The following is a 220,794-nucleotide window of genomic DNA, read 5'->3' as shown; positions in this document are numbered from 1 at the left end:
TAGGGCACAGATTACTAGTTACCCTGTTAAAATGGAATAAGTACTTCATCAAAGTAATGTAACTTATTACAATTATGTACTTTTGATTACTTTCTAAAAAATGTTTTAAACTGGGCAATAAAGCTGAAAAGTCCTGAAAACACAAGTGCATAAGTGAAACACTAAAAAATGGCCCAGTGGTTTTGCTGGCTCGCGTTGTCCGGAAATATGCCGAAAATTGATTTTACTGAAAAGAATATATTCAGATGTAACCCCAACATTTTGATTTAGTAACCCATTCAATAACATATTTTTTCATAGCTAAGCTCATTACAATTACATTTATTTTGTGATTTAATTACATCACTCCATAACATGTAAATAGTTACACTGTCTGATACTGTTTATGACTAAGGTTTGTAAGGCAGGGGATGACTTAACCTGCTTGAGTTTGGTGTGGTGATTCCAGTACTACTACACCGGAGCGGAAATGTAATGTAATGCCCATGTAATGACAGTGAGTTGTAGATGTTGTCATATATACACAGGCCCGAAATGCACAAATGGGACCTGTACATGCATTAAAGAGATGAAAGACGTCAGAGCAGCACCTCGGCAGTGCCCAGGAGGCAAACTGGAACCTCTCCAGCCACCAATTCATGCGCCATGCTTACATATGGGGACTAAAGCCAGCGACCATCCAGTTCCCAAGGCAAGTCCCTATGGACTGAGCTACTGCTGCCCCTAAAGTAGACTGACTAAATGTGGAAAACCAAACATGTTGTTGAAATTGCACTTATTAGACATCTCAGTCTGTCCATCATTGGTCTTGTACATGGATGAACGTCCTCAGAAAGTACTTCTTTACACTACAAGAAAGGTAAAAATTTGGAGGTGTTGTTACTTATAGTTTATTATGCAATGGTTTTACTGCTCCATGAAGTAACATAAGTTGGACACCATTGATAGATCAGTGGTTCCCAACTGGTGGGTCGCAGTCCAATAGTGGGTCGCGAGTCTATTCTGAATGGACCGCAAGTACTTCGCATTAAGTTTGTAGAAAAACATACTTTATTTTGAAGTACAGTGAATTTCCAAGACACAAGCTTTAATTTGAAGTACCATTTCCTGCTGTAGAGTGAGTAAATAACGGACAGCTACTTAACAGAGACAGCAAACTAGCTCGACAACATGGCCAAACACAAGTATGACGCTGAATATATTAAACTTTGTGGACCTTGAACTAATGACTAAGGAGAAATTTGGATGCCGTGGCTGGACCAGTTGGGAAGCACTGATAAAGATTATTGGAGACCCCACCAGGTCATTAGCAGTACTCTAAATGTCCAATCATCCCACAGCCCCAATCTGACGTAACCCTGCAAATTTTGTATATGACAATAATCAGTTCCCAAGTAATCAAATCAACAGTGTCACAGAAACACTTCAGCTTTATTAAAGGTGTAATGGTAAAGCTAAAAGTGGCAACTGATACTATTAGACTACATACATTTGAATGTGTCTGAGAATGCTAAAGATGCATAGGGGGAGTTAATTAGAAAGGATTTAGTTGGATTAAAGCGTCATACAAAGAATGGCACAGACACAGAATAAGGAGGTTAATAGGAATAACAAGCAGAGGGTGTATTCTTATAAATTTTAGTGTATGTGTGTGTGTGTGTGTGTGTGTGCAGCTGTGCAGTGACAGAGTGAAGGGAGGAGAGAGCAGAGGGGGTCCATTGTGGGTCTTTGTGTGGCTCAGATTGTCCTCTACTCTGGGAAAGTGGAAACTCAACACTCCTCTCCAGAGGTCTGGTTACCAGGTGAGAGAGGAGGAAAGAAAAGGGAAAAACAGAGAGCGAAGGGAGGGAGAGCTGCATAGGTGCGGAGAGAGAAACCAAAAAGGAGAGGCGAGGGAGAAAAGAACCAAGAGATTTTGGGCATGAGAGCTGGAAAGAGAGATGGAAACTGAGAGAGAGATCAAGAGATGAACACAGAGATAGGAAGAAACAGTCTGAGAAAGAATAAACAGAGAGCGGCTCAGATTTTGGTTTTAAATCCCGCAAGACTCCTAAAATGGATGATCAAAGTGTAACAATGCTGAACAAATTTCAGAATGTATTGCGTGCCATGCAAGCTCATCACATGTGGCCTGTAGATAAAGAAATGATGTGGAATTAAAGTGATATTATCAGCTCTCTGTCCTCTCTGCAGTGAAAGCACAGCCATAGAGGAACATAAAGGAACCAGATCATGACCTCATCTGGAGTTTTAAGCAAATACCAGATACAAACGTCAGCACGTCTTGGCGTAATAATGAAAGCCGCCACTGGGATCTTTTCCACAATCAAACATCAAACTGAAACCAGTGGCTCATTTATAACTTAGTTATAACATAACTCCTCCTAGTGGCCATTTCTGAGACTTCAACTTCCTGCAACTCTTCTCACCCCCAGAAATAAAACCATCACACATTTGGTATCTCAAAATGTACATTTATTTTTCTTTTTTCACTTTTTACAAACTATATATATATTTTTACAAACACCACCTTTAACCCTGAACACCAAAGTTTACAAAGTACAAAGAGGAAGTACACTATCTAGCTAGAAAGACCACTCAATTTCCAGACATGTTCCAACTTAATGTCTTAAAGGTGTGTGTGATGAGGAAATGATTAAAAAAAATACAGCTAATTCAACTTAGACAGGGGAAAAAATAAAAATCGAACTTAAAAATAAGGACGCCCAAACTTTTCATTGGACCAAGTACACTTCTTTTTCATTTTTTTCCACAGTATATCTGGTAGTCAGTACATATCTTTTCCCTTTTTTATTTATATCATCACATGCATCACGATATCAAAACTTATGAGTATTTTCTACTTGAAATTCCCTTTTTTTGACTCTTGTTCATCACACCAGGTTATTGTCTTTTGTTTAGACACAGTTGCATTGCAGTCAACTGTGTCCAGATCTATTTCCGTGTTGCTATCAACCCGAGAAGACTGTAAATAAAACAAAAAATAGTAACAATCTCAGAGACCTTTGATTAAAATCTTATACAGTACTATTGTTGATGTGTGTGCGTGTGCGTGTGCGTGTGAAAGCATGAGAGGAGAGGGAGATGGGGAGGGGGGTCGCAGGAGTGACCATGTGTGTTTGACAGGAGTGTTTTTGTGGATGCTTTCGCTCTTTCTCCCCCGATATTGTCTGGAGTGGATTGTGGAGGCGGTAGCTCTGAGAACAGCTGCTTCTGACAAACACTGCGTAAACACTATGTGTGTCACTTGGGGATTGAGAGTGTGCGTTATGTGTGTGTGAATGTGTGTGTGTATGGGTTGAGGGGGTGGTAGGACACTTTTAAATTTGCAAAGAGGAGACTAACCATCTATCTAATAACCGTTGGGTCTGTTTGAGACATCACACGGCCACTAGAGTGATGAGTGATGAGTCCTCTTTAGTTTTAAAACACAACTGTTCATAATTAAAAACTGATTAATTAACCTGATTTGAAACCTCTTCTAACTGAAGCTTGCTGCTTGCATGTCGGAGCGGAGACTGATATTGACCTCCTGAAAGTGATCCCAATGAATAGTGATTCATCTTCACAAACATAAGAGGCAATTCAGTCGTGTCTGTAGCTGCTTGTGAGTGAATGATGAATGAACTATATGTATGTTCCGCTATGTGCATGCATGAATGTATATAACAATGTATATGTGTGTCTATTAATGTGTGTATATGTGTGTGCATGCACAGGTTTGCGTGTGTTTTTGCATGTTAGCAGGCAGTTATCACTGTCCTCCGTTATAGGCATAGTCTGCCTTGTTGTGCATGACCAGTCTGTTCTCCACGAAATAGAAGCTGTCTGACCGGGTCTCGTAAGGACACTCCACCATCTGACGGACTGAAACAGAGACAACATATGCACGTCATTTCAACAAAGGCTTTTTTTTTTTTTTTTTAAATATCCAACCAATTAGAAACATGAAATGTCCAAATTCTTTGGAGCCATCATTACAAGTGGCACTAATGTCCTTCCATGGTAACAATAATATCACAACACAACCAGTGGTAAAATAATGTATTAGCAAATATTAATGACATCATAGTTTTCGTTGCACAAAACAACTGGTTTTAAATGAACTTTTAAGCGTTAGACAGTTTCAGATGCATTTATGTCTGCTTTTAATATAATACTAACATGCAGTATGTACACTTAATGCATCACTGGTCACTGCAATCTTTAATCATTCCTCCTCTGTACTACATTTGTTCCAATACCAGTACTGGAAATGCCTCCTCTCCCAATGACAGGTGCATGTTGTCCAGTAAACACAATCTAGCAGGGCCATTTCTAGCTTTTTGGTAACCCTGTGCAAGATCTTGTTTTGACCCCATATCTCAATCACTCATGAATACACACCAAATCTGCGTCATATTCCATATGCATGAGACCAAATTCTGCATTTTAGACATAAAAAATGTGTTTCAATTTCACTGAACTGCATTAATAATGTCAAAACAAAGTTTTCGCAGGCCCCTGCCAAAAGAGATGCCCACCCTGTGCCATTAGCCCCAACAAAAGATACGAGCCACATGGCCTCACAAGGTTTCAGGGGGAAACCCTGGGTAGACGTTAGAAAATGTCAGTATTTTCGTAATGTTTTACACTGGATTAAAAAACGTTCTATGTTCTATATCATTTATTCTATTTATATGTTAGTTCATGTTTTACAAAGGGTTTCGTCTGAGCAATGCCATACAACAACAGCAATCTTTTCACACCCACACAAGGTTAGTGGTACACAGCATACAGCAGTCGTTTGTTTTGTTCTGTTTTTAACACAATGCTATCGGCTCTGTACTCAGTATTGGCCAGTTTGCAAGGTCATGTATCTGAATCTGAATGGTATTGGAACATCTTTGCTCTGTACTGGCCATGAAACTGTCCCCTTCTATATCACCCACATTGTATGACACAGCGGACAGAAATAACACAGAAGACAAAATCCACAGTCCTTGTTCTGTGCAGCCTAAGCTAGTACACGGCTTCAGCAGTTCAGGAGTGTATCCTCTAGAGTTAGATATTTTAGGATGGACTTTCCTCTTTGTGTCTCCCCGGGCAGTGTTTCTTCATTGAAATGCGACAGAAGGTTACTTCTTGGTGGTTGCACGTAGATTTGACGCTGGGACACAACACTAGCAATAAGGTTAGATGGACTAGAGGGAAGAAGATACCACTTGATTTGCCGAGCTTAGTCTGATGAGTTCCCATATTTTACAGTATAGTCGTGCTTGGAAGGGATCTCCTATCAGCCAGTATGGAGTGGAGGAAAGATTGCAGTGACCAACAACTCTTTCCATGTACATATGGCATATACTGTGTTAAGACAAACCATCATTTCTAATGAATATGGACATTTGCACAGCAAGACACCCCAAAACCTAATCATCTATTCTACTCATATCTACTGTGTTCACAAGAATGATTCCATAGATGAGGGTCATAAAAATGCACGCATGCACTGTATGAGCCCATATTTTCACATAAATTATCCAACACACAGCATAAGTATTGTACGTTCAGTTGAGTGACACTTATGTGGGGTGTATATCCCTCCATCACTTACAGCTGGCTCAGCTGTAACCCAGTGTTTACTTTTGCTAAAGGCTCCATTGTGATACATGACAGGGAAAGAGTCATAAATCTTCTTTAATGAAGTGTCATTCGTAAAAAATTACTGAATTCTTCTTTTGGTATTTGCATGGTACACAGATTACATAACACAAAATTCAGTCTTCTCCTAAATATTCAACATTTGGAAAGGTCTCTTCTGAGCTGCAGTGTATCATGTAGCATACTTCCCTGTAATCATAACAAAAGAATATTCTCTTTAGCATAATCGCACTTGTTTAAGTTTAAGGTTTTACTGGTAATGTGTGTGTGTTAGGAAAAGATGACTCACCCAGGCTCTCTGACAGCTGAGGGAACTCGTAGATGTGCTCACAGGTATTACGGCTGTTTGGGATACAGAAGCCAAAGTCAAAGTCAAAGCTCTTCAGCAGGTGATCACGGAAGTAGTGCCTCTCGATCATGCGGAAGTTGTTTAAAGGCCGGTTTCCGACTGTGAATTCCACCCTGATGGAATGACACAGAGAGAGTGGAGACGTGATGACGTAGCAGTGGCAATTGTTATGTTATTACAGTCATACTGCACAAGTGAGTGTGACTGTCTCGCTGACAATGGCAGTGCTGCAGTTGTTTCCATTGTTTGTGTTTAACCAGGTGAATGTTCTCCTTTAGGTGTGTGCTGATGGTGTGTGAGTCACTCACGTAGCTCCCACGGTCCTCAGTCGCAGGAAGGCTGGGGTGAACTGGTAGCGTACAAATCGGCCAGCGCTGCCATCTGCCTCTCTGTTCTCCTCGTCATCCTCTGAGACCCACAACACAGGACAGAGACGTTTGAGATAATTCACACTTTGATCAAAATAACCAGTGATGGAACCTGACAACATGCTCAGAGACATTCATTTTAAGATAAAAGCGAGAATAAGCAGTCAGCAGGGTCAGTACAGTCATTCCTGAGTGCTCAGAAGCCAGACACTTCACAGTCAACAGCTTAATTAAGGAACAAACACTAAAATAAAACAGTACAAGGAGGCTGATGCACGGTACCTGTATGCGGGGGTTTGGCAATCTCAAAAAGGACAGTGCTGGTTTCCAGGTCCCTGATTTTGAAGCGTACAAAGTCAATGTTATAAATATTGTCCTCGGGTTTACAGAGGTACCCTGCAACAATGACACACAGATATCAGGGGTTAAGGGGCTACATCCTTAAAGCACAAACAGGTTGGCTGACACATGCACGTCCTTGGCTTTCTTAACACTCAGGTGATGTAGTTTTGCTTGTACACAAACACAACTTTGCATACATACATACATACATTCTACACATACATATGCACTCTGACCATAAAATAAGATAAGACGAAGCTTTTACGACCACTGTGGAGCTACTGTGTCAACAGAGATATGCAGGAAAATAAACATGTGCAGAGCAAACAAGAACATACCACATTATGTGTGCTGTTTTTGTTTTAAAGACATAGATTATTTAAAAATGATTATGCTTCACACTTTAATAATGTTGTACAAAGTGCCATTTTCTCATAAGAGAGAGATAGAGTGTTTAATTTAATCTCAACAGTTTCATGCCTTGCAAATTCCATATCTTGCCTCGAGGCTACAACGCTGATGAGAATCTACCATGTTGTCATTATTTGTTTATTTATTTGTATCTACACAAGGTGTTTCTCATCAATCCTGGCATTGAATTTGATGTCATACAATGATCTTAATATGATTAAAGCAACACCAGATACTCTTTATGTCATAGGCGCCTCTTATTATTAAACAGCAGGGGAAAAGAAGTTATTTCAACACTGGGGGGACATGTATAAAATGGAGGGTTGGGGGTCCTTTGCCAGAAAATTCAGAGCGTCAAACAATCTGGTGAATTCTTCTGCACCACTTTCTGGCCTTTCTGTATCGATGTGTGGTTTAAATGTCTTTAATTGTGTCAAAATAAAAGTCCTGTGCTACTTTCATGTTTCAAATAGAGACAAATGCATGTGTACTAAATATTGAGGGGACGTGTCCCCTGTGTCCCCCCTATAATCTACACCTCTGATTAAATCCCCAGTGTCCACTCAGCTGCTTACAAATAGAAACCCCAGTTTTTCCATGAGTGAATGATACTCTAATGAAATCTACCATTTGAGATTTGTATTATCTAAGATAATAAAACATATATGATGTAATACCATTTTAATTTCACATAATAAGCCTGCTCAACTGGATGTCTTTGGCTCTAGTTTTACATAATGTAACTATAGATGTAATGTATCCTGTAGGTTGTAGACTCATTCACATTGTGTTGAGATACTCGGGACGCACACCGAGCATCACAGCTCCAACAAGAGACATTAAATAGAGACCCAAACCTCGCGTAGCCACCCGCAGTCCTAGCACATCCTCCGGCGTGATGTGTCCACTCTGTGTCCGCAGGTCTTCCTCAGTGACGGGCCTGCTGTCCACCTGGCTCCTCCGGGACTTGAGCCTCTTCAGAACCCCTCCGCCGGGCTTGCGGTCCCGCGGAGCAGCCGCAGTGCTGTGCCCGCCGCCGGAGACATTTTCAGCAACAGGCGCGTCGCTGCGGGCTTTGGCTCCGCTCATCGTTGACCGTCCTCGGCTTCCCTCTGTCTGCACCGAGCGTCTTCCGTCTTCTCCCTCTGATAAATGCCAGAAGAATAAGATGGCGTCGCAGCGTTAGATGTCGAATGTCGAGAGAAGTGTCGGTGAACGGTCAAGCTCTTGTTTTTGTAAGCACATGCTGTACAGTTGCCATGACAACTCGTCCGGTGAGCCAGAGAAGGAAGTGATGTGGTTCGTTGGAACGAGCACCAGGGGGCGATGGAGAGGCCCTCAGCTCTAATGTCCTACCTGACTGAGAACACAGAAAACACTGTCCACATGTAGTAATGATAATGTAATACCACTACTACCACCAGGCTGTTACTACTACTGACTCATAAACAACTACAGTGTGGAACATTATGTAAAGTATAATCAAAACAAAAGACAAAGATCCCTATGTGCACTCAGGAACATTATCATTTAGAGACAGGAAGGTATAACACCACATCAGAGGAGGACAGACTTGTGTTATTTAGGTGAACTTCAGAATGAGGTTCATTTTTTGTTTTGTTTTACTGCACTGTATATGAAGATATAAGGGATGTACTATTCACTAAATTGACCTCTATTTATGGTAATTTCTTTTGGATGGATGACCATGAAATATCTGAGGGGGTACCTTTTTTTGTGGCAGAATATCTTTGCCAGGCCTGGGATAGGAGGCAAGGTATTTTGTTTGAGGACTGAGCAATAAAACAACATGTACTTTGGATTGATCACTGCAACATCATTGTAATGGTGTTTCGTAAACCCTGTGAGGCTTGGGCACGTTTGTGTGCATGACACAAAATAAAGAAAATCAATCATTCAAACTACTAAATAATAATAATAATAATAATAACTAGAAAATTTTGCAAAGAATTTTGAGGGGTGCCTGCTACTGCCAGTACAGAGGTAGTACATACAGCAGGTACTACGGGTACCATATACTTCAGGTGCTGCAAAGTACAGCCTCATGCTTACAGGTACTGCATACATGTACTATATACTACAGGTATTACATACTACTTGTCCTGCAGGTACTGCACACTACATGTGTATGGCTCCTCTCATGTTGGTATTTAACATCCATAGACCAAACAATGGCAGTAGCAGCAGTAGTAGTAGTAGTAGTGGTAGTATTACTATAAAGCTGTAGTAGTGGATAATAGATGCTGATATATAATATTTACATGCTCTTTAAAGTTACTCCAATGATGTCTGTATTTGACGTTCATAGCCCAAACTGTAGCAACAGCAGCAGTAGCAGTTGTAGTATTTGTAGTAGGGATATAGAAGTACTACTTCTAGTAGTAGCAGTATTGGTAGGATTGGTAGGACTGTGAGTAAATGCAGAGGTGACAGCAATGACATCTGTGAGTTTGTGTGTCTGTGACTGTTCCCATGGTACTTAATGAGGGATATCTGTAACAGTGCAGCAGAGAGGGACAGAGAGCAGGTCAGAGAGCAGGCAGTTATTTAATGTATTTAAAACCTCTCACACTCCTCTCTGTTATGCCCAAACTGTGAGTCCAATCGTCAATATGAAGATACCACCAAAAAGAGAAGATTCTCCCGATCATGGAAATGTCTTGTTTGTGTTTGTGGTGTCAAAAAAGTGATCATGGTTGCAGGTTAGAGATCTGGTGCCCCCAGCTGTTTTATGGAAATTTCCCTCTCTGTTTACATACTACATGTACTACAGTCACTGAGCAGTATGTGTCTATAATATTTTATGTATTTGCAATACATTACAATATGTATGTAACATTCCTAATCCTAAAACTACCAGCAGTAGTATTAGTAGTAAAGACTGCAGTTGTATAATAAAATAAGGAGGCTATTGTCATTGTATTGTGACAAATACATAATAAGCAATGGAAGTGTGCTCAGATCATTTATGTAATTAGCAATATCACAGTATAAAAACCTGTAACTGAGAATTACTTAATGTCTTCACAAGCTGTCCTTTGAGAGTTTCCCAGCACTGCAGCCCATGATTTAAATTAGATAAATTACATTTAGAGGTCGGTTTAAGAGGATAAAAATCCTGCTTGGGGCCCCCAAAAGTCTACTGCTGGCCCCTGATCTGGACATTCATCACCACTGAGGTACTAACATGTGAGCAGCATTTTAATACTAGCTGATTGAGGTGCAGTTTTACTCTTTTCTATGTTGTATGATCTGAAAGACAGCCCGCACGCATTCCACACACACACAGTTGAATAAATCTAAGAAGTCTTATTCCTCAGATTTTCTGACTGTCAGGGATCATTTCCCTTGTATGACGTTTCCTGCCCTAATGTACAGGAAACGCAAATTTCACGCAGTAAAGGCCCAGGTGTTATGCAAATGAAGGTCTGCTGTGTGAGAGCTGATGGCCACTTCCTGCTGTGAGGATGCCCCAGGTAGCCTCCTCCTCAGCTCTCTGCACAAAGCAGTGAGAGCTGCATGGATCCGAGTCCTTTTCACTCTGTGGAAAGTGCCTTTTCGTCTCAGTCAGAACCTGTTAATCCAGTCCATTGAGCAGCGTACTCCTGTCAAGCTGCAAGGGGTTTACAGGGCACTTCCGGTCTTTAGTTTCAAAATAAAAGAGGTTACTGTAACTTCAAATTTGCAGTTCTGCTTTCATTCAAATCATGGTGAGTCCCTTCAGCCTACACATTAAGTTTTTTTTCCCAGCCATACCTTAGCATTACAGGTAGATCTAGCTTTTCAAATTGATTTCTTGCCTGCAGATGAATCCAGACTAGTCTTTGTGTCCTTTGGGCCTTAATCATTTTCCTCCCTATTGTAACTGTTTAGTTACACCGATTAATAACACTATGATGGCTTGACAAAAGTTGTATACCAGAAAGTGGGCTCCAGTAAGTAAAGTAACCAGCATGCAAAGCAGTTCAGGTGCATATGTATTTTTCTCCTGTATTAATTGATACTTATGTGAAATTTGCAAAAATCACCACAGTACAGCAAGGTAAGTGTAACTATACCAACATATTTAATCTTTCATTATACTTTCTTTGCTATTATTAGCTGATGGATGCCTTAATCATCTCCTTCAGTAACAGACTGAGACACCCACAGTGCAAGAATGAGCACTTCAACGTCTCCTTCATTCCAGCAGCACTCAGACTTCTTAATAAGACGGCATAACATAATGTAACATTGTCTCCATCACCCACCACTTACAACACGACAGCTAATTTGCACTGTTTCTACCTCATAAGCATGCACATTCACATATAAATGTACATATCCACATAATTTATGTAATACTGTCATACATGCCTGTGTATTTTCCTACTGTGCAATATTTTCCACTTACTGTGCATTAATATTTATGGCTATACATTTATATGTTTACAGTAAATATACCAGATACCATGTGTGTATTTCAGTTGAACTGTGCAACTATTAATCACGGACATACAGTATCTGTACAAGTGAAATGTGTATATACTGTAGGTGTTATATTATTTTATTTTCACTTTATGTGGTTTGTATTTTTGTAACATTTTTATCCTTATTTAGCATCCTTTTCCTATCTTGCTTCTGACTCTTGAGCTGCTGTAACGTGTGAATTTCCGCAGTGTGGGATTAATAAGATCTAATCTTATCTCTAATATTTTTTAATGTTACCTGGTCAATCCAAGACATTTCCACTGTTAGTTAAACATCTTCACAGTTATCTTTAATATTGTTAAAATGTATGGGAATGTACAGATTGCATTTCAATACTTAACTCATGAGACCAGCTACAGCTGAGCACAAACTTAAATCACTGTATCTTATGTTAGCATCCTCTCAGTGAGTCCTATTTAATTGTCTTTTATTTTGAAGGAGCACACACGCTGCTTCCTGTCTGCCTGTGTCTCGCGGTGAGTATCTTGACTCCGGGATCAGCGTGGATCGACCTGAGGCGGGCAGAGGGAGTGTCCGCTGGGTGTAGGAGCGGTCTGACGTCTTGTTAGTGTGAGTGACTTGGGGAGAGAAAACACTGTGACAACAGCTCAGCAGGAGAGACGAGCACGGAAAACTGAGGAACATTTCTTCTTTTGTAACTTCTTCCCGCTTCCTTCCCCCCTCCACCTGTATGACTGCGTGAAGACGAAAGGTAAAGAAAACAACTTGATTCTGCTACAAAATGTCTTTTGAATACCTTAAAAGTTCATAAAGCTGGTGTAAACAGCAGGTGCACTGTGTTAGACTATGTTTTATAAGCTTTGTAACGTAAATATTCAGTGTAACGTTAACGTACGTCCTGACTGTGAGTAACGTTACTCGCGTACGTGTAACGTTATTCTGACAAAACACTCGGTTACAACACTGACAGCCTAGCTTACATTAAAAGTAAAGTTAGCTACTTTTATATATCCCAGTTTCCTTTGTCCAGTTTCAGAGGACACTGCTGGTTCAACGACTGGGAGTTCATTGTTGACGCGTTTATTAGTAACTTATTAACAACCCGTAATCTAACATATGCACCCATGTAACGGTTAATTTTACCGTTAAATATGCGTTAAAAGTCAAAACGTCGCGATGGTTCGCCGTTGACTTGTCCCAAACTTGGTGTTTAGCTTCCCACAGCATCACTGTAAGGAGTAAATAACACGTTGGGACATCAAAACGAAAGGGACGGAGTGTAACGTTAGCCTTGGCAGGGTAACAGCCACTGAAGGCAAACAAAGATAAAGAAACAAAAAAATCCCACAAGCTAAATGCTGCTGCTGCTGGATGATTTTCACTGACTCCATGAATGTGGCCCTAAATAAGCAACAGAAAGCATCAATCAGCTGCAGCTTTATCTGCCAGACATTGTTTGTTTCTTAGGAATTCAACTGTAAAAAAAAAAGAGGAGGAAAGCAGAAACAAACAGGACACAGCTTTAAGAGTCCAATGTGATCCCATTACACCCATTACACAATATCATGCACGCCCAGAGGTGCTGACTGTTTGAGCAATGCAGCAGAAAGATACTTAGAAAACATAGGACATGCAAAAATATCTTAGTGCACCAGCTGACTGTTGTCTGGAGTCAATACAGTCAAATCAATAGCAGCTGTAGATTGATAATGTGAGAGTGACACAGAGAGTAATTTGCTGACAGGCCCTGAGTTGCACAGTATCAAACCGTGGGGTGTGGAGTTACCGGTTTGTGCAAAAGTATTACAGGTCAAACCAGATGACATACAATGGCTGTGGAATTCAGTGTAGCAAAATTGGAAGCATTACTGTTATCTTTTTCACACGGTGTGTAAGTTTGGCCTCTCTCTCTTGCTGTGGTGTGACAGCGCTCAAATAGAAGTGTTTTTATCTGTCTGTGGTTTCAGCTGAATCGGAGATCTGGTGTGATTGTGTCATTTCTGCAGACCTTATTGTTGGTGTGTGTGTGTGTGTGTGTGTGTGATGACTCATCAGGCTGCTCTAGTCTCCCACCTACCTGTTTTGATTCTTATTGTAGTAGTTTTGCATTTTGGTTTAAAAATTACAAACATGTAAAGCAGCTGGCTTTATTTCGACTTTCTTAATCCCATACAGTATAATACCAGTGTAATATCACACGGCATGCCTAGAAATGTTATCATTCATCTATTTTTCAGCCTATAAATTAACTTTCAAAGACTTAAAGGTCCAGTGTGTAGGATTTAGAGGGATATACTGGTCGAAATGGAATATAATATTCATCACCTGACACTAAGAATGGTTTTCATTACCGTAGAATGAGCCATGTACGTCTACATACAGAGCGGGTGTGAGTTTGCACTTCCTAGGATAGTGAAGACATGACCCACCCTACTCTGCTTTACTCTGCCTCTGATTGCCTTACACCGACATTCTTATCCCAATCCAAACCAATCTCACTCCCATTGCCTAATCATAACCAACCCAACCAATGAAGGCAACAAGTACTAGCCAGTCAGGGGCAGAGTAGGGCAGGTCATGCCTTTGCTATCCTAAGAAATGCAAATTCTTGGAGCAGGTCTTCTTCAGAGACTGTAAAAATAATGGATCTAGCTACCGTGAGACCATCCATTGGTTTGTGGTTTTGAAGCCTCGAGTTTGGCATTTCTGCTGTTGCCATCTTGGTTTTTGGAAGTGACCACATTTGGGTGATAGGCTGGAGCTGTGGAGCAAGGGGGGTGGATCTGGACAATATCTGCAGATAGCCTGTCACTCAAAGCGACTCACCCTTTAAGCCTGAATTGAATGTTAATGGGCGCGTTATATAAAGATTCACCCTCAGTACAGTTGTCATAAATGTCGAAATTAACTACAGAGTCCAAAACCATTTTTTGAACCATGCTGTAAACATGTTTATCTCCCCTGTAAAGTTGGGCATCTTAACATGGGGGGGTTACGGGGATTGATTGGCATCTGTAGCCAGCCTCAAGTGGCCATTCAAAGAACTGCAGTTTTTGGCACTTTTGTGTCGGCTTCATTTTTCAGCTCGGGAGGCTGCTGCTTAGTCCTCTTCCACGGAGTCTGTCATGCTATTTCTAAAGCAACCCAGGACACACAAACTTAGCAACTTCACTGCTAGATACCACTAAATCCTACACACTAGACCTTTAACTTGTACAACTTGGACGTATGATATACTATCAACTTGTCTTGAAGAGATCTGAGTAGTGTCACCCAATCACATGACCACAGCTGTTTACTCACTGGGTGCACTTTGAGGTGATGATGAACTTATCAAAGATCCTCAACAGAAGGTCAATAACATGTAATTAGATAGGTGTGACATTTTAGTAGGTAAATTGTTGAAAGGGCCAAGTATTGATATATTATTTTCAAATAATAAAATGTAGTACATATTGCTAACAGCAAAAAGAAATAGTCCATCCTTCCTTGGTTGGACAGTTCAAGAACTTGCATTTTAGCTACCCATCCTATGCATAACTTCTCTCTGTTCATTGACTTTAAGTCAAATTTTGGACATCTTCAATCAAGATGAGCTGTCAGATGTCATTTACAACATAACAATTATCCCCCAGGCTGAAAAAGTGACAGTGACTGACAGGTCAGGATCTGGACTACAATGGCCATTTAAATTGGTTTAATTTTGTAGAGCACAGAAATTGTTAACAGGCTATTATTCAAAACTGAACTGAACCGAGGAAGAAAACTAAATAAAAAGGCTTCAAGCAGAAACACTTGTCATAGTTTCTGGCGTATGTTCTGAGGGATTGATTAGTCTTTCTTTGACCCAGGAGGTAATGTGCTTTCAAAAATCTAGACAGACCAGACTAATCCAGTTTTCTTTGTAAAGACATGATCAACCGGCTGCGTCTCAGCTGGGAGCGACAATGTTTATTCAATGTAAATATGTAGTTTTTGCTGTATGTAAACACCTCCTCTCCTTTTCTTTTTCAGTGACTCAGTTATGGAGAGCTCCGTTGAGGTTTCCCAGAGTGGTGGCACCTCAAACCCCAAGCCAGGTCTGGCCCCCAAACCTCGGCTCGCTCCCAAGCCCTTCTCTCTGCAGAAGAACACCACCATTCGCTCCATCCATGCCCCAAAGACGGTCGCCGCAAGCTCTAAGAAAACAACGCAGCCGACTGTTAAACCTGAGGCCACAGGAGTCCCCAAACCGACTGTGACCACCCCCGCTCAGAAACCCCCTCAACAAACCACCACCTCTGATTCCAAACCCAGCCCTGTAAGTGTGCCCACCAAAGATCAAGCAAACACAACCAAAGAAAGCAAAGCAAGTCCACGTGGAGAGGATACCCTTGATTCTACTGTAGGAAAATCTGATCCAGCCTCAAAAACCACTCCACCCAAAGCAACACCCAAATCCGAGCCAATCCAGAAAGACGATGTCATCCAAGCAAACCACAAAGCATCTACGGAAATCGTAACCAAACCAGAGCAGAAAGTGGAGAGAAAGAAAGAAGATGAAAAACACGCTTCTGTCATCCACAATGTTCAAGAACCAGAAAGTGACGTCTCCTCTAAAGACAATCCAGAGTATCGATGGGGCAGCGGCAGGAAGCGTCTGTCCATGGAGCTCACCTCGAAGTTTGAGTCAGGTGGCCTATCTCTGCCTCCCCAGCCAACTGTAACCACCTCTACAACCACCACCAGAGATGATACAAAGAAGCCAAGGCCTTCAGATCCAGAGGTGAGCCAGACGACAACAGAGCCATCAAACAGAGAGAGTGATGAAGGAGGACTGAAGGAGGATTACACCGGAGGCAGCAGTATAAAACGCAGGATCAGTCTCCTGTTTGACTCGTCATCGAGGCCAGAGGTCATGACAAAGAGAGAGGAGCCAGAAATTACAAACGGCACAGAGAGTGTGAAGGGTGTAAAGGAGAGAATCAAAAACTGGGTCACAGAAACGACCCCTGAGCATCCGAAGACTGAGAAGAGGCCTCAGGTTGCACCCCGACCTCGCTCTAAGAGGTAAGCAAGCCACCTTTCATCTGTGCTGTTTGTGTTTGGTGACGTGTTTAGACATGAGTCAAAGGAAAAGAACATTCACTTACAAGTGCAATCAAGCGTGAAGTTTGTTTTCAGGTTAATGGCGCATATTATTATGGTTGTCTGTTATTGACCAGGGCTGTACTTTTCATTTCACATTCATCTTTTGTGATTAGATGCGTGCAACTGATCCAGAGTCTTTTCATGTTCACACTTCAGACTTTTAATATCAACTGTTTTGTTATCTTTCTGCTCAGTATGATACCAATTTATGCCTCATTGGTGCTTGTAGAATTACACTGCAGAGTGGATTGTTATTTTGTTTTTATTGTTTTTTTTGGTTTCCTCAGGGAGAAAAGGGTTTTTCCAATGTCTTATGTAATGTTTCCCAGTTACTGTGAAAAAATCAGGGAGAGATGAGTGAAAGTCTGAAACTGTTTGGCGTTTAAGTTCTTTTCTTTTGCCCTTTCCTAATCTACTGTACTTTGTGTTGACATCAGTGGCAGTGTGGTAAATGAATAACGCAGCTTTCAATATCAAGATTTGTGGCCAGATTTATGACCTTAAATTACAAAGTCCAGATAAGAGTGCGCATATTAAGATTAGATGTCCAACTTACTATATGAGTGCAGAGTAAAGAGTATGTTCACCCATTTTCTCATTTCCCCCTCAGTATTAAGCCACTCATGTAGTTTTGTTTATACAACCAGGTTTTGAGCAATCCATCTCAAAGATTTCTGCTCCAACTACAACAGATGTGAAGAGACATGTCCCCACTGGTTTGAAGAGAGATCTTCCTGTCAACTCTTTATACCGAAGAAATAGTTCCTATGAAAACTGTTAACAGTGTGTTCTGTTGATGATCCAGAGTAACAGAGGCACTGTTTCTGAAAAGAGACATTACTGTTGAATTTTTTAAATATATACTTTCAGTGCTTTGAGAACCACAAATGAAATCCAACACTATTGTGATGACGTAAAGGTGGAAATCTTAAAGATGAATCTCTCAAAACCTGGTAAATAAGACAACACAATCTTGCTGAATGGTAGATGAGAACATCAATACCACTGTCTGTATGGTAAATATGACGCTAAGGACAGCAGGTGATTATCTTAGCTTAGCATAAAGACTGGAAACAGGGGAAACCATCTAGCCTGGCTCTGTCCAAAGTCTCTAAAACTCAGAATTAGGCCAACACATGGGGGCTAATTCACAAAAGGACTCACAAACAGGGAAATGCGCACTTAACTGCACTGCCAAGCTAATAGCATCTCAGGGCTCTTGTTCTATTTGCTATGCTGAGATGTAAATATTTGGCACAGAATTGTCCCCTTTCTATGCAAATGAGCCTCATTGCAAATTCACCAAGATCAGTGCTTATAGCCACACGCAGTTACAGTGAAATTATTAGCATCTTCAAAGAGTTGGGGGTAACTGAAAAAGGGGGAATATCACCGCACCTTGTTAGTCAGTACCTGTCACAGTGGGAAAATGCCCTCATTGTTCTGTCCACTGTATTCTTGGCATAAAGGCAACATTTATACTTTGCCATATAGGTAATTGCAATCAGACACATATAAAAGAGTCAACTACACTCAGTTGCAAAACTTTTAGGGCATGTTTGCCCTGTAATATTATGAGGGCAATATCTTTTTTGAACTGGACCTTAATACAGGGCAGATAACGGTTAAAGGTGATGAGCAGTTCATGGTGCTATCAATCCATTCTTTGTAAAATTGCCAGTCTGGAGTCTTTGCTGGTCGCCTGGCAACCTCACTGTGAAGACGAGACTCCAGGAAGTCAGAGCACTAGGCCAAGACCTAGTTAAACCACACCTCAAAACCATCAAACCCAAACTTTTCACATATTTATATAACATTCTTTGCATAGACTAAACATACAAAATGACATAATGTTAATAACAAAACTTAAGAGATGCTGGTAGGAAGATTTCTTAAACTTTGGTCAGAGCCAGGCTAGCTGTGTTCCCCAGTTTCTAAACTTCATGCTAAGCTAACAGGCTGCTTGCTCTAGCTTTGGATTTAGCATACAGTCATTAGAAAGGTATTCTAAGTTATGTAAAATGTGCTTGGTTGTATTAAAATTGCCAGTATTGTTCTTTTAACTGTCATTTTTCACCTTGAACTGCTGTTATCTTTTCCACAGCTTTGAGCCAGCAGCTGCTCCAACAGCAGAGGAAACACCCAAAATGCAGCCTGTTGAACCTCCCGCATCTGATATTTCTCCCAGTCAGGCCGTGGATCTTCCTTCAAAGGTGTCACCTGCCGAACAACCAACAGAGACCCCAATGGAAATATCTAGAGATGCTCCTACTGAAGTTAAGTCGGAAGGCCCAAGTGAGACACCAGGAGAGCGTGTGCAGAACAAGGCAACAGAGGGTGATGTCCGACTACGCAATCGCAGCTCATCTATGCCCCACACTTCCACCTCAAGTGAAAATGATCAACATGCTCTGAAGAGGGGTGGTGTGAAACGTCGATCTGTTCACTTTGGTGTCGTAGAGAGAGATGATGGTGGGCCTCCACTGATCCTGGGCTCACCGTCTGATTCCAGCGAAGAAGAAGAGGCCTCTGGGGATGAAGCAGAGAAGGACATCTCTGTTTCAGTGCCTGTCTACAAAAGAGTAGGAGGTCTTCTGAAGAAGAACAATGATGAGGCGCGAGAGGAAGAAGAAGAACGACTGAAACATTTGGAATTTGAAAAAAGACGGCGAGCAGAGGAGAACGAACAGGCAAGACTCGTATTGGAAGAGGAGCGGAAACGAAAAAAGGAAGAAGAAGAAAGAGAGAAAGAGATGGCAAGGCAGAGGGAAGAAGAGGAAAGGGAGAGAGAAAGACTGAGGGAGGAGGAAATAGAGAGACAGCGGAAGGAGGCAAGGGAAAGGCTGAGAGAAGAAGAGATGGAGAGGGAAAGACAGTTGGAGCTGATGTTGCAGAGACAGAGAGAGGAGGAAAGAGAGAGGGCGAAACAGAAGGAGGAGAGACTGAAACAAGAACAGGAGGAGAGGGAAAGAGAGAGATTATTGGAGGAGCACAGGAAAGAGGAGAGACTGAGAGAGGAAAGAGAAAGACAAAGGCTGAGAGAAGAGGATATGGAGAGGGAAAGACAGTTGGAGCTGATGTTGCAGAGACAGAGAGAGGAGGAAAGAGAGAGGGCGAAACAGAAGGAGGAGAGACTGAAACAAGAACGAGAGGAGAGGGAAAGAGAGAGATTGTTGGAGGAGCAGAGGAAAGATGAGAGACTGAGAGAGGAAAGAGAAAGACAAAGGCTGAGAGAAGAGGATATGGAGAGGGAAAGACAGTTGGAGATGATGTTGCAGAGGCAGAGAGAGGAGGAAAGAGAGAGGGCGAAACAGAAGGAGGAGAGACTGAAACAAGAACGAGAGGAGAGGGAAAGAGAGAAATTGTTGGAGGAGCAGAGGAAAGAGGAGAGACAGAAGGAGGAAAGAGAAAGACAAAGGCTGAGAGAGGAGGAGGAGAGATCGATTTGTGACAATGAGGAGCATAGAACTGAGGGGCAAAAGCTTGAGAGGAGATGGAGTAAAGCGAAATACAGAGAGGAGGAGTGGGAAAAAGAGTGGGTGAAAGAGGCAGCAAAGCCAAGAGGAGAAGAAGAAGAGAAGGAAAGAGAGAAAGAGTTGGAGTTGACATGGCAGAGACAGAGAGAAGAGGAAAGAGAGAGGGCCAGACAAATGGAGGAGAGACTCAGACAGGAGGAGAGGGAGAGAGCAAGATTAAGAGAGGAGGAGAGATCAAGTCATAACCATGAGGAGCATACAACTGAGGGGGGAGAGATAAAGAGGAGATGGAGTAAAGCAAAACACAGAGAGGAGGAGTGGGAAAAAGAGTGGGTGAAACAGGTAGAGACGCAGAGAGGAGAAGAAGAGGGGGAAACAGAGAAAGAGTTGGAGGCGATATGGCAGACACAGAAAGAGGAGGACAGGGAGAAGGCCAGACAGATAGAGGAGAGACTCAGACAGGAGGACAGGGGGAAAGAAAGATTAGGAGAGGAGGAGGAAAGAGAGAGGGAGAGGCAAAGGAGGCTGAAAGAGCAACAAGAAAAAGAAGAAGAGATGGAGAGAATGAGGCAAATGGAGATGGAGAAATGGAGAGAGGAGGAGGAAAGGAAGAAGCAGATGGAGAAAGACAGACTGGAGGAGCTGGAGAGAAAAATACGAGAGGAGTTGAACAGAAAGCGGGCACAAGAAGCAGAAGAAGTTGTTTATGATGACTTCTCCGTCAAACCGGCTGGGATAAAGGTGGACTTTGATGACTTTTCAGTCAAACCATTGAGATGGGGCACGCAAGCTAAAGAAGAAACCAGTCCGCCCATCCAGAGAAGGGAAGCTGCCTTTGTGGATAAAAAGGAAGTGGAAGAGCTGGTGCCCCTGGATGTCAGTCCAAGAGAATATAAAGTGCCAGAACAGGTGGAGAAACCACGCAGCCTAGAGCCTACACCAGCCCAAGAAAGTCCAAAGTTCGAGGAGAAAGAGGAGAAGCAGAGGCCAGAGGAGGGACTGCTCATCTCCATGGAGGTAGAGGAAGAGAAGGAGACAGAGGGGGAGGAAGAGGAGAACACAAAAGAAGATGTAGTGGAAGAAGAAGACAAGCAGGAGGTAAATACGAAAGTCAGATTTAAAGGTCCAGTGTGTAGGATTTTTGGGGATGTATTTGTGTTTGTTTCCTTAGAATGAGCCGTTTCTATCTACACAGGAAGTCAGTCCTCATATAGAGATATCGCCATGTTGCACTGCTATTGGACCTTCTTTGACGAGCCAAACAGCATCAGAAAAACCCTGATTTGTAACATGAAACTGCTTTATTCAGTGTTTTTAGTGCCTTAAATAACCTGCTCCATTTGTTTTGGAGAGGAAGAGACCTGTGCAGATAATTCAGTTCCTAGTAAAAACCTCCTGAACAATGAAAGCTGCAGGAATTCTAACCGGGAGAAGTTTCAGCTGGTCGCAATCTGCAATCCTCACAGCTAGGTGCAAATAAATCCCCCGAAATCTTACACTTGGCCGCTTAAATGCAACTTGACTAGATTTTGTTTTTGTGAACACGAGCATAGTTTTATGAAAGGATAAATTGTTCAATCACACAGATAGGGTGAGGTCGAGCACAGAGACAGGAGTGTACATGTAAATGTGGTTTTTTCACCTCTGAATCATATCGGCCTGGCAACCACACAACCCTCACCTGCACCAACACACTGGCATTCCTGTAGCACGAGGGGAAAACATCTTGTTATACTTGCTTCACCCAGATTCAGTCAGAGCTTAAGAACGTGGGTTTGTGCATGTATGTGTGTGTGTGCGTGTGTGTGTGTGTGTGTGTGTGTGTGTGTGTGTGTAGGTGTGACATTGAGTAATGAAATGAACATGGCCTGAAACCTACATCTACGTGTCATGTGACAGTCGTAGTATCTGCTTTTGCTGACAGCGAGAGCTTGTGTCTGACAATAAGAAATATCAGAGTACAGAGTGCTGGAGAAAGGAGAGTGTTGACTCAGAAGGTGTGACGATAAAAAGTATAGTTTTGAATGTGTTTGATTCTCAATTAATTCATGCTAACAAATAATTGCCACCCCTGAAGATGAAACATTGGGGTGAGAAATGGGCTGAACCTTTCAGTCGACTGTAAAAGTACTGTATGAACTCTATGTCCAGTAGTGTACGTATGAAGACGTGTGGTTACGACATCAAGCAATCTAACAGGAAGTGAGGTTATGACTTCCTCTGCATCTGACTGCTGCTTTCATTTTGCTTTTATTTGTGCGTAAAGACAACATTCATTTTCAAAGACATACTGTAGGGATTTTAAAAAAAACATTGAACACTGAAGAAGGATGGATTATTTCTCATGGGCATCATGGATGAGTTATTTCCAGCAGCTATGGGTGAGTCTTCACAGGTAGAAATGTTACCTAATCAGTGTTAGTGGTTTCACAGTAAATTGCAGAGCCAGCTCAGCAGTTTGCACCTCTGAGGGCTACTTGATTAGAGCAAAAATCATTTTGGTCAGTATTGAGATTGTGATTATTTAACACTCATTGGCCAAAGGCTTTCTTTCTGTCATCTTAGCTTGAGCTAAACTAAACATGCCACAGCCTGGTTGAGAATGAATTTTGGCTTCAGGGAGGGGTGAATATATACCGCTGTAAAGAAGAGGGGTGCGCTGGATTTGTAACACAAGACAAAACAGGAGCATCATTGAGAAATGGAATGCGGCACAATATTAATTTTATCTCAATTGTCTTGTTTTCATAATCATTGGAATCCAAAATCGGGATTAAAGATAACATTTGATTAGCTAATTTCCTAGCACTACCACCTTATGTGTTATTTTTTTAATGCAGCTAGCCTCTCTGATCACTACAGGTTACTGCTTGTATAGGATTTAGTTAGCTGCAGTGACTATTTACTAACATATTAAATCTACATTTAACACACTACATGTTGAGTATGAAGACTATTTGTTTAAAGGATTTATTTAAATGATTATGATTTCAAAGCAGTTTTGGTTAAATGCTTGACTGAAGGTTATCAAAGACATCAAAGAGCAAGTGGCTACAAAGGCCAACTGTTGAAAGTTGTCCCTCACCACACCACAAAGACTACAGCCAATAGCCAACTAGCAAGTAGGTTTTGCACCTGCTGGAAAGGAAATAACTCTCCATACCAGCAGGCGGCAGTGGGAAAGGGAACCTGTAAGACCGACAGGACAGATTCAAGACACTATTTAGCCAGTTAGCACATTAACAACACAATCTGATGCTGAAAGAACAAAGCATATTACCGTGTGTGAGCGAACAGTAACACAAAGTATTATGAACGGTTTCTGTTAAGGAGCTCAATGGCTAAAACAATAAACTTACCCACTATAACAAGTTTGTTTCGATCTCACACCCTCCTGACTTTAGCCGTTTGTTTTCCTCTCATGTATGAAGCTGAACTGCCAATCAGAGTGATTTCTCTAACTGGCAGGCCCCACCAGCTCCAACACCAATCGGCATGCTGAATAAGCAACTTGTAGTGTTAGGTCATTGTAAAGTGTTTTCCATAGTGTCTTCCCCTGACTTTCTGTGCAATTTAAAAATCATTCAGCCAATATGAGAATATGAAAATTAACTTCCTAACACATTTTCATTAGAGTAGTAAATAAGGACGTTTTTTACATCTAACTAGAGAAAATTACTTTCATTACCCTTCCAATTTATTATCCAGCCATCCATTTGTAGCTCATTTCAGGTCCAATTGTAGGTTGTTAATTTGAAGTATGTCTGTAGTTTAGCCTGAAGCTGGAGAACCTTTGAGTGTTGGTGTCTAAAGACTTGAACCACTTTTATCTTACAAATTAGACAAGTATTAACTTTTTACTAATGTTGCTGTGCTTATGAAAAGATACATAAATACACCAAGGCTGCTTGAACTACAGAGTTTATTTTCTGCTTCAGTCGATTTACGTTCAAAGACCCGCTGAAGTTGTAGTACAGCTGCAGTCAACAAACCATGTCTGAGCGTCTGGATGGACCTGCAAATAAACGTCATGGCTGCACTGCCTGAAGGAAGTGATCCTAAATCAGCTGGGAATTAAAAGGTCAGCATATGTTGCTGGGAAATTCTAGTCACCTTAGTACAATTACCCTCATTATAGGTAATAAAGTAACAGATCAAAGTGAAGATCACAGCCAAACAACACACCTGAAGCAGTTTAAAGTGCAGTTATATAACTTAATGAAGATTAACAATATGAGAAAGACGCGAAAACTTGTTGACTCTTTACCCGTAAAAGAGACAAGGAAGCAAACAAACAAGGTGAAATGAGGAAAGTGCAGTGGTGGCAACTTATCAGTTCATCATAGTGAGTGAACAGCTGACAGGGCCCTGCCAGTCAAGACAGATCGGTTCACCACCTGTTTGAACATGCAACATTTTTTAAGTAATGAAAACACTGAGCTCTGGAGCCCTGAACTCTGTCTGTGTTTGTGTGTGTGTGTGTGTGTGTGTGTGTGTGTGTGTGTGTGCGTGTGTGTATTGTGTTTCTGTTTGCTGTGTGCATGCTTTGCAAACAAACCAACCCACAAAACCAGTGAGCTACTTTAAGGAGGCATTGTATATAGCTATTAATGCAGGCCAAAGGGCTTTTCAAGTGATTTCACCGCTGCAGACAAATTGTTCAGTGTCAGAGTAAAATCATAAGAGTTGAGTGTTTGGTGTAAGGTTGTGATAATACACAGTCTTTTTCTCATCTTGACATTCTGACAAAATCAAACATGTTTAATACTGTTATACATTTTTAGTCTTGGCTAGTCTTGTAAGTACTGAAATTCATGACATGAACAGTAGCAACAACCAATGACTGCACTTTCTCCTCCAGCACACCAGGTAGACAGTAAACATGGAGGGACTCCATGTGCAAGAATGTCAACAACTCTCTGTTGTCTTGTGCTGTGGAAAAGAAGGAGAAAGTGGTGGATTTGTGGAGTGAACAAGTGTCTGTTTAATTTGTTGAGTATCTGATCCACCAGTCAACACCCATTGTAGTAAGAAGTCTTAAATTTTGAAACAGTTTGCCTCTGTTTCCTACGATATCCTCTTACTAATAGGGCTAACAAACAGAGGCTGGTAGTGTGTTGAGGCAACAAAATCCAAAATGTACACAAATGCTATCAACATATGATGTCTCTTATCTTGTGTTTCTAGAGTTATGTGTTTTTGCAGACATGTAAGGATTTGTTAATGTCAGATTGCTTAAAGAGAGTTTGGGAAATCATCTCAAAAGGAATCAAGATGTAGTCTTGCAAATAGTGACCCTGCAAGACCCCCAGAATCTGTGATTAAAAACTCACATTGACTTTAGATGTGAGAGGGTGTCAGACTTAAGTATTCTTAAAGTCTGTCAAAGTCTTGCTGCTGTAAGGCCATCGGTATTGAAGTTTTGTTGGTTGTGAGAGCAAAGCCCTGTTTTCACCACAGAGTGGCGCTGCTGCTTTTAAAAAATTGCACTTCCTTATTCTGCACCACAAAAACCAGCAAGCTCACCTCATGTAGAGCACCTTATATTGCTATAATATAGCACCATAACACTTAACAGCAAAGTTCAATAAAGAAAATACAAACTTTTTATGCTGAAGGGAAACAAAGACACTGTTGAGTGGCAGAGAAAATCTTTTACTTTGACAGGACAGAATGAGGGAAATGTTTACTTGGCAAACACAAGCTGCGCAGCCAACCATGCAGCCTCATTCAGGCTACTGACTAACAGACAGGCAGATGGACGGATGGATGGATGTTTTAGTGAGAAGAGCCGAGGTGCTATGTGGTCATCATGCCTTTATTTGGATCTGGTCAACAGGGCAGCGTGTCAGAATAACCATACATGGTGCCCCTCTTTCTCTGTGTCTGTCTCTCTACTCAATCTCTCCACCCCGTTTTGAGAGATTCCGTCAGCCCCCTTACACACACACACTGTCTGGCACACACACAAAAGGAGGATGGGCTTAACCGTGTACATGAAAGTTCACATGTCCACTGTCCATTCTAGTGCTCCCTCAAACTTTCTTCGACCTTTCCAAAAGTCTTCCTGTTTTCTGCTGTTCCCTCTGCCCTATCCTCTCACAAAGAGCCGCTTCATTCAGTTACCTGCATCATTTACCTACGGGGTGACAGAGGTGGAGGGGAGGTGCAGAAAGCACCTTGGCCCAGCCCGCCTCACCTTCCTTCCTTCCCTCGGGATTTTCCGCATCCGAGCACAGACCTCCGCTTTGTTTTGACATTCTGTGAAATCACTCAGGTATGGAGGAGATAAAGGGGTGATCTACCTCTCTGTACCTGGCTTTGGTTGTTTGGAGTGGCAGATATTTCCCACGCTGCTTTTCCTTTTCTTTTTTTTTGTTCTGAGTGGAAAATGGAGTTGGGATGTGAACTGGGACATCGGTGCACAAGCAAACAGGCTTGACTGTGGCAGAAGAAGCAAAAGAGAAAGGGGGTGCGCATGAAAAGAGGTAATCTTTAAACTGTTGTGTGCAAGACTAAAGGCTTCATTGCTATTTTTTTACTTCCAATTTTTTGATAGAAAGCTCTGTCAGCGTGTCTTTTGAAATGGATCATGATGTGATGACGGGAAACTCTTTCTTCAGGACGCTGCTGTTTAGGATGTCACATCCATCATAGTGACTGCTGCAGTAGAATAGTGTTGTCACAGCGCAAACACATGGCTGGTCAGACTATTTACTTCTTTACTGACAGTAAATAATAGACTGTTCCAGGAAGTTTGTGTGACCTGAACCATAAAAATACGGAGTTAGAGTATGGATCCCACTCAAAAGAAAGATGGATTATATATTTTTTTTTGTATGATTTCAGGAACCTCTTTTACAATACAGAATTTGTGCTGTCTTTACCTTCTGCTCGCTGAAAATGACAATTGAAAGGCAGATCACAGAGGCAGCTTTCTGACTCACCCAGACAATCCCTTCATCTCTAACAAAGCTAAACCTCAGTTTCTCTGGTGACCCAGTTCCCATGGTGAGCCCAGCGCCTGGACAACCAGCTGTGTAAGCTTTTCAACCATGCAGTACTTTGGAGGGAAGCTGTCTGCTGCCCAGCTTCAGGTGGCGGGCTGGGTGGGCAGCGTGCGACGCTCCTTGCAAGGGGCTTTGGAGCTGGTGTGGGGCCCCGCAGAAGAGAAGCAGCAGGAGGAGGAAGAGGAGGATAAAGAGGAGGAAGAAGAAGGTGGAGATGGAGGAGGACGGTTCCAGAGAGCTATGTCACCACTTCGTAGCTTCGCCAGACGTAGCAGAAGATCGCTGCGTCGCTTCTCCGTCAGAAGCCGGCAGACTCTGCAGAGGAGAGCCACTGAAACCTGCTCAGTAAGAGCTGATCAAGTAACACAGTAGAAGTCAGTCAGAATAACAAGAAGGTTTATTATCAAAACAAAGCATTTGTCATGGTGTTTGGTTCATACAAGAAACATCTTAAGAGGAAACAAAAATAAAGGTGAAGCACTGCAACAGTCAAGTGCATAAATGTAATAAAGGCGCAAGGGTTTAGGTGCACAGTTTGCACCAAAGCTCCATGTATCCCAGTCTAATATTTCCCCGCCTGTGTGTTAACAGATAACATGCAAATGTATAAAGGGAAAAAAAGGAAGTGCAGAAGGCAGTGGCAGTCCATTTCAGGAAGGACGCCGTTATCTGATAAAGTTGTCCAAATGTAGTGTTTTATCAGTGTACATGCATGCCCTTTCCTCTGTCTGTGGTGTGTGTCAGAGATAAAGTGGAGGACTATAACAAAGTGTGACACAGTTGGACAAGGTTTATCCAAATATGTCTGTTTGTATTCGTGCCCTCTGCATCTGTGTCTGCCTTTAGCCCAAGCTCATCACATTTAATCATGACTGTTATTATTTTATAGCTTTTTCACAGTTGAAATTGGCATTTGTCCCACTACAGCCCATTACAAAACTATTAGACTAGATTATAACCATGTTTTATTTGCATCTTACTGTAAATGGTCAGACATTTTTTGAGTCAAAGTTTATTATATTTTTAAGAATTCAACATTAAGCTTTAGAAGTATGATCACTACACCAATTACATATTATAATTTATTTTTGTCACAGTCAGTAAAAGGTGTTGAGATGAAGCACAGACATTACAATGGCCTTCAATGTAGCACTTTGTCTGATAGGTCCACAGTAAATTTGCTGTCAAAACAGCATAATGGCAGGAATCTGTCTCGGTAGTTTTGTTGTGTTTACTGTGGCTGCCGGCAGCATGTGTGAACATGTGTGTCTGTGTCTGTATGTGTGGGTGTACGTGCACAGGAGAGATCAAAGGCGAAAAAACCTGCAGGCTGTTTCCTGTTTTAATTTGACGATCCATCACATTCCTTTATTGGAGGCGATGTTTTGTTGACAGTCTTCATCTATTATTCTGAATGAGAGTCTCGGTTAGTTGTGCGTGTGGCATCTTTAGTTGTTATTCTCTCCGCGACACCATAAACAAGCTGTCTTACACATTCCATTGACCGTAACAAAAATGTTTTGGAGGTAAGCTGTAATAAAGCCCACTCTGTCTTGACTTGCACATCCTCCGCCCTCCTGAACACACTGTACTGGCACATTCACACATACACAGGTTTGTTGCAGCTTAGAGTTGTAGTTCTTTAATCCTGAAGCTTTTAACGTATCTCTTTCTTATGTCTGCACTTAGAGGTTGTTGTTGTTTGATTGTTTTATAGTACTTGGTGCCACTCAGAAATATTAGAGTTCCCCTCAGCTTTACAGAGCATTTCAGCATCTTTCAGCTTATTGTTTTGTTTTTTCCGACCCTCAGGTAAATGTTTTAGCATGTATGCTACCTGTTCAGCACCACATGGTAGATGACTAGTTAAGTTAGCGACTAGCTGGTCAACATAATGAGAATTTAGCTGCTAATTAGATCAGGAGTTAATAGAGGCCAAAACAGAGCTAAAAGGAGAGTAGATAATGGACTTAAATTTGTCAGGTGGCAAGAAATGCGACTCCAAATGAATTCCATGTTGCTTTGTCACCACTAGATGTGGACAACAGTTTGCTAACATGTTTACCATATCAACTAGAAGTCAACCTATGGATATTTTTATGGCCAATGTTGTTGTATACTCGTCTTATTTAGGGTTACAACTATTAATGAGGAAACAAGGGACCAGGAAAATTTTGTTAGCAGGTGTATATATTAGCTTAAATATTAGCTTAGCATAGCTTAACCATCAGATGAGGATAGCATACCAGTTCCTACACATAACACTGGAGGGCACAAAGGTATCTTAGAAGGGACAAACTTAGACTGTTAATACATAACAGATATAAAAGACAATAGTTTGGAGCAAGAAAAAGCGTGTACACAGCCTATATCACCCTTAAAAACTTTTTTTTTTAAATACTCAAAAACTTTGTCCCTGATTAATAAAACATAAAAAAACATGACTAAGTCAAAACCAAGTATACTGGTGGACTGTATACAAAATGCTAGAGGGTTTTTTAATTTGAAACGAATACAGGATGTAGCGGCATTCGGCCAACCAGTCTGTCAGTCATCACATAGTCATGGACTTTCACATTTATGGGCTGGTCTCATTGTTGTGGTCCAGACAAAAAAGATAAATGTAAATACATGTTAAAATGAAGATCAAAACACTGAGACACACTCACATAAGAGAGGGGACCTGCTTCTCTGGAGCTGTGCACACTGATCAAGCTCCTTTTTTGCTCGATACAACACAACCCTCTCCTCTTCAGCTCCAGGTGGTGATGTACATCCCTGCGTGACTGGTAGAGGCTGCACAGCCATCGGCCTTTATTGGAGTTAAGTTCTGCCAATAATGATACTGTGTAAAACATCCTATCGGCAATGATTATTTGGCCCAATCGATAAATGGATCGACTTCAAATATCAACTTTATAAGGAGACAATATGTTAATGTTGAGTTTAAAGCTTCTTCTGCTGCTTCACAGTGGTCGAAAATCTAATTTTACTGCTCTAAGGCTCCATATTTTGATTCCAGTGTACTTAAATGAAGTTGGCAATTTGTCTGTGGCAGAGTAATCTTTTACATTTCTGCAAAATACACTTGAGAAAAGTCTTTCAAATCCACAAATTCTGCTGACATACACTTACTCATTGTCTCATTGTTGCATACTCGTACCACTGCCAATAAGGAAATACTTAGAAAATGAATTTAATTTCTCTTTGAATTCAGGAGAAGCTTTTTAGAATAGTTTGAAAGGGCAGTATTAGAGTCACGTGATGTACTTAAAAATTATGTAACAACATTTAAAACTTTGTGAGCTGCAGTGGCTACTTCTGCAATAAAGGTTGGATGGATTCAGGATGAATGCACAGTGGTGGAATTGTACGACTGTAGACTGTGTCTCTGTGTTGGAACAGACTTTGTTTTTCCCTGCACCTAAACACAGTCTGTGGTTATAGGAAAATCACTAGAAGCCTATTCATTCATGCTGTGATGTTGCCAGATAACAGGCATTGTGCAAATGAAGCTGCTGTGTGAGTCCTGAGTAACTGAGTAATAAATGGACTTATGACGGAGATGAGATGCGTGCGTATGTGTGTGTGTGTGTGTGTGTGTGTGTGTGTGTGTGTGTGTGTGTGTGTGTGTGTGTGTGAATTCGTACAGAGGGCAAGGGTGTTTACTTGAGTGTTGTTTTGTATCCAGGTGACAGTATCAGACACTACACTGGGATGTGCCCCTTGACAAAATCTGAAGTGAGCTTAAAGGAATGTTTGCAAGGAAGTGCACAGTAGTTGCTTTTGTTTGTAACGTATTTGTGTGCGTGTGTGCGTGCACCCATGCATTCCAGCATGTGGGCGTGACAGCATGAGTGTGTTTGGTGTGTCTGTGTGTGTGTGTGTGTGTGTAGGCATATAGGTGTGTATGCCAGTGCTCATGGTGTTTATTGAGGACAGCCCAGCCTCTGTGACCGGCTCATTAAAAGATGCATGCTTGGCTGGTCTTTAGTCCTCTCTCCCTCTGTAGTTAGTGATCTTGGCTCTGCACGCAGTCCATTTTCCTCCCCGCTTCAGCTCCACCATGTGAAGTTGCTGTGAATATGCAGATTTACAGAACAAAAGAAAGTTTACATCATTTGATTTTGTGTGATAAGGAAGTTGATCCAGCAGAGAGATAAGGAGAGCCGTATTGCTAGGTGACTGCACATGCTTAACATGAGATTGGCGTTAAGCAAAATGTTTCAGATTCTGTTATATGATATGTTTTCTTGTTTATTTACCAGTGTAATTTAATGTCTGTCTTTCTGTCTCTCAGGCACCGGTTAACATTTACAGCACAAACAGCGAAGACACTGATGCTTTAATAGACAACGAACCCGACCAGCAGAATGAGGCCAGTGAACGGACATCTGAAATTGACAGGTAGGAGCAAGGTTGCACTATGACACCACACAAACACATGCATACATACTGTCATACTACATACATACTACAGACTGTATTTTTCCATGGCTTCATGTCCTCCGTCTACCCTGATGGGGCAGAGACAGGACCAGACGGGTTTATTTGTCATTCCTTATATCATGTGGTGAGGGTGTGGCTTCACATTGAGGTGATTTGATTCAAACTGAGCACACCAGAAAGCCCTATAGCTATCTGACATTGAAGAATTAAAGTAAGTAGCCTGAAGGCGCAGTTTGGAGGGCCAAGATTAGCTTTGGTTTCTTAATATGATCAGTGGAGCATGAAGTGTGACCAATAATAAACCGATGGGACTGTGAAACCAAATGACTTTTTGTTTTTCAGTTTGTTCGACATAAAGTCTCTGTGTGATTTGGACTTTGCTATGACAAAACGTAAATAAGTTAGCATAACGGAACATGCAAAAATCCTGTGACAGCATAACCAGGTTTAGCTGCACACTAGTGTGTCATATGAAGGCTTTCCAGGACTTGAGCTCCCTGTGCCCCCTTGTGGCTAACAGAGCACAACACAAGAACTTAGAAATTGGACTAAAATGACTCCTGAACCTGAACTGACAGCATCTTAACACCCGTATTTCCTTCTCATTTCATTCTGTGCTGACATATGACTTTAAATAGCTGTCTTTCTCTTCAGCCCAAAGCCTATTGCTGACCAGGCCCCAGAAGTCTCCACTGAAGACCTTGATGAGACTGATTATCACCGAGAGCCAGAGCTGCCTCCATTTCCTGAGGTTGGTGATTCTTTGTTTCTAATCCTTCCCCCTGTATGAGTGGTGACAGCTGATGTCTGCCTCATCTGCTACAAATATTAATATGTAGTTTTGTGGTTGATTTTCATACCTACCTGGGCAAGTACACGCTCTTGCATCTGCATTTCTGTAGCATAATATGCACCGGTCAATGCAGTGTGTTCTATTCATTGCTCGCTAGATTCTGTGTGTGTGTCTGTGCACAGAGCTCCACTCCTCTCCTCGACACCAGCGCGCAGAGATCGAAGGCAGATCTGGGTAGGAGGCGAAGTCGGTCGCGTCCATCGCGCTCAGTCCGTATGGGTTTGGTACCATTGGATAGCCCTGACTGGAGGACCCGTGACTCCACAGGTTATTACTGCATCCATAATGTTTTTGAATCTACAGAGGGTTTGAACTCTGACTTACTTTTTTAAATTTAAACTTAAATAAGTAGTGTCTCCTTTAGGTACATCCACTCCAGGCCGAAAGCAGTCTGCAAATGTTGATTTGTGTTCTGACTGTTATATCTATATTTTTAGATGAACAGGAGGCATCTAAGCAAAGGGATTCAGACTCTGAGGACGAGCAACCTAAACCGAAGATGGCCTATTCTCCTCCTTCCGCCTCTCATAGAGTCCCAGTGTTCCCTGGTTTGAGCCCCGCAGCTTTACTTGTAAGTTCTCCCAGAGTTTAAGTTCATTACATTTTTCAGTTTTTCTGATACATGACATGATTGAGTAAAGTGTCCTCAACATTCTCTCGAAGGCTCAGATAAAAAAGAAAACAAGTGGAGGAAGTGGAGAGGACGCAGAAGAAGAGAAGGCAAGAGATGAGAGGGAAAGTCAAAATGAGGAAGAAGCACCGTCTTCCTCACAAGTGTCCCGCTCTCCTCGCTCAGCAGCTCATCTTGCGGGGGCTGCACGGGTGTTGCCACCTATAGGCGGTGCAGACAGAGGGTAAGAAAAGAGCATGGAAGCACACAAAAATATAAAAATCTTCGAAATGATGAGAAAATTATTCAAAATTGGGTATGTGTTTCAATCCTGACGCTCCTCTGACCTGTGATTCTGTGTGTCATTCAGTGCTGCCTCCTCTCCTGCTTGGCTGAAAGAACTGAAGTCTAAGAAGCGCCTGAGTCAGCATGAGGGCGAAGCTTAGCCAGACAGAGGTGAGCACCATGGAAGAGCCAGATTCTTTGCTGCATAATAAATTATTAATTACTGGAACATTTATTTAAAAGGAAAGCTGTTTCCTTGTGGTAAACTTGTGGGTAAAGCAACTTCAAAAATATATTGTCAGAAACAAATTTCAGATCACAAAATCTGGTTTTGATATGATAGCAAGTAATACAGGGCCAGAATCGCTAATATTGATACCAATACGATACTCTTCATAATTAAAAGCAGCTCATGTATCTTCATGTAGGGTAAAAGCAGTGTGTCATGATTTATGAGGTGAATAATAAATATGCTAAAGCAACAGCTAATGATGACTAATTACAGTTTGAAGATGTTACATTAACCAACGCTGAAGATCTGATTTGACTGAAATATTAATTTCACCACTACGTACTTCGATATTTATTGCCTGAGGCTCTCTGAAAAGACTGTCAATGAACTCTGTGTCACGGGTCTGGATGCTGAGGCATTTCCCTCCTCTTCTCTTCTGTTTGGTTGCAGCCCAAAGTTCTCTTTCTTGTGTTTTTTCCTGCTTAATTGAACAGAACATTGTTTGCAAACACAGTTTGGTATCGATCCTATTAATGCTAGGACCAATGTTCAAAATAAAAATGTGGTATCTATAGTATCGATATATTGGTATCAATCCATCATACCCAATCTATCATCTAATACAAATATGAATTGTCACTGCACATGAATAAAAATCACCTTCCGAGTTACTTTCATATTTATCAACAGAATTTAGACACTGGTGTATATTAACAAGCACATTAGAGCTTTCATTAGCCATGACCTGCTTGTGATATGCAGAGCATTACATAGGACTTAACAGGATCAGCCATTGAGGAGCGTTGAGTGTGAACATTTTGACATTTCTGACTTTGAGCTTATACTCTGACTTATTGTAGGAGTGAAGGCATTATTAAAAAGGACTAATATTCTTGTGAGTCATAATGCAAGACAGCTGAATAGGTTTGCAATACTAGATAGAGAATGGTTTGAGCTTCACGTCAATGCTGTCAGCAACACTCGTGTTGTTTAATGCAACTGTATAATAAACTGACAGCATAGACAGAAACAGGAAGCGGGCTGTATCTCTGTAAAGCTTTCTCCTAATCTAAACTGTGCAGTGTTTAAAGACATCCTCACTGCAGCTTAATGCAGTTTTCTCCACTCAGTGCTCTTTTGTGGAATTGCTGCTTGCAGATATATTTTGCTCTTAACTTTACATACAGCTACAGTAAGTGAAAAGGATATATGGATGTAAAAGGGTTATGGATTTGAGTGCCACTTGGACCACCCATGCAAAAACTGAATGCACTCATGGAGGTGTAGAGCACTTAGAGATAAATCCAACAAATGACATTTGATAAAATATATTACATAAAGCTGATGCCTGCTGTAGTCTGTCATTTGGAAACCTCTTCCTGAACTTTTCTTCCTCTTGTTCCCTCCAGGAGACACCATACCATCACCGTTCAGCAAGAATCAATCCATTTCAGCTGCAGCTGCTGCTGACAGGCACCTTGCCATGATTGCTCCATTTTCCACTTTGAGTGCCTTATTTTGGACCTTTACCGAGATATACAGGAGGAGAATTCAGGCTTTTGCTGAACACAGAGGCCATCAAGAACTCTTCTGGCTTGTAAATGAAATATGGTGCCAAGGCTACGTGCCAAGACTGTGATGTGTTAATGCCAAGTAAATGTTTTATCTACTGCTGTACAGAGGCTCAATGGATGGGGAAAACCCCAATGTAATTTAGAGCAAAGCCATGGACTGTCTTGTTTGAATGTGTACTCCATTATATTTAATCAGGGACTGATGACACTAGGCCTTCAGCACGGTATCTACCTTCATAAACAAACATGTACAGAAAATACTGAATATAAATAATGGATTTGCAACTTGTGTGCGTTTAGTTTAAATTGTACAAAAAGCCTTTTTACAGATTATCTTTCCAATCACAGATTGTCTCAAGTAAACCTTTAAGCACTTTAAGAAAAATGATCACAAATTACCGTCCGTACAGAACATCTAAGCAATAGAGTAATCGAGTACCTTACTGTAGTGACATGGTCAAGGGAATTTTTCTGTTTGTTCGCCATGAGTGCCTGTCTTCTCTTTCCTGGTCCACAAAACTTAAACATGCACTTCCTGGTTTTGTTAAAACGCCCAGCGGCTGGTCAGAGCATCAACAGTGAGTTGAGAGGAAATTTTGAGCAAGTTATAACACAGTGGTACTCAATGTATGTCTCTTCCTGCCGACCATTTTATAATTCACACTTAAAATTGATTCACACTGCCCAGAGTACATAAAAAAGCACCAAAAAGTGCCAGAGGAGGATCCCCTGGACCCTCCGACAGAGGTCAGGGTTAAGTCCCACATGTCCTCAAACGTTTGTTCACTGACTGGCCCCTGGCTTCCTGTCATTTTGCATAAGTGGTCCCCGGGCAAAGCTTGTTGAATATCCCTGCTTTACCAGAATCAGGAAGTGTGTTCTGTAAAATCTTTAACCCAGAAAAATGCAGTCATCTGCTCTAGATGTTTTTATGTGCCTTTTTAATGTTAAAGAATGACTGCCATCAGTGCTGTAATCATTTATGATCAACATATGGTATGATAAGAGGAAATTGAGGGAATTTTATTAAAACTTTTTCTATGAAATGCAATCAAGTGTGTTCTTTTTATTGCGGACTTGCACTTCATGGTGCAAGAAGTGGGCGACAATGGAGCATGAAGACACAAATGCCTACTGGTCATTTTTAAAGGATGCCTCCATGGTAACCGCTCAACATACTGATTGATTTATTGATTGATTGGGGACCATGTTTAACAACAGCAAAACTACATCAAGACATTCTCTCACACAACCCGTAATTAGAGTCTCATTTATCCAGTCATATGCAAGGTATTTTCCAAACATGCATTTTTGCTTGGAAAAACCCTTAGTCTTGGAGTCTGGCTTTAAAGAGAGCATAGATAAGTTTCACTTTCAGTTCAGTTTGCAGCAGTTAAAATGCATGTATTTGGAAAGTGCTGAGCCTACGACTGGAAAAGTGAGACTTGGATTATGCTGCACAAGTTGTGTGGGAGTTTGTGAACGGATGTTTTGATATAGTTTTGCTGTTGTTAGACGGAGGTGCAGAGGCATGCCAGAAAAACTATGTTTTCTTCACAAATTCAAGGTTGCATGGTGTGACTAACTGATATACAAATGGTAGTTTTGTGGGTGAAGTATTCCTTTAAGACACAACTTGGAATTATTTACAACATAGTTTCCTTCTTGTATTATAAGCAGTTGTAATGGGTGCAGTTTTTTGGGCGCTGGGTGAAGAGAAAGGTAAAGAAACAGGTAGAAGACAGGAAGCTGGAGAGCTGGGTGGGGCCAATACTGCTGAGTGAGACTGATCTCTGTTCATTCTCTTGGCTGGCAGTCAGTACGTGTGCCCACTATAGGATCATGGTCAGGATGGCAGCATGGGCAGAGCTGGGCAGCGTTTGCCAGTGTGCCAGGGACAGAGGGGCAAGCCTATTGAGAAGCAGTGTGATGGACACAATGGGTGCGACAGACTTGCTGCATCAACAGGCTTTTTGCTGCTGTGGCCAGAAATAAACCATAAATACCCCCACTGGCCTCCACCGACCGCTCGCCAGGCCTCCACACCCACACACACCCTCACACTGAGACAGACAGAAAAGAGAGAAAAGAAAGGAAAGACGGAGAGCGTGGCTTGTACGTGGTGCAGTGAAGCACAGGCCATCCAGGTAAAAACAATATGGAGATCATCCCTCTCTCCGACAGGCCTTTCTCTTTTCCTCTCTCCCTGTCCCCTCTTCTGTCTCCAGCCAAATGCTTGCTTCTTAAGTAGCATTTCGTGTGTGCAATATTAATGTGTTAGTCTTACATAAACAACTGACACAACTAGGGTTTGAGTGAAATAAACAAGTAAAGGTGTGAAAATGTCTTACAGGTAGATTTGTGAATATTATAACCAAGCAGCTCTGATAAAAACAGTTTGAAGTCTTACCTGTGACCATGTTATAAGGTTTAATGTTTCTGTTTATGCAGCAAACACTATTTTCACCTAGAAAATCTATGCAATGTCTGGATTTACAGCATTAAACAATGTAATTGCTGTGCTTTGTAGAGGCAAAATGACAGACCAGCAGGGAACCCCAGACCAGCTGCCTGCAGAGAAGGGCCAAGGAGGGGCTGGAGCCACATATAAGGTACTTCACTGAGCAAAAACTGTAGATGTGTTGAAATTAAGTTTAATCAGAAATATCATGTTTTGGGATTTTGCTGTGGTGGAGAAATCAAATCATCCAACTCTCCAATTGTCTTGCAGTTGGCCGTTTTTGAGTTTGAGAACTTCCGTGGAAAGAAGGTGGAGTTGTCTGGTGAATGTAAAGATGTGTTTGAGAATATGGAAAGAATTGGCTCGGTCATTGTGGAGTCGGGACCGTGAGTGATCCCTCTCTATGAGTCTCATTGTTTTCTGCATCTACATCCTGTTTTTTAGTTGTTTCCCTTGCTTAGGGTTAATGTGTGCATTTAATCCTTAATGCATTTTCTCCATTTTGTCAGATGGGTGGGGTTTGAGCGTCCAGGTTTTGCAGGTGAGCAGTTTGTGCTGGAGAAAGGACAGTATCCTCGCTGGAGCACCTGGACCAACTGCCTGAGTAGCTACAACCTGAGCTCATTCAGGCCTCTGAAAGTGGTCAGTATCATCAATGCATTATTAGCAGATGTAACTTCCTGTCAAACATGCTCAGAAGTGTTGTGTTTCTCTACAGGACAGCGCAGATCACAAGCTGCACCTGTTTGAGAATGCAGGCTTTGAAGGTAGAAAGATGGAGATTGTTGATGATGATGTCCCCAGTCTATGGGCTCATGGTTTCCAGGACCGTGTGGCCAGTGCTAAGGCTATCAGTGGAACGTAAGCTGGAACCTTCCCAGTGCAAAATATTATTTATGGTAGATGTAATTGTCATGTTTTTTAAAGATAATGTCTTTTCTTCCCTCTGAAGGTGGGTGGCATACATGTTTCCAGGCTACAGAGGGCGCCAGTATGTGTTTGAGCAGGGAGATTTCAAGCACTGGAATGATTGGGGAGCCACTGCACCTCAGATCCAGTCCGTCCGACGTGTGCGGGACATGCAGTGGCACAAGAGAGGGTGCTATATTGCCCCTGCCCCTACACCTCCCAACCCCGACCCCATCCCCACCCCAAATCCCCCTCCCAACCCCAATCCGACCCCAACTCCCAATCCTAACCCTGCTCCAGCCCCCACATCCCAGACTCAACCCCAACCTTAACACCAGCACCTCCTACACCAGCTGGGGCAGGCTACAGGCAGCTGCCCAGTCCCCAGTCTCTCCACTACACCCCCTGTCAGTCTAGAATATCTCACCATGCAATTTTGGAAATCTGTAACTGACAATAATGAAACATGTAAATCTGTTGGAAATAAAGGTTTTGGCCCTGATTTTGTTTGCTGGTAAATGATTGCATTTTGTTTGTCATGCATTAAGGAATACTCGGGGCGTGTTTTATTCAGAGTTCTGTAGTAAGGCTAATAAGGAGCCATAGTGATGGTTTCAAAAGCTTGTGGTAGGCCTAATTATGGTGTAGTTAAAGAGGAAGTCCACCAATTTCACACAGTAAAGTCAGTTTAGGGACAGTGCAAAAATTAATGTTGACAAGTTGCATTTCCAGGCATGTTAAAGATGCAATGAAGGGGGTTCAGCATCAGCACCCAAGAAATTGATCATGACGCACATTGTGCACAATGTTATAAAAGATCCACCCATAAAGCAGGAGGACGCAAGGCCACAAACTGTAGGCCAATCTACAGATAGTCTTTAACCTTTTTCACAACTTCATTTGACATCAGTGAAGTTTTCAGTGCACTATAGCACAGCAAAGGGCCACAGGTTGGAGTCAAACCTGGGCCGCTGCGGCAGCAGCCTTGTACATTGGGCGCCTGCTCTACCACTAAGCCACCGACGCCCCACGACTTTTAATCATTTTTTGCGATCTCACTTTTTTTTTGCTCTCTACAAGTCTGTTAAATTTGGAGCGTTAGAAAAGGTGGAATAGTTTTACACTGATACGGTGAGAAAGTGACAGGCATGTAATGGATGCAGGGCCACTATATTCATTTAAAATGTCCCAACAAAAAAGGCCTGTTTCGTACAATATTAAACTAATGAGACATGGTATTTCACATAGATAGATACGTTAAATGTTAAAAGTAAATGAGTGCAGTTATAGTTTGGTCAATTCAAAGGGTGTTAAATGTGAGTCCAGGTGGAAATGTTTGTATTAATACTTCTGCAGTAACTGTATTTGTCAAATGATAAATATTCTTCAACTTTATCATTACTCTTAATATCTAATGTTATATTATGTCCATACATTTTTCTGTTCATGCACTTATGAGACAAATTATTCTATATATTCATGAGTCTGTGATCCTTCTTTGTTGCATTGAACATCAGGAACAGGGCTAAAGCAGTGATTGGTTAAAGACATCCGCTAGACCCGCCCAGAAAGTTCCAGTAATCCAATCACATGCCTTTCTCATTCAGTTGGCTCGCGAGGTAGGCGGTGAACGCGCAAAATTTGAAAGTCGACCGGAAACAACGTTGTCGAGAGGAAAACATTGTGCTACTTAGCATGTCAGGGCTTCTGTATTTACTATAAACTAAATTATAATTACCTGTATGACAGTCTGGTGAGTAGTCCGTGCTGTTTGGTCTCTGTAAATACTAACTGACTGAACGACACTTGTTGTGTCGCGTCAACGTTCTTGTGCGTTAGCGAAGTTAGCAAAGCTAGCTGACGTTAAGTTAGCATGCTAAAGGGACGCATTGTTGACATTTGTTGACACAGTGTCTTCCTTGGTATTTCTATAACGTCATTCTACCGTCGCAGATGTCATTAATAAGCCAGCGTGTCACATTTGAGTTCACACTTCCTTTAACTTCGTCCTGCTGTGTGTCATTCGCTCAGGTTATCCGTTAAGAAACCATGTTAAAGTTCAAATACGTCAGTCAGGGAAACCTGAAAATGCAGCCGTCCTCTGCGGACCCCATCACCAGCCGCAGCTCGAGACTCAACCAAGTGTTTCAGGTAATATTGTGTTTATCTGAGATGTCCTGGTGCCATTATCTATACATATGCATTGACTTAAACACTGGGTTAAAAATAGCCTCAGTAACTGTCAGTAGCTGACTTTCCTTTCCTGTGTTTATGTACTGTCCGCAGGGCCGAGTCAGCCTGTGTGGGCAGCAAGCAGCATGCACTTTGGGTCGGGAGGAGTTTCTGGAGGCTCTGCTGCTACTGTACCAAGAGTGCACCTCTCCAGACCTTATGAAGATACATCATGTAGCAAACTTTGTCAATAAGTGTAAGCATACATTTTACACATGTGTAAGATGTCTTTGTTGTTTATTTTTTAGGGCCAATCCTGTATTTTCCAATCACAGTAGTTGAATGTATTTAGTACAGGTTTTAAAGGGTTTTTGAGCTGTTGTTTTGCTGCTGCCGTTTACTTAATTCTGTTTCTGGTTCACAGTTAAAAGTGACATCCTTAAATGAGATCACTTAAATTTAAATTTCACAATGAAGAGATGTATACCATAAAAACAATTGGTGTATCATTCTCAATGCCAGCCAGAGAGCACTTATGTCGTACCACAAAAATAGTATGTGCATGTAACTGTATATTTTTAGGGGTGGGTAATATAGAGAAAATTAAATATCACAAATTTTGTTTGACGTTTTACCTTGATATTGATATTGCGACTGTACTGTTATTGACTATTGGTGCTTTCAGAAAATGTTTACACGATGACATTTTGGATAAATAATCATCAGTAATGTGGATGTAATTTCTGAGTGGGTAAAGGCAAATAATAGCTAGAATAGTCGAGTTAGTTCTCTACTGTAATGCAGCCTTTTAAACCAGAACAAGACAACAGTTACAGCAGTTATCTACTCTCATATCACAATATCAACATGATATCGAAAAATTGCCCAGCTCTACATATCTCAGTAGAATTTTGTATTTGTGGTATGTTTACCGTTTTACATCCTAAAAGTTGTTTTGCTTTATTTCTCAGTAACAATTTATGATAATCTCTGTGTGTTTTTTTTGTGTTTGTGAAATAGTTTCTGAAGTGGTCTCAGAGCTGCGGGGCATGCAGCCAAGTCTTTCTGACTTTGAACTGCGTGCAGTGGTGGGACGTGGTCGGTTTTCCGAGGTCCAAGTCGTCCGGGAGAAGGCGACTGGAGATGTCTGTGCACTGAAAGTAATGGACAAGACGGTTTTACGCACTCAAGAAAATGTAAGTAACATCTGTAACAAAGTAGTAAAATATATATGAAATACATTTTAGAAAGTTGTTTTTCCATTTTTTTATATTAGTCACTTTACCACATACTAAGCCTTTTATGTGGATGACATTTTTATATGTTACAGTAGAAAAAAAGAATCATCAGAATTTTATTGAGCTGCTTAATTTTCAGGGACTCGGTATTGTGCATGCTGACTCACTGTCCCGCTGTCATGGCTTACTGGGGCCATGTAGCCATTGTTAAAGTTGTTGTTACTAACACCTGCACTTTTCCCGCTGTGACTAGTCAAGATGTCTGTTGTGAAGTCCTGTTATGTCTGAGCATTTCTTTCAGCCAGTATAAACAGCTAAAGCCAAGATTAACTGCTGTGAGACTTGTGATTCAGGTTCATTAATGACACATCGCATTCAACCATGTCATATTGTGTCATATTTTTGCACAGCTTTAGCGTTATGCACAAAGTCATCATCAAGTCAAATTCCTAGTAAGGGCAAAGTTGCTTGGAAATAAAACATTTCTGATTCTGATCGGTATTCAGATCGACCAAAGATTTTTGAGAAAAACATCAAAGTTGCAGTCTGCAAAAGGCCCACTGGAGGGTGCTGTCAGGTTGAATACAACATAAAATCTGAGTACATTATTTCACAGCTGTGCTTTCTGGCATGTGACTAATAGAACAGTCAGAATAGTACATGAGCGGTGACGGAAAGGGATCTGAAGTGAGCAATACAATGAACAACTTGTATGAACAAGAACTGTTTTGTTCATGCCACCTGGGGCTACTTTGCATAATTTGGCAAAATGACGTTCCACTTATGAAACCAGCAGCACGAACTGAAGCCAGGAACAGAGGGCATGAATTCTTAGTATCTAAATGTTTGATATGTGCAGTAAGGTCTCCTATGGTTTAATTGAAAAAACAAACAAAAAAAAAAAAAATCCATTGAAAGCCCCTTTAAGCCGTATAGATGGTAGCTTCACAGGGTTTTTTGACAAATGAGTTCATGTGGTTCAGAAAATTAATTTTGCAGCACTGCTGTTGCATTAATTTAATGTATATGATATGCTGATGGAATACCTTTTTTAATTCTTTTCAGGTGGTTTTCCATGAGGAGGAGCGTAGGATCTTGGCTCTGAACAGCAGTCCCTGGATCCCGCAGCTTCTCTACGCCTTCCAGGATAAAGAACATGTCTACCTGGTGAGACTGCAGGTTTTTTTTTTCTGCTCTTGAAACTCCTATTTCACATACATTTCATACCCTTCTCCTTGTCAGAAGGATGTTTGAAGGATCTTTTGCAAACTGCCATAGGCCAAAGGGGAGTAATTGGGTAATAAACATGTCAAGCAAATGGCACACACTATGCAGTGCTTGGTGGATGTATTTTACATTTTAATTCCCAGGGTCATAGTACAGGCCTTTATGTTGAAGTGTAGGTCTGAAGGTTCTTCAGTTTGTAGCTGAAGTATACCACTGAAAGAAATGATGCCTCTGTGGTCCTTAGCACAACCAGTGTTGAAGGCAGAGAGGCTGTTTAAACTGCAGGTTTTTGTGTTTTCTGAATAATCTCTTTACATTAAACCGAACCAGATTGCAGTGTGATGATCCCTATTCCAGAAAAAGATCTGGTGTTATTAAATTCACACACAATAGCACTAACCATGTTATGACTTCATATTGGTTGATGGTTACTCGTGCTTAAATTAGTCCTTGATGTTGTCCGTACAATCGATATTTTGTCCCAGCATTTTTAGAAATTGCCTTGTTTGCCATCAAAACCACAACAGGCTGAGAAGAGAAAAATACTCTATTCTAATCCTGATCTGAATTTATTCTTTTTAGAAATACAAGCTTTTTTAACAAAGCTATTATTCAGTAATGAAGAAGATCCGATTAGAGTACTGATAAAGAACTGAACTGTTAAGAGTAGTTATACTGATAAAATCTTAATGATATCCCTCACTAGTCAGGATGTATTTGCCGTGCTGAATTATAAAAGTACAAGCAGAGGAAATGACTGATCTCCTTCAAAAGGGAAGGAAATCCACCTTACGTCAGCTCCAAAACTGCCCATGTTGGTTTATTGTAGTTCAAAAATAGCTCTAATGTATATATTAGTTACCTGCTTCTCCACCCACAATGTCTTGTTTCCTAATCCTATACTTGTTCTATGCACCGAGTACAACATAGCTTATTTTTATATAAATCTGTGTACATGAAAACTGTATCGGAAGATGTCACTTTTTTCCATTTTCTTTCCCAGCTGTGGTTTCCAAAACGTGACTAATAAAACAGTTCAGATCAGTCAGAATAGTGTATGAGCTGCTTCAGCAAGGGATCAGAAATGAGCACTGAGAGGAACAACTTGTATTTAGAAGAAATGCTTTGAAGCATGGGTGGAAATAGTTATCCTCTTTGAGACCAGGGGGGAAAAATCACCTTCCAGCCACTTCAAAGTTCTGTTGTGTTACCATGTTGGCTTGCAGGCTAGCCACTGGTACAGCCAAGAGTCACCAGGGTTTAACAACATTATTCAGTGCTGGCAACTCCACTGAACAGGATCTCTGAGGTGCTTCATGTTGTTGGCCTAGCTGCTGTTGGTTAAATTGTGGGGTTTTTTTGGTAGCTGATTGCACCTAAAATCACAGTGTCGCATTCCAGAAACTACGAAAACAAAGTGAGAAAAAAATATGACAATCAAGCTGAACCAACCGTTTCCCGAAGCTTCCTGTGTTTTACTGGAAAAGTGAAACATCCCCTGGATCTCTGTGCTTGTTGAGGATACACAGAATTAATAGATGATCATCTCCTTTGACACTGGTTAAGGAGGCAGCCAGGCACATCTCCCAAAATATTAGTGTCCTTTTAACAGTCTAATCTGCAGCCATGAAGCACAGTGTCAATTTTCTCCTCCAGGGAACGTCCTGTATCGTGAAGGCTGTTAACCTCACAAAGAATATATATTTTCTGTGATGACCTGTTAGACCGGCAATGTGTGCAGGGAAAGGAAAATGCCTTTCCTGCCTCGGCGAGCACTGTACTTTACACTGCCCTTTGTTTTTTTGTCACGCACCCTCTCCCCATACCTTACCTAATGCCCCCTGCATGTCTCCATTCTTTCTCCTTCTCTCCTTTCACTCCCCCTCTGTCTCACCCTGCTCCCTAACTGAGCATGGAGGAAAATACAAAGCATCCATCTTTATCCGTGTGTCAGAGAGGCACCCAGTCTCCCTGTTGCTAGGTAACACTGGAGAATGCTCCCGTTCATTCAGACTTGCCGACCATTCATGCACCAGGGGCTCTCTCGTCTGTTGTGGCTGTATGGCTGCCACCGTATAGCTCAAATCAGCCTGACCAATGCCTTTCATGTCAGGATGCTGATGGCAGAAAAGAGAACTTGAGTCAAACATGACCGTGTTTGCTTTGTTGATTTGTGTTTCCAAACTTTGAAGATGCTTAATAAGATTTTTGAGTTGTTGTTGTTGTTGTTGTTGTTGTTGTTGTGGCATGTTGCTTTGACTGTAAACACGTGTTGTTTTAGCCCATGATCACGCATACACAAGGATGTTGCAGTAATTTTCGGTGTATTTTTAGCTATTGAAGACCAATCCTTTGACTGCAGTATCACAGATAAATCTGCAATAGTAATCGGTGTTACATAACTGAATCTATAATGAGGAGAACCACCCTATAAGCTTAAGCTGAATAGAGCTTTGATGTGAGCTCAAACACATGTGGGTCTATGCTTGTTTTTCTTTCTAAATATAGGCCTATTTATAGGCATTCATAAATGTTTCAACAGCCATGTAATACCTGCTCATTTTAATCACAGTCAAACAAACATTCACTGGAATTGCAAGTGTCGGCCATAGTTTTATTCTGCCAGTTTCTGACTGCATTCAAATGTGTCTTCAGGCGATGGAGTACTTGCCCGGCGGCGACTTGATGTCACTGCTAAACCGATACGAGGATCAGTTTGATGAGTCCATGGCTCAGTTCTATTTGGCCGAGCTGGTAGAGGCCATTCATGCCGTCCACCAGCTGGGCTATGTCCACAGGTAAGACTGCAGTCACTGAATCTAACCTTTTAATGATGAATGCCCGACATTTCAGTGCTTTGAGGAATAATATAATCACAGAAATGGGGCCAGAGATGTGAAGTTGGTACTTGTACTCTTAGATCCTCACTAAATGTCACTCTTTGTTTGCCTTTTGTTTTCACTGGAAGGCCAAATGCACATAACTCAGGAAAACATTAACTGGACATGAGAAATGTAGCATTGTAATTTAACCCGGAGCACTCAGTGTGATGTTATGTAATACAAAAAACATTGCTGGAGTTTACAAATGTATTCCATTATCATCAGAGCGGTAGACATATTACAGTATTCAGGCAACAAACAGCTCTGTAAAAGCAGTATCAAATCCCTTCTAAACTATCCGCTTGCAGAGATGTCAAACCAGAGAACGTTCTCATCGATCGGACTGGTCACATTAAGCTGGCAGACTTTGGATCAGCTGCCAGGCTGACTGCTAACAAAACAGTAAGTAGATTACAGAGTTTGCTCTATGTATTGACTTCAGCGTGCTTGACAGTGACATCATCTTGTTTTATTGATGCGTTTCCAGGTTGCAGCTCCCACAGTGCCTGTTGGCACCCAGGACTTCCTCTCCCCCGAGGTCCTGGCAGCCATGAATGGGGGCTCTCACAGCACCTACGGCGTTGAGTGTGATTGGTGGTCCCTTGGGGTCATAGCCTATGAGATGATCTATGCCAGGTCGCCCTTTTCTGACGGCACTTCCACCAAGACAATCCACAACATCCTCAATTTTCAGGTACATAGACTGCCACCTCCACATGTGCCGAGTAGGGCTGGGTATGACTTAGAAAATTCTGATACCAGTACTCTTTAAGTGATACCGATACAAACAGAGTACTGCATTTTGTACCCTTTTTCTACTTCATTTGAATGGAAGGGTTTACATGATGCCACCAGATGTCACGTGTGTGATATTGCCATACTTTCAGATGATTTGGTGGCATCTCGGCAGCTGAACTGTTAGCTCTGTCAAATACACCACGCTTGACTTCACCACACCACAGACTGGTGTGGGTTGTAGCTGCTGTTAGCAGGCCAATCAAATAGCTGAAAATAGATTAGCTGTGAGCAAAACCATACAAATTGTGGTTTTTCTCTAGGTCTGGGTACAAAAGGATCAAATGCAGGTATCATCTGCCTGGAGAAGTTTCAACACTACCTGGCACTGGGATATTTTGGTTGATACCTTATGTGTATTGGGTACCGATACCCAGCCCTAGTACTGACAATGATCACTGGTTGTATCTGATCTGTAATGTTCTACTGTCCATTTATCATTCCCAATATACTCAGTGAAATTATGCAGTCTGATTTACCTTAAGTAAGAATCATGAGCTAAATCCTCGTCCATGTTTTTTGCCCCCAGCGTTACCTGAAGTTTCCGGAGCAGCCGCGGGCCAGTAAGCAGTTTGTAGATCTGCTGCAGAGTTTGCTGTGCGGAGCCAAGGAGCGACTGGGTTTCCAGGGACTCCGCTGTCACTCTTTCTTCTCCAGTGTAGACTGGAACCACTTAAGACAAGGTGAGGAGATCCCTCTCCCTCGGGACGCTGTTCTTCTGTCTTTCCAGTGAAAACACTCAATTTAGCTTGAAACGACACTGTGTTGCTGTAACCACGTTACTGGGCAGATGATGTACGACTAGTTGTCAAATATTAATGTTGTTTATAATATACATAAGCGTACTGTGTGCATGTGGTTGCACATAGACAACAAACAGCAATTGCGTTGCCAGTGGTGCTGTCGGTAGTATAATAATGAGATTCTGTGTGCCATTGGCAGTAGGCCAGCTCTTTCCCGAGGAGAACGGGAGGGAGGCAGAGACAAGAAGCGAGGCAGACAGGAGTAAAGATCTGCAACTCATCTGCTTCTCAGCAGACGCAGCACAAATCTTTTACGCTAGCGACAGCAAGACATGCTCTCTGTGGCGGAAATGCACGTGCATTTGTTGGACGTCATTGTTGCCATCAAATGTGAGGCTGCACCGAATGACAAAGAGTTTGACATTTTCACCTGCCCGACTGTGGGAAAACACACCCAGAACAATCACATTAATGGACGTTTTCAGTGAAGCGTGGTCACATTAAGGAACCGCAGCCTGACAGAGGTTCTGTAATTCACACGTGTAGCTGCATTGGTGATGGGTGTTTATTTTTCTCTGCAGAACACCCCGTGTCTTCAGATGAATGAACCCTCCTTTTTGTGATTCCAGAGCGATTACCAAACATTGCTATGCCGGTCATTTCCTCTGAGCTGTTATCCATTTATTATATTCCTATCAACACTGAATATTAATGAATCTAGTTGTTTGTTCATAATCCTCATGGTTATCAGCAGACTGTGATACAGCATTTTGAATGCAGAAGCTTTTCCTGCCTGTCTGTGTGTGTTGAAGACAAGGTTTATTGATTTTTTAAATTTTTATTTTAATTGTTTCAACTCACAGTCTTTAAGTAATGAATATCAAATACAATATGAAAAACAGATCGCACACATAAATGTTTGTAATAAAACTATAGACTTGGTTTATTGATAACTGGACACAGATAGAGCTTTATGCCTCAGCGTTGGCTCCAGCTGATTAGCTTGCTCTGCTGCAGTGAGGGAGAGCAAGTGAGCATGTGTGTATGAGAGAGAGAGAGACAGAGGGAGGGAGGGACAGAGAGGCAGCATGTGCATCAACGCGCGACTTACCGCACTCTAGGCTCCCACAGCTCTGCTCCGTTCCTCCTCCCTTCCTTTCTCTCCCCTTTCTCCTTGTTGTGTTTTTTTGTTTGTTTTTTTATTTCATTTTTTTCCTACTTTCTTGGTAGCTGCTTCCTTTTTTTCCCTTGCCCTCTCTTACTCCATCCTTTCTCCTGCAGTTCTCCCGCCTTTCGTTCCTGCGTTGCACGCTGAAGATGACACCTCTAATTTTGAGGAGCCGGAGCAGGCAGCCCCCCGGCCAGCCTCAGCAGCCCAGCGAGGAGCTCTGCCAGCGGGCTTCCAGGGCCAGGATCTGCCCTTTCTAGGTTGGTTCTTCAGCAGAGCGTTGACAACATTGGCCAAAACTGAGTAAGTGCTACCTGTTTACTAAGCATTGTTTGGCTTTTCTGTCAAAGACGACCCCTTTCTCTCCCCGTAGTCAACGCAGAGACCTCCTGCATACACCTCTCTAACACACCTTTGTTGGTTAAAGACCCCATGCTACCTTTGGCTGCTGTTCTGTCTTCAGACTCCTCATTACCATGGCAACATATTCCAGATAGCCTTGTTTCAGGTGACCTGGTGTGGTGCCCTGGGCAGTTGGTGTTGTGTCCCTGTCATTAGTGTTGCGCCTGTTGGGGCCAGAATGGGTTTTGGCCATATGCTGTGTCAGACAAGGAACGAGGGAGGGGAGGGAACCCCCTGTTCTCCGGTGCTCCCTTCTTCTGATTCCTGTTTTTCTGCTTTGAGATCACACTTAGTTGATCCGATGCATAGATAGATCAAATGAATGGACCAGAGGATGTGAGCTGGCGTTATCTTGCCATCGGCGCTGATTGGTATGCGGCTGAGTGTGTCAATGAGGTTTGCTGAGAGGTGGAACCCCAGACATGGGCACACTCCCACCCTCGCTGCTGTTATTGTGCTTTCTCTGTTACTGTGCAGCATAATGTGCTCCTGACTTTTACAGCACGGGTTTTGGGACTGTAATTATCCCTAATGGTGTTTGGCTTCTTAACCTCTGATAATAATGTGAGAGGATGGGTTTCATTTCTGTAGCCCCTTGGCAGTGCTCTCGCAGGTTAATGGTCCTGGAGACTGCGGATCATGACAGCAGCAGCAACAGAAAGGGAAGAAAAAGCGTTAGCAGATTAGACAGGGAAAAGGATGAGAGCTCAGATTGGGGGAGAGAATCTATTTCTATGGTTACTACCGTGATGTTTTTTTTTTCCCAGTCCCCACCCCCATCTTTACCCGTCTCATCTCCTCCTCTTATTTTCTCCCTCTTCTAATGTCTCTGTCCTTTGCTGTTACACCATCAGTCATCTGTTCATGTTTTTTAACTGGAGCCAGTCATTTTCTTTGCTGTATTTGATTAAGAGGAGCTCAGAGCTCACAGAATGTGTCAAAATTGTGTGTGGGTGCATGCATATGCGTTTACACATTCTTCATTACAATGCCAATAAGGAAAGAGAATGAACCCAGAGCCAGGCATAATGAAATGCTAATCATGTGTTTTAGGGGTTCCTGCTATTATCTTCTTCTTCTTCTTTTTCATTCAGTGTGAACTTGTCTGTCTGACTCCTCATTAGGAAAACTCAACAGCAAAATCCCCTTACCAGCTTCTGTCAAATTTATAAGAAACTGTGTGTGGTTCAGTGTCAGAAAATTATCTCTGAATGTAGGCTCATAAACTTCTGCTTTTTGTTCCTTCTTTAAAAAAAAAATCTGCCTTTTTGATGTAAAATGGGACAGTCACATCACAGACAGGACAATGTTGGTTTCAGGGTGCTTTAAAAAATGTTCACAATATAATTCACAAGCTGTGAGTGTATCTTTTTGTGTCAGATGGTCAGTTTGTCTGGTCAGTCTTCTGACACTCTGGTAGAGCAACTACTGACCAGATTAACATTCATGGTTTCTGCCAGATGGCCATGATGTGGATATTCATTGTCCCCAGAGGATCATTCCTAGAAATTCAAGTGACCAACTGACTGTTCATCAGTGCCATCATCTGGTCAGATTTCTACTTTGTCATGGTTTCTAAGCATCTGATGGCCCAATTTATAAGATTTGAAGAATGAAGTTGGTGCAGTTACCCATAAGTGAATGCAGGCAAGCGCCACAACCAGCACGCGATAAAGGGGGCACTGCCAGTTGTGATGCACAGGGAAAGTTAGCTTGCTAGATCATTCTAGTGAGCTTCCTAATGAAAACCACAAAATATGATGTTACTGGTACATTTTCCAATTTCCTATGTGTCTTGCCTGTCTCCCAACTTACTGCAAGTGAGGCAGCATCTCTCACATGGGGCAGTTTGTACATTTCATGGCCACTGTCATACAATATCAGCTGGTTTGACATGGCAACAAAGTCTCCTACACACAATACTCATTTGCTGTTGGTTGAGGTTGCAATTTTGCTGGTCAGAATTCACCAAAGTTGAAATCCACACAGTGCGATGATGCAAATTTGCTTTGCCACTGGAAGCAAATGTTTTAGGCTATTTGTCCCTATGCTCGCACTGAATGAAAGTGAACGGAAGGCGTATATTTACTGATGTTAGTCTTGCTCACGTGTCACCGAACCCTCATGTCTTTAATGATACCATTAGGCTAAATCTATGTTTGGACAGAAGGGATAAAAAATATCTAAATGGGAAATTGTTGTGAAAATTACTGAGCACATTTATACTCCACAGCAGATGAACCCTTTTTGTTACATGATGACACACAGCCTCTCCTCTAGCGCCACCCACAGGACAAACTTTAAATCTTAAGCCCTACTAATAGTAAGACATAAAAATAGCAAACATGCCCATATGTTGTTCTTTCCTTCAAATTATTATTATTTTTGAGTAATTAATTTGTATTTAGGCTTTCTATATTGTTTAGATTTTAATGGACCCATTTGGTCTTTACTAATTGCACACATTCATAGAGTGAAATGTTCGCAAACATGTTTTTGCACTCCAAAAAGCACAACTAACTAGAACGGCACTTGGCGAGTGCAGACCTCCACCAAGACCAAATATCCGGCAGTGTTAATGAAAGCAAAAAATAGTTTGTGTATCCGTCTGTTTGTGCTCCAAAATTTAATGGGTTCTTCCTTGGCTGATGCTACACCCTTCACCAAGTTTAAAGAAAATCTGGCCAGTAGTTTTTCCATAATCCTACTGACAAACAGACAAACAAACAAACAAAACTGAGCCACAAACATCAGCTCCTTGGTGGAGGTAATAAGGAAACATAAATGTGAGAATATGTTTCAGTCGCCTGTTACATCTAAGATGGCTTATTAGAATATCTCCAATGTCATCTCAGAGGTGGCTTTGGATCGAAACAAGCTTTAACGATCACCACATTATCTTTTTTTTGTTGTTGTTGTTAAACACATCCTGCTTGGAAACCATTTAAGTTTACTAATGAATTGTATTTTGTCTACTTTATTTTGTCACATTTTTGCATCTACAGTATGACTGGAGGTGTTTATGTGGTTATTAGTTTCTTCAACATTTATTATGGTGTTTTTATTAGTTTAATTAAAGCACAAGATTACATTTACAAATCACAGTCAGTGGTAATTATTTCCCCTTTCTACAAAAACGGACTGAAGGTTCTCTGAAAAATCCCCTCCCTTTGCAACCCTGCTTGTGTACGATTGTGTGTTTATCTGCATTTCCCTCAGTGTATGTATGGCTGTGTGAATGTCTGTGTAAAATATTTTTGTTTACCTGATCAGTGCCGCAAAGCCTTTAACTTGCACACTTTCCCTGAGTCCCTGTCTCTGTTTGATTCTCTTCAATAATGCAGTCAGTGCTGGCTACTCATTTATTTTCCTTCCACAGTACAGAGACATGACAACTATCATGTTCCTCAGCTCGGAGAGTGGCCTGGCATTATCGCTCTGTAAAAACATTTATTTTCTATTTTGCCTCCATGATGTTCAGAACAATAGAAGTATTACCAATGCTTCCTTAAAAAATGGTAATAATGTTTAATTAAAGCGTACACAGGAAGAAGTAGGAGAAAACTGTTGAAGGTTAAGAAGAAATTCATCCTCCGTACTCACTTAGAGTTAAAAATGTATGTTGCCTTTGACAGTTTTAAGAGAGAACAAAGAGAACAGATAAGTGGGAAAAACATACAACTCGACGCAAAACCCCTTCCCCAGCTGAGGACATTTAAATTGTCACATTTTCTGCACAGTAGCCCCCCCTAAAATGATTCAACTAAGCGCTGGAGAACTTTATGAATTTTGATGTCTAACATCAATTTTTAATTGGCAACAGATACAGCTCGCTGGAACGCCTCCTCGTTTAATCTAGATTCCTGTGAAAAAGAGCGGTTGGGGTATTGCTGTTTTTGTCAGAGATGTGAGCCAAATGTGTGTGCGTATCTCTCTCTCTCTCTCTCTATATATATATATATACTGTATATATGTACTGTATATGCGTGTGTTTCAGGGGGATGTTTCTTGGCGCAGAGAGGCGAAGGGAGCAGTGCTTGCTTTTGTGATTATTTTTAACACTGTGACTCAGCCTGAGTCAACTTTATTAAAGATCCCTCTGCTGTATTTGTGAACTCATTCATACAGACCCATTCATTTATTGAGAAGACTTCTCGTCAGTGTACAATTTTCTCTTTTCTCTGGTCAAGAGAAGGGTGAAAAAATCGACTCTGTGCTATAAATGATTCCCAAAACAAAATAGGACATCGCCTTACATAAACAAGAAGAATGAGCGTATTGGACTCACTACAGAGCTCTGTGTGGACCAACCCCGAGCTAAGGCATAGCCCAAATTCTCCTGTCACATTATTTTGTCAGGCAAACAACAAATATTCCCAGGTCTTCTCGGCTGTTTTGTTCATGTCGTTTGTTTTGTCTTAAATGAACTAAAATGAATAGAATACACTCGGCTTGTTCTCACTTCAGAATTGCTCTGATGAATATGATCCTAACTGTTGTCAGCAGCCTCATTGTTATCATGACGACATGTTTTTCAGAGTACTTTTCTTATAAAGGGATCTGTATTTTAAGCTCTTGGTGTCTGTTGCTCATTTATGAAGTGTGGGTGTTGTGTCTGCATTTCAGACACATCAATTAAAGCATGATACCGTTAAGGCTTGTTGTTTCGTGATGTGGCTCTGTGTCATGATGTGAGTGTTTCAGTTATCCTCATTTTGGTTTGCTGACATGATAAAGAATTTGTGATATTTTAAACATTTTCTACATTTTGACGCAAAAAAAAAAAAAACACATTTTGAAAAATTGCATTCATTCGTGTTTTATATAATCTTGATTTGTCTGAATCTGGTAAATTACCTCTCCAGACACAAGTGTTGTGGAAGTACAGCTGCACGATATGCAAAAAAAGTATCATATTGCAATTATTTTTGACAGATTTTACCATTCCAGTATGAATTGTGATTTTAGTTGGAAAGGTAATTTTTGCTTTTCATTTTCGGCGAATATTAAAATGACAATGGTGTGATTTTTGCTGGGGTCTGTACTAGTTTCAAGGGTGGGAATCACCAATACGATAAGGTACGATCTTATCAAGATACTTAAGTCACAATACAATATTATTGCAATATTTAATATGTTGCAGTATGCTGAGTATTGCAATAAAATATGCTATGATTTATTACCTTTTTCAACTGTAAATTATCTCCCCAAAGGAAAACTTTTTTGACATCTGTTTTATTGAATAATTCAGCCATTTTTGTGCAGCAGCAAAATCTACCTTGTGGACTGAAAAGGCAATTGATTATATCTAATAGGCTACCTAAAGTTTCATTTGTATTTGTCATATTAATGATTTATATAATAAAAAAATGATACTTGGTAGTGTGTGACAAAACAATATTACCACATAATAATATTGTGATACTATGCTGTGTTGTTAAAAATAACGATTTATCAATATGTATTGATTTTGAATATTTAAAACGGTTTCAATACATTTTCCAGAGCATTGATACACCTGCACCAGCAGCCTTGTTATATTAATCTTTTGATAACAACTTTGAATGTTATGCCCTTGATATACAGTTTTCCCCATGGTACCGAAGATGGTATTGCATACAAATATTTTTTAAGGTGTGGTATCAAAGTAAGAGATTGCTGTATTGTGACAACATCAGTCTGTACCACACAAGCATGTTCCCACACATCTGGGATATGAAATGTTCAACAGGGCTTCTCTGTAGCAACACAGTGCTTCATTTATAATGGCATGTTGTGACACATTTTACCCTTTAAAAAAAAATTGAAGCTTCTGTTGGCCATGTTGTGATTTCAAAAGTATTTAGATCAACTGTGTAGCCCTGACTAAATGTTCTGCAAAGAAGTCAATTAATTATCACACTGGTAATACACACAACATGTTCACCATGCTAATGCTGATGTTTGTCATGTTTTAAGTGTTGTATTTGTGTTTTGCTTCAATAATACTAAAGAACGCATATATGTGTCGTTCTCAGGTCAGTGTCAGCAGGTCTCAACTCTCCTGCTAAGACCAACTCCATGGAAAAGAAACTGCATCTTAAAAGCAGAGAATTACAAGAAACTCAAGACAAATGTCACAAGGTGAGGGTGCACTTAAAGCCATTTTACTCATGTTTAAGTGTTTCATCACAAGCGTTTATGACACACAAGTCATTCGTATTTTAAAATGCAAGAGCAGCTCCGTCAGGCGATACAGATATGAATAGTGTCAGACCACTGTTGGCTGACTGGAAACTGTGAAATTGTTTTTTTTTTTTTTTGTATTTCCATATTGTAGAACTTTGTTTTCGAGCAAAAATAATAATAATAATTCAATCATGGATTTTGTTAGCAGACGTCCTTTGTTTACTCTAGCTGACTGGCTTAACAGAGATCAACAGGCTTCTGGTGCTGCTGTAATAAGCCAAGTTAATCATGTTGTGTGTATAAAATAGCATCTACATTGTTTGAAGCATTCTCAGTTGGGTGATGGGTCGAATATTTCATCTATCATCAGAATCTGTGGCTGACGGAGTCTTCTTGCTGATATAAATCACCACTTTTAGTAGCTTTACATTTTCTGTCGCATTCAAGGCATCAAATGTAACACAACCAATTAACCTTTAAAAACTGTTGGAAGTCGTCGACCTTCAGTAAAGCTGCAGTGAAACTGGTAACTGTGTCGTTCTCTGGTGAATTAAGATGGAGCAGGAGATCTCCAGGTTCCAGCGTAAGATGACTGACCTGGAGTCAGTTCTCCACCAGAAGGATGTGGAGCTCAAGGCATCCGAGACTCAAAGGAGCATTCTGGAGCAAGACCTCGCCACCTACATCACTGAGTGCAGTGTGAGTCATAATAACAACTGTGTGCGTGCAGAATTGAAAAGAAATGTTAACATAATGACGCTTTTACGCAAGTTGTGCGTTGCTTTCCTTAACACCTCAAAACTATCTATTTTAACGTACAGCAGCCTTGAGTTTGTGCGCACATATGTGTTTGCAGAGCTTGAAGCGAAGCTTGGAGGAGGCACGTGTGGAGGTCTCCAGAGAGGATGACAAGGCCATGCAGCTGCTGCACGACATCCGCGAACAGAGCAACAAGCTGCAGGAAATTAAAGAGCAAGTATGTAAATCTTCTCATTTGAATGATCCTCTGTCCCCTCCCTCTCATCACGATAATGATGTGGTGCATTTGCAGATTTCCTTAAAAACACTTCAAGGTATTTATACTTAAAAATGCGTGGTGACATGCCTTTATACTTAATCCACAAAGCCAGCGTCTTATTTGAGGAGATTCTTCTACTTTCCACAGTGTTGTCTGTATACTATCATCGCTGATAAAGCAGCAGTGAGATTATACTCTTCTCAGTGTGTCCCTCTTGCACAGGCAGGGCTTCCCCTCTAAGGACTCCCTTGTCCTCAACACTCATAAAGGTCATCCCTGCAGATGGCATCCCTGCAAGATACAAAAGTGCAGGAGACTTTGATCATTACTCAAGAGATTCGCCCACCCTCCTCCCAGAGGAATGACACACAGTGTTTAATTTTTTTTATTAACATTTATGATTCCAATCACAGATTAAAGTTGCACTTTGAGATATGTGTACAGGCAAGAACACTCAGCAGTGGGTGTGGGACAATATGAAAATTTAATGTCACGATTATCCCAGCCGAAATAATTGCGATTCAAGATATTGTGTAGATAATCCTAAACATGCTTAAAATTCTTATAATGGCACTAAAACATACTGGAATCACTTTACCTTACATTTTGTTAAGAAACAAATAGCGTAGTGCATCACAGACACTCTTCTTTTTTAGTGAACATTCTTTTTAGATGAAATCAAATCTCAAAAAGCCAGGTTTTTCAACTACTTGAAAAGGCATCATTTCTTTTGATATGAAATACGCCAATGCTTGATTGTTCGGGTTGGTGCATATGCAGCCTGTTCCTGCAGAATCTTTTTTTATTGTTGGTCACCCATCAGTTTCTTTGGCTGCTCCTGGACATGACAAATCCTGATGATTTGAAATTCACCACAATCAACATATATCGTGTCATCCTAAGTCAGTGGCATGAACGAAATTTGGACTGTAACAGACTGAAGATATTGAGACGCACTCGACTAGCCAAACGTAACCAACTGCAGTTTTGTTTTCATTTGTTCATTGGTTGAAAATCTTGATCGACATGAGGTGATAAATCACAGAGTGAAGAGTAATCCAACATCAGTTTAACATGTTATCTGCAAAGATTTTTGTAGACTTTAGCAGTTATTTCTCCTTTCACTTGTAGTCTCTTACTTGCAAAGTTTCCAAGTACAGCTTTACAGTGGTAACTCTTGAGTTGTTATCTTTTGATTTTGACACTTTTGGTGATAAATGGTCATTGCTGTAGTGCACTGCAGTTTCTTTAGATCACTGCACAATGAAACAGTGTCAGCAGATCTGTGAAGTATATCTTTGTATAGCACTGGCAGCAATTGTTGCCCTTGCTAAGAGCTCAGTTTCTCTGTTCATGCTTTTCCAAACAAACTTCTGCTCCTGTTAGTTGGATCTTGTCAAGACTTACACTTAAAAACCTGCTGGTTGTTTTTGTATTTGAAAATTATGCAGCTTATTACTTGAAGATTTATACAATCCCATTTCCTCCTGTCATAAAATATTTTCAAACTTAGCAGTTTTCCTTTATTGAGAAAAAAAAATACGTTCCAAAAACAAAAAATCTTCTCACTTAGATGACAGCAGTGACTTGTGTCCAGCTTGCACAGAATGAGTGTGATCACAGCCTGAAGTCATTGGGCAAATTTCAAAATATGAATAATAGGGATGTCAATCAGCAGTTTACTTCAATAAAAAACACTGAGTTTTGTAAGATACAAAGTGCCATACAGGGATATACTGTAGCGTGATTGTAGTGGTGGTGAACTAGAATAAACTTGATGACTAAACTTGATGAGACATGATTATGAATATACAGCCAGTGTCTGGAGAACAGTTTGTTTCCCCCACATTGCTGAACACTGTGTGCTGTCTTTGGAATCAGGAGTACCATGCCCAGCTTGAGGAGATGCAAGTCACCATCAGGCAGCTGGAGGAAGACCTGTCAGCTGCCCGACGCCGCAGCGACCTCTACGAAGCTGAACTTAGAGACTCCAGGCAAACAAGTGAGGAACTCAAAAGGAAAGCTGTGGAATACCAGCAGAGAATCCAGAAGGTATGTTTACGCCATTATAGATCATGTTATACAGATGTGCATCACAGGCGGAGGATTTACTTCTTGTCCCTGAGACATAGCATTGCTTTTTGTCTTACTAGTGATCCTGGCAAAATATTCCCTGAGTAGATAATGAAAAGGCTCCGGGTGCTTTGGACCATGGTTCACAAACATAGCTTAAATTATTGTGAAACCAATCTTCAGCGCACAATATCTTGTTTGTTTCTTAGACTCTACATACCTACTTAAAACATCAAACAATAACAACATCACCAATTTATAAACAATACAACAGATTGCTGATAACATTTTGATTGTTTAACCGAGCTAGTTTTGTTAGTGAACGGTTTTCCTCCCGTCAGGAGGCCATGGGTCCATAATGGAGATGGTTTGCACCATACACTTTTGAATTTTAAAAACACTTGTAGCATATGAGTTAAAATTGGACCATATTATAAACCACATTTCTGGTAGACATAACCAGTATGTGGAGAAAGTCCTTAAACCTTATTGGTGCTATTAACTCTTCCATGATTAAAGTTAATCCTCCTCCACCCAATTGCTTAGACTTCTAAATACAAATGCCCAGTGATAGTTTAAAATTTGTACAAGCTCATCCTCCATCTGACATTTTGAATTGATGGACTTAAGACTTAATATTGGGTTGTTTACTGTTCCAAACGTAGCAGTAATAAAGAGTTCAGTTTTTGCCAGTATCTGAATGGAGGTGCAGGTGGGATCATTAAGCTGATAAAATTAATGTGCGCTAAGATGTTCATTTTGGTGACGGATATATGGGATGGGACTGATGCTGGCAGGTGTCTCCATCTTTTACTGTCCTCCTCAATTTTTTTCTTCAATATTAGAGAGTAATTTGTTTCAGCTGTAGATGAAAGGGAGGTATTAACTTTAATACTCAAGCGAAGGACCTCATTTGTGACATTAATCTGAGGAGGGAGTGACACCTTACTTTTGTCTATATCAACCAGCATTAGTTCTGACGTTGATGGATTAACGGTGCCTCCTTAAAGATATTCAAAGTGCTCCAGTGTTTTTAAAACACGGGAAAGTTTGTTGGGCATCTATTATGTAAATTAATGTGTCGTCTTCATAGAAAACAAGAGTATTCTAAAATGAAACTATAAAAAAAGGGCTACAACTGTGGGTTATATTGCACTAAAATGGGAAAATACTAATAACAGCTGAGCTTTCAAAAACTTGAAACTGTAATTTATCTTGAGCAACAAGAATGATAAGTGTGTTGGCTCACAGAGAAAAAGAGACTGATTTGTGTTTGATTTGCGCCTCTTATCCAGGCAAACTCCTAAAGTCCAAGCGTGCTTATATGCTAAGAGCCAAGCACACAATCTGCAAAGCCTATACACATATGATACTGTCTGATAAAACCTGATGCTGTCAATACAGCATTATTGAATATAAGATTGCAGTCTACGTAGTCTGGCAGACGAATGGACTAATATGGCAAATGTGTTTTTGTAAAAGACATTACATTTCATGACCTCAAAGTGACACTTAAATATACGATATTCCGATTTCAGCCTAAAGGTAAGTACAGTTCACAGGGTTCACAGACATCCTTGAAAGTTTGTGAAACTGAAAGAAAAATGTAAGGTCCTAAATGTATTTGAAAGTAGACATAGATTGGCATGGGTCATTAAAGTACTTGAATGTATGTATTTTGTCCATAAATGCAATTTGAAGTCTTTTGATAATGTCTGCCATTACTGAAGCACAGCAAAAAAGAGAGGCGTTCCCAAATTCAAGCCTCTCTTTCTTTTTAAATGTTGTCTGTGATCTTCTGTAAAGTGTGCTAATTCTCATTATACAAATACTCAATGTTTTAACAGTTATGTGATGGGTGTTTGAATTTGAGGGATTTGGCCTGGAAAGTCCTTGAATTATATGTTTAAGAGGGTGTATGAACCCTGAATTCATCAAAGCCCATGATTTACAGATTGAGAACGATGCAGCTTCAAGTCATTGTGTACACAATTAAGGTGTGACTCGAGTGTGAGTTGCATGCACAATAGAGCAGTCAGCATGTGATAGTCGTGTGGATAAAGGCCCAAACGACCTCATTTGAAATGGTGAGGTCACATGGTCAAAGCCTCTTGGATGCCCCATTTAGTGGCGTTCTGGATGCACCTGACTGGAATGATAACATCTCTCTCGTTGATCCTTCAGGAGGAACTAGAGGAAGTTTATAGGGAAACTGCGGCCCGGGCTGCTGTGCTTACCCTTTGCCACTGCAACCAGCAGAAGGCAGATGGATTGTACTTTATTGATCAGTCTCTACTATATGCCAATTATTTTTCAGGCTAAAGAACAGGGCAAAGCCGATGTGGAGGAGCTTCTCTCCAAACTAGAGAAGGTAACGAATAAGGCTTGTAACATTGATCTTTATGCTCAGAGCTGCAGTAACTCCAGAGTTTCTTGAATGAGTTCACTGTGCTCTGTTTTTTCAGACCAACTCTGAGCAGCAGGTGAAAATCCAGGAGCTTCAGGATAAGCTGTCCAAGGTAAAGTATTGTTGTAATGGTTACTGTCATTATGTATTAAGAAAACATTTAGTTGAATATTTGGGTATTTCATTTGATTTTCAGCAAGATTATTTCCTTCTTTAACCAGAACGAATGAATCCTTTTAATTTGTTATCTTTTCTAATCCTCTGAAAAGCTGATCAATACAGAGTGTGTACACAGAATTTAGCAGATTTTCATATTTCTGCAGCCTGCTGTCATCCTCAGTTTGTTCCCTAGACTAGCTTTTCTCTCAGTGTCCCAGTGGGTAGGAATTGTCCAAGCATATGACGAGGTTTGTCTTGGGATCCATTAACAGCCTTTGACCTCCTGACCTCCCCCAGGCAGTGAAAGCGAGCACAGAAGCCACTGAGCTGCTGCAGAATGTTCGGCAGGCCAAAGAGCGGCTGGAACGAGACCTCGAGCGTCTGCGAGGCAAAACCGACTCTAGTGACACTTTAAAGCGCCGCCTGAGAGAGACAGAGGTACCAGAGTGCGCCCACAATCCTGAATCATGCAAATGTGTTAAATAATACTGGTTTATTTGTTTAAACACTGCATTCTGTACTTCAGTGCAACACTTTGTGTGGTTATCCTTATGTTATTCTTTTTTGGTGTGTAAGCAGGAGGGCAGGAAGACCCTGGAGAACCAGGTAAAGAGGCTGGAGATGGTCGAGCGGCGGGAGAATAAGCTGAAAGATGACATTCAGACCAAATCCCAGCAGATCCAGCAGATGGCTGAAAAGATCCTGGTGAGAGAACTACAGATAAGGCTTGCTAATACTCTGACCCATTCAACCCCTAATTCCACCCCTCCCATTCATCCTGCCCTCTCCCAGTCGTTTCCTCACCAGTTATCTTTGCACACACATGCACACACTATACACACTTCTGTTTGAAGAGCTCTTTTGCCAGCTGAGCCTTTACAAGTGGCTACTAGTCAACTGGGTCCATTACATACAGAGATTTTAACATACACACGCTTTTGCTGGTGTCAGCATGAGCCGGCACCGCTCCAGCCGACTTGTGGATTTCCATTTTTTCAGTGCAAGTTTCTCTATTTCTTTTCTTTTTAATGTTTTTGATGTATAAGTAGAATTATTAGAATAGCTTTCACTCTGTTTTTTGGTAGATCGTTCTGTCATGTCTTTGGTAGATCCAGGTTTTTTAGGCTACATTAACATTATGTTTATTAGTATTTGTACTGTACATTGCACCTGAAATTCTCACTCTTTGTGCATTTATGTTTAACACACTCATAGATTCCATTTTTCAGCGTTTTAATTTTTATATTACAGTGTGATGCACATATTTATACACATTTCTTATATTTCTTATTTCTATTTACTCTCTATATTGTAGCATGATGCACATATTTTTAGCATACTTCATATTTTACTATTTTCTCATAATGTCTCTATGTTTATATAAGAGCAACTGCAACGTAACCCAATTCTCCCTCCAGGGATCACTAAAGTATGTCATATTCTGATTAATCATCACTGTGATAGTTTGTGTGTTGGTGTATACACACACAGATAGCTATGCTGCATCATTAACATTAATGTGAGAAATCTGTCGTGTATTTTTGGACTTTGTGGTCGTGGACGTTATGGTTGTCGTGTTAGATGTGTACAGTCGTATTTGAAATGCTGCTCCCCCCAGGAACTGGAGGAGAATCTGAGAGATGCTCAGTCAACAGCCCAGAGGATGGAAACCCAACTGGTTCAAAAGGAGAGGCTTTATGAAGACAAGATCAAGGTGGGCAATCCATATGTTGTCCAGGCTACTGAACACTGTATATCTGAGAATGTTCTAAAATAAGTGTAGTAATTCTTAGTCAGTGCTGCCATTTTAGATCACTGTTGTGGTATAATTTAAGTCAGAGCTGTCACATGCTTTACAGTGAGATTTGACACCACACTAATTACTGCTTCCATACCAGGTTACACATTTACAACTAAGTCAGTATGTGGTTTTTTAATGATTTGTTTAATCAGACAGCAAATTGCAGATTTCAACTTCGGGCTGGCACAATATCAAATTTTCACTACACAATTATTCTGGCCAAAATATCACAGTTATTGTCAATAACCAAGACCCCTACTTCAACCAAAACGTTAATTTATTGAATCAATATTAGCATGTGTATTATTTGCTGGTTCTGTCTGATGAAGGTTCTGGAGGCCCAGATGAAGGTGGACCTGGCTGACAAGGAGAGCCTCGAAGCCAGAAGGGCTCAGCAGGAGGAGGAGTCGAGGGAGAACTGCAAACTCATCAGTGAACAGAAAGCGGTAAGAAAACACAGCAGGCTTATTAAAAATGAAATCCGTTATTGCATTTGCTTGTACGTTTTCTTCTGAAGTGGGATTTTAAAAAAACTGAGGGATTCAAGTTTTGCATATTCCCACTGTCTCTTTATTTTAAAATTCATTTTGCAACAGTAGAAACAGCAGCAATAATTAGAACTGGGTGATATGGGGTAGATCAGATATCACAATATTTTTGACCAAATACCTCAGTATTGATACTGTAAGGTTGACTGTTGGTGCTTTCACTAAATATTTACACTAATGATTTTTTGGATAATCATCAGTAATGTGGACTTAGTGAGTAAAGCAAATAATATAACAGCAAGAACAGTCTGGTAAGATCATAAAATTATATCACTTTACTGTAATGCAGCCTTTCAATCCAAGAAAAGACAGCGCTTATCATGTTAAGATATCTAAAATTTGAGACAACATCTAGTCTCATATCATGATTTAGATATAATGACGCTAACTGCCTAGCCATGTGTATAATTTTCTATTTTTTTCCTTCTCAATTAGATTATAAACTGCAGTGCACCGTATGAGTCTTGATGGGTTAAAGTTGTTTGTACACAGGATGCCTTTTCATTCTCCACTGAATTTCCTATGAGAATTTGAAAACTAGACTCCATCAGTGTGTTTTGTGTCTTTACACAGTAATTTGTTATAGTGGTTGAAATGTATTGGAATGTACAGTTGGATTAAATTGCAGTATACTTCATGTTGCAATATAAAGCCCGAGCTCAAGTCTTAATCTGGTTAATGTGGTAGAATTGAGGCAGTTAAGGAGCTTTTAGAGGCAGTCATCTGACATTGACAGTAGAAGATTCAGGCAACACCTTAATGGACTCTAATAGGATTTTACTGCAGCACAAAATTCTGTTTCCTGTAAAAGAAATAGTGCTGCTGGAATACGTGAGTCTAAGGAGGATTGGGCTATCATTCAAAAAGGGGATATATTCTAGCATTTCGGTGTGGTTGTTGGGATGTGACTTCCACCATATTACTGTGTCTCCCTCTTCCCATAGACCATTAATGCTATGGATTCCAAGATGAAGAACCTGGAGCAGCGCATCGCTGAGCTGTCAGAGGCTAACAAGCTGGCCGCTAACAGTAGCATCTACACCCAGAAGAATATGTGAGTAAACTCGACCTTCTGCCCACTCTGTGCTTTCATGAGTGCCCCACCCACACTGATTCTGTCTCTTCTGGCCTCCAATTGCTTCATTAATGTGCACTTAAATTTTTTTTGTACCATGGCTAATTTGTGTGCACATGGTGTATAATCTCTTTCTTAGTTTAAAGAGGCTTTAATCAACATTTTATGATGACAAACTCAAATGACAATATGAAAACAGCATGTAATATGAAAAAGGCCACCTGAATCTGCGGCTTCCTCTGAAGTTTACAGAGCTTTATAGTGAGTTTATGGTCATTGTTTAGCTGTCCAACCCACAACTTTACTATTTTGGTTCACTGCCACAGCTCTCATAGTTGTTTTTAGGCGCAGCAGGGAGACATTGTCAGCATAAAAAGCTTTAAAAACAACACTGTGTACACTGCCCGCTCCGCACCAAATAACAGACAGACACAGTTAACGACAAGCTGAGAAACATAGTAGAGCTTTTAGCAGCTAAAGAGACAGACATTTCCCCCAGGAGTTTGTAAGAAAGTGAATCTGAGACTTGCATTCATCGGGAGACCAGAAACATGGCTTTAAACAAACGATGATTTTGCTCCATCATTTCTGGGAGTGTAATACAGTTTCGCCATATCAGCCTAAAAGTAATATGTCTCTGTTGTGTTCACACCATGTTTCTACTCCCAAAAGTGGCTCCCCAGCTTCAGCTAATCTTAAAGGAATACTTCACCCCCAAATGATTATTTGTATTTTATTGCTTACCTCATGTTTTGTTGAATTCATGAAGAAACTTTCTTCCCGCATGCCTCAATTGTGAACAAAGAATCTAAAGGTGGAGAAATTCTCAATAAATAGAAGTCATAGGCGAAGGTGTGTACAACAGCAAAACTATATCAAAACATCTATTTACAAACTCTCACACAAATTGAGCAGCATAATCCAAGTCTCATTTGTCCAGTCGTGTGTTCAGTACTTCCTAAACAGGCCGCCCTTTCTGACTGGGGACTGCACTAAAAGTGAAACTTATCTATGTCCTCTTCAAAGCCAGAATCCACTGACAAAACAGTAATTTTACCTTGCTGAACATGGGAGCTGCTGGTCTACCACTGCTTCAATCAGTTAGTTTAATATTGTAATATAGCAATATTTTGTGACTTTAGTTTTGTGAAGGGTTAGTTCGGACTGCGACTGGATAAATGAGACTTGGATGACACTGAGTTGTGTCACAATTTTTTAACCGATGTTTTGATATAGTTTTGCTGTTGTTAAACGTGGTCTCACTTCAATTCATCAAGAATTTTGACGACTTTTGAGTTCTTTGTTCACAGTTTAGGCATGTGAGAAAAACCAACTTCTGAGGTCAAATTTTAACATACATCAGTTAGTATAATTTATATTTCATCACCTGAATTCACAAGGATTTGTTTTCTGAGATGACTTACATCAGTACATCAGGAGACATGTTCAAACTTTGTGGCTCACATTGCTAATTTGTATTCTTAAACTTATAATCTAAAAGTTTTTGCATGGTAAAAGAATGCTATGAACCTTTTCTTTGAGATATGTCTACTTCTAAACAGGCAATGAAACAGGCATCTGTGTATATTTTCGTCAGGAAAGCCCAGGAGGAGATGATCTCAGAGCTTCGGCAGCAAAAGTTCTATTTGGAGTCTCAGGCAGGCAAGCTAGAGGCCCAAAATGCCAAACTGGAGGAGCACCTGGAGAAGATGAGTCAGCAGGAGCAGACCAAGAGAACCCGGCTGCTGGAGCTGGAGAGCAGGCTGCGTGAGGTGAGGCAACAGGAAGGAGAGATACAAGGCGAAATCCATTGGCTGAAGATAAAGTAATTCACTTAAACTAGCACACAGTGTAGCCTTACATTATTACAATCCACAAAAGGGATTAAGGCAGCTGATCAGCCAGCAAGCTCAGATCCCTTTCAGATAAATAGCTAATTAAATACTGAAGGTCTGTAATGGCAACTCTACAAAATCGCCAGTGGGTCTGTACACAAGCTGTATCTGCTGGTCCAGTGGAGCCGACAGCTTTCATTTGTAATCTCTGAAACAATGTCGTTGACAACAGGTGTGAATACGTTTAACCATAAGAAAATAAAGCACGACCATGACTCCTTTACATGCACAATATATTCCAGAATATCCCATGTCTTAATTAGAAAATGCTACATTCCGAATATGGGAATATCCAAATGGAATATGCTGTAGATGTGACCTGTATCAAATTCGGAATATTGTCATACTCGGAATAATAGCAGAATAGTAGTGTGTATGTAAACATAGTCATTGTTGTATGGCCAGCAAATAGTTTACTCTTAAATTGGGGGACTGAAGTAAAAAAAAAACAGTGAAATGAAAACAACCTTTTCCCAGTTTAAAGCCTCTGTCCTTGTGTTACTTGGTCATGTATCTTGTAAACAAAAGAGTATTTTTACATTAATGTCCCTGTCTTTTCTCTCCCTGTAAAATAGTTTCAAATGTTTGATGACTGCACTCAAGGGCAGTATAAAAGTTCTTCCAATCAAATGAGACTTTGGGTGACTAGCAAGCCACACCGGTCATAAAAACCACACTTCACCAGTCGTAGTAGTTCCAGAGCAACATGGAGAGAGATGGGAAGAGATGTGTGTTTGGTTATTGGGCCAAACCTTGTGACTGAGGTCTAATTCATTCTTCTGATCTAACAACATGGGTGTGTTCAGTCATGACAAAATGTTGATTTAAATGTAAACGGTGGTTACTGTGAGCATTGAACACCTTGTTGTGTTACGTAAGTGCACTGCCTTTTAGTTCGGCGACATTTATATACACATTGCAGCTGATATGGTGGCACCTCTGACACACCCAGCTAACAAGAGAAAATATATTTTAAAGACATGTCATTCAACCTGTAAACGGTAGCAAATTGATGCACTCTGTTTTCATATTGAATGTGCCCCAAGTGACAGAGGTGTTTGAAGCCAACAGTCTGCTGTAGCTCTGTATCGTGATAAACTCTAAGCCCACCCACATTTTTAGTGGTATGGTCTAATGCCAAGGATTTGATTCCCTTCTGTATCTCTACATGGCTCGAATATTCTGTTTCACAGGGAAAAACCTCACAGTACCGGAGCTAAAGACTCTTTTGACTTCCGTTTCACTGAGACTTCAAAGCATCCATGCTGTCAAAAAGCATCCAGACGTATCCTTGAGCGAGATGCCATTCGTCTCAGCTCTGGCCTGCACTCTGACCTCCCTGTGAAAGCTTTATAACTTTGTACAAGAAATGAAGTCTTAATGTTGTTACACTGAGGTTAATTAAAGGAAACGAAGAAAAGTCTTAGTTTTTTGTTTATTTCAGATGTTTGTCACTCACCTGTAAATATTTGATAACTAAACTAGAGTTAGGAGTTTAAAAGTTCATAATGTTTCTCCGCAGCTCAGGGAAACACACCACAAAATCCATTAGCTGTATGTGCACCCAGTGCGAACCCAGTCTATAAAAAGCAGTTTTGACGTAATTGAGAACCACAATGCCCCCCTTTTCCTGTTTGAGAGCTCTCACCCCCCGCTGTGCTGTCTGCCGATGTTACCGGCGGACAACCTGCCGACTGGATGTCATATATCTACCTACACACACTCTTCCCCACTGAGACGTGATACACAGATTGGCACTAATTGCTGGCCGTTCTGCACCCCCACAGACAAACACACACACTGTCCTTTCTCACACACAAACATGCACTTTCAGATGGGATCCACCGTCCAATCTCTGTAACAATCAGAGACATATGGAGAGGATAAACGCACCCCTGTGTGTCTCAATTCTATTTTGTTTTAGGACCCTTTACCAGCACAGTGTGCCTGCCTTCTTTTAAAAAGCTTGAAAAGGTCTTAGTTTTTTTCTAGTTTTAGGCCTTAGCAAGTATGACAGTTTAAATCCAATTATGTAGTTTTCACCATGCTCTTTTAGGTTTCACAGCGTTGTCCAATTTTTGTTCTTAACCATAGAGTTTGCATTTGCATTTTTATATCTGCTAGTTGAACTTGTGTCCCCCAGACATCCTCTCTAATTATTCTCCTTCTGTCCTTATTATTATACTGCCCACTCAGCTTTTTCAACACCAGAAAAAAAATCGAATTGGATGCTTTGTTTCATTACTTTGCTCTTTTAATTGGTCTTCAATGTATGATTGCATTAAAAAAGTTCCTGAAAAGTCTTGAAATTGGCTATGTAGTCATAAGAGTAACTGCAAGTTTGAATTTATATCAACAATATGAGAACATGTCAGCACAAGACACAGCAAAAAAGTCACAATTCTCTGATTTTAGCTTCTTAATTGTGAATATATTCTGTATTTTTTAATCCTCTACAATAGTAAACTAAATATCCTTAGGTTGTGAACAAAACAAGACATTTGAGGACATCATCTTGGGCTTTGGGAAACACTGATCGACATTTTTCACTATTTTCTGTCTTTTTATAGACACAAACAACTAATTAATTATCAAGACAATCATCAACAGATTAATTGACAATTAAAATATTCGTTAGTTGCAGCCTTTACAGACAGACGTGGGTCGAATGGTTTCAAGCAGTCCTCTAATGTTGACTTTAGCCAGTTTTTTCTGAATCGCCCTGACATCCTAAAACACCAACTGAGCTACTACTCTGTCTGAGCACGCTAAAAATGCTGAAAATGATGTGGGAATACAATCTAGTTCAGGTCTGGTTTACACTACGATACACACAGCATTCACCTTTGTCCTGTTTCCTTTCAGATGGGTCTCGAACATGAAGAGGAGAAGCTGGAGATCAAGAGACAGGTGTCAGAGTTGACCCTCTCCCTGCAGGAGCGTGAGTCCCAGATTAGCAGCCTGCAGGCTGCACGTCTTGCCCTGGAGAGCCAGCTGCAGCAAGCGAAGACTGAGCTGGAAGAGACCACCGCTGAGGCCGAGGAGGAGATCACTGCCCTCAGGGTAAGACTAACACGTGCAAACACATATGTGCATAATCGGTGTCACTCATAGTACTATAGGTGCACATACATTTAGAACAAAAATACTCACATGTGAGTAATCTGTGTCATGCACGCAGCCGTAGGGAGGGTGTGTGTTGTTTTCAGTCTATTTTAAATACTATCAGCAATACATTCTTCTCCCTCTTTGTATCTGGCAGTCAGATGTGGTTGGTTGTATTTTTGCTCTTCATTTGCTTTTGTTTTTCACAGAATCACAGAGATGAAATTCAGCGCAAGTTTGATGCCTTGAGAGACAGCTGCTCAGTAAGTGCTGCCACAGCCTTTTGTCTCTGCTTTCTGCTGCAGCAGAACAATTTTTCCAAATGTTTCACAAGACCTTTGAATATCTGGTGATTCATGTTCAACTTTAAACAGTCATTTGCATTTACATTTCATGTGGCACTGTAGTCTGCTGAATCAAATATTTGGCAAGGAAGCACAGCTTGCTTTCGTAGAACATTATCAAACTTTGCCTAAACACTTAAGTCCACACAGTACAGTACAGTACATAATGTTTTACATATTTCAAATCACCTCCTTCAACCTTCAAATAAAACGAGATGTTATTTGATATTTAACTTACTTAATTAAGCATCATTTTCTAATTCCTACTTGGCCAACACAAGTCTTTTACTGGTGGGATTTTGAAAATAATGTCACTATCGGTGTACACAATACTGTCATTGTAAAGATGTACATTTTCAGCCTAGCTGTGCGATTACCTAAATACTTTAGCCCCTGGCTTTTGTGCCCAGGGCTTAAAAATAACTGTCCACCTCCACAAGCAAGGCTAACAGCTCTACCTGTTTGTGTTGCCTCAGGTGATCACTGACCTGGAGGAGCAACTCACACAGCTGAGTCAGGAGAATGCTGAGCTGAACCGCCAGAACTTCTACCTGTCCAAGCAGCTTGATGAGGCGTCAGATGAGAGGGAGGACCAGCTGCAGCTCAGCCAGGAAGTGGACCGGCTGAGGAGGGAGGTGGCTGACCGCGAGATGCACCTCAACAACCAGAAACAGGTAACACACACACACACAGAAATACTTGAAAGCTCCTGATCATAATTAACTGTGATAATATTGTAACAAGTTGTGTTTTAAACCTATTTATCTTCATGATACAGACCAAAGATGTGATGCATCATATCATGAAGCCTTAAATACTGAGACTGTGAGCTGTCACTGAAAATGCAGGACAGACAACAATCACGTGGTTTCGCCCAAAATAATGCTGTGAAAGATGTTCTCTTCAGTTTTGCTTGTTTATCCTCCCAGAACATTGAGACACTGAAGACCACATGCAGCATGCTGGAGGAGCAGGTGGTGGAGCTGGAGTCTCTAAATGACGAGCTGCTGGAGAAGGAGAGGCAGTGGGAGGCTTGGAGAGGTGCCCTGGAGGACGAAAAAAGCCAAGCCGAGAGACGCACCAGGGACCTGCAGAGACTGTTGGACAATGAGAAGCAGAACAGGTAACATACAAACATGAACACTTGAATTTACACACTGTATTATTTTACTTGAGAATGACTGTCATTACATATATACATCAGAGGAATACTTGACGACCATTTGTATATCTGTTACTCACGGCATGTTACCTTGAATTTGTAAAGAAACTATATTTTTCTCGCATGTCTCTGGTGAATGAAAAATCCAAAATCGAAGTCATAGGTGACCACATCAACAACAGCCAAGCTATCAGAGCATTTGTTCACAAGCTCACAACTCGTGCAGTAGATGGGGCAACTGAACTATAAGTGAAAATCTATGGTCTTTTTTAAGCCAGACTCCACTGACAAAAGTGGTAATTTTACATCGTTGAACACGGGAGCTGCTGGTCTACCACTGCCTCGATTGGTAGTATGTTTGGTGCTGTAAAAGGTTAGTTCAGATTCAGCACAGTTGCATGATAAAACAAACATACTACCAATCAAGGCAGCGGTAGACCATCAGCTCCCGTGTTCAGCAAGGTACAGTTACTGTTTTTGTTATAGAGTCAGTCTTTGAAGAGTGTAGAAACAGCTGTTCAATAATTTCAAGAATATTCTCAGTGTTTGGATTCTTCATTCACTTGAAGGCATGCAAGAAAAACAAATTTAACTTATATCAGGTATGTAACTGATGTACAAATGGTCACTGGGTGAAGTATTACTTTATATTATATTGCTATTGTAAGACTTGTTATTGCGCTGTTCACAGGCTGCGTGCAGACCAGCGCAGCTCTGAATCTCGCCAGGCAGTGGAGCTGGCAGTCAAAGAGCATAAGGCTGAGATACTGGCCTTACAGCAGGCCCTGAAGGAGCAGAGACTGAAGGCAGAGAGTCTGTCTGATACTGTGAGTCACAAGTGTTTACGTGTCTTTGGATTATGATCCAACTTTAACCACATCTTCAGTCCTCTTAAAAGGACAAATATTTGTTTTAATTCTGAGAGAGAAAATCCACACTGTGTTTGTGGAGGTGGAATTTATCTTTCAGATGTCACCATTTAACATGCACTCACATGTTCTCACAGCTCAATGATCTGGAGAAGAAGCACGCCATGCTGGAGATGAACGCCCGCAGCTTACAACAGAAACTGGAGACAGAGAGGGAACTGAAGCAGAGGCTGATGGAAGAGGTAGACAGTGAAATGCAAACACATAGACACACACCTGGATTTATTACATTTGAAATACACACGTTATGAACTTGTTCACTATAAGTCACTCATTCAAAAACATGGAGCAATTTTAGGCAACTATTGAAAGAAATGTACTTTAAATAAAAGTATTTTAAGTACATTTCTTTAAACAGTTGGCTAAAATGGTGTCTTATTTGCGGTCTGTTTGAGACACATCTCTTGGGAAAATTATATTTGCTACCATTCTGAAATGTGGATGGTTTAAAATCTGATTTCCGTTTTTAAAAGTGAGAAAGAAAAATGAATGAATAAATAAGCTTAAATTAGCTTATACAGGTTGCATTATTGACATAGATCTGATTTCTTAATTTAAGTATCTGTGTTATTTTGTCCCCACAGCAAGGGAAGCTGCAGCAGCAGATGGACCTTCAGAAGAGCCACATCTTCCGTCTGACCCAAGGTCTGCAGGACGCCCTGGACCAGACCGACATGCTCAAGACGGAGAGGACCGATCTTGAGTACCAGCTGGAGAACATACAGGTGCTTAATGCGATACCATTGCTATTTGATGAAATACAGCATTCTCTAGGGAGAGACGGAGCCCTAGTTAGATATTAGAATATAGCAGCCAGTGTTGGCATGTAACAAGTTATCTCAGGGGGACTAGGAGGAAGAAGGAAATCCTAATTCATGGGAGTTCAAAGGGAGTTCTTTTAAAGTTGTCTTCAGAGGTATTTCCCTGTCTGAAGATGTTTTCCTTCCTGCAGGCTGTATACTCCCATGAGAAGGTGAAGATGGAGGGGACCATCTCCCAGCAGACCAAACTGATTGACTTCCTCCAGGCTAAAATGGACCAGCCCACCAAGAAAAAGAAGGTCTGTGAAAACATAGTAGATTAATAAAGAGCTTCTATTTGAAGATATGTATGCATTGTATTGTTCTCTTATAGTATTAATAACATCTTCCTATTTCGAATAGGGTATATTCGGGCGTCGTCGAGAGGATGTAGGTACCACGACTAACGGGGCACTGGCTCCACAGGCTCAGCCAGCAGTTCCTATGCAGTATGGTGACATGAAAATGGCTTTGGAGAAGGAGCGCTCAAGATGTGCAGAGCTGGAAGAGGCTCTGCAGAAGATGAGGATAGAGCTACGATCCCTTAGAGAAGAGGGTAGGTCCCAGCCTGACAGTGAAGTGTGTTTACATCTCTGTTGTCGGCCCTCACTATCACAAGCAAGTTCAGCTGCTACACTTCATAAGATATTCTCTTTATATTGTCTTTAAAATCTTTTTTTGTTAAAGGGGACACTATTTTGTGAGATCAGTATCCATATTGTTGTGTGACGGAATGAAGTCAGAGAAAATCTATTGAGCCAAAAGTCGGTATTTTATTGGCTGGCATGTTTTTATCAGCATCTGATATTCACAGAAATCAAAATGGCTGCTGAGAACAAAACTAAAACCCATTAATCTAAAAATAAGGCCCTAATTGTATTAAAATGTCTTAAATCAGCATTTCGAAAGCCATAAATGATGTCAGATCTTTTTTTTTTTCTTCAAAAAGTTCTTGAAGAGTCTTAAATCTTACTTGCCATCAGTTGCTGGAACCCTGGATTGGCTCATAGAGAGAAAATGGTTGATTTTTTTTTTTTTTTTTTTTTTAAGTATGTGATTTACTTGCACAAATAATTTGCATTTGGTGTGAAAAGTCTTTCAGTCAGCACATTAACATCACCAGATGTGCAACAGGCTTTATATCTCATGGCATCACTTAGCAGCAAGCAATGAGATGATACTGGATCATTAAAATCTTTCATTCTTTTTGACACAGAGGCACAGGGGTGTGTATTTTAACTTCAGTAATTATATTTTCTCATCAGAACTCATTACACCACAGAGAAATGACAAGCTAAGTCAGCTTGGGAAATCCTGTGTTGTGTCTCTCCCCTTATCTGTTCCCACACATCTTTTTAACATAGTTGCCATGGCAGCATCTTACTCCCATTACTTAGATCTACCAGGTCCTATGACATTTATATCAGAATCTATTTGTTTTTTGGTAATGAGGTCAGATATTTTCCGGCTTAATAGCTATTACTGATCTAATATTAGGTCGTTTTATTTGTTTATGGCAACACAGCGGCTCATTTTAAAGCCCAGGAGCATGTGGCTCCTTCCACGCCGGCACAGGCTCGACATCAGATCCTCATGTCAGCCATCGTTAAATCCCCAGAGCATCAGCCCAACCCCAGCAGCCTGCTCAACCCCTCCACCCGCTGCAAGGAGACCTCCACACCTGAAGGTTAGTCACACGCACATTTACACAAACACACACACACACACACACACACAGACAAAAACATAATAATAATAATGAATAATAAACAAACACACCGGCAAACTCAACCAGCCTGAATTTAAAACGAGATTATCCTGCTATTGAGCTGTACAGCGTCCCCCATAGGAGTGTTCACCCTTATGCTATCAGTGTCGGCACAAATGGACTCTCTGTTCACTTATTTTGTTCATGTGGTGTGTTTATGTGTGTGTTTTTTCTATGGCCTGTCACACAGCAGGATTATGAAGTTAAATAAAGCTGGATAACTGTGCTCAGTACATGTTACACCTGGAGCTCGCTCCAAACCAGGGACATGGACTGAAGGACAAAACACTGTTTCGGTTTTATTCACTGTGCATTTATCCAGCTAACATTGTAACCCTGCTCGAGCCTGTCTCACAAAGTAAGAATAGTGGATTAGCCAGGTAACATTGGTTTTAATCTGGGCTTTGCACTATCACAAAGCTGAATTACCTTTTTAGGGATGGGGATGATCACCATGGAAACTGAACCTCTGTATATATCATAGCTGCTTGAGAGGTTCAGTGGATCATATCAGAATGTGTAAACAGACCATCTCCTAAAAATGGAAAAACAGTTTCAAAAGGATCATCCAGTGACAAAATACTGCATACATGTGTAAATGAAAAGCATCACAGACCAACTGAATCTCTTAATACCACAATATCATAAGTTATAATACCATATCATGTACTCTACTGAGGCACATGTTTGGACGACAGTAGCCCGGCTAAAATGAACTCACCTTGTGACTCAGGTTCCTTACTGTCCGTGTTCCTTTGCTTTCACATAGTTATTGTTAGACTGCTGTCTCCTTTCTGTCTCTTTCCTCTTGCTCCTCACAGAAAAGAGGAGGGTCACCTTTGAAAGTAAGTTAGCAGTCACCACAGTGCGTCTCCTCACATGCACGAGCTCATCTCCATGCATGTTTTACTACACAAACACATGCTTATATCATACTGTACATCTGTCTCACTGTCCCATTGTCAGGCTATTTGTAACTTGACCAAAGACTTTATTGTTAAAGGTCAAGCTTAATGTGATGTTTTTCCTTTTTTCAGCTACATTCCTGGAGTCATAATTTAGATAGCATATGGTTGGATAGGTAGCTTTTCACGCAGAAACATTTTAATGCATTCCATGGTCATTGGCATGCATAATCTGATTCTGACTATATTAGTATATTTGAATATTTGAAATGCCTAATACCTGAAGTTAGAAGTGATTCATTCATTATTCAAATTGCCCCATGCTGCTTGAAACAAAAAACAAAATTCATGAACTTAATTCTGACTTTCAAAGTGATTTATATTTAAGTAGGGCTGTACCGAATGTCTTCTTTTACATTTGAACCTTCAGCTGAGGTTCTGCAATGAAGCCTTGAATGTTTGTTGTCATATTTCATGACGTCAAAAAAATCCTTGAACAAAATCCTCAGTTTGGATAAAGTGAGCCATTTGATTAAGTTTGTTTGTCTTCTTTTATTAAATCAACTTTCTTGAATGAATAAATGTAATTTATGGTGCTGTTAGATCGCTGCTAGACCACCCTCGTTAACACAGGTGTGAGCCTCTGAACACCAAAAAATATGGATTGATGCAGAAAATTTCATCAGATAAAAACATTTTGTGAATTTTGGAAACAATTTCTTATATCCTTTTTCAATAAATGTTGACTCTTGGATTTTACAACACTCTGGAGTTATTGGAAATGTTTGGATCACATGAGTCGGGAGCAGTCCTACACAGCCACCACTGAAAACTGATTCTACAAATACTATAATACTAATAATCCCAATCTTTATCAACTGTGTAGAATTATGGTGTTTAAACCAAATAAACAGACATGCAAAAAGATAATTAAGCGCAGCATCAAACGTTAATGTTAAGAATGAAGCGTCTTAGTTTTGAAGTGTTTGGTACAGCCCTAGTTTTAAAACTGTAACAGAATATTTGGTGTCATATTTCTCTCTCCATAACTCCTTTCCCTGCCTCCTTCTTCTTCCCTTTTCACTTTGCAGAGTTTGGTCGTCGTGTGAAAGAGAGGATGCATCACAACATTCCTCATCGTTTCACTGTGGGCCTCAACATGAGAGCTGCCAAGTGTGCCGTCTGCCTGGACACTGTGCATTTTGGACGACAGGCTGCCACTTGTCTAGGTTTGTATCAGGCACTGTAGCTGGTATTACTGAATGTGAAGATATGTCAGAGAACAAATTATGTCTTAACACTGCGATGTGAACTCCTCTTTGTTGTGTCATAGAGTGTCACACACTGTGTCATCCTAAATGCTCGCCATGTCTTCCGGCCACCTGCGGCCTGCCAGCCGAGTATGCCACTCACTTTTCAGAGGCCCTGTGCCGAGAAAAGGCAAACTCTCCTGCACTGCAGGTCAAAGAGGCCAGTGGGCATGTTCGCTTGGAGGGATGGATGAAGCAGCCTAGGTAACCTCAGCCCTTTACTACCGCACTGACCATGTACCATATGGTTTTTCCTACAGCTTTTACAGAAGTGTGCATGTGTGTGTTTCCTCACACAGAAATGGCAAGCGTGGTCAGCAGGGCTGGGAGAGGAAATATGTGGTGCTTGATGGAACCAAAGTATCCATCTATGATAGTGAGCCCAGAGAAGGTCAGTACGTATGTTTGAATGGCTGTGTGCACATTGGTAATTGAGAAATACATTTTAAACCTGACAAAACTTTGCTGATCTATTCCTTAATGACATAGTTTGTAATCATTTAAGTCTTTATGTAACCATGTAGATCAATACAGCACTTTCCCACAACAAATGATGTGTTGTTTTTCCTGCAGATTATATAAAAGCTGAAGAGGAGTTTGAGCTGTGCCTGCCTGATGGAGAGGTGACTGTTCACGGAGCTGTTGGAGCCTCTGAGCTCATCAACACTGCCAAGTCAGGTACTGGATCAATACCACCTAATCCTGCTGCTCTCAGCCTATTGTAGGATTTTAAGTGTATTACCCTCTCCCCAAATTTTAAATTGGATCCACATATCCAATCTATACTTTGAATCTCAAAATACAACAAAATGTTGACACTTCTGCTCAGCTGTGAAATGAAGTAATTGCAAGATGGCCAACCAGTCCGTCTCTCTCTCTCTCTCTCTCTCTCTCTCTCTCTCTCTCTCTCCCTCCCTCCCTCCCTCCCCGTGTGCATGTGTTTGCAGACATACCGTATGTGTTGAAGCTGGAGTCACATCCCCACACCACCTGCTGGCCAGGCCAGTCCCTCTACTTCATGGCCCCCAGCTTCCCTGACAAGCAGCGATGGGTGGCTGTACTGGAGTCTGTGGTGGCTGGTAGCCGTGGATCTAAAGACAAAGTGGACTCTGATGCTGTAAGTGTTGTGTGTGTATTTTTCTGCTTGTTACAGGCTTGTTTGGGCTCAAAATTTGAGTTTGGATGTGTAAGAAAAGACAGTCCAGTGTCTCCTTTAAACAAGACAAACTCATTTATTAGACACATTTCAGATAGTAACGTTATCCAAGGGCGGCTGTACTGTTTGGTGTGAAAATTGGGTGAAATATATTGAATGCCTCCATTAAACATCAGCCAGTGCCTTCACTTCGTTTTCTCTCCCTCCCTCTTCTTTCTCTCTCTGCATGTTCTCAACATCCACGTCTTCAATTTGTGTGTTGTCATCGTCTTTGTTGATGTGGTTATACTGTGCGTGTGTATGTCCATTCAACTCGGTTGTGTGGATCATATTATAGGCAGGTGTCTCTAAAAGACAGAAGAACCTATCCCCTCTGGTTCAGGTACAGTAAGTAGCTGCACGAACGCTTGGGCTTCAGTTGACCGACCGACTGAGCATGCAGTAGCTGTACACATCTACGCATACAACACTGGTGCTGTTCAGTGCAGGTCAACACAGCCCCAGGCTGAGTTACTCAATATATAACTACCCTATGAAAAACAGCTGCATTTAGTGGTCAAACACTCACATCGATTATACGATACACTCATAAACCTACATAGTGCATGGATGTGAATAGGCACTGCTGTGCACCTCTGGCCTGGTGTCATATGCTATGTCATGCATGCTTCTGCAAAAGCCATGCACTGCTGTAGCCCCCCTTCACTGAAACCTGACAAATGTACAGACTCCTTTAGCAGCCTGAGCTTAACTTCAGTCTGCAGGCTTCTGCTGCTGTTGGTGGTTGTGTGTTTATTGCTGTCTTAGGAGCACTTTATCATCCCTCTTACATTATGTGATAAATGACCCTTCAAACAGTGTTACATTTTCTCTAAACTGTGTATGAGTGTTTCCAAAAAGCGTTCCCCTGCCTTATTAATCATATAACCAATGCAAATATGCATTTAAAAGTTAAGTATGCTGTTTTTTTTTCCTTTGCCTTGCGGCAGATTACACTACATGGCCAAAAGTATTTGGACATCCACCTGAACATTGCACCCATATGTGATAGCTGAACACAAACATCCAAAAACTATGTATTTGTGTGCATTAAAGGAATACTGCACCTACAGAATGACCATTTGTACATCAGGTAATCATGCCATGTTACCTTTTTTTTCTTGCATGCCTCCAAACAGCTAATATATTGATTTACTGATTGATCACAGACCACATTGAACACCAAAAAAACCTATATTTAAAAACTATAGTAGAACAATTACACCAGAAACCCATTCATATTGGAGTCTGGCTTTGAAGAGAGGATAGAAAGGTTTCCTTTTCAGTTAACTTATATATAGAAAGGTTTAGCAAAAACGCATGTGTTTGGGGAATGCACTGAGCATACGACTGGATAAATTAGACTTGGATTATACTGAATGAGTTGTGTGAGAGTTTGTAAACTGATGTTTTGATATGGTACTGCTGTTGAATGTGGTCTCCATTCAATCAGTAAATCAATATGTTCACCATTTTCCACTGAGGCAAAAACTTTGACTAATTGATTTACAAACTGTCGTTTTGTGGGTGATGTATTCCTTTAGTATGCTGCACATTTTTCTGGGAAAACAAACCTCACTTGGTGTACACAGGCCTTTTCATGTTGTGACAGTATTCAAGGGATTTATTGTCATATGCATTAAAATGCCACATGTTAATTTCAATACAATGAAAAATGTGTGTCCTGACTGTTCTCTGATCAACATGATATGTACAAAGCATACACCGTATACTAACAGACAGTTACATACACTCTGTAGTGTTACAGTACAAACAAGTACATAAAAAATGAAATAAGTAGCAGTGAGTACAGTGGGTTAGTAGCTACCTCGCCCTGTGCCCTGCATACTGCTGAAAAGTATTATTGCTTGAAGATAAAAGCTGTCTTAATGCTATGATGTTGTTAACCGGAAGATAGCTGTGAAAATAAAAGAGGGTCTGGATCAGTGTTATCCACAAAGCCTTCTCCAAATTGATATTAGTGTCTGCTTTTGGCCACATAGTGTATGCACAACCCAATTACTCAATTTCACACTGCAGCACGTATCATAATTAGCTGTGTAGCCCGAAAATGGTCATCCATACTGTATAGCCTGAGGTGAACAGCATCCATAAAGCTTTGAACGCTGGTGATAATTAAAAAAAGGCACTGCCAGTGATCAACCATAATTTTTAATAAATTGAACAGCTTTTTGCGACTGCTATTGTTGCTTTGAAGTGGTTGTCTTATTGCCACCCAAAAACATTTATATTTATATTGTGTCTTCAGCACTGAGAATGGAGAACTGTCAAGTACTAAAAGTTTGCATTGAATGTTTGATCCAAGTCCTGTTGACTTCCTCTTTGATCGGATATTAAAATTTGATTCTCTCATTCAAACATGAAAAAACTTCTATTGGCAAAATAATGAAATGCGATCATTTTGGCATTGAAACTTAGATATTTTAGTGAATATTCGACAATACTTAAATTAAAAGTAGTGTTGTTGTTTTGGGGGTTGTGTTTGGAGAAAAGACATCAGGTGAAAACATCCTCAGCTTATGTGAGTTTAATTCATTGATAGTGAAGGATGGATTCATTCTGTTTGGGTTGGTGAAGGCTCTCTGGCTGTCAGTCTTGCTGGGTCACCTTTTCTTAGTCTAAAGATGTGTAGAAGATCTGCCTAACCTGCCCCTCCCTCTGCTCCATGTCTCTCTCTTTGCTTCTTGTCTCAATAGAAACTTCTGGGCAATTCTCTGCTGAAGCTGGAGGGTGATGACCGTTTGGACATCAACTGCACTCTGCCTCTCACCGACCAGGTATGAGGACAAAACCTGTCCCATCAACAGCCACATAATGAAGCTTACTTATTATGTTTTTTGCTGTGTTAGGCATTGTCCTTCCAATTTCTGACTACTGCACCAATCTGTTGCTCATATCACTCATTAAGCTCGTATGATCTGCCTTATCCTTTCCCTCAGATCGTGTTGGTTGGCTCTGAGGAGGGTCTGTATGCTCTAAACGTCATAAAGAACTCTTTGACCCACATCCCGGGGCTGACCTCCGTCTTTCAGATCCAGATCCTGAAGGACCTCGATAAGCTGTTGATGATCACTGGTCAGTACATGATATTAAACTGAGGCCATTATACTTAATAATATGTCTGTAATTTTAGTTCTCTTGTCAGTGAAAGGTATTTGTAAGACATGCATAAGGCTTTCGTTATAATGCCACATCATTTATGTAACTGTATCTTCACTGTTTTGAAAACAGGCACAGAGACTAAATCAACCTTTTTTGCCACCTTAATAAATCAGATAATCCCTACATGTATACTGAACATCTTCTTTCAAGCACTCAATGATATATTTCTCTCAAATTTTGTTCACAAATTTGCTATAATCCATGTTCGTGAGCACTTCTCCTTTCCCAAGACAATCCATCCACCTGACAGGTGCAGCATGTCAAGATGCTGATTAAACAGCATCATTACTACACAGGTGTGCCTTGGGATGGTCACAATAAAAGGCCACTCTAATGTGTGCAGTTTGATCACACAACACAATGCCACAGATGTCACAACTTTTGAGGGAGTGTACCATTGGCATGCTGACTGCAGGAATGTCCACCAGAGCTGGTGCCTGTGAACTGAATGTTCATTTCACATACATAGGCTGTCTTTGATGTCATTTTTCAGACTTTGGCTGTATTCACCCGGCCTCAAAACCTCACAAGTCAGTTATGATCACAAACTGCTGTCAGGTCAAGACCCTGGTGAGGACGATGAGCATGCAGATGAGTGTCCCTGAGACAGTTACTGTCAGTTTGTACAGAAATTCTTAGGTTGTGCAAACCAGTTGTTCCATCAGCTGTTCAGGTTGCTGTTCTCAGATGATCTTGCAGGTGAAGACACTGGTTGTGGAGGTCCTGAGCTGGTGTGGTTACACATGGTCAGTGGTTGTGAGGCCGGTTAGATGTTGTACCAAATTCACTGAAATTACATTAGAGATTATAACACACATATAGGATCATATTATGTTTAGTCTTATAGAAAGCTTTAGCTGGAGATAATCATGCATATGGATGCACTGAAGTAAACAGGCGATGCTTGTGTGTCTGATTGTACGTGGTGTGTTTCTTGCGTCATCCAGGAGAGGAGAGGGCCTTGTGCCTAGTGGAGATCAAGAAGGTGAAACAGTCCTTATCGCAGTCCCATCTCCCGGCTCAGCCTGACCTCAATCCCTTCATCTTTGAGACCGTCAAGGGATGCCACCTCTTCTCCTCTGGGAAGGTGAGTTGAGTTGTTGTCCCTTAGATGAAGCAAAATCCTTCTAGTTAGACTGTTATTTAGTCAGAGTTAATGAGCTGAACATCAATAGCGAGCAGTCTGATTGCAGATGTTTGCCGCCGTCCTGATTGCAGTGTTGTTTTTCTTTACAGATTGATAATGGGACCTGTATCTGCGCTGCTATGCCCAATAAGATTACAATTCTGCGACATAATGAAAGCCTGAACAAGTTCTGCATCAGAAAGGTGAGTAGGGATGGGCATCGTTAGGATTTTATTGATACCAGTATTAATGCCAATCAGTTCTTTCATTGGTACTACTCTCCATGACATGAAAAAATTTACAATTTAATTGTATTTTGTAGAAACAAGTCAAAAGTATACTTTGCAGGATTGTCAGTTACTGTTTGTAAACACGCTTGCCTGCAAAAAGCCAACCCCAGATTCACTCTCTTTTGGCATTTTGCCTCACTATATTTGGGTTTTTCTGTGCTGGGTCTCTTAGATGCCTGCTGCTTACAGTCTGGCACCTGGTCATTACCTTTTTATAAAGTCACGACCTCACCTAAACGCAGTGGGGGCACACACACATCAATGTCCCAAACACAGAAAATCCAGGCGGAAGGCAGAGTTTCTGCAGAAAACTACACCACCACACACTTCTAGTTGGGTCATAAGTGATGATTGAGAGGGATTACTCCTTTATGAGCCTGTATTAGTAAATTCCTGCATGTTATACCTTTAAATTGTGTCCGGAGTTTACTGTATATATAATGAGGGTGGTGCTTAAAACTGATGCTAACTATGGCCTGAATTTATTACTGCAGACTTGTTTTCATAATGTTAACGACCTTCACTTGACGAGGTCCAGATAGTTGCATTTTTAGTTTGGGAAATTCCATTAGCATCAGAGCCAGGAGGCTGCGCTGATGATGTAATGTTAGATTCGGGAGCAGTAAAACACACTGCATTCCTTCATATCAATAGAACATTGTATTTTTAGTGTTTACTGAAGTTATTGGTGATATCTTTTTACATATATTGCATTAAGTTGCATTTTCATTAAATTTATTAGAGAGCAAATGTAATCATGTGACGTTGGCAGCTTTGTCAACATGTCCAGGAGCTTATCAATATTTCGGTACTGACAGTCACAGACCAGTACCAATTTAGTACACGTTCTCCCTAACAGTAAGTGGGCCTTGAAGATTGATAGGTAAATAATACTGCCATGAACAAACAGCAGTGTTTTGCAGCAAAGTAGATGTTTTGTTTGAGGCAGTAATGAGTTTCAAAGGTGCTGAATGTTTGTTTGTATTTGCAGGAGATTGAGACATCAGAGCCCTGCAGCTGTATCCACTTCACTGGCTACAGCATCATTATTGGCACCAACAAGTTCTATGAGATAGAGATGAAGCAGTATGTGCTGGAAGGTAGGTCACCTGCCAGCACTGTGATTTATTCATGGTAGGCGTCTGCACACAAATTCTGTATTGAAATAACTTTTTAAAAAGAGTGTTTGCTGTCAACCAGATGGTGTTCTGAACAAGTCAATTCAAGTCAACAGCAACTGAGGTTTTATTGCTGTGAGGCTTCAGCATTCACACCTGAGCGAGCCGACTCACATATATTTCTTTTTACAGAGTTCCTGGATAAAAACGACGTGACGCTAGCTTCAGCTGTCTTCGCCGCTTCCTCCCACAGCTTCCCCATCTCCATCATCCAGGTCACCACGGCTCCCCAGAAAGACGAATACCTGCTCTGTTTCCATGGTTAGATGTTTATTTTCTGTGCATGTTGGCACACGTGCTGTACGTTGTCTACACAGTTGAGCATGTTATTACACATGCAACAGTAAAGGAGCCAAAATTTAAGTTTGTGTGAGAAAGGATTGGCTTTCTCATAATTATCATTATTGTTAGTGTTGTTGACATCTATAAATAGGCAGTTTGTGTGTTAACTGAGTTTCTTTCTTCAGAGTTTGGTGTGTTTGTGGATGCATACGGCCGCAGGAGTAGAACTGATGATATCAAATGGAGCCGTCTGCCTCTCTCATTTGGTTAGTGTCAATTACAATCTCATCCATGTCACTTTTAAAGCTTCCTTTTCATTTTCTGTAATGTTAATGTAGAATTTGTGATATGATTTTAATCAGATTTTTTGGTATTTCAGCCTATAGAGAACCCTACCTGTTTGTAACCTACTTCAACTCTCTGGACGTTATTGAAATTCAGGGACACGCTGCTCTGGGGTAAGAATGCCTTCTGCTCGTTTGTCAGTACCAGTGCATCAGTCAGGGTTTACTCTAATTAGTTTTTCCCCAGTAAACATCAGCATCAGTTTGTGTGTCTTTACTCAGTGTCACTGCATATTATTTGTGACTGAATTGTTAATTTCCCATTACTGCCGAGGCTCAGTAAACACCTCGATAAGAATCATCCATTTCATTATCTGCTTTTTTTCTTTTTTCTTTTTTTTTTTTTTTGAAGGCCGACTCCGTCTGTGTTCTTTTCCGGGGTTTTCAAACGGAAACTCTCACTCAGCCCTTAGCAAAAATTGGTCACACAGGTTACAGCTCTGATGCTATGCCACACGCAGTTCACTGACTGTGTAATCATAGAGAAAGGCACGTAGACCAGCAACTCCTGTGTTCTGCTGAAGTTATTGTCTCTGTCAAAGAAGTCTGGTGGCTGTGGACAAGGACAGCAGCAAAATGTATCAGTTCAAGTAAAAGCTATATTTATATTGTTTTTACCATTTAACCTTGCTATCAGATGGCCCTTTCCAAGGAGGAACTGAAGCTGTTGCATTACTCTGTTCAAAGCCACCAGACTCCTTTGAGAAAAGCAATTATTTTACCTCCCAGAACACAAGAGCTGCTGGTCTACCGCTGCTTCGATCGTTCAGCTTTTGCTATTGTGTGACTTTAAAAATCAAACTAACATGGTGTCCACAACAGTACATCTCTTAGCTTTCATGCCAGTACTCCTGTCTGCCTCCGCAAACTGGGAGCGTAAAATCAATCCTGAACAATTCTTAAAGGCGGCTTGGCTCAGTCGTTAAGAGGCATGATAGGTGGGCTAGGGGGTTTGTATAGAGCATCATCATCATGCAGAAGCCTAGGTTTGGTCACTTCGACAAACCCTTTAGAAGGTCTTGGGAAAAGAACGTTTTATCGCTAAAACACACATTTCAACCAAAATTAGAATTTTCAGATTAGTAAACACAAGGAACACTTCTGGGAAGCTACAGAATGATATTCAAATCTCAAAAATAAAAATTAATGGACCTGCCATTTAAAGGATTCAGTGTCAGATGTTCTTATCTCTTTCCAGACCCCACTCATATGCACATCTGGACATCCCAAACCCACGCTACCTTGGCCCAGCCATCTCATCTGGAGCCATCTACCTGGCTTCTTCCTACCAGAACAAACTGCGGGTCATTTGCTGCAAAGGAAACCTGGTGCAGAGCCAAGAAGGTGGAGGAGACCTGCAGCGCAACGGCTCCGGCCGCAGGTGAGGAAGCTATTTACTAAGCCTCCTTCAGGTCACACATAGTGTCTGTCTTCTCCTATTTTCTAAACTAATTGAGACCATTACACTAATCTCTGTTTGGGGGATTATTTTTTGTGACATGTTTTTATCCACAACAATCTATCAGCTTTCTTTTACTGTCTCTAATGTATTCACACATTTTGAGCTGTAGGTATTGGGTCTCTATATCAGGGAAACGATAATCTCACTAATTGTTTTTGTTGCAAATGCAGTACCTTAGCACCTAAGTTACACTATTCATTCATTTATTGTTTTGGTGAGGTTTTTGTCCTCCCTCTTATACAGAGACAATAGAATAGGAGCTTTCCAAGCACATCACATTCCTTTATTCTGTGTACACTGGTGTTGTCGATGGGTCAGAGGGACTGGCTGGCACTGCTGGGCACAGGTTGGCATCCACAGGTGGTGATGGTTAACCTGTTATGTTTGATCTGGTGTTGAAACAGCAGAGTAACACCTTTGTTTTGCTCTTTACAGGAGGAAGAGTTCATTTTTTATCTGTAACAAATCCTGAGAATATGTCTTTTTAAATTGAAATTGCTTTTTTAAAATGCCTCCTGTCAAATGTAGAAAGAAAACTGTTGAATAAAGACTGACTTATGACTGAGACTGGTCTATTACAATTTGAATCTCTCTAACAGCTCAGCCTTTGTCACTCAGTGTTGATTCTGAAAACTGGCTTTGCTCTTTAGTTGATGTTATTGTCAGCTGCTGACACTGTCATCACTTAGAAAACTTTATTGTGTAGATGGGTTCAGTCTTTGAGCTCCAGCTTATCAAATGAGCCTGATTGTGAGTTCCTCATCCTCACCACATCTGCGGACTGACCTCACAGTGCCAAGCAAAGCCCCTGACCCGAGACACAAAATACTTTTTCCTTTGACCAATTCCCCCTGCCCGTCTTTGTGCCATGGTTCCTCCCTAACAGCCCTAACAAACGTGGGCCTCCTTCCTACAATGAGCACATCTCCAAAAGGCTGGCAGCCAATCCCATGGCTCACGGAGACCCTGGCACTCCTCACCGCTACAGAGAGGCTCGCACAGAGTTCCGACGGGACAAGTCTCCCAGTCGTCCGCTGGAGAGAGAGAAGTCGCCTGGCAGGATGCTGGAGAGTCGGATAGTGGGGTCTCCAGGCAGGGCCATGGCTGACCCCCGGTTAGATCGCTCCCCAGGCAGGGCCATGGCAGACCCTCGAATGGACCGCTCTCCTGGCCGGATGATGGACGTTCGGAGGGAGAGGTCCCCCGGACGATACGAGGAGCGCCAAAGGCTTCATACTGGCTCTGGCCGCACGCCCATAAACCCTGTTAACAAGGTCTGTCAATCATTTTTGTAGATTTTTACCAATGTTTTTCTGTTGTGTCACATCAAGTTTGCGCACGCTAAAAAGAAGGGCTTAAAATAACAGTGTCCCATTGTCCCAGGGACAATAGAAAATTTGCCCTCCTTTCCTTATGATTGGCTTGCAGTCGCTGCCTTCATTGGTTGGATTGGTTGGGTCTAGGCAACACAAGTGAGACTGGTTAGGGTAAGAATGCCAGTGTCAGCCAATTGGAGGCAGAGTAGAGTGTCATTCCTTCACAACCCTAGAAAACACAAATTCTCAGTATATATTACCCACTTAACTCACTTAACCTATTTAAGGATGTTAGTAAAGACACATTAATGCGGCTAGACTCTTAGTCTCGTTGTTATGTTATTGTGTGTTTCAAATATTTCAAATTCAGCAATCTAACTGGTAGTCCATGCACAAATTGTGTTGACCTTTCTTTCTTTTTTTTTTTTACTTTATCCCACAGGTATGGGACCAATCATCTGTTTGAGAGACAGCAGAGCCACACATACCCAGCATGGACAGAGAGAAGCATCTTTGGAAAGGGAACGGAGGGAGCATCGAACCAGTGAGAGTGTCACCAATTCATGATGAAACACTGCCACACATGAGTTGACATCTAAGCTGACAAACCCACAGAGGAAAACAACCGTAGCCGTCAGAACAGAGAGAGAGAACGAGACAAATAAATAGATGTCATTGGAATCAGGTTATTTTTCTCAATGAACTGACTCGAGTCAATAAAGGTCAACAAAATGCCATATTTAACCATTTTTGAGCGGGGTTTTTAGCGGTGTTCTTGAGTATGCGCTCTGTACTCTGAGAAGGGATTAGTAATTCGATTTGATAATATCTTCTTTAAAAACAAAATCTGGGATATGAGTTCTCAACTTCAGCCCTGACTCGGTGGGTTTTGCTAGTTTCAGTTAACTCCAGACAGTAGTGACTACGATAGATAAGCACAGCCGTAGCAACTTTATCTTACAATATTTACCAAGTCAGTCACTAGTGAAAATGGCAAACGTTCACTCAAACTGCAGTATTAATACATCTGGCTCCTCTCCACACTCCGCTCTGTCCACAGTAGCCACAGATCAAGGCAGCAGAGTCCCGTACAGCTAACAACATTTCAGGCTCCAGCCCCGCGCTGACATGTCAACACACAATCGTTATCAGCTAATTACAATCATTCTCTGCTAATCTGTCTTCTGTTGAGACTTCAGTTAGTCGCGGTGGTCGTAGCTGGAGCACAAACAAATTTCAGTAAAATTTAAGTAACCAAACCCTCCCTGTAGGGCTGGGTATCATTTACAATTATAATACCAGTACCAACACCAGTATCGTTAAAGTGAGGATAATACCAACACATTTTTCAATTAGGGTTACAGTGGTATGAGATTTTCACAGTACAGTAACTGTCTCAGAAAATATTACAGTATTACACTATTATTATTATTATTATTATCATCATCAGTCACAGTGACTCTTAAAGGGATGCAAACAGAAGGGATTTTTTTTTGTTTAAGACAGACCGACACTATCTGTGCTGCAGCGATGGTTTGGGTTCACTGGGAAGCCAACGGAGCTCTGTGGCTGGCGTCCCAGCCTTGGGGCACTTGATGGATCCTTTCTGAACCCGGGGGCTTCACGGAGCTCCTTTGTTTCTGTCTGAGACAACAGGAGGTGAAAAGCAAAAGCCCCCAAGCTGGGCAGCCGACCATGGAGTTCCGCTGGCGGCTTCCCAGCTTTGGGGCACTTCACGATGCTTTCACTTCCTGTCTGAGCTCGACATTCTCACCCAGTTGTGTTCTTCAGTACCAACATTCAGCACCAATTGATTCAACGTGAATTGGAACTTGGTAATACCGATGTAATTTAGTACAGTACCCAACCCTAGTCACAACACCTGCAAATCGACTCATTTCTTTACTGGGATCTGATCAATTCAGTCTGATAACATTTTTAAAGTCTAGAAGAGCCGCACCATTAAATCATTTTTACCCCCTTTCAAGTTAGTTGGCAGCTGGCGAAGTGCGCTTGTTCTCTGGGGCCAACACTACGGAAGATCCAGGTAATCTTTTACCTGGGAAGTTGAACTTTTTTTAACTTAATGCACTACTGAGCACTTACACAGGAGTGCATGGGGCCTCGCTGCATCCAGTTCTCTTTATTCTTCCATGGTATCTTTTGACTGCAGAGGTTTCAATAAATCTTGGTACTGGGTTATTTCGGTCAAAGGTATCAAGTAGCGATACCCAGCCCTACCTTCCCACCCTGTTGAACCACACACAACAAGATTGTCTGCCCTTGGATAGGTTGACACTAAAACTGCACTACCCACAATCCCCGGCAGGACTTTCTAATCCTTCAGAATGCTATCTGACTGTAAATAGACAAGACATAATTTTATATATATTGAGAAGGAATTTCAAGGCTGGATAAGCCATGTCTATTTTTGTTAAAGAAAAAAGTGATAACGTGTCCTCTTGAATGTCAAATGAGTATTCTTTTAATATGTCCAAACATCCTTTATCAAGTGAGTGATTGTATCTGGATCCAACTCGTGTATGCACTTCCATCTGTCAAAGGCAAAACCTCAGTGCTGAACTATATGACAGGAGGGAGGGGGAAAAAAGATCATGTTTGAAGCTTACAACATAGTACTTGAGCATTTCTTTTTGTACAATGTCACTTATATTGTATATAACCCAAAATTGTTAAAGGTGAAGATGAAAATAATATTTGTTTTTTTTTTTTTCTGATTCGTGAATGGCATGGATATGTATATCTGAAATGAAACGGAGTGTTGTCTTCTGCTTCTGCCTCATTTGGATTATATTTTTATTCCATGATTTGATGATGAAGCACGTGAATAAGGTATATTTTCTTTTAGCTCTTACCTGTTTGCACAGTAAATTCAAACGAGTATAATTACTTCAGTCTCTTCTTTTACTTTTATTAAGGCACCCTTGGCAAGTTAAACAGTCCAACCTTAAAATCCATCCACATGTGTTTGGCTATTGTTGTCAAAGTGCTTATGCTTGACTAGTGGCTCATTTATGCTCACCATTATGTACGGACACGGACGGAGCCTTCTGTCTGTACTCTGCGTTCATTTCGTCCATGTTTGTGCACATTTTCTGAACCACTGAAGATCGTGGGGGCAGTGTAGCATAGTCCAAACAAGAGAGAGGACACAATGAGAGTAGGACACAACGAAGACATTTTAAAAATGTTGAAACGAAAAGAATCGGTAATATAGCGAAAAGAGTTCTCCGTCCACGTCAGTATATTTAATGTACTCACAAACCATTGCTGTCTACAACCCCATCGCCATGTTGACTCCACCCTCTATGCCAACACAAAGGATGCGTGGAAGTGATGGTCAAGTTTGAAATGAACGTTTCTATTTTCGTATGTAAAGGGAGTATAAATGAGCCTCAAGAAGATTTTATTTCTATGTATCATAATTTGATATATGGAAATAAGATACTTTTGTGGTTTTCAGTGATGTTTTTAGAATATATAATATAATAAATCACACTTTAACTTGCCCAGTGTGTCTGTTAACAGTAGGGCGCTCAATAGGAGGACGTTCCTTCATCTCTCTGGATCCACCATGGTTCCTTTTAGGTGGAAAACTCTTCCTGAATGTATTTAAGCCAAGAGGATAGAACTGATTCATTGGTCTCAGACGTTCAACAAAAAGCACCCAGTGCTACAGATTGCACAAGTTTTCCCACTGGCCTCTACGGGATACAAAAGGGTTTCCCCATCCTGCTTTATTTTATTTTTATATTCTTTTTTAATTTCTGTTCACAAGATCCTGAATCATAATGCCGTAACGCTGGATATGATATTGATGTCTGCTAACAAATGTTTTATTAGCGTTCCCTGTAGAGATTTTGTCACAGAATATTAAATATTATAACCATTGTCTTTCACTTCTACTTTGCCTCGTAATGTTGTGCTTGTGTGTGTGTGTGACTGTGGGCAGGTAATATAGGGCTCCCATGAGTCCTTGAAATCTCTTAAAGGCCTTAAATATTTTTTAAAATAGACATAAACAGAGACGAGCCATTGAAAATGCTTGAGCTTCTATATTTTTTCAAGAATAGCTTTTGGGGTAATTTAGGCATCTGTCTCTATCACTAAACTTACTCATTGCTTTGCTGTGCTGTGTTAGAGAAGGCAAGAGACCATAGTCTTCATTACTGCACCACAGAACAATTGAGAAGTGATCACACATTCAGGCCTCTCTCTTTTTGTTTTCTGTGAGCTTCTTTAAAGCCTGCTTCTGATTCTGTGTTGTACAATAATAAACCTTGATCCATGTCTCAGACTGTGCTGCAGGATTCAGTCTTTCAAAAGTCTTAAAGTAAGAACAAACTGATTCAAAACCATAGATCTTGAATCGTAAAGAAATCATAACATGAAATAAAAAGTTTAAAAAAAAAAAACAGCATAAATCATAAAATTAAGCATGATAGACATTTTAAAAGTGTTGCAGCAGCGTGGAGCGTACAAGGAAGGATTTTCAGACATGAATTAGGGATAACGTAACCAACAATACTCTTATTTTGTTTCCAGCTGGGACATTCAGAGCAGAGGATTCACTAGCTGTCACTATACCCTGGACAACATGGGGAAGTGGGAATTGCAATTTTAAGGCATGACTTAAACCAGTACAAGGAAACATGAGGCTGTGTATATCTTATGCTAAAAATGTTTCCAGACTCAGTATGATGGGAATAAAGGCAGTGGAATCCCACATGCAGAGTGTGAACACAAAACTGCCAACAAGCACTGGGCATTTCCCAAAAAAGTCCTGTTTTATGTTACAACAAACACTTGGGTAAAACTGTCTCTAAACCTAAGAAACTGATAACAGTTCATGTTTTTCATGTTTTTTTTTTTCTTCAGTTTTGATTAGTCTAAAATTGGTCTTACATTTAATTCCGAGTGGCTTTAAAAAGTCTTAAATCTAACTTGCCTCAAGCTGTAGGAACCATGTGCTGCATTGGGTCCATTAATCTGAGAGAACTGGGTCTGGAAAGTCTTTGAAAAATTTAATTTGATGTCAAAGGTGTGGGAACCCATGTAATAACCTTTAATTGTTAAGTTATTATAGCCGCAGACACAGAACTCCTTCTTAATTCACTCTGTAATGTGAGGGAAAAGAAAAGTGGTCATACTTAAAACCCTTATCATTTGTGCTCTCTACTCTCCACTCACACTTGAGTCTCCCTGTGAAATGACCATTTGTCTGTGTCCATTGTGTTAGAAGAGGTTAGTCTATTTATAGGCGCCTGATCCCAGTGCTCAGCCAACGCGACAATGGCCCACCATTCCAGTCACGGTAGCTGCAGCTTGAATCCGAAACTGAGAAGAGCTGAAGGGGGGGAAAGGTTTTCAACAATAGCATCTGCAACAATAACTGGTCTAATTCTGACCTCCTTGTACGCACCATGCTGCGAGATGATACCAGTGACATCTGCTGTTAGTTCATCACCAGATTTTTATTTGACAGGGAGTGGACTGGGAGCAGAGAGGCTTTCAGCGCCTCTCTTTATATAGATCACACACCCGCCGCCTCGCCTCTTCACCCCGACTCATTCAGCTCATTCTCACAGACTGTCACTTTTCTTGACCTGGGAGCCACAAGTGACACTGGGCGACGTGTTAATGGTGCAACAGCAAATTGTAAGAACGTGTTCAGTGTCAGCAGTGTCTCACTTGAGTATGTTGCACCTACTGCTGTTGACAACGCCGCACTTAGTTTCACGAGCCCTTTAAAGCCAACACCAGTGTAGTGTGCCAAGTAGACACAAGACATCCTTTGTTTTGTAATGTTTTTTTCTTTGTTAATGTTTTTGCCTTACCAGATCTTCTAAATGATTATCTGGCAGCACAAGCCCAGTTTTTTAGAACTTGGATGTAATAAAATTCAGCTGTCAGATGGAGATTGATAGAAGTCAGATAGAAAGTCAACCTGTAACTATAGGTTTAGGAACAATAGGAAGTGTTACAAAAAGGACAGAGAATATCTGGGTTAACAATTCTATAAATATCTTGAGAAAAATACATCCAAAGAAGATCTGTTAGCTTCCAGGGAGATGATACCACACCCAGAATTTAAACCCGACAAGACAATTTTTTTTTTGCTGGAAACAAAAAGGCCTAATTTTATTTGGACATCTTATCAATGACGATGGAATCGCTTATTTAAAAAGATCTCTTCCAAAAATATGATTTACCACATCCACATTTTTTTCTGCTACCTTCAGGTTAGAATCAGTGATGTCGAGATACACCGGTATTGACAAAAACCATGATACTTAAAAATGAACGTTGATATCATGTTATTAACACACATGATGGAAATAAATAATGAAGCATCTCTAAAATCATTTCTGTTTCTTTTTGTTCTCACTTTAGCCCCTTTCACACCGCCTGTTTAAGGCGGAAAATATCATGCTGTTATTCCGCCTCACGTTCAGTATAAAAGGTACGATCGTGGAATGAGGGGACAGACTTGTCTCGCCTTTAAGCGAGCAGCAGAGGTAGTAACAGCGCTCATAATGTCTGTGTAAAAGGGACAGCTGGCAGGACGGGACCATGGGTGGGGTGGGAATGACGTTTTGATGACGTGTTATGCATATAACCCTCTACTTGGAGATTTTAAAAGCAGCTGATAGCAGTTAGCAGCTAACTCAAAGAAGAATAGAGGCTTGAAATGTCCACAAATTCAGGAAAAAAATTAGATCCAGGAGCTCCTTACCCTCCGAGCAGAGAATGAGACTAGCCGCCGTATAACAGGGACAGTAAATGATTGTTATCGCCACGTTAATGCCATTGTTATTGTTTAGAAAGTGCTGCCAACGCATACGTTATATGCGTATGTTGTGTTACCCATCACACCTTTTTTGCACCCAGGTTGCTGACATGCTATCTTAAATTACACACTGGAGCGGCATGATGCCACCACAGTTTAGTTCTTTGTAAAGATGCAAAGGCAGCGTAAAGAAGGGACTTTGTAGCAGCCCTGTAGCGTGATCTTATTGAAAAAGGGAACCAGATGGCTTTGAGGGAGGGAGACAAAAGCCATTTTTACACACTTTTATACCACTTTTTGTACACTTTTATACCACTATGGTTGCAGACTCTCTCTTCACCTCCTTACACTTGTATTTTGAGTGTAATTAATTTGCCAAAAAAAGAGACAGAAAGCACAATAATCATGGTTAAAGACAAATTTGACTGACAGAAGACGTAGGCCTCCATCCCCTAGTTTCACTTATTTTGAAAAACCATAGAATGAGGATCGTAGAAAATCAAATAGCTGTTGTCCATGAAGTTCTTAGTGACACAAATAGACAAAATGAAACAAGAAAAACGGAAGGAGAAATTAGAAATTGATATATCAGGAGACAAGTGGAGAAAAATGAAAATCTCAATGTTTTCCCTGTGTTAATTTGTTTCATGGACAGAATGGTACAGTTACCTTTTAAACAATCAATGAAGTCACACAAACTGTGCAATGCATGCTGTGTCATACTGTGCTATGAAGCATGAGAGATATGTGACTGGTGACAGGTCAATATATTACACTAAAGGAGCTGCTGATTTCATGCAATGTCTTTTATCAAATGAAGACAGGGATCATTTCAACTCTCATCATTACTATGACCTGGATGATTGAGAATCTTCACCAACATTCTGTTAACAAACTCTCACACAACTCGTGCAGTGCAATCCAAGTCATATTTAGCCAGTCTTATGGCCAGTACTTCCCAAACTCATGCATTTTCACAGACACTTTACTATTGAAATCACTGATGCATAGGAGTAGTGCAGCAGAGCTGGCATAAACTGTGCTCGCTCATTCCACTGAGTTCAAACGCACGGATGTTTAAAATAGTTCTGCTGTTGTTTAACACGAACCCCTTTCACTTAAATTCATCAAGAATATTTGCCACTTTTGGATTCTTGATTCACCCAGAGGCATGTCAATAAAACATTTTCTTCACAAATTCAACAAAACACCAGGTGAGTAACTGATACACAAATAATAATTTTGTGGGTGAAGTATTCCTGTTAAAAAATAGGGCATAATTTCCTATTGTTCTGCAGCATTTATTCATAAATCCGAGCACCTTTTTGAGAGTAAATGTTCTGAGCATGAATCTTATTGACCGGACAAACCTTCCTGCTGCAGCTGAGGCAGCTGTTAATGGTATGAGACTGACATTTTGCTCATTTTATAAAATGTAAAAAATGTTTTGATTCTATGCTAAAGATATGTATATTGTATTCCACCTACATCAACAGCAGTTATGTAACATTTCCTAACATATTTAATGCCATAGGGTGGGGGTAGACTCCATTTAATATTGTTCACCTAACTTTAAGTCCAGTTTGAATGGTCAAACATGGAGTTTGGATGGAGTCTAATGAGATTTATTAAAGTTCTGTTCAAAAAGGCTTTTAAAGGAGCAGTGTGTAGGATTTAGTGTCATCTGGCGGTGAGGCTGCAGACCTGAAACTTCTCCCGTGTGCCAAGCATGTAGGAGAATCGACCAATCCAGAGGCAGTGTTTGGTTTGTGCGTTCTGGGCTACTGTAGGAACAAAGAGGAGATGTATAATATAAGCAACTCATTCAGAGTTGACAAACACAACAATTCTTATTTTCAGGTGATTATAAACCAAGGAAAACATAGTTCTGAATATTATACACCAATTTCTGTCCAATAGATTCCCTAAATCCTACACACTGGACCTTAAAAGATTGAACTCAGCCTGGGTGGCAGTAGCACATTTTTCTAATCATCTAGACAAAGTAGAAAAGCAACTGCAGACTTGATAAACATCATTTTTATGGAGTTAATACCTGCCTGTGTGTTGTTTGCGTGGTCAAGACTGATCAGAGGACAGAGGACAGTTTAAAGTGATGAAGTGCTTTAACCTTCAGTCCGCTCTTGATATTCTAAACCAGTTATTCCAATCTCTTTGTCCACTGTGTGTGTGTGTGTTTCTTTGTCCACTGTGTATGTGTGTGTGTGTGTGTGGGCGCCCATGCTCGAGTATGCAATACTGTATGTGCTGTATGAAGCATCATTTACCTGTCACTTCCTAAAGAGGACATAGTTTATAAATATCATCCAGTGGAGCTGAGGGCTGAGGCTACATAAGGGCACCCACAGTCTCCCCATTGTTCGCTGGCATCATTGTTGGTCTGACCTCCCAGCTGCTCAGCCATGGTAAGTCACTGTGTGTGGGATGCTGTTCGATGGTGCAAGGAGTTTTTTTGTTTATTTGTTTGTTTTGCTTAAAGCATGCTGAGTTTAGAGCGGAAAGATGGGTGCAAAAATTGACTACTCTTATCTGCTTATGTGCATCATTTAAAACCATTGATATTTAATATTTTGCAACATCAAGATTTTCTGTGAAGAACTTTGAAAGTAGCTTACTGATGTAAAGGTTTCATTTCTATCACCAGACAGTGGATGTGTTGCTATGTAGACTACATTTAATGAATGTAGGCTACATTTAATGAATGCTAAATTACAGACAACATATTTTTCACGGACAAATAATCAGTGTTTGGCTCCCTAAAGGATTCTGAAATGGGATAATATCTAATGTTAATGCAGTTGTGTTATTGCCCAAAAACAATCATCCACCTCATTAACACAGCTCTCTGTTATTAAGCCATGCAATCCCTCTTACTGATGTTGTCTAACATGTAGCTTTGCCATGCCGTGTCTGCCTCATCTCTTCTTCTTTCTTCGTGCCAAAAGGCCCCCAAGAAAGCCAAGAAGAGGACGGCAGAGGGAGCCAACTCCAATGTGTTCTCCATGTTTGAGCAGGCTCAGATCCAGGAATTTAAAGAGGTGAAAGCAGCTCGACTTGATTGTTTTTTCCTCCATTGATTTACATTTGGCTGGGAACGACACGAGCACTGTGGAAATGGCGCATGAATATGCATGCTAGCTCACCATCATTCAAGTGTGTCTGTCTTCAGAACACACAGGGACACATGCAGAAGTTTCTATTTCTTCTCCTCTCTACGTCCTCCTCTGTCTTTTCATTTCCATTGTTCATCGTTGTAGTATGCCCACCTGTCTATTTTCCTGTCCCTGGCTTGGCAGCAGTGAGGCCTGTGGTATGCTGGTATGATGGTCAGTGATGCCCAAACATCCAGACTGTGTCATCAGTGATTAGGCTTCAGATAAACTGCTGGGCATGCCCTGGATGCCGGGATAAACCTCAGAGGGGGGCGGGGACGCAGGTTATAAATACTTAACAGTGCTCGTCTATCAAGATGGCACACAAAATATTCAAGAGGAGGAAAGAGAGTCAAAAGAAAGTGTGTGACAGATTTTTCTCTCTGAGAAGGGGGCTAAAAACATGCAGCTGCAATCTGTTCATGAGAGACTCATTTATGGGTACTGTGTCTCCTGTGTGTCGACCTCAGGCCTTCACTATCATGGACCAGAATAGGGACGGCTTCATCGACAAAAATGATCTGAGGGACACTTTTGCTGCTCTAGGTATGTCCACATCCCCCATGTTCAGTCTTACAAAATGCTGTGAGTTAATGAGTTAATGAGTTTGTCCTAGGCGGCTGGCTATGTCGCCTATAGGAAGATGGACTAGTGTGGTATGTACTGCTAAAAGACAGTAAAAAAAAAGCAAAAAGCATAACTGATTCAAGATAAAGCAATTCTGAAAAGGTGCGCTTTTAAGAGAGATCTGATTGATAGTTTTTGATGAGTAATCATGAGCTGCAATGAAAACACCTACATCAACGACACTCATGGTCCACATTTTTCATGATACAAGCTGAATCTGCTTGTGTCATTTGTTCATGTTTGGTGCCACAGGACGTCTCAATGTGAAACAGGAAGAGATTGACGAGATGCTCAAAGAGGCTCCTGGCCCAATCAACTTCACTGTCTTCCTTACCATGTTCGGTGAGAAGCTGAAAGGTGAGGATGCATTAAACGTATAAATTTAAAACCAAATCTAAGTCGTGCAAATAGAGAATTACTTTAAATCTGTTCTGAGAACTTTCCTGACTGTTTTAATGTATCTAGGTGCTGATCCAGAGGAGACCATCCTCAACGCATTTAAAGTCTTTGACCCTGAGGGGAAAGGTGTGCTGAGGAAGGATTAGTAAGTGACCAGAAACACTCCACTGCTCACACTATATCAAATTGCAATATGGAAATGTACCCCAAAGAGTCTTATGTAAGCTTTTCACTCACAATTTACGACTGCGTCTGAGTCTGACTGTGATCATTCATCTCTGTACGACTCATTCACAACCTGCACATTGCCTCTTAGCGTGAACACAGACCTCGAAATCTGATACGCTGTCCTTTTCTCTTTTCTTCCTGTTCAGTGTGACACAGATGCTAACAACACAGGCAGACCGGTTCTCCCCTGAGGAGGTAAATTGTGGTCCTTTTACACTAATTGTCATCATTATGGCTAATTGTGTTGTGCGTGTGGGTGAGTCCGAAAAAGCACAGAGGGATAAACGTCATCATGACAATCATCTACATCCACGTCAGACACTTTTTCATACAAAAAGCCCCTCAATGAATCCTTTTCAAACCTTTTTTTGCATGCTAGGCTATTGTTTCTGTGAAGGGCAAAAGCTCTGATAAAAGTGATGATAATATCTGTTTTTTTTTCTCAATTAGATGGAGCAGATGTTTGCTGCCTTCCCCCCAGATGTAGCAGGGAACCTGGACTACAAGAACCTGGTTCACATCATCACCCACGGAGAGGAAAAGGACCAGGAGTAAACCTTTGTGTCAGCGTCTTCGTCAAACAGAAAGTCCGTCTAATGCTCGTCGTACATGACTTGAAACTGGCCCGCTGCTGTTGATGGAGATATGGACAATGGTTTATCAGTGCGTCTTTATGTTGGCTGCATTGTCTCTGTTCAGTTCTCAAGAGCACAGGAGGTTAAAACAAAACGTCTTCCAGACCCCAGAAACGCACAGTATACAGCATCAACACAGTGAGCTCCCTTACTGCTTTATCCATAATATGTTCCCAAACTCATCTGAGATCAATTAAATTATTTTTCCTTATCATTTTGTACATTCAAAACCACTTGCCTATAGTTCTCATAGTGAGTTTCCATTTCTTCTGTCTGTGCATGTTCGTCTAATAAACGTTTCCAAAGACAGAAGCCAGCCTGCTTTCTCATTCTGATTTTTGAAACTTTTTATCAAGAAATGAGGAAATAAACAGTATAGAGAAATGCAAGAGATTTTTATATTCCTGTCAGTCATATGTTTATAGGGTCGTGAACACATGGCTGTATCAGTGAGTCTTCTAAGTCCATGTTAGGTAGTGAATGTGTGTGCTTGAGAATAGTGGTTGGTGGTCCACTGAAATCCCCGAGAGATTAATCCAAAATGTACATGTGGCATTGTTTGTGTGTATTAATGTGCACACATAGTTAAGATGTGTGCGTACTGTGGGCACACATTAGTATGGCTACTGAAACAAAGGGCTTTAATAAGACAAAGCCTTGCTGTTATTTTAGTGCCGTGATGAGGCAAGAAGGGTAACGCAATACTGTGGCGTTTGGGCGGCAGGCACACAATAGGATACCACCCAGTGATCCTCACGGCCCTCACCCACCCCACTTGCCAGACTTCTGCAGGGTGAAAATCCCTGACTGTTGGCAGCTGGAGGGTCCAGGGCAGGGGGTAGCCAGTTTGTCAACCCCAGGCTAAAGTATTGCCTTCTGGAGAGGCGAGGAGTTATGTAGGGAGCGCTGAGGGATAAGTGCTTGGATCAGCTCGGGTATTTGAGCTCACATCATGTGCTCTGTTTTAACAGTGTCTAAGATCAGACTGTGGCCAATGAAGGAGGGGAATTTGGCCACTGGAGAGAAATAGCACATTGTCCCTTTAGGCTAGGCAAGGCAGCTTTATTTGTACAGTACATGTCATACACCAGGGCAATTAAAAGTGCTGCAGGGAGCAATAAAATATAAAACATAATCATAAAGGAAACAGATTAACAATAAAAGAGAAAAAATCTAAATGGTAAAGGTTAGTACTAAAAAATGTACAATTTGAAACAAATCTCCAATAAAGATAACAAAAGTGCAGACATGAGCTGCAAAGATAAAAATATAATTTAAAATGATTTAAAACTGAGTTAAAAATAAGTGCAGTCATTACAGAGTGGAGCAGGCAGTGTGAAAAAGGAACGTTTTTAGCTCTGACTTAAAACTGGTCAGTCGCGGTTGTGTAACATCATCTGAGAGGTTATTCCAGGTTTCTGCTGTGTCACAAACTGGCTCAGTGGATGTGACAAGTAGGGAGTCAACACAACAACAACCAGAATATATTAAACTAAGATTGACTTAACCAAATAATGGAGTGTGTAGGTCAGCAAAGTCAGTAATAGTATGAAAGCCATGCATGGCTCTGTGTCAGGTGTGGTGTGGAGGTGTTGAAGGTGCAAAACCATAAAGCAATGATGCAGGGTGGACATCTGCTGTCGGAAGGGAGAGAGTGATTTAACACCTGGAGCAGCTTTTATGGCCCAGAAGGCCCAGGTGAGCTTAATCAAGGCAACGACCCTCCCATGTCAGCCAGCTGCCTGACGAACATCGCCCAAGACAGTGAGAGGGGCATCAACATAGACTGTAAAAACTTTGATACATGCCGTGGCTAGATAGCAAGATAAGAGCTAAGCTAAGAAGCCAGAAAAACAACAATACATGCTAATTAAGGCTAACATTGAAATAAAATGATAATACAATGTCACTTACTGAAAAACTGGAGCACTGGTGTCTTGGACGGTCAGTTGGTACAATTATCTGCACAACAAGCTTTATTATTTATCCAATATTTGCACAAAAAAAAACTCCGAAAGGCTTCAGCCAGCAGGCTCCAGCACAGTAAGGAAGTCAAGTTGAGTGGCCTGTAGTGAGGCCTAGCCACAGTCTCTGGGCCTAGCTGACAGCCTGTCAGTGAAAGTGGCCACGTCCTTAATTATGCAGAATGTTAAGCTTTAATAACATTTAAATGGAATTGTTACAAAAAAAAATCACCCCCGTAAAGTTGTCATGAATGACAAAATAAGCCATAGAGATCAAAACCTTTTTTATACCAGGCTGTAAAAACATTTAGCTGTAAAGTTGGGGATTCGCTCTGTTTTGGACCCAGCCTCAAATGGCCAGTCGATGAATTGCAATTTTTGGCACTTCTGCATTGGCTTCACTCGCTGTCAACCCTGGATGTTGCCGCTTGGGCATCACATGCTGCATGATAACGAAACGCTGCTTCACCATGTTCCATTCTAACTCTTGGGATGCTCAGTAGGCCGGCCCCAAATGTCCTCAGGGTCTTAGAAAGTTCATATGTCACAATCATGTCAGAGATATATTTGGGCTTTGAGCCACAGAGTAATATACACGAACAGCAAGATTTTGAAATCTGAGTTACAGGTAGCCAGTGTAAGGACTTTAGACCTGGAGTAATGTGATCATATTTCCTAGTTTTTGTCAGGACCCTAGCAGCGGCATTCTGAATAAGTTGAAGCTTCTGAACTGTTTATTTTAAAGGCCTTTAAACAGACCATTGCAGTAATCTGATCTACTGGAGATAGAGGTGTGTGTGAGCCTTTCAAGGTCTTGCTTTGACAATATGCCTCTGACTATGGCAATGTTATTTAAATGGTAGTAGGCAGATGATGTGGCTGTGGAAATTTAAATCTGAGTACAGGGTAACACTAGGTTTTTTGCTTGACTTTTTTTTCGCCATAAGAGAGAGGGATTCAAGGTGAGAGCTGACACTATGTCTTTTTTTCTGTGGCCCTGACAGTTACGTCAGTGTTATCTCTGTTGCGCTGGAGAAACCTTTGATGCATTCAATCACTGATTTGCTCGATTCAGTGACAGAGACGTTCTACGGGTCCATAATCATCTGGTGAAAGCGATATGTATATTTGCATCACATCTGACTAATTATGGTAGGCTGCTTTATTATTTTGTATGATTTGGCCTAACAGACGCATATAGATATTAAATAAGATAGGTCCCAGAATGGACCCCTGTGGGACCCCACATGTCATGGCCATCTGCTCTGACTTATAGGTACCATTCAAGACAAAGTTCTTCCTGTCATGAAGTTATGACTTGAACCATTTAAAAACAGTACCACAGAGTCCAACCCAGCTTTCTGGTCTTTGTAACAAAATGGTATGGTCCACTTTGTCAAAAGCAGCACTTAAATCTAACAGCACTAAAACACAGACTTTACCTGGGTCAGTGTTTATGTGAATATCATTCATTACCTTTATGAGTGCAGTTTCAGTGCTGTAATTTAAGCATAGTTTTACCTTTTAGCATAGATGAATGACTGGTATCTTTATGACCATTATGAAGGGTTTTTTTTTTAGATTAACCGTGGCTGAAATAACAATGTGTAATGCAAAAAAAAAAAAAAAGATCATTTGCACTAGTTGAACAAGCACTCTGAGTGCAGACCAGAGTCTTGCTTTGGGGCAGGCTACCCTTCAAGTGGCCTGCAAAAAAGATGATTTTTTGGGGGGGGTGTTATATTTTGTCTTATTTCCAGGTTCAGTTCTGGGCTGTTACATTTGTCAGGAGGCCAGACACATGACTCCACATGAATGCTAATGTTGCTCTGCTTTTGCTGTGTGTTTTTAACTGTTTCCAACACATTAGCCATAACAACTTTATCAGCTGGTATGCTAAATGTGTTTTCAGCTTGTTATGGAGTTCAGCTACCCACAAGTGGCCAAAAACAATGAATGCAGCTTTAATATTGATGCTCTCACTTGTTAGATGTAGCATGGATGGTCTCAGTGTGTCTCATGCTATTAAAATGGATCTTTCATCATTAATTAAAAAAACTTTAATGTAATCTGACAGAAGAAATTACTGTATTGAATGTTACTTATAGTAAAGGATGGTGGTATGATGCTGTAATGAATGTTTGTTGCCATCAGCAGTGCATCAGAGGCTCTTGAACTGCAGTTAAAAGAGAAGACTTGAGCGAATGTGAACCAGACCTGCCGCACTCTGTTTCCACAACTGCCTCAAACACTTTAGAGTTGAAAAGGACTGTATAAAAATGGCTATGCTGCATACTTTGATTTTTCTTTAGAAGCTTACACAGTTTCACTGCCGGGTTAAAGGTGTTTCATACCTGGTAGGAGGTCAGAGATGTGGGGAGCCAACGCCATCTGCTCATCTTCCACATCATTGGCTTGGATCAGCAGGTTATTAATTCTCTCCTCAAGGACACCTGAAGCAGAGAGAAGGTGTCAACAACAAGGGTGCTGACATGTGAACAATGCGTACTCAGGGCCAGTTTGAGGGGGTTAAGAGTTCACCTGGTGATGGAATGTGCAATGTTGTCAGAACTGACGATGACAGCTTCTTGCTTTATCTCGTGTAAAAGGCCAGTGATGGCAGTCATCGGCTGGTCCAGAGTCCTAGGAACCACAGCGCAATGCTTCTGCATGGAGTCTGACAGAAAGCTATACTTCTTTTCGTCTTTTGATCAGACCACAGAATAGGGAAAGCGATCTATGCTCATAAAACCAAACAAGAAGGATGTTCCTGTAACATTATTCTGATTTACTCGCTGTATCAACTATTAGGGGAATTAGATTTACTGAACATGTCATGCAAGTAACTTTTTAATATCAAGTTATTTCATTCAAAGTCCCAGTCTTCCTTTGACCTCAGTGTGGATATACGCCAGGCTTTGGTTACAAGAGTTTTAAAATCCTGACCAACTTTAAAGTTCAAGGACTGGGATACTTTGATGTGTGACAGTTTACCGTATATAATGGAATAATTGCATTATCTCAAAAAATATGATCACGGATACAAACAGCCAAAATGAATTTCCTCAGCAGGGTGGCTGGGCTCAGCCTTAGAGTTATGGTAAGGAGCTCAGACATCCAGACGGAGCTCAGAGTAGAGCTGCTGCTCCTTCGCATCGAAAGGGGCCAGCTGAGGTGGTTCAGGCATCTGATCAGGATGCCTCCTGGGCACCTCCCATTGGAGGTTTTCTGGGCATGTCCAACTGGTAGGAGACCCCGTGGCAGACCCAGAACATGCTGGAGGGATTATATATCTCATCTGGCCTAGAAATGCCTTGGGATCACCCAGGAGGAGCTGAAAAGCCTTGCTGTGGTTCTCCCTCGACCCGGCTCTGCATAAGCAAATGGATACATGGTTTATGGAGTTGCATTATCTCAGAAAGGCGAGGGTCAGACTGAACCAAGATGATCAGCTGAATGTTAAAATAAATTCTAAAAGAATGAAAGGAGATGTCATGTTTTTGGATATGTGGCCCAGATGCAGCGGTATACAACCTGAAGATAACTAAACTCCAAGGATGTAGGTATCATTTTAACACTGAGAGACAGAGATGAAAAGGGAGGTTTGAGGGTCGTCTGCCAGAAAATTTTGAGCATGTCCCGTATTATGGTGACATTTTATGCAACTGTTTGTGCGTTTTCTACATTGATTCATGGTGTAAATGTCTTTAATTCTGTCAAAGTAAAAGATTTCTGCTACTTTCTTTGGCGGGTACAGATGCACATGTTCTACATACTGAGAGGGGCTTGTCCCCTGCATACCGCTTAAAGCTACATCTATGGTGAGCTCTGGAGCCCACCAACAACAACATCTGCACACACACAAATTGTGTATCATTGCTTTTAGGTAGAAACCTTCCTCCTCCACATGTGGTGATTTTCAGGTTTTAGATAAATCAATGTCTACACTTTCAAAGCAGCTGGAATAATGCCAAAAATCATTGGTATCAGGCAAACAAAGTTGTTTTTTTTTAGTTCCATAAGAGTGGAGATCACAGACATACAAGGGTGTACCTGGAAAAGTGTTGCTAGGAAACAGCTTGGATCCAAGCTCATTTCCTGTGAGCAACCTCACATTACACAATAAGTATGTTATTATAATGCTGGTCAGCTACAGATAAACACTGCAACAAAAAATAAACCAGTCCATAAACCAATGGTCTATGCATTATGTCATCAGATAGATCAGACAGTCAGACTCACCTCTAGATCCTTCAGCTGCTCATTATGTCCTCTGTTTTCTTCACTCTGAGGGAGAAATGTGCATATAAATAAAACTCATGCTATAGTTAAAGTATGTCTGTGAGTATGATGATACAGCATATTCACACGCCTGCGTCTTGTTTGTGCAGTTCTTCAGTGTGTTCTTTCTGTTGTAACACAGCAATATTTTGAACTTTTGTTTGGAATCAACAAAAGTTACAACGTACATTTCTGCAAACCACAGATAGGTTATATTTGTGTGTTATTATATAGCAGATATGTTGAAACTTTGCACAAAAGCCACTATGTTGCACAATAACCACTGGGTTATGGTTAGAAGATCATGTTTTGGCTTGTATACCCAGTTTGGCGTCACAAGCACCGCTGGAAATGTTGCTGATGTCTCACTAAAAGCCAACTCTTGTGTTGTTTATGGTCTTAAATAGTGATCTGCAGCTTGGTAGCTATCTCACATTTTGTCCCAACATCCACCTCCCAAAGACAAAGTCAGCTCGAATACATGTAATCAGAATACATCACTTTAAAAACATTAAAAAGATAATTCTGAAATGTGCAAATGTAATATATCCTAATACCAACGATGTCCTCTGCTGACTTTGCTGTGGGAATATGCTCATTCTCTTTACCTTTCCCATATGTGTCTGTAAGGCTACAGCCAGCAGCCTGTAAGCTTAGTTTAGCACAAAGACTGTAAACATGGTAAAACAGGTGGCCTGTCTCAGTCTGAAGATAACAAATCCATCTACTAGCATCTTTAGAGCAACAACTAACAGTTGTCATGGTGTAACATGCAGTTGTTGATCTTTTTCTTGGCTTGGTGCTGTGACTTGATTGTAAAGTTATAACTCCCTGTAATCTCAGTCTCGGTATGGTATGCTACGCTAAGCTAACCAGATGCTAGCCAGATGAGAGAATGGTGTCAACCTTTTTATCTAACTGGCAAGAGAGCAAATAAGTGTGTTTCCAAAACTCAGGAGTTATTCCTATAAGGTACTTATTAATGGGGAAATGACTTGAATGACGCTGACATTATAACGGCATGACATTATAATCAGCACCTGGTTGACTTTGTTTTCCAAGAAGTGTTTTCCTCTCTGTTTCAGGATGCCACCTGGGACTCCTCCTCCTGAATCCTGCTCTCTGACACAGTTACCTGGAGTCACACAGGAAAGAAGACACAATACACAGCCTGAAATGCACTCTGTATCTATAGCCTACAGACAAGGACACATTTACATTTCTATCGGCTGTATAGCACACTGGGTTTGAAATTAAAACACTGACTATGAATTAAAGGTGCTGACATTTAGTTTTAAGGGTGCTCCAACAGTGAAGGAAACTGCAGCTCTTATAATACATAGTCCCCCACAATGTGTGCAGCACTTCACTATTACTCTACAATTCGTATAGTATTCACCATATGTGTGTAACATACTCAAGTTAAAGCTGAAAGTCAATTTTATTTCATTTCCAATGCAATAAATGAATGATAACAGAGAATGATCTAGTTGAGCATTTAAACCAGCTACTCTACATATCCAACCACACTGTACCTGATTGAATAGCAATAATACAATAGTCTGTACTTTATAAAACAAACCAGTACATCACATGCTACATCTGCTATTACTGGTATTACTACTGAAGTCATTGCACATACCAGTGGCGTAAGGAAGTTATGACAGGCCCTAGTGCACACTATTGTGCATGTATTGTCTCTCCACACAAATAAAGACTTGACATTGGACAATATCTACAAACATAATACCCAGCAATCACCATTGCACAGCTGACAAAAAAAACAAAGAAAATAGAAATTAATCATTTAATTGAATAGTTTTTATAGTTCATTTATTGATTTTATAGATCACGTAGCAAAAGCATTCAATTTTGTTTTAGATAGCTATTGACTATTTTTTTTAAAAAGAAAAGAAAACCATGATGTAGATGGGTTTGCCTTGTTTAGGACATATATAGCAAATGGCACTGTGTTTGAATTAGAAACCTTCTTTTTTATAATTCCTCTCAGATAAATTTCCAAGGTGAATCACTTGCAAGGGCCTGCTCTCTCTATGGGCCCCTCCACCCCTTAGGTCCCAACGCACATACTAACTTTACTTTTACTGTGACTTCTATATAGCGTACCATAATCATATCATATCTCACCAGAATTAGAGTTGAAAATAACCCCAGCCACAGCAGGAATGATAATAAACTAAGATAAAACAAGCAGTAAAAAGCAAAATACACTGAAACAACACAGTATATGTCCATCTAGTAGTTAACCTACTTAACCAGACCAAATGATCATTCTGCTGTGTGATGAGCTTCTTATATTTGTCATTTTCCTGCTGCAGGCTGTTGTATTGGTCCTTTAAAGTGTATGTGTCCATTTTGATCCTTAGACATCACAAGGTTCAGTGTAATGTTAGTGATTAGGTTGGTTATTCTCCACTCTCGACTCCACACACAGGTAGTTTGGCAGATAGAGTTTTGGCATTTTTGAGGATAATGACCTACCTACCAGATATGAAAAAAAATCCTGATCTAGCTGTAAGGAAATCTCACTTAGAGAAGAGATATTTTTATGGGTTGATACTCAATTTTCTGTACAGTACTCAAACTGCAGGCTGCAGCATTTCTCAGTTTCAAACATAAACCTTCTGACTGTGTTTATTTACTGTTGAAGCACCAGGACCATACACATAGGTTAATATGTAATAGAATAACAACAATTTCCTTATAATTGAAAATAATGTAAGATACATTCACTTAAAATCATGTTGGAATTTATATAAAAATGTAGGCACTGAAATAGAGCAAATTCCTGCATTGGTTTCAATCTGAACACCCCCTAGTGGTCACTGAGGAAAATAAAAAATGAAATAAATCAAATGGGCATCTAATATGATAAACAGGCGCTGCAGTACTCACAGTATCAACAAATAAAATCTACAGGCTGAATAAATATTAAATCTCAAGTCATATCTCTAGAAATGTCTCCTAGAAATCATCATGCAGTAAGATAAAAAAAATAGCAGCTCCCACAGAAATCTGGTTAAGATGACATAAAATACATGATAACTTATGTAAAACTACAATTTAGTCACTATAATCTCACTGCAGAGCACCGTTCACTGTAAGTCCCTGTAGGAATATTACAGGAATATTACACCAATCATTGATCAGGGGAAGCACTTGAAAGTGTGCTGAGGTTGCGATTAACGCTCTCTCACGGAGGTTTTTATTGAGATTTAATACAGTCCTTAAGTGGCATTGAGTCTACATCCACCTCCGAGAAATAACGGATGAATTTTCTGTGAGAAATGTCGATTTGTGCTGAGTGTGTTCAGAGAGGGCTGAGTTTAGCTGTGAAGAAAGTGCTGTCTCTTCAGTATCTGGAGAGTACTCAATTCAATGCTGTTGTTTGTGCTTAAATTTTGTCCTATCAGAATGATGAAATTGTTGTTAAAGGTCCTCGAGCAAAAGTGTTTCATCCATTTCTATTTGAATTTACAGCCATTTTAAGGCCAGATAGCATTCAAGACAGCCTATCTTCAAACTCACAGATTATGTACAATATGTTGCTCATGTCTGCCCCCAGGTCAGTTCTTGTTAATGGTTTATGAATTAGTTTGTACTGTTTGTGTGTAAATGTGCACCTGGCCATCCAGCATTTTTCTTCTCATTTGTCAAATTAAAGGACTGAATTTCCAGCAAGTTCTTCTTCTAAAAAAAAAGCCCCAGCCTATCTGTAGCTGTGTAGTGTAAGTGAATTATTGTGAATTACTCTTGAAACCATTAGTATTAACAAAAACATGTTTTAGGATTTAAATGATTGTGTTAATAAGCATCAGTATTAATTGTATTAATGTTATCAGCCTGCTCTTTATGTTATTCCAGGCCTTCTGTCACACCTGACTGTTGTCACCAGCCAACTTATGCACCATGATTACTGGTTAATTATGAGACTGCTTTGTTACTGGGCAGGAGTCAAAATTTAGAACAAGGCATTTTCATAAAGTGAGATCAATAACATGTGATGTGATGGATGCAGAGTCTGATTAGGCTATTAGTTACTTTCTGATCTATTTTATTATTATTATTATTATTATTATTATTTTTAATCTTTTATCTTTTATGCTTTGAGTGTTTGGTCGTGTTTGTCAGTTCACATGTGAGTAAAATTTGTTCACTGGGCCAAGAGCAATCTGATTACTTTTTGGTGTGGCTAAACCATGAGGCCATTTACAATGCATGTTACATTTTTAATCATTACTTTTGAACCAAGAGAGTAGTACTAAATTCATTTTTCTCCCACTTGTTTCCTTGATTCAAGATATTGGCCTCAACCATTTTAATTTTTTGTGTTTACTCCTATACTGTTGAATCTTTAAATAAAATGATACATACAATATTTGGATGCCAAATTCTTGACTGGCATCAATCAAGTTATGGTGACTCTTGAATGTGCATTTGCAACCAAACAGATGATGGCATTTCACCTACAGATGGCACTGTGGCAACAGAATACATTTAAATGTAGACAACACAGTCGGGTGTGTAATCTCTCTATGGCAAGGCCCCAGACATGGTTTAGGTAGTCCCAGAAATCATGGCTGCCATCAAGTAACTGTCATCTACAGTACAATATTTATGTTGAGTTATTTATATATGAATACATTTAAATAATTTCAGTCAATAAATTAGAAAGCAGAGCAACTTTTCACTGCAAGCCTACATGCTCTGTCATGTTATTATTTGTCTAAAGCATAAATCAACTACGTCATGTTTACAAACTGATTTGATAAGATTGATTTGATTCGTTTTGATGCTAACTGTTCCTCATATGTAGCATGCCTTTACATATCTGGTTGAGTTATCTGTAATCTTCCGATTGATGAAAGTGTTATGAGGTGTAGGTCTAAATGCGTTCAAGTTCAAAAGTGTTCAGGTGCTGGCTTCTAAAAAAATGCCCCTGAATTCGTGAATGTTGCTTAAAGTCATTTGATCCCAGTCCGTCACAGATACCACAGTAGAGAGGCATTGTATTGATTATTTTTGGACAAAGGTAAATGATGACTAATCACTGCAAAAACATTCAAATATTTTTTAATCTGCTTCATTTTTTTTTTCTTTTCATGAGATGCAGTGACAAGGACCAGGGTGCCCTCTCAAGAGGTGCAGGAAACGGGGAAACTGGAAGGAACCTTGGGAAGAGGACAAGAGGGAGATTTAGATGGTGTCTGCAGGCCTAGCCCCATCAGTCCTTTGAGCCCACATGTTTACCTTCATTCCTTATTCTTGTGGGACTTACCTGCACTCCACACCTAACCACTCTCACTGTCTATGCCCTCCTCCTCCTCCTAAATCTCTGGTTGCAGAAATTGACAAACCGCTGCCACAATGTGGGCCTCCTCTGGGTCTCCTCTTTGGCTTGCTCCACAGACTCCACATACACCAGTGTCTCCCTGCTTGGGTAGCGCTTCCTCCATCCTGGGATGAAGAGTCTGACAAACCTTCTCCGCAACGACAGGGGTTTACTCTCCAAGTCCTGCTCCTCCCAGAAGCTCTGCAGCTGCTCCTCAAGCACACTTGTCTTTTCAAGGACGTCACACTCCTGCAGCTCATCGAAACTTTGAACTGCTTCTGCCTGAGTGTCCTCGTTTTCCATTTTGGGGATTTGATTTTGCAAGTGCTTGTCAGCAAACTCTGTGGACACTGACATTTCACTGCTGGTGGCCTGTGCCCTCTGGCTGATCAGGTCATTGATTTTTTTCTGAAGAGCCACTATGTCTCGGGACATCTTGTAATTTTTTATATAAAGAGCCTTGTTGTTCTGGATGAGGAACTTGTTGGCTTGGCGGACGGATTCACAATCTCCAGGGGTGGTGCTTTGCCCCTCAGAATCTATCTCATCCATCTCCATTGTTTCAGAGACACGACTGGTGTCCTGTGTGTCCTGGCCCATTAGATCATTCATCCTTCTCTGCAACGCCTCCTTTTCTTTGGACAGATTTTTGCTTCGTATGCGGAGGGCCATGTTTTTACTGAGGAGGATTTCTTTGGTTTTGTGAAGGGAATCAAAATCCTCAGGAGCTGTTGCATTGTCCTGGAATTCCATTTTCTTATTGTTAATAAGTTAGTTTGACAGCAAACACTGTCGGTTGTTGCAGTTATTATGTTTGCTTTGCTCTCCGAAATGTAGTGCGAATGCTCCAGGTGTGGTGCACAGGCTTTACAGATATAGGCCAACCTGTTCTGACAAAGTTAATGCCAAGACTAGAATCTTTGATCATTTAGGAAGGCAGAACTGGAACTGTTTCTGTGTTCTAGAACAGCTGATGAGAGTTAGTCAGTTCTACACCAGCTACATGTGGCTGGACACAGATGTCCAGAAAGTTTTCTAGCATGTAGGTCAACCTATATGGCACTGCATCATGTTTTCTCCACAAGGAGGGCACTTAAGAGGTCAGGCTATCATGTTTTCTCTAGTGCACTCCATGACATTTTCTCCACAAGAGCAGCACCTTAGAGGGCACTTTATCATATCTTATCTACCACAGGTGCATCCACAAGGGACCTTTTGCTGCATTGTACTGTATTCAAACTGACCTGCATTGCTCTGCAGGCACTGGACTAAACTCAGACTGAACTGTTTGCATTGGCACACCAACCACTGTACTTTTATGCTTGTTGGGCTACTTGATATGCTGAGGAACTGAACTGAACGGTACACGCCATATATTTTTCATTGTACATATTTTCAGAGTCATGTTTTTTCTTTTGTGTGCGCTGTTGAAATGGTGTTTGTTTCTTTATCTTGTCTCTCTGTGCACTGTAACTGAGCTACCACACTCCACCAAAACAAATATCACCAGTGTTGACAATAATAATAAGTATTTTCGAACATGGGGGCATCATGGGTCACGTAACTTTTCTGGGGCGGACCTAAGCATAAGCAGGCGCTGGAACTGGGCCATGATCATCTCAGCTCAGGCTCTAGTCCTGCAGGAGTTTCAGGTCATAACTCAAAAGTCAGCAGCCATTAGAGAAGGCTGGCAAGGGTACGCACCCACTGAGCAGAACACCATCAGATTTATCACACAAAAATACAACTCACTTCAGACTCATGATAAATTTGCAGTGGTGGAAGAAGTATTTAGACTCTCTACTAAACAAGAAGTATTAAAACCACACTATGAAAATATTGTGAGCAAAAGTCCTACATTCAAAACCTAGCAATATATTAGATAAGAATTTGACATCCAGTACTTTGTGATCCAAGTAGTTAGGTTATTTTTTTTAAACCTTTTTTTTTTTGTGTTAAATATAGAGACTACAACCAGTTCTGGTCCATTAAAGGAAAGGAATATTTTTTGTTAGTTTTATTTATTTACTATTATTGTTACATTGTTTTATTAGTTAGTCATAAGTATTAATTATTGTTATTTATTAACAAACGTTCAGAGAAATTCTTGCATATTTTAGATTTAACCTGGCTAACTGAGTAATCTTGCTTGGTGTAATACCCCCAGCTGGACTCTAGTTTCTGGAAGGCCTACACGACTGATGAACAAAACCAAAACTGACATTCCTTGCACTTCCCCATGCATATTACATGTGCATTATCAATTAGATCATTTTTATTTATTTATTTTTTTTACAAGTAGTTTAACTAATTTTTCTAAGAAGCTTTAGTCAACTGAACTATACTAAACAAAAATTGAAATGTGACACTTTTCTTTTTGCTCTCATTTTTCACAGGATTAAGTTTAAAATGAAAAACTTTTTTAATGAACTCAATAGATTTATTTCTCACAAATTTTGCCCAGAAAATTTGACTGCAGGAATGTCCATCAGAGCTGTTGCCCATTAACTCAGTGTTCATTTCATTACCATAGGCCATCTCCAGTGTCATCTCTGTGAATTTGGCAGTACATCCAATCGGCCTCAGAACTGCACAAGTTGGTTACGATGACGAACTGCTGGCAGGTCAAGACTTTGGTGAGGACAAAGAGCATGCAGATGAGTGTCCCTGAGACAGTTTCTGAATACGTTCTTTGGTTTTACGAACCAATTGTTGCATCAGCTGTCAGTGTGGCTTGTCTCGGATGACCTTGCAGGTGAAGAGGTTGGATGTGGAGGTCCTGAGCTGGTGTGGCTTACCATCGAAATAATGGAGTGGCTACAAGTGTTCTGCTGGTTGCATGTACTGCCAAATTAATGTAAATGACATTGGAGATGGCTTATGGTAGGGAAATGAACCTTCAGTTCATGGACAGCAGCTCTGGTGAACTTTCCTGCAGTCAGCATGCCAACAGCACACTCCCTCTAAATTTGTGACATCTGTGGCACTGTGTTGTGTGATAGTAGTTATGGTGTTTAATCAGCTTCGTGATACACCACACCTGTCAGGTGCATGGATTATTTTAAAAAAGAAGCGCCCACTGACAAAGATTTTAACATATTTGTGACCAAAATTTGAGAGAAATAAATCTATTGAGTGCTTGAAAAAAGTCTTAGATCTTTAACTTAAACTTGTAAAAAAAAAAGGGGGAGCAAAAACAAAATTGTTGTGTTTAAATCAGTACAGAGTCCTTCCTAGAGTAGCTTTACTGTAGTTTAACTTCTCCCATGTAGCTTCCCATTAAATTGAGTATACACTGTATGCTGAGTGTCCAGTCCCACTGTGTGCCGCTAGATGTCGCTGGTCCCTGTGTGTGGCGGCTGGTGGGCAGGCAGAGGGCTGGATGTGGGCTGTTGGAGACTCCAGGGGGGCAGCAGGGTATGTGTGTGTTTGTGAGAGTGTTTGAGGCTCGTCGAGCAGCAGGGGAACTTGAAAACTTCACTGCGTTCAGCGAGGGTCGTCTGTGTACGGAGACTCAGCGACTAGGAGCTGAATCCGCTGCTTTACAGTCCAGCTGTGATCGACAGAGGAGGACCGGTCCGGTTCTCAGCATAGGGACGATTTCCGGCCAACATGGATGATTTAGGTAAGTTCGCTCGCCGTGAATGCAACATTTACACAGCGCGTGCGTGTGTGTATTGTTACAACGCTACCACACATTGCTGGCGTTAGCTTTGTAGTCAACCTATGGTGGTTTTTAATAAGGTTGTTGACTGTAGTTGTGTGTTCGGGTCAGCAGTGTGTGTCCAGGTAGGTGAAGTTATCCCGGTTCAGCTGAGCTCAGCGCGAGGTTACATGCCCAGAAAGGCCCCGCGTGCTTACATGAGGAAGCCCTGCTACCAGACTCATTGCGATAATTAGCCTAATTAACATGTGTGTTAGCGGGTGTGTATGTGAAGGAAAAAGGTGTGTGAGAGGACGTAGCGCTGTGGTCGGTGTGTTGGCAGTGACTGTGGGCGAGTTATTCCTCTCACAGTTCCTCCACATCACTTATCTGGGCATGATAATCTACTGTAAGGCTCCTCTAACTTTTTCATGCTCATAACCATGAGCGGAAATATATAAATTAGACCTCAAGTCATTTGGTATTTGATGAGACACTGACCTAACGAGCCCCTCCTGGTGATTGTCAGGCTTACATAACTGCCTCTGCTGCAGGTGGGAGCTGGTTTCAGTGGTATCAACAACATGAAACAATCAGTATTGAGACAGTGTTTCCAGTCGTTCAATGGTCTGCAGCTTCTTGAAACTGTTTTCATCTTAAATGTTACCTTTATTTCAGCACATTGTCACATTAGTGCATTATTAGCCCACATACAGGAGCAGGTGAATCCATGAGAGCTGTGTCTGTGAAGATGAGCTCAACTCGGTGAATTATAGCACACTTGATGACAGCAGAAAATGTAATGCCTGAGGCCAGGTTGTGGTGACAGGGACGATGTGAAGAGCTCAGCACAATGTTCTTGATGCACACACCATCCCGGCTCTCCAGATTCCCTCACTGACAGCTCCTTTTGCTATTATTTTAGTAGTTTAAAATTCTTATTGTGAGCTCAACACCCTTTGCACTTTGTTTTAGCTAGACAGTCATGGGTGGATAATGAGACAGCTGGGTCCCTGGGCACAGACATGCAAAAGGGCCCACCACATCTCCTACACAGAAGCAAGACACACAGACTTTGTGCTGGCATCTCTTTGTAGTTGTCGGCTTGTGTTTTGTGTCTCTTTGTGTGATTTTTTTTGTGTCCTTATGGTTGTTTGGTGTCTCTTTGAGGCCATTTTGTGCCTCTTAGGGGTATATTTGTGTGTTTCTTGGTTTTATTCCTTTTTGTAGTTGTTTTGTGCCTTTTTGTTTTTCTTTTGTGTCTTTTTGGTCATTGTGTTGTCTTCTTGTAGCTGCTCTGTGTCTCTTTGTAGCCATTTTGTGTTTCTTTGTAGTTCTTTAGCATGCCTGTCATTTTTCCAGTCTTCTTAAAGGTCAATTTGTATCTTTTTGAGGAATAGTGCTGTCTTTTTTGCTCATTTTGCGTCCTTTTGTAGTTGTTTGTGTCACTTTGTAGTCGTTTTCCATCTCTTTGTACTTATTTTGTGTCTATATATTTCATCTTTTTGGTCGTTGCGTGTCTTCTTGTAGCTGTTTTGTGTCTCTTTGTAGGTTTTTTTTGCATGTCTTTGTCATTTTATGCCTTCTTAAAGGTCAAATTGTGTCTCTTTGAGGTATTTTGGTGTCTTTTTTGATTGTTTTGTATCTCTGTGTAGTCATTTTGAGTCTCAGTTTTGAGTGACAGTTTGTACATGCGGGCCCCTGACACTTTGGGCCTGGGCCCAGTAGGCCCATAATCCATCCATGTTGGCAGTGCAGGATCTTTCACAAGTTTCTTCTAGTGCTGTAGAATAATTTATAGGAGCAACTATTCAGACCCCCTTCAGTGATGTAAAGTGTGCAGCCTAATTAAAAACAGAAGGAAATCACTGAAGTAGCACAGCTCACACAGTGCAGGATTCAGGCTTGGTTGCTTTTTGTGTTCATTTACAAGCATGGACTGTTCCATTTGTGTTTACAAGGCTTTGAGTTTTACCCCGGCAACTGTAAGGTTAAGTTTAGCAGGACATCCGTGAAATGCATTGGAGTCGGGTTCATTGGATGCTAAAAAAGACACCAGAATGCATTCATAAAGTCAAAGATGATAAATGTGTTGCAAAAGCCTTCCAATTACCACCCGCTGTGAGGTGCAGGTGGACTTGCTGTCAGATAAGAGGTATAGTTCTGTTCTGCAGAATCTTAACACATTCCCATTTGAGGTAGGGCGAGGCTATCTGAACTGGCCTGGTTAATTTAAAAAAGCAATTTGAGCCCAGTGTCTTTTTAGTCGTTGCCGTCATGATTGCTCCACAGCAGAATGCCTGGATATATCTAATTTGGACCAAAACCCAGCTCTGTGGTTGACATCTTGGTGGTGAGAGTGAGACTGTACCAAGAACATTGGTCATTCTATATCCAGTCAATATTTATGGATACCTTCTCAGCTTACGTGGGTGAAGGGCTTTCCTTAAAGTAGCTGCTTAAAAAAGGAGCGTTACACAACCCAGTGTAATTATCATGTCACAGGGTTGTAAATTCTGTCATCGTTTTAGCAGAGACCTGTAAAACTGTGGCACACAAACCTAGAGAAATAAAGGCTTCAGATACCTCACTGTTCAGTGTTCAATGCTCTGTGCTTATGGACGGTACTGGGATGAGAGTCACTGCGGGACATCTTTCTTCCATGTGTTTATGAAAATGGAATGTGTTGATGTTTTAAAGTGGTTTTAATGCAGTCGGGAATCTAAAGAAGTGCCTCTTAAAGGACTGAAGTGAGGCAGTGCAAGAGAGCCATCCACCTCGGACCCCAGAGAGGACGACGAAACCTACATGTATTTTTAGCAGAGGAGTCCTTCTTCTTAAGCGCTGAGCCAGCAGCACCTAGAAACCTTCCACCAAGCGGCTCTTCATCTCTCTTTTCCTCTTCCCTCACTTTTATTGTTCATTCTCACAGTCTTCCTATATCCAACACCAGGGACCTGACAGCAGTGACTCTGACTGGCAGGTTTGCTTCCTCCATAAAAGTGTCTTTCCTGTGATCCGCACATGTGCGCACTCTTAATTTTCCTTTATCCCCATGCTTCCTTCAGAGCCAGCCGTGGGAGCAGACTAGCGCTGCTCACACTAGGCAGGGCGTCGGGGTGAATCAGGCCCACATGCAGGGATTGGGCCTCAGCCAAAATTTATCCTCCTTAAACACTGCACTGCCCCGCCCTCTCTCCCCACTCCCCATCATTCCTGTGGTGAACCACATAGGAAACTGCAGGCTGCAATCTATTGACAGTTTAAAGCGGGCTGAGTTTGCAGGAGAGCAGATTAGCCTTTAGGAAGATTTGGATCATGGCAGATTGTGATGCTTGATCGCCTGCAATTATCAAGTTTTTTAAATCAGGAACTGGATACAAAAGCTTTCTTTTATTATGCTAGACATGGATTCATATCTATTGTGTGTGTGTGTCCTGTTATTTGTGCAATCTCTGCAGTTTAGACGCCTGGTATGTTCTGAGGCAAACTTTCATTGACCTCCCCTCTTCAGCTATCAGCGCTGCTGAGCGTTGCTCCGTGCTTCACTGCTTTGGGCCTGCACCAACAAGACATGAATGTCAACTAGCCTCCAAAGTTAACTTCCTTTTACTGACTTTGATCCACAATACCTTTTCACTATTTCTCTTTCATGTTTCCAAATACAGTAACTGCTCTGTTTCTCTCTCACTGATTTGTTTTACTGTGGCTTTGGTGGCATCATTTGAAGTGAAGTGATTCCCTAGAGCCCTGTCAGCACAGCAGCTTCAGCTTTGGAAATGTCACTCTTGGAGTGGGCGTGGGCAAAGTAGTCCTTTACTTACTCCAAATGAGATCTGATGTAGCCTAGATACTCAACCAAGTCTAAATTTAGATTGGTTCATTGTTTATACACCAAAAGGAACGTCAGACAGCTCATGTGTGGACATTTGACATTTCCTCTAGATACTCCGTATCAGACTGTGACAACAATGTCATTTATGCCTGAGTGGTGGTTTTTCACTCTATCAGGGACACTGTTTGTATATCAACATGATATCCATTCTGCCCATGAGCAGCATGGCCTTGTCAGTCAGTGTTGCTCTCAGTGATAATCAACCTTCATCTTCATTTGACTTATGATGCATTGATGAGTCAGTAACTCCACTGTGCATACAGTGTGATGATAACCAGTGAATTATTTCAGGTTTTGAAGGAATCAATGAAGTAGTTCTGCAAAATGCGTAACCCTTGTTTAGAAATCACAAATTTGTAGGCCTGGACCTGAATATTTGACCATTCGAGTGTCTCATTGGGTAGGTATTTGATTCTTAATTTTTGGATTTGACTATTATTTTGTTTTAAATGACATTAAAGGGATTGAATTTTTTGAGGTACCTATCTATAATCAGTGTATTACCTACGGTTGATGTCAATTGGTGTGCTCCCAGTTAGGAGAAGCAGACAGGAGTACTATGACAGAAGCTAAGCAATGAACTGCTGTGGACAAGGGCAGCAGCAAAACGTATTTAAGCTACTTAAAAAATGTCCTACCAAAAAAAAAAAAAAATCAGTACCAGTTTAAGTGGATGCTGTATTGTGAATATTTTAACAGCTTTGCTTTGCCATCAGACGGCCCTTTCCTTTGGCACTACATCTCTCAACTTCCATATTCCTAAACACCTCTGTCCTTTGGCCCGTTCAGTCTCCGTCTGTAGAAGTTCTTCTCTCTACTCCGGTTTATAAAGGTATCCTCTCGTCTCAGCAGTGAACGGCATTTTGTTGTTCATATCATAATCACTATATCTGTTGTGTCTTCCATAAACTGCTGAAAGTCTGACCCAAACAGCTGATCTGTGATGTTTTGCAGTGAGTGGCTCAGTTGTGCTTATGCATAGGAATATGGATGTTTTACGGCTGAGAAAATGTAGTGCCGAGGTAATGGGCTGTCTGACGGCAATGTAAAGCAGCAAAAATATCCTCAGTATAGTGCACACTTGAACTAATTTAGATGATTTTAGATGACTAGAATATGTTTTGCTATTGCCCCTGCCCACCACAGTACATTGCTGAGTTTTTGTGTTGGCACTCCTGTCTGCTTGTTGAAACGTGCAGACCACCATGTACTGATGGTAAAACACTGACTATGGATAGGTTACCTCATACAACCCCACTTCAAAAAATCTGTGCTATCACTTTAAAGAATTGAAAAATAAATATAAATCTCATGAATTTAAATCTCAAACTTAATGTTTTGGAGCTAGTATGTTGTTTCTGTACTTCTGTTTCACAGCGCTTTGTCAGGCATTGAATTCAGAGCCTATGATTATTAACAAGCATCTATGTAGGTCTGTATTTTATCCATGGTAAGAAAAGTTGTCACAAGCTGTTTTTATATCACAAAAAGTCCATGGGTAAAACATCATTCAACCAAACCCACTGGAATTACAAACATGCATAAAACACACCAAACCTTTTGGATTTTTTTTAATAGACAAATAATACAAATAACAACACTGTAGAGTGTCGAATAGAACAATAGTCCTCAACCTTTGTCGTGTCAAGGACCCCTTAATTGATGCACATTAGGTCATAGACTCCTGTTTGAAAAGATTTCACTTCAGGGACCTCCATCTGAGAAGACTGTGGTTGGAATTCAGACCAGAATTCTTTAGTTGTCAACTACAGCTGAGGAGATAACCATGTAGGAAGTGAAACCTTTGATCAGAATAGTCACTCTTATGACTCTTACTTACATTGGGCTGACTTCGAAAGTGAATCAAACAGTGAAAACAAGCTATTCCTCATTTTTCTAGGGACCCCCTGGCAATCTCTCAAGGATCCCTGGTTGAAAACCACTGGATTAGAATAACAGAATCTTAAAAATTGAATGCCTTTAGAGAAACCGAAAAACGTGTCCCAGCGCTATGTCGTCTGTCTCATCTGAAACATTTGGTTGAGACAGACAGTAGTAGTTGGATATTTTGGGAAATACACTCACTGGCTGTTTTGGCAAGAGGTAAATGAGAAGATTGATACCACTCCCATGTCTTCAGCAATTTCGCTCTGGATAAATAAAGTTTTACCTTATCTAGTGTCTGTTTGCCAAGTATGAAGCTACAGCTGTTAGCTGCTTAGCTTAGCTGCTTTCTGTGCTGATGGAACAAACAAGATTTAACGTTTTAACCAGTGAGATGAAGAAACTGAGGGCGTGGGTTTTAAAGACCAGGGAATTTACCAGGCAGAGAAAGTTGAACAAAAGATGCTATGGAGGTGCATTATGGGAAGTGAAGCTTGACTCATACCAGGGTCTAAAAGTCAACATATTTCTGCCTCTGTTGCTTTAATTATGGCCATTCCTATTTTTATCTGTCTCTTGTAAGTTCCCCAAATGTGTGGAAATGCATTACTGAATCACTGGAGTACCCTTTTAAATGTAAAGTCAGCCCAGACATAAAAGTTCCCGTTATCTAAAATTAACAGTTAACTTCCTCTTCAATTGAGCTCAAAAATCTGGCAAGTTGTTACAAATTACATCTTCAGTAACCCTGGGCTTTACGCAACAAAGGGCAAGTCTTCGCTAGATGATAAGTCTCCTGTGTGCGGCATATAAATCACACAGAGAATCAATGTAGCATCTGAAGGCTCGAGAGAATCCCTTGTATCTCCTCCAGGGTTTGTCCATCTGTTTGACTTTAAAATTAAAACCCCACAGGGCTTTGAAACATATGGTGTATTCACACATACAGTAACACACACGCGCACGCTCAAAACAGGCATACAAAAACGCTCCTGATCACAGACTGCTGGTGTGGACAGACAGCTCTGAAGGGGAAGCTGACTAAGCAGCGACAGCTCTACACTCAGCCAAGCGTCATGTCATCTCTCATGGGCCCAGTGCACCATAACAACAGCCTGCAGGATTGATATCAGAAAAGCTACTGTAGATTTTTGGAACCGGGGTTTATGTGAAAATAGGCATTTAAGCCAAAAACATATTAAGACTCAGGGATACAAGAAAAATCTGGCTGTGGGTAGGATCTGTGTTGTTTTAGTTACAGACCAGCATGTCTCACAGTATAGTTACTGAGGCTGCTCGATTATGGCAAAACTCATATCATGATTATTTTGGTCAGTATCACAGATCACAGTTATTTATCATGATTAGTTACTGACTTTGAACACATCATGCATTTGTTGCAGTAAAAAAAATGCATATTCATCAAATTAATTGAATAAAATTTGCTGAATGGGTAAGCGGTTGCAATAATTGGTTGTGTTACCTGAGTTAGGATGGGCTTCAAGGTAAAGGGTATGGCTCTTAAGGAAAGGGGTGCACTGGATTTATTACACGTTAGCTTTTCCTGCTTCAGCTTCTCGTCCGTGGTTGGAAAGCACAGGGTGTACACCTTGTTGTTGTCTCTAGTTGACCTCTGTCACTCCACTCAGCAGCCAGGAGACAAGACACAGGAAACTCCTGTCGGTTGTGACGAGCTGCAGCTTTTCTTTGTGCACAAACTGCAAACTGAACTGTATGAAAAAAATTCACAGCTTAAAAGCTCTCTTGCTCCATCTCACACACTGTACCACAGGTTGGACTGAATCATTGTTTCGCAAGTCACAATTAAGTCTCATGTCTCTGCATTTAAGTCCCAAGTCATGACAGGGAAGTCCTGAGTCAAGTCTCAAGCCCCAAGTTTTAAGTCCAAGTTTTAAGTCCCAAACAAGTCAAAATGTGTTCTTAACCAAATGTAATAGCATTTTAACAACAGAGTAATAATATTTTAAATGTACATAGATCAGGAATGCTTCATAAAGTGCGACTGAACTTCATCATAAAAATGTTTGGCTAACATTGCACTTTCATAGCATGTCACACTATTTGACCAAAATTATTTTTCCTCATCTTGGCCCCTTGGTACCCTTTGTTAAATCTCATGTTAAAAATCTTGGAGTCATATTTGATTCTGAATTGAAGTTTGACAGACAAATCAGTCATGTAGGAAAATTAATTTTCATGCTGTTACGCACTCTCCAAACTCAGATCAATGCTCTGTATCTCTGAGCTCGAGAAAGTCATCCATGCCTTCATTTCCTCCCGCCTCGACTATTGCAATTCGTTATATTCTGGTATTACTCATTCTTGTTTATCCTGTCTTCAGCTAGTCCAATATGCAGCAGTAAGAGTTTTAACAAGGTCAAAAAAAGTACACCCATTCTTGCCTCCCTACACTGACTGCCTGTTAGCTACAGGATACGTTTTAAGATTCTGATGTTTGTCTACAAAGTGTTAAACGGCCTCGCCCCCTCTTACATTATAGAGCTTCTTTCCCCGTACCACACCATGAGAGAAATGAGATCATTTGATCAAAGACTTGTGTCTGTCAGAGATCCAGGACTAAGGGTTATGAGGACAGGACTTTCTCTGGTGCTGCCCCAAAGCTCTTGGATTCTCTTCCTCCCACCATCCCATAAAGAATCATCTTAAAGCACGCTTTTATTCTATCGCCTTTTGCATATAGCGTGACTGTCTTTGTTGGTATTACTGTCACACTGTGGTGACAGTATAAAAAGAAAGAAGAAGTGGTATGTTGTCATGACTATTATCTGTCTGTGTTGCATGTCGGTCTGTTATCTCTCAAATTTTTGTGTTTCTCTCTTCTCATTTGCTTGTGTTCTTTTTTTTTCTGTGTGCTGTAGGAGCACTTTGGATCAACTTTGTTTGTGTTATAGTGCTATATAAATAAAGTTGACTTGACTATTTACCAGTACCACAGTTAGTTCATAGCACCACATTAGCTCATCAACTTTGTTAATATTACCCTCGACTTTATGTTCTTCATGCAAATTCAGATGTCAAGCGAAGTCGGAAGTTGTTGTGTTTCCAGCTGTAATTTTTGATCTGCATATTTTGCATTCTGCAATTTGTGTTTTTGTTTTTCAACACAGACAAAATTATGTTTGGTATCATTTTTTCCAACTGGTGCTCAGTAACGTAACCAGAGTTCTTCATGGTTCTCTCCTGCAATGTGATTGGATGCTGTCGGATTGGATCAAACAAAGTGTATCATCTGGGGAATTACATGTTGACTGGCTGGGAATGAGTAACCTTAAAGTTAGTTGATTCAGGAAATGAAGGGGAAATGAATTGATTCATGACACACTTTAAATAACATACTTTTTTATCTTTGGACTTGGGGGAAGGACTCAAGTATTTTCAAGTCAAAAGGCCCAAGTCTAAAAGTTAAGTCACGAGCCATCGGCGTTTAAGTCCAAGTCGAGGTTGCAATCTGAAGCCACATAATACCAACAAAGACAGTCACACTATATGCAAAAGGCGATAGAATAAAAGCATGCTTTAAGACGATTCTTTATGGGATGGTGGGAGGAAGAGAATCCAAGAGCTTTGGGGCAGCGCCAGAGAAAGTCCTGTCCCCGTAACCCTTAGTCCTGGATCTCTGACAGACACAAGTCTTTGATCAAATGATCTCAGTTCGCTCATGGTGTGGTACAGGGAAAGAAGCTCTATAATGTAAGAGGGGGCGAGGCCGTTTAACACTTTGTAGACAAACATCAGAATCTTAACTACATCTTTGGACTTGGGGGAAGGACTCAAGTATTTTCAAGTCAAAAGGCCTAAGTCTAAAAGTTAAGTCATGAGCCATCGGCGTTTAAGTCCAAGTCGAGGTTGCAATCTGAAGCCATCAAACTTGTGATTTGAGTCTGACTCCACACACACACACACACACACACACACACACACACACTCTATGTACTGTCTGCTGTCTACTGATAATTGTTTTATCTCCAAAATCATAATTGAAAATAAAATTTAATCAAATGCCCAGCCCTACAGTTACTACATGTACCAGTCATGTTACCCTGTCCTGCTTTTTGTCAGCTGAGCTCAATGAGCCCTTTTTATTGGTCAGCTTCTCGTCCAGCTGGGCACATGTTTCATGACAGGAAGTGCCCTTTGTGACCTCTCTGTTGTAGTGGCAGTCAGGAGGATTCTTTGCTGCGAACAGACAGAATAGCCTATTGTAGGTTGCAGACATTATGTTAGTCATACAAACTTGTGGACATGCCTCATCCTGTCCTATTTTCAGCAACTTCCTAAATGTGAGCAGAAGAAACCGGCTTGCTTTTGCGCTTATTAAATCCTGTTGTTGTTTTTTTTCTTGCTGTTTTCCATTTTGTTTCCAGGCAACTGGAACAGCTCATTAGCTTGATGTAGCATGTTGTCACTGAAGAAATTAAGCAAAATAAGGTGCAGTTGTAACACATTCTGTGTCATGTGTTAGGGATATGCCTAAAGCAGCCTTCCACTATTGTGCTGTGCTCTGAATTGAGTTCCCTGCTGACTTTGTGAGATTCTTATCCCGGCACTCGGTCTGACAGTGACTGACAGCTCGGTTGATGTGACGCTGCTGATCCTCTGATGCGAGCTGTAACAGGAAAACAGCTGGTCTAACAGTTCTGCATGGGAGATAATTGTGCCGCAGTATTTTAATTTTAATCAAAATTAAATTGGTGCTGCCTCAGTGCAACAAAAGGTACCTGCTGTTGAGATCGTGGGTCCTGTGCTTCAGTTCAATGAATGCCTATTTGTCGCATGAAATCGAGCTCTCAAAGTGTCAGATGGCCTTTCAAATGCACCTGCATGGTTTTTCAGGCTTTCCCCTAATTGGCTTCTAAATGTCATTTTTCTAAGAGGTTGTATGGTTGGCGTGGCTGCAGGCTTAGATAACACATCACTCCTTTTATTAGGAAATGGGTTCGTGCCCAGCAGGTTTCCTCTGGCCTTGGCGTGGGTTTAAATAGTAAATAACACACTGCTGGTACTACCCTATTTGGGATATAAAGCCACCACAATGAAGGCCTTTGATGAATTGGGAAGTTGAGGGGGTGCGGACAAGTGAGTGTGCACATGTGAAGGAAAGTGAGCATGATTATACGCGTGTGTGTGTGCTTCATATTGCCTGTGCTTCAGTTGGATTTACAATCAGCATCTGGCTTGTTAAAGAGGATCATTCAGGAAGACCGATCTAGACCCCACTCGAGTTAATGACAGCGTCGGTGATGCTTAGGTCAGGATTACTACTTTACAGGTTTATAGGGGTGTTGGCTTAACAGGAGTTTATACACATATATACACACACACATATGCGGGCTCTGGCACCCACGCCGAGCTGACTGTTTTCCAGTGGAATGATTTGGCCTGTTTTGCAGACCTCACAAACCCTCCTCTCCATCCTCGTCCCTCTGTCCTCGTCCTGCCGGAGGGGGACAAAGAGCAGCTTGTTTCTGGTGCTGTGACCTACTTCAACCCAGAGAAGACAGAACCAGACAGAACTGATTAGGAGAAGGGGAAAAAACAGTCCATCTATCCATTCATCCGTCTCTCCAGCCTTCTGTTTTCTACCACTTAACCGGGTCTGGGTTATGATAGTTGCAATCTGATCATTTTTATTATTATCTTTTTTTTTTTTTTTTTTTTTTTTTTGAGCTTTCAACCATATCTCATAGTCTTAATCAACAGATGGAGTTTAAAGCTCCAGACAAAGCAAGAACATTGAGCTTAAGATAAGATTTTTTTCCGTTAAAACTCAAATTAAGACCAAAAATCATAATTCTTAGGCGCATAAAGTGTAATTGTGCATGTTTTATCTAAATTTAATTTGATGCTTTAAAGATATACTGTGCAGAATTTTCCTGGGAAACAATGTGTAGACTCATACAGGAGTATTCCTTCTCCTTCTCATCATTTATGACGCACAACAGTGTGTGGCGGTGTGTTTATCTGCAGAGACTCTGCCCTCTTATTTTCTAGGCTCAGGACATTTGAGGCATTTTTGAAAACAACCAAGATGGCTGCCGCTGACGTGGAACTGTGTTGAAGTACCATTTTCAAATTCTGACGGCAAAACAGCAACACTCGTTGACAGACATGTTAATGCTACACCATCACAGCTTATCTCTGCACACTGTAGTCTGATTACATTTATCCGTGGTTCAGCGCTATGGCACATGTTTCGTTGCTCTGATTGGCTGTAGCTCTATCTTTTGGTCTGTGTCTGTTGATGACATTGCTTGGGAATCCAAAATGAACTGAGAGGTTCCAGACTAACTTGTGTTTGCAGTTTGGTGTAGTGATCTCAGGCTAGCAGAATGGAATTATAAAAACCCAAATATTGGGCATCACTTCCGTCATACAACTCAGGTTTAAAATTCTTAAAGTGTAAAAACAGTATGTCATCCTGTAGTGTGGCCTCAGTCACACCAGTAGATGAAACTGTCTCTCACTTGGCACTGCCACAGGAGAAATTGCCGAAGACGGTGTTTGAATGAATGGTAAAATGTCTTAAATTTCCCAACCATAGTTCAGTGGATAGTTTTACTTGCACTTGCTATCATAAAACTGGATGAATGACTTCTATACAGACATTCAGGGACTTCAGGGAAACTTTTAGTTTCCTTTTTGGCCCTGTAGTGTGTGGATTTGGTTTTAGATGTTATTTTCAGTCAATAGTAAAATACTAAAACACATACTGTATTGCTTTTGTTTGCGATTCAAACAAACGAGCAATCTTTCATTTTGTCTTTAATAAATGTACCCTCAGCGCTGCTGAAACATTGCTTTCACCGCTGTTGCATGCACACAGATGCTCAAAATAACCACAGGGGCAACGTGTAAACCACAGGAAAGCTTCTGCGCCCACAAACTACCTCTGTGTTCTTTGTAAGCCTCGCTCTGTGGGGAATAGGAGAGGGGAGGTAGGTGGGAGACGGCAAGAGGAGTGTGCTTTATCTTTTGTACTCGTATGGTTTCAGTTTCAGACGGTCTCCTCTCACTTTTGTCATTCAGTTCTCCTAGTCATATGAAGAGGTTGATACATTATTCATACAGTCAAAAATCCTTTAATTAATTCAATTCATTTAGTGAAATGTAATGATTCATTTCAGTAGATATTTATTGTCCCCATGGGCATTTGGGCTGCAGCAAGGATTAAACTCACAAGCCATAACAGCACTATGAAAGCAGCTACAAAAAAAAAGGATTTAAAGTGAAAAAGCATTAGGCAGATAATCAGAAGTGACTGAGAAGCAGGCAGAAGAGGAACGAAAAAGTGCATGTTATTCACTGTAAATGCAAAATAAAAAAACTGTTCTTCAAAGTGATATTGGATATAATTTGTAGTGAGTGTGTTTTGCTCTTGAGCTGCACAAAGTAGCGATTTAAAAGAAATGATAGAATACTAGCATGTCAGTATGCCTGACATTATAGGTGGCCTCACTTGCAGAAAGTCTGAGCGGATGCAATGAAGACATAAAAATACAAATTAAGCAATGATCTAAAATCTCACATCCACTCTTAGGTGTCACTGCTCTAACTATAACAGTGTAAAAAGAGATGCAGCGTGGCTCAAGCTCAGTTGTGAGGCAAGACTACTTTAGTAGATAGAGTTATTCACCCACATGAACAGGTGTTTGATGCTATTATGTTTGAACAACAGAAAATTCAAGGTAAATTAAAAGTGCAGTAAGGTAAATGTGCCAAAAAGCACATTGGACGACCTTTCACAGATGAAGAGCACTCTGAGAGAGGAAAGATACAGATGGTGCTCTTAAGTCGCACAAGTTACAGACTGTAAATGGATCTTAACTACAGTGTGTCTATAAAAATTACTCCATACAGTGGACGGTTTTGTGGTGACATGAACATTGTACTTGAGGTCAAACATTAATGTAGAATGCAGCTTTTTTTAATACATATTTGTTGAGGTCACACGTACAGTACTTTCTGAGAAAGTAGACTCATCGCATGGGCTGAAATGGGTGTTACTTTCTGGGTGGAAATGATCAGAGGCGAGGTTTCAAGCTCATGACTATGTCTGCAGTGTCATTTGCACTGTCACTTGTGGGTGCCTGCAACCTGTAAAACAGCTTAACTTCATTAATTGCCATCTGTTTGATAATACATTTATTTTAAACGAATTTGGTGAATTAAACTCTTACTTCTAAGTATGCGAATAATAAAGTGGTTATTCTGTGGTGAGCATTGATGTTGTAATTTGAAAAATAGTTAGTTTTTTATGCCTAAGTTACCCCTCTCATGTCTTTGTGTCAAATTATGGAGCTTGGCCAGGAGGTGGTTTGCTTAAAAGGAAATTTCGGTTGATTTCAACCTGTCTCCTATCGTCCTAAATTTGTTTCAAGTGACTAGTGACATAAAAATAATAGTTAGCATGTTAGCTGTTAGCCTAGATACAGCCGGGGCGCATAGTAGCGTCAGACCTGTTACAATGTAAGTGAACAGGCAACCTTCAAGTGCAAAGTTAGTCCACTAAACAAGCTTTTTTTTCCACAAAGACCGCCTCATATCGTTAGGATAAATGTCAGATAACATATAGAAAACGACATGTAAACGTGTTGTCTTACCTTACCGGTGTGGTGCCATGTTTGTTTACCATTTAGCTCTGCTTTCCACTTTGGGGCAAGCTGTTAACGCACCATGCTTATTTACACATCCAGCAGAGATACAGAACAATATTGATTAATATATTCTGTGTTTCTGGCCCCCAGGTAAATGTAGGTCTAATATTCATACATCCTTTGGCTCTGTGTTTGGTCTCTACCAGAGCATGTGAGCGGAGCGGAGCAGGTGAAAATTTCCGCTCCTCGCTCGCAGACCTGTCACTTTGCGCCGCTCGTCCGCTCAGCTTGGTTCTGCGCATTCTTTGCTCTGCTCCGCTCCATCATAAATTTTATCCCGCTCCACTCGCTCACCACTCCACTCAAAACAACTGCGTCATACTACCCATGCCTGTAATCTTCTATTCACAAATAAAACGGTGTCTGCCCATTTTTCCGACAGCCCATTGGTCCGACATCCCATTGTTCCAACCATATTAAACCCATTGTTCATGATGCCCTGTGGTTAAGGTCTGGTTAGGTTTAGGCACAAAAACCACTTGGTTAGGGTCAGGAAAAAATCATGGTGTGGGTTAAAATGAACAAGAAAATGGCAAACACATAAGCCGTGAGCCTGCTTCGCCAGCTGACCCAGAGCCGGTCACGGCGCACCATCAAGGTAGAAATATGCCCGCCAGGAGCCGTTCAGCGCTGCGGAAAGCTCCCCACACAACCTGGACCCCAGAGTTAATAACAGGAGGTTATGGTGTTTCATTCTCTCCTCTCTATGACACTTGTATCTCGACCAGTAGCCTACTTTTGTTGCGTTGCTGATCCTCTATGGTACACAAATAGGCTACAGTAATAATCACATATCGGAACAACGGGACTTTGGACTAATGAGAGGTCGGAACAATGAGAGGTCGGAACAATGCTACGGCACCAATAAAACATGAGCTTGGTCGATTCTCCGGGGAAGCCCTCTCCCCGCAGTTAGGGACCGTTCTCCAAGGTACCGCTGCTTCTCTTCTCAGTTTCTTTTCTGAAGTACACAGTAAACTCTATAGTTTTGAAAGAAGATAGTGTGGGTGTGCGCAGGTGCAAAGATGCATTCTGGATGGGGCATGAGCGACCGAAGCGAAATTGGAGCGAGAGATAAGGCTCCACTAAACCTTTTAAAAAAAATAGCCGCTCCTTGCTCAACACAAAATCCTACCGCTCCCCGCTCTGCTCTGCTCACATGCTCTGGTGGGAGAGGACCAGGCCTCCAGAAACACTAAGTAGCCTTGCAGCCAACTTTTTCCCAGGGGCCACCTGTGGTATTGCAGCGAAAAAAATCCCTTGCAGCTCATAAAGCATTTTCCTCATAGAGTGCCACAGGAATGATTCCCAAAGCCCAGAAATGAGTTAGCATTTTAGCACTCACAGTTCCCTTGTCTCGAAATCAATGGGTTTTTTGAAAGGGTTTTGTGAGTCTGTGGTTAACACAAGCTTAAGAGACTTTTACATTTTGTTCTATGACATTAAATATGTCAGTAGATACCCTACTTGTGAACTTAAAGCTTCTATGTGTCTTAAAAAAGGCGGTTGCCAACAAGTGACTGAATGAGACTACAGAACGTCATCAGTCTTGTTATAGTGGTAATGTTTGGTCATGCGACCATGGTGTAGTTTGTTAATAGCTTAATGTTAGCGTTTTACTTCTGGTAATTGCATTTAGGCTTTAAATCTCCTAAAAGTGGTGTTCATTTGTGAGGATGATCTCGCTGAACATAATGTGAAGTATCAAAAACATTTGTTTGTCATAAAGCTAATTTTCGTCAGTAGTCCAAAATCCAATGGAAAAATCCTATAGGCTCTTTGACGAGGGAACCAGTGTGATGCCAACTTCCGCATCAGCCTACAGAAAATCGTCATCCCTGGGGCACTCTGTAGTCTACCATTATACAGGTGACATCTTGGGATCTGGTATCTTGGTATTATAGATTCATGGAGAGGACCCGCTCTGTATGTAGATATAAACAGGCCATTCTAAGGTAACAAAAACATAATGATTCTTATTTTCAAGCGATTATTAACTAATGAAAACATAGTTGTGAATATTTTATTCCTTTCCTGTCAATAGATGTCCCTAAATCCTACACACTTGACCATTTTCGTAACACTAGCAATGTATATTCGTAGCAATGTCTTCTTCTATCAGCAATCACTGTCTTCTTAAAATTTGTACAAAGGCATAAAACTACAGGCAAACACTTAAGATAATCTTTTGTTATAACATGTAAGAAGTCAAGGAAACACAACAGGGGATTCAGTCAGGTTGAATTACTCAGGTTTTCAGTTAGCGGACTTTCTCTGGGCCTCACCGTGTTATTCAAGTGTTGGATTGCATGTGTCTAAACAGACTTAGCTGTAATTGTATTGAATAGTGTAGAGTGGAGTACAAGCTGCTGTGTAAGCAGTCGTATTCTGTGACTTAATTGTAAGTGCGGGCTGTGGTGCCGTTTCCTTTTAATAGCACTGGTAGCATTTCATTGATCTGAACATGAGAAAACTCCACCCAGGCTCTTCCTTATACTGTGTTGAAGTGTATGAGACGGTAAAGCAAATGTAATGTAATACATGCTATGAGCTGGTTGGGTGGTCTGTAATGTTCTTCTGTTGCTCTGACCGGTGCGGCCATCCATCATCTACTGTATGTCTCTGCTCCCACAGGTCAGGGTTGGGCAGGATGGTATTTATAGTGGGCCTGGATACCTCAGTCTGTCTCTGGTATGTGTGGACAGCCTAGCTGGGAGGCACCTGTGTGCAGTGTTGTTCTGTTGCACCTGTGTGTGTGTGTATGTGTTTCTAGTGTGATTTAATTTTGCACTTGTGTGCCCGCTGAAGCGCTCCAAAAGAACACAGGCACGGGCCTTCTGCTGTCTAGCACGAGCCCAGAGGGGAGTAAAGTGTAAGTGCGCCCATCTCGTCCTTCTTTCCTTTTTTTCCCCCTTCTGGTGGAAGCAAAAGGAGGGACTCATCATCTCTGCAATGGTCTGTCAGCTTGTGTCACGCTGAAAGGCCATCTCTCTTACGACAGAACATGAAAGGCTGTCACTTCATGTCGACGCACACTCACTGAGCTGTAAGTGAAGGTTGTTCCTTACAATAGAGATTGTTTTTACATGCTCCTTTTTAAAACACTACATTTAGACTCCACATGGATTATGTACAAAATTTGTCTGCAACAGCTGACATTTTGTGTTCCCTCATCTGTCTTATTATCACACTGTCTTGTTCAGCTGGTGTGCACTTCACATTTACCTCTGCCTCTCACTCTCTCTCTCTCTCTCTCTCTCTCATATTTGGAAGACGAGCTGTGGCATGTCAGGAATTTCATATCAGCCGGCGTGCACCTTGCAACACATCAGATACAGAGGGAAGAAATTAAAGGAATGAGGGTAGGGAGACGCAGAAAGGAGGTCAGGGAACACAGGTAAACTTGCTGCACAGACAGAATATCGGGGCTGATATTCATCCTGTTAGTTTCACTTTGGTGTCAGTGCATATCTCAGGAAATGCCTTGGCATTTATGAACCTCGCAGATAAAGCCTGCTCTGTATACCAGCCCTTAGAATTACAAAAAAAGCCAAGAGTGTGCTCGGCGCTCACACACGACTCAACATCACCCCCTGCAGGTCGTTAAAGGCTGTGATTTGTTACATTACATTAGATAGGAAGCGTTTCCTCAAATGAACCAGCTAAATAAACAGGAGATGTGTTGAGAAGTAGACAGCATTGATTCACTCTATGCAGTGGTCAGCACTGAAAGAGCCTCAAGCAGTGTGTGCAGTGTCAAGCAGGCAGGATGTCCTGTCAGGGATAATGGAGGCTTGCTTCTGTTGACGTGCAGGACTCGTATTGATCAAACCTCAAAGAGTAAAAGTAGTGCTGCAGGAATGCTTTGCTCAGTTATATTAATATTCTGCGTTGATTTCACTGTGAAAAGTTGCAGTTTTATTCCAACATCTGTCCTTCCCTTTGCTGTTCCCATGCTTGACTCTTCAAATGGTTTCCTTTTCATACCCTCATTTTCCTGCATCCCCCTCCCTTCATTTCTAATTTTCCTGTCTTTTTCATCCCCTCTTCTGCCCACTCCAATCTTCCCGGTCCCCTTTTTATCTCTCCCTCTCTCTCTCTCTTTCCTGTAATGAGCCCCATGCGGAGCAGCATTCGTGTAATTAAAATGCACACCATTCATCTGGGAGGAAGGGAGTCTCCTTAATCTGCGTCAACCCACATTTTAGCCTCTGAGGATTCGCCTGCTGCACCACGCACACACACACACACACACACACACACACACACACACACACACACACACACACACACACACACACACACACACACACACACTTCCCAGTTTCACTCGCTATCTCTCCCGACACTCCCACCGCCATTCCTCATTGTTTAAGCCCAGCTGTGCCCTGCCATGTTACATTAAGTGCTGTGGCCATGGAAGCTAACAGAATGCTGGTGTTTCCCGTTGTTCAAAGACTGTGTTTAATCGATGTTAGATGTGGATGTAGCCTGTTTTTGGTTGGCAGAGGTAGATCTCTCACCTTCTCTCAACTGCCTCCTCAGAGATTTGGGTCTGTTAAGGTTTTACATAGCTTTGTTCTCATAGCACATCAATATCCCATATGCAAGTCCTGTCTTACATCGATTCCCCAAATATATACCTACTAAAATATGCTCACATAAAGTTATCTCCAGAAGTTCTTGCCTCCTTACAGAGAATGATTCATGAGGCTCATATTTAAGATTGAGCGCTTGGGTGTCTCTTATGAGTTACTCATTGTACTGTAGTTCCATTTTTGGTCACTGGGGATCTTGTCTGTGCTTTGCACTAGAGTCTCTGTGTCCCGGTATGTTCCCTTGGCAGCAGAGGCTGACACACCTCTATGTGTTTGTGTAGTTTGTGGATGGGTCAGAGCATGTCTAGCAGCACGCAGTGTTCAGCGAATAAAGGCAACCCCTTTAAGCTGCTGGTTTCTATAGTTTGTGCTATATCCTTTTAAATTGAAGGACTGTATTCCAACTGCTTTGTTGAGGGGAAATGAGCAGCAGATTTCAATTAACTCGCCTCACTTTGATGCAAGACCTCTTAGATATTAAAGTTAGTACACAGATCTCCCACAAGCCAGCAGAATATGTATTTCATGTAGCCTGGAGGTTTGTGTTTTAGCGTAACTCTATTTCGGAGCAGCAGATTCTTTATCAACAGGGTTAAAGCCAGTTCAGCTCGAGAGCTAAGTTGATTAACATCTCTTGTGTAAACCATCTGGACTAACATCTGTTGACTGAGGTCTCCACCAGCTGCAGTAAAACTTTGTTCTGGCATCAGCAGCAGATACATGTACTGACTACTGAGGCCTTCAGATATGACTGCTGTTTATTCATGCAGAATTTCCCAGAAGTGATGAAATTGAAATTATGTTTAAACCTGTCCTCACTTCATCCTAGATGGATGTTTGGACTTGTCGGATCCAGTGTATTTTTTCTTAATGTGTGATTTTTTTAAACCATAATGAAGATTGTAGAGGAGGACATCTATGTCATCCTTTCTGTCTGCATTGTTGGTGATGTCATCACGATTAAAATCAGCTGCATCGTGGGAAATGTTGTAAAGAAGAAGTCTTAACCTCTATGTTTGAAACACAGGAAACCTCTTTGAGCAAGTTCACAAGTTGGCCGACTTCCCCTTCTAGTGGACCAGAAGTAAAGCCTACAGACTGCAGTGTTAACCTGTCCATTGGCTGATTTGAACCATCTTTGAAAAGGGAGCAGGTTTTATTGTACACCATACATGGTATAAATGATAAAGTTTGACAGTTGTGTTGGTTCTGCTTCTTTATGGGTGTGTTTTTTGCAATTACCAAGTAAGAGATGAGGACACACACACACACACACACACACACACACACACACACAGAGCTGGCTGCAGTCGTGTAAACAGTGGGCTGTGCTGTGTCCATAATGAAGCTCTGTGGTATGTGCTCGGGCTTCTGAACGGAGTCTCCTCTGTGAAACCCAGTCAACTGGCATGTTAGCCATGCTAGCCACGCTAATGCTAAGTCTGGCCAAGTGGATCTGGCATTGATCTGGGTCTGCTTGTGCTGTGTCTCCTCTCAGTCTGGGAAACATTGCAGTCCAAGTTACTTCTGCACTGATGACACTCTGCTAGCATTTGTTGTGTCCTCATTAAATCTTGTTGTGCTTTACAAAAGAAATCATATCTTTCAAATTGTTGTTGTACCTAAAGACTAAATTTAATGTAACACCACAACATGGTATAAGTGTGAGTCACGAGTAACCTAAGCAGAGAGTGTGCTGACTGTGTGAAGGAGGGGCAGATTACACCTTTATATACCTTTGTGATACCACTCCCTTAGTTGGGCATGCCTCTGTTGATAAGAGCTCTGCTCGCCCTCAACTTTTCGCACAGCGTACTTTACCTTCACCTGCTGTAACGTGCTCAGCTTGCCACAGTGTTTTCAGTGCGTGAGTAGTATCTCTTACTTGGGTGAACCTAACCCGCTACCATTAACTTTAACCCCTCCTTCTCCTCTCTACCCTGACCCTCTCCTCTGTTCTCAGTTGCACCCCACTCTTCCCCCTCCTGCTCCTCTTGCTCTCTTATGCTGATGGCAGAGTTAAGAAAGGCAGTTCCTGCCTGGCAGACAGTCTGTTTGGGTTGCCCTCTTCCTCCTTCACTTCTCATTCTTTTTCTGTATTATCTCCTCTTCACTTCCCTGGGTGTAACGTCTTGTCTTTTTCTAAGGTACGTCTCATCTCCATATTAGGTTAGTTGTGGTTTTTGTCTTGCTTGCCCTGCAACTTTGAAATAGTTGGAGTTTGGAACATCTTAGTAATACTGGCAATATTGCAGTGTAATGTACAGAATATTAAAAACCTCATTTTGAAGTGCAGTTTGAATCCTTTTCAATATGCTCTGTGATTAGGAAATTTGATTGTACTTTAGCTGTATCTTTGCTGTGTCTAAGTGTGGCTTATTTGGTTTCATTTTTATTAGGTTTATCTTGAATTTTACATTAGTTTTTGAACTTCATTTTGAGAACACCATAATCCCTAACAGCCTCAAATATATTTGTGTAATGGAATATATATAATTACGCATAAACACTGATTTTGTACTAACCGTTTATTCACATAAGGCAGTTATTGTTAGAGTAAGTTTGTTAAATTTAGGGTTTTATTTTTTTAGGACTTGTGACATTCTGTAAGAGAAACTAAACCCTGCTGTGGTGAGTGAGCGCTCTATAATAAGCCCAAGTATTCAGTAATACAGTCTGCGCTCTTCATTAAATCCCCTATAATGTTATGTGTCTTCTACCTGCTGGTTAGGCCTGCTAAGTCAGTAGTTGTTTTCTTGGCCTGTGTTCCTGTCAGAATACCAAGTGACCCCTTCATGCAGCGGCTGTAGCTGTTGTGGTGTAGTTGTTAAATATGAGTACCTGGTTGCAGACATGACAGCGGCTCTTGGATTTAAGACATGCCAAGACTGCAGGCAGACGAGGGTCAATGAGTAACCAGAGGAGTGGCTATGACCGTCTGCATGATTCAACTTTTACAACCCCACCTCCCCTGATGTCAGCGCACATGGGATTTTGAGAGATTGCGAAACATGCTGCGATTATTTGCTCTGTGTGTATGCAATGGAACTGGTGATGAGTTTTGCAGTGCTGTACTGTCCTTTCACCCAACCCTGTCTGAATATAATTAACTTCAGACCTGTGATTATCAGATCTTTTGTTTTGTATTTCCGCAGATGCTTTGTTGGCGGACCTTGAGTCCACAACATCCCACATTTCCAAGCGTCCGCTCTTCCTGTCTGACGAGACTGCTTACTCCTTCCCTGTTGGGGGTCAGACTCAGCAAGACCTCTGCTCTCCACCCCAAGTCCCACCTACTCCCACTGAGCAAACCCTAAACGGACTTGATGAAACAGAGGTAAATGCTCACACACAGCCTAATAATTATTCTGTTAAAGCACCATCATTGACTCATAAATAAAGGTGTAAATTAGTTTCCTTATTTGGTCCTCTGAGTACTCTATAGTGACTTTACGTCCTCTTTTCAGTCCTCCTCAGCTCAGAGAAGTCCCTGGTCTAGAGATAGCAGCAGTCCAACTCAACCCATTGGTGAAGAGGACCACGTATACAGGTAGGACTTTGAATCCTGTTAGTTTGATCAGCAGTGTATAAACTGTCTCACATTAACTACTCCCAAAAGTGAGGGGACGTTTTGGGAATATAGATAACTTTAGTTGGCAGCATGTTTGTGGGGAAAAAAAACATCAAAGGACATCAAAGGAGGAACAGAATAATTTTATTCGACATGCACACAAAACATGAGTCTAGAAATTTTCATTTGAATTTTTACTCATCTAGACACTCTCCAAATCATACCAGTGTCAGAATATAGCAACCCTCTCAGTCTGTACCTCTGTTGATGATGCATATTGGTTCCTCTCTCTACTCTGCACAGTTTCCCTAATAAGCAGAAGAGTAGTGAGTCATCAGCTGTTGCCATGAACTCATCGATGGGCAGCAACCTGTCTGAGCTGGACCGCCTGCTGTTGGAGCTCAATGCTGTCCAACAAAGCACCCCTGCCTTCGCCACAGAAGGTACACAAAAAGATTGCTTTACAGTTTACAAAATGCTCTCTTATGTTTCTCGGATGTCACTATCTAAATTTGGCATTATTGTTTTTGTGGTATGACACAGGGATGTCCCTTTCTCACTGTGTTTTAAGCTCCTTTTTTACACAGCCTGTTCAAGGTGGGAATGTTATTTTGCCTTGCTGTTCTGTATAAATTGTACAAACACAGAATGGGGGACAATTTTTCTGCCTTGGAGCTGGCAGCAGAGGTAGCAACAATGCTGAATCGAGGTCTGTGTAAAAAGTGTGAGCTGGCAGGACCAGCCGGGTGTGACATTTTGGTGACATGCTATGTGTCTGACCTACTACTGGGAGATTTAACAAGCAGCTTGCAGCAGTTAGCAGCTAACTCAAAAAAAAAAAAAGAACGGCAACCGAAAATGTACACAATCTGGGCAAACAATATGTTTCGGGAGCTCCTTTCTCTCTGAACAGAGGATGACATCAACTAACATATAACAGTGACATGAAATGATTGTTATTGCCATGCTATGCTGCCAGACAAGTATGTTATATGTCACAGTAGCAGTGACACTGTTGTGTTACATGTCACGCCTGTCACATCTACTTTGCTCCTGGAATGCTGGTTTGCTATCTTAAATCACACACTGGGGCGGCATCATGCCAGCACTGTTTTGTTCTGTGTAAAAAAACAGAGCTGACATGATGAAGGGTCTTTGTTGCAGCAGTATTGCAGGATCTCTGTGTAAAAACAGCCTTTAGTGTTTGGTAGTTTACAACATGATAACTGTGGATCCATGAAGGAAATTAATTTAACATTTTGTCTGTAATAGAAGAAGCAGCTCCTCCGCTGCCTGCCAGCAGCATCATCCACAGCGTCCAGGAGAATGGCGTCTCTACTGCAGGCAAGGTTCCTCCACCTGTGCTGGACAAGCCCAAACGCAGTGCAGGAGCTCGAGGAATCGAGGATGTACGACCAAGTGTAGAGAGCCTTCTGGATGAGCTGGAAAGTTCCGTGCCCTCACCCATGTAAGTGACAAATTATTAAAGCAACATTAAAATGATCTCATTGATTGCAGTTATTTGAATGAGATTGTTATAGTAACATATTAAGTGGAAAGCCCACAGTAAATATAGTTGATGGCATTCTCTTCTTGTTTAGTCCCACACCGTTGGCTGTGTCAGACGAACCAACAGATGGACAAGAGGAAACACCATCACAGCAGCAAGCCCGAATGTCTGCCTCCTCTGCCACACGAGAGCTGGATGAGCTAATGGCCTCCCTGTCTGACTTCAAAGTCCAAAGCAATGTGAGTATGGAAGTGGGTAGATTTTTGGGTCATGGGGGTTTGCATACTGGATGGAGGATGTCTATTTTTGGCATCGTGGAACTGTTAGGGACTGTGCTGCAGATGTTTAGGGGATGGCATGACTGTAAATTGTGGAAAGTAGGATGCAGGATCAGACTAATTTTATTCAGTGTGTTTTCCATATTTGTGGCTTTGTAATGTCACATGAACCGCTGCTGCTGCCTGCTATGTTCCACAATAGAAATGTTTAACTGAACCACAAACTTTTGCCATGTTGCAGTGGCATAAATGCAGTTAATTTACCTCAAATGATAAAAGAATTATTTCTTGTTTTAAACCTGCCCTTTATTTTGGACCAGCTTTTACTGGATGGAACAAAACATTATAGGACTGACCAGTAATTAACAAATAGCTTTTACTTTCAAATGTACTTTTATGTTGTTGTAATGCTTGATGAAAAAAAAAGAAATCATACTAGATGGCATTTAGATTTTGTTGTGCTACATTGTTCTACTGTGCAGTTTTGTTGTAAGCTGGCATTCATAGAGAAAGTTGTGGGGTTGACAAAACAAATTCAGTGTATGTTGACAACATAACATAATGCAATGACATAACATTTCCCTTTAAAGACCATTAACACAAGGAAACAAATGTTATCATTGTAAAGATTAGAGTGTATAGTTTTTGTGAGACTTTGCCATTAAAGTGTTAATTTAAGAAATTTTGAAGATTTGAAATGATTTTGTCCGCTGTCTGAGGGCAGCAATCAACATCAGAGACCCGGGCTTGGATCCGAGTACACATGACCCTAAAGTCCAGTTTGTTTGATTAGCGTTTAAACTGTGTACCATATCCGGGTATGAATCGGCGCACCATGCCCGAGTCTACTTGAAAAGGAGGTCTTGAGTGTGGTTGATACGTACTCCGGTATGGTACGCATCAGGTGTGAACACCAAGTAGACTGCTATTTAAAGTGACTACAAGGAGTTTTTAACTGGTTATGAAACAGTTTCAATTTATTGCTGATGCCTCAAACAGCAGCACAGCCTGACGCAGACAGGCCCAGATCGGCTTCTCTGCCGCCTTCAACCTGCAGTCAGAACTCCAGTAGGAGGTGGCAAGCTCTGCACCTGACAGTAATGGTCCCCTATCCAGTCAGGAGCAGAGCTTTATCTTGCTGGCACCCTTATGGCAGCCTTTTTGACAGTGTAGCACAACAAAAATGTCGCGTAAATGATGATGTAAGTGTAATTGGGTATGGAACAACATTACTAATCTGAAGGCTGAGTGGCAGGGAAATGGAGAGAGCGTCAATCGTACTCGGGCACAGTTCGAATTAAGTGTACCCAATATGGAAATGCCCTAAATTTGTGCTGAAAGACAATTAAGCGTGCTCTTCCCCTGCTTGGCTTTGTGTGTGAAACAACTTTTCTGTTCATTCCCATCATTCTCAGTGTTTTTTTTTTCTATTCTCTTTTCTCTACCACTGTTTATGTCTTGTCTTTGTTTGTACATTGTCATCATTACATCATGGCACCCAATTCAGTCTGACTCTCAGTTGTCTGTGAATCAGGAGGCTGTAGACCCTTCATTGGAAGCTGGTTCCCTAGTAACTGCTCCATCTATAAATCCTAATATTGGTTCAGTGGATACTCTTCTACCTTCTAGTTTCACTACTCCCTCGTGTACTCCTCTTCCGTTGGAACTCCATATAGATGAAGATGGTTGTTCAGCCCCTTCATCTTCAGCTGGTTCCACTGTAGTCATTACAGCATCTAAGAGCCTTCAGTACTCACAGATCCAACAGATGGATGATGGTGGCAGTGTCACCTCTGAGATCTCTCATCTGGAGAGCCTCAGTATCTCTAGTACCACAAAGCCTCCTAGTCAAACTGAAGGCAGCAGCCCTACACATATGGCAGTCACTAAAGTCTCTGCTAGTAAAGTCTCAAGTCCACTTGAGAAAAGCCCTGTTACTGTTGGGAAAAGTTCTAGTCCAGTTCCCACTGCCAGGGGCTCCAGTCCAGTAGTTGTTTCCAAGAGCCCTAGTCCTGTTACTGTGTCCATAAACCCTAGTCCCATTCATAGAACCAAGAGTCCTAGTCCCCCTGATCTTAAATGCTCCAGTCTAAGTCAGTCTGACAAGAACCCAAGCCCAGTCCCTAAAAGTCCAGTTCCCATAAGTCATAGTCCAGTCACAGTTCCAAGGCTTTCAAGTCCTGTTCCAAAAAGTGCAAGTCCAGTGATGCTCCCTGATATCTCCAGTTCAGTAACCGCCCCAAAGAGCGCAAGTCCAGAAACAGTTCCCAAGTGTGCTAGTCCAGTGTCAATTCCAAGACTTTCAAGTCCAGTTCCAAAGATTGCGAGTCCAGTGACAGTCCCTAATATCTCTAGTTCATCAGGCGTACCCAAGAGTTCTAGTCCTGAGACATTGCCAAAGAATGCTAGCCCAATAATACTCCCAAGGCTTTCAAGTCCAGTGACAGTTCCCAAAAGTCCTGCTTCAGTCATCAGAAAAAGTTACACAATTACAGGCGCCAGCAGTCCCAGAGCTTCACCAGTTCCATCTGTCAATGTACCATCAAATAGCCTGTCTTCCCCTCTTACACAAAAGAAAGGAGGTGAGATGCTGGATGTAACATGGCCATGTCGGGAGCCTTTATTAGATGAAGCTTTAGACAGACTCTTAGCCCCTGACTCCACCCAACTGAGTATGAACCAGCCACCTGCTTCCATTATGCCTGGAGATGAAGACAGATCTTGGGAGGAAGAAGATGGAATTTACCCTGATCTCAGCCGAGAGGGAACCCTGACACCCATGACTGAGTCCAGCTGGATGGACGAGTGTTTCACCCCCTCCACCTGCCCCGGGACACCAGATGCAACGCTGGACCTTCCCACACAGCAGCCCTCTGCTGTCGAGCGACTATCAGCTTCTGGCCAAGTAGGACGCTCAACTCGACTCTCCCAAAATAAGCTGCTGGCAAAAAGCTAGAGAGGCTTTAGTACCACATGTGGTCTTTCTATTATTTGGCCATGTGGCCTATATATTAATTATCTCTGATAAGAATGGCTGTGTTAGATAATATTTCAAGCACAGTGTATCACTGTATCTCTAGTTGCCAAAATAAGTTTATTCTGGGAGAGCGGCTCCTACAAATATTCAAGGAGCTGTGCAAAAGTACAAAACACAAAGTGTCTTCATGAAGAGAAATTCCTCAGTTTGGCGTGATGCATGTGGTGTCATTGCATAGCAATCGCAAATTGCTTAAGGGAAAAATCTCCCTGCAGAGACTGTTGTGGCTGATGTCGAAAGGTTTGCTGAAAGGATATTTCCGCACGCCCCTACTTGCTTCAGTCAACATTGCTATGCTCATCACAGGGCCTGGCCTGTCATGTTTACGCAACCAGTGGATGATGCACAAAATGTGTTTTAAATCAGTGATGGTGTCAATACAGAAGACAGTGTGGATATTTTTCTTTTTTGCTAATGCATAAATGCACTAAGAACATGCACATGTAAAGGAAGAAAAAACACATAAGAACTTTGCTTTTTTGCGCTTTGGCCTTGCTTTGGCATGTACATACTGATGTGCAAGCATCTTGTGATAGACCTGTGTTGTCTTGATCTCAGCTATCCGGCATGCTGTGGCACAGATACCTGAGTAGTTTGAAGTAGTCTTGACAGTAGAGAATGGATTTGAATGGAATGGAGGGCTGTGCTTTGCTTCTGCAGGCAAATCTGATTGGAAAAACAAAGTGCCTGACAAAACCTCCAGAACAGTTTGACCAAAGTAGGTTCTGGAGCCAGTGCTTGAGCATTTTTGCCACTTGAATAAGACTTCCTGTACTTGGCCCGGCCTGCTTGTGTTTGTAACCCAACATGGACTTTCTGGTGAGTGGCCCAACCACACCTCCTGATATCATCTACTCTCCAGCTCAAGTCGGTTATCCGCCGCACCAAAGAGACCTCCAATGTGCATCCAATGTTCAGGGAGGGAATGTTGCGACGCAAAATGGGACCGATCATTGTGAATAAGAGCAACTCGCAAGACCGACTCATTGAGGAGCTTCAGGGGAAACTGGGAATTGGGCGGATGGAGCGCAAGCGTAAACAACAGCCAGATGATTGGATGACAGAGGGAGTCATCGTCATGTCCAACCCACAGCGAACACGGGAAGAAAGGGCCCAGCCATCTGTGGATAAGGTAGACCTTAGGGCGCACAGCAGGATTCAGTGCTACTCTTGGACCACATTAAACCAAGAGCTGAAAACTATGTGTTCCTCTCGTAGTTGAGCTTTTATTTGTTTGGCCTATGGTTAAACTGGCAAATATCAAAATATATGATGTTTCATCATATCACCATAAAAATAGTATTGCTGCTTTGGCAGTCACTGTTCAGTTTGTCTTGCTAATTTTGTTTCAATTACCATTTCCTTTTCCTTATTCTGACTTCTGTTTCTGTATGTTCTGTTTGCTCTCCTCTCTTTGCTGTTTCCTTTTTCCTTCTTTCCCCCAGATCATCATCCCTCCAGAATCACCTGCCCCACAGAGAAAAGTCCTCCCCCCTCCGCAATCTCCCCCAGCACCCAAAAAGCCACCCCCAGTCAAGCACACTCCTCCACCACTACCTCCTCCCCCTCCAACCCCTCCCCCTCCTCGAGAACCCACCCCTCCTCCTCCCAAGGAGCCTACTCCTCCCCCCAGGGAGCCTACTCCTCCCCCCAGGGAGCCTACGCCTCCCCCTGTCCAGCCCCCTCCATCACCTAGCCCCCCTCCCAAGCCTGTCACGCCACCTCCGCCTCCCAAGGTCTTTGTATCAGTGGGTTGTCAGACCGAGTATGACCCTATCTTCCCACCAATGCAGGCACGGATCACCTTTGTTCATCTTTCTCTTCTTTGACCTCCCTCTAAACTTTTACTTGAGCCTGTTTGTGGGTTATTTGGTTCAAATCCAAGCAGTTGCACCTCTGTATTTACGTGAGCTGTATAATTTCTTTGTCCTTTGGCTCTGTTGTCAACCACTGGTGTCCATCCTGCCAAGTTGCAAAAGGTAGCCTCCTCTAAAGCTTTGTCTGAAATCCAACCAGTCCAGGTTATAAGGGTTGCTGACATTCAGGCTGGAGAGACTGAGCCACTTTTCTAATTCTGACATCTGACGGCGCCATGGGCTGTGTGTTCAGAGTGGAGCGCAGAGTTTAAGAGCTTAGAGGCAAGAGGAGTGTAACCCCCTCATGTTCTCGTTACACTAACTGTCCTGCCATGCGCAGGAATGGTCGGCTCGCAGTGCAACTGAAACCTAATCTGCCACATGACAGCACAGTTACCACCACAATTATAGCATGTTCCACAGGACTTCCGTCAACAGGTCCCACTGGGTTAGATAGCAGCATGTTGAGGTACCATTCCCTCTTTTAGAACCCATAGTGTCTTTACTGGAATGATTTGGTGAAGACTTGTAGAGCAGAAGGTTGAAACGAGTGCTACAGTATAATTGCACACGTCGAAGGCTCAGTGAGATGACTGGCTATTTTATTTGTGTGTGAGAGAATACATGGAGCAGATACGCTATTTTCTCTCTCAGTGGTATGTAAGAGTCATAAAGCTCCAATAACGACACCATCTGAGAAGGTTTGTGTTTGCTTACATTTCAGTAGCCAGACACATTCACACACACAAAAGTGATACTGGAGAGTCATAATCAAAGCCTACAAACGTGCACTGGGGTTGATAAGAACATATTATATCCTGGTTGGTATGTCCATGGCTTGTCTTGGTATTTTCTCTCTGTCTATGGGAAGGAGGAGATAGCTAACCACCATCTAGATTGTTTACTCATCGCACCACCATCAATCCTGAGTGGGACTATTGTAAGGCGGTTACATTAAAGAATTATATTATATATTGTTTACAAAATATGACAAGGAGGTAAGTCCAAAAAAATGATCGTCCAAAATTATGTGAATAGTATAATGAAGCCAGTTTGGTTCCTCTCCATCAGATCCAGTCCCAGGGGAAGACGTCTCCCACCGGTCCCCCCAAACCAGCCAACAAGCTGGACAACATGCTGGGAAGCTTGCAATCCGACCTCAACAGACTCGGTGTCCAGACGGTGGCTAAAGGTGTCTGCGGAGCCTGCAAGAAACCCATAGTTGGACAGGTGATAAAAACACTGAATTATGCACAGTGGAGACATCAGTTAGTGCACATACTGAATTCAAACTTGCATGCTTTTAGTTACATATGCAGTCATAATTTCTGTGTTTTAAAGACATTAATTACCAAGGGAAACATAATAAGCTTATAAACCATCATCATAGCTTTGTTTTTGTTGAGATGTGGGGAAAGTAAGATTGCAAACCCAGATGTATTTGCCCGAGTTGGATTGGTTGTGCAGTGTTGGCTCATATTCCACATATCTCAGACTGTGCTGATTGCTTGAGGTCCAAGCCAGTCAATCTATCAATAATTCAGCTCTTATTTAATTGGCAACGAATAAGTGGAGCAATATAAAATATGAAGCTTTTATTCTGTGTTTTATTGCATTTACTAACTTACTTACTTTGAAACTTCTGTTTAAAGAAACACAAACATTTTCTGTGAGTCGTGATCCTACTGAAATGTTCTGGGAATATTTGGAATGTATAACTATTTTCTTTGTAAAATATTGAGCTCTGTGATGTGCATCTGCTGCTGACTGCATATCCCCTTTGCTTCTTGCATGCAAGGCTGCAGTGATTTTCTCTGCTGCGCCAGGTCTTTCCCCTCAGAAGCTCATCTCAATTTAATGCACTGTGCCTCCCCACACCAGGTGGTGACTGCCATGGGCAGAACATGGCACCCGGAGCACTTTGTGTGCACCCACTGCCAGGAGGAGATAGGCTCCAGGAACTTCTTTGAGCGCGAGGGGCAGCCTTACTGTGAGAAAGACTACCACAACCTGTTCTCGCCGCGATGCCACTACTGTAATGGACCCATATTGGATGTTAGTAATGCATACATTAACACACACACACACACACACACACACACACACACACACACACACACACACAAACACAAACACACACACTGTACAGCGCGGATGGGGGGATAATGATATTTATTTATTCATAACTTAATGGATTAAGGCCTTACTGGAAAAATCACTGCCTGTCGGAAATTGCCTTTATTTCTCAAGCAGACATTGAGAGTTGATTAGACAGACACACACATACATGCACGCACGCACGCACGCACACATTCTCAATCCTAGAGGCAGTAGAGGTAAGGGGCGTTGTAGTTGCTTTGTGCACATAGACTGTCTTTCTCACTACATGCTACACTCCTCTCTCTCTCTCTGTCTTGTCAGCGCTCCTCATGATGACACACTTTTTTCAGGCGTTTTTAGCCTTTGTTCTTACACACACATACACACCCTCAAATACACACAGCCACATACACAATGCCAGAGGTTCTGGGAGGGAAGTAGACAGTGGACATTAACCTGGGGAAAGGCCAACATGAGTTACTTCCAAGGTTTTCTAATTCACTGCTCCTTTATTTCTCTTCTTCCTTCTGTGTTTGGCAAGCCATTTGTGAACTTGGGTTTTTACTTAGGTTGCAGACAGGGCTGGGTGATGTGGAATAAATTAAATATCACAATATTTTTGACCAAATATCTCGATATTGCAATGAAACTGTAGGATTGACATTGGTGTTTTCACAAAATATTTACACAAGATTTTTGATAAATAATCATCAGTAATTTGGATACAATGACAAAGTGAGTAAAGGCAAATAATAGAAAAGCTAGAGCAGTCTGGTAAGTTCAGAAAATTACATCTCTTTACTGTAATGCAGCCTTTAAAACCAGGAAGAGACAACCCTTTGGATATTACAGTATCCAAAATCTAAGATGATATCTAGTAGTTGCAGGTAGTATTTCGTTGCCTGAAGGAGCCACTGGAATTCTAATTAATAAGTAAAGGAAAAAGGTGAATTGCTCAATAGTTTTATGGTTTTGGACCAGATTTTTTTTTTTATGCCTGCGGGCTGGTGATAGCTGTGGCTGGAGACATTTATTCTGTTTTGTAGTTTGTCCTAACCTCTATCCTATTCTTGTAAACACAATATCTCAAGAACGCCTTGAGGGAATTTCCTTAAATTTGGCACAAACGTCCACTCAGACCCAACAATGAACTGATAAGATTTTGGTGGTCAAGGTCTCTGTGATCTCACAAAACATGTTGGCCATAACTCAAGGATTCATATGAAAATAATGGCCATTATTCAACATCATAATTCAGAAACAGAGGGGGAGACATGTGTTCAGATACTGATTTTGGTTACGCTAATCTTGGGTGTCAACTCTAATGGCTACATGAGTCTGGACCATAGACTGTATAAAATAAGTCTGGACAGACACAAATGTGAACTGTAACTGCAACCTGACTGTTTGGCGGAGGCACACAACCACTAGTTTCATTTAACGCAGTGGCCCATTTACATGCAGTGTTTTTGTACCCTGTTGTAGCCTTTTCAGTTAAGGTGCTCTGCATCTATCTGTCCAGATAATGAATGTTGAACATAGCCCTCCCACCCTGCTTTTTCAACACTGCACCCCCTGGTGGCAAAGCCAAGAATCGCTTGTTCTCCGACATGTAGTTAATAATGAGTAATTCTTGCCCTGCTGCAGAAACTCAGCAGCTGTGGATGTTTTAAAATCTTGTGTTACATGGACAGTATGAATGTGCTTCCAGCTGAAGCTGTTGAGAAATGCTATCAGGCCTGGAAAACATGAGGTAACAGTCAGAGCATTCCAGCACCTCCCACACTGCCTCTGTGGACCGTGTCTGCCCTCTCCTGGCCTCTGACTTACTGATGTATTGGTTTCCCCCCCACAATGACAGACATGCTTGTACTGTATGCTCACTCTCTTGTAGAGAAACATGAGGAACCACCTTTTTCCCCAGCTGTTTGTGTGTCACACCCCTCTGCAGAAATTGAATGACTGACCATTTGGTTCTCCTTTGTTTCACAGAGAGTTGTGACTGCTTTGGACAAGACTTGGCATCCAGAGCACTTCTTCTGTGCCCAGTGTGGAGCCTTTTTCGGACCAGAAGGTACCAAAAGATCATCAATAACTAACAGCACCTGGCTTGTGTAGACAAAGAGTAGTGCTGCATTTTCATTATCAAAACAAGATCGAGGAGAGAGTCACTGTGTGTCTTTGCTGCCCTCTAGGTTTCCATGAGAAGGATGGAAAGGCGTTCTGCAGAAAGGACTACTTTGACATGTTTGCCCCTAAATGTGGTGGCTGTGCTCGTGCCATCCTGGAGAACTACATCTCTGCTCTCAACTCACTCTGGCACCCTGAATGCTTTGTCTGCAGGGTGAGTCACTTGACATACCTAAAAAGAAAGTGGCCATTTTTGTGTCAACCCATCATCATGAATTCTACCCTTTCTCTTCTGATTTTCCAGGAGTGCTTCACCCCATTCATAAACGGCAGCTTCTTTGACCACGATGGCCAGCCGTACTGTGAGTCGCACTACCACGAGCGGCGCGGCTCGCTGTGCTCCGGCTGCCAGAAGCCCATCACCGGCCGCTGCATCACAGCCATGGGCAAGAAGTTTCACCCAGAGCATTTCGTGTGCGCTTTCTGCCTCAAGCAGCTCAACAAAGGCACCTTCAAGGAGCAGAACGACAAGCCCTACTGCCAAGGCTGCTTTATTAAACTCTTCAGTTAGACTGTGTGTTTGTATATAAATGTGTGTGTACACGCATCTACACATTTATGTCTGAATGCACGTGTGTGTGCACTCACGTGTCTAGCATGAATGAGTCAGTGAAGTGTTTGTTGAGAATGAGGGCGTTGGTGGATCACATCCTTAAGGTGAGAAACGTCTCTGACTATTGACCCCTGACACTGAAGGGACTTCCCTGCTGTCCAACCTCTCAGGCTTGGCGTTTCACACTTTTGCTAAAGACATTTTTAACAAAGCCCAAAGAGATTTTTATTTAGAGTTTTATTCCTGTGTGCAGCAAAGAAACTACGCTTATTTCCCCCTCATGCGTGTGTACATATATGAGCAAATGGGTGTCGAATTAACACTTCCCCAGAGCCCTGATGTATAAATGATTTAATCCCCCCCATTGCAGGGCAAGACTTTGCACCCTATGGTGGTTTTATGCAGTTAGGAGACAGCTGCTTGATTGCATGGACCATGGAGAGTTGAGCAGGTTTGGAATATGTTGAGTGTTTAGTGTTAAGCCAATGAGTGTTGGAATAATCTATGAAACAAAATGTATTTTTCTAGCTTTGGAAACTGTTGAGGTGCCATTTTAAAATATAACCATGAAAACACTCCGTATGTACATGCACACACACACACACACACACACACACACACACACACACAAACTCCTCCGTCTTTTTCTTCACGTCTTTAGAATACCAGTTCAAACTCTTTGCACACTCCAACACCAGATCTCTTGATGAGACCGTCTTAAGGTGCATTTAAAGGTGTCGGCGAGATATTAGTCCTTATTTTTCTACTGTTTTACTATGAAAATGAACCTGGGTGTTTTCTCAGTTTTAGTGTACATTACACTCACATTTGTGCTCTTGTAGGTTGATCATTTCCCATTGGGAGTGACATCAAACATACACATCAACACATGGACTTTTTTCCCTGTAGCAACTTTGTTTTTACTTTCCTACCGCAAAGTGTGTGTTGTGTCATTTACATAAATGCTCAAATAAAATCAAACAGTCGCGACTGATGATGATGAAAAGTAGGTCAATAAGAATAATATTGTACTACAGTTATTAGTGTTGAACTTGTGGTACAATGTAAAACAAGCCAAAACAGAGCTGATTGTCTTTACCCCACTTTGAAAAGTGGAGAATTTCCTGCTGTATGTACCCACTCAGAATATATTCAGACGAATTTGATTCAGAATAAACAATGCTTCAGTTCAACTTTTTTTCCCATATTTTACTATTGCTACTGTTGTGACTTTATCACTGTATTAAATCTATTAATAAGGCTGGTTCAAGATTTAAAACATGGTTGTGCATTTGGATGAGAAGCATGCTTTCTTTTACGTGGAGTTTTATCAGCACTCGCTGCCAGTTGCTGTTACAATCAGAATCTAAATTTGTATACCTGTAATATGCTCGACTTTGTGACAGAACTGTGTTTTGCCACCGTTTTGATGAAAATATACATATATATATTTTTGAGCTGTTTGGGCTCACACTGATATGCAAAGAGCTGGCTCTATTGGCATGTAGGCTAACAATAATTTACCCTGTTCTCACACACACGACACATACCAGCTTTGATTCCAGTGTGTCACACTTCCAAGGAAACGCAGCCCTTATTACCTTTTTATTATGAGTCATGAACTATGATCCTGCTGTCTGGGTTGACATCAGCGCTTGGCTCACTGACAGAAGCTGGATGTTAGTTTGAACTGGTCAGGAATCAGAGTACAGGGCCAAGCCTCTAGCAAACCTTATGTAATGACTCATCTTTATCTTACATGTAGCTCTGTTTTGCCGCGTATATGAAACAATGAGTGTTCTTTTTTTGGGGGGGGGGGTATTGCTTGTCTTTAATTTTGATCACAATGTGTGTGTCCACATTCAGACTGTTTTTACTTTAAGATGTTTGCTCATGTGCCAAATGTGTCAATGCAATAAGGTCTTATACACTGTGGAGTTTTCAACCTTTCCTGTGATTTGACTCTTTATGGGCTGAACTCTGGGAGAGGCTTTGTCTGCTGTGGTGCATCTTTACTCCGAACACCCGAACGTTTACACTGTAATTAATAGACAAGCCAAGGAGAAACTGTCTGTACTGAGTCATTCAGCAGTACAGTATAGTGTACACTTGTAGCTGATTCAGATTGACAGGAAGTAGCAGGGGGAAATGAACAGGAATTATGAGTTAATTTTGCCCCATATGTATTTATCTGCTTACAGTATATTGCCTTATAGTTTTTGCTTCTGTCAAAGAATTCATGAAAAAAAAACCGAAGCCTTTTACTGTTATAATGAGATTAAGTAAACTTTGCTTTGTAAATGGAGACATTCATGTGATCTTTTACCATTTGAGTTTTGTCATGAGCCACAGATTTGACTGGCTCTTTGTGTGGGTGGGGTGTAAGCCTATGTGGGTCCTGATTACTGACTGATTATAACTGCTGCAAATAAAATAAGTACTTTATTTCAGGCAATGTTTGGTGGTTTCTATTTTTGACCATACCTTGTACGTTTCAGTGTTTCACATTAAACCAGATCTTAAAGAAACACTTCACCCACAAAATGACCAGTTGTTTATCAGTTATTCATGTTGTGTTACTGTTACGAAAACTTAGTTAAGAAAGTACTGAGCATACAACTGGATAAGTGAGACTTGGATTATACTGCACAAGTTGTGTGACAGTTTGTGAACAGATGTTTTATATAATTTTGCTATGTTCGTTGTTTTCCATGGAGGCATGTAATAACATATTTAAGGTAACAATGCATGATTGATTTACATAAAAACTGTCATTTTATGGGTGAAGTATTCCTTTAAGCATACAGGAATTTCCAAAAAAAATATTAAAACACAGTATGTGTAATAAAATCAGTGCTTATTTTTTTTTTTTAAATTGCAAAATTTTAGAAAATAGTTTACAAACATTGATTTTAGTTATCAGTGAAATGAACATGTTACCAAAGCATGATGTATAAGAACACAAATGCCAGCCCTGCACAAGCAGTCTGTTTGGCAAAGAGGTACAAAATCAGAAATGTCTGTCAAAACATGTTATAAGGTGTGCTTTGCATGACAGTTGAATTACAGAGCATTTGTACTGATTCTCAATTTTTTGGTTTATAACTCCTTAAAATAAAGGGATGCTCACCTTAAGTGAGAGAAAAGATACCATCATTTTGTGTTGAGGAAACATGTTATTTCTTAGTTCCTGACCTTTTAATTATCTCATGACCCCTAACATTTATTTTGTAACCCCTTGATAGGGGTAGAACCCCAGCTTGGGAGCCACTGATTTAGTTGAACAGTGGGGAGTAGGTCAAGGCACTACAGATGCCTCAATAAAGCAAATGGATTAACACTCAGTGAGCACCATGTGAATTTTAAGTTTGTAGATACATTTGAAATAAATGCATGTTCAAAAAAATATTCTGAAGGTCAAAACCCCAGACATTAATTTGTTCCCAGCAGGTTTTTCACTGGTCAAACAGCAATATGACAACAATGCAACTGGCCTGCGAAAACAGCGATTCAATTCATGTGACAAGCACAAGACATCACATCAATCCTGCGAGGAGAGGTTGTGACCTGAAGTCTGTGCTGTGTGAGAGCCTGGAGCTTGCCAGTGAGCTCAGACAGGTGTGGTCGTCTGTCCAGAATCTCCAAGTGTTCCAGGTCCCGCAGCTGGTGAAGGTGTAAGAAATCGCTCTCTGGTACATGTTCATGGCGAAGTTTGAGACTTCTGAGCTTTGGAAAAAGTTGTGGGATTTGACCTGTGTGAGCTCCCAAATGTGACGGCCAGGGGTCTATGTGAAGGTGCAGGAGATCTGGTACCTGCACTGCTACGGCTGCCATGTCCTCTGAGGACAGCCCTGCAACACACAGTGTGAGACTGGTCACTGTGGCTGGAATGGCGGTGACATAACTCCCAACAGACGGGCCCTTAAAGATGGCCAGGGTTGACAGTTGAGGGAGGTCACTCAGCCATGTTTTCAGGTGAGGGTCATAAGATGATGACAGTCCTTCGCGTGAATATCTGTAAAAAACAGCAAGACTCTTCAGATCAGGCATCAGCCTCATTGCATCTCCCGGTAATGAACGTTCCATGCAGTCGATCAGTTCCAAACTGGACAAGACTGCTGCAGCAGCAGCAACTCCTCCTAACTTGGGACATTGGTTAGGTCGATAAAGTCTGTGACAGGCACACATTCTCTGCAACATGGACAATGAGAGATGCTTCAGCTTAGGCAGGCAGGTGAGTATGGAGTGAACCATCCAAATTGTTTCTTCGGAGATTCTTATCCCATGACAGACCAGAGATGTAAGGTTTTTAAACTGGGAGATGACAGCGATGAAGCTGTCCATTGCTGTGGTGGGAAACCTAACATCACACATGCTGAGGTGAGTCAGCTGCTGGGGTTGGTTCACTGTGGAAGCATCCAGCAAAAGAGAAGTGGGACTCTTTCTAATAGCCAGACGCTTCAGATTTGGAAAGTCCTTTAAGCAGTCGAGGCTGGCTTGGGAGCTTTGGTCCATCACTACTGTGCTGAGAGCAGGAAGGGACAGAGCAAGCTGTTTCCAGTCTTTGGCGCTGGTGCTCCTCACCACCACACTGCTGACTTTCCTGCGGCGAAGAGTGGCCCAGAACTGACTGTTGTAAGAGCCTTTTGGGAAACACAGGACTACTGACCAGTCTTTCCAAAGAGATCCGTGGTCGACAAGTTTTTTGAAATACTTGCAGGATGCCCGGATGCTAAACTTGTCTGCAACTGACAGATACCCGAAAACGTGGTTCCAGACCTCTGACGGAAGCTGTAGAGCCGGCTCTGCCATCGTTTTGCTCTGCTGTGTTAGCTAGCTGGCTAACAGGCTATATCAGTACGAGCTGCCGTAAACATTAGTCTTGACTGAAAGGCAGAAACGTTATTATTTAGACCACACTTGTTGTTAGAAGTTGTCCCCGGATTTCCTCAGTGAACTGTGACTGTCGGTTGTAGTGTTGGACTTCCTTACAGCGAGAGCTTGGCAACAGAAATGATTGACAAGCAGCCATCCAATAGCTGTGTAGCTGCCGCCCAAACTCTCTTGTGATTGGTCACTTGCTCGGCATATATATCCTTCACGCGCCCTTCCTCTTCCTCTTCCTTTCACGCGACCCTATCGTGAACGGTAAGGATTTTCTCTTGCCCTATCTGAATACCATTCAAAAAGGGAATATTTCGTGAAATTATACCATATCTGAGTTTGGGGATTTACGAAATAAACACTTCAAGCACCTTGATATGTTTTGTGTCCTGCCTGTTATATTGCGGCGGCTAGACGTAGGCTAGCGCGGCCTGTTAGCTTGCTAATAGCCGGCTAACATTACGTTAGCTGTCGACCACATGTGAAAGGATACTACGCAGACTATGGTTTGTGTGTGTGGTTTTTTTTTAAGTACATCTATTAATGTTTTAATTCTTTTGGTGTAGGTACTACCTTGTCTTTAAACCAGCTGTTAAGCGGTCCTTGGAAGCACTGCAAAGATGCCCAGGGAAGACAGGGCCACGTGGAAGTCCAACTATTTTATGAAAATCATCGTAAGTAGGACTTGGCTTACGTAAGTTTTATATTAACACACTATCTAATCTGTTTATATACGTTTCATAGCTGTAAACATTTAAGTGTTTATAATTCATATTTATTCTATTTATAGCAACTCCTGGATGACTTTCCAAAATGCTTCATCGTGGGTGCAGACAATGTGGGCTCCAAGCAGATGCAGACCATCCGTCTGTCTCTGCGTGGCAAGGCTGTGGTGCTGATGGGTAAAAACACCATGATGCGCAAAGCCATTCGTGGCCACCTGGAGAACAATCCTGCTCTGGAGAAGTGAGTTTAATATGGCCTCTATGTTTGCTGTCTTCAGTTGTCATGTAGCAGGATAAGTTACAATGCAGCTTGTGTGGTACTGCTTTGTCGTTCCCCCTGCAAACAATAACCTGTTTCCAGCTATCCCTGTCTGTCTACTTCCCCCGACAACCAGGGACGCAAGGTTTCAGACACTTCAACTTTTCCTCTTAGTAGAAATGACCGCCTGCTGACATATCTAACAGGTGGTTTTATGATTTGATAGGCTCCTGCCTCACATTAAAGGAAATGTGGGCTTTGTCTTCACCAAGGAGGATCTGGCTGAGGTCAGGGACATGCTGCTGGCCAACAAGGTATGAGTGAAACCTCAAACATTTTACTCAAACATCAGTGCTAGCAAATGACTCTTGAAGGTAAAGTCAAGTGCAGCTGTAGTCAGTAACACTATAGGAGGAATTTAGTTTTGTACATGTAACACCAGTATTCACAGACCCTGTTGAGATGCAGGATAAGTTACAGTGCAGCTTGTGCAGTGCTGCTTTGTCGTTCCCCCTGCAAACAGCATCCTGTTTCCTCGCTATACCTGTCAGTCAGCATCCCTTGGCTGCCAGGCACGTAAGGTTTCAGACATTGATTCAAAAACTGAATCAAAACTCTCCTTAACTATGTTTAAACCTGCCCTCTAGACTCAAATGGAGCTCTTGCAAAGTATTATACTAAACTAACACACTCTCTAATAACCCAGGTGCCTGCAGCTGCCCGTGCTGGAGCCATTGCCCCTTGCGATGTGACTGTGCCAGCCCAGAACACTGGTCTGGGTCCTGAGAAGACCTCTTTCTTCCAGGCTCTGGGCATCACCACCAAGATCTCTAGGGGAACCATTGAAATCTTGGTGAGTTTGAAAACTGTTATACTGGGGTATGGGGTTTCACTGTCTAATTGACAGTCAGTTTGGGGTGCCCCATGCTGGATAGCTATGAAACCAATGTACATCAAATTGTTTGCACAAGTAACTAACTAGCATTTCTGTCCCCAGAGTGATGTCGGTCTGATCAAAACCGGCGATAAGGTTGGTGCCAGCGAAGCCACACTGCTTAACATGCTGAACATCTCACCCTTCTCCTACGGACTTATCATCCAGCAAGTGTATGATAATGGCAGTGTTTACAGCCCTGAGGTGCTCGACATCACAGAGGCTGCTCTGCAAGCCAGATTCCTGGAGGTGAGATGCTGTTTGTGTGAAGAAGGCAGTCCTTACAACTAAATTGAGATCACTGGGAGTCATGTTTGTTTTGAAATATCTGTACACGCAATTTGATCACTATATAAAACTTGTGATTTATTTAGGGTGTGAGGAACATCGCTAGCGTGTGTCTGGAGATTGGCTACCCCACATTGGCCTCTGTCCCACACTCCATCATCAATGGCTACAAGAGAGTCCTGGCTGTAGCTGTGGAGACTGACTACTCCTTCCCCCTGGCAGACAAGGTATGCACATTAAATCAGTACTTGTCACATTAGTTTACATGCAGGACAGGCCTAAGTGTTTAATCATCATTTAATCCGTTTTGCATGACAAGGAAACGACTAGGTATAAATGGAATATTAACTTTGTACTTTGGTCTTGCAGGTCAAGGAGTTCCTGGCTGATCCATCTGCTTTTGCTGCTGCCGCAGCACCTGTAGCTGCTGCTGAGACTGCTGCTGCTCCAGCTGCTAAGGAGGAGGTTAAGGAGGAGTCTGAGGAATCGGATGACGATATTGGCTTTGGTCTGTTCGATGGCGACTAAACGATCAGTAAACTAACAGTCGAATAAAACCATGATTCAATAAAGTTCCTCATCTCCACCTGCCTTATCTTTTTCTTTTTTTTCCCCCCCTGAATTGGAAGGCTGTATGGTGAAACTACCATTGTGTGCTATACCTTATGGTCATAACTGATGCACATTGGATGGACACTATAAAGGAATGAAGTAGTTCTTTTGTAGAGGGTTAAGTATGTCAGGATGCTCTAAACGGGATCCAAAGTTAAGAGAATCGTCACTTTTGATACAGTCCATCATGGGAAGTAGTTGGGTATTGCGTAAACATTGTCTTAATGGGGAAAATGTGTGACAAAATCCGAGACTTCCGTTTGGGCGTGTCTACTTCAAAATAAAAGTGAATCTAAAGGTATGTCTTAACTAGAAAGTGGAGGCTATTTTTCTACAACTGAGCAAAGCCGAATACAGAACTAGAAAGTGAAGGGAAGTACTGTCAGCAGTCCACCAAAAGTAAATAAGTGAGACAGGTCGTTTTGGTTTAAAGATTAAGGAGCACTAATTTTGACTGGCATTGAGCTGTCATTTATACTACCCTGTATAGTTACATAGTCAATAAGAAACTTATCGTTGGCCGGCCTGAGCGACTGCCATTATTTGTCACTTACTGAGTTTACTAAATGGCTTTAAATGTTGGTGGCTCGTCAAAATGTTTAGGTAGAATTACATGGTATCCTTAAACCACGTGTAGCTTCAAACTATTCAAGTGAGGGCACCTGTTGTAAAGACAAAAACATTTAATAGAAACAACGTATTACACTTAAACCATCGCTACCTTTGTGCAAAAGCCAATTTTATTCTGAAAACAATGGACCGGAAGTCGTACTGGGCTTGTGGAGTTAGCTAAGATCGGATGCGCATCAGCCTCCGGGGAGTCGTCCACCATGGCTGAGGTAAGATTTGGGGGGGGTATTCATTTTAAAGATTGACATGTAATTTAATACGTAGTTATTTAACAAGTTAAGGATGATTTATTGATTTGGATAATGATAAAGGCTAAAATTGCCATACTTCCCAGCGGCGTTGATGGGTTAGCACACGTAAGCTAACGTGACATTAGCTAGCTAACGATACCCCAATAACATAAGCGATTCGTAGATTTAATATCTTATTCTGTTAAGTTACACATCGTAGTATTGTTTCATAATTTCCAGCATCACACAGGTAATGTTAGTATTGTCACCGGTTTAGTGATATAAACACAGACATTAGCTGTTATGTAGCTGTTAGCTTGATATTAATGTTAGCCTGTGTAGCGAAGTCTTTAAAATCGGTCAGATATTAGTATGAGAGTCTTGTTTTTTTCTCAGAGTTTTCGGAGTAGCTAGCTTCATAGTAGGTGCTATTGTTCCAACCCTTCAGATACCTATTCTTCACGAACGACATACATTTTGATTGTCTGTCCAGACCCACAGCTTACAGGACCTCCAGCAGCCAGCTGTCTCCTCCAAGGTGTTTGTCCAGAGAGACTACAGCTCAGGAACCATCTCCAAGTTTCAGACCAAGTTCCCCCCTGAACTTGAGTCAAGGGTATGTCCAGGATTTACATGTATGAATATGAGTGTTGAATGAATGTTAATAGATTGTGTATAATATCTAAACTGCTTGTGTGGTTTCAGCTTGATAAGCAGCAGTTTGAGGAAACCATCCAGACTCTGAACAACCTGTATGCAGAGGCAGAGAAACTAGGAGGGAAGTCTTATTTGGAGGGCTGCCTGGCGTGTCTAACTGCCTATACAATATTCCTCTGTATGGAGACGCACTATGAAAAGGTAATATTTTCGTCTCTGGTGGGTTTGACAGGTTTAGATGTTGATGTATATCTTAAATCTGTGCGTTGCTGTCTCTCTGTGTTTAGGTGTTAAAGAAGATTGCAAGGTACATTAAGGACCAGAACGAGAAGATATATGCTCCCAGGGGGTTGCTGTTGACTGACCCCATAGAGAGAGGCCTCAGAGTTGTATCCTTCACCTGAACAGCTGGGTAGAAAAGTACTGAAGTTATACTGATTAACAATAGGCTTACTGGTAGGTTTTGGTGATGTTGCCTGTCTCATCTATAAATATTTCCATCTACACCTGGCCAGGTTATTCTTTGATGTGCACCTAATTTTACACACCTTTTCTAAACCAACTAGTGCTTCTCAGCCTTAAAAATACGATCCTTCGCTCTAGAAGTTAGTACATTAAACATAGATGGTTGTTTATGCTAAGGAAAGAACACTTATTGTTATTTATATGAGACGATATGCATGTAGCATTGTGTATTTTCCCTAACTTGTCTTCTAGGTTGAAATTACCATCTTTGAAGACAGAAGTATTGGATCTGGAAGATAAAGAACCTTGGGGTATGAAGTCCTTCTGATGTCATTGTAACGAAGAGTCGTGTCCACTGGAAAGAAAATTAGGATCCCCAATTTGACGTTTTTGCCTTTAACTTAAGATAACTTAAGGGTTTTCCCAAAACATCAGCTATAGGGCTTGTTTTTTTAGTTGCAGTCAAACTGAACTGACCACTTTTAATTTCATTATTTTATAACAAGTGATCAATTAGCTGGACATTTACTACCATCTAACCAAAACATGAAATAAACCCAAACCTTGAAATCTCCCTTTTCTATACCATTAAGCTATTCTTAATCCCTAACAGAATATTCTTTTTTCTTTCTGCCTCTCCGTAAAGGCTGATGGCTCTGACCAGATACTCTCCATCTGTCTGGCAGCACATATAAACATGTCTGCTACACCTGAATGGATGTATATAATTTTGATCTGATCGGTTTCTCTGTTATTTATAAGTATTCTACTGTCTGCCTATGTCTGTATGTTTGTAAATGTGTTTTCATGGTTTTTTTTATACATACGATGATGTACAAATCACATCCTAGTTGATCCAGACCAGTCTTTATGAAGAGTGCCATTGTGTTATATGCAACTTTTTGATCATGGTAAAAAATAAGTGATTTGACTTGTGTGTTTTTGCAAATGATATAAAGTCAAAAATGTCTAATCACCGAGAACTGTTATAGGAAATAGGTAGGGATGAAGTTATTGGCACAGTCTGTAAACAGTAATCTGGTATGGGCAGTGCTCCAGAGTATTGACATGATGGTTATAGCCTTTGTTGAGGCAATTGTTTTCTTATCTGTGCATGACTGACTTTTTGTGGAGGGGTTCATTTCATGTGAAACATGCACATTGAAAGTTCTGCACTGTATTTTTTTCTGTGACTGAAGATGGAGCATGTTTACTGTTAATTAATCCATCACAAAGTAACAGCCTGACCCAGTAGATTTTGAGAAATGTCCATCTCTGTCTCTCTCCTAATCATGCTCCATTACATGTTTGTCATAAGATCCACACAACCACAATGTGATTGTGTGAATGTTAGCTCCTTTTTCAGCATCACCAAACACCACAGAAACCTTAGACACCCTCAACTCCACAGATGATTGCTATTGTTGGTGTTTGATACAACTGTTGTACTTTTCTTACAAATATTGTTCTGTTTTATCTCAATAAATATCATTTTCCTGAAATATGTATAGCTGTTGGTGTTTGACTTTAGTTCTCAAACTGGTATTTGATTTGAATAAGTATTACCACATAGATTCTAATTGTGTTTTTTGCTTGGTTGAGCTTGTATTTTAGACAATATATGGATTCGCTAGATGACTAGTGAAGTTTTAAATAAAAATGCAACTAGTGCTACGAGTACAACTAGTGGCAATTTTGAAAACCTTTACTAATAGTACTAGTACTACTAGTAGTCAACAAAATGTTAATAAGGAGGCGGATATGGGGGCATACAAGGAGCCTATTTCAAAATAATTGCTCTTCTTCGCTGCTGAAATGTGTTACTTGTGGCTGTCAGCATGTTATCTTCATCCCTCTGTGATGCCAGTTCCCATCTTGCTACATCAAGCGCATTCCAAACGCAATCAATAACATTATTAAAGCCACTTCCTGTGGCAACTTCATGTGAAGTATGGCTCATGTCACCAGAAGTGCTGGCAGCCATTAACGTTATGTCAAGATGTTTGCTGCCACCCTCTGGTTATACTAGTTATACTATATCTGTGTGGCCAGAGTGCAATGTAATGTGGTAAACAAAAGACAACCAATGCACTCCACTTTTGGCAGCAAGACTTACTTGCATCAAAATTCATATCATCATTTAGTTTTGGCTTCATTTAACATCAGCCCATACATTAATAAATATTATTAATTGCAGTCTGTCATCTTTAAATGCCATTTATTTGGTGTGTCAAATTCATAATAGGGCAGGATAATCCCTTGGACCACAAATACTGCAAAGTACGGCTGCAACTAACGATTATTTTCATTGTCGACTAATCTGTCTATTATTTCTTCCATTAGTCGACAAATCATTTTATCGAAAAATGTGTTAAAATGTTGAAACATGTCGGTCTGTCTCTCCCAAACCCTAAAATTATGTCATCTAATGTCTTGTTTCATACTCAGACCAAAGGGTTTTAGTTCACAAACCGATAAGTCCGCTACTAAAATAGTCGATTAGTCACCAATTAGTCGACTAATCGTTGCAGTCCTACTGCAAAGTCACATGATTTTATCTAATCCCATTTTTCATACACGTGTACTGAGCAGGACTTGCCCTGATTCATTTTGTCAAGCCTCACGCTAAACATCCACAAACCAATGTTTATCATGATGTAGCCCGAGTGCTTATAGCTCAGATAGGCCTATTGACAGATGGCGTCCATTTAGAGTCTGGTTCTGCTTGAGGTTTCTTCCCGTTAAAAGGGAGTTTTTCCTTGCTGCTGTCACCAAGTGCTGCCCATGGAGGAATGTTGGGTCTCCGTAGATTCAAGAGTTCGGTCTAGACCTGCTCTATGTGAAAAGTGCCCTGAGGTAACTTCTGTTACGATTTGGCGCTACATAAATAAACTGAATTGAAATTGTGCTCCGAACATAACCAACAAATACAGCAAAGTATGTTGTTCACAGCCTATAAAGACACAATAAGGCTTTGAATCTAAGTCAATGGCAAGCAAAACACAATAAATTATTGAGTCAGTATATTGACAGTTTTTTCTTTAATTATTTTCCAGGGATCCCAAGTCGTGATTTGCCAGGAGCAGTCTCACACAGAAGTTACGTAGCACTTTCTTGGACTCTGCCAGAGTTTAATAATTACATCTGCCAAAGTTTACCCACGATTAGCCTAAATGTAATTGGATTTCATCTTGCAAGAGCTGATAGGTCCAAGGTTCTGACTAAAATTCGGGCAAATACACTGAAGGAGCTGATTTATATTATTCCCCAGACTGATATTACACTGCCATTATATGGAGCCAGAACGGTGACTTTAAAATTTGGCATCCAAAAAAAAAAATTGGCATTGAAAACAAAGCCAGTACTGAAAAAGGAAACATTGGCATTGAAGCATTTGTATTGAAAACAGTTGTATTGGCATTGAAACAAGTATTAGCACTGAAACAAGAAACTAATTAAAATAATTAAAATCTGAAAATCTTATTATTTTATTTTATTGGGATTTTTTTGTATTTTTCAATGACAATCTTCAGATTTTTTCTTCATGCCACTTTTTTTTCAGTGACAGATTTTTTTACAATGTCACTTTTTTTTCAGTGTCACTGATTTTCAGTTTCAACTTTCTGTCACTGTTTTGGCGTGGACCGGGGGGGGGTGTGAGGGGAGGGGCAACTAGACCGTGGTTTGCATATAATATGCATAGCGGCATACTGAAGACGAACGTCTCTTTTCCAACCCGCCATCCGCTCGGAAGCCTCTGGCATGGTGGCTTTACTAAGATGTCATGTTCACCGGGAACTTCCAAACCGCAAGTAAGTCTGTTTTTTTTCTCTGCTATTTACATGTTTATTCACATGCAACCTGGCCTGTCTGGTTAACTTTTAACGGCCGTCATGCTGTTTTTGTAGAGGTCCGCTGGAACATGTCAGTTTCTAACATTAACGTTAGCTGTGTTGGCTAACTTAACCTGTGGTTAATGCAGGATCAAAATAAACACTCGCCAAGCGCCAACACGGCTAAAAGTCGGTTTTGGCAGAAAAATAAATTAACGTCATGTGTCACCGGCCTGGCGGTAAATACTTGTTGCTGCCAAGTAATAATACATCACAACGGCGGCTAACAGTAACATAGCCTGGAACGTTAACATTGACGTGATAAACAGCAGGGCTTCGGCTGTGTAATTTAGCTACTGACATCCCCAGCACACGCACACACACACACACACACACACACCATACAGCCTCTCATCTTTGAGCCGGTAGCTCAGCTTCAACGGCGGTCGTCCACAATAACTCTCACAAGGGCCGGAAATTTGCTTCTGGTGACGATAAAATGTTCCAGCGGACTCGGTTTCCAGCGCGGTCAACGAGAGTCTGAGCAGCTAACTTACTGAGCTGTGACTACCAGCTCTGCTTTTCTCAGTTTACCTGCCACTAGCAGATGAGCCAGAAAGTTAAATGTGGACCCTGGGTAAATGGTAGCTAATGTTAAGTCTCAAGCCCTGTGATGTTTTGCCGTTGTGTTTTTCACAAAGACCCTGGCCGAGTTAAAGTTAACTTTGAACGGCTGTTGTGTTGGTTTGGCAGCGGTCCACTGAAAGAAATGCTAAGTTAATAGGTGTTGGCTAGCTAATCTGTGGTTAATGCTAGTTAGCGTTAATTCTCCAGCCCTGTGATGTCTCTTTTCTTTTTCTTTAGGAGTTAGAGGCCAGTGTTATTGCTGCTGCACAAGGCCTCATAAACGTGCTAACGCAAAATATTCAGCAGCATCACACCCCAGCACAGCAGAATCCAGTGCAGTCACATGAGCAACAGAATCCACAAGCACAAACAACAAAACAAACAGTGCAGGAGGAGATGGCCAGGTGTTTAATTTATTTGTGATCATATGTTGGACTGATTTGATGGAAAATTATTTTTCATAATGTTGATTTATACACTTCTGTTAACGTCCCACATGCAGGTCATTTCCTGGCTTCTTTACCAAAAGGAAAGGCAAAAACCGCTTTACACCCTTACAAACCACTCCAGGGAAGCCGAAAGGCTGTAAGCCATTCAGTGTGTATGTATATTTGGTGAATAAGGGCTGTACCAGCACGCCTTCTGCAGCTGAAGAGCTGGAGTTGAGTCAAGCAGGGTTGGGGAAGAGGTCCCTCACTTTGACGGATGATATGAGCCATGCAATGGTATTGCAACCACTCTTTAAATTTAAGTTAATCATAATTTTGGCATTACAGTCCAACTGCATGCACACTATTAAACTTGTCAATGTTGTTATTGTGATGCTATTACTATACAAAACAATTTAAAGTGTTATAAATACTTTTATTCGTTTTATTATACTGTCCTTTTCTAACTGCCTTTTCCCATTTCTGTTATTGATTTCTCAGGTAAATAAAATTCTCATTGAAGAATATCCCAAAATGGAGGCGGTGGAAGGGTGGTTGTTCTACAAGGCTTCAGGTGCATACCATTTTCAAACACCTTTCCTTTGGATGGTGCAGGAACACCAACATTCAAAACTCTTTCTCTCACTTTCTGTATTTGCAGGTCACGGTAGAAGAAAATTGCTTGCCATTCCTCCTGATGTAGACGGTTATACAGGTCGACTGATTCGCAGTGTTTCTGGTGCTGGGAAGACGACCATGTACATTGTTCCACTGCAGCAGGACCTTGATCTTACTCCACTGCCATCTGATGCCACTGAATTTCAAAAAATGCCTAAGGCTGCATGCCAAGTGTGCAAAGAAAACATGCCTCTGCATATCCTAGCATTGCACATCGAGGGTTGTATGGAGTCTGCAGCAGATGATGATGATGATGAGGTAAATGCATATAACAGAGAAGATATGGCAAAACAGTACATATATTTGGGAGTCACAGCGTAATTAATGGTAAAATACCATCACATTGTTTTGTCTATGGTAACACTGTTTAATAACACATAAAACATATCTCAATATCTTATATATAAACTATACTCCTAATGATGATAAATTTGGACTTTACGAAGCAAGAATTAAACCCTATACTGTAAGAATTCAGAACATCATGAAGTCCTCTGAGTTCCTCAGATGTTTTTTATAGACAATTGAGATAATACACTGTTTGCAAAAAAGTGTCCGGAAATTTTTATTGTTTGTATGTATGTCGTAGCATTGATTATTTCTCCTCTTATGTATTCATGGATACAGCTGTTTGTTACTTTACAGGACTGGCAGAATGAGGTCCAGGTTCTTTCTGTCACAAACTCACCACTTGCGCACCCTAACAAAGAGTCCAGAGATTGTGGCCAGGTAATGATTTTGAGCTGAGATCTTGAAAGATATGTAAAATTGCAGACAGAGACCTTGTGCAATTGATTTGAATATCTTTTGTCTACAGGATAGAAAGGAATGCCCTATATGTTGTGGCTGCTTTCCATCAGATGAAATTGTTCTGCATGCAAGCCTGTGTGGGAAAGGTTTGCCATTCTATCATGTTATTATACATTTTATTTCCCAACATATTGTCTTTGTTAAAGCAGTGTCTCCTTGTAATATATCTACTATGTACTATATCAGGGATTTGGGATTAATTTAACTATAATTTGCATCTTTGTTTTGGCCTTCATAATGTACAAGAAATGCTGTGATAATACAAGAGTGTAATGGCAAGGTCACTCAATAGGCATCTAGGCTGACACATAGGTCCAAAATAACATCAGTAGAATGCCTTTTTACCATTGTTTTTCAGGTGTGCTGAAACATAAACATTAATATATTTTACTGAATATTACATACAAATTGAATGTGTTTTTGTTGATCCTTGTCAGTCTACAGGGCATGTTGAACTACAGTACAGACAGCTGTGTGCTACGCGAGGAAGCGATCTATGGCCGATATGTCTAGGTGATTTTTACCCCATCTTTTTCATCAGTCATTTGTTTTCCTACGGCATCATTAAATTCAAAGTTAAGTAATTGATTTTTTCTTCTTTTTTTTTGCTGCTTTTTAATAGTGACGATGATGTCCTCCAGTGGCTTGCAAGCCAAGTAGATGCAAGCAAAGATTTTAAGATCTGCATCACCCGGGACAACCTCATCCAAAGAGGCCTAATTCAGTGGCAGAGACAGAAGAAGGGCTCCCCTGTCAACAAACTCAATGTGACTTTCATTGGTGAAGCTGGAATCGACACTGGAGCATTAAGCAAAGAATTTTTGACTGGTAATGTATCTTTATGACAATCTCTCGCACCAAACACTACTGAAATCAGGTTCATAGGTACAATATTTTTTATTTACTGAACTGTGTTTTCTGTCATCATTTATTGTATTTAGAAATGATGCATGGCATTGAGAGGCGATTGTTTGGCAGTGGCAAGAAGGGAAAGAGTCCTGTCTACTCTATGTGTGACCTAGAAAATGGTTTCTACAGGTTTGCATTGTTTCCTAGTTATCCTACATTATGCAGTTTATGCAAGTAAAAGTAAAAAGTCACAATTACAATGTCTGCACTCTTTGTTGATGACATGCAGAACTGCAGGAGAAGTGTTTTCTGTCAGCTTAGCTCAGGGTGGCCCAGCACCATGCTTCTTCAGAAATTGGTGTTACCAGTTTCTTGCAACAGGGGATTTTGATGCTCTGCAGCTGACCAAAGATGATGTGGATGATCTTGAATATGCTTTACTCATCGAAAGGGTGAGTACATCTGCTATGAACAACTGTGCAAGACTATTAAAGGCTTTTCTTAGTGTACAGTATTTCATTGCTATAGTGTTAATAAGTTTGTTGTAATTTTAGGTGGAGGCAGCAACTGATCTGACACAGTTGACAGATGAAATCGTGAGTTGTGGTTACACTGGTGTGCTAAAGATGGACCGAAAGGACAGTATCATAAGGTCCGTACTTATTTTCCAGAGTACAATTTTTATTTTTGTACAATTCATTTTGATGCACCCAGCATCAGTAGTCACTATAACAGAATAGTATTATTACTGTTTTTAGAAATGCAGCATTTGAACTTAATATAAATTTGTACAGCCTTGTCTTAGTCTTAATTTAGTTGTGTGGAAAAAAGCATGTATTTCCCTTTTGTTTATGGGTCTTCTGCAAATCAAGACAAACTTTGTTCCCTGTTCTCAATAGAGCCATTGTTCTGCATGCTACAATGCGTCTGACTCCTATGCTTCAGCAAATTAGAAATGGGATGAAGATCTACAACCTTCTGGATGTGATTGGGAAGCATCAAACTCTCTGCTCAAGCCTGTTTGTCCCCAAAGAGGACGATGACAGAGTAAGGATTCTGGGCATTAAATCATCCAGATTTGCTTTACTGCTATGACTTGATAATATGCTTAGAAACCCTACAGGATGTAGTAGTAAAGCTGCATCTCTTTATGATTTATACCATTATCTTTTTATGAATTTCTGTTATTGCTTACAAAGTCATGTAATGTGGACCTGTGGTCTTTTTCAAAGTTTCTGTGTTCCTATATGTGTAGTCAACCCTCCTCCTTTTTTTCCCCCTTTTACCCCCCACACACACACACACACACACACACACACACACACACAGCCAGATGCTGATTACATAATGAGTATCCTAGTGCCTGAGCTGAGTGAGAAGGGAAGTCCAAGGCAAGCAAGAGAAAATGCCATCATCAACTTCCTCCAGGACTTTCTACAAGACCTAGAAATCACAGGTTTGACTTAACCTGTCTTTATCACATTTTAAAGTACTATACAAATTTGCCATGCAAACAGCTGGTACCTAAAATGAATAGAGCAGAATATGATTCCACAGTCTTTGATTAGGAGATGAATATTAGCACTCCACCAAAAGGACCATCAATAGATTTCCTTTTAGAAACATTAATTTTGTGGGTAGTGGCGAGTGGCAATGCTTATGGCAAAATGGTCCAGGTTTTGAACTTCACTAGAGCCTTTCTGGACTTTGCCCTCCACAGCCCAAAGACATAAGTAATAGATCAAAATACATGTTTCTTAAGAAAAAAAATAAATTCCCAGAATGCAGGAATATTGTTTAAGCTTATGTGTCCCCTCCAATGTTGAATGGAAACATATGCCTGTGGTGACAACATAGTACACTACAAATGTAATCAAATGATTTCATACTGTATACCTGGTATTCTTTTGGATTACATTATTCTAGGACTATTCCTACCTTTTTGTTTTTATCTTTCAGTTATTTCAGTGTATATCAAATAGAAATGAATGCAGTAGGGTTAGTTGAAATAGGCCTTTGGAATTAATCGTGCAAATTAGTAAATAGGGTTGGCTTCTTGCAGTGTTGGATTTTTACTCCATTGTAATGAAATACTCTGATTTGTTTTATCATGCAGGTCAGAATGAAGACCAGAAAATGTGTGAGCCTCTGACCCAAGAGGAGCTGCTAAGTGAAGGGCACTGGAATCAACAAAAACACGCAAGCCTGTCTGTCCCAACAGTAATGCAGTGGTTAACTGGACAAAGGCACAAGCCCCTTCTTCCATCAGAGAGGGCAGATTTTAAAATAAATCTAAGATTTGAACACCACTGTAATGAGAAAATGCCTGGTCACCACATTTGTTTCCCACTTGCAAGTGCCTGCACAAATACAATAACTATTCCTGTAACATATGAAAACATACACAGAGTTCAGAGATATAATGACAGTAGCAATCAGAATGGGTAGAGACTTCAGTCGTGTGTAGAGTCATGTTTTGTGACCACTGATGTTTACTTGAAAGTCAGCCAGTATTGTGAATTTTTTTTTTTGCATTTTTGTTAAATCTGTTCAGTGAGCTATTTATTGTTCTGAGAGAGTCTTAAAAAAATACAGATAGCATAACCCTAACCATAAAAACAGCTCAATATTACGGTTTGGTTCTTTACACGTGATTCTCCCATTGCATTGTTTTTTTAGTTTGGGATCACTGCTAACAATTTATTTGAAAAAAGGTAATTTAAGAACTCTGTATTTGCATTTTGTTTACAGCGCACTGACAAATGTACATGTAATATAGAACCTTGAAATGTGATGCTGTTCCTCATATTACAAGGTTACTTGTACTGTTGAAAAGTTGAAATTGTTCAGTCTTCCACATATGCATTAGTTTCAACATGTGTAAGGCAAATTCATGTCATTCAAGTGAAATCAACTTTGTGGGGGTTTGGATTTTTTACTAAATCGTCAGCAAAAATTAACTTGACAACAATAAATATGGATATAATGCGGTCCGTGGCCTTTATCATTTTTTTCATTGTGAATATTAACTGAAGTGTTTTACTTGAGTATGTATACAGTATTATGCTGTAAAATGGAACTAATGTGCTGTTTTCCACTGAAAAGAAAAAAAAAAAACAGCATTTCACTTCAGAGTCCAACACAATACAGATGCACATTATGCAGCATCAAAGTGTTCAAATCCACATAGCTTTATTTTAAATTCTTCATTACCAAAATATCGAACATGACATATTGAGTTTGGTAGATGTCTTATGCAGTGTGAGATAATTGTCTAATGGTATTTAAGACACCAGTTTAAAATATCTGCATACACTAGATTTAAAAGTTTGGCCAATAAAATTGTGGGAAGTTACATTTGGTTGTTTAAAACAAGTAACAGCAGAATAAAACAGTGGATCTCTTTTTACCATGACAGACTGAGTTGTTTATATACTGCATAGTAAAACCTATATCCTAAACAATCTCCACAATAGTTCTGCACAAATACCTATTCATGCAAGCAATTACAATTTCATTTCAAGAATCAGAAACAATTTTTGAAATCACAAAACTGTTGAACATCTATTCTATATTGCAGACTGCATGTTATCCTGCCAAGTTTGAGTGAAATGTTACATAGTCAAGCGCAGCCTTGTAAATGTCTCTTCCATTGTCCTGGGAGGGAGTGATAGGATTGATGGCTGCCCTCAGTCCAGCCATAGCCTGTGGCCCCAGAGGGCACTGGATGGGTGGTAGAACTACTCCACCAGCAGCAGCAGCAGCAGCAGCAGGAGCATCTTCTCTCAAACTGTCAGGGTTGTCTAACAAGTGATCTTGCAAATCCTATAAATGGCAAGTAATTTTGTTATAACACTTGCCTTTTGTATACTTCACACATTTGATCTTCAAAGAATTCATTTTATTATTTATTTGTTGAGTATGAAAATACTGAATATACATTGTCGTTAAAAACATTTTTGACTTCTGATTTGATCTATTTTTGCATTATTTGTCACAATTGTTTCAGAGCTTAAAATATATGACACAATGGGTAAACCTGATTAAACATAGCTTGGATTCAACATATTTGAGGTCTACCTCTAGATTCTCTGGAGCAGCCACAGGATACTGGAGAAATCCAATGGTCCAAAGTTGATTGGGAGTCAGGTTTTGTTCCGTCGAGAGGATGGTTATCCCACCCGGCTGTAAAAGTGTCTAGGTCCATTTGGAGGCGTGGTACAAATATGTACTGGGCACAGAATAACTGCAGGCTGTTGGAGGGATCAAGTAGGCACTCCTCTTCAAGACCATGAAGTAGCTCATAATATACCCTTGTTACTGCCATCCACACGTCACGCCATAAGCGCTCCACTCTGAAGGATCAAAAAAACAAAAAATATTAATATTAGAATCACAGCCAGGGATACTCAGAATGTAGGTCAGACTTGGTCTCTCCTCTCTGCCTGCTTGGTGAACTGACTGACAACTGTCTTGATACGGATGCACTGCTATCCATTTCCTAGGTAACCCAAGGTTGAGATCATCTATATTTTGTTTCAATACAGATAGACACTCTGTAGAAAGTGTTGCATGTATTGTAACATAATAGATTGCTTCTCTATTTTTCGCTGCAAAATGTTGAATGGGTCAAATATACCCGGGCTGGCCATTCATATACCTGGGTGGCCCACCCAAGTAAAGTCTATATGTGGGAAACACTGACTTAAGTTAACTTAGGTAAGCATGGTGTCTTGATTTGAACAAAAATCTAAGACTCTTCACACATGTATAAAGTGGTGAACAATAACCTAATTTGGACACAGTGCATCTCTGTAGGCCTACAAAGGATAAATGCTTCCTGTGAGGATGTATCCTTCAGATTTGGTTTGGTACTGCAGTGTTCACTCTGTATTACTATTGTAAGTCTCCCCGGCTGGCTGTCAATAAGAATTGACTTGCTCCCAAGAATTTCTATGACAGAAATCATTTTTAAATAAATAATTTCTGGTGAAGACTGTTTACAGCGAGTCTGTGAATTATCCAAATTTACTAGGACAGAGATGTTGGTATTACGGTCTTTGCAATGCAGTTCTTTAATGCTTTAGGCATCAAAAAACAAATCACATTCACCTCCATTGTATTTTGTGAGAACAAAAGTGTTAGTGACAGACTGACATTTCAGTAAATAAAAACACTGATGTGCGGAAAAACTGTTTTTTTCTGATTCGGGTTAGGGTTACTTAAAAGAAACACAACTTTGATTTTTACCTTTGATTATGCACACTTTTCCCAGATATGTAGCTTGCTCTGCCACAGCCACGAATAGTGAACATGTACTGAGCAATGCCGACATTTTCGACCCCTTGGTCTCCTCTAACTCTAAATTATGACATAAGAAACAGAGATAAAGTCAAATGTTTTCAGTCAATGAATTTTGACAAAAGACAATCATGCTCTTGCTGTTTTCTTACCTTAATGGAAAGCCAAACTTTTCAACTGAGCTCATGAAGAAGCCAAGTGCTGTTGATGCCTTGTTATTATTCGCAGAACCCAGGTACATTATCTAGAGTACAGTAACAAAATACTTGTGTGAATGTGCCATACTAAATAGAATATGGTAATACTAGGCTCAGCCCCATTGCTTTGTTTTGAAAAAGTGTCAAATGTTTACCTTTCGTGAATAACCATCAATTCCAGCGAAGATAACAATACCATATCTGAAAGGAAAAATAAATTATCAGAAAGTGTATCAACCCTTAAAATTATAATAGCTCTACATACACAAATCATTAAGTTGGTCAATTCAGATTTTCACACAAGGTATTTCCGGTTTCATGTTAACTTACAATGAACCCATGTAACATTTAGCATCTTTTCACTACAGAATTGCATGTTTCTTTTCTCACTGTGCAGTTATACTGTAAAAAAAAAGTTATCTTCATGATTCTGCTTTAACCAAATTACAATAAAAAAAATTAGGGTATTCAAATAGGTTTAATCAGCAAAGATGGGCAGCATCCTCCGGTATATTGTCCACAATATTAAATGGATGGTTTACTAGGGGGGTATACAAGACATCTACCATCACTTTATTAAATAATTTCTTAATTAATTAATTAATTTCACACTGTCCAAAGAGGACTACACATTCACTGGAGACAACTGCAAAGACCTTAAAGAAAAACTGTCAGTATTCAAGATGATGTTCTTGAGATGGTCTCATAGAGTGAAGTCCAATTATTTGTAAAAGCTGCACTTTAGACGGGACATCCCCCTATAATATGATATGAGAAATGAAGCTAGCCTCAGTGTGTAAATGACTGTTTTTCTCCTCTTTATTTCATGTAACAGTTAAACCAATGTTGTGCACATAACCATGTTTCATTATGTGTGGCACAACAGACTTTTCCTGACTGTATGACATCCTCATCCTGTTTTTTTAATGGTTAACTACTGCATTTACTGCCTAACGCTGAATTAAACAACCTTAAAGAACCATGCTAAAATGATCATGGCTTCTTCAGGAATGTTTTTAATTTACAGCATGGATGCTGATGCACACAGTGTGGAATGGATTAAGAGTCACTAAGCACCAATCATTAAATAGCTACCCATTCACATGTTGAAATTTTATAGAATGGGGCACAAACTAACTGTATGTGCAGCTTAATTAATAAACTGTATTACAAAAGTTTGTTTTGTTGTAATACAGCTCCAGCAATCTATAGCCTATGTTGTAATTGCATACAATATCTACCAGCATCCCTCAAACATGAATAGAACTTATTTGTAAAAGCTCGAGCAAGACTCACTCTGCAAACCATTTCAACATTTATACATATAAATATATGAACATATTATAACAATATTCTTGTAAAACATAACACATACACACACACACCTGATAAGTTTGTGGTTTGTGTCCACGTGGACCAGTGAGTGGGGACCCTTGACAGAATATGTTCTTCTAGCAACACAGCCTAAACGTGCCATTCTCTCCAAGATCCCTGCAGAATCCACCCTGTGCATGGATGCTGAAACCTGCTCCCATCTGACTCAGTGTCCCATCGCTTGCAGTTCGCCCTTCATCATTCTATAGCCTATGTGCGGCAGCCTCAATTTAACTGAGCGCACAAGATTGTCCAGCTCCAGATCTGTGATATTGCTGTATGATCCCGTAACTGATAGTCCATACTCATGCATCCGCCGATATACTGTCCTTTTGCAGACACCCAGGAGCTTAGCTACACAGGGGATGGGCAACTGCATGTCGATAAGGTTTTGGAGACATTCTTTAGAAATTGCAAGTTTTGGCTGTCCCCTACCACCCTCAGAACCTCGACATAGGTGGCAGCTGGATAACTCTCCTTGTAAACGAAGAAGTCTTAATAAGTCAGATAAAGCACGAACAACATCTTGAGGCAGTTCTACTACATTGGCAAAAGAGCGTACAAGTCCCACTTCATGACTTAAAACAAAGTGTAAATAATCCAAATCCACAGGCTGACGTTGAAGAACTTCCTGAAGCCTTCTCTCCATGAACTGCCTCACAATCGAAGGTTCCTGTAATTAATATTTAAAAAAAAACAAAACACTAATGTGATGACACATTTATCAGCGCTCAAGTTGCCATGACAAGCTACTCTACCTTTGATCTGCCATACAGCTATAGAAATGTTGAATTGGCGCACATGTAACTAAATATTAATTACATTTAAATCAAATAATTTAATGTTAGAAACCCCTCTTTCCACATATGAGCAAATGCAACACTTCAATTTTGATTTCAAATTGTTACAGAGAGGTAAGCAGAACAATTCATGAAGTAACAAAAGATGTTATTTAAAGAAACTTGTCATTTCCTTGGATCGTCAGAGCAAAAAGCCAAATATATAAAAGCTAATAGGCAAACATATTTTGATTAACTTACCGTCATCTGTTGGGGTCGCGAATCTGCCATCTCTCTCAACTTCAACAACACCTCCCTTGAACTGAAGTAATATTCCGGGTTTGTGCTTGTGGATTCTGTTGCTCATGTGACTGCACTGGATTCTGCTGTGCTGGGGTGTGATGCTGCTGAATATTTTGCGTCAGCACGTTTATGATGCCTTGTGCAGCAGCAATAACACTGGCCTCTAACTCCTAAAGAAAAAGAAAAGAGACATCACAGGGCTGGAGAATTAACGCTAACTAGCATTAACCACAGATTAGCTAGCCAACACCTATTAACTTAGCATTTCTTTCAGTGGACCGCTGCCAAACCAACACAACAGCCGTTCAAAGTTAACTTTAACTCGGCCAGGGTCTTTGTGAAAAACACAACGGCAAAACATCACAGGGCTTGAGACTTAACATTAGCTACCATTTACCCAGGGTCCACATTTAACTTTCTGGCTCATCTGCTAGTGGCAGGTAAACTGAGAAAAGCAGAGCTGGTAGTCACAGCTCAGTAAGTTAGCTGCTCAGACTCTCGTTGACCACGCTGGAAACCGAGTCCGCTGGAACATTTTTATCGTCACCAGAAGCAAATTTGCGGCCCTTGTAAGAGTTATTGTGTACTACCTGCGTTGAAGCTGAGCTAGCGGCTCAAAGATGAGAGGCTGTATGGTGTGTGTGCGTGTGCTGAGGATGTCAGTAGCTAAATTACACAGCCGAAGCCCTGCTGTTTATCATGTCAATGTTAACGTTCCAGGCTATGTTACTGTTAGCCGCTGTTGTGATGTATTATTACTTGGCAGCAACAAGTATTTACCGCCAGGCCGGTGACACATGACGTTAATTTATTTTTCTGCCAAAACCGACTTTTAGCCGTGTTGGCGCTTGGCGGTGTTTATTTTGATCCTGCATTAACCACAGGTTAAGTTAGCCAACACAGCTAACGTTAATGTTAGAAACTGACATGTTCCAGCGGACCTCTACAAAAACAGCATGACGGCGTTAAAAGTTAACCAGACAGGCCAGGTTGCATGTGAATAAACATGTAAATAGCAGAGAAAAAACAGACTTACTTGCGGTTTGGAAGTTCCCGTGAACATGACATTTTAGTAAAGCCACCATGCCAGAGGCTTCCGAGCGGATGGCGGGTTCGGAAAAGAGACGTACGTCTTCAGTATGCCGATATGCAAATTATATGCAAACCACGGTCTACTTGCCCCTCCCCTCAGACCCCCCCCTCTCCACGCCAAAACAGTGACAGAAAGTTGAAACTGAAAATCAGTGACACTGAAAAAAAAGTGACATTGTAAAAAAATCTGTCACTGAAAAAAAAGTGGCATGAAGAAAAAATCTGAAGATTGTCATTGAAAAATACAAAAAAATCCCAATAAAATAAAATAATAAGATTTTCAGATTTTAATTATTTTAATTAGTTTCTTGTTTCAGTGCTAATACTTGTTTCAATGCCAATGCAACTGTTTTCAATACAAATGCTTCAATGCCAATGTTTCCTTTTTCAGTACTGGCTTTGTTTTCAATGCCAATTTTTTTTTTTGGATGCCAAATTTTAAAGTCACCGTTCTGGCTCCATAGTATTTTAAATGTTCAAAAACAGGAAACATATGACACTGCATTTTATACTGTCTCAATAACACTCTCAATACTCATCTATTAAATAGATTTTAGAGAGAATAATATCAGAATACACCAGTGGTTTAAAAAGAGTTTGAAATTAGTTTTTGAAAGGCCCGAGTACGTAAAACTGGCAGTTAAAAAGAAGGAAATCTGAATTTTTTTTTTTTTTAGGAGTCCTGTCAGTGACTTTGTCATTGATGATTCTGAGGATGAGGATGGGGACGAGGACGACATTATTGCAGTTACTTTTGAAATTGACAGTCCTCCATCGGTAGGTTTTATTTTATTTTTTTTTCCACTACAGAAAACTGGGAGAACATTTTGTTCAAGACTTGTTAATGACTATGCATTTCACATACTCAAAATTAAAAGAATTGCATGTTTTGTTAGTCATTTCTGATCTACGTCATATGTTTTACATATTTTAGGAAGAAAAGGATCTTGCCATCATTTTGAGCACTTTTCAAGAGCATCACCTTTCTGAGGGCCTGGTATCCACCATTTGTATCAGGAGGGAAAAGCTTCTGGAGAGCGCCATTAAAGCAATCTCCAGGGCCACGTTGTGTTGGACCCATTCACCACTCATTGAGTTTGTAGGAGAAGAAGCAGATGATATGGGTGGGGGGGCACAGCGAGAGTTTTTCAGGTCTGAATACCTCAAGTAATTTATTAAATATTTTATAACAAATATGTTCATGTTTTCAGGTGAACTGTAATACAAACTGTTGTATTTCTCTTTTCTGTTTATTCTAGACTCTTATGATAGAGGTACAGACCTCTCTTGGCATTTTCGAGGGAAAGGCTGGCCAGGTCTTCCTTAGTTATGACCAAGCAGCATTAGACCAGAGTAAATATTTCAAAGGCGGCAACCGTATCACTTGGTCGATTGCACATGGAGGTCCATGTATCAAAGCCTTGGATCCCAGCCTCTTCCAGCTGATGTGTGGCCAGGAGCTGCCACTGCTGCAGTTTGACTGGCATGTGCTGCCTGACCCACATGTGCAAAGCAAAGTCAACACGGTGCTTAATAATTGCCATGCTAATATTTATTTGGATTTTGAACAAACAAATTTGTTAGAATTGTGATCAAATTTGACAAAAGCATTAAAGAGCATTTCATTTTACTAAATCTGCGCAGGAGAAATAATTGCTCAATCTGGGACTCTACAGCTAGGCCTACATTGTCCTCACTCAGATTTCTCCCTTAATAATGTTATTGATTGCGTTTGGAATGCGCTTGATGTAGCAAGACGGGAACTGGCATCACAGAGGGATGAAGATAACATGCTGACAGCCACAAGAAACACATCTCAGCGGCGAAGAAGAGCAATTATTTTGAAATAGGCTCCTTGTATGTCCCCATATCCGCCTCCTTATTTTGTTGTCTACTAGTACTACTAGTAAAGGTTTTCAAAATTGCCACAAGTGGTACTAGTCGCATTCTTATAAGAACCTCAACTTGTACTGCTAGTGGTACAGGTAGTACAAGTGCCATTTTAGAAACTTTACTAGCAACATTTAAAAAGATTGACATTTCTAAGAACAATGCTTTTATTTTGAAGAAACCAAACCGGATATGTTGCTGCTTTTAGAAGGGACGCCAAAAGAAAACATCTGGCAAGACCAACAACTAGATCAGAAGAGGAAGACATTATCTCTAGGATGAGATTTGGGCATACTGGTTTAGGCAGTACTTTACTTATTTTAAAGAAACATGCTGATGGTAAATGCAGTGTATGTAGTACTGCTGAGACTGTAGAGCATGTTATTGAATACTGCTCCAAATTTGACCAGGAGAGACAGCAACTCATTCAGGAGCTGGAGTCAGAAAGTGTGCCTTTAAACATAAAGACTATCCTCCAGAAAAATTCAGACGAGGTTTGCTTCAGGTTTTTGTTTTATTACTTGAGTAGAACTGGTCTGATCAGAAGAATTTAGATTTTTTTTTTCTCGTGAATATTAATTTATCCAGACCCACACTCCATTTCGGTAGGTGGCGGTAATGCTTCCATGCGTTGTTTGCCAACCGCCATAAAACTAGAAAAAGAAGAAGAAGAAGAAGAAGAAGAAGAAAACATCTGCTTCCGGAAGCTAAATAATGGAAGCTAACTACTGAACTATCGCTGGCTGGGACTTCAACTGTTGTCACCTGTGCCACAGCACCTAACTAAAACAAGTCCAGGTCAGAAAACTCTTAAATGGTTACGGTAAGCCCGCCTGAATATCTACAAGCTTTAGCTAACCCCAGGTAGCATGACGGTTAACGTACGTCAGGTGCGTAAACGTTAACCAAAGTCAGTTAGCCTTATTTTGAGTTGTTAAGTTGTGGATTAGGGCATAAACCCACAGCAACAGGCTAGATTTACGCACCAATAACACACATTAATGTAGATATTCTCACTTTGGCTAACCAAGGTTGCTAGCTAACGCCACTGGCCACAGTGAAATTTGGCCAGTGATTGATTTGTAACGTTACCGTTGCTGCCCGTTGACCGTTGCTAACGTTAACTGAGTGTAAGTTATCTTCCCCACACTGTCCCCAGGACCCATCCTTCTCTGTCCACCCTGGCGTTTCCCTGTGTCGATGGCATCTATCTCCCAAAACAAGAAAATCAATTCCTCCATTATGTCAAGGAAGAGCTGGAAACATACCAAGAGAAGAGCAACCGCAAGAGGTAAATTAAGAGAACACATAACCACAGTAGCCAGATGAACATTGTGCTATAGCATCAGTCAGGTGTCCGTTTAAACTCAGTTACAGGGATTTACTGGTCACACAAAATGTGTTTTTATTCCTAAGAACCTATAATTTATTTCTACGTCTTCCTGCCTTCTTTCTAAAGATGTGCAATCTTACTTTTGAACCTTGTGTGAAACAGCTGGTACAAAGACTGAAGATAAAAAATATTTACTTGTATTGGATTAAAGCACAGTATGCCACTGTGATTCTATAGGAAGATAGATGTATTCAGTACTCATCACTGTGTTGTTCAGTGGTGTTCATTATGTCTTTAGTTTCTGATAATGACTTTAGTTGTTCTTTTATCTCAGACATGTTAGGATGTTACATACCTTGACATGTTTCGGCATCACAACCACCACCAAGTGACACTTCTGAGGAAGGCGGAAGTTTCCACCGAAACATGTCAAGGTATGTAACATCCTAACATGTCTGAGATAAAAGAACAACTAAAGTCATCACTATGTATTCTATGAAAAAGTAGGTCCAGATTCTAGGACTTTCCAACTGTTGATACCCCACAAGTAAATACTAAACTTAAAGACTGCCTTTCAGTGCTTTGAACCAGACATGGGCAGTATCAAGGTATTATGGAGTACTAGGGTGTTACAGAAATCCCTTAAGTATGATTTTTAATACTGTCAAAAATACAGCTGTTGCTATGAAACTGATACAGAGATGCTGTATTAGGGAGATGTAGTGCATAAATGAGCCACTAGAGGTCAGTCTCTACCAGTGGGACAGGTAGCTGAGCTGAGAAAGATAGTGAGTGGTAGTGGTGGGGATAACATTATGAGACTATTGAAAAAAGGAGAAATGCCTCTGCCCCCGTTTGGGAGTATTGCCACATATGATTTTGTTCAACACAACCTCCCCGTTCAACTCACTTGTGTTAGTATTTGCAGCAACGACAAGTGTCATTAGGTCCTCCTGAAAGAAGGGTGCCTGTTTCCTATGTATCCATTATTCTGTGGGCCATAAGTAGGTTAATTGCACATTAAAAACACAGCATAGTAGGCGAGACAGTGACATACATGCTACAATACCATCATATATCGTATAACCTGGTGAAATGTCAGGAAGGAAGGAAAATAGATCCTGCCCAAGTGTACTTTGAACCATATAATCAAATGAACTACAACAGGCTTTAAAACCTGAACGTCTCATCCTGTTGGATGAATATGAACCTCTAATTCTGGACTTTTTAATGAGATGTCTTTTTATAGTGTACATGTATTTGTGTGTGACTTTCTGTGTTTGTTGTTTGTCTTCTCACTCTACTTATTTCTTCTGCTGTTGCAAAAGAAATCCTGCTCTCAATGTATTTAAGCTTTATTTGGTCATGTGTTCTCATTGACATTAAATCTCCAATGCCAAATTTATAGTTGAAAATATATTTAAAAAAAGAAGTTGCTTATATGACCTTAACTGTCTTTCTCTGTTGTGATTCCCTCTGTGTCCTTGTCCAGTGTGCTCCTGTTCCCCCCGCTACCTAGCAGGCTACGTTACCTGATCCACAGCACCACAGAGGACATACCAGAGCTCACCACCTTCTCAGTAGGGGAGAGCTGGTGTCGGAGGGTGGTGGTCTGCTATTCTGAGCTCAGGTAGTGAATGTAGACAAGATGATAGCTGTTACACGTGCAGTAAACATCTTACAGTATTGCTTAGTTTGTGCACTTTGCCAGTGATATCACAAAAAAGAAAGGTCTTGGTTTTTGTTATTGTTGCTGCTTGTTTTTCTAAATCCCGGGTCTCTCTTTTAGGTTTAATTGCTTTTCAATTTAAATAGAATAGATTTTTGTAGAACGAGTTAAGTCATTTGTGGGGGGGGTTTTCTGCAGGGCTGAGGTCGAGGAAGATGGTGACTGGGAGAGCAACAGCAGCTTGTGTGCAGAGCCCCTAAGAAGCAGAGAGGAGATGGACGGCCATGCCAGGCCTAAATCTTCAATCCCATCGCGAAGCCGAGGACCTAAGAGGCCGGACAAACCCCTTTACATGCCACGAGCTGCTCGGGAGAGACTGTGCTTACAAAACTCACAAGGAACCACAGGAGACCAAGAGTCGCCCAGTCCGGCCTCAAGTAGCTGTAGCTGCATCTGCAGCTCATCTGACTCTTGTTTATGCACCGAAACTACAGAAAAAACAAAGTCCTCATCCACACTCAGACAGGAATGTCTCCCCAGTGTAGCAGAGGGTGTCCTCAACCATGTTGCTGACAGTTCAGCACTCATCTGGGAACAGACTGTGTCCTCTTTGGCTGACATGACTCTGGAGGAGGATGAGAAGGACAAGGAGGACACATGCACAGACACAGATGATGTAACTGAGGAGGTGAGCCTGCTTTTGGTTTTCTGTGGGTACTTAATGTCTTACTAATACACGTGTTACTAATATAACCATGTGTTATTGAGATATATTCCATTACTTGTGTTTTTTTGGATTAATATTCACATTACTTGAAGCTCTTTCATGTTGAGGCCACATCAGCACCATAAACAGTAACCAGTTATTTTGTGTTTGTCCTGTCAGATCAAGGAACATCTTAAAGAAACGGTGACCTTTTCCATTCAGCACGTCCACAATGATTACTCCATTTATGAGAATGTGTGTACCAGCCCAGATAAGTTTCCCCACGTGATTGAGATCTACAACTTCCCGGCTTTTTACAAAACAGACGATCTCCTGGATGCCTTCACAGAGTACAGGTGCGAGCAGAGTTTAGATCTTAAACCTCTCTACAGATCTGTCAGTCTCTGTAGCTTTTCTGTTTTAGGTAACAAATCCTGTGAGTTTATTTGATCTTCAAACTGTGTAGATATTTTGTACACTTACTCCACAACAAAAAGTTTAAACTGAAGACTTTAAAACATCCCTAATGTCCAATCTAAGTAAATCAAGACCTCAAACTATTGATCCACCTCCCAAACTCCTAAAGTGCTCTCCTGTCTGTTGCAGTGATGGTGGACTAAAGATTGAGTGGGTGGACAACACACATGCCCTTGGGGTTTTCTCCAGTGAGACGGCAGGTATGTGTCCTCACTGCACAATGAATGTGATGCTGGGATTGAAGTTAAAAGATGACTAGAATTGTACTAACATATAGCAATGTCGTGCAGCACTCCACGCCCTCTCCATCTGCCATCCAACACTGAAGGCGAGATCACTGGCTCAAGGGAGTAAAAGCGCCATAGGCAAGGCCATGAGACGGGCAGGTAGGCGATTCACAAAGCTTATTGGAGCCCTGTAGCTACGTGCTTGTTGTGTAGGAAATATGTTAAGCAATAACATCTGTATTTTGTTACTGTCTTGGAGCCTTTCTGTGTTATGTAGTATGGGAATCAGATGGTTGTTTCTGTGCTGCTTCCTAGAGTTCATCCAGCCAGTGAAGGAACGTCCTAGGACAGACTGTGCTGTAGCCAGGCGGATGGTGACCAGAGCCCTGGGGCTGCAGGGACGAGGCAGAGTGCAGCGATACTGAAGGGAAGTGAAGACACCGCAGGCTAATACAGGTGAACAGAATAACACAAGTGACGAATGATGTTTCATCAGGAAGGATTGTGGAGTTTGCTGAGGAGTTGTTGGAAATAGCCTTGCCATGGTAGTCTGTGTTGACAGTGTTACAATGTTCAGGCATACACCAATTACATTACTTCCCCACTGCCCCCATCGTCGTGGGGTTTTATGTCTCCTCACTTTGATCAGAGGTTCCTTTTGAAAGCATTTCTATACACTCAAACACTGTAAAAAGATTCCTCATCTGAATCGAGATCTGCTTTCACCAATATTTATTTCAAAAATGTAATGTTTTTCCACATTCACCCTTGCATACAAAATATGACCAGTCAGACAGCAAGCAAGAGGTACTCTTTTAAAATGAGGATCCTTGAATTTGCTACATTAAAAAAACATATTCACACAACAATAAAGAGGCATTTTCACATACATCTGTGGCTTTTACAGTACATCCACAATGTTTTCAGTCCCTGATGGTAGTAATATAACAAATCTCAGACATTGACAAAGAAGCTGAGGGGATGCACACATCGTGAAGATGACAATGTGTCTATGTGTCTAATAAACAAACAATTAATAAATAAAACATTTTCAGAGGCATAGTCAGATGTGTGGAACACACAATACAAGAGGCAAAAAAGCACATTCCCTCTTAATTCTGACCATCTATGACTGGAAGTCTTTACAAATCATCAGAAACATTGCAGGAAACAAATCTAATCATCTCTTGTTGTAGATTAATCTACTGTATTCAGCACCAGAGGGGCCCTAACAAAAAAATAAAATGAATAAGTCCAACTTTAGGTAGCCTACATTACAGTTTTGGTTACAACCTGTAATCCTTTGTAGAGAATTAAAAATAGTCTTTATAAAAACAACAAATCTTTGTTTTGTCAGTTGTGTTGTTGCTATAGATTGTGCTATATTGCTCTACAGTCATTATAATCGTGCTGTATTTTTTCAGTTTCTAGTTAAATCCTTTCACTGTCCAATACTGTGAAAGCAAACATGATTAAAGCAGCCCCCTTTTAATCCAACTGTTCTGGGGGGAAACATACAGTGCAAGACGCAGTTGTAGCACCAGGTTTAGCAGTAGACTATTTAACCCAGTCTCGGAACCCATCAGCTATGGACCTGACTATTATTGAGCCTCTGGGGAAAATGGCCATTATTTCTGGGGTTCAAGTGTAGCCAGAGGATATCCAGAGAACAGATATTCGGGCCAAGACTTCCTCCTCTGTGCACCAGTTTATAGTTTGATCCCCAACTTGAGATGGGAGTATGGAGATAAAGTTGAGATACAATGTCTTTGACTGGACTGTTTGACAAGTAGCCAGTTTAGTGAAGCTAATAAAAAGCTATATCATGGTCAAACAAAGCCAATGGGTTCTGAGATTGCACTTCGTCTAATGCGTTCTGCCTCTTTTTCTCTCTCAAGCAACCAATGCCTGCTCAAATGTCATTGGTCTATACTACTCAGACTACAAACGGAAACCAGAACGCTTCCAATACCAAAATATTTTCCCCTTCCCTTCAGATTCTGCATTCATAAGCAGGTTTCTGTTTGACAATAATTTTCATCTATCCCAAGCAAACTCAACATGAGGGTGAATGTTTCATCTAATGGTCTTTGGTTTAAGGCTTCTTCAAACTCTTCAAAGTTTGGCTTAGAAGACACCTGTTGGCACACTTAATTTAATAACTTATTTGGCTACAACTCTCATTGACGTCTCTCCCAGTGAGCACCAGGTCAAAACCTACATTTCACTGACAAGGCAAAGGCACTAATGCTGCATTTCCACTGCATGGTACGGCATAGCTCAACTCAGCTTGCTCCTTTGGTTCTCCATCAGCAAAAATTGTGGATAGTACCTGGTGCTTGTATACCATTTTTAAATAGCCAAGCTACCATCAATAGCAACTGCAATTTTTTATTTGACTCAATTCAGATTTTTAAAAAATGGCACGCTGCAAACTACTCTGTACAACTGACAAAAGTGTTTGGTTGCCAATGATAGCATTCAGTGAGTTGAAGATAATGTCACGGCACCTGGTACCAATAGTGAGTCAAGTTGAGTGGAACCATGCAGTGGAAATGAGGCATGAATAAGGACACTTTTGTACAGCTGAATGTGGGTTAATAGATTTCGGAAGCAAGCAGTTCATAATTTACCATTGAATTCATGTCCGTTGTACCTGTTGAGCCCTGAGCCCAAAAACATCCAGCAGAGCTTCAAGGAAGCAAAACCGTACAGCCCCCTCTAGTGGTTGTCAAATATCAATATACGCTTCCCTAATGTCCGTCCGTCTGTGTTGTCCGTCTTTGGTCTACCTGTGTGAAAGCTGGTTGGTCATTAATCCAGGGAACGTTTCCTCTATTTCTGAACTCCGTGAGCCACCTGTAAAGTAAGATAGGGAAAGGATGACGGCATGAGCAATGCTATGTGCATGATACAGTACAAATGTTAAAGCTCCTTGTCTAATACACCTAAACTTTACATGGTACCAGCCAATAAAACTGCACCATTTGAACACGCCTCTCTGATAGTAACAACCCCCCGATGTGACGAGAGAACCAGTAATGTCAGGACTTTTCATTTGAATTTATTGACAGTGGAGTGAAATGTTTTCAAAATCAGGTAAACTATTGTCTAAAAAGTCCTGACTTTTAGAAAAGGCAGCATTTTGTGATATGCTTTTTTTTTTTTTTTTTTTTTTTTTAAATCAACTAACAGGCTTTCTATTTTTCACAGAAAGGGCCAGCAGAGGTCTGCCTCCATCCAATGGCCCTCTGTAGAGGCTTCACAGTGGCTACAAACAGCTAGCTGATCATAAAGCGTGACTGTCGTCAAGCACTGTTTGCCTGCTTCACTGATTGGTTCAGCATGCCTGTGTGATGGAGAGCGCCACACATCAGCGACACCACCCTGCTGAAGTGTCCTGCTGACACCTGTTACATTGTGCACTGTAGTTACAGCCAGATTTTTATATAGAGTGCACAAATCAACTGACAAATGTAATGTAGATCAATTAACAGAATCCAAATCGGTTAAAAAGATAACAGTCAGTATTGTTTTCAAAAGCCAGCATCTCAAAGAAAAGAAACACACATGTAACAGCAGTGTCATGCTGGACCCAGAAATATATTTTCTAATGTTTTAGTTCATTTTAAAACTTTGTTGTTGAAAGATGTTCAGTTGTTTTTTAATATTTATTTGTTTCCTTTAAATAACACAAAACTACCTTTTAGGATTGTTGCCTTTTGTGTTCATTCTTTCTCTCCACATATGACAGAAAACCAGATGACTTCAACTAAAGTTTGAGCTTTGAAGTCTTGGAAGGTTTGGCCTTTTTTACCTGTTACTGTACTGTCGTTTTGTCCCAATCTTACCTCTGTATAGGGTGTGTCCAAAAATGCCACTAAGAGAAAATTATATATTGTTTGTATATAGTAAAGATGTTGAATAATTTATTTTTTGTCATACTAAAATGGAAGGTTTTCCTGAAATTATCTCTTGTGCCTGATGTGGGAGTGACAGGACTTGTTCTATGGCATGTCTCTGTGCATTACCAGGTTGGATACCTGTAGAACTTCACTGAATCCCTTGATTCATGACAATATGAAAACTACACATGGTGTCTAGTAATTTGTTGTATTAAAGTTTCAGTGATGTAAAATTTTAAATAAACATACAGTACAGCTAAAACGAGTTAGGACAGTAACACTTTGTGCATTGTTTGCTTTACATCAGCATGTTACATTTAAAATGAAAGAATAATAATATCTTAAAAATGTTAAAGCCCTGACTCTATCCTCTTTAACATTAGGTGAGTAGTGTAAAAACTGTAACTCAGTTCTAGGGAACAAAAATGAGTTCATACGTTTTCTTTATTTAAACATAAATCGTCTACAAATTGTCTATAACGCAGCATCATTTTTCACTGGACTTGACACATAACCAGTGTAATTAATATCACTGTAACCCTAATGCAGAGGAGATTATGATCCTTATAAGATAATGGTCTCACCTATATGACAGTTGTACGTCCACATCCGCTGTCCATCGTATCGGGCGCTGCACTTCATAATGTTGTTGGTGTAATCTGATTCTGCAACCTCATAGTTGGGGTTTATCACAACCTGTGAGAGCCAAAAACAATGAATGTTAAACATCTGATGGAAATATTCTCTTTAATCTATACATAGTCATTTTCTAAGTATTACTAAAAAACGAATAATACAGACTCAGTGAGTGGCAGTATGAGGGTGTCAGGCTGTCTCAAAAAAAAGAGTATAAGTTTGATTGCTGCAGCTGATTGAGAAAAATGATTTTCTAGTGGAGGATGTCACATCTTTTCACAACCCAGAGATCTGAAATTTAGTTTCCGCAGCAACCAAAGTGTCCACCGGAAAGTTCAGTGTCCTTCAACAACCCCTCCTCGCCTGTTAAAGTCTGAATAAGAGCATGCTTTATAACATAAGCAGATGCAGAGATGTGGAAAGTCTCTGTATCTATTTGGTCTATACGACCACACTGGCTGGAGATGAAACAATCTTTCCAGCAGCAGATGTGACGTATCTACTGTGGCTAGACTGACAGACCAAATGTTTTACCTGGAGGATGTAGTCACCGGGTTTCACATCTGTGATGTCAATCCACTGACAGTCGATGTCGTGCCTGTAGGTATCCCAGCAGCCAACTGTGATGCCTTGTGCCCCAAAGTTTGCACATTCATACTTCTTCTGGATACCTGTCAGTATTCAGCCCAGTTTTAGTTTCGTTCTAAAGCCATTCAGATTTTGATGTTTTTACTATATTCTCTTCAGCAGCATAATTCGACACAAAGCCACAGTATGTAATAAAAACAAAAAGGAAAGAAGGAATCTTTACCTTCGTCACAGTGAGTGTCCTCCAGACAGAAGCTGGCCTTGTGTCCCTCTGCTACTTTAGTGCCATTTAGAGACAGCAGGTCATAGTGGGTGAAAACCTCCATACTGTGGTAATGTCTGGATCGGACAAAGAAAAACAATGTTGAAACATCCTATACATGCCTAAATTTAGCAACTGCACATTAACATACACGCTCGTATCCCTGACCCACTCCCAGCAGCATTTACAGCCCGAGGGGAAAAGCCTTATTGCCAGTGGGATATAGGGAATTCCAGTTTGGATGTTGGTTATTAATTATTAACGATTCATCCTGTATGATTTCATTCATGACACTCTGGCATCCAGCATTAATGTTACAGTCATTTGAGAGTAACACAACAGGTTTCATACAGTCATTAATATAAAAGCTGCAGCAAATGACACTGTTGGTCTCGTTGAGGTCTCACCTGTGACATTCGTGCCAAACCCAGGAGTGGTGTGCCGCTCGAGGCCTGAAGTCTGACTGGCCGTTGTTTTGGATCTGGGAGGAGAAGCGGAGAAGGCGGCGGTATGAATTGGGGTCGGCGTTGTCAGCCGTACTGGACAGGCAGTGCTCCTCGTGGGCACACTGCAGCGCATACATGGGTCTGTCCTCCAGGTAGGTGGTCTGCTCCACAGCCTGGGCACTGAGGACCAGGTCTGGGGCCACTGAGAGGGAGAGAGCAACAAGGGACGTGGTCGTTAGGAACAACGTCACAAACACGCAAAGTTTCCCCAGTAGCTGTAGAGCATCAAGTTCGTCTTTTATAAAGAAATATTCCTTACTACTAAAGTTTTTTAAACAGCAATAGTAGAAAAGAACAGGTGTTACTAATTACATGTCTCTGTTCTATTCAAGTGTCCCATGACAGTGTGTCTGACACAGCATGCAGAATACCAGGACCCTGAAACGGAAGCAGCTCAATAGAATTTGGCCATCATAAAGTTTATCATATGCATATGTGCCTTTCTTACTTTGATAATTCAAAATGTCCTCCATGAAAAGCTTTGTAAGACTCTGAGTGTAGATGGTATTTGCATTCTGCGCTTTCTTACTCTGAGTACAGGAGACCCCCGCAGCGAAGCGTCCACCTCCTTTGGGACAGTCAATGTGCTTCCCGTGATGAAGACACTGATCCAGAGTGAGCTCCGTTCCGGAGCATCTCACTCCACTCATCAACACTGCATCAGCTGAGGCATCTCCTTGCCAGTACCATGTTTCCTGATGAAAGAGAAGCACAGAAAACAACTTCAAACAACTTAAGCACATCAAGCTGACAGACCTGTAACGGTACAGAAAAGTGTACTGTAAATGTGTTGTTCTGGACTACTTTTTTTTTTTTTCAATGAGAAAAGTCCCTTTGAGGCGTGACCCTGATAATTAAATATCCAAGGTGTGTGGCCATGCCAAAGCCTGTCTGTCCCTGCCTTAACTATTATTATTGTTCTGGGATTTTCCCACCCAGGTCATATTAGACTCTAAAGGTTTGGCTTTCAGGTCTGGAGACTAGTTGAGCCTTTAGGCAGTGAAGTCTAAAGTGAGTCCAAGTCCAGTCTTAAGCTTTGATTTTTGCGACTTACATGTAAAGGAATCCGATACTTTGGTACATATAGTTATTCTCCTTCTTACCAATAAGATTGATACCACTCTGTCTTTACTGTAAGAGCCAGCAGCTAGTTAGCTTGGTTTAGCATAATGACTGGAAATAGGGAACCAGCTAGCCCAGTTCTGTCCTGAGGCCTACCAAGTTTGCTAATTAAAATGTCTAATTTCTTTAATCCATACAAAAACTGAGGTGTAACCTAGCCATATTTTGTGCTTCTCATCTTGTAACATAACATGACAGAGATTTTGTTATCTTCTGGACAGAGCCAGGCTAGCTGCTTCCCCGTTTCCAGTCTAAGTCTAAGCTATGCTAACAGGCTGCTGGCGGTAGCTTCATATCTATAATATTGACATCAGAGTGGTATCAATCTTCTCATCTGACTCTCTGCCAGAAAGTAAAGAAGTGTACTTTCCAAAATGTCAAAGTGCATCTTTCAATCGGAGTTAATTCAAAGTCTCAAGTCTACTATTACAACTTTGTCCAACGGAGTCCGATGGATTTAAATAGATGAAGGTCATGCTGCTGGAACTGTTTTGGAAATTTGTGTGGGAACGTTTTAAGTAGGAACATTTTCTTGAAGCCAAGGGATGGTCTGCTGTCCTCACAGTCCTGACTCAGCCTTATTACAACATTCTGCAGACCACAGGAAAACGACCTGTGCTCATAGTTTCCGTCATCTTCCAAGAAAGTGGAGGATTCATGAGAAAGAAATCCAGCTGAGGGATATGGATGTGGGAGGACTTGCTGGTGGGCTAAGGAGAGGGATAGATATACAGCAGTATAGTTTAAGCTTGGAGTCATTTGTTCCATCTGGTGGTGGGGTTTGTCTGCAGGAGTATTTAAAATTCAGACAGGAAATAGTCTCTGAAGAGGTTGCTCTGTGCTCTACTTCTATAACAAATAGCATTTGTTACTCATAGACCTGCTGTCAACATGAGAACCTTAGTGTAATGGTAACTTCTTATATGTGGTGACAAAGGGACATTGTTATTATGATACCTTGACCTGATCATTTGACTTGGCACTATATTGTGTTTTTTATGAAGTGAAATAGGTACTTGTAATCACAAGTAAACCCTTCATTCCACACTGGAGAAGCACAGTGTTGAACTGTACTTGACTAAAGGGTGAGTGCTCAAGCAGTGACCGCAAACACATGATGACCTGATTACGTGTTGTTTCATTAGAAGTGCACTGCACATAACTGTCCCAAACACACTTGGGTGAGATCCTGTCCAAGTTCCACTCATAAAACCTCCTGCTGTTATCAGTGAACGTCCCCGTGATTCACACATACTTTCCAAGCCTATATCACCTTTAACCACAAATCCAACACTGGTTTTAAAAATAGAAATATATTAAGAACACGAGAGGGGGTCTTTAACTTAACCAGCCTCTCACCTCGTGACATAAAGGAAGCGCTGGGGGGTTTCCTTTAAAAGTAAGAGGTAAACGTAAGCAGGACAGAACTGTGACGCAGCCAAGTCATGCCACGGGCTTTAGCGGTGTAAAACTTCACTAAACTTCAAACAGCAAATGATGGCTTTGCCCATCACTCCCGCTGAGGGCTTTAAAGCTCATCTGTGCCATAGGTTTACCACTTCTGACCTGCTTTCTGCTCTCACTCTGTGTTTTTGTAGTTTCAAAGACAGTTACAAGCTTATTTTGCTCTCAGGGGTCAGTAAAGCTCATGAGAGAGATAATGACATCCACTGACACGCACACACAGATGGATATTAAAATGGGTAGTGCTGCCTGAGTGGTTTCATCTCGTGCATATTACACATGGCTGTGACTTTCATATCATTTCTAATCCATTAATCAAATCAAATACAATAACATCTGTATTCCATCTAAGCTATTGAAGGTCCAGTGTGCAGTGTGTTTTCTTTAGTGTATAATCACCTCAAAGTAAGAAGTGTCATGTTTTGGTTATTTAAGAATGAGCCATTGTATCTCCTTAAGGAGCAGATCCTCATCCATGGAGTCTGCCATGTTGCACAGTAGCCCAGAATAGACAGAACAAACACCAGCTCTAGGGAGCACCATTCATGTTTTCACATCGGACACCGGGCGTAGCAGCCCCTCCACGACCAGCAGTGTTGAAAAAACAGTGATTTCTTGATGTAAAACTGATTTATTCAGTGTTTTTACTGGTTTTAATCGATGGGCTCATTTGTTTTGGAGAGGGAGAGACCTCTGCGGATAATTCGGCTCCTGCTAAAAACCTCCTGAACAATGAACACTGAAGTAATTTTAACTGGGAGAAGTTTCAGCTGGTTGCAACTGCAATCTTCACCACTAGATGCCACTAAATCCCCCTAAATCTCACACACTGCTCCTTTAATTACCCCAACTTAGTTTAAATGGTACAATAATGTGAAAAGCAGAGGCCTGTTTTGAGGTTCAGACAGGCTTCACTTGACAGTTTGGAAACAGACAACTTCCAATACGCGTTTATATTTCTTTACATTTTATCAGTTTAACCTAGCTAAATCTGTTTCACATTCCAATAACATGACATGATACAAAAAAAAAATTAGAATGATCATGTTCATGCACATACAGTATACTGGAAATACGAATGACTATAACTATCAATCATTAGGACAAAATGACTGTACAAAAATCTTAGGAACTGATAGTGACAGGGCAAGCATGTAAAAAAAAAAAAAAAACAACTTTTTTTTTTTAGCCAATTCATGTTTTTTATGTTATTTTTACCTCGCTGCTAATACAGGGGAAGCTTGACAATATACGCTGATGGCTTCTGGGCCTCTCCTGTCACACCAGTTTCACCTCTTTTATCATTTTTTATGTTGTTGTTTTGTACTATTTAGCTTGATACCCTAAGCCTGCTGCTGGTGAAAGCTCTGCTTGTGCAGGGGCCTGTGTATTTCACACATAAAAGAGCTGATGTGGTTTTTGCCACATGTGTATAATACAAGATGCACAAATTTAATTTATTTTTCATTTTAAAATATAAGTGAATTACCTGTGAATGATAGCATAAATTATCCAGTTAGGTGTGCCAGAGCACAAACTATACCCACAGCCATCTCCTTTATGCTGAAAGCCTGTGCAGTGAAGATAAGCTCATCTTATAAATGATTTGTGTGTATTACATGTGGAGCACAACATTTACCTGGAAAGCATGGCTGGCAAAACCCAAGCCCAGCTGTCTGCACACTACCATGGCCTCCATGGTCCCCCAGCTGTCACTGCACACTGAACCCCACACCATAGAGCCGTTCCTCTCTGCCAGGACCTCCACACGGCCCTCATAGGGATTACGGCCGCCATTTAGCCGAAGCTGAGGACAGAGACAGACAGGTGTGTCTTCCAGTTCTCTACAAATCTTTATTTTTTATACTACGGAGATAGAGAGAGGTACTCACTCTTTTGTTGAAGCCCATGGCGGGAACATTACACCTGACTGCTGCATCTTCCTCATGGCTGCAGCCAACAGAGTCACGGTTGAAGTAGCACTCAGTCAGTGACTTTTCAAACCCAGAGCACTCCACCTCGTTCATGTGGACCGGCCCGATCCCTATGGGAATACAAACAAACAAAAGTGTCTCTCATTCTGTTGAACTTACTTACTTACTTACAGTCACTACTAACTGGAAAAACAGCTGGGGCATTAGCTTAATGTGCATTACAGAAAATAATTTAAGAAGGCCTGTTTTCTATTTCCATTACTGGAAAGAAGAAACCTGATCTTTGGGTTACACAATGATCTTAGGAAACACAAGTCTGTACTGCCCACTATTCCTGAGTACACAGCAGTAGCCTCACCTGCTTGTGTTTTCTCAGAACAACAAGTGCATCCAAAGACAGATTTAAGACTTCCTGTTCCCTGGAATTACAGCTCAAAGGAAACAAGCAGTCAGCTATGTCAAATGAAAATGAGACACTCGAGGTTTGTTAAAAAAAAAAAAAAATATTGACTCTGTATTCTTTTTTTTTTTTTCAAATTTAAAAAACAAAGTCATCTGCGTTTAGCGGAGTTTCCAAAATAACATGTGTGAGTACTCCTTCATGCTGGTTTCTTTCCCATGTGACTGAGCAGGAATGTCTCTAGTGATGTGAGCCCTGAAACAACAGCCAGACGCTGAGACGGACGGAATAAATTTGCAAAAGGAAGAACACGCTGCTGCTGTAATCACACAGCCCATTTCCAAGTCTGATTAATACTCAGAATCAATTAAATAAAACAAATATTTATCTTGTTTATCAAATTTAATTCAGAGAAAATGAGTGAAAAACATTACAGTCATAGACGTACGTAGATTGTACAAGAACTTTGTCTAAAAACAAGTCTCCTGTACAAATCTAGGAAATACCATTTTAGTTTTATTGACATTCTTGTTTAGTCCACTTCAGTGACTTCTGAAAACAAACACAATTGCCTATTTCAAGTCTACGGTCTGTGTGTGGCACCCTTTTTGGATCCAGTGGTCAGCTCGTAAAGAAATCCATCCCTCAAATAACCTTGTGCACTCTCCAACAAAGAATTCCTCCTCTGAAACCCATAAAGACTGTTTTTCACTGATGGAACATTTTGTGCGCTCTTGTGTTTTGTCGTGAGAATAAGGCAGACGAGAGGACATCTGATCCAATGAACATATGATTCTCATAAGCCTGTGGTGTATTGCATTACGCAGATTCAGGGTTCTGGGTCAAGGTGTGAGTCTAGTGTGCTGCTGCATACATTCTCCAGCACATTTGTATGCTGACTTCAGGTCTGGGCTGATTGAAGTGAGACAAAAACAGGTGGTGATACAGAGGCCAACGATAAGGTGGAGGTGGGAGCGTCTGGTTTCAGTCCACACCTTTCATTTTCACAGCTGGAACTGAGTTCTGCTTGAAGCTGTGCTTGGACCTTTGATAAGTACTGTAGATGTGAGATTTCATCAAAGCTAAAATCCTGTGAACAGTTAAGTTCAACACTATGCATGATCCATGAATGTGTGGAGGATCTGCTACAGGCTACCTATATGGGTGAGGGTTGCAACTATGGCCTCCAAAATAATTACGTGATTGTTCTTCCAAACACCTACTAATATTGGATATTTAAGGCCAAATTTTAAAAATCTGATAACGACCTATCAGGTTTGTCTTCTTAGAAGTTTTTTTTATGAACCCACTGTTTGGATGAGTATCCTTTAAATTTGAATATTCAAGAACTGTGAGCAAGAAATGCCCTGAACTATGTGATGTAGAAGCTGTGTCTGAATTACCTCAAATATATTTAACACTAACATTATGTTTACCAAATATTTTTAAATTTGTGAAGGGGATGTAGTCAAGCTAAAACCAGGTGTTAAGATCTCATATATATATATATATATATATATACACATATATAATTACTAATATACAAGTTGATACATTTGGATACACCCCAATACATTAAATGTCACTACAGATAGTCTGTAAAAAAAAAAAAAAAATCATGTTTTCCTCCTATTGTCTCTAATGGCATCTTGCTAGAATCTACCACAGGTGAATGTAAACAACCAATTCGAGCCGAGTGGTCGCTGTCAATCATGTCAATCGCTGCTCGTGAACTGCAGTCAAACTGTCAAACTAGGCAGCATTGTTCAAATATGGATTAAGATTCCGTTACTGCATTGCCTATTTCTCCCCTGAAATGTCTTCAGAAACATATTTTGGTGTACTGTTTAGAAGTAAAATGAGAAATTTTGCCGCCATGTTGGAAACAATCGAGCCAAAAGGACCGCCCACCAGCTTGACCAACTTTCTTATTTTACAGCTTAACAGTACACCAAAGTATGTTTTCTAAAAACACGTGAGGCAAGAAATGGGCAATGCAGTAACAGAATTTGATTAATGTTTGATCAGCGCTGCCTAGTTTGACAGTGACTGACATGATTGACAGCTGTGTTAGAGGCTTCCCAACTCTGATTGGTTGTTTATATTCACGTACAGTAGGTTAGAAGCTCTACAAAGAGGCAGAGGAATAAGATTTTTTTTAACAGATGATATGTATCATTTAGTGCTGTGTGGCAATTTAAGCAAATATGACCAAAAATTCACACTCTATATCAGTGTGACACTACTTACACTGGTACTATGCTGTAATACCTGGGTATGTATTCACAAGTCATACCTTGTCCCAGTTGGGCACCAGTCAAGGCGTCTTTGGCGCTACCAAAGCCCAGCTCTCGGCACACCACAGTGGCAGCTCGAATGTTCCAGTTATCGTCACAAACTGTTCCCCACACCCCGTTCTTCAACACCTCCACTCGCCCTTCACCAATCATAGCTCCACCTCTTAGACGCACCAAGGGTTGCTGCAGAAACAGTCCACCGAAAGCTAAAATTAGTTGAAATGTTATAGAGAGAACATTCATGCAAACTATTAAAATCTAGTTGAATTAATATGATTTATTCACGTTATTACTCTATTCAATTAATTTGGACATAATTGCAAAATACAGCAACATGTGACTAGCTAGTGTCTTCAACAACTTTGGCAATAAACTTCATCATGTCGTATCATGTATAATGATTCAGAGGAGGCAGCAGGCTCCCTTTACTGCACACGTTGCTCATAACTGCATCAGAGATGTACATAAAACAAGCTGAAGGACTAAAAATACTTTTTACTCCTGGTTTATTTGGTCCATATTAGATTACCATTGTTACTCGTTTTGTGGGGTGGTGGCACCCTGTGTAATAACTTAGTAAACAATAAACATCAAGCGACAATACTGATAATTTGATTGTATACATGACTGATGCTTAGCACTCGTCCATTCAAATGTTTCCAGATGCTTGACTGCAGGGCCACTAGATTAATAAGCAGGAAATGTTGTAATACAGGCTGGACTCATATCGAGAATTGACTGTAGTATTGTGTATCATGTGTTTACTCAACTCTGTATTTAAATAAAAATGTTTATGGCTCCTATAGTGTAACAGTAACGCAGCAACGTACTGTGTGTGGACAATAAACAGATTTTAAATCAGACATTCAAAATCTGCACTATAAAAACACATGCATAATTTTCTTTAAAAAAAAAGAATTAATCAGAGTCAGAAGTTATTCAAGAAATGTCACAAAGATCTAGGTGAAACTATTATTAGTCATATGGTCGCATAAACTGACTTAGTGAAGCGTCAGAGTCTGTTGATACTGTTTACTTTATAGTTTTTCTCCCACAAGGGAAGACTCGGTCCTCCAGATGGGATAACTCTTAACAGAATACATGACTGTTTTCTTCCTTATTAGAAACACTCAGTTTTTCCAACCATCTGATTCTGCTCAGCCTAACAAAAGCACCAGATTCCAATGCACTTATTGACCTTAACTGCCCTTCTCTGCATGACAAGCTGCCAGCAGTCGCATAGCAATTTAAAAAGTATTTCAAACAGCCTATGGCATGTATTGCTGTTGTTCTGCGTCATTATTTCAGTGTGCACTGTTGCAAAAAGTCGGGTAGTCTTTTTTACAAATGCCACCAACAGAATCCTGTACATTTACTATTTCTTCTTACAACAGCCAGTAACTTTAATGAAGTGTTGCACATGGCCACATAAAACAGTTCAAGATCCCTGTTATCCACTTTAAAGGGGAACTATGCCCAATTTCAACATGTACACGTTATTCCTATGGTCTAAGACAGTCCAAAAATATTAGTAAAAAGCAACAACTCTGTCCCACATCTAAAAACTAGAGTGCTAAAACTCAAATCTGTTATGTCATAGGATATAGAGTCTGGAGCTGCTCCAGAGACAATGAATTGGGAAACATGTTCTCGATGACACTGAGAGCACCCAGAGGAATGTTCTGAGCATATGGGTACATTTTCTGTTTCAGAGCTGAGAACACCACAGCAGAATAAAGCTCATATGGGTGAAAAAACAAAAACATTCTGTGGGTCCATAAAATCAGGCTCCCATTTATTGTCCATGGAGCAGCTCCAGACCTTGTACCCTATGATATCACAAGTTTAAGATGTACTTCTCTGGTTTCTGGCTTTGATAGAGAGTAGCTCATGTTCACAAATATTGATTAAACTTGCCTCAGCCATGGAAATAACATATTAGAATTCTTAATTTGGGTGGTGTTCCTTTAACACAGAAAAAACATGCGAACACCAGACAGAAAGGATGAAAGCTGAGTTTCAAACCCGAGATCTGCTGTGCTGACCTACCTCCACCCTGTAGGCCTTTCTGAAGCCAGCACTGACGCTAGGGGCGAAAGCACGTCCAGGAACACAGCTGATCACTACAGGCATGCCCTGCTCACAGGTGAGGTTACCGTTCAGCTTTATCTCTTTGCCCAGCTTGCAATCGGACAGGTCGGCCTCGTTGCCTGTGCAGTTGACAGAGAAACCCCAGAAGTTCTTCTTACGACGCTTGGCCAGCAATCTGAGAAGAAATGGTGCAACAATATAAACTATTACAAATGATACTGCGGGGCGGCACGGTGGTGTGGTGGTTAGCACTCTCGCCTCACAGCAAGAGGGTTGCCGGTTCGATCCCGGGCGTGGGAGCCCTTCTGTGTGGAGTTTGCATGTTCTCCCCGTGTCAGCGTCGGTTCTCTCCGGGCACTCCGGCTTCCTCCCACAGTCCAAAGACATGCAGATTGGGGACTAGGTTAATTGGTGACTCTAAATTGTCCGTAGGTGTGAATGTGAGCGTGAATGGTTGTTTGTCTCTATGTGTCAGCCCTGCGATAGTCTGGCGACCTGTCCAGGGTGTACCCTGCCTCTCGCCCGATGTAGCTGGGATAGGCTCCAGCCCCCCCGCGACCCTCAAGAGGATGAAGCGGTTAGAAGATGAATGAATGAATGAAATGATACTGCATACCTTTTCTGTTAATTTCTATACATTTACATTACTGCCAACCATATTAGAACGATTGTCATAATTTTTCCCACCCTTTGCGTACCCACGGGTATCAGTTCAGGCCAAAACCAACAAAACTTCACTTTCCCTGGAAAGGCAATCCATCATCATCATAGTGAACACGTTGTCAGTCCTTTTTTGTTACTATATGTTATGTCATTGCTGCATGGCATGCTGTTGCATAGACTGTTTTGAAAAGGAGTCTGCTTGGTGCATTCAAGTGCTGCTGAGAGGCTCTGACACCGAACAGTAAATCATCACCTGCCACATCTCTGAACCACAACAAGGTGCCTTCTGTTATGAAGGTGTTTTCATACCATACTAAAATTGCAGGTATGAAAAACATCTTCAAAAATCTAAAAAACAAAAGCCTGCTTTGGAAAATGGTTGGCAGTACTGTAAAGTATTTCAAAAGCATCAGCAGCACATAAAATATTTTACCATTCTTTCTCACACTTCACAAAAATATTAAGGAGCTGTTTTATGGGGGAGCGGGAATTTCAATTATTTATTTTGTGGAATTCAACAATAACCGTACTGTGCTGTGAAGAACAATGGGGGGATTGTTGTGAGAATACCTCAACACTCTCACGACCCCCATACTTGAATGGAAATCATCAACTAAGGGTCACTGAGGAACCCAACAACAGTGGACCCTGAAGCAGGTCGGGGCCTCGGAAGAAGCAGACCATGTAATGAAACCAGCATGAGTGACATTCACAGCCTGTCAGTTCTTATAGCTTATCCAGATGCTGTAAACAGAATGCAGCTCCAAATCTGTTTGAATGCAAGAACAGTTTGTGGTCCATGAAATGTAAAGACATGCTAAATTTGAGTTGGGAGTTTTTAATTTTACTGGACTGTTATTGACACGTTTGGTGAACAGATCTGTCCTTTGTTGTTGCAGATAAAAGACAGACTGAATGTGATCTTTCACCTTTGTAAAACAGTGAACCATGTGAGACTACACACTTTAAAACTACACAGGCGTTCTGATCCTAAGTGATAAACAACAAACAAAATGCTCTTTGCTGGGTTGATGCGCCTTATACTGTGCTTCAGTTTAAATGCATCCATATGTAAGATTAGCATCACATCATATGACTCCATGTCTACCAAAACTATAAAAATAGAAACCTTTCTAATCAAAGTCATCTTATTTGCCCTCATCTAATTATATCATAGACATTGCTAATCAAAGCCAGAAACATCAGTTTGAATATCAAGGTGCAAATTTGACCACATCATATGTGATCTTCCTGTAAGCAAATGCATTTCTGAAGTCTCTCTGGACTTAATTTGACTGTGGTTGTACTGTGGTTCTGGGAACCTTTCATATGATTATAGAGACCAACAGTGACTGCATGCGCATAATGAATAGATTAGACTGACATATGAAAACATAAACTCATGAACATAAACTTCACCAAAGACCAAACCAACAAAAATACGTTCTTGGAGGGCAGGTAGCTACATTTGTTTATAAAAAAAACCCTTTGACTATTGGATTAATACCTGCGGGTGTTCTCTTTCATGAAGTTACCAGATCAGGAGATTTGTTCATGCGGTTATTCTCTCATGGGCTGTAGGCATCTGTTTTGTTTTGAACATCAGTTCCCATATTAGCAGATAAAAATTATGCACACACAAAGTGTTCTAGGAAATGGCTGGCTTTGTGTTGGGCTACATGTTGACATTTTTTGCTTAGAGGGAAACAATTAGACGCAGCCAAAAGAGCCACTGTTTCACAGCGTATTGCACTCGGCAGTTTCCCAGCAGGGCCCATCCTTCATCCTCTAAAACTTCCTCTGGCAGTGTTTGGCTTCATGTCAAGAATCTCCAGGCACGAATCTGTTTAATCTCAGTGTGGAAAACGGATGAGGGGTTGAGTGATGACCAGTGTAAACAGTTGGGTTATATAATGTCTCTTCACATCAGTTTGCTATGATAAAACATTCCTATATAGACTGAAAATCAACAGTTCAAAAATCCTCAGGTACCCCCCTGGAAATGCAAAATTTCAAATATAAAAAAGTGTTTGTATTATACAGGAGTGTGTGACGTGCCCCAAATGATAGTTTGTTTACACAGGTGTGAATTTAAAGTGATTTATTATATATGTAGCACTACTATATTCCCATAACCTAAACTGTAATTAATTCAACTCATGTGAAGACTTTCATTATATCTAATTTTTTAAACCATGCTGCCGGCCCCAAACAACATTACTCACTTGTAGGGTCGGGTATTGAAGCGTTTCTCCCCGGGGAAGCCGTACATGCCACAGATGACCCTGGTGTTTTTCTCCGTCCACTCCTCGTTACAGATCTGTCTCCACTTGCCTCCATCTTTCACCTCCAAAAAGCCCTCAGTGATGGGGATCCTTTTCCGGTGGGAGTAAGTGGCCCTGATCCTCACATCTTCCACCTGCACTGTCAAACCCTGAGAAACAGCACAGGAAATGTTTCTTCACCACATGCCATATTGCAAGTAATGTACAGATAACTGAACACAAACTATAAGAGTCTCAATCAACATAATATTTAACCTTGTTTTACTGACCAATACATAATAATGATTAAAGCTTCAATGGATTTTTTTTTTAAACTTTACCCATTTTTCATATCTTATTTTTAGCCATGCTAGCTTTTGTTGCTACAAATAGCTTTGCCAGTCAGTCAGGTTGTCCCAAATATCTCCACAGCTACAAATAAGATTGCCAGGAGATTTTGTTTGCAGGCATTCATGATCCCCAGAGGATGAATCCTGATAACTGAGATGATTCCTTGACATTTAATCTGGCGCCATCATCAGGTCAACTTTTAACGCCGTCTCCATCAATCTCAGCTGTGAGTTTGTCCTAAAGGTCTAATGTTAGCATGCTAACACTAAAATAAGATGTAGAACATGATAAATACCATATCTGCTTAGCATCAGCATGTTGTCTACGTGAGCATTGTAGGATGTTAATATTAGCATTTAGCTCAAGCAACACTGTTGGCTGTTGGCTCAGTTTTATTAGCACGCTACTTTATTTTTGGTGAGTTTAGCCGAGTGACAAACTTGGTAGGCTGGAATTTGACAACTGACTACCCCTTTACCCAGAATACCGCCTTAGTCCCTCCCACCACAGATGCAAGCAGAGGGAGAGACATGAGGTGAGGAGATAACAGATATCTAGCAAATTGAGATGTCTGCGCATCCCTGTTAGGTCATGGGTGCTAAAAAAACCTCTGCAAAGCATCCACCTGTACTCATCCTTGCTCATAGCTCCTCTGGTAAGCCTCACTTTTAGTGATTGTGACATCCTCTATGGTAGCATGCTGAGATCAATTACCAGATCATACGCAGGAGAACAGAGGAGAGAAGAAACGGGGAGGCACAAAAAAGACAAATGAGAAGAGCCTGCTTGTGTCATTTCTTTTAAAAAAGTTATTTAAATTAAGTATAAGTATAAATTAAGTACACACAATCTCAAATAAATTGTGAGCTGTTTAAAAGACAAGAACAGTATTTAGTTGGTATAGTTCTGTTTGCACTCTGGATTTCACAGGTACTGTTGCACTTGATATACTATAACTACAGTACGGCCGATGAGTCATAACAGAACAATGTATTGCGAGGGAATGCAAAAGTGTTTCAGAAAAAAAATAGAAATCCCACTGTGGCCTTTTAGAGACCCCACAGTTTGCACATATGCTTGAAAATACAAGTCAAGTTGACAAATCTGAAGCTGAAATCTTTGTTTAAACTTGTTAAGTGTTGCAGAGAGGCTGTAGCAGATTGGATGAATGTCTGGAATTTTTGCTCCATCTTTGTTGCGTCTTCAGAGTTCAGTGCTTGGTGTAATGGCCTCAAGGGAGTTGGTGGGCAAACATACATGAAACATGGCAGCACAGACCTGTCAAATCCAGCTAATAGTGTTTGGGTTTTTCCCCCCAAAAAACTTAAAGGGAATAAATTGTAATTCACTAGTAGCATGTTGAAAGTTACTGGAAATTCAGATAAGATGTGAAATATATCAACATTATTATTCTCACTGTAAAAGTGAGCCAAGAACCTGAAACAAACCAGTAGAGCACAAAAAGAGAAACATTAGTCTATCCCCTAAAGGAAAGTGTGGAAATCCAGCCAAATGTGTCTTCATAGACTTCTCACGTAGCAGCTTGGATTTCTTGGAGGATCGCAACAGTGACAGCGCTGATAATAATAATAATAATAATAGAAGATGAAAAGAAAAATGTTGGACGTAAAATTCTAATTGTAAACTAAGATCTTAAAGAGAGACTAAAGACAGAAGCTGCCGACAGAGTTCAGGTTGGGAGAGTGTCTGCGGGTGGTCCAAAGTCCACTGACTATAAAGGGCTGTAAAGCCAGTTGGTCAGAACGGGGGTCACCAAGCACAATAAGTATCATGTGTCCTGACGACCCCTAAATCAGGAGGGAATGGTCACCTTTGACCTCCAGTGCTTTACAGGATAACAGCTATCTAATAACTCTGCCACTGTTCGTTTCTCTCTTTGAGCCAAGTCCTGCAGTTTGTTCCTGGCTGGGTGCAAGGGTGCACTGTGGGTGCCAGACGGAGCCAAAACTCTGAGCTGCTCCGTGGTATGCTGATCTCAGTAATTTCGTAATGGTCCGCTTCTTTCATTCTGCAGAAAAAGCCAACATCCAGGCATGTCTCCCAGAAATATGAAACGTTTGCCCACAGGGTGGTTTCCTGAGATGGCGTCAGCCTGAGGGAATGTTCAAGGCTTCAGGGTCTCTGAACACTAAAGACTGCAATGCAGGAGGAGCCACGACTAAGTCAGACTGTTTCTACAGTGACCCCGGTCCTCCCACTGACCGCAGTGGTTAGCGCGGGTAAAAACCACTCTTTCATGAAGAGATTCCAACTGGCCATAGCATGACACCGTGTTTTCCGTTAGTGCCTGGCAGGATAGGAAGGCCAAGAGACGTGATCATGATCAGGGATCTAATATTCCTAATTCAAAACCTATCTTTAAAAAGTGAGGGGATGTAGAGTTTTATTCATGGCTTATAAGAGACATGAACAACTTAAAAACATGTAAATCAACTTGTGAAACAGGTAAAACTTCACCTGATACAGAACATGGAACCAACAGAAAATGTCACTAATCAAAGTGAAGCCAGGTGCCAAAACAAAAACTCCAGACAGAACAGGGGGTACGAGGTGAGAATGAAAAGGGGGCACAGAGATGGGTCTGACCAGTGTTGCACTTGGCTCGCAGAGAGGAAACCGGCCGTCTCAACGTGTGAGACTAAAGAGAAGACAGATATCCACAGCTGGGATCAGTCCAGGCATTTCCCCCCCAAACCCAGACCACCAGACATAAACTCAGCATAATCCTGTTTGGCCGAGGCCCAATTCTACACACTGGTCACTTTTTAGCACTCTTTATGGAAAAACGCAGGGAAATTACAACACAGTATAAAGAACATGGCCCTGCGATGATATTTTATTACGTTCAAGTGAAAATACCATAATATCAATTTGGAAATATGGACTTAGGGAGAAATACAGGATGTCATATTACATATGCATGGATAGATTTTTAGATTTCAGAGATAACAACCTACCAGCACCTATAAAGTTCACTAATCTACACCTTGTATCTCGTTTGTTAAATCTGTATAAAATCCAAAGAGTAAAAATGACAAGCTGCGGCCAGGCTACCTATTGCCTCCAAACTCTGACCATTTTGGCAACCGTATCGGCCTAAATATGTGACGAACATGTAATGAGTGCAGGCTTTCCACTCCGCAGGTCACACTGAGGTTAATTCTCTGCTCGGTATTTTTATAAAGTTGCTTCATCTTACAGTCACTCCCTGACTGTGTGTTCTGTAGTGAATCATTCATTCTGTGGCCTTTCCCCAAAAGTACTCCTTTCCTGTCCTATGTAAATAAATCATAATAGCCAATATTTCATGAGTGAAATGTTTGTACCTGGTTAACTGGACTTGAGGGCAACTGGCTGAACAATATTGACTTCAGAAAATAACTCTTGGCCTTGTTTGTAAGTGGTGAGTTAAAAAAAAGAAGAAAACAGTCTTTATTTAGCTCTATTCATTACTGGTCTGTGAAGAACGCTTTGACCATTACTGAACTCTTTCCAAATGGAGAGCAGACTTGTTTTTCTGACTGGGTGCCCCTCAGTATGTAGATGTGTGAACATGAGACTGTGGTCTAGTCTAGCCAGTGTGTCTGACTAATACTTCCACTGCTGTGCATTTCTTCCGCTTTATTCAGCCCTGCTGCACGTTTATCTACACGTGCCCCCCGCACTCACCCACTACTCCCGCCCCACCTTACAAAACATGGCAAGTATGAATGATAATCACTCCACAGTTTAGATGAAAAGCAGGGGAACAGCAAGGCTCTTTCAAATGACTTTCACATCTGCCCCACCCCACTTTCTGCCTCACTGGCCCCAAGTTTGCCTCACTGACTTGTCTGAAGAAGTGTATGTGGGTGTGTGCATGTGTGTGTGTGTGTGTAAGATTAACTGTGTGCTTTGCATCTGGAATACCTATCAATGACTGCTCCTATCATGACAAGCAAAAAGGAAAAGAATCATTCCTATAGGTAGAGCAGACACATGCACATATATACACCGGCATTGAATTCATTTTAAAAATGTATAAATAGCAATATTTTCATAATCGTCTTTCCAGTTTTCATGCTAAGCTAAGCTGACCGTCCCCTAGGTGCAGCTTTATGTGTTATGGCCAGACATAAGAGTGGTATGAATTTACTCTCATCAAACTCTCAGCAAGAAGCCAATGACTTCCATGCATGCTACTGAAGGGTTTACATTACCTAACCTGCATTGCTACATGCTAACGTAAGGAAAACTTGAAAACCTGGTTGCCGATTTTGTCAATTTCTTCCCGATTTCAGATCATAGCAGACAGGGCTTTTTCTGGGAGAGCAGCTTAAAGACACAGGTGCTGAAATGGAGTGTTTCAGACAGAGACTGAAGAATAGGGGTGTGGAGAAAATCGATATAGCAAAGTATCGCAATATTTTTGTGTGGCAATAAAGTATCACTACACGGAAACCAAGTATTGATTCTGATGATATAAAGTATTGATATTACAAATACAAATTAAACTTTTAGTAGCCTACTAGAATAATATAATCAGTTGCCTTTTCAGTTTACTAGATATATTTTGCTGTTATAAAAATGACTGACGTGAGATGAACAGAGTAATTACTTTATTTCAATTGATAAAACGTTTAATGTTGACAAAGTTTTCCTTTGGGGACAAAATTTGTTACTGAAAAAAAAAAAGGTAATAAATTACACTTCATCTCAGTATATCTTATTGCAGTACTCAGCATATCACAACACGTTTAAAATCACAATAATATTGTATTGTGACTTTTATATTGCGATAATATCATATTGTGGGGCCCACCCCTAGTCAACAGGTGTTCATCACAGACAGTATAAGAAAAACAATGTGTTTTTGACTATTAAAGCATTTAAACCTGTTTTAGTAGAAACCCAAAATATAAGTATTAAATAGTTTGCATACTGAAACATACCTCTACACCAAATTGTGGACTGAGGCTTTAATGTACGCCCGTCTAAAAAAACTTTTATCTCACATCTGAATAGCCTAAATTATGTAATATCTGAAAGTCCTGATGCATATGTGCACTGCACATACAATAATTCACATTTACTGAGTCTCAACGGTATGCTCATAAAGTGGATGTATGAATAATAAAAGTCTGAATTTTGGCCCCTGTGCAGCAAAAAGGAGAGCTAAGGCTAAGGCCACAGTGTGATCCAGCTGTTGAACATGTGATGAATCTGTCTGCTCCTCTATTCACAGGGGAGAAACCGCCCTCAGTCTCCTGACACACATCAACCTTTTCTCCCCTCGATCACTCTCCTCCTCACAAGCCTTTTGCATACATCATGTTGGAGACAAATCCAACTTTGGCTCGGGTTTCTTTTTGTTGTATAGCAGCGACTGTGAGGAACTGGAATTCTTGTAAGCTGACACCATCGTGCATGCATGGAGAAGAGCAACCTTTGCTCTGTTTAGATATGCAATGGATCAAAAGGCTTTTAACCGCTGCATTCTGTTATTACAACTGGCTTCTGACGTCTTTGTGTTGATTCTGGATGTAAGTGTTTGGTTGGAGTAAACACATTAAGCGGTGCAGCGAACAACTGCAGCTGCTTTTGGTGCTCTTTTTTTCCCCCTCCCCTCAGGAAGAAGACTTCATCTTTCCTCAGGAGATGAACTCATCCAGACTTGTAATCTGTTTATAATAATGTCCAAGGTTCTGGAAGCAGTAGTGTTTTATTTATCTATCTGAAAATTGCTTATTTTCTTTACCTACACCGGTTTGTAAATGATCAAACAGGCATGAATAAGTGATTCAAGCTTACTTAAACTGCAGTTCCCACTGGAAATTTCTCTTCTGCAGTGGACAGTGTATGGGATAATTCCAGCAATTCCAACTTTTTAGAAAACCATGAAAAATCATGAACCTTTAATTATCCCTAAATGAAGGAGATGTATTTAGCAATGATCCTGTGGGCACTGATGACACGTGAAGCAGGCCATTCACACGTGAAGAACCAAATATGGCAGACTTGGTTTAAAAGTCTCTACTAACAAACAGATGCTAAACAAAGGCTCTTGCCATCTTACTGTTTGGTTCTGCTGACAAATGTATTCCCTCCTACTGACTGAAAGACCAAACACATGCTCATAAATTAAGCAACTCTGCCTGGTTAGACAGACAATAAAAAAAGGCATAAAAACATTAAAGGGGCATTAGATGCGGCATATTAAGATAATTAACATAATTCATGACAATGACTCAGTCAGCCAGGAATGTATGTTCTGTGTCAGGAGTGTTGCATAACTAGCTGATGGTGGCAGGACATATGGCTTTGTATTCAGTGGACAGATTGGTAGCAGACAGTATAAGGACTGACAAGCAGCAGTTGGGAAGGTCAGACGTTATGGAGGATCTAATAGGCTCGTTTTCAGGTTCGTACTTGTGCTCTGGGTTTCTTCTGGAAATTGTTTGCATGCTTTAACAAGGAAAAACACTTTGTTTTTCTTACACTATGTTCTGGAACACTTGTATTTATCCTCCATCTGAGACACTCCGTTTAAGCCTGCCTCTATATGCCCCTTCCTATAAAAGCATTGTCTGCTCTCATCGGTCAGCACTTAGAGTTCTTGTGCATCTCCCATCACTGCACCGTCATTACAGCTGGGGAATGACTTTATTAATAATGCTGGAATTTTCTACCATGAACAATCACCAATAAAAAGCTTCTAAACAAAACCCCAGGGTTTCCCAAGCATACATTTATTCGTGCCAGCCTGCCAAGATAACAATAACTGATGCCACACTTTGTTTTATGTTTTTGGAGCTGGACCGTTCATTAGAAGAGTTATTGGAATATATATGCTGTTCAGTTATTAATTGCTCCACACTCTCGGAGCACAGAGCGTACTCTGGGTACAGACTGAGCAGTAAAAGCTGCAGGCACAGTGAAAGTGAAACTTAACCATGTATTGCATTGGGTCTAAGAGTTTGCCTTTACCCACTTTTGCAGCAGCTGCTCCTCTCATCCATTGAGCTGATCATATCAGCTCTGATCAGATCGGATCGACTGATCAATTATCTAACCTGCAGCTCAAATGTCACAATCTTCTGCTGAGGGGTAAAACAACTAGGAAGAGTTCTGCATTCATGAAACTGCAAAAACCTCTGATTTTAGAGAGGGGATACAGAACGATATGAAGGGACACACAACACCCCCCAAGACATGTTAGCAAATTTTAGCAACGTTAGCATGTAGCTACATGTAGCAGTGTACGTAATACAAAAATTTTCTATAGCATGCCTGGAGCACATAACCATATACAGAAACCTGTCATGCGCCAACTTCAGCTTGTAGCCAAAGTAGGAATAAAACACTGGAACGGAACAGTCAGAACGGTCTGAAGCCTGAGGTTATTATTATTAATAATAATAACGATACATCCCCTTTAAACGACCAATGTGACAAGAGCTTGGACTGACTGAGAAAGACAATCGGAGAAAACTTGATATAAATTTCATACTTGGTAAACTAATGCCCTCATATTAGTTCCTCATATAGGGTAGCGTGTCTTCAAATCCAACGTGCGCCAGTGGAAGCTTCTGTTTTCATTAATGACAGACTGATGCTTTCAGTAGACTATTATTTGTGGTCAAAGCTGAACTCGCCAGAGTGAGCTTATAGTCTTATCTTCACATATTCCCATAAGCTAAAAAGTAGTCTCATGATGTATCTCTCACAAAAACAAAATAATTGCTGTTTGAAGAAACTGGAGGTAATACAAAATCTGTAACTCAAATTCAGTAGTTTCGCCTAAATCATATCAACATGAACAGACACATCACTGCCACTACAAGTTAGGAGAGTACAGACAAAGCCCCTGGCAAGCTGCACACTTCATATTTCAAACATATAACGATTTATGATCTTGAAAGTTGGAAACTATTCACATAGACGCAAAAATACCAACTGCTCCACTCTTTTAGCATTGACCTGGACCTGGACTTGGACTGTAGTGCACGCTCGGTTAGGGTGTTAACTTTCCACATTGAGCACAGAATGTCAATTCATGCTGTGAATAAACAGATTCAAGGAACAGTGCTGCCTATTGCTGACGTCAGGTCAAGCACGGTTAAGGAGGTGTAGCTACACCTTTTCCCATTCCTCTCCCCTGCGACTTGAAAGGCCACCGCCAGACCAAGGAAATATTTACAGGGTGGTGGACTGAAATGCAGTAACACCCTAAAGACGTTAAATACACAAGACAAACAGGGGGCAAGAGGGTGCTGCCTACACACATGGCCTGTGAAATAAAAACACTGAAAATATGGTTCAGTAGTCTGTGATTAAAGATTTCTATTTCTCCTGTCTTCTATTCCTTCCTTCCCATGACTCAACTCGGCATGAGAAAGACACACAGGGATATCAGATAACCTTCAGGTGTGTTGCCTTTACTGAAGCCAGTAAAAATCACAGTCACTCTTCCAGCAGTTGTAGAGAGTCTGGCAACACAGACAAATCTCCCACACAACTTCTAGTATGAACAAACAAAACACTCTGGTATGAATGCTGTCATGAAATATCAAAGCATTGACTGTCTTCTGAGCTGCCAAAGAAGCGTTGCTTCATCTCTATCAGTCTGGCTTTAACAGGGAAACCCTCTATGGCAATATCTCAGACAAGCTGAAATAATACCTCTGTCCTGTTCTCTCCCTCCCTTTCTCCCATCATGTCCACAAACCCACACTGACTTTCCATCCGGTACAAAGGCGTTCTCTGCAGTCAGACAGGATGGTCTTCCCCCTCTCTGAGTCATCTCCAAAATCCCCCAGGCTGCAGAGTGGGGGTCTGTTGTGGGCAGGGATAGACTAATAGGAGTCTGGCAAAGTCATTAGTGCAAATGGTGGAGCAAACAGCTTGACATTATGCACTGACTTGTAGATTGTTTCACTGGCTTCATGTTGTGGCAGATGTGACTGAAAACGTGAGAACTGCTGTCTCATTTCTTCCAGACGCTGATTTAGTGTCCATAAGGCCATTACTTTGATTACCACTTGTATCCATTTAATCATACAGTGCAACATACTGGATCCGGCTGCAACAGCTGTTCGTAAGTACTTATTAACTAAGCCTCATTATAACATAAGTGTTTCCCTGTACTAAGTGTAAATTTATGCATCACTTCATTTAAAATAGGATGTACACATACCAGTTTGTACATAGAGATGAATTTTAAAGAACATTTATGCCCTACAAACTTCCAGCTGTAACTGTTGTACAGCTAGCTTGTTAGCTTAACTGAGGGAAAAGTAAAAGACTTAAAATTATGAAATGTCCCTTTAGGACATAACGGCATTGCCTCGATATGATACGAGAGACATGTCATCAGTCAATGCCTCAAGTTGCTGAGTTATTTGGGCGTGGCTCTCGCTATAAATGTTTGCCTGTTGAGCTCCCATTTCTTTTTGCCTCTCAACTTAAATGTGACATTTGGTTACGTGTAGGGCTGGGGGGAAAAATTTATACAGCATAGTATCGCGATATTTCGGTGAGGCAATATCGTATCGATACACAAACTCCAAGTATCGATTTTTTTATTATACAAACTACTAATATTTCAAATACAAATTAAACTTTTGGTGGCGTACTAGATAAAACAGATGCTGACAAAGTTTTCCTTTGGGGACATAATTTACAGTTGAAAAAGCCATACAACCGGACGAGCAAATGATACCTACATTTAAAAAAAGATTGGTTGTTAGGTTTAACCATTTTTTTTCCTGAAACTGTAAGTTTTGGCAGTTAGATTACAGCTTGTGATGCTACAGCAACTTCCTGTTTTCATGGTTGACTGTTTTTGATTAGACAATGCAACAGATTTTTCATAGCAACCCATAGATAGATTAACAGAGTCTCAACTGGCCAAGGTGTTTCTAAATTTTGACTGGGGCAACCTAATTTAATAAACCACTACTTTAAAAGCTAGCTGAAACATACTTAGATTTTAGGAGGGACTTTGTTCACAAACTTTGTTATAGATTTACAATAGCTGCTGCAACCAAATCCTGGTCTATAAACAGATTCTCAGTGGCCCAGTTTGGAGCAGTTATTCAGTGAATCCGAAAGATAAATGGATGATCTGTTTTTCTTACACGACACATGTGGGTTATTTTGTTTAGGACCTGTTGCATAATTTTACAATGGTAACCTACAGCAGAGCAGCAAAAATATTGCTCCTCTTAATAATTGCAGACAGACATTACATTCAGTCCAATGATCTGTCTGGCTCAAGTCTGGAAACTTGGAAGGATTTAAAGAAAATACTTTGAGTTCCTCTGAGCTCTGCACTATGATAAGGTTTTTCATCTGAAGCCTATCCTTTTTTTATTGTGCTGAACATCTGTTCAAGTTACGTGTGCGTACTTGAACCATAAGTGGATGCTACTTCAGTGTTATTAACTATGTGATCAAGCGATCCCACCCTGGTGTTTACATTTGTGAGTTCATGTGCGCGCATCTGTTTACTGTGAGGGTCCTTTATGTGTCCAGGTTTAATTGTCAGTGTGCTGCTCCATGGGAACCTACCTCATCCATGTTGGCCTGGTTCTGGATGAACTTGAAGCCTGGAATGCGCTTCTGGGTGCACACCACTCCGACATCTTCTGAGTGTTTGCAGTCCGACACTCCGAAGCCATTGGAGTGACACTGAGCCAGGCTCTTCTCTGCGCCAGAGCAGTGCACGTTGTCTAGCCAGATACGGCCTAGAATGGAAAGAAAGGCGAAGATTTAAAGACCTAATGAAATGAAAAATACATTTTCACAGTTTTAATCATGTGTCCCTGTGTTTATTGATCATTTATCTATTGTAATATGCCAAATATATGTCAAAAAATCAGTATCAGAGTATTTTACACCAAAATCCCTGTCTTTTCTCTTCCTGTAAAGCTAGGTAAATGGTTTTTAAATGTTTCATGACTCATCCTGCACTCAGGGGCATTTATAAACCTTCATCCAATCAAATAAGAATTTGTGTAACTCACTAGCCACACTGGTCAAATAAAACCACACTTTACTGGAGAGATAGAAGAGATGTGTGTTTGGATATCAGCAGGCAAAACCTTTGTTTTCATTTCAAAAACAATGTGGCAGAGGTCTAACTCATTCATCTCTCCCTCATCCTCCTCCTCTTGATCTAACGGTGGGGAGGGTCTGTGTGGACAGCCGACAGTCCGCTCAGAAGCGGACTCCACTGTAGCTCTGTATCATGCTAAACTCTAAGCCCACCCACTTTTTAGCAGTCCAGACAAATGCAAAGATTTGACTTAAAGCCTTCTTGTAAACGTACACTGCTCAAATATTCAGTCTCACTGGGAAATAAGTGACAGCACAGGAGCTAAAGATGCTATAACTTCTGTTTCACAGGGACTTTAAGAGGAATTCATATATTTGTGCTGCTTTCTTGGACTGCATGACCTGTTTTATGCATGACATGGTTTAAAGATGCACATGCTGTTTCTGAGACTTTTATTAAATATTGTGTGTTTGACCCCTGCTATCACAAATCAAACCCTTTACACGTGCAGCGCTGGTGCAACACTCTTCCCACTGAGCTGGCCACAAGCTTCAGTTCCCAGTTACCTCCCCTAATAAGGGATTAATTCTGGAGAAAATATAAATGTACCATGGCAGCTTAAACCATGCCTCACACCATTTTGTCAACTATTTCAGCATTTCCACTTAAGTCTAGTCACACAGACAGTAAACCTACTCACGTGGAGACATGTTTGGTCTCCAGCTTAACCTGACGCATTCTTTCAGCAACTTTCAGCCTGCCCAATAAATGTTGTCATGGCTGAAGTGGATCATCTGCCGTCCAGCTGGCTGTTCTGAACCAGCCGTGAGGAAAACCACAGAACTGTAGCCATGGAAACCACCAAAGGACTGCTCATCATTCTGACAGTCTGAACATGTTGCCGAGGAACATCCTGATCATACCGAGAAAGTGACTGCATGTTATACGGTCACGTAACAAGCTCCTGGCAGAGAGATGATTACCTCTGGAACATTTTCACAACAGGAGCCAAGTCCTCTTGGTGCTGAACTACAGCAGAGTTTCCATGTGAGAAGCAGCTTGGTCTCAGTACACCTTTGTCTAAACAAATAGTCAGCATTGTCAGTTGTGATAAAGCTGCATTGCTGCGTCAAAACTATCATTTGCAAGTCGTATGGGACTGTAATTTCACAAGCCAGTGAAAAGAACAGGAAGCAGAGTGCAAAGCGAAGCCATGAATTTTTTGATTGGGCTTTTATTGGCACTTTAAGCCAGCCACTTAACTCCTGCCATCCTTCACTAAAAATCATAACACACTGGAAGGAGCACTGTGTTCCTAAGAAGATCTAAATAAAATGGATTTTGTCCAGTTGCATCAAGTTGTAGCCTGAAGCAGAGTTTTCTGTCTGATTTTTTTTTTTTTTGCACAAACATGATTTCGCAACTGCAAATAATAGCTGTGTGAGGGCAGCTGAAGATCCCATCAACATCGCTGCAGGAAAAACGCTCTGCATCCAAAAGGGATGTCCCTGTACTTGTTATGCAGCCGTGTCTTCAATTAAAAACATTTGGTGGTTTCTCTCACTGGTGTATAAGTCATCATGATGGGAAATGGAAAATGCTCTTGATCACTTTTATAGCCATGTTTCTCCAATGACAACAAGAAAATAGATAAAAGTAGTTTCCATTCAAGCACATGCACACAGCTAGTCTGGGCCTTAAATACTCTCCTTTCAAAATTAATTTGTTACAGACTAAACATATTGACAGGAAGAGAAGAATCCTCCTCATCATTGCCGTAAAATGTAAAATGGTAAGTCTTTAGTAATAAACTCCCTGTCCCTCCCATTAATAATAAACCTGCAACTTTACAACATTCAAATTGACATGTGTCTTTTAGCATACCCTAACTCATCCCTACAGCCTCCCATCTTTACCTCAGCTAAAATGCAGTGCAAACAGCTGTCTGTCTGCACAGCCAGCGCAGGCATATACATCAGACTTCTTGTTAACTGCTTGTAAAATGTTTATATGCATCCAACATTATATGCATGGGGTGTATCACTTTATATGCTATATGTTATTTTTGAAATTGCTATAATTACTGAGGTGTTTTGGGAACAAGTCATAAAGTTAATTACTTCACTTTTGAAGTGGCTGGCTAAATGTGGACCGACCCAGTGGGAAAACATGTGCCTTTAACAAGGGACACTGAGTTAATTAACAGCTACCAAGTGACATTCACCACCAGCAGCCAGCAGCCACCAGCTACGGCACGTACAGAGTTGGGATTCCCATCAGTGTTTTTACAGTGACGGAGGAATTCATACAGGACAAAGTGAGAGGAGATGAGATTATGTCTGCGTCTGGTTGACACTCCCAGTGTTTCCAGTATACCCCCCATGCTCAGAGCTGATTGGCGTGTCTCTGTGCTCCTCTAATGGGAAAACCAGTGCCTGAGGGGATTAGCAGTCAGACGGGAGGAAACGTGTACCTCATTCAAGGATTTCCATGGAACATATGAAACTGTATGAAGAGATATACTGCCTTTGAATGTGTGTGGTTTGCTGGTTTACTGAAACTGACATCCTATAACCCTCGGCTAAGTTCTGGGACAGCTGAATAGCAAAATTTTGGCTCTGATTAGATAATACAAGGTCCAGACCAAATCCTGGAAACCAACAGATACTTCTCAGAGACACAGATACTAGTTTTCTTACCTTCTCCTCTTCCATACTTGGCCGAGGGTGACCAGGACTCTGCATTCATGAAGCCGAGCTCTCTGCACACCACTTGCGCAGCAGAGATGGAGAAGTCATCATCGCACACCGTCCCCCACTCTCCATTGTAGAAAACTTCCACCCGACCCTCGTAGTGTTTCCGCTTCTCCCCGGCTAGACGTAGCTGGATTACAGGGGCGCTAGTGTCTGACTGGGCGCTGCACAGTGCCAATGTGCACAACAAAGTGGACAAGAGACAGTGGAATGCAACTGGATGCAGCATGATGCAGGACAAGGAAGGAAACAACAGTGATCTAGAGGGCGATAATAACAGAAAAGAATGTAAGCGTCAGTAACAGATGCTGTGCTGATGATGTGTTTTTTGAATATTTCTGAATGAGATGGACTTTAAAGCAACATTTTCCAATACCAAAGAGTTAAACGGAGGGCTGCACATTGCAGAGGCAGACAGTAATTTGTGGTGTGTGGTAGTTTTGTCCATAATTTGAGCGAGTGAGCAGTTTCAGTATAACGTCTTGTGCAGTAACAGTTTGGTTTGGCGCTCATCAGACTCCCTGAGACCCCTCACTGGCCTCTACGCAACCACAAGTATACGCTTGTGAATCACTAACAGAATTCACCGCAGTTTTACAATATATTAAGCAAACAGTGAAAATACATTGGACTGCCAAGAAGAGAGAGAAGAAGGAGAATTTGGAAAGGTTTGGGTGAGAACGAGTTATGATGCTGAGACAAAGGATTCCTCCTTCTGTCTTTCTGACAGCCTTAATGGCGAGCAAATGTCGGCTCCAGCAGGGTGGGGTGCTGCCCCCCTCGTTTATCTGCCGATCTGTGCCTGGAGGCTGTGCAACGGAGGTTCAGAGGGAAAGTTGACTCCACCTCAGTATTTCATGGCAAACCATTAAAGTGTCAACAGAGTGGGACCAGAAGCCCCCTAGGAGGAATGCTCCTGGAGGAAAGGGAGGGAGGGAAGACAGTGAAAGTTAAGGAGACCCCTACGTGTTTGGTGTGTTTAAGGGGAGGAATTAGGTAGGGGGGGTGTTTCCAGGTTGACGTCATAGCAACAGCCAAACACACTGAAGAGCGCACAGGCTTGAGAAAGCACCTCTGCAGCAGTACACAATAAATTGTCATACGGCGTGAGCTTGTGGACATCTGAAACATCTGGTTTACCCTGCCATGGAAGTTCAGCAGGAGGAGGGAGCTACTTTGATTTGGCCTTTTAATATTGTCAATGTGTCTCTTCTAACAGCAGTTATGAGTAACAGAATCAACTGTATGTGAGGTTTAAAATAGTCCATCAGAGTTTGGAGTGCAGATTTTTTCAGATTCCTCTTAAATATGTGTTACATATGTTGCTTACAAAACCAGTGGAGACACACCCACCTCTCACAGAAGAATGTTCACAGTGGACACTTTCTCTGACTTATATTTACAGCAGGTTGAAAGCGGATAGGTTACCATTAAAGAAATGTAAAACATGCAGTCTTGCCTGAGAACAATAAGTCCAAACAATAAGAGAAAGCTGCCAGTCAGTGAAAGGTAGCCAAGGATAGTCAAGTCAGCTGGAAAGTGCAATACTCCACATGCTGAATTTATTGCTTTCTCAGTCAAAGCCAGCCCTCTTGTATTGTCTATTGTTCACTCCAGAAAAGCACAAATCAACCATCAAGTGCCTGTTAAGCCCTGGCCAGCACAGATCTTAATATGCACAGTGAGTGACAAAAGGAAAGACCTCATTGAGAGCTAGAAGAGTCCTGCAGCTTCTTAGGGAAATTCCTGCAATGTCTGCAGCAGAGTCAGACACAAATAGTACAGTGATGCTAATTCCTATTAGACATGGGTTGTTATTTAGATATAATAATAATGCAACACACTGTAGTAGCCATGTTGTGATAAAGCTAACTTTTGGGGGGCTGTGACGCTTAAAATAAAAACAAATAAAGGATGGAAAATACATTTAAATTAGATTTAAAAGGAGTAAAATGCAAATTAACACCATTTTAAATGGTTAAAGTCGTACACAGAGGACGAAAAAAGACACTTTACAGAAAGTTAGCTTAAATTAACTCCCAGAGTTTCACATATTTGTGCACGTGCGGGGTCCTACCAACGGTCAGCTAGCCAAAGAGTTGACAGATAACACTTACTGTGACAGACGGAGAACACGCAGTAAACTCTTCTCAACACGCAGACTCTGAAGTTTCCAACCTGTTGGACAGGATGAGATGTGAAGCAGCGGTTCTTTGTCCCTTTAGTACTCTTCCTAGCTGTTTTCCCTGCTCCCCTCACAGCTGGCAGCGCGCTCCCGTCCCACTCCTCACCACGCTCAGCAGCCAATCAGAGGCCGCCTCAGCATCCTGGACCCGCCCCCTCCGGCCCAATCACCAGGGTTACACAAACACACTGCAGGCGCTGGAAAGAGCATGGACCCAAGTTCTTACTGACATCTTATGGCTTTATATAGACTTAAAAGTAAAACTTACACTGCATCTTTTTTAATGTTTCAATCAAACAGTTAATATATAATTGACTTCTGTGGAATTTTATTATTCATTAACCCCCCTGAGACCCGTACTTTTGTGTGGTGTGCATTTTTAATTTATCCTAGCTAGTGTATTGTACAAAAATTAACACCTAATTAACAGTGTCTTGGCTTGCTACTGTTACTAGAATTAGTCATATTTGTATTCAGTATCACACTACAAACATTATAAAGCATAAATAAAAAACTTTCAACCATAAAATCTGTTTTGGAAAGTTTTGGACTTTGCCCTCTTTTGTGTAGGGACTGGCTGCAGACTGACTTAGCAGAGATGGCTGCCATCTTGTTTTTACATGGATTTCAGTTTAAATAAACACAAGAAATGTGTGCTCTAGAGAAAGGATCAGCGCTCAGTGAATAACCTCCTAAGCCCTATGATAAGCTATTATGGCAAGGCTTAACTACGCTATACAGACCAGTAAGCAGTGATAACTAACATGTCTTTGGGGTCATCAGGTGGGAACCTCCTTTCACCAGTGTTTCGTCTAGTTGGTCCCACGACACCTCCAGGAGGCTAGACAGTGATCTCTGGCATCCCAGAGACACTCGCCTAATGCCAGGTCTCACTGCTCCTCGCACTGACCCAACAACCTCCTTTACCTTACATTACACATGGCTTTCTCAGCCCAAACAGCACTGCCACCTTCAACCAAACCCAGGCTCTGTTTATGCGAGCTCCAGGTAGTGACTGTGTTGATACCACCTTTCCTAGCACATTCACCATACTCTATTTCACATGCTACATATCATAACTCCAATAAAAGCTAAAGTTAAAGGAGATAGAGAAGATAAACTCACAAGCTTTCTAAGCCCAAACAGCACTGCCACCTTCAACAAACCCAGGCTCCATGTTAGTGTGTTGTGCAAACTATCCTTTCACATGTTCACCGACGGAAACCTTGTTACAGCTTTCACTTCTGTCTGCACTCTGCTAGAGCCACTAGATGGGACAAAAAAGTGCCCACGAATGAGGACAACAGGTCTAAGTTAAGAAGCAGAATGAAGTATAAGGTCAAGTAAACCCAAAATGAGATGTCTTCATGTGAGGACGCAGTGTCCCAGGAGGATATCGTAGGCCTATGATTATATGCTGTGTGTTCTTTTTGCATATACATTTTTTTAGTAGGCTGAAGACGCACTCATCTGAAACTGACCCCACATCTCAAAATATCCTCACAAAGCTCACTGCATAATATTCTTGATATTTAAAATGAATCAAGTGACTGCTGCATTATGAATATTGCAATGGTTCTGATTTCACACTGACTCCTCTCAGCTTTTACCTACTGTTAGATCAATGGTTGGGTTCTCCAGTCCATACAGATCAAGGGTGACGAACATACGGCCCATGGGCTAGAACTGGCCCGCCAGAGGGTCTAATAAGGCCCACCGGATGACTTTGCACCCCTAATATTGATGCATTAGTGAAGGCTAAGAGAGTGGGTAGCCTACTCCATGTGCAGGATATCATTTATCAGCAGCTTCAGTACGAAACAAACTGGTTCAGACTTCTAAAACAGAGTTGGTGGAAGGCTATTGCTGAGGCACTGCCAAAACTTGACTTAGTGTTCTCCCTCATTAGCTTCCACTGTAGTTTGCTGTGCTGATGCCAGCATTCCTACACCAGTATGGAAAAACGCACATGTAATGACAGTGAGTAGGCTGACTAAATGTGGAAAAACTGAAACATGTTGAAATTGCACTTAATTTTCATAAGACATCTCAGGCTGTTCATCATCTGTTTAGTAAATGATGAACAATTTCAGAATGCACTTTACAGTAAAAGATAGGCGGAAAATGGGGGTTCTGTTATTTATGACTTATTATGTAATAGTTCTACTGGTCCAGCCCACTTGAGATCAAATTTGTCTGTATGTGGCCCATAAACTAAAATGAGTTTGACACCTCTGATATAGACTGTATGTATATGTCTAGCAAACAAGCTCAGTCAAGTCTACTGGCTTTCCTCCCATCATACCATGACTGACGGTATAGAAATGATAAAGGTGTGGCTGATAGAAAAAGTCAAAGAGATTATTAAGAGTCCATGCACAAAATCAGTAATAAAATGGTTGTGAATATTCTCACAAAGGAGAACAAATTTACCCTGGCAGTCAGATCCTGCCTGCTCTGCAGCAGGGGAGCCACGGATGTAACCAAGCGAGAGGTATAAATTAAATATAAGGAACCATGCTTTTTAGATCTGAAGTGATCCTTCCCACCCTTTACCCTCAAGGGAGCACAGCTGCCAAAAATCTGTACAGCAAGTCCATCCTGTTTATGCTGACTTCTTCATGTCTATCTTCATCAGTCAGCTTGTGTTGTTTTTAGTGCTGTGTGGTTACATAAACAGCTAGGTCCACATTTTGAACAATACAGTTACTAACTAACTAACTGCCATGTTTAAACCCACTGACTGATCTGTAAGAATAAACTCTTCTCAGGGTCAAGTCAGGATCCACCCTGTGTGTGTGTGTATGGTACTGTGTGTTTAAGGACACCACCATGTGGTGAGAACGCTCCAATAGATATGTCCAATGTGTAGATGCAATTAAGAACATTAACATTTGAGCCACGTAATATCAGGTAAGTCTTGAATTTACTGACATAAGTGACATCAAACATTAAGAAATTACTAAATTAGCCTCATCATGATTTTATTTATTATTCACTACAACCTTTATATTTGGTGTAGCTCTTCCGGGCCTCTACATGTCTTCTATTCACCTTATCATCAAGGTTTTATATTAATCTTTTTGAAAATTTGATTTTGATGCATATGTACTGATTTATTCAGTATTTTTTAATGCTAGTTCGTTTTTAAAAAGTGACACATTCTGCCTTCTTCAACAGAACAGCTGCTTCTTGTCTTCCTCTGCTGTCTGTTACAAATAGATTTTAATTCTTTCCACATTGTTTTACATGGAGAAATAAACCTGCTGTGCATCTGGTGGCACTGAGTGGCTACAACAATAAAAACTGGCTGGCCACATTTGGTGAATTACCCTGCTTCAAACTAAGCAGCTGGGCCTTAGTGAGGATGACCACTTGTTTTGTCTGAGTAAACATTGTTAAGTTACCTGTTGTGGATGGTAGAGTGAAGAATAACAGCAGCCAGTCTGCTCTTCTGCTAAAGCAGTTCATGGGCTACATCAGAATCAAAATCAGAAATACTTTATTGACCCCCGAGGGGAAATTATTTATGTTACAGGTGCTCCTTGCAAGAGAGGAAAGATACGTGAAAATATAAGAAATTTAAACAATAGTATTTACAGATATATAGTTAAATAAACAGGAATTATTAACAAACATAAGCGTAAATATATATATATATATATATATATATATATACTGAATATATATATATATATATATGGTAAGTTGAACAAGATTATTTACACAAACAGAAAATATACAGTCAGGGTGAAATGGGGTTATTGCAGAAGTTACAGTTTGATGGCCACAGGCAGGAATGACTTCCTGTGGCGCTCAGTGGTACATCTTGGTGGTATGAGTCTCCCACTGAAAGTACTCTTGTGCCTGACCAGCACATGGTGGAGTGGGTGTGAGACATTGTCCAAGATAGTTTGTAGCTTAGACAGCATCCTCCTCTCTGACACCACCATCAGAGTCACACTCCATTCCCACAACGTCACTGGCCTTGCAGATCAGTTTGTTGAGTCTGTTGGCGTCCGCCACCCTCAGCTTGCTGCCCCAGCACACAACAGAATAGAGGATAGCACTGGCCACCACAGACTCATAGAAAATCCTGAGCATAGTCCGACAGATGTTGAAGGACCTCAGTCGCCTCCGAAAATAGAGACGGCTCTGGCTCTTCCTGTAGAGAGCGTTAGTGTTCTTAGCCCAGTCCAGTTTATTGTCAATGTGTACCCCCAGGTACTTACAGTCCTCCACAATGTCCACACTGACCCCCTGGATGAAAACAGGGGTCACCAGTGTCTTGGTCCTCCTCAGATCCACAACCAGTTCCTTTGTCTTTGCCATGTTGAGCTGCAGATGGTTCTGCTCACACCATGCGACAAAGTTATCCAAAACAGCCCTGTACTCATCCTCATCACCCTTGGTGATACATCCAACTATAACAGAGTCATCAGAAAACTTCTGAAGATGGCAGGTCTCAGTGCAATAGCTGAAGTCTGTGGTGTAGAGGGTGAAGAGGAAGGGAGAGAGGACAGTCCCCTGCGGGGCCCCGGTATTGCTGACCACTCAGCGTTGCAAGTGCACATACTGTGGTCTGCCAGTCAAATAGTCTACAATCCAGGACACCAAGGGGGCATCCACCTGCATTGCTGTCAGCTTGTCACCCAGTAGAGCTGGACGTATGGTGTTGAACGCACTAGAGAAGTCAAAAACATGACCCTCACAGTGTTTGCCGGCTTATCCAAATGGGTGTAGACACGGTTGAGCAGGTAGATAATGGCGTCCTCAACTCCAAGTCGGGGCTGATAGGCGAACTGGAGGTGGTCCAAAAGTGGCTTGACCATGGGCCGTAATCTCAAGGAGGTTGGACCAGTAAAACCACTGCACGATAACCTATAAATAACAAGACCTAGATATGTTTCCCCTTCTTTTAGTGTAAGGAAGTACATTTTGAAGATAGATCAACAATATGTCTCAGTTTTTCCACATTCAGTCTGTCGACTACTCACTGTCATTACATGTACATTTAGCCATACATTTCCACTCCTGTGTAGTAAATACTGGCGTCACCACACTAATCTACAGTGGAAGCTATTGAGGATGCAGGTTAAGTTAAATCATCTCCTGCCTTACAAACCATTTGTCTGAAATTTTTGCAGTGCCTCAGGGTTCCTCCAATAGTGTCCAACACAGATTCTTTTGTACTGAAGTTGCTGATCGATAACATTTTGCACAGTGTTCACTATCTTAAAATATGACCTCAATAAGAATCCATTGGGTTTTTTTTCACAGAACTATATTCTGGTCAGGGTGAGAAAGTGTCTGGAGCAGCTCCTGAAACCTGCCACCTCTAAGCTTGACAAGGGCATCAATATTAGATGTGCAAAGTCATGCAGTGGCCGGGATTGGACCCTTTGGCAGGCTGGTTCTGGCTTTGTGCTAGACTGCAACACTATCATGCAACACTGTGCTAACTGTAAACACAACAAACAGATGAACAATGTTTGATAAACAGAAGAAGAACATTATTATATATACAGAAGATACAAAGGCTCTGTCCTTGAGGCAGCAGCTGTGGGTTTGATTCTAACATGTGGCCCAAGTCAAGTCAAGTAACAGAACAGAGGGATGATGAAGCAGACCAAACACACAACTGCAAGTCTATTGCTGGTCCCAGCTGGTGCCTTAAGTAACTTAGTTGTGTTTGTTTTTTTTTTTTACAGTACAAAAAATAAACCCTATACA

At 41.0% G+C, this 220,794-nt stretch overlaps 10 protein-coding genes, 1 long non-coding RNA gene and 1 other non-coding gene across 23 annotated transcripts; 10 read left to right on the top strand and 2 right to left on the bottom strand.

Annotated features, from left to right (window-relative positions):
- Positions 1-2,462: 2,462 nt before the first annotated feature.
- LOC125896008 (protein unc-119 homolog B-like) lies at positions 2,463-8,412 on the bottom strand. Its single transcript, XM_049588298.1, has 5 exons — positions 7,989-8,412; positions 6,661-6,774; positions 6,319-6,418; positions 5,951-6,123; positions 2,463-3,888 (listed from the first exon to the last, which is right to left on the bottom strand). Exons 1-5 carry the CDS (start codon positions 8,218-8,220, stop codon positions 3,776-3,778), a joined length of 732 nt encoding a protein of 243 aa, XP_049444255.1. The 5' UTR covers positions 8,221-8,412; the 3' UTR covers positions 2,463-3,775.
- Positions 8,413-12,155: 3,743 nt separating this feature from the next.
- On the top strand, positions 12,156-36,253 carry LOC125886251 (trichohyalin-like). The gene is made up of 10 exons (XM_049572296.1): positions 12,156-12,334; positions 15,598-16,632; positions 18,818-21,287; positions 31,500-31,606; positions 32,303-32,399; positions 32,624-32,768; positions 32,939-33,072; positions 33,165-33,355; positions 33,482-33,567; positions 35,038-36,253. The coding sequence occupies exons 2-9, from the start codon at positions 15,608-15,610 to the stop codon at positions 33,555-33,557; spliced, it is 4,245 nt and encodes a 1,414-aa protein (XP_049428253.1). The 5' UTR covers positions 12,156-12,334; positions 15,598-15,607; the 3' UTR covers positions 33,558-33,567; positions 35,038-36,253.
- A 338-nt stretch (positions 36,254-36,591) lies between these two features.
- On the top strand, positions 36,592-38,971 carry LOC125890508 (beta-crystallin B3-like). 3 transcript variants are annotated; one of them, XM_049579198.1, is made up of 7 exons: positions 36,592-36,640; positions 37,019-37,349; positions 37,733-37,814; positions 37,934-38,049; positions 38,173-38,305; positions 38,382-38,524; positions 38,616-38,971. In XM_049579198.1, exons 3-7 carry the CDS (start codon positions 37,740-37,742, stop codon positions 38,902-38,904), a joined length of 756 nt encoding a protein of 251 aa, XP_049435155.1. In that variant the 5' UTR covers positions 36,592-36,640; positions 37,019-37,349; positions 37,733-37,739; the 3' UTR covers positions 38,905-38,971. The 3 variants fall into 3 exon arrangements, with proteins under 3 accessions (XP_049435155.1, XP_049435149.1, XP_049435142.1); XM_049579192.1 differs by lacking the exon at positions 36,592-36,640 and having other exon boundaries at positions 36,783-37,349; XM_049579185.1 differs by lacking the exons at positions 36,592-36,640; positions 37,019-37,349 and having other exon boundaries at positions 37,424-37,814.
- A 1,266-nt stretch (positions 38,972-40,237) lies between these two features.
- Positions 40,238-90,968, top strand: cita (citron rho-interacting serine/threonine kinase a). Of its 5 annotated transcripts, none has more exons than XM_049582869.1 (49): positions 40,238-40,723; positions 40,859-41,000; positions 41,765-41,940; positions 43,048-43,149; positions 45,865-46,007; positions 46,400-46,493; positions 46,579-46,785; positions 47,416-47,569; positions 48,911-49,100; positions 55,217-55,322; positions 55,923-56,066; positions 56,224-56,343; positions 58,267-58,437; positions 60,776-60,829; positions 60,924-60,977; positions 61,322-61,462; positions 61,604-61,729; positions 62,643-62,738; positions 63,155-63,271; positions 64,318-64,427; positions 66,046-66,220; positions 69,209-69,406; positions 69,658-69,711; positions 70,269-70,466; positions 70,722-70,915; positions 71,646-71,781; positions 71,961-72,065; positions 72,468-72,608; positions 72,836-72,943; positions 73,047-73,239; positions 74,209-74,370; positions 75,273-75,296; positions 76,448-76,585; positions 76,690-76,870; positions 76,966-77,057; positions 77,240-77,344; positions 77,614-77,783; positions 78,160-78,204; positions 80,579-80,659; positions 80,822-80,957; positions 81,992-82,131; positions 82,281-82,373; positions 83,452-83,560; positions 83,771-83,899; positions 84,106-84,186; positions 84,300-84,378; positions 85,463-85,645; positions 86,613-87,000; positions 87,485-90,968. In XM_049582869.1, the coding sequence occupies exons 1-49, from the start codon at positions 40,622-40,624 to the stop codon at positions 87,506-87,508; spliced, it is 6,411 nt and encodes a 2,136-aa protein (XP_049438826.1). In that variant the 5' UTR covers positions 40,238-40,621; the 3' UTR covers positions 87,509-90,968. The 5 variants fall into 5 exon arrangements, with proteins under 5 accessions (XP_049438826.1, XP_049438817.1, XP_049438833.1 ...); XM_049582860.1 differs by having other exon boundaries at positions 61,601-61,729; XM_049582876.1 differs by lacking the exon at positions 75,273-75,296 and having other exon boundaries at positions 61,601-61,729.
- Positions 90,969-96,173: 5,205 nt separating this feature from the next.
- Positions 96,174-99,231, top strand: myl2a (myosin, light chain 2a, regulatory, cardiac, slow). The gene is made up of 7 exons (XM_049587130.1): positions 96,174-96,279; positions 96,820-96,912; positions 97,497-97,572; positions 97,906-98,010; positions 98,119-98,197; positions 98,427-98,475; positions 98,731-99,231. Exons 1-7 carry the CDS (start codon positions 96,277-96,279, stop codon positions 98,833-98,835), a joined length of 510 nt encoding a protein of 169 aa, XP_049443087.1. The 5' UTR covers positions 96,174-96,276; the 3' UTR covers positions 98,836-99,231.
- A 14,658-nt stretch (positions 99,232-113,889) lies between these two features.
- LOC125878539 (paxillin-like) lies at positions 113,890-150,774 on the top strand. 3 transcript variants are annotated; one of them, XM_049573698.1, is made up of 14 exons: positions 113,890-114,138; positions 136,385-136,566; positions 136,697-136,779; positions 137,104-137,243; positions 138,073-138,268; positions 138,402-138,549; positions 140,096-141,493; positions 142,488-142,757; positions 143,071-143,418; positions 144,553-144,711; positions 145,363-145,536; positions 147,574-147,655; positions 147,777-147,925; positions 148,016-150,774. In XM_049573698.1, exons 1-14 carry the CDS (start codon positions 114,126-114,128, stop codon positions 148,280-148,282), a joined length of 3,609 nt encoding a protein of 1,202 aa, XP_049429655.1. In that variant the 5' UTR covers positions 113,890-114,125; the 3' UTR covers positions 148,283-150,774. The 3 variants fall into 3 exon arrangements, with proteins under 3 accessions (XP_049429655.1, XP_049445461.1, XP_049437558.1); XM_049581601.1 differs by lacking the exon at positions 113,890-114,138 and adding an exon at positions 135,054-135,092; XM_049589504.1 differs by lacking the exons at positions 140,096-141,493; positions 142,488-142,757; positions 143,071-143,418 and having other exon boundaries at positions 113,900-114,138.
- Positions 150,775-153,333: 2,559 nt separating this feature from the next.
- On the top strand, positions 153,334-156,000 carry rplp0 (ribosomal protein, large, P0). 2 transcript variants are annotated; one of them, XM_049601216.1, is made up of 8 exons: positions 153,334-153,472; positions 153,775-153,882; positions 153,999-154,174; positions 154,419-154,506; positions 154,899-155,045; positions 155,190-155,375; positions 155,501-155,641; positions 155,784-156,000. In XM_049601216.1, exons 2-8 carry the CDS (start codon positions 153,829-153,831, stop codon positions 155,940-155,942), a joined length of 951 nt encoding a protein of 316 aa, XP_049457173.1. In that variant the 5' UTR covers positions 153,334-153,472; positions 153,775-153,828; the 3' UTR covers positions 155,943-156,000. The 2 variants fall into 2 exon arrangements, with proteins under 2 accessions (XP_049457173.1, XP_049419697.1); XM_049563740.1 differs by lacking the exon at positions 153,334-153,472 and having other exon boundaries at positions 153,776-153,902.
- Positions 154,655-154,784, top strand: LOC125898281 (small nucleolar RNA SNORA63). Its single transcript, XR_007450613.1, has one exon. It is a non-coding gene; the product is annotated as a small nucleolar RNA SNORA63 (small nucleolar RNA).
- A 749-nt stretch (positions 156,001-156,749) lies between the features above and the next one.
- On the top strand, positions 156,750-159,514 carry golga7 (golgin A7). 2 transcript variants are annotated; one of them, XM_049571317.1, is made up of 5 exons: positions 156,750-156,865; positions 157,380-157,502; positions 157,592-157,744; positions 157,831-157,932; positions 158,261-159,514. In XM_049571317.1, the coding sequence occupies exons 1-5, from the start codon at positions 156,857-156,859 to the stop codon at positions 158,306-158,308; spliced, it is 435 nt and encodes a 144-aa protein (XP_049427274.1). In that variant the 5' UTR covers positions 156,750-156,856; the 3' UTR covers positions 158,309-159,514. The 2 variants fall into 2 exon arrangements, with proteins under 2 accessions (XP_049427274.1, XP_049428067.1); XM_049572110.1 differs by lacking the exon at positions 156,750-156,865 and adding an exon at positions 156,944-157,012.
- A 4,051-nt stretch (positions 159,515-163,565) lies between these two features.
- Positions 163,566-164,472, top strand: LOC125892102 (uncharacterized). The gene is made up of 3 exons (XR_007449708.1): positions 163,566-163,832; positions 164,220-164,303; positions 164,392-164,472. It is a non-coding gene; the product is annotated as an uncharacterized LOC125892102 (long non-coding RNA).
- Positions 164,473-176,811: 12,339 nt separating this feature from the next.
- r3hcc1 (R3H domain and coiled-coil containing 1) lies at positions 176,812-184,747 on the top strand. Of its 2 annotated transcripts, none has more exons than XM_049578076.1 (10): positions 176,812-176,967; positions 177,329-177,460; positions 177,837-177,936; positions 178,995-179,132; positions 179,370-179,859; positions 180,058-180,233; positions 180,484-180,554; positions 180,645-180,740; positions 180,897-181,037; positions 183,795-184,747. In XM_049578076.1, exons 3-9 carry the CDS (start codon positions 177,929-177,931, stop codon positions 181,004-181,006), a joined length of 1,089 nt encoding a protein of 362 aa, XP_049434033.1. In that variant the 5' UTR covers positions 176,812-176,967; positions 177,329-177,460; positions 177,837-177,928; the 3' UTR covers positions 181,007-181,037; positions 183,795-184,747. The 2 variants fall into 2 exon arrangements, with proteins under 2 accessions (XP_049434033.1, XP_049434024.1); XM_049578067.1 differs by having other exon boundaries at positions 176,817-176,992.
- Positions 181,103-215,162, bottom strand: LOC125889845 (lysyl oxidase homolog 2A-like). Its single transcript, XM_049578052.1, has 14 exons — positions 214,994-215,162; positions 212,823-213,136; positions 209,637-209,812; positions 198,675-198,883; positions 195,745-195,961; positions 193,695-193,878; positions 190,957-191,108; positions 190,704-190,871; positions 187,008-187,173; positions 186,380-186,620; positions 185,934-186,049; positions 185,657-185,793; positions 185,071-185,182; positions 181,103-183,440 (listed from the first exon to the last, which is right to left on the bottom strand). Exons 2-14 carry the CDS (start codon positions 213,103-213,105, stop codon positions 183,370-183,372), a joined length of 2,232 nt encoding a protein of 743 aa, XP_049434009.1. The 5' UTR covers positions 213,106-213,136; positions 214,994-215,162; the 3' UTR covers positions 181,103-183,369.
- Positions 215,163-220,794: the final 5,632 nt, after the last annotated feature.

The sequence above is a fragment of the Epinephelus fuscoguttatus genome, linkage group LG1 (genome assembly GCF_011397635.1).
Source record: "Epinephelus fuscoguttatus linkage group LG1, E.fuscoguttatus.final_Chr_v1".
Lineage (NCBI taxonomy): Eukaryota > Metazoa > Chordata > Actinopteri > Perciformes > Serranidae > Epinephelus > Epinephelus fuscoguttatus.
The sequence above is the reverse complement of the archived record's forward strand: the minus strand, read 5'-3'. Positions and strand labels throughout refer to the sequence as shown.

What these genes read in the sequence shown, in the direction of transcription:
- r3hcc1 (XM_049578076.1), top strand. An exon ending in CAGATGATGTAACTGAGGAG is followed by an intron (nt 179,860 to 180,057) that starts GTGAGCCTGCTT and finishes TTGTCCTGTCAG; the next exon opens with ATCAAGGAACATCTTAAAGA. An exon ending in TTTCTCCAGTGAGACGGCAG is followed by an intron (nt 180,555 to 180,644) that starts GTATGTGTCCTC and finishes AATGTCGTGCAG; the next exon opens with CACTCCACGCCCTCTCCATC.
- myl2a (XM_049587130.1), top strand. An exon ending in AGATCCAGGAATTTAAAGAG is followed by an intron (nt 96,913 to 97,496) that starts GTGAAAGCAGCT and finishes TGTCGACCTCAG; the next exon opens with GCCTTCACTATCATGGACCA. An exon ending in GTTCGGTGAGAAGCTGAAAG is followed by an intron (nt 98,011 to 98,118) that starts GTGAGGATGCAT and finishes TAATGTATCTAG; the next exon opens with GTGCTGATCCAGAGGAGACC.
- rplp0 (XM_049601216.1), top strand. Translation starts at nt 153,829, where the DNA reads ATGCCCAGGGAAGACAGGGCCACGTGGAAGTCCAACTATTTTATGAAA. An exon ending in TGCAAGCCAGATTCCTGGAG is followed by an intron (nt 155,376 to 155,500) that starts GTGAGATGCTGT and finishes TGATTTATTTAG; the next exon opens with GGTGTGAGGAACATCGCTAG. An exon ending in CCTTCCCCCTGGCAGACAAG is followed by an intron (nt 155,642 to 155,783) that starts GTATGCACATTA and finishes TTGGTCTTGCAG; the next exon opens with GTCAAGGAGTTCCTGGCTGA.
- LOC125890508 (XM_049579185.1), top strand. Translation starts at nt 37,686, where the DNA reads ATGTCTGGATTTACAGCATTAAACAATGTAATTGCTGTGCTTTGTAGA. An exon ending in GGGCTGGAGCCACATATAAG is followed by an intron (nt 37,815 to 37,933) that starts GTACTTCACTGA and finishes ATTGTCTTGCAG; the next exon opens with TTGGCCGTTTTTGAGTTTGA. An exon ending in GCTAAGGCTATCAGTGGAAC is followed by an intron (nt 38,525 to 38,615) that starts GTAAGCTGGAAC and finishes TTCCCTCTGAAG; the next exon opens with GTGGGTGGCATACATGTTTC.
- LOC125889845 (XM_049578052.1), bottom strand. Translation starts at nt 213,105, where the DNA reads ATGCTGCATCCAGTTGCATTCCACTGTCTCTTGTCCACTTTGTTGTGC. An exon ending in GGACACTCACTGTGACGAAG is followed by an intron (nt 185,794 to 185,933) that starts GTAAAGATTCCT and finishes GAATACTGACAG; the next exon opens with GTATCCAGAAGAAGTATGAA. An exon ending in CCGGTGACTACATCCTCCAG is followed by an intron (nt 185,183 to 185,656) that starts GTAAAACATTTG and finishes TGGCTCTCACAG; the next exon opens with GTTGTGATAAACCCCAACTA.
- golga7 (XM_049572110.1), top strand. Translation starts at nt 156,959, where the DNA reads ATGATAAAGGCTAAAATTGCCATACTTCCCAGCGGCGTTGATGGGTTA. An exon ending in GCGTTGATGGGTTAGCACAC is followed by an intron (nt 157,013 to 157,379) that starts GTAAGCTAACGT and finishes TTGTCTGTCCAG; the next exon opens with ACCCACAGCTTACAGGACCT. An exon ending in TGGAGACGCACTATGAAAAG is followed by an intron (nt 157,745 to 157,830) that starts GTAATATTTTCG and finishes CTCTGTGTTTAG; the next exon opens with GTGTTAAAGAAGATTGCAAG.
- cita (XM_049582860.1), top strand. Translation starts at nt 40,622, where the DNA reads ATGTTAAAGTTCAAATACGTCAGTCAGGGAAACCTGAAAATGCAGCCG. An exon ending in GGAGACCTCCACACCTGAAG is followed by an intron (nt 74,371 to 75,272) that starts GTTAGTCACACG and finishes TGCTCCTCACAG; the next exon opens with AAAAGAGGAGGGTCACCTTT. An exon ending in CGCAACGGCTCCGGCCGCAG is followed by an intron (nt 85,646 to 86,612) that starts GTGAGGAAGCTA and finishes CCTCCCTAACAG; the next exon opens with CCCTAACAAACGTGGGCCTC.
- LOC125886251 (XM_049572296.1), top strand. Translation starts at nt 15,608, where the DNA reads ATGGAGAGCTCCGTTGAGGTTTCCCAGAGTGGTGGCACCTCAAACCCC. An exon ending in AAGAAGAAGACAAGCAGGAG is followed by an intron (nt 21,288 to 31,499) that starts GTAAATACGAAA and finishes TCTGTCTCTCAG; the next exon opens with GCACCGGTTAACATTTACAG. An exon ending in AGCTGCCTCCATTTCCTGAG is followed by an intron (nt 32,400 to 32,623) that starts GTTGGTGATTCT and finishes GTCTGTGCACAG; the next exon opens with AGCTCCACTCCTCTCCTCGA.
- LOC125896008 (XM_049588298.1), bottom strand. Translation starts at nt 8,220, where the DNA reads ATGAGCGGAGCCAAAGCCCGCAGCGACGCGCCTGTTGCTGAAAATGTC. An exon ending in ACTGCGGGTGGCTACGCGAG is followed by an intron (nt 6,775 to 7,988) that starts GTTTGGGTCTCT and finishes TCATTGTTGCAG; the next exon opens with GGTACCTCTGTAAACCCGAG. An exon ending in TCAGCTGTCAGAGAGCCTGG is followed by an intron (nt 3,889 to 5,950) that starts GTGAGTCATCTT and finishes TCTCTGTTTCAG; the next exon opens with TCCGTCAGATGGTGGAGTGT.
- LOC125878539 (XM_049573698.1), top strand. An exon ending in CTATCTTCCCACCAATGCAG is followed by an intron (nt 143,419 to 144,552) that starts GCACGGATCACC and finishes CCTCTCCATCAG; the next exon opens with ATCCAGTCCCAGGGGAAGAC. An exon ending in AGCCTTTTTCGGACCAGAAG is followed by an intron (nt 147,656 to 147,776) that starts GTACCAAAAGAT and finishes GCTGCCCTCTAG; the next exon opens with GTTTCCATGAGAAGGATGGA.